Source organism: Hemiscyllium ocellatum, chromosome 39, assembly GCF_020745735.1.
Source record: "Hemiscyllium ocellatum isolate sHemOce1 chromosome 39, sHemOce1.pat.X.cur, whole genome shotgun sequence".
Taxonomy (NCBI): domain Eukaryota; kingdom Metazoa; phylum Chordata; class Chondrichthyes; order Orectolobiformes; family Hemiscylliidae; genus Hemiscyllium; species Hemiscyllium ocellatum.
This window is the reverse complement of record NC_083439.1, coordinates 15431916-15720273: the sequence shown is the minus strand read 5'-3', so window position 1 is coordinate 15720273 and position 288358 is coordinate 15431916. Positions and strand designations below refer to the sequence as shown.

Sequence of the window (288358 nt, the reverse complement as noted above, 5' to 3'; positions counted from 1 at the left end):
GAAGGGTCTATTTCTGTTCTGTACAACTCTATATCTCTACTCAGTATCTCTCATTGCATGTTGCCAAACAAACTGAATCTGGGCAATCACAAGCTTTAGTTACAAAATTCTGGATGTGTCACTTCCTATTCTCTCAATGGTGTGTTCCACCTCCAAGGATCCAGGCACATGACAAGCTCCCTCTGTCACTGCACACTCTTTAAGTTATGGGGCCTGGAATAGGAGTGAAAATTGATTCTTCGAGATTGGAAAGATTCAGAGTTTGGGATTTAACTAGGATGGCTCTCAATTTCTTTTAAATTTATTCACAGGATGTGGGTGTCGCTGGCTGGACCAGCATTTATTAGCCATCCCCTATGCCCAGAGGTCAGTTAAGAATCAATATATTGCTGTAGGTCTGGAGTCACACATAGGCCAGACAAGGTAAGGAAGGCAATTTCCTCCCCTGAAGAACATTAGTGAACCAGATGGGGTTTTCCACAATAATCGACAATGGTTTCATGGTTATCATTGGACTCTTAATTTCAGATTTTTATTAAATTCAAATTCATCACACCATCTACCATGGTAGGATTTGAACCTGAGTCCCCAAAACATTTTACCCGGGGATCTGCATTAATAGAGCAGGAAAATCGATGTTTCGGGCAAAAGCCCTGAAATGTCGATTTTCCTGCTCCTTGGGTGCTGCCTGACCTGCTGTGCTTTTCTAGCACCACTCTAATCTAGACTCTGGTTTACAGCATCTGCAGTCCTTGTTTTTACCTGTCTGGATTAACAGCCTCATGATTAGACCATCACCTCCCCATTGCTGTGGAGACTGGTTTCATATCCAGTCAAGCATGGCGGTGGGTTCTCAAAGTTTGTGGAGTAGGGCAAATCTCCTTCACAAGACAGCCTGTGGCTACATCTACAAACAAGTACAAGTTATAGAACGCCTTCAGTGCAGATACAGGCCATTCAGTCTGTACCAACCCTCCGAAGAGCATCCCACTCAGACCTAGCCTCCACTCTATTCCCAAATCACTGCATTTCCCATGACTAATCTACCTAGCCTACATATACCTGGACACTGCAGAGCAATTTAGCATGGCCAACCCACCTAACCTGGACATCTTTGGACTGTAGGAGGAAATCGGAGCACCTGACAGTAACCCATGCAGACATGAGGAGAATGTGCAAACTCCACAGAGACACTCACCCAGGCTAGAATCGAAGCTGGGTCCTTGGCATTGTGAGGCAGCAGTACTAACCACTGAGCCACCATTCCATCCTAGACAAGGATGACCTCTGGGCCTGCCTGTAGAGCTAACACTTGGCCTGTCACTGAGTGCCCACCTCTGTGCAGTCTGAGTACCACACAACCTGGAAACTAGACATCAACTGGTAAATTCCAGTCAACCTTACCAAGGCTCTGATTGAGTCTAATTAGCTGCCTGGCTCATTCGGGGTAGGTCGTTCCAGTCAGAACCTGATGCCATCACAGCACAAATTGCCAGTGTCAGAAAACTGGGATGCCAATCACAGAGAACATGATCAGACCCTAGACATCTCAGTTCCCATCTTCAGTCCTTATCAGAAGTGTGTTGATGGTTTGTGCTTGGTTCCTGGTGTGAGGCCTCAAACCCAGAGCTTTCTGACTGGCAGATAGGAGTACTGCCAACTGAATCACTGCTGACACATGGTCTCAACCTGGGCAGTAGTGGGAAACCTAATGCTAGCTTCAGCGTCAGGCTTGAAGGAAGTTGGTGGGGGGAAGTGAGGGGGACTTGAGTTCTTACACATGATTAGAGTGGTGCTGGAAAAGCACAGCAGGTCAGGCAGGAAAATTGACGTTTCGGGCAGGAACCCTTCATCAGGAATGAGGCTGGAAGCCTCGGGGGTGGAGAGGGGGTGAGGCTGGGGAGAAGGTAGTTGAGAGTGGATGGTAAAGGTGATAGATCAGAGAGGATGGTTGTGAAGGACGATTGACAGGTGGGACAGGTCATGAGGATGGTGCTGAGCTGGAAGGTTGGAAATGGCGTAAGGTGATGGGAGAGGAAATGAGGAAACTGGTGAAGTCCACATTGATGCCATAGGGTTGAAGGGTTTCAAGGTGGAAGATGAGGTGAGGGAGCAGCGGTGGAGGAGGCCCAGGACCTGCATGTCCTCGGCAGAGTGGGAGGGGGAGTTGAAATGTTTGGTCATGGGGCGGTGTGGTTGATTGGTGCGGGTGTCCTGGAGATGTTCCCTGAAGCACTCTGCAAGAAGGCATCCAGTCTCCCCAATGTAGAGGAGACTGCATCGGGAGCAACAGATACAATAAATGGCATTTGTGGATGTGCAGGTGAAACTTTGATGGATGTGGAAGGCTCCTTTGGGCCCTTGGATGGAGGTGAGGGGACAGGTGTGGGCGCAGGTTTTGCAATGCCTGCGGTGGCAAGGGAAGGTGCCAGGACGGGAGGGTGGGTTGTTAAAGGGCGTGGACCTGACCTGGTAGTCGCGGAGGGAACAGTCTTTGTAGAAAGTGGATAGGGGTGGGAAGGGAAATATATCCATGGTGATAGGGTCCGTTTGTAAGTGGCAGAAATGTTGGACCATGATGCTGTTTATGTGGAGGTTGGTGCGGTGGAAGGTGAGGACCGGGGGGAGTACTGTCCTTGTAATGGCTGGAGGGGTGGGGCTTGACGGCAGAGGTGTGGGATGTGGATAAGATGCGTTGGAGGACATCATCAATCATGTGGGAGGGGAAATTATGGTCTTTAAAGAATGAGGCCATCTGGTGTGTTCTGTGGTGGAACTGGTCCTCTTGGACCCGCATGGGCCCCAGCTATGCCTGTCACCCGCATGGGCCCCAGCTATGCCTGTCTCTTCGTAGGATATGTGGAACAGTCCATCTTCCGCAACTACACTGGCACCACCCCCCACCTTTTCCTCCGCTACATCGATGACTGTATCGGCGCTGCCTTGTGCTCCCACGAGGAGGTTGAACAGTTCATCAACTTTACTAACACCTTCCATCCTGACCTCAAATTCACCTGGACTGTCTCAGACTCCTCCCTCCCCTTCCGAGACCTTTCCATTTCTATCTCAGGCGACCGATTCAACACAGACATCTACTACAAACCGACTGACTCCCACAGCTATCTGGACTACACCTCCTCCCACCCTGCCCCCTGTAAAAACTCCATCCCATATTCCCAATTCCTTCGTCTCCGCCGCATCTGCTCCCAGGAGGACCAGTTCCAACACCGCATAGCCCAGATGGCCTCCTTCTTCAAGGACCGCAGATTCCCCCCAAACGTGATCGACGATGCCCTCCACCGCATCTCCTCCACTTCCCGCTCCTCCGCCCTTGAGCCCCGCTCCTCCAACCGCCACCAAGACAGAACCCCACTGGTTCTCACCTACCACCCCACCAACCTCCGTATACAACGTATCATCCGCCGCCATTTCCGCCACCTCCAAACGGACCCCACCACCAGGGATATATTTCCCTCCCCTCCCCATCAGCGTTCCGAAAAGACCACTCCCTTCGTGACTCCCTCGTCAGGTCCACACCCCCCACCAACCCAACCTCCACTCCCGGCACCTTCCCCTGCAACCGCAGGAAATGTAAAACTTGCGCCCACACCTCCTCCCTCACTTCTCTCCAAGGCCCCAAGGGATCCTTCCATATCCGCCACAAGTTCACCTGTACCTCCACACACATCATCTATTGCATCCGCTGCACCCGATGTGGCCTCCTCTACATTGGGGAGACAGGCCGCTTACTTGCAGAACACTTCAGAGAACACCTCAGGAACGCCCGGACCAACCAACCCAACCACCCCGTGGCTCAACACTTTAACTCTCCCTCCCACTCCACCAAGGACATGCAGGTCCTTGGACTCCTCCACCGGCAAAACATAACAACACGACGGTTGGAGGAAGAGCGCCTCATCTTCCGCCTGGGAACCCTCCAACCACAAGGGATGAACTCAGATTTCTCCAGTTTCCTCATTTCCCCTCCCCCCACCTTGTCTCAGTCGGTTCCCTCAACTCAGCACCGCCCTCCTAACCTGCAATCTTCTTCCTAACCTCTCTGCCCTCACCCCACTCCAGCCTATCACCCTCACCTTGACCCCCTTCCACCTATCACATCTCCATCGCCCGTCCCCCAAGTCCCTCCACCCTACCTTTTATCTTAGCCTGCCTGGCACCCTCTCCTCATTTCTGATGAAGGGCTTATGCCCGAAACGTCGAATTTCCTATTCCTTGGATGCTGCCTGACCTGCTGTGCTTTAACCAGCAACACATTTTCAACTGTGATCTCCAGCATCTGCAGACCTCATTTTTTACCTGGTCCTCTTGGGAGCAGGTATGGTGGAGGAGAAGGAATTGGGAATACGGGAAAACATTTTGGAGGAGGTAGGGTGGGAGGAGGTGTAATCCAGGTAGCTGTGGGAGTTGGTGGGCTTGTAAAAAATGTCGGTGTTGAGTTGGTCATTAATGGAGATGGAAGGGGAGGGAGGTGTCAGAGATGGTCCATGTGAATTTAAGGTCAGGATGGAATGTGTTAGTGAAATTGATGAACTGTTCAACCTCCTAGTGGGAGCATCAACGTAGCGGAGGAAGAGGTGGGGAGTGGTGCCAGTGTAACTATGGAAGATAGGCTGTTCTATGTAGCCGACAAAGAGATAGACATAGCTGGGGCCCATAGGTGGAGGGGTGCCCATGGCTACCCCTTTCGTCTGGAGGAAGTGGGAGGATTCAAAAGAGAAATTGTTGAGGATGCCCAGTCGATCACCTCTTTTGGAAATATTGAATGTTGAAAGACAAGACTTTGGAAGATAAAAGTAAGTGTGGAGAAATCTCTCAGTTTATTTAATAGAAGTGAAATTTTTGATTTTATGATGGTTGGCACCATGACCTTGGAACAGCATGGAAGAGCAAGTGTTTTAGTTCAACCAAAAGCTAGGAATCTGCTGTAGCTCACTAGGTGGCAGTATATTCCACCATAAGTAATACTAATGCTGCTTTCTCTCTGCAGCGAATGAGACCATTATCTGCAACATAGGTTCCAGCTGGGCAGTAGTGTGCTCCGAGGCAGGAATGTGCTAAATTTGTGACTAAATTTAAGATATCAATTTCTTGAATTTGGGATGGTCAGGAAAGAAAAAGGACTATATGAATTTGAGTTGGAACTCAACTGGAATCCCTGTCAAATTCTATTGGGGTAAGGAGACTTTTACTGATTGCATTTATTGCGGGGACTGCTCCAGACCACACAACAAATTCTACCTTCACCTCCTTACAAAGTAATTCCAGATTTTCCATCACTAAGAACTCATCTGAGGTGCATTTGTAAAGCCATTAGCAGGATCTCAGACAAAAAAGTTAATCTCAGAGAGAGATCCAATCACTTTAAAATATCAAGAAATTGCTCCCATTGGGTTCCCTGCAGAGCAGAAAGAGGCCACTCAGCCCATCAAGTCTGCACTGACTCTTAGAGAGATATCCCCCACTGACCCACATCCCTATGAGCTTGCACATCCCTAGACAATTTACCACAGCCAATCCACCTAGCCTGCAAATCTTTGGACTGTGGGCAGAAACTGAAGCACCCAGAGGAAACCCATTTAGGCACAGGGAGAATACGCAAATTCCACACAGACAGTCACCCAAGGCTGGAATCAAATTTGGGTCCCTGGTGCTGTAAGGCAGCAGTGCTAACCATTGTGCCATCATGCTGTCCATGTGCCATGTTCATATAAATGAGGGGCTATCTGAAGTAACCTCATATAAACGAATGGTCTGCCATTACCTAAATGGATGCAACCCTGGGATTTGAAATGTTCAGGTTTTGCAGCGTCACAGCTAGGGATGGACAATAAATATTCTTTATTCTTGTATGGTATGTGGGTGTCACAGACAAAGCCAGTGCTTGTTTCCCATCCCCAGTTGTCCTTGAGCTGATTGGTTCTTTGTGCCACTTCAGAGGGCAGTTAAGAATCAACCACATTGCTGTGGGGCTGGAATCAAGGTTAGAATTCCTCATTTCTTTCTCAAAAAGGATGTTAATGACCCCCAGTCGGGTTTTACAATAATGGTTACATGGTCATCATTCTAGCTTGAAATTTCACCATTTAACATAGTGAGATTCAAACCCACGTCCCTAGAATATTGGTGGCCAGGGTTCCGAAGAATAATCGGACTTGAAACATTATCTGAATCTCTCTCTAGAAATGTTGCCAGACATGCTTAGTTTGTCTGGCATGTTCTGTTTATTCCCTAGAACAATAACCTGGCTCTCTGGATAATTAGTCCAGTGGTAATACCATTAGCCCACCACATTCTGGAAATTAACAGTGTCTTCCTGAATCTGGGGAAGAGTTCAAGCAGAAGTACACCCAATCTTGTCTTGTGTTAGTCAAATAAACATTCTAATGTGTTTATTTAAATCAAAAATAACACTTTTTCTATTGCAAACCGAACATGATGCAGGAGTTTTGCTAAATAAGTAGTAAATATAAAGAAGAAAATGATGTGGCAGATATAAACATACCTGCTTTTTAAATAAAATGTTGTAGGTGCTGAAGATCTGAAATAAAAGCAAACAATATTGGAGAAACTCAGCAGGTCTTGCAGTATCTGTAGAGAACGAAATAGCATTAACTCTTTTGAGTTTTTTTGTATTCCAATGAAGAGCTATACTGGTCTTGAAATGTTAACTCTGTTAACTTTTCACTGTAGCTGCCAGATCTGCTAAGTTTCACTAAAACTTCCTGCTTGTAAACTTGTTTTATGATAGCAGTGTTGTGATACAGTGGCTCAGTGGTTAGTACCTCTGCCTCACAGTGCCAGGAACCTAGGTTTGATTCCAGCCTTGGGTGACTGTGTGGAGTTTGTACATTCTCCCTGTGTCTGTGTAGGCTTCCTCCCACACTCCAAAGATGTGCAGGTTAGTTGAATTGGCCATGCTAAATTACCCATCGTGCTGGGTGCATTAGTCGGAGGGAAATGGGTCTGGGTGGGTTACTCTTTGGAGGGTTGTTGGGCTGAAGAGCCTGTTTCCACACTGCAGGTAACCTAATCAGAGATGATTAATTTTAGTAGTTATTTCAGCTCATATAAAGGACCTATGGTTTTAGGTACATCCCAGAATGAGACCCCATGACACCTGTGACAATTTCTGCTGAGTTAGAAACTGTTCGCATGAACTGACTATGTGGCATTACATAGGTTATGTTAAAACACCTGCCACAGCTGCTTCTAACGTAGCCTGTAGGTGGTATGAAGTGTCACAGACCAGACTGGAGTTTCATTGCTAAATACTCAGAAGCTGCTGCATTGAAAACGTCTGAACGGAGCAAGATTTTATTCAGTCATACAGCATGGAAATCGATCTTTCGGTCCAACCAGTCCATGCTGGCCATAATCCCAAACCAAACTGCTCCCACCAGTTTGTGTTTGGCCCATATCCTGCCAAACATTTCTTATTCATGTATTTATCCAAACGTCTTTTAAATGTTGTCACTGTACCCGCATCCATCACTTCCTCTGGAAGTTCATTCCATACACGAGCCACTCTCTGTGTAAAAAAAAAAGGCCCTCGTGTCTTTTATAAATCTTTCACTAGTCACCTTAAAAATAGGCCCTTGGTCTTGAAATCCCCCACCTTCAGGAAAAGACACCTGCTATCCTCTTTATCTATACCCCTATTGATTTTATTAATCTCTATAAGGTCACCTCTCAATCTCCAACACTCCACTGAAAGAAGTCCCAGGCTATCCTTATAACTCATACCCTCCATTCCCAGCATCACCCTGGTCAATCTTTCCTGAACTTTTGCAGCATGGAAACTTTGTGCCTACACTGATGTCGCTTCCACATGTACGAACGGCAGATAAAATATTCTCTTCTGTATCCAGAAACATTTTGAACAGTAGCACAAACTTACTAAAAATAAGTTCTTCAATTTTCTGCACAGATGAAAATATAAACTCACACCTTTAATATCTTTTAAACTTTGTGCTATAACATCTCCTTCCAATCTTTTCCGTGAGCTAAAGTTATTTGCGTTGCTGGATAATGTTCTTTCATTCACATAATAAATCATTTCTTTATGCATGTTTCATTAGCCAGTGAATGATACAATGGGTCAGAATTTCCTGGAAGGGATAGGACATTTGATGATTTTTTTTGTCAGTTCAATTACCTTGCTGGAATGGTGAGCTGATAACAGCATGGAGAGGACAAGAGGTGCTGCTGGAACGTTGACACACAGAGGGAGGAACTGCCTTGTCAACTTAATGAGATTTGCAAAGACAGGGACAAAGAGTAATGTGCATCCTTTTCCTTCTCCAATTATCTGCCCGAAGACACATGATTGGTAATAATCTAATCATGGTAAGGCGCTGTGATTGTACCATAGGAAGGCAGGTGATTGGTGATATTCTAACCACGGTGAAGTGCTGTGATTTTACCATAGGAAGGCAGGTGATTGGTGATATTCTAACCATGGTGAAGTGCTGTGATTTTACCACAAGAAGGTAGGTGATTGGTGATATTCTAACCACGGTGAAGTGCTGTGATTGTACCACAGGAGGCAGATGATTGGTGATATTCTAACCACGGTAAGGCACCGTGATTGTACCACAGGAAGGCAGGTGATTGGTGATATTCTAACCACGGTGAAGTGCTGTGATTTTACCACAGGAAGGTAGGTGATTGGTGATATTCTAACCACGGTGAAGTGCTGTGATTGTACCACAGGAGGCAGATGATTGGTGATATTCTAACCACGGTAAGGCACCGTGATTGTACCATAGGAAGGCAGGTGATTGGTGATATTCTAACCATGGTGAAGTGCTGTGATTTTACCACAGGAAGGCAGATGATTGGTGATATTCTAACCACGGTGAAGTGCTGTGATTGTACCACAGGAGGCAGATGATTGGTGATATTCTAACCACGGTAAGGCACCGTGATTGTACCACAGGAGGCAGGTGATTGGTGATATTCTAACCACGGTGAAGTACTGTGAATGTACCATAGAAAGGCAGGTGATTGGTGATATTCTAACCACGGTAAAGTGCTGTGATTGTACCACAGGAAGGCAAGTGATTGGTGATATTCTAACCACGGTGAAGTGCTGTGATTGTACCACAGGAGGCAGGTGATTGGTGATATTCTAACCACGGTGAAGTGCTGTGATTGTACCATAGAAAGGCAGGTGATTGGTGATATTCTAACCACGGTGAAGTGCTGTGATTGTACCACAGGAGGCAGGTGATTGGTGATATTCTAACCACGGTGAAGTGCTGTGATTGTACCACAGGAAGGCAAGTGATTGGTGATATTCTAACCACGGTGAAGTGCTGTGATTGTACCACAGGAGGCAGGTGATTGGTGATATTCTAACCACGGTGAAGTGCTGTGATTGTACCACAGGAAGGCAGGTGATTGGTGATATTCTAACCACGGTGAAGTGCTGTGATTGTACCACAGGAGGCAGGTGATTGGTGATATTCTAACCACGGTGAAGTGCTGTGATTGTACCACAGGAAGGCAGGTGATTGGTGATATTCTAACCACGGTGAAGTGCTGTGATTGTACCATAGGAAGGCAGGTGATTGGTGATATTCTAATCACGGTAAGGTGCTGTGATTGTACCATAGGAAGGCAGGTGATTGGTGATATTCTAACCACAGTGAAGTGCTGTGATTGTACCACAGGAAGGCAGGTGATTGGTGATATTCTAACCACGGTGAAGTGCTGTGATTGTACCACAGGAGGCAGGTGATTGGTGATATTCTAACCACGGTGAAGTGCTGTGATTGTACCACAGGAGGCAGGTGATTGGTGATATTCTAACCACGGTAAGGTGCTGTGATTGTACCATAGGAAGGCAGGTGATTGGTGATATTCTAATCACGGTAAGGTGCTGTGATTGTACCATAGGAAGGCAGGTGATTGGTGATATTCTAATCACGGTAAGGTGCTGTGATTGTACCATAGGAAGGCAGGTGATTGGTGATATTCTAACCACGGTGAAGTGCTGTGATTGTACCACAGGAAGGCAGGTGATTGGTGATATTCTAACCACGGTGAAGTGCTGTGATTGCACCACAGGAGGCAGGTGATTGGTGATATTCTAACCACGGTGAAGTGCTGTGATTGTACCACAGGAAGGCAGGTGATTGGTGATATTCTAACCACGGTGAAGTGCTGTGATTGTACCACAGGAAGGCAGGTGATTGGTGATATTCTAACCACGGTGAAGTGCTGTGATTGTACCACAGGATGGCAGGTGATTGGTGATATTCTAACTATGGTGAAGGACTATCATTGTACTATAGGAAGGTAGAAAGCAGGCCCTGTGTTTTCCTCAGTCAGAACTGGGATTAAACGCAATGCTCTTCGTATTAGAGTAGTGCTGGAAAAGCACAGCAGGTCAGGCAGCATCCAAGAAGCAGGAGAATCAACATTTCAGGCAAAGCCATTCTCTTCTGTTTTGCCATTCGATCATGGCTGATGATTCTCAATCTCATTCTCTTGCCTTCTCCCCGTATCTTTCTTTCCCCTTACTAATCTACAACCTAACCAATACTGTCTTAAATACACTCAGAAACTTAGCCTCCACAGCCCGCAGGTCTAAAGGGTTGTCCCTTCACTCTTAGTGCTGGCCCTCGGTCGGGTCCTCATCTCTCCTCCTAGTGGAAACATCTTCTCCACATCTACCATATCCAGCCCTGCAAGTTTTAATCAGACCACCCCTTCATCCTTCTAAACTCTATAAAGTACAGACCCAGAGTCCTCAATGGACTCTCATATAACAAGCATTTCATCCTCATGATCATTCTTGTGAACCACCTCTGGACTCCATTCAAGGTCAGCACATCCTTCCTTAGATATGGGGTGCAATACTGCTTACAATATTCCAAATGCATTCTGATCAGAGCCTTATACAGCCTCAGCAGTTCATCTCTACTCTTCATTCTAACCCTCTTGAAATTAATGCTATCATTGCATTTACCTTCCTAATTGCCAACTTAGCCTAACCATTAACTTTGAGAGAATTCTGAACTAGGACTCCTCAGTGCCTTTGTGCTTCAGATCTCTAAAGCCTTCCTACGTTTAGAAAATAGTCTGTCCTTCTAATCTTCCTAAAAAAGTGTATAACCTCACATTTTCCATCTGCCACTTCTTTGTACTCCATCTGCCACTTCTTTGCCCACTCTCCTAACCTGTCAAAATCCTTCTGCAGCCTCTCCTCTTCCTCAACACTACCTATCCCTCCACCTATCTTTGTGTCATATTGTGCGAATTCCAGGAATGAGATTGCACATCTTAAAAAATTGCTCCTATTTCTATTTCCCATAAAAGTAGACTTTTATTGTATTAACAATTGTCACATTATTTAACGAGTATTCACAATCTTAATGACCAGAATTGAGCTGTCAGAGTGTATTCAATGGACAATTAATACAAAATCCAGTCAGTTCTTTAAAATCAGTGGGAAGGTTAAGGGTTGGGTGATCATAATGCAAAGCAGAAACAAAGTAATGTAAATCAACCAAAAATATCCTGGATGTTCCCAACTCTCAGCTTATCTCTCAATCCTTTGAATTTGCTGGTCGATTTGCACATGCATTGTTTTCCATGAAATTTTGGTCTATTTCCAGTCATGGCCTCCCAGAGTTAGACAGGTCAGTGGAGACAGGCTGCCTAGAGTAGGCACAGTCTGTGATCTAGGCCAGAAATAGATCATCTGGGATGAATCTGTTATTAGAGCCTGTTAAGGCTGAAGCCTTTGCCCAGTCTCTGTGCAGCTCATCCAAACTGGAAGAAGGCTATTACAAATCAGGAAACAGTTTTGTAAATGTTATAAACTGTTTAAACACTTTTAATGCTGGTGATGAATTATACATTATAAAAATAAACCACTTAAGGCAAAAGGGATAATCTCCCTTCTCTATGTGCAGCAAGTCAGCAGCAGACATGGGTTAAATGTCTCAATAGGAAATATCTAGATTAATTACTTAGTGGTTACAGTACAGATACAGGTTATTTAACCAACACTCATGTAAGCTAGCATTTAGTTTCACACTGACAATGCCTTCATCCAACATATCAATATATCCATTTATTCTGTTCTTCCTTATGTGCTTATCTATCTATTCCCTGTAATGTTCATTTCCGCTATTTCTTTTGGTACTGATCTCCACCTAGTTGCCACTCTTTGGATGAAGAGGTTTTCACTACTTTGCTGTTGGATTTATTAGAGACCTCTTAATATTTGTGGCCTTAGGTTTGGTCTTTCCAGTGAGTGGACACATCTTCTCTGTCTACCCCATCAAACCATTTAACAATCTTAATGTGAAGCCTAAAGTTTGATCTGAGTTTAACATAACTTCTACATTTATCAGTTCTGTCTCAAATTGAACTACTACATTTTAATGACCTTTGTGATCTGCATTACTACTTTTAATGCCCTGTGTATCTGTACATCTGTATCACTTTATTTCTCCATCTCATTTAACCTGTTCTTTACCAATCAGTAAATGGCTTCTTTATTTGTCCTGCAAAATTTAATACCTCACACTTATCTATATTGAAATTCATTTGTCAATGATATATATGTTTATGTTCTCCTCACATTAAACTGTATCCCCCCAATTTGTAGCCATACATTTTGAGCTTGTACTTCTGAAACCTGAGATCATATTGTTTACATGAATTGTGAAGAATTGTGGTCCCACCACCTTCTGGAGTACCAGTTCCCACTTTCGGCAAGACTAAGTAACTATCCTTTACCCCTGACTCATTTGTTTACTAATCTTTTCCTCCTCTACAATTGGATCTTTTATTGGCTAAAAATATTTTACAAAAATTAATTCTTTTCATCTTAAAAATAGATTCTCCATCGCAAGCTCAGTCCTGTAACTTGGGGTTCTACAAATCATCTTCTTTTGCATCCATGAAAAGGGAACTTATGTTTCCATCCTTCCACTCAATCATGATCTCTCCTGGTTTGGATGAGATTTTGGGGGACGAACTCTTTGGCACCTGCTCAAAGGAAATGTAGGCTTGCTTGGTCCGTAACATTTGGTCAGTTTCTGCAGGGTCGTCAATCTCATCTGCATATTGTGTTGTTGTCTTTTGTAATGCCTCACTTTCTGCCGCACTCCTGTTCTTTAATTCATTCACTTCCTTCATCTTTTTCTTCCTACATGATGTAAGGGATAAGGGAGACTAATAAATTTGATTCAAGCATAGAAAACAGGAACAAGAAAAAACCCTTCAGGCTTAATTTCTCCATTAATAACAATGCATATTTTGATAGCACATTATAAAACATTATGCCTAGTCACGTAAGGGGATAATATATCAGATGACCAAAACCAGGGTTCAGGAAGCATCTCGAAGGACAAAAGCGAGGGATAGAGAGACCTTGGGGTCTGAGTAACTAAGGCATAGGAGGTAACAATGGAGCACTTACAACAGGGGATATGCTCGAGGCCAGAGTTACAGGAGGATATCTCAGCATTGTGGGTCTGGAGGAGATTAGAGAAATTGGAGAGCCAAGCCCATGGCAGGATTTCAAAACAATGATGAGAGCTTTAAATTAAGATGTTGATCAATGTTGGAAGCCAAGGACAGCCAGGAGCCAATGGGAGGACAGGGGCGATTGGGGACTGGTGCTCACTGTGTTAATGCCCAGGCAGCAGACATATGGAATTTACAGAGGGTAGAATATGAGAGACCAGCCAGGTGAGTGTCAGAATAATTAAGTCTAGAGGTGATGAAAAAGTGAATGAGGGTTTCAGCAACAGAATAGCTGAGCTAAGACTGAAGATGGGCAATATAATGTTGATGGAAGTAGGCGGACTTGGTAATAGCACAAAGAGAAGATTGAAAGTTCATCTCAGGATTAAATGTGAAATTAAGTGTACAATAGCTTGGCTTAACCTTAGACTGACAAGGTCTTTTCCACAGGGTAGGGGAGTCCAAAACGAGAGGGCATAGGTTTAGGGTGGGAGGGGATAGATGTAAAAGCAACATAAGGAGCAAGTTTTTCACGGAGAAGATGGTACGTGTATGGAATGATCTGCCAGAAGAAGTGGTGGAGGCTGGTACAATTACAACATTTAAAAGGCAGCTGGATGGGTTTATGAATAGAAAGGGTTTAGAGGAAAATGAGCCAAATGCTGGCAAATGGGACGAGATTAATTTAAGATTTCTGGTCAGCGTGGATGAGTTGGACTTAATGGTCTATTTCCAAGTTCTACATCTCTGTGTCTCTATGACTCGATGTTGTTGGGGAGAAGGATGGAATCAGTAGCTAAGTCCAATGGGAACAGATTTAATTTCTCTCTGTACTGTCAACTTGGAATGAAACACCTCTCTACTTTCATTTCACACAATGCCCACCCCTAACATCAAACAACCGGGATACGACAAGAAAGTGTCAGAAGAATCTGGTGTTCTTTAGCCGTGACAAGAAGCGACTGAGAATACATTCAGAGAAGAGCATTCAGGATGGCAAATTGAAAAGGCATGGTTAATAGGGAGCACATCTGCATGTCATGACAAAATATCAGATCCGGAAGGTACAGGTTAAACTAGCGAAAGGAAAGCTTAGGACAAATGTCAGGGAGAACTTTTTCACACAAAAAAGTGAATGGCATTTCCACTGTTCTCCTAGAGGGGAATGAAACAAAGAATTGATCAAGGGATATATACACAATATGTTGGGAGCACTACAGTTTCTAATATTCTGACTGGGTGAACTAAGATAGCCCAAATACCCTCGTCCATCCTTCAACTGAGTCGACATCAACTTTACCAGAAAAATACTTTATTTATCTTTAATTCCTGTTAAGCTTTCGATAGTCATTGCCTGGTAGTCTTTTCCCCTTTGCAAACAATCCAATTTACAGCAACCCTTGAAACTGAGATCTTGTTCATAATTTATATTTACAATCTCTAGGCACTTTTATGAATATATTTTTAATCCTGTGCTCCTCTCATTCTGCTCGCTGGAGAATCTCTGATGTTAATTGCTGTACCATTGGCTGCTGCACTGTCATTGGGCTTCTAGAAGCCCCTCCCTCAATTCTTCCTTTTCTCTTTAATTACACTCTTTACAACTTCACTCTTTGACTCAGCTTTTGGTTATCTGCCTGGATGTCTCCTTATGTGGCTTAGTGTCATATTTGGTTTTGAAATGCTCCAGTGGAGCACTTTGGGATTTTAAATTATGTCAAAGGTGCTACTGCAGTACAGGTTTTTGCTGTTGCTGAGGACACATTGCCAATTCCTCAGTCTGCATTATTGACAACTTGTGTTTTAGAGAATGCTTTACGTGTAGAAAATATCACTCAATGCAATTCAGAATTTTATCTGTGGTCCAGTCTGTGTACATGAGAGTATTGCATAGAATCCCCTACAGTGTGTAAGTAGGCCATTCAGCCCATCAAGTCTACACGGACCCTCTGAAGAGCATCCCACTCAAACCCACCCCATCCCTGTAACCCTGCATTTCGTTATGGCTAACCCAGGTAGCTTGCGCATCCCTGGACACAACGGTGCAATTTAGCGTGACCAATTCACCTAATCTACATCTTTGGACTGTGGGAGGAAACCAGAGCACCCAAAGGGGTCCCACACAGACCCAACGAAAAGGTGCAAACTCCACACAGACAGTCGCCCAAGGATGGGATCGAACCCGAGTCCCTGGCACCGTGAGAGAGCAGTGCTAACCACTGAGCCACCATTCCACAGCATACTTTACTAATTAAAGATATATTTTATACACTGTGAACATCCAGTGAACCTGACGTCGGTGATGGGCAAGTCTTTGGAGGGAATCCTGAGAAACAGGATGCATATGTATTTGGAAAGGCAAGGACTGATTGTGAACATGGCTTTGTGCGTTGGAAATCATGTCTCACATATTTGATTTAGTTTTTTGAAGAAGTAACAAAGAAGATTGATAAGGGCAGAACAGTGGACGTGATCTATATGGAATTCAGTCAGGCATTCAACAAGATTCCCCATGGGAGACTGGTTAGCAAAGTTAGATCTCATGGAATACAGGGAGAACTAACCATTTGGATACAGAACTGGCTCAACGATAGAAGACAGAAGGTGGTGGTAGAGGGTTGTTTTTCAGACTGTGACCAGTGGAGTGCCACAAGGATCAGTGCTGGGTTCACAACTTTACATCATTTGTATAAATTATTTGGATGTAAGCATAAGAGGTATAGTTAGTAAGTTTGCAGATGACACCAAAATTGGAGGTGTAGATTGACATCGAAGAAAGTTACCTCAGATTACAACAGGATCTTGATCGGATGGGCCAATGGGCTGAGAAGTGGCAGATGGAGTTTAATTTGGATAAATGCGAGGTGCTGCATTTTGGGAAAGCAAATCTTAGCAGGACTTATACATTTCATGGTAAGGTCCTCCAGAGTGTTGCTGAACAAAGAGACCTTGGAGTGCAGGCCTTAAGTAGAATCACAGGTAGATAGGATAGTGAAGAAGGTGTTTGGTATGCTTTCCTTTATTGGTCAGAGTATTGAGTACAGCAGTTGGGAGGTCATGGTGCAGCTGTACACGACATTGGTGAGGCCACTGTCAGAATATTGCGTGCAATTCTGGTCTCCTTCCTATTGGAAAGATGTTGTGAAACTTGAAACGGTTCTGAAAGGATTTACAAGGATGTTGCCAGGGTTGGAGGATTTGAACTATAGGGAGAGGTTGAATAGGCTGGGGCTGTTTTCTCTAGAGCGTTGGAGGCTAAGGGGATGACCTTATAGAGGTTTATAAAATTATGAGGGGCATGGATAGGATAAATGGACAAAGTCTCTTCCCCCGGATGGGGGAGTCCAGAACTAGAGGGCAGAGGTTTAGAATGAGAGGGAAAAGATATAAAAGAGACCTAAGGGGCAACATTTTCACGCAGAGGGTGGTACGTGTATGGAATGAGCTGCCAGAGGAAGTGGTGGAGACTGGTACAATTGCAATATTTAAAAGGCATTTGGATGGATATATGAATAGAAAATGTTTAGAGGGATATGGGCCGGGTGCTGGCAGGTGGGACTAGATTGGGTTGGGATATCTGGTCGGCATGGAAGGGTTGGACCGAAGGGTCTGCTTCCATGCTGTACATCTCTATGACTCTATAACAATTAAACCTTTTAGCCGAACTACCCTTTTTCGCTCCCTGGCAATCCTTTTTGATATTTATCCTTTTTGTTTCAATGCACCTCTTAACCTCATTCCTCCTCCGCATCCTTGAAAGTCTATTAAAATAGTTAAAAATTAATTGAAATCCATTAAAACATGAAAGAGAAGAGAAATGATTAGTAATTTTACTGGTGAACCTGCACAATAAAAGCTGGTGACGCTGAATATGCATTTTCCATTATAAGATTATTTACATTGCACAATCTGAATGAACATGATAATTCAGTTATAAGTATTTTTAATTACAATAAACAGAAATGTTGGGAAAGTTCAACAAAACATCAACCAATACAATTGGAAGGAAACAGAAAGGTATGACTTACTTGTTTGCCCTGGAACATAAAACCAGAATAAGAAATCCCAGGAACAGCGTAATGAATGCAAGCACCAACATAGCATAGTTCCAGTTAGTGGCTGCAAGAGACAGAGGAATTTCAATTAAGATATACAAGCAAAGTGGGTTGAAATCAACACATTTTGGCTTGTGGTATCTGCAGACAAAGTAACTTTTAAGGGCTCATTCAGACATTTCTAGCTATAATTCTTCAGTGTAGCGCCTTGGCCAGAATGTCTGGAATGTGAGGTCATGGCTTCAAGAATAAGGGGTTGACCATTTTGGACTGAGATGAGGGAAAACAAAATGGGCAAAACTCAAAGGATTATGAATTCTTGGAATTCTGTATCCTGTGTTGCTTGGCACTAGGCCTTGTTGCGATTGATGGCTTCTTGGATACTTTGGCAATCAATGGATATGGGGGGTCTGTTTGGAAAATGAAGTTGAGGTTAAAGATTAGCCATGATCTCAGGTTTGAGGGGCCATTTGGTCCACTCCAGGTTCTAGTTCCTTTATTCTTATGACCACGCGGTCAAGTACTGCCAATTCTGGTCAGTAAGTAAAACTAAGAACAGTACAGCACAGAAACGGGCCCTTCAGCCCACCAAGCCTGTGCTGATTCCTTATCCTTATTTATTACCCATATGTGGTTTCTACTCCTCTTCATTTCCTGTTCATGTGTCTGTCAAGATATGTCTTAAATGTTGCTAACGTGTCTGCTTCCACCACTTCCATTGACAATGCATTCCTGGCATCCACCACTTTCTGTGTGAAAGATTTTCCCTGCACTTCTTCCCAAACATCCCCCCTCTCACCTTGAACCTGTGCCCCCTTGTAGTTCACTCTTCCACCCGGGTAAAAAGCCTCTGACTATCCACCCTATCTATGCCTCATTTAATTTTGGAGACCTCTATCAGGTTGCCCCATAGCCTCTGTCTTGCCAGTGAAACCAATCTGAGTTTATCCAACCTCTCCTCATAACTCTCCAGACAAGGCTACAACCTTCTCTGTGCCCTACCCAAAGCATCCATGTACTCTGGAAGCATGGCGACCAGAACAGCAAGCAATATTCCAAATGTAGCCTAACTAAAGTTTTTTACAGCTACAACATAACTTGGCAACTTCTATGGTCAGTGCCCTGGCCAATGAAGGCAAGCCGACTGTGTGCCTTCTTGACCACCTTATCCACCTGTTGCCACTTTTAGGGATCTGTAGACCTACATACCCAGATCCCTCTGTACGTCAATGATCCTAAGGGGTTCTGCCATTTATTATATTGTTTGCACCTGATCCATCCACAAGACACTATAGACACTTCTACTTCTTCTGAAAGCTAAGGAAATTTAGATTACTTACAGTGTGGAAACAGGCCCTTTGGCTCAACAAGTCCACACTGACCCTCTGAAGAGCAACCCACCCAGACCCATTCCCCTACATTCACCCCTTCATTTAATATGGCCAATTCACCTGACTTGCACATCTTTGGACTGTGGGAGGAAACCAGAGCACCCAGAGGAAACCCATGCAGACACGGGGAGAATGTGCAAACTCCACACAGACAGTTGCCTGAGGTGGGAATTGAACCGGGTCTCTGGCGCTGTGAAGATCATTCCTGAAGAAAGGCTAATGCCCGAAACGTCGATTCTCCTGCTCCTTGGATGCTGCCTGACCTGCTGTGCTTTTCCAGCAACACATTTTCAGCTCTGATCTCCAGCATCTGCAATCCTCACTTTCTCCTAGGGAATTTATGGATACCCTGATGTACTTATATAAGATAGGATTTGTCTGCCTAACATGCTGGATAATACTTTTCAATGTATCTTGGTACACGTGACAACAATAAATCAAAGTTCAATCAAAACAGATCTCTGAAATTTCGATTGAATCCTCTCTTCCTATTCCCTCTCCAGCAGCATATGGCTATATCACTGGATTGGATTGAGAGACAAATAGATTCAAATTTCAACATAATAAATAGCATGAGAACTTGAATTAAACTTGAAACTAAAGAGCTAAACATCAGCACATTTGATGTTGAAGCTGTCAGATTATTGTCAAACCTTAACGTTCATTAGCAGAGGGATTGAATTCAAGAGTCATGAAATGATGTTGCAGCTGTACAGGACTTTGGTTAGGCCACATTTGGAGTACTGTGTGCAGTTCTGGTTGCCTCACTTTAGGAAAGATGTGGAAGCTTTGGAGAGGGTGTAGAGAAGATTTACCAGGATGTTGCCTGGAATGGAGAATAGGTCATACGAGGATAGGTTGAGAGTTCTCGGCCTTTTCTCGTTGGAACGGCGAAGGATGAGGGGTGACTTGATAGAGGTTTATAAGATGATCAGAGGAATAGATAGAGTAGACAGTCAGAAACTTTTTCCCCGGGTACAACAGAGTGTTACAAGGGGACATAAATTTAAGGTGAAGGGTGGAAGGTATAGGGGAGATGTCAGGGGTGGGTTCTTTACCCAGAGAGTGGTGGGGGCATGGAATGCGCTGCCCGTGGGAGTGGTAGAGTCAGAATCATTGGCGACCTTTAAGCGGCAATTGGATAGGTACATGGATGGGTGCTTAATTAGATTAGATTAGATTACTTACAGTGTGGAAACAGGCCCTTCGGCCCAACAAGTCCACACCGACCCGCCGAAGCGAAACCCACCCATACCCCTACATTTACCCCTTATCTAACACTACAGGCAATTTAGCATGGCCAATTCACCTGACACGCACATCTTTGGACTGTGGGAGGAAACCAGAGCACCCGGAGGAAACCCACGCAGACACGGGGAGAACATGCAAACTCCACACAGTCAGTCGCCTGAGTCGGGAATTGAACCCAGGTCTCTGGCGCTGTGAGGCAGCAGTGCTAACCACTGTGCCACCGTGCTGCCCCTTAATCTAGGATAGATGTTCGGCACAACATCGTGGGCCGAAGGGCCTGTTCTGTGCTGTATTGTTCTATGTTCTAACTGGTTCCTCTGTGGAAGGAAACCTGCTGTCCTTACCTTCAGTGGCCAATAGGTGTCATCAGCCTGTCATGGATGTGATTTACTCTTGACAACTCTCTGAAGTGGTCTAGCAAGCTGGATTGTCACCATCTTCTCAAGATAACCTGAGATGGGCAAAAAGTAATTCCTCTGCATCTGACAACCTAATCTCCAGAATGAATATAGGAAATAAATCCTTCCTTTCTGCAACAGAGGCAATTACCTCATTCGTGCTGTTTACTTCAATGACCATCCCTAGAAATTTAGTTAAAAATCACACACACCAGGTATAAACAAACAGGTTTATTTGAAAGTACAAACTGTTGGACAATAACCTGGTGTTACATGATTTTTAACTTTGTCCACCCTATTCCAACACCGGCTCCTCCAAATCATCTCTATAAATGTCATCCTGATTAACAATTGTTTTTCCTAACTTTTACAATTATAAATTTTAACTTACACAGCCCTCATTTCTCTTGCTTTGTAGACCTGGCCCAAAAGTGAGAAGATCCTGCCCATTAAATAATATTGCATCAAATAGCTCACATTCCAGAGAACTGGCATTTGACACAAAATTGCATCTCTTTTGCTGATGCAAGCTGTGAATATACCACCAGGAGGTAACAGGCAGCTGAGACTTCTATGCAGTAAATATTCCTGCTCTAGAGGTAAAAAAATACTTTGCTGAACAGCATTGATTATCTCTGAAGGAAACCTCATTATGCTGCCTTATAGAACTGCGTAACAACTTGTGACCAGTGTCTATAACATGTTGGATTTTCAGCAGGGCATTACAAGAAAAGCTGTGATATGAACATGAAATAGAATGAAAAAGAACAGACAAGTTATCGGTTCTGACAAGAAATGGACACCTGAAAAGTTAACCCTATCTTCCTCTTGCAAATGTTGCCTTGTCTGCTGGAGCACAGTGCATTTTTATTTTAACAGTCTCCCACCCTGATGGATAGATTGACCAATGATGTGTGCACAAGATCAACCAATCACAGCCAATGGCAAGAACAAATGCTCAGTTAAGGCACAGAGCCCATTAATTACAAAACATTGTTTTTTTAAATCATTAATTGATTATTTTTTTAAAAAATGTTTCATGTGGAGATGAGTGATCCAAAGATTGGGGGAGGCGAGAATGGGACTGCTATTCCAGGAATCATTCTGCACTGCAGGGGTGATTCCTTTAAGAGCGGAAGAGAGGGGGGAGAAAGCCATGAGAAAAGGAGGGGAAAATGAGCCCCTTGTTCTAAATGTTGTCAGAGAAAGTTCACTGGATCTGTTGATGCTAATGTTAAATTAATGTCCAGGTGCCTGAGTGGAATTCTGTCTGTATCCAAACAATTCCATGTGCAGAGGCCCATTTGTATTAGACAATGATGTGGCGCAAAGCCAATCATCTCATTTTGAGCCAAGCTCAGCCGGACCATTCTCAGGGCTATTACTTATAGTGTAGCTGCAGCTCTTAATATCTTGAAAGTTTTAGAAACTGTAGATCAAATCAGGTTAATTTACTGGAAAAAGAATTACCTCCACAAACATTCCTTCTCAAGCCTTTCAAGTTGTCTTAAATAACCTGGATCAGTAAAATTCGAACAACATTAATTATACAATATTCACCAGCTCTTCAGTGCAAACTCTGTCCACACAAAGTGACATATACTAAAATGAGAAAAATGAGGTACACCACATACAATCCTCTATTGGATAAGGCTGGTGTTTCCCTGTGGTAGTTTCTTCCACTTGGGTGTCATTCTGTCTCCCATCGCTGATGACCCCATCTTCAAATTGTGCTAGTAACATTTGAGTCTTTGCTGATGTTGTCTCTGGGCTTCCTGTTCAGTGAAATTAGAAAATATTTGTTAGGGCTTTATGTTTACAAAAAGTCTAAATCCACAACGCTACCCTTTGCAAATCAATTGTAACTATGCATCAACTGTCCATTCAATGGGTAACAACTTTCACGCCTGAAACAGAAGGTTTAAGTCCTATTCCAGAAACTCCAGCATGGTCAAGACTAGATTTCTTACACTGTGGAAACAGGCCCTTCGGCCCAACAAGTCCACACCGACCTGCCACCTACCCATTCCCCTACATTTACCCCTTTACCTAACACTACGGACAATTTAGCATGGCCAATTCACCTGACCTGCATATCTTTGGACTGTGTGAGGAAACTGGAGCACCCGGAGGAAACCCACAGACAGTTTTTTTTAGATTAGATTACTTACAGTGTGGAAACAGGCCCTTCGGCCCAACAAGTCCACACCGACCTGCCGAAGCGCAACCCACCCATACCCCTACATTTACCCCTTTACCTAACACTACGGGCAATTTAGCATGGCCAATTCACCTGACCCGCACATCTTTGGACTGTGGGAGGAAACTGGAGCACCCGGAGGAAACCCACGCAGACACGGGGAGAACGTGCAAACTCCACACAGTCAGTCGCCTGAGTCGGGAATTGAACCCGGGTCTCTGGCGCTATGAGGCAGCAGTGCTAACCACTGTGCCACCATGCCGTCCACTAATGGAATGCTTTCCTTTATTATGACAGCAATTGAACCTAAAAGGACGTTATGCTTCAGTTATATAGGGCATCGGTGAAACCATATCCTGAATGCTGTGTGCAGTTTTGGTGTCCCTATTTAAGGAAGGAGATAAATGAACTGGAGGTGGTTCAGAGGAGGTTTACTAGATTGACTCTACTGGAATGAACAGGTTACCTTATAACAATAGGTTGGACTAGTTTATTGTGTTTCTGGTAGAGTTGAGAAGAGTGAGGAGTGATTTGTTTGAAGAGTATTGGTCTTGATAAGGTAGAAGTGGAGAATGTTTCCACAATCCAGAACCAGGGGACACTGTTTCAAAAGTAGAAGATTAGATTCCCTACAGTGTGAAAACAGGCCCTTCGGCCCAACCAGTCCACATCGACCCTCCGAAGTTGTCCATTTCAGACAGATGTGAGGGGAACTCTTTTTTTCTCACAGGAGATTGGGCAACTTTTGAGCAGTGGAGATAGGGTCATTAAATATTTTAGAACCAAGGCAGACAGATTCTTGTTCAGCAGGGGAATCAAATGTAATCAAGGTGGTTGAGAATGGGGGAATTTATATTGAATGACATTTATGTATGTAAACGGGAGACCAAAATACAAACCTCTGCTGTACAGGAGAAGGTGCTATTTGGTCAGATGTGCTTTCTATGGATGAAATGTTAAACTGAGGACTTAACTGCCCTTTCCAGATGAGAGGCAAAGTATTTTCTGGCCCTTTATCAAAGAGGGGCAGAGAGTTCTCCATGATATTGTGGTCCAATGCTTATACCCTACATCACTAGAAATCAGACTAACAGATAATCATTTTGTGGTTTGCGTGCTACTCGCAAGTAGACTGCTGTGTTTGTAAGATTGGATTGGAGATCTCACTTCAAAAAGCACTTCATTACCTGTAAAGCATTTTGGGAAATTCCTGAGGCTGCGACAATGACAAAAGGGGCAATGCAAATACAGCTCACTTTTTATTATAGGCTGCATTTATGAGCAACACCACCAGGAGGTTGAATGTGAATGTGAGATAGACTTCTACCAGACTGAATGTTGCAAAAAGAACCCAATCAATTCCGCTGAAATTTGTTCCAAGCAGGAAACAAACAAACAGACCACAACAATTCCTTATGTTAAATTCTAAGGCCCCAGAAAACACAGGAACTGACTGCAAAATGTTTTTCATATCTGTGCTTCTGGTGATTATTTAAATAGGTGAAAGTGAGGACTGCAGATGCTGGAGATTAGAGTCGAGAGTGTGGTGCTGGAAAAGCACAGCAGGTCAGGCGGCATCCAAGGAGCAGGAGAATCGACATTTCGGGCAAAAACCCTTCATCAGGAATGATTATTTAAGTAGTCTGATCTCTATGTACAGGTACAGTGCAATGTTGTCTGACAATTAATGAGCCCTTTATTCATTAAAATGAGAGACTCTCCCAGCAAAACAAAAATTACAGACTGATTATGAAACAAAGAACTGTGAATGCTGGAGATTGGAAAGAAATAAATAGAAATATTGCTGGAGAAACTCAACAGGCCTGGCAACACCTGTGGGGAAAGACGCAGAGTAAATGTTGAGTCCAAGTGACCATTTTTCAGAAGAGTTCTTCAGTTCTGAAGAAGGGTCACTGTGTTCAAAACATGAATTGTTATCTCTCCATAGATGCTGTCAGACTTACTGAGTTTCTCCAGCAATTTCTGTTTTTCTTTGTTACAGACTGATTATAATTGTTGCTGGTTTTCATGAACCTTATGATTAGCTTCAATGTTGTTTTAGATTGTCATCACATCATGGGTGCAACTGTGCACGTGCAGGTGGACTTTGGTGGCTATTTCTGCGTTGGAGACATACACTCTGTTTTTACAACTGTCTGGAACCCCAATGGTTCATCTGATGGTCTACCATCAGTGTGGACTCAGCAGAGCCTCAAGCCTGTGTTGAATGATATTCTTGAATGAGGCTTCCCTAGGTGACCAAATGGATAGGGAAGAAAAATGACTGGCTCAGAATTCTGACTTCACTTTCACCTTCTAGAGCAATGGTCTTTCTGCAGTTCTTTCGTTCTTGCTGGATCCTTTAGACTGTTATGATGAAAGAACTCCATGAGCATTTGATGCGCATGTGTCTTACTGCTCAAAGGGTACAGCTCCATTCAATTGCCAGCAAACATTGGGTGTGTCAGGTTATCTGTTGCTTTGATGAATTGCATTTGATCAGAGTGGCCTACTAATCAAATAGTGGTCGGTATTTTACAACTACATTTTACAATATATTTGATTTGTGAGTTCTGCCCTGTTTACTTCTCTGTTTTTCAATTACAATATTGTTACCAGCTTTACTGAAACTGTTGAATGAGAAAATGGCACAAAAGAACCTTAAATAGTAACAGATAATGAAACTGATAATGAACCTAATTGGGTTCACCTAACTGATGAGACTGTCATCAATTTCATGACTGTTAAAATAAACTGTATCATATTGAGCACCTTTAATCCCAATTGGGTTTCATTTCAAAAGACATTATAAACTATTCTTTCAAAGAACCCTGCAACCACATGGGATAAATGTAGATTTCAACAGCTTCCTCATTTCCCCTCCCCCCCACCCCCAACATTATCCCAGTCCCAAGCCTCCAACTTGGCACTGCCCTCCCCACTCGTCCATCACTCCCCCCTCTGACCTATCACCTTCTCCCTCACCTTCATCCACCTATGGCTTTCCCAGCTACCTTCCCCCCAACCTTACCCTCCTCCCAATTATCTCTCAGGCCCGAGCCACAAGCCTCATTCCTGATGAAGGACTTAGCCCGAAACATTGATTCTCCTGCTCCTCGGATGCTGCCTGACCTGCTGTGCTTTTCCAGCAATACACTCTTGACTCTGAGCTCCAACATCTGCAGTCCTCACTTTCTCCTACTCTTTCAAAGAGTTAGGACAGACATAATGGTTGGAGTGGGCTATAAGTTTCTACAATTCAATTATTTCTAGGAAGTTGATCAATCGGATGTTACACTGGTAGCATCAAAAAAATAAAAGTAATACATAACATCTGAATTTTTATGCTGTGTAGTTGAAGATCTGTTCTGTTCAGCCTTACTCTGTAAAAGCATCTGGCAAATGCCTATGTTGTTCATTGAGTTCCACTTGGAATTTTTTTTTCTTTCTTCAGAAATAGACACCACGTTTCCCTCAGCAATCAGAAACATGGACGTGGCTGTGTGGATAAGTCGATGTTTGCGGCACGTCCATGTTAAGTTGGCCACATTCTCACAAGCTACAGTCTGAACCAGGAGACTCTGGTCTGCAGAAAGACACCTTCGTGTTCCCTGATTAATAAACCGCTTTTGTTTCCATGCCCAGTCTTGGAGCTGCGAGTCCGGATTACAACTGTCCATCATTACCCGATCACTCTCCAAAGAGGCTTCCAAGCATTGATCGTCAGAACTCTTTATGATAAAACTTTCCATTCCTGTAAGGGTTTTAGCACAAGCATTAGAAAAAAATGTCATGACCTTTATGTTGTAAACTGTTTAAAAGTCTGAAAAGGGAACTGAGCATAAGTATTTTATTTAACATGACGCATTCATTTAAACAACCAATCCAGCCCATAACATTCTCAGTCCAGAATTCCATTCTTTCTTGGGACAGTACTTCAGCATTGGAGCACCATGAGATGGGGAAATATTCAGATCCCAGGAGACACAGTAGCTGTTTTCATCCCCTGGATCAACAAACTGTCATTCTGAGGTTGGGCACTACAGTATCTACAAGATGCACCATAGAAATTCACCAAACATCCTTTGACAGACAGCGCCTTCTAAACCCACTAACACTTCCATTTCAGCAGATACACGGGGACACCACCACAAACAGGTTCCCCTCCAAGCCACTCACCATCCCGACTTGGAAATATATCGCCATTCCTTCACTGTCGCAGGGACAAAATTCTTGGAATTCCCCCCCCAAAGAGTGCTGTGGGTCCACTGTCAGGGGGAAATGAGAGATGGGCAATAAGTGCTGACCAGCCAGTGAATGCCACATCCCTTTAGTAAATTCAAAAAAATTCTCCAAGTAGTCCCTTTACATTTACAAGAACATCTGAGGACACCCCCAGCAATTCATCAATCAAGGAGAAAGTGAAGACTGCAGATGCCGGAGATCAGAGTCAAAACAAGTGTGGCGCTGGAAAAGCACAACAGTTCAGGTAGCATCCAAGGAGCAGGAGAATTGACCTTTCAGGCATAAGACCTTCAGCAGGAATGGGGGGTGGGGAAGGGGGCTGAAAGATAAATAGGAGGGTGTTGTGCGGCTGAGGGAAGATAGCTGGGAAGGTGATAGGTAGATGCAGGTGGGAGGTGATGGTGATAGGTTGGGGCAGAGGATGGATCAGATAGATGGGAAGGAAGATGGACAGGTGTGACAGTTCAAGAGGGCAGTATTGAGTTGGAGAGTTGGATCTGGGATGAGATGGGGGGACGGGAGATAAAGAAACTGGTGAAATTGATATTGATGCCATGTGGTTGGAGCATTCCAAGGTGTTCTTCCTCCAGGTGTCGGGTGGCTAGGATTTGGTGGCGGAGGAGGCCCAGGACTTGTGTGTCCTTGGAGGAGCGGGAGGGGGAGTTGAAGTGGTCACCCACAGGGCGTCGGGGTTATTTGGTGCATGCATCCCAAAGATGTTCTCTGATACATTCCGCAAATTAGCATCCTGTCTCCCTAATGTAGAGGAGATCACATCAAGAGCAATGGACACAGTAGATGAGGTGTTTGGATGTGCAGGAAAATCTCTGCCAGATGTGGAAGGCTCCTTTGAGGCTTTGGATGGAGGTGAGTCCACTGGTGCCTACAGGATGTAGATGCTAGTCCCATTCTAAGACACAAGTGGACAGTTCAAAGAAAATGTCTAGCTGCAATCATTCTTTGTGATTTAATACAATTCCAAACATGCCTTTAAGAGGGATGCAAATGCTCCAGTGGTTTCAGCCACTGTACCTTGTTTGCAGTTCAAGGAGTCATTCTGAAATCTGAGAATGAAAGGGAGATGGGGATCTCCTAAAGTGCCTGCTCACCAAATTAAAGTACTAACCCTGCTTTAAGGAAGGTCTGCCCCACCATCCTTCCTACAGCAATAGTACTGCCAGAATTTCCACCATTATTGGTAACATGATGTAACAGATAAAGCCATTGGTTAATTCCAGTGATTTTGACCATTAAACTTTAGGACACAGTAGGACTGTGGTGACTATTTTACTAGGATTCTAACAACCCTAACTTTTTCAAAAGGAGTGAGTCATCACTGCAATCATTGGCTGAATGTAACAGAAATTCAGTTAATTATTGGATGTTCAGGCAATGCAAAGGACTCCTGGTGAAGCAATGACTGGGGAATCCCTAGAACTTGACAATACCTTAAAACCAGCTCCAAGCAAATCTTGAAGCATGGATTTTGTTTTATCCAATCTTCAATTTTGTGAAAACTCAATATAATAAACATTCAAAAGGTATTAATTTTAATCAAAACTCATGGTTGTTATTCAAAAAAAAGTATATTTCAAATGTTCTTGCATGAGTTTAACCTCTCCGGTCTCATGATTAGCTGTCAATAGCGATAGCTGCCACTTTAATATTTCAGCGATTTTAACCTCATGTTTTATATCCAGCTGAGTGGTTAAGTATCAGGCATCAGGTAACTATAACAGGTACCCTCCACTGCATCTCCTCCACTTCCCGCTCCTCCACCCTTGAGCCCCGCCCCTCCAATCACCACTAGGACAGAACCCCACTGGTCCTCACCTACCACCCCACCAACCTCCATATACATCGTATCAACTGTCGTCATTTCCACCACCTCCAAACGGACCCCACCACCAGAGATATATTTCCCTCCCCTCCCCTATCAGCGTTCCGAAAAGACCACTCCCTCCGTGACTCCCTCGTCAGGTCCACACCCCCCACAAACCCAACCTCCACTCCTGGCACCTTCCCCTGCAACCGCAAGAAATGCAAAACTTGCACCCACACCTCCCCCCTTACTTGCCTCCAAGGCCCCAAGGGATCCTTCCATATCCACCACAAATTCACCTGCACCTCCACACACATCATTTACTGCATCCGCTGCATCCGATGTGGCCTCCTCTATATTGGGGAGACAGGCCGCGTACTTGCGGAATGTTTCAGAGAACACCTCTGGGACACCTGGACCAATCAACTCAACCACCCCGTGGCTCAACAATTCAACTCCCCCTCCCACTCCACCAAGGACATGCAGGTCCTTGGACTCCTCCATCGCCAGACCATAACAACACAACGGCTGGAGGAAGAGCGCCTCAACTTCCGCATAGGAACCCTCCAACCACAAGGGATGAACTCAGATTTCTCCAGTTTCCTCATTTCTCCTCCCCCCACCTTGTCTCAGTCAAATCCCTCAAACTCAGCACCGCCTTCCTAACCTGCAATCTTCTTCCTGACCTCTCCGCCTCCACCCCCAGTCCGGCCTATCACCCTCACCTTGACCTCCTTCCACCTATCACAAGTCCCTCCTCCCTACCTTTTATCTTAGCCTGCTGGATACACTTTCCTCAGTCCTGAAGAAGGGCTCATGCCCAAAACGTCGACTCTCCTGCTCTTTGGATGCTGCCTGACCTGCTGCGCTTTTCCAGCAACACATTTTCAGCCCACATCAAAATCTGAGCCTATTAATGGGCACCAATCTTCTTCACGGTATTGATCTGGAATTTGCCAATCCCCATGTACTTCCTATTTTGCACACTACATGTAAACTTCTGCAAAGTCATTTGATTAAGAGACTGAGATCTGTGGGATTGCATAATCACCTTTGCTTGACACACCTTTATTTAAGTTAAACATATAGAATCAGAACATGAGCTGCTGCTTGGTAGTAAAGAACCGGAACGTAGTTGAAAAGGGAAGTGTGTTGCAAATGTTTTCCATTTGACTGCTCAGCACGTTTGGCATTTTTGCACTTGTCCTGATGAGTTCAAGACATAAAGAATGCTTCTCTCTTTTCAATGATATTCCAGAACACCAGTTATCTCTAGATGCACTGTACATTCCTTCCTTCCAACATTAATCAGTAATCTCTTCTACCTAGCTGAAAATGTAAGATAGTTTCTGAGAAAGTAACTTCTCTGTCCCAGGAGAAATACCATTTCCTTATTAGTTGCGTTGTTTTAACAGGTGAATACCAGATTTTTGAGGTTTAAATACTCATATTTTAAACTGCGCTATTCTTTCAGAGATGTTCCATTTTATTCAACCTCTACCCAGTAATGTGTAATGCATTGAATATCAAAGTTTTAATTGCCTGGGGTTGTAAAGTTTAGATTTAATGCAAATAACTTTGCACTGTGATTGGAATTAACACGATTGAGTAGACGTTAGAAATAAAAACTTCTTTAAGTCCCTAGTTTTATGAACCAATACTATTAGATTACATATTTCTCACACCACTCTCTGCTTGAATATAATTTCTGCAATGTCTTTTCATCGAAGCTTTGTTCAATTATTAATGCACAATCATTTTTGAATGAATGTGGATGTGGCACTGCTACAATCTGCTCTCATCTCTCAAAGAGTGAGACATCGCGGTCTTTAATTCCGATTACAAATTTGGTCTCTGTGAGTAGTTTTACATGAGTCAATTCAATTTAGAGGGGTAGCTAACAAAATTAAACCAGCTAATGATTTCCTCCATGAAATTTCAGAATAGCATAAATCAAGGTTCAAATGGTCATCCACCTCCATTTTGGAGTGAGTTAATGTGAGTTGTATCTCTTATCACCAGATAGGACAGTAAAATGTTTCATGGGAGAGTTTGTATTTTAGCAAATTAATCAAAAATTGTCCTCTGTGCTAAAAGAAAGCAGTGGAAAACCACGAGAGCTTTGTTTATTTGTTTCCATTAACTCCAACAGGTACTTTCACTATTCACCCTTTCTGCTGGTGACCTTGTACAGTGAAGTGCTCCAAAGCAGACACTCCATCTCCTAAAATATCTGTCCGAGAGAAAGAGCATGAAAAGCAGCATAACTTGTGGGCAATCATTGGTGCTCAGTTGAGGTATTCAAGAGGGGAGGGGATAATTTTGGTGAATAGAAACGATGTACAAGGGTATAGGGAGAAGGCAGGAGATTGGCATTAGCAACTGATGCTTGCTTGAAAAGCAGGTGAAGCCATATTGGGCCAAATGGCCTTCTTCTGTTCTGTAATACTGCTGTGATTCTGTAATCCAAACTACAGCTCCTACACATATATGTGCACACTAGAAATGTACGGTTCCACTTCCCAATAGTGATGAACATACTGGTGTTTATCACTATTGGGGACAACAACAACTTATATTGCTATAGCACTTTTACAGTAACGAAGGCATTTCGCAGATCTATTAAAAAACAAAGGATAAAACCAAATCTCATAGAAGATATTAAGTCAGATAGCCAAAAGTGTGGTCAAAGAGCTGGCCTTTAAGAAATGTCTTAAGGATGGGAAGTGAAGTAGAGTGAGATGCAAGGGAGGAAATTCCAAGATTTGGGAGCTATGTAACAGAGGACACTGCTGTCAATGATGGAGCAATTATGATTTGCAATGAACAAGAGGTGAAATGAGAGGAGTTTTGATTTCTTGGAGGATTTAGGGATTGGATAAGAATACGGGAAGGCGAGGGGAAGGTCATGAAAGAAACTGGAAATTTTAAAATCAACATATTCCTTGAATAAGTGCCAATGTAGCTCAGCGAGTTGTGGTGATAGGGAAACTGGACTTGCAGCAAGTTCAGACTTGAGCAGCCGGAGTTTCAATGACCTCCAAAGTTCACAGCAGGTAGGTCATGGGAGACCAGTCGCAATGTGTTGAAGCGATCAGGTTGAGACATGACAAAAAGTAGCAGATGAGTTGAAATATCGAGCAATCTTATTGAGGTGGAAATATTCTGTTTTAGGGGTAGCACAACATCAGGATGGATCCTCTTCTGAGGATCAAATCATATGTAGATGGACTGACCACAAAATACTGGCAAAATGCATCTGTTATCTTAGAATGTGGTTATATTATAATTCTGTTGTAACATAAAGTATCTAGCAAGAATTGGTATAAAAATGTAGCAGTTTCTTCCATGACTCAAGTCTTGATTTGACATCAGAATGTGCTGAATTGATACAGTTCAAGACTTCCCTATCACACATTCCAACTTTACACCAGCTCACACACATCTTGCTAAGACATCTCGTAACATTTGGAATGCCAGTAGGATTATTGGAGAAGTATCAAACACTAATATGATTGTCTTCAATTCCCAAATAAAGTAAAATTTGTGCTCATGTTACGTCCTATTAAAAAGTGGCCTCTGACGAATGAAGCTGTGTGTATTAGAGAGTGAGGTAGCTTTGCAGAATCACAGAAGTTTGCAAATGTGCGATGGGCCCAATCCCAGAACAGGAACTTAAGTATAACTACAGGTTGGATTTCTATGACTTTAATGGACACTGGTATTAGATATTGGATTACAAAGCTGACTTTGTTTGGACGAGCATGTTAATGATTCATCACAGTATGATGTGGTGGTTACATTTGGTTCATGTTTCACTTTGTGACAATATTAAAACAAAGTCAAATAGTTTCATTTGCAGCAAACAGGCACTGCACTCACACCTCTCTGGAATTATCACTTCCCCTCTCTACCTCACTCACTCTCTGGCAAAAGTCTCCTGCAAAAGGAGCTGAGTGATCATTGAAAAGAGAAAATTGCAAATCAATGGGGTCATTGGTGGGCTGGGTGCAGTGGATTAATTAGATAGTTTCAACACAGAAATTACTCGAGCAGAATGGGCTGAGGCACCTCCTTCTATACTGCAAGATTCTATAGAAAAATGTATTGCTCCGTCCCAGCCGCCTTCTTCCTATTATTAACTATTGCTGAAAACAGACACATTTTGTTGAAGCTTTTTGTCTTGCGCTCATCAGAACAATTTGCAAGAATACCAACATAACAGGGAATAACATTTATTTGGTAAGAGAAGAGAGTGCTGAATGGTTGGCAATTGGATTCTGATTGGTAGAGGCATCGACATGGAGAATGCAACTGTTAGGTGATGGCTGACAGTTAACTGCCAAGCTCAACAAAGTGCAGACAGAACGAACATATTCACATGTTGTGTCAGTTTCAATTTAACAAAGTAGGTGACAGCCATTATCTGGCTCGCTCCTCAGGGAAATGCCTCAATCAATCAGAGTCAAATTGGCTACTTTAAATTAAATTCAAACAAAGTTTGGCACTTGACTCCCAGTCATTATGTACCTGGTGCATTCTCAATGGCAATATCTCTACCAATCAGAGTCCACTTGACAATCAATCTATACTTTCTTCTCATGCAGTATAAAACATTGTTTCCCTTTAGTGTTATATCAAATGATCTGCTGAGTGCAAAACAAAAACCTTTCACAAAATTTGTGTCTTTTTCAGGAATACTTAAGTTCTGTACTACCAAACAACAATTTGTTTTAGTTATTGTCTCTGCAGCTCTAAGCTACATTGAGATTTAAGGTAGACAATGCAAATGCAAGTTGCTGATGAATATTTAACTCTCCGTCTCAAGTATTCAGGCAGTTATTACCTTGAAGGAGCAGGCATAGAATAAGCCAACAAAAAGAGTTTCTCTTCAGCTTGTAGATCATTTTTCAATTTATAGTGTGTGCCAAGTCCAATATATCGAGACCTATGGGAAAGAATAAAAAGTGACTGTTAATTACAGAATTGACATATATGCTGAAATCCTCCTTCCTTCAAATATTTTATTAAATCAAAGCATTGAGAAGATGATTATATACCAAAAGTGTAATCTGTTAACAAATTTATTAATCAAAGCTATGATTTATTAAATTGATAATTTTTATTGGCAGTTGGTAAATATTAACTAGATGGAGTATGGTCAATTGGAGAAACAGAAATTTGGTCATCTGTTTCACTTGATAGAGTTTGTAGATGACCACTTAATGAATACTCGGCTGAGCTCCAACACTTACTCATGGATTGGCTCAGAAGTATCAGTCTCAAAATAAAGTATTTGCTTTGATTGACTGGCAACTTTATGAAGTTTTAATAAGTTATTCTGTTTCTGATGACATTTAATGTCTGTACATTTCAGCCTCATGAACCTTGAGGTGAAGCCTTTGCAGTCTGGAGGCAAGGTTTGTTGCAGACTGGAGACTAGGTGCCAGCGTGGTCCGGGTTGGAAGACTGTTGTTCTGAACTTTTATTTCTGCAACGCTGGACATTTTATTTCTCTATTTTCTAAGATCTTGTAACTGAAGAAACTGTACCTAAGTACCTTATAGTAGAGACTTATAAAACGTTTCACTGTTATCATTTGAGTACATTTGAATAATAAAGTTAATTGAATTCAAATCAATTAATTTGTTTCGATAAGATGAAGAGGTGTGAGGTGAAGTACAGATTCTGTTATTGATACTATAATTCTTCTGTCTTTTAGGTAGACTTGCAAGAAAAGATTTTTTCAAAGCAAATCTCTGAATGGGTTTTTAAAAAGGCTATTCCAAGACATCCCATTGTCATTATGTAGCTGTTTGTTCTGTAGCACATACTGGGCAAGTGGGAGAATGCAGAAATGTCATGGAAGTGGCACGGGAATTGATGGGAGTGTGCAGCGATGTGACGGATGCAGTCTAGAGCTAGAACTCACAGCTCACGGAACTGAGATCAAGTCCCAGAGAACCAAGAAAGACTTTCTAACCAGTCTGCATCAACATTTATCTGCCTTTGTAGTTATATGAAAACAGCTTATAAAGGCAGCTTCTGAATTTAACCACAATTCCTGCTTCCCAGAGCAAAACCAGTCCATGTAGGGGGCATTTGCAGGAAGATGGGGCTGTCAAGTTGTGAAATTTTCCAAGTAAAGCTATATGTCACAATGGCATTTAGCCCTAAACATCATCAATCATTGGAATAATGTTGCGTTTTTATGCTTGTGAAATGGCAAAGTAGAAATACATGCAATTCTCAAAACATCATACCAGGCTTTCCTTTCCAAAGATCCCTTGGAATGGCCAGTAGATTTAGGCTAGTGAAGAAGGCATTTGGTATTCCTTTATTGGTCAGAGCATTGAGTATAGAGTTGGGAGGTCATGGTGTAGCTGTACAGGACATTGGTTGGGCCATTTTTGGAAAATTATGTGCAATTCTGGTCTCTCTCCTATAGGAAGGATGTTGTGAAACTTGAAAGGATTCAGAAAAGATTTACAAGGATGTTGCCAAGGTTGGAAGATTTGAGCTGTAGGGTGAGGCTGAATAGACTGGGGCTGTTTTCAATGGAGTGTCAGAGGCTGAGGGGTGACCTCATAAAGATTTATAAAATCATGAGAAGCATGAATGGGATGAATAGATAAAGTCTTTTCCCTGGGGTGGGTCCAGAACTAGAGGGCATAGGTTTAGGGTGACAGGGGAAAGGTTTAGAAGGGACCTAAAGGGGCAACCTTTTCACACAGGGGTGGTGCTTGTATGGAATGAGCTGCCAGAGGAAGTGGTGGAGGCTGGTACAGTTACAATATTTAAAACGTCTAGATGGGTATATGAATAGGAAGGGCTTAGAGGGATATGGGCCAAGTGCTGGCAAATGGGACTAGCTTAGGTTAGGATTTTTATCATCATGGACAAGTTGGACTAAAGGGTCTGTTTCCATGCTACACATGTCTGTGACTCTATGACTGTATGAATTCATTTCTGTAAAATGATACTACTTATTAATTTCCATTACAGCATTTAAACAGTGATGATTATATGCTACAGATCTAAAATACTGCATTTTACTTTCGAGATAGAAATCTACATTTATGCTGTGTCTTTGAAAAATATCCAAGGGACTTATATCATCAGGCATTTGGAAAGTTATGACAATCATACTCACTGGTCTGTTTTTTAAAAATGTGGGGAAAATATCTTCGGAAGATTGTATTTTCTGTTGATGTAAGTTAAAGTGAATTTGATTAACTCTTTGATCTACTATGATTATTTCATAAAAACATTTTTTCCTTCTGTTTATTCAGAGGAAAATATATTCAATAGCTGAGGATAAAGTTGAAAGAGATCTAATGTTTCAAGTAAACATATCATGCCCATACATTCCACCAATGGTCTTTCATGTTAGATGAAATAGGACAGATCCAATACATTTAGCCCATGCATGAGATTTACAATAAAATACTTGAACATTAAAGTGAGATATAGTATTGAACACACACTGAAGAAGTGGTTTCTGCAGTTGTATCTAATGATGACTTGGTGTGGTTTGGGGTTTCAGATGTGCTTTAGTTTTGAGTTTAGCATCTTGAGTGTTACTCTGTAGATTTCATTACAGAGACGTGGGTAGAACAGGGACAAGAATGGCTGTTGCACGTTCCAGGGTTCAAATGTTTTAGTAGGATCAGACATGGGGGTAAAAAAGGGGGAGGCGTGGCATTACTTGTCAAAGACAGTATCACAGCAGTGGAATGGACGATGGAAGAGGACTTGCCATCTGAGGTAGTTTGGGCTGAGGTTAGAAATAGGAAAGGTGAGGTCACCCTGTTAGGTGTTTTCTACAGGCCTCCTAATAGTCCTAGAGAAGTAGAGGATAATATTGCGAGGATGATTCAGGAAAAGAGTGAAGGTAGCAGGGTGGTTGTTATGGGGGACTTTAACTTCCCAGATATTGACTGGGAGAGCTATAGCTCGAGTTCATTAGATGGGTCGGTGTTTGTACAATGTGTGCAGGAGGGTTTCCTGACACAATATGTCGACAGGCCAACAAGAGGGGAGGCTATATTGGATTTGGTTCTAGGTAATGAACCAGGCCAGGTGTTAGACTTGGAGGTAGGTGAGCACTTCGGGGACAGTGACCACAACTCGGTGACTTTTACTTTAGTGATGGAGAGGGATAATCGTGCGCCGCAGGGCAAGAGCTATAGCTGGGGGCAGGGAAATTATGATGCAGTGAGGCATGACTTAGGATGTGTGGATTGGAAAAACAGGCTTCAAGAGAAGAACACTAATGAGATGTGGGGATTGTTCAAGGAGCAGCTACTGCGTGTCCTCGATAGGTATGTACCAGTCAGGCATGGTGTAAAGGGCCTTGTGAGGCAGCCGTGGTTTAGTAAGGAATTGGAGTCCCTTGTAAAAGGGAAGAAGGCGGCATATGTAAAGATGAGGTGTGAAGGTTCAGTAGGGGCGATTGAGAGTTATAAGGTAGCCAGGAAGGAGCTAAAGAGGGAGCTAAGAGAAGCGAGAAGGAGACATGAAAAGTCTTTAGCTGGTAGGATTAGGGAAAACCCAAAGGCTTTCTATAGGTATGTCAAGAATAAAAGGATGACTAGGGTAGGTATCGGTCCAGTCAAGGATAGTAGTGGGAAGTTGTGTGTGGAGGCGGAGGAGATTGGAGAGACATTAAATCAGTACTTTTCATCAGTATTCACTCAGGAACAGGACACTGTTGCTGATGTGAATATGGAATCACAAATAATTAGAATGGATGCCCTGGAAATATGCAGGGAAGAGGTTTTGGGAATATTGGAAAGGATGAATATAGATAAGTCTCCTGGGCCTGATGGCATTTACCCCAGGATCCTATGGGAAGCTAGGGAGGAGATAGCAGAGCCATTGGCCTGGATTTTTATGTCGTCATTGTCAACGGGAATAGTACCAGAGGACTGGAGGATAGCGAATGTGGTCCCATTGTTCAAGAAAGGAAGTAGGGATAGCCCTAGTAACTATAGGCCAGTGAGTCTGACTTCAGTGGTGGGCAAAGTCTTAGAGAGAATGGTAAGGGATAAGATTTATGAACATCTGGGTAGGAATAACGTGATCAGGGATAGCCAGCATGGTTTTGTGAAGGGCAGGTCGTGCCTCACAAACCTTATTGAGTTCTTTGAGAAGGTGACTAAGGAAGTGGATGAGGGTAAAGCAGTAGATGTTGTGTATATGGATTTTAGTAAGGCGTTCGATAAGGTTCCCCATGGTAGGCTAATGCTAAAACTTCGGAGGTATGGCATTGAGGATACATTAGAGGTTTGGATTAGGAATTGGCTGGCTGGAAGGAGACAGAGGGTAGTAGTTGATGGATTATGTTCATCTTGGAGCGCAGTTACTAGCGGTGTACCACAAGGATCTGTTTTGGGACCATTGCTTTTTGTTATCTTTATAAATGATCTAGAGGAAGGACTTGAAAGCTGGGTAAGCAAGTTTGCGGATGACACAAAAGTCGGTGGAGTTGTGGATAGTGAGGAAGGAAGTGGTAGGTTACAGCGGGATATAGATAAGTTGCAGAGCTGGGCGGAAATGTGGCAAATGGAATTCAATGTAGCTAAGTGCGAAGTCGTTCACTTTGGTAGGAATAACAAGATGATGGATTACTGGGCTAATGGTAGGCTACTTGGTAGTGTGGATGAGCAGAGGGATCTTGGTGTCTATGTACACAGATCTCTGAAAGTTGCCATCCAGGTAAATAGTGCTGTGAGGAAGGCATATGGTGTACTGGGCTTTATTGGCAGAGGAATTGAGTTCCGGAGTCCTGAGGTCATGTTGCAGTTGTATAAGACTCTGGTGAGGCCTCATCTGGAGTATTGTGTGCAGTTTTGGTCGCCATACTATAGGAAGGATGTGGAAGCTTTAGAACGAGTGCAGAGGAGGTTTACCAGGATGTTGCCTGGAATGGTAGGAAAATCTTATGAGAAAAGGCTGAGGCACTTGGGGCTGTTCTCATTGGAGAAGAGAAGGTTTAGGGGAGATCTGATAGAAGTGTATAAGATGATTAGGGGTTTAGATAGGGTAGATACTAAGAACCTTTTACCGCTAATGGAGTCAGGTGTTACTAGGGGACATAGCTTTAAATTAAGGGGTGGTAGGTATAGGACAGATGTTAGGGGTAGATTCTTCACACAGCGGGTTGTGAGTTCATGGAATGCCCTGCCCGTATCAGTGGTGAACTCTCCTTCTTTATGGTCATTTAAGCGGGCATTGGATAGGCATTTGGAAGTTATTGGGCTAGTATAGGTTAGGTAGGATTCGGTCGGCGCAACATCGAGGGCCGAAGGGCCTGTACTGCGCTGTATCCTTCTATGTTCTATGTTCTAAACTACTATTTCACTTATGAGTCATTGCCATTATATATTAAGTTGAAAATAAAACTCCATACAATGAGAATTTTATTGACTTGTCCCTGATCAATAGTTTTATTTCTCTTATTTAATGAAAATTTTTTTTTCCCATTAAGCTAACAGATATCATTCCCTTACTTGGTTATCCTATTGATAATTTCACTTATAGAGTCATAGAGATGTACAGCACAGAAACATCATGTTCCAGATAATTGCTATTCTGGCAAGTTAAACCAAAGATGTTTTTTTCCCCTGCGCAGTTGAGTCCAATACCAGAGGGCAAAGATTAAGGGTGAAAGGGGAAAGATTTAAAAAGGTTATAATGGGCAACTTTTTCACTCAGACTGGTGTGTGTATGGAGTGAGCTGCCAAAGGAAGTGGTGGAGGCTGGTACAATTATAACATTTAAAAGGCTTCTGGATGGATATATGAATGGGAAGGGTTTAGAGGGATCGGAGGCAAATGTTGGCAAAAGAGATTCGATTAATTTAGGATATCTGGTCGGTGTGGATTAGACGGATGAAGGGTCTGTTTCGTGCTGTCCAATTCTATGACTATAAACCTTTTGTTTGAACTGTTATTATCTGTTTCAGTGTTATTTGTACCGACTAAAGAGGATTTGATTTGATTTATTATTGTCACATGTACCTAAGTACAGAGAAAATTTTGTTTTGCGTGCAGTACAGGCAGATCATACCATACAAAGATCATGGGGTGATTGAACAGAGCAAGGAGTACAAAGTTGCGGCTCAAAGAAGGTGCACAAAAAGCAAGTTCAATATTAGATTTGAAATTGAGAGGTTGATTCAGAAGTCTAATAACAGCAGGGAAGAAGCTGATTGGTGGCTTAGGCCCAGACAATTTCCTTTGCCAAACAACAGTAAATTATTTTCTAGTATTAGTTAGCTTTGTGCATTGTTTCTCTTATCACTGCATTTTGAACTGATATTTTCTGCAGGCTCAGCACTGGAAAATGGTTGAGTAGTAACTTAAATGAATGTATACGCCCCTGCTGAAGATGCAAAGACTGAAGATTAAGCACATAAAGGGAACTCAATAGCAAGACAACAATAGTATACCTCAGGGCAATTTGATCAACATAAGATTGTAAGATTGCAAAATAATAGCTGCAATTAAAAGCAACTGTTCTCCAAAAACTGAAGAACAGTTATGAATGACATAGTTTTAATACAGCTTAAAATCAGAGGTATTGCTTTAAACTAACTGCTAAGTTTGGACTTGATCCATTATTCACAGATGTGAAATATTTGTAGTAATGGTTTGTGTTTGGGACCATAACATAGATGTCAAAATAAACAAGAAGGAACGCTAGGAGCTTGTCTTTCTTTCAAGCTAACAATTAGATGATTCTGAGGAACGCTGAATGGTTGTTTAAGAGGTCCAGCGAAGAAAGCTGTTGAATTTGTATTAATCTCTGGGATTCCCAACTGCGCAGTGTATGCATACTTGGCATCACTTCAGGCAGAAGGTTACTGAGTTCAGACTTAACTCTTTCTCAACATCTATGGCAGGTCAATAACTAAGAGATTATGACCATCAGGAAAGACTGAAGAGACTGGGGCTCCTTTCACTAGAAAAGAGGATGCTGAGAGTTAAGATTATGAAAAGTACACATACAAAAGATGCAGTGAGTTTCTGCACTGCAACTTGTAGATAGTACACAATGCAGTCACTGGATATTGTGGTGTTGGGTGGTGTGCCGCACAAATAAGCCGCTTTGTACTGGATTATGTTGAGTTTCTTGAGTGTTGTTAGAACTGTCTCAGAAAGTGTGCAGTATTTCCACTTATTTGAGAGTCCAAAACTATGGGTTATAAATAGTGTATAAGATTAACATCCAAAAACCCAATAAGGTAATCACAATAAGCAATTGTTTTACCTTCAGTGTAGTTAGGATGTAGAATTTGGAGTAGGTGAGATAAATTGCATTTGAAGAGAAGCTAGAGTATTAGATGAGAGAGACTGGTTTCGAGCCATGTGTTAAAAGGGTTAAATGAAGTAAGGTATAAGAAGGTTTATGTGGAATATGAACACCAATGTAGCCCAGTTGCGCTGAAAGGCTTGTGTCTGAGCTGTAAATTATATGAGGCTTTATAACAATCAGAATTATATTGATATAGCACATACATTCAGTTAAACATTTGTCAGTTAAAACATAGATCGCAATTGCAGGAAACTGTACAGTTTTGTGTAACTGAAAATTTTATAATTAAATATTTTACTGTTTATATATATATAGGTATTTAAACTTTCGAAGGTTAATTAGGTATTGAAATAAGTACTGATATCACAATTAATGGCAGTATTTGCAAACTATGCCTTTTATATAGATGGCTGAATTAATTAATTAGATAAGCATTTTATAATATTACTCATAAATTTTATTGCATAAACCCATGTAATAGCACTGGTTCTGAAGGACAATCTGTGCTTTGTCTTCTTTGACTTGTGCTAACCTCTGTATTACAATAAGATACTATTGTAAATCATTACTCAGCTGTTGTTTCCATAGGAATTAATCAAAGAAAATCCAGATTTTTAGATTAATGCACTAAAAGACTTAATTTAGTTAACTTTAATATAATGTGTGATTGTTATCCTTCAGCTGCAAGAGATTTACAGGGTACTGCTAAAGCTCAGAACACACCCGGTCACATTTTATCTATATTTCTTCTACACTTTAATTGAACTCAGACTCTGAAGAACAATTAGCTTCTTACACTGATCTGAGGAATGCACAAAAATTATGCTTTGTGATCTTAAAAGTAGATTACAAATAGCTGTACATCATTCGGTACACCAAAATTTGTAAGTATTCCGCACTTACAAAATACTGCATTGCTCAATCTATTACAAGCAAGATTATCTTGAAAGAAAACTGGTTGCTGTGTTGACAAATTATGTGAAAGTATTGCTGTTTCACATCAATTGAATTAAACTAGAAGTTCCTTTACCATACTCTGAAAGTCATTGATGTCAAGTGCAAACTAAATTGTTGTGTCTCTCTCCTGGCACATTGATCAAATCGTTAGCTCAATGCATTCTTTTGTTAGCACATTATCCACATTTCCCCATAATAATGTTCTCTGACATATTTTTCTAATGCTGCCAAATGCATTCCAACAGGCAGGAAGATGAATGTGTGTTAAGTTTAAGACTGACAGTGACTAATCTATCTATGACGACATAAGCAAAGTCCAAAATGTGGCCTCCAACTTCACTGTAACCTGGAGGTTAATGGCACTTACAAACATCAATTAATTCCACTGTCATCTATCCTTCAAACTCCTTCAAAGATTAGTGTTTATGTTCATATATTTACATAAATGTGATTTCCATTCTGTTGGTTGCTTCTGCTCCAACTGAATGCACATAGATGAGGACTTAACAAACACAACGTACTATAGCTGTTTTATGATACATGTAAGGAAAAATTATTGTAACGTTCAAGAAATTGCTAACACTCTGTTCCACTGGCCTGAGTATAATGGAATGGGACCAAGACCCAGAAAAACTGGGAGAGATTGCCTCTGTTATAAATTCAAGTGTTAATTAATTTACCTAACAATGAAGAAGGCGTTTGGTATGCTTGCCTTTATTGGTCAGCGTATTGAGTATAGGAGTTAGGATGTCATGTTGTAGCTGTACTGTTAAGGCCACTTTTGGAATACTGCATTCATTGCTGGTCTCCCTGCTAAAGGTAAGATGTTGTGAAATTTGAAAGGAATCAGAAAAGATTAACAAGGATGTTACCAGGGTGGGAAAGAACTATCCAATTAGCTCTAGCTCTGTGAAGGGTTCTTTAAAATACATAGCCAATTGCATTTTGAAAGGTGTTACTGCGTGAATAAAACTGTCATCTCCTCACCCCTAGACACAATTCTCAATCTAACCATGTAGCAAAGTTCCTGATCCTTGAAACCGTCTTAATCTGAACCTTTTCTAAGGTCTTGCCAATCTTCCCGCAATGTGCTCCCTGGAACTGGGCGTAATGCTCCAATTCAGGTTAGGTAAAAACAATGATTGCAGATGCTGGAAACCAGATTCTGGAGTAGACTGGTGCTGGAAAAGCACAGCAATTCAGGCAGCATCTGAGGGGCAGGAAAATCGACGTTTTGGGCAAAAGCCCTTCATCAGGAATACAGGCAGAGTGCCTGAAGGATGGAGAGATAAATGAGAGGAGGGTGGGGGTGGGGAGAAAGTAGCATAGAGTACAATAGGTGAGTGGGGGTGGAGATGAAGGTAATAGGTCAGGGAGGAGAATGAGGGAGGGTAGCAAAGAATACAATGGGTGGATGGGGGTGGGATGAAGGTGATAGATCAGAGAGGAGGGTGGAGTGGATAGGTGGAAAAGAAGATAGGCCAGTAGGACAGGTCATGGGGACAGTGCTGAGCTGGAAGTTTGGAACTAGGGTGAGGTGGGAGAAGGGTAAATGCGGAAACTGGTGAAGTCCACATTGATGCCCTGGGGTTGAAGTGTTCCGATGCGGAAGATGAGGCGTTCTTCCTCCAGGCGTTGGGTGGTGAGGGAGCGGCGGTGAAGGAGGCCCAGGATCTCCATGTCCTCGGCTGAGTGGGAGGGAGAGTTGAAATGGTGGACCATAGGGTGGTGTGGTTGATTGGTGCGGGTGTCGCAGAGATATAGTGGAGACTGCATCGGGAACAACGGATATAATAAATGATATTGGTGGATGTGCAGGTAATTCAGGCTAACCCAATGTTTCATATAGATTTCTCCTAATCTTTTGCACTCCCATGTCCTAGTTGATAAAGCCCAGGATCCCATTCACTTCCGTAACAGCTGTCTCAACCTGCCCTGTCACCTACATTTATCCATAAGCCGCCAACTTCCTCTGCTCCTACACCCTCTTCGGAACCTTTGATGTTGTATTGCCTCTCTCTCTCTGTGTGTCCTTACCGAAATCAACCACTTCACATCTTCCTGCATTTACAACAAAAGATCTCTGAGAGGTGGGACCAAACTGAGACCACTTAATGTGCACTACCGACCGCCTCCCCACCATCCCCCCACCCCCAACGCTATAAATGCTGCCCCCACCACAGTTCACGTCAGCTCTGACGAAGAGTCATCTAGACTCGAAGCGTTAGTTTGCTGTCTCTCCATAGACGCAGCCTGGCCCGTTGTGATCTCCAGCATGATTTCTGCTCATGTTCAAATTCCAGCATCTGCAGAAATTGCCTCCCGCGTCCGATAAGCCGTTCATTCCCCAGACCAGCCACACACCCACCCCCCATTCCATTTGGAAAAATTCAGCTTTCTAAATGTTCTGACCTTCTATTGAAATGTATTTCCGATGCTAAGCTACCGAGGGAGTCCCGATTCTACCAGGACACTCTCACCCGTTCCCCGCACCCCGAAAGCCCGTCAAATTTCGGATTACTTTTCCAATCATCAGTCCCAAACAGGGGAGAGGAAGTTGTCTTACCTTATCGGGCAGACACCAGGTGAACCTTCAGGCTGCGTAACCAATGCGGACTCTTCCCCCACTTTGGACAATTGTGACTAAATGCAAACCTCTTCCCCAGGCTTCAGTCTGCAACTCATTTACCAAAGGAACAGCACATGAAGGGAGAGGGAGGAGACTGAAAACCCATCAGATATCCCACAAGCGGCGGGGTCGCTGTGTTGAGAAAGCGACATGACCTTTCACCGAATTTGTTTCAACATTCACAGGATCATAAAAATGGATTTGATTATGACATGACATTCCTTTTACCCAATCGCCTACCCTCACCTCTCACAGATATCAATAACCAGCCATTCCTTGTCTCTCTCATATTTCTGTAAATAATAATCCAGAAAACTTTTTTTTTGGGTGGGGGAGGAGGGGGTAGGTTTATTTGCTGTTTGTGGGAGAGTTGAAACATCAGGCTGTGAACCTTCTCGGCTGTATGGGTCGTCTATTTATTCCCGACGGTGTCAGTGACCTTGAGCACAGAAATATGGATTTCCCGCGGTGCCCCTCTCGCTGTTCCTCAACAACCTGCAGTGTTTTAGACATTACTAGTGAGGGCCGCCTGTCAAGTGACTGAGATATGACTTCATGACACGGCTCTGCATTGAAATGAAAACTCCCAACTGGCATTTCCGCCTTTCACTGCCCTGAGGGCAAGAATTCTGACATTTCAGATGAGTGAGTGAGATAAAATTTGGGTGGAAGTCCCTCCCCAGACCAAGTTATTGTTAGGTATTACCTGGAACTCCCTTCATTACATTCCACAGAGTATTCTCTAAAGGGCTGACAGCCAGCATGAATTCAATGGGCAGAATGGACTCCTCTCCTGTTAAATGTATTTCTGGATTAGGAAGCATTTACTGAACACAACACCAGCAGCCAATTTAAGACCGCCAATCAAGTTTGTAACATGGCTGAGTTATGTTTACTCTAAGTGACAGACATTCACACACAAAGAACCATCCTCCAAATAGGAAAAGAACAGGATCAAGCTCTGTGCCTTTTTATTGACTGACTGCGGCGCTTGTAAGTCCATTACTACTTTCTCCATGGCAACAACTTGGCCAATCAGAGTTGAGTTGTCAACCAATTAAGACCCCTTTCCATTGTAGTACACAGTGCTGGGATGGGGATCTTGTGGTGCAGTGTTGGTGTCTCTATCTCTGAGCCAGGAGGCCAGGGGTCAAATCCCACCAACTCCCAGAGGTACATCATAATAGCACAGAACATGTTGATGAGGAAAATAACTAAATTGTTTAAAATTTGGTATTCTCCTGAAGAGTACAAGCTTAAGTCGCAACATGTCTCTAATTTTCAACATATATCTCTACAAACATCCTTGAGCTAATTTAACTTTTCTAAATGTGAGGTGATGCACTTTGGAAGAGGTAACAAGACAAGGGAGCACTCAATGAATGGGAGGAGACTCGGAAGCTCAGAGGAACAGAGGGGTCTTGTCCACCAATCCTTGAAAGCAAGACCAGTTAATAGGATCCATTAAGAAGGCATACAGGACACCAGCCTTTATAGATTATAAAAGCAGGGACATTATATTGGAGCACAGGTCACAGCTGGAATATTGTATGCAGTTCTAGTCACCGAACTACAGAGAGGATGTGATTGCACTGGATGGAATTCAGAGAAGATTCACCAGGATGTTGCCTGGGATGGAGTTAGGTAGCCATGAAGAGAGGCCGGATACGTTGTTTTCTTTAGAGCAGCAAAGACTATGAAGGGACCTGATTGGGATGTACAATATTATGAGGGGCATGGACAGGGTGGATAGAAAGCAGCTTATTCAGTTCCTTGTTCCCCTTAGTTGAAGTGTCAATGACGAGGAGGCATGATTTTAAGGTGAAAGGCAGAAGGCTTAGAAGGGATTTGAGAAAGTTCTTTCACCAGAGTTTGGTGGGAATCTGGAACTCTCTGCCTGGGAGGGTAGTTGAGGTGGGAAACTCATACCCTTTAAAAAGTTTTTTGATGACCTCATTAGATGTCATACATTCAAGACTATTGGAAAGTGGAACTTGTGTAGGTTGAGAGTAGTTTTAGTTGGTGCCAACTCCACAGGCTGAAGGGCCTCTTCTGTATTGTACAATTCTATGATTCTAATAAGCACTTATTCTCATAGAGTTCAAATTGCTTCATGGCCTCACTCTCTCCCTTTCTCCATAATCTGCACCAGCCCCACAGCCATCGAAGAATTCAACTTTCCTCCATTCTTGCCTTTTCTCCATTTCTGATTTCTATTGTCCCACCATTAGTTACTGAGCATGAGCTGCCTGGGTCCAGCACTCAGAAATTCCACCCTTTAAATCAGCACCTCTGTCCAGCCTCTAAGAAGATGCCTCCTAAAATCTGCCTCTTTGTCCGAGTGTTTTATCATCTGTTCCAATGTCTCCCGCTTTATCTCCATATTAATTTTTGCCTGCCTCTATTTCTCTGGGGGTTATCCACTGCATCAAAGGCAAACATATTATATATCTTTTGATTGTATTAATGCAGAAGTGTAATACTGTGGATGCTAGAAATCTGAAATAAAAACAAAAATTGTTGAAAGCACGCAGCAAGTCAGACAGCATCAGTGGAGAGAAAACGTTTCAGGAATGTGAAGGAATACTCCCCACTTCCCTGGATAAGTGCAACTGCAAAGATGCTCAAGAAGATTGACAGAAAATATCCCACTTGATGGCACCTTAATTACAACCTTCAACATTCACTCCTTCCACAACCGATGATCTGTAACAGCAATGTGTACTATCTACAAGATGCACTGCAGAAACTCACCCAGGTTACTTCGACAATATCTTCCAAACCCATGATCATTACCACCTAGAAGGACAAGAACAGCAGTTACATGGGAACACCACTGCTTGCAGGTTACCCTCTGAGCTACACAGCATCCTGCCTTGGAAATGTATGACTGTTCCTTCTCTGTCACTTGATACAATTCCCGTACAGTTACTCCCTTAAAGTACTGTGACTCTATCGACCCATCAGAGGACTGGAGAGTTTGAACAAAGTGGCTCATCCACAACAACATCTCTACTTCCTCAGGAGACTAAGGAAATTCTGCATGTCCACAAGGACTCTTACCAATTTTTACAGTTGCACTATAAAAAGCAACCTATCTGGATGCATCTGGAAGTATAGCATGGCAACTGTTTTTCCCAGGACTGCAAGAAATTACAGAGAATTGTGAACAGTGCCCAGTCCATTATGTAAACTTGCCTTCGATCCATTGACTCCATCCTATACTTTCCACTGCCTTTGGAAAGCATCCAGCACAATCAAAGACCCCTCCTATCCCAGTTATATTCGCTCTGTGACTCTGGTGCACTTTGTTGGTCATGATCTGCCAGTATGCATGCAAAACAACACTTTTCACTGCATCTCAGTACATTTGATAACAATAAATCAATCAAATCGTCTCAAGGGTAATTTAGAGATGGCCAATAAATCAAGTGTGCACTAACCAATGGTACCCCAGTTCCATTAACAGATTTAGGAAATAAAAAGCTATGGTTATTCTGAGCACTAAGCCAGGTACAAATCGCTGCAACCAACTTTGAAAAGTTAAACTATCGATCATTCTGCTAGAACGTACGCTTTGTTAATGCGAATTCACTCTAACGTAGAGTCATAGAGTTATTGAGATGTACAGTATGGAAACAGACCCTTCGGTCCAACCCGTCCATGTTGACCAGATATCCCAACCCAATCTATTCCCACCTGCCAGCGCCCGGCCCATATCCCTCCAAACCCTTCCTATTCACATACCCATCCAAATGCCTCTTAAATGTCACAATTGTACTAGCCTCCACCACTTCCTCTGGCAGTTCATTCCATATACGTACCACCCCCTGTGCGAAAATGTTGCCCCTTAGGTCTCTTTTATATCTTTTCCCTCTCACCATAAACCTATGCCCTCTATTCTGGACTCCCCCACCCCAGGGAAAACACTTTGTCAATTATCCTATTCACGCCCCTCATAATTCTGTAAACCTCTATAAGGTTACCCCTCAGTCTCCGACGCTCCAAGGAAAACAGCCCCAGCCTGTTCAGCCTCTCCCTATAGCTCAAATCCTCCAAACTTCGCAACATTCTTCTAAAGCTTTTCTGAAGCCTTTCAAGTTTCACAACATCTTTCCGATAGGAAGGAGACCAGAATTGCATGCAATATTCTGATAGTGGTCTAACCAATGTCCTGTACAGCCACAACATGACCTCCCAACTCCTGTACTCAATACTTTGGCCAATAAAGGAAAGTATACCAAACGCCTTCTTCACTATCCCATCTACCTATGACTCCACTTTCAAGGAGGTATGAACCTGCACTCCAAGGTCTCTTTGTTCAGCAAAATCTCTAGGACCTTACCATTAAGTGTATAAGTCCTCCTAAGATTTGCTTTCCCAAAATGCATTTATCTGAATTAAACTCCATCTGCCACTTCTCAGTCCATTGGCCCATCTGGTCCAAATCCTGTTGTAATCTGAGGTAACCTTCTTTGCTGTCCACTACACCTCCAATTTTGGTGTCATATGCAAACTTACTAACTATACCTCTTATGCCCACATCCAAATCATTTATATAAATGACGAAAAGTAGTGAACCCAGCATCGACCCTTTGGGGACACTTTCTAAAGCATGAACTTTTGAAATGTGTGTTAGCTGTAATGTGATGACATCACCAATACTTTAAGCAATGTTTCTAAAACACAATTTTTCAATCATGCGAGGTTGCACAAGAATACAACAATGGTGTTTTTGAAGAACTGATTATCTGTTAAGCAACAACCTTAGAAATAATCCAAGGGCAAATGGGGAACTGAACTGGGAGTAAAGAGTAATGAGTGGGCGTTGTGAGATAGCTGTCAAAGCTTTCACTTTATGCAGCACCATCCACTTTCATTCTGATGAAAGTGGCTGTAAAGCAATAACAATACCTTGTATTGAAAAACAAGAATGTCAAAGGTTCTTTTGAAAGCTCCAGTTTTGAAGGAAGAAACCCTTATATTCCCCAGCACTTCATACATCAGAAACATACATCTATTAACAAGGGAGAGCAGAGAAATATACAGCATGGACACAGACTCTTCAGTCCAACCAGTCTATGCCAATCAGATATCCGAAATTAACATAGTCCCATTAGCCAGCATTTGGCCCATATCCCTCTAAACCCCTCCGATTCATATAACCAACCAGCAGAACCAACACAAAATGTCTGCGTATTTGAATATTTGGAAAGGGGAATGGGGCAAAATTGGTTTCACTGGTTCGTGATAAATACCAAAACGCCTGATATTGCAAGGCATGGTGGGGATGACAGCAATGGAGAGAAAATTCATCTGCGCTAGCACTATGCCGATTCCCACCCCACCCCACCCCCACCAACCCCCGGTAAGCCTATCTCTCCTGGATACCATGTGAACCATCACACGACACATGGTTCCAATGAGCTAGCTGGAAGTTAAACAACCTGAGATTCTGTTTCAGACAAACACTTTCTGATTCCACTGACCCTCCCCCTCCTCCCAAAGAGCAATGATTTCGACATTGCAATGTTAAATTCAAACAGATGTAATCATATGCCTATCTGCATGCACATGTCTTCACCACACAATTCAAACATTCCCAAAATGTTTTTTATATAAAGGAGTGTTTTAAGTTCATAGTGCAGGGCTTCCCATTGTGCAGGTCACTGAAAGTTTTGAGGCAGCAATGGCCATTCTGGCACTTTCACAGCGTTATAACAGCTATACCAAAGTGAGGACTGCAAATGCTGGAGAGTCAAGAATGTGGTGCTGGAAAAGCACAGCAGGTGAGGCAGCATCCGAGGAGCAGGAAAATCGATGTGTCAGGCAATAGACCTTCATCAGGAATCAGGAATAATAGCTATACCCTGCTGTTACAGCAAACTCCCCAAACCCCACCTCCAATCACAGCTTCACCAAGGGGCTGACAATTTTCAAATTGGGTCGCAGTGGGGAAAAGTTTGGGAGGCAGTGCTGTAGCTTAGACAGACATGAAGAGCGAAAGATGTCAAGATCCAGGGGTTTTGACATTGAACTGATTGCAATGGCTTTACCATCATTGACTTGACGGAGATCTCACAAAATGAGGTGGGTTAATTATGCTGACTCTAAGACGTGACAGTTAACATAGCCAAATACAAAATTAGTCATGGTATCACATTTTTTTATGCAATCCCCTTTGATATAATTACTTTGTATAGGTGAATGTCCTCAGTGTTATGACATAAGAGTACAGTGCACCTTAATAATCCATGCATGTGATCATGGCCCCTGTTTTATAACTATAGTACAACAATGTTTGTACTGTACAATGTAATTATGCCTGTTCAAGATAACATGGGTTTGGTTCACAGGAAGGATAGGGTGTGGTGGGGTGGTGGAGGGAGGGTGCGGTGAGGTTGGACATTGCTGGGGGAAAGATTTCTTCTGTGCATTCCAATTAGCAAAGTCGCAAATGTGATTTCTAAACAGGGTTAGAATCTGCTACTCATAGGGCTACTCAATTCCCAAAAAATGAACAAAAGCTGCCCAAACAATTAACAAGGTCTGGTGGCAAATGCGACTTGGTCACTTTAGATTATTAAACTTTGATTAACTGTCTTTGATTGATATGTTAAATCACATTACAGTAAGTAAGTTCAGTAATCAGCTCTGAAAGCTTCCAGATCGGAGGTTAACCACAACTTTGTTTTTTTTTTAACCAAATGTTTTAAAAGCACTGCAATTTAGGTATTTTATCTTTAAGCAAAAAGTGCAACAAAACAGAAGGTTGCCACCTGCTATTTACCTCAGAGGGGAGTTTTGATTAACTATCACATCACATTATTTCACATAATCCTGAGTGAAGAGAGGATTCCTGTTTCACTTTATTTTATACCTGATGATATCTTCTCTGGAAAAATTACATTGACTTTTAAAATGTGTCCTGATAATTTAAAATCTAAGAAAGTATAAGAAACAATTTACTAAGGGAGGATCTCCAAAGGTTTAGTCAGCTGTGGCATTTAAGGAGGGTTTTAAAAGGAGAGAGGGAAACATACAGACAGGACTGCCAAAATGTGGAGTGTATTGGCAATTGAAGACATGGATGTCCGTGATGGAACAAATGACCAGTTTGGAGTGGGTGTAAGGGAGTTAGGGCTGGCGAATGTAACAAGGAACTGGAAAGATAGGGCCAGAAAGGCATTTAAAATGGAGCACATGAAGTTTAAAATTATTAAAGCAAGGATGACAGGAATGAGAGAGCAGGTAATGTGTGCAGCAGGATACAGGGCGCAGAAATTTAGATCAACTATAACTCCTTGTAGTGCCGTAATTAAAGAGTAATTCTCTTTAGGTGTTGCCAACAAAATATTCATTGCCAAAGTTAAGACAATGATTTAGACTGCTCTAAAATAATGGCTGTCAGTTAAGGGCCAAATCCTCTACAGAAGCATCAACAGATGGTTGAGAGTGTTTATAAGACAACATAAAAGCAAAATATTTCTTCTGATGAGTTTCAGCTCAGAGTATGCTAAATGCTGTGCATATTTTTGGCATTAATGATTAATTTAAACTGTTAATACATGCTGCCAAAATGTACTTTTAAGCAGATTCCTTGTCATTTTTTAGCCTTCTGGAGTTCCTTTCATTTATCTGAGTCATTTTTTTCATGTAACTCTGATTTCAGAACAGCGTGGCCTTGAGAAAGTTTTTATCTACTAGGATTATTTAAAGCAAAACTCCTGATGAAATCTGGTTTTATCAGTGCAGTGATAGTAACAAGGTCAGCCAGGGGGATCTCATAGAATATGAGCTTCCTGTCTGGTGGCCAGGATTAGGTGCAGCCGTAGCTGCATTAGTGGGGCAGTGCCCAGAGTGCCAACAATGACCAGATTTACACCAGCAGTTCCCCTTCATTTGTGTGAATGGCTGGGTACATGTTGACCATGCAGATCCTTTCGTGGGCTCAATGTTCTTATTCATTGTGGACACCCACTCAAAGTGACAGGATGTGCATAGAGTTCATTCGTCAACATGGGGACAGGATAGAAAACCTGTGTGCATCTTTTGCAATCCTGGAAGGGTTGGTTACAGATAACCAGGCCATCGTTTACCACCAGACAATTTGAGTACTTCCTAAAGTCAAATGATATTCAACATATAAGAACAGCTCCATACCATCTGTCATCCAATGGTCTGACAGAAAGAACAGTCCAAACTGTGAAGGCAACCATAAAGGAACAGCTTACAGCTTCACTCAATACCAAATAGTTCCGGTTTCTATTTGATTATTGAACCAGCCCTCATGCAACTACAGGGATAGCTTCAGCAGAGTTGCTAATGGGGAGAAAACTCCACATCAAGTTAAATCTGATCTCCCTGGACTTAGAGGGGAGGGTGAAACGGCATCAGGAATGCTATTTCAGATCACAGGACTCCGCTAAGCAAGCGAGACGGTTTACTTCAGGGGGCGAAGTTTGGCGTAGGAACCATGGCAATGGAACCATGGGTAACAGGCATGGTCAATGCAAGATCGGCTCCATTGACGTGTAAATTTCAGGTGGGTGCGGCAATCCTGAACGAGTGTGTGGACTATATGAAAGCTTCAAATTCGCAAACAGTGCGGGATGAAAATGCGGCCGGCTCCATGACAGTTTTTCCAACTGTTCTGGAACCCTTGGGTTCTTCCTCTCCATCAAGCGTTGAAGACACCTTGGAATCTGAGATGGACACAGCGGATGTGTCCATTGTTGCCTGAAGAGGAGAATTTATTTTTTCTGAGATGCTCCGGGTGCAAGAGGCAAGCTACTGTGCATGAAACACCACCTGTATTAAAGGCAGAGCTGGAGGAACCTGACCTGGTGCTAAAACACTGCAGGAGGAGCTATAAAAACAAAAGAACCGGCCTATGTCCTCAGACTCAGAGCAGGGGAGATGTAGGGATTGTAACGAGATCAGCTAGGTGGACCTCATAAAATATAAGTTCGCTGATTGGGGCTGTTAACCTGGTCCAATCAGGGAGCCCTGGCTGACAGATATAAACAGAAGTGTCAGACATCCTGTTCACTCTGAGAGTTGGCTCTGAGGGAGCTGGATCAGTGTCAAGGACTCTCCATGTATAAATAAAGGGTGACTTGGTGATAGGACCCCAACCTCTGTAGAGTTATTCCACTTACTTCTAGTAGAATCCCTATGTTTATACTCCATTCATTTTGCAATACACAACAACATTCCCTTTGACTTCTTAATCAAATACCATTGATTCCTCTGTAAAGAAAAAAGAGCAGGAGTGTCAGACATCCTGTTCACTCTGAGAGCTGGCTCTGAGGGAGCTGGATCAGTGTCAAGGACTCTCCATGTGTAAATAAAGGGCGGCTTGGTGACAGGATAATGGCCTCTCTAGAGTTATTTCAATCTGTTGTTAGGGAAGATTTTAAATTCTTCTGTCACACTCCAATAAGCTTCTCTTTCATTCAGTTCCACTATAGAATGGGAGACTTGTACATTCTAGGCCAGATAGCATGTAAGAATGGAAGAAATTGGCCATGCACCGAAGACGGGCAGCAAATTGGTGCAGCATTTGCACCATATGCCAGTCTAGCTCACTAAATCTTCAGAATTGTCCTGAAGACTTCAGGAATTAAACATTAATCCCTTGAGAGTTGATGAGAGCAGCCTTGGAGTAAAATCACTGGAGCATTCAAAGATGTGTGTCACTTCATTTTCTTTAAACTCTTTTCATTATAAAAGCATTATAGGTGGGGGAGAAAAGAGACTTTTAATCAGTCAGTGTGGCTGGAGATTATGTGATCCATCTAATCAGAATTGGCAACTATAGTGTGCACAGCCTTAGGCTCAAACATCCAAATTTGGCATCAGACCTGCTTGAGGGACTGGTGAACTACATGCATTAAAGAGCATCCCCTTACATCTCGACAATTGGATACTATTCAGTTCCATCAATGAGCCGTTGGACAGATAGGGCCTAGGATTGAGGAGGCAAAGTCTATGATAACCTTAACTAGGCCAGCACTGACGTGCATTGGCCAAACTACACACTGTGTATCTGATTTTATTCTGTATTGGACTATACCTTGACCAGGCTCAAATGCTTGAGACCAAGCCATCTTGGATTAAGCAATAAGTGCAACAGTGGGCTATTTAGCGTCTTGAGTCAGCTTGACCATTTAATTCAATTTTTGCTGCTCCTCCACTTTAGTGCCTGCGACTCTGCTTTGAATAAATTCAATCACCAAGCCTATACAAGTTTCTATGGAAGAGAATTTCAACGATGAGTGAGCCTTTGAGAGAAGAAAGTTTCTCATCTCCAAGACTCAGTTTTTAAACTGTCAGTAAGTCTAGACTGCCCTGTTTCTAAGCAGATAGCTTCAGAATTTTCTGGATTACAGAATGATGTTAGAATGGCTAACTACATGGTTAAGAACCATAATACACAATTGATATAACTATTTACCTGGAACATATATAAAAAGCAATGAAACATTATAAAACCGATATAAAATTGTTTTGCTTATCCGAATACTGTACCTTCCATGTTTCTGTTCCTAGTAAAATGAGGGAGTACTTGGATCGGCTCAAAGCATTTCTGAAGTATAGATTTCCTAGACTGCACTATAATACTGAGGCATATAATTTGCATTTATTTTAAACCTCTACACCAGCAACAGCAACAAAAGCAACAAATAAGGACAGACAATGAAAGAAATACTCTGCAAGTCAGACAGCCTTTGTGGGGAGAGAAACAGAATTAACCTTTCAGGTCTGTGACCCTTAATCAGAACTGGAGAAATTTAGAAATTGAGCAAGTGATGTGTCGGTGGGTTGGGGGAGACTGAACAAAAGTTAAAAAAGGAAACGTCTGTGATTAGGTAAAAAACCCATAGAAGTGTTGATGGGGAAAGGAAAGGTTGGGAAAAACAATAGATAATTGTGATCCAACAAGAGGGAAAAGATAACGTTAATAAGCAAAGAAAAGGAAATAATTTGAGTCTGTGATTACATTCTGAATCTGTTAAACTCATTGGTGTCTAATCAAAAGATAGCTAAGGACATATCACTCAGGATCAGTGAGGGAGGATTGCAGGCTATTTACATAAGAGGCAAGCTTAGAAGAAAAGATAGTGCCAGAGAAAGTAAAGGAGAAGACAGATCTAGACAGGCAATGAATTATTGGAGGAGAAAGTGAGGTCTGCAGATGCTGGAGATCAGAGCTGAAAATGTGTTGCTGGAAAAGCGCAGTGCTTTTCCAGCAATGAATGATTGGAGTTTGTGATCCTTTACACTTGTAAGAAAGGAAAACAACATGTATAAAATGGACAGGCACTCTCAGCTAATTCAGAAAATTTAGTCAGTAGTAAATACTGGCAGAGAAAGTTCTTGCAAGTAACGTGTTAAATGTTCTGTTAAAATTGATATTCCTTGACTTTATCCCAGCTGGAATTTTTATTGTGTTTCTTCAAATAGTTGGCTGATAATAAATGTGCAAGGGTATGGGGAAAGAGTAATTTCTCATAGATAATGTTGCTGATCTGAAGAATGAGGGCAGACATGATGGGCTGAATGTCTTCCTTTTGTACCTATGATTTTGTGTGAACTTCCATAGGCTGGTCATTGTGAAACAGCAACTCAGAATCCCCATTTCCATTTCTGAGCCTCTGAACATGGAGACAGCAGTTTACCATTTAACATATGATGATAACATTCAGCAGCACTATGCTTCTAAAACTACTGATATATTGATACCATACTTCGCTGTTAAAGTTATGAGAAAGAAAAATCAGAACTCTAAATGATAGCCTGATGGTTGCAATATGATGTAGCTAACAATAAACATTTAAATCACAGTTAATCAAAACACCCTTACTGCATCCATTAGGCCTTGGCTGCAGCCAAAAATTGTTGTTCAAGCTAGTGGGGCATATAAGCACACATTCATTCACTCAAAGAACATTTGGCTGTGTAGAAATATAATTTATAAAGGGCCACCAGAGCCAATAGACTCATGATGAAATATAGATTTTCTACAATTTGAGGCACAAGCTGTTGAACATATCTTTTAATGAACAATATAAGCCAAACACCCCTCCTGCCACATCAGAAATAAGAACCTAAGAAACAGGAACTGGATAAGGCCATTTTGCCCATAAGACCATGACTGATCTTCCATTAGTGACTTCCTTCACTCTCCCTATGTTCTGTAATTCATTTAGATCCAAAGTTTTCTCAACATTTGTCTTGCATACTCTAAATAAGAACATCCATGGCTCCCTGGGGAAGGGAATCCAAAGGTTCACGAATGTTTGAATTAAGAAATTTTCCTCAACTCAGTCCTAAATATCTAACCCTGTATTCAGAGCTTGCAATCTCGACTTCAAAGCCAGGAGCTATACCTTCTCAGCAAATACCCAGACAAGCCCATTAGAAGTGTGGGCTGCATATATTGAAGAGTGGGAATCTCAGTCAGTGACCAGAAGCTAAACAGAATCAGCCATACAAAAACCATGGCTACAAGAGTTGGTCATAGTCTGGGAATTTTGTGGCAAGTAAAATGCCTCCTGTCTTCCCAGTGTCTGTCCACATCTACAAATCACAAGTCAATAGTGTGATAGGAACACAGGAATACAATCATTGATTCATTGAGTCATACTATGGTTCAACCAATCCATGCTGACCATAATCCCAAACTAAACTAGTCCCACTTGCCTGTGCTTGGTCCATATCCCTCCAAGCATTTCTTATTTATGTACTAATCCAAATGTCTTTTAAATGTTGTAACTTTATCTGCATCCACCACTTCCTCTGGAAGCTCATTCCACACACGAATCACTCTGTATAAAAAAAGTTCCCCCATGTCTTCCTTTAAACTTTCTCCTCCTCACAAACTTTGTTACTTTCTTACTCTTTGTTACTTCTTCAAAAAACTCAATCAAGAGGATTGATGAGGGCAGAGTGGTAGACGTGATCTATATGGACTTCAGTAAGGCGTTCAACAAGGTTCTCCATGGGAGACTGGTTAGCAAGGTTAGGTCTCATGGAATACAGGGAGAACTAGCCATTTGGATACTGAACAGGCTTGAAGGTAGAAGGCAGAGAGTGGTGGTGGAGGGTTGTTTTCAGACTGGAGGCCTGTGACCAGTGGAGCGCCACAAGGATTGGTGCTGGGTCCACTACTTTTCATCATTTATGTAAGTGATTTGGATGTGAGCTTAATAAGTATAGTAAGTTTGCAGATGATACCAAAATTGGAGGTGTAGTGGACAATGAAGAAGGTTACCTTGGAATACAATGGGATCTTGATCAGATGAGCCAATGGGCTGAGGAGTGGCAGATGAAGTTTAATTTAGATAAATGCAAGGTGCTGCATTTTGGGAAAGCAAATCTTAGCAGGACTTACACACTTAATGGTAGGGTCCTAGAGGGTGTTGCTGAACAAAGATATCTTGAAGTGCAGGTTCATAGCTCCTTAAAAGTAGACTCACAGGTAGATAGAATAGTGAAGAAGGCGTTTGGTATGCTTTCCTTTAAGGTCAGAGTATTGGGTACAGGAGTTGGGAGGTCATGTTGCGGCTGTATAGGACATTGGCTAGGCCACTGTTGGAATATTGCGTGCAATTCTGGTCTCCTTCCTTTCGGAAAGATGTTGTGAAACTTGAAAGGGTTCAGAAAAGATTTAGAAGGATGTTGCCAGAGTTGGAGGATTTCAGCTATAGGGAGAGGTTGAATAGGCTAGGCCTGTTTTCTCTGGAATGTTGGAATTGAGGGGTGACCTTACAGTGGTTTATAAAATCATGAGGGGCATGATTGGGTAAATAGACAAGGTCTTTTCCATGGGGTGGGGGGTCCAAAAACTAGAGGGCATAGATTTAGGGTGAGAGGGGAAAGTTATAAAAGAGATCTAAGGGGCAACCTTTTCACGCAGAGGGTGGTGCATGTGTGGAATGGGCTGCCAGAGGAAGTGGTGAAAGCTAATACAGTTGCAACATTTAAAAGGCATCTGGATGGGTATACGAATAGAAAGGGTTTGGAGGGATATGGGCCAGGTGCTGGCAAGTGGGACTAGATTGGGTTGGGATATCCATTCGGCATGGATGAGTTGGAGCGAAGGGTCTGTTTCTGTGTTGTACATCTCTATGGCTCTCACCTTAAAAATATGCCCCCAGTCGTGAAATCCCTCATCCTAGGGAAAAGTCACTGGCCATTAATGATATCTATACCCCTCATGATTTTATAAACCTCTATAAGATCACCCCTCAACGTCCTACACTCCAATGAGAAAAGTTCCAGCCTATTTAGCCTCTGCTTATAACTCAACCCTCCATTCCAGACAACGTCTTGGTAAATCTTTTCTGAACCTTCTCCAGCTTAATAATATCCTTCATATAGCAATCGGCCATTCAGCCCATTCAGCTTACCCACCATTCAGTATGATCATGGCTGAACGAACATTTCAATGTCTTTTACTCACCCAATCCCCAAAGCCCTGTATGCCACTGACAATATGAAAGCTGTCAATATCTACCTTAAACGTACTCAAAGACAAAAACTTCACAGTCAGAGAATTCCAAACGCTCACTCCCCTCTAAACAAAATATTGTCCTCATCTTGAACCTAAGTAGCATCCCACTTATTTTTCAATTGTATATTTGGTTCTAGACTTCCCAACCAGGGGAAACAGCTAACTTGTAACTACCCTGTCTATCCTTTGAAGTATTTTGTAAGTTTCATTGAGATCATCTCTTATTATTTGAAATTCTTGAGAATAAAGACTCAGTTTGTCCAATTTCTCTTCATAGGATAGCCTGCCATCCTAGGAATAGGTCTGGTGAGTCTTTACTATATTCACACTCTAGCAATAATATCTTTCCTAAGATTAGATTACTTACAGTGTGGAAACAAGCCATTCGGCCCAACAAGTCCACACCAACCCTCCAAAGACCAACCCACCCAGACCCATTCCTCTACATTTACCCTTTTACCTAAACTGCATATAGTACTCCAGATATGGTCTGACCAAGCTTTTAGACAATTGAAGCAAGATGGGCTACTCTTCATTGGCCTGGATGAGTGCAGCTCAAAATAACAATCACAAAGTTTAACATTATCCCATCCACAACCTCTAACATGCTTATTTTTCAGCACAAAAGCACAGTGGCAACAGTATGTATTATCTACAAGATACACTGCAACGATTCACCAATGCTGCTCTGAAATCACCTTCTCTCCAATCTCTACTAACTAGAAGGGCGAGAGCAGCAGATGAATGGGAACACCATTGTACTGATTGGAACGAGGTCAGCCAGGTGAATGGCACAGAATATGAGCTCCCTGATTGTGGCTGTTAACCTGGTGCAATCAGGGAATTCTGGCTGACGGATAAAATCAAGTATGCCTCCCTGGCCACGTGGGTATTTTTCCTGGTGGTGGAACATTAAATAATTTACACAGCCTTTTTTTTCCTGACTCCCTGGGATTTAATGGCCAAGGAAAGGTGCATTCATAATGTGGTCAAACAAGTTGTGACAAAGCCTCCAATCCTGACAACATACAGTAATGTAAGAGTGTAAAAGATTCTTAGACAGCCACATGATGGAAAAAGTGTTTCATTTCTACCATCACTGGGGGTTGCTTATCTCAGTTGGCCGGATGGCTGGTTTGTGATGCAGAGTGATACCAAGACCATGGTTTCAATTCCTGCTCTGGCTGAGGTTACCATAAAAGACAGTCCTTCTCAATCTCTAGCCTGACCTGAGACCCTCAGGTTTAACCACCACCTGTTTCTCTCTAATGAGAGAGCAGCTCAACAGTCCAACAGGACCAGGCAGAAGTGGGTACTGCAGATGTTGAAGATTAGAGTCAAGATTAGAGCGGTGCTGGAAAAGCAGAGCAGGTCAGGCAGCATCCAAAGAGTAGGAAAAATCAACATTTTGGGCAAAAAACCTTCCCCTTCCCAATAATATGCATAGCTCCAGACTTCGAAAAGCACATAGCTGTGACCACCTTGGACTGAGTGGGATTTGTAATAATGCACAACACAACAACATTGCCACAGTGGCCTGTTGCCATAGTCATTCCATGGGAATCTACCATGTGTGTAAGTGGTGTCAATCACCATAAGGTCAACGCAGTCTGCCAGCAGTATTAACCGGAGGTGGCGCTGTGTGTGGAGGTCTGCGATTACTGCAACTGCAGGGGTTTCTGCAGCTGGAGGTTGAAAGGCCAGGAGCTGGGGGTGGCTGTCCATCCTGTCTCCATCTGATATATCATTGGCAGCGGAAGTGGGGGGATAGCGGAAGTGTATAAAGAGTCCGGAAGAGCGTGAGGGAGTCCCAGTGTGTGGGTGAGAATTGAGGGGGGAATAAATATCATTAAGAATTGCGTTTTTAACCGTGAAATAAAGCGCAGAGCTTAAATAAAATGTTATATGTGTTAGTAATTTACAAATTGAAATCAGCGTTTTCTTCAGCATTGTCTCATTGTCAGGAATCACTTGTTCAGAATTGCTCGAGATCTGGAATTTTCCAAAAATAATTTTCTTCGACAAAATCTGAACGAAATTCGATTTATTCCCATCCCGGGATTAGCTCAACCCTTTGGGAGCTTTAGTTTTTCTTTATGACCATAGAGACCTTGATTTAATTTCAATATTTTCACTTATTTTTTGCATTTTCATTTTCTTTCTCTCTCTTTTTAAGTTCCTACCAAACCCTAACTTCTTATTCTTTGCTGGATATTTTGATTTGGCTGTTTGGAAAATTTGAATTATGAAGCAGGGATGTAAGATCTTCTGTTGTCAGGTTTGTTTTACTTTCTCTGTCCTATCGGAAGTTTTCAGAAGAGATAATCAAATCGGAGCTATCTGAAATCAATTGATTATCTTTTGTTTTGGTTTTTGATTTAATTAAGCGACAGAATATACCATCTGCACTGTTTTGTTTTTGTTCAGGAAGTGACGAAGCTTGTTTTAAGCAGAGTTGTTTCTGGTTAACAGATTGCACCAGTTTATTTTGTGTATATATTTGGTTCTACACGAACTGTCAGTTTGAAAAGTGTAAAATAAAATTTTAAAAAAGCAATTTTAGAGTGACACCTGACCTGAACTAATACAGTGCTACCAAAAGCACTGTCAGTACAGTGCCAAATTTCGAATCCATTTTTTAAACAAAAATAGTCCAAAGAACTGCGGATTCAGAAAATCAGCAGTTGCTATAAAAGTCCAGCAGGTCAGGCAGCATCTGTGGAGGGAAAGCAGAGTTAACGTTTCAGGTCCAATGACTCCTCTCCAGAATGGTAAACCCTGCTTTCTCTCCATCGATGCTGCCTGACCTGCTGAGCTTTTCCAGCAATTTATGATTTTGCTCCTTTTTATTAAAACTACGTGACCTTCAGTTACGTCACTCTTCTTGATTTCCATCAATCACTCAGTGAAAATCTCTTACGATTTCAACAAGACATTAACTCCGATTAGACAATATGTGCCTGTTATATTTTCATCTATAAGCAAAACAGCTTTTGGCAGGAAATACATTTTGTGATACCATATTCTATGGGCATAGAAGGTTAGGGTGTTGATCTTCCAATACATGGTACCACGGTTGTTAAGGTAATGCTGTCCAATTGTTGCACCTTTGCTGTTTGTACTTCATTCTGTGTCCTCATCTTTTTAGAAGGGGTGGTGATGGCTGCAGCGATGGAAACTGAGCAACCTAACATTGAGGTCTTTGAGACTGCTGCTGCAAGTGCTGCTGTGGACATTGAAGACTTGGAGGAGTTTGAGCCATACTATGTGGAGAGGTACTCCTGGAGTCGCTTAAGGAAGTTAATCACTGACAGCAGGAAGCTGCATGGGCACATGATGGCAAAACCTCCTCATGATTTTTATTTTGTAAAGAAAAATGATCCTGAAGGGCCTCATTCAGATAGGGTCTATTATCTAGGTGAGCAGCCTCGGTCTCCCAACTGTCGCAGGCCTGCAGTTTCATCTGTTACAATTCACAGCTTATTCTACAGGAATGGTAGTTGCATCAGTATCATTTTGTCCATACCTGATTATGTCTGTTTTATGTCTGGATGTGTCTGCCTGCTTGTGGTTCCAGAATTACGTTTGATATGTATAACAACCTGGCTTTTGCTATAAGAACAATCAGGTCACTCTTCAGTCTTTAATTGCCGCATTGTGACTCAAAGAGTATCCCTTTAAGAAGCACATCATCCACCATCTTGCATAACTTGTCACAGTTAATTCTTGTCCCCCATTTGCATCACTAAATCTTGGACAGAAAATGTTTGTTCTTTATGAAAACACAGGCTAGTATTGTTTATCTATTTTCCTATTCATTCTGTGGTAATCAATTCTTTGTCATCCACCATCAGATTTGACCCTAGTTTATGGGTATCTGGCTATGATGTATACCACAACAAACTGTTCAGATTTTACCTGAAATGTTTTTGAATCTGATTCATGTAGGGTGTATTAGACAGTCACCAGCAATGGGGATGCTCACTCACTCCTGACTGAGATCACTATCTACTATTTGTGACAATGGCTGTTGGGGTATGAACTCAGTCTGCAGAAAAAAGCAATGTTCCATTCCTCAGAGTTTTGTGAGGTTCCAATTGTTTGGGATGGAGCAAATACATTGGCAGATGTCCTCTTTGTGCAGCAAGCTGTTATCAATGTCATATGCAAACAGGTTCCCTTCACCTAAATGTTTGGTATACACATTTGGTGATATTATAGTGCATAATCACAGGCATTGTGCATGTCATATAAGTTGTCTACACAAATACTCGATGTTAAACACCTAAACATTCATATTATATATGGACAGTACATTCACAAAAAACGTACTTACGATAAATACCGTACTCTCACAATTACATTGGGAAACACTGTACTCCATACTGTGACAATTCTGTAACCAAGCTAGCACAATACAGACTGCAGCATTCATATCTCATTACCAGCAGAGCATTGGGAGATACTGATGTTCCTTTAATTAGCTGTCAATGTATGAATAAAGTCAAGTCTAGGAACAGCCTTGAGAATTAAATCCTGTTTGTTTCACTCCTTGCTCACCTTATTTTTCTTTTCCGTCCTAACTCTCCCCTTTCCTTAAATGTTTTCTTGCATGGCTTGCTAAGACACTGTCAACCACCATGGAATTTATTTCTAGTTTGTACGTTATCAAATCTGTTGTTGTGGGGAGAAAGCTGCTTTCTCGTCTCAACCCTCCCACCACTCGAAGAAAATTAAGCCATGGTGACATGGAAATACTTCAAAGGCAATCTGTGCAGTTTTGGGAAACTAAAATGAAGTTGTAACAGAGGAAACATGCAAAAATTGGATAGAAAAGATCTTAAATGGGAAGTGTGTTGCGACTTGCCAATCTAATGTACAACAAAATTTTAAGGTTACTTATGAAAAATTAACAACTTTTAAATTGGTGGGATGGGCCATTGGGCTAAGGAGTGGAGGATAGAGTTTAATCAGATGGGCCAATGGGCTAAGGAGTAGAGGATAGATTTTAATCAGATGGGCCAATGGACTAAGGAGTGGAGGATAGAGTTTAATCTAGATGAATGTGAGGTGCTAATTTTGATAAGGTAAATCAGAACAGGACCTATACATTTAATAGAAAGGTCCTGGGGAGTGTTGCCGAACAAAGAAACCTTGGAATGCTGGTTAATAATTCCTTGAAAGTGGAGTTGTAGGTAGACAGGGTAGTGAAGAAGGCCTTTGGTTCGCTTGCCTTTATTCTAAGTACATTGAGTATAGGAGTTGGGAGATCATGTTGCAGCTGTACCAGGAGATTAGTGAGGCCAGTTTTGGAATACTGCATTCTATACTGGTCTCCCTTCTATAGGAAATATGTTGTGAAACCAGAAAGGGTTCGGAAAGTTTCATAAGGATGTTGCCAGGGTTTGAGCTACAGGGAGATGCCGAATAGGCTGGAACTATTCTGCCTGAAGCATCAGAGGCTGGTGGGTGACTTTATAGAGGTTTATAAAATCATGAGGGCCAAGGATAGAGTGAATAGTCAGGGATTTTTCCCAATGATAGGGGAGTCCAAAATGAGAGGATATAGCTTTAGGGTAAGAGGGAAAAGATGTAAAAGGGACGTGAGGGGCAACTTTTTCGTGCAGAGTGTGGTGCATAATGAAAAAGCCACACAGTTCCATCAAATTAAGGGGGGGATCTAAGTGTGGACAATAAAAGCTTCCCTTCCCAGCATTGCCCTCATCATAGCAGTGAAGCTAAAGCACAGAAAAATATAATTTGTTTGTTAACTTCTGCAGGAATTACTTAATTTGAACATTAGAATAAGGAGTGTGCAACAATATTTGTTAAATTAATGTAGGTAATGTATAATTTGTACATTGATGGCAGGTGTAGAAGATATGCAGTTATGGATTTATTAATTTATGAAGTTAGGTAGTTAGAATCATTTTGTGTAATGTATATATTTGCTGATCATATATAATCATAGAGATTTCAGCGCAGAAAGGAACAATTTGGTCTGTGGTACCTGTATTTCCACAACATCTGGTTGCAGATTGAATCTATCCATTCATTTTCCTGCTTTTTCTCAATTGTAATATGTATTTTCTTCAAGTATTATCTAATTCCTTCTTAAATCCTTGGAATTGCTCACCATTGATTGTCAGCTTTCTGAATCCATCCTGTTGCTCCAATGAATCAATTCTTTCATCATGGATATGTCTTGTTATCATTCTCGGTCAGTTTTCACTGCACATTTTCCATGACTCCGAGATATCTTTCAGATAATGTAACTGTAGTCTAACCAATATTTTGCTGTGGTTGCTAATGTATATATGTTATGCCTAAATGCTATTGTAAGGCATGTTTATTTGTTGATAGGAGGCACCTAGTTTACGTTTACTCTGTGGGATGCTATACAAAACTAGTGCCAAGTATCAAGCCAAATATTTTATTGTCCATTAAATTGATTATCTCAGAGGTCCTGTGAGGTAATGTTGCTGTGAATCAGTCCGGTGTATGTAATTGATTTAATATGTGATTTCTTTATAGCCATGTCAAATGAAAACCGGGAAAATCGATTGTTCTACTCTGAAATTCCTCGTGAGATAAATAAGGATGCTGTCCTGCTGCTGTCATGGAAACCTCTGCTAGATTATTTTCAGGTATGGGAAATAGTGCAATAATAGATGTTTTACTGATCACTAGTGTAAATGTTGAATGATCTATTTTGGTTTTGTGTCTGACCCCAGTCTGTTCCTGACTATGGAATTTATTGCCGTGAAGAAGAGCTGTTACGGGAAAGGAAGAGAATCGGAACAATTGGAATTGCATCATACGATTTCCACAAAGAAAGTGGAATGTTCCTGTTCCAGGCGAGCAACAAGATCTATTTCGCGGTGGACGGTGGTAGCTCAGGCTTCACTGTAAGTCACATTGTTTATTTCCATCCTTACAAGTTGAGTTACTTTTCTCCTCTTTCACTTCACCTTGTTAGGGCTGTTCTTTGGTTAGAATGTCATAAATCTCATTAGCAATACACCCTTTGCCTTTCTTTTCAGAGTGTGACCCCCCTGCCCCCCGATGTCCGTACATGGCATTGATGTCTGAAACGAGAAGTCGGTGTGTGGAACCTCAGAGTGGGCACAGTTTAGAGGGAACGTTGTTCATTAGGGGACCTATTCAGGGTCATTCTGCAAAGTGAGCAACAGCTGAAAGCTGGCTCGCCTTCTGATGTTACCTTCCTACAGGAAAGCATGTGACACTGAATGTCCAAAGTCGCATAGTCTGACAGTTTGAGAGTTGTCCACTGACAGTCTGTGAGTTGTCCACCAAGGGTTCATCCCTAATCACTTCCTATTTCTTGTCTACATATAGCATCCTCTGAAAAGTCAATGACACTTTCCACTTTCCACTCTCCACTCATTTTGATCACATTACCATCTCTAAATTTTCAGACTGCATGTCTGACATTCTATTCATGATTGAGCAGAAATCTTGTCTTGGGAAGACCTATTAATCTTGGGAATCTTGTCCTTGGTTCCTGGCCCAAACTTTGCTCCCTCATCACCAACTCCACTGATTACTGCCTGAGGCTGAACCATTCTGTATATGACTTCAGAGTCATATCTAATCGCAAGGTGAGCTTTCAACTCCATATTGGCTCTGTCACTGAAACCATCTACTATTCCAACACCAAATTATCCCCTTCCTGTCTGAACTTTTCTGCTATTGAAATTCTCATTGATCCCTTTGTTACCTACAGACTTGACTATTGTAATGGATTCAAGGCCTACAGCTTCCCCCTCCTCAATCCTCCTACAAATCTGAAGTCATCCAAATATCAGCTGTCCATGTCACAGCTCTCATTAATTCCCATTTGTCTATTACCCCATGTTTGCAGAACTACCCTAGTTTCCAGTTAAGCAACATCTTAATGTTAAAATTCTCATCCTTGCTTTCAAATTCCTCCATGATCTGGTACCTCCCTATCTCTGTATTCTCCTTCAGTACTACATTGCTCAAAGATATCTGTGCATCTCCACTTCCAGCCTGTTCAGCATCCCCATTTTAATTGTTAGCCCTTGGTGGGTGCGTGTTCAACTGCCTGGACTTCTAGGTTGAGGAATTGCTTGTTTAAATCTCCCTACTCTCCTATCTCACTCCTCCTTCAAATTTCTTCTTAAAACCATCCTCTTTGAAAAAGTTTTTAGTCATCTGCCCTAATGAAGTGCACTGATCTGTCTTTTTGTGTATTATTTTATCTTATAAAACTTCTGAGGAACACCTTGGGCCAGGTTATTAAGTTAAAGGTGCCGTATAGATATAGGTGGTTGTTGTCGCTGAGTAAAGTTTGTGTTAACAAAGTGAGTTGGAGGATTAGTTGAAGGCCAATAGTTAAATGGCCTTTATATTACATGTTAAAGTGATGCACGATAAAGGCAAACACACAGATTCCTTCTTATGGGGAAGATAAGAATTTAAGAAGAAGATGAAGAAGATGAGAATTTTTATTTCTCAGAGGCTGTGAAATTTTATTTTCCAGAAGATAGTGGAGGCTGGGTCATCGAATCTGTGATTGATTTTTGGTACACTAATGAGTTGAGGCTTATGAAGGGGCATTATTTATTGGCCATCTCTAATAGCTTTTGTGGAAGTTGTTGGGAGATGCCAGTTTGCAGTCCATGTGGTACAGACACACACTCTGTATTTTGTTTTTTACAACACTTTGATACAGCTGATGGGTGATGACACCATTTCAGAGAGAAAGAAGCAAAGTAATTGAAGTGCTTTGAGGATGACACAACAACATAAAGGTTTCAGTAAATGTCTTGGCTGTTTTATTTTCCAGAATGAGCCATTAAATCCTTTACCAGTGAAAACAAGCTGTTCCAACATCAGGATGGATCCCAAAATATGTCCCGCTGATCCATCTTGGATTTCATTCATCCACAGCAATGATTTGTGGATCTCTAACATTGAAACTGGGGAAGAAAGACGACTAACATTTGCACATAAAGGTACTGACAAGGCTCACAAAAATGCTATGTTTGCTCAAACCTGTATCCACGGTTTTAGGGAAGCTGTCCTAATGGCCCTCTGTACTTCAGTGAGGTATGGAATCTGTTCTGATAGCCTTACATGCAAAGGGATACAGAGGAACCTCGATTATCCGGCATTCAATTATCCAGATATCGGATTATCTGGCAAGATCACAAGATCCCGATACTCGGCTAAACTATGTTATCTGGAATTCAATTAACCAAACGAAATAAAGTCCGCACATTTCCTTTGGATAAACGAGGTTCCTCTGTATATGGAATTTAGTCAGGAAAAGAAAGATTTGCATTTTTATAGCATCTTTCACATCCTTAGGAATCTCAAATAGTTTGACAGCAAATGAAATCTGCTAATGACTGGCTTCTATCCTTAATGATAAATTGTGTGGATAATATGATATCGAGAATAATAGTAGGTAAATGTTCTGCAGTACCAAACAGGGAAAGACTTCTATGATTTTTGTCTACAATCCTGGACATGTACCAGCAATAATTACACAAATCTACAACCTCGTCCTATGAATGAGGTTTGTGAACAATTTATTTACACGAGTATTGCTGAAAATATGAAGTGCATGCTGTTTTACTGTGCCTTTTCATCTTGCACTCATCAGGACAGATGCAAGAATACCACATTTTAAAAAGAGCAGTCATTTATACTGCATGAGAAAGGGGTACTCATTCAATGTCAAGTTGGCTCTGATTTGCTGAGGCAGTAACAGGGGCCTATTTTCATCTACGCTTTTGTCTAGTTCAGAAAAGGCACAATACCTGTTCATGTTCCTTTTGCTTGCAGAGGGCAGAGTTCTGGGCATAAAAGGACTTCCATGTTTCTCCCAAGCATGTTTAAGCCCCATTGTGAATCCAACTGATAATGGTTAAGTTAGTTACTTGTGTAATTCCTAACTCATTCAGGATTGTTTTGCAAGTGATGTGCGTGTACATTCTTATCAATGGTTTTCAACTACTTTTCCTTTGGAGAATTCCCTGCGAAATATACATTTCCTAATTTGCTCAGGATAATGTCATCAAATTGAAAATAATTAATACGATCACCTTTTTATCCAGTTACTGAAATTACGTGATAATAAATAATAGAATAGCTGTGACTGACGTACTTATCTGATGACTACAGGGACGTAGAGTCATAGAGATGTACAGCATGGAAACAGACCCTTCAGTCCAACAGACCAGATATCCTAACCTAATCTAGTCCCGTTTGCCAGCACTTGGCCCAAATCCCTCTAAACCCTTCCTATTCATATACCCATCCAGATGCGTTTTAAATGTTGTAATTGTACCAGCCTCCGCCAGTTCCCCTGGCAGCTCATTCCATACACCCACTATCCTCTGCGTGAAAATGGTCCCATTTAAATCTTTCCCCTCTCACCCTAAACCTATGCCCTCGAGTTCTGGACTCTGCCACCCCATGATCAAGGAATTTTTCACATAGACAAACGTTTTGTAGCCTTTCACAAATCAAGAGTAGCAAGAGAAGAAATTTCAGATGAAGTCCAATGTCGTGACAAAGTGGGAATTGATAGTGATGGAGTTGATAGTTACACATAAGTCATGTCAGTATTAATCAGTAACACTTGACAGATAATGCAGAATAAATTGAATTGAAGGCAACACTGCCTGAAGAGAAGAAAATAAAACACATCATGGACAAGAATGAAAATGAGATGGTGCAAAGTGAATAACAGGAAAAGAAAATCCTGACAAATGTTGGATGCAGACTGCAAACTATAGTAGTTTTGCAAAGGCTATGGAGACAGAATTTGTAAGGTCAGCATTGTGTTGTGAAAACCCTAGTAGAAGTATCTACTTCTACCTGGAAATTTTGAGATATGATTTTCTTTTCCTGTTATTCACTTTGCACCATCTCATTTTCATTCTTGTCCATGATGTGTTTTATTTTCTTCTCTTCAGGCAGTGTTGCCTTCAATTCAATTTATTCTGCATTATCTGTCAAGTGTTACTGATTAATACTGACATGACTTATGTGTGACTATCAACTCCATCACTATCAATTCCCACTTTGTCACGACATTGGACTTCATCTGAAATTTCTTCTCTTGCTACTCTTGATTTGTGAAAGGCTACAAAACAGCTATAGGCAATTTCAAACCAAAATTAGGAATTGTTAACCAGGAATAAAACTTCAGTTTTTTGGATTTAACTAAACTATGTCCTAGCCCTTACAATCTGACAAAAAATGGCTATTAATAAACAAGTGCCTGTGGAAGAAAAGAACAGAATCCAATAAACCACTTGGCCCATTGTGTGTGCTGATTCTCCAAATGAGCATATCAGGATTACATTGTGGCATTTCCTTCATTTTGTTTCAGATTTCCAGTTTTTCGTTTAATTTATACATTTGGATATTTGTTTTTTTTCTGATTTTTGGCATTAAGGTTTGCCCAACTTAGAGGATGATCCCAAATCTGCAGGAATCTCCAGCTTTGTACTCCAGGAAGAGTTTGACCGGTACACAGGGTACTGGTGGTGTCCTTTGGCTGAGGACAGTAAGTATATTTGTAAAGTGAATGTATGAGATTACACTGAATTAAATGATATTAAAGTCAGTCCCTTTCCAAAATGCAGTGTGGTACCTAGCCATGCAGAAGAGAAAGGTAAAAGTAAAATACTGTAGATGCTGGAGATCTGAAATAAAAACAGAGCCTGCTGGAGAAACTCAGCACGTCTGGGCAGCATCTGTGGAGGGAGAAACATAGTTAATATTTCAAATCCAGTATGATGCTTCTTAGAACTGTCGGGTTATTCACAATCTATTGTTAGCTAATCTCCTCTGGGAAACTACAATTTAGGATCTGTGATTCTGAGCAGGGAAAGAAAGGTGTCTGTTAGTAATCCAGTTTCTTAGTTGTCCTGTAACCCCACGAACTATGTCGGGTTTATCTATGTTGTCGTACACAATCGATTAGTAGACAGGCCACTTGAACAAGGTAATAGAGGTCTGTCACCATGAATGTTGACTCGTTAAAACAATTATGTTGGTAAATACTTGGTGCAATTTAATGTGTTAGGTCCACTGTGGAGTATTCAATAATTATTACATAACTAATTACATAAAGTAATAGGAACTTACATTTATGTGATAGTAACATTTTTCAAGGCTTTTTACAAGAGCATTATCAAACGAGAAGTATTACTGATCTACATAAGATCAGTAATAAGTTAAGGGCGGCACGGTGGCACAGTGGTTAGCACTGCTGCCTCACAGCACCAGGGACCTGGGTTCAATTCCCGCCTCAGGTGACTGACTGACTGTGTGGAGTTTGCACATTCTCCCCGTGTCTGCGTGGGTTTCCTCCGGGTGCTCCGGTTTCCTCCCACAGTCCAAAGATGTGCGGGTCAGGTGAATTGGCCATGCTAAATTGCCCGTAGTGTTAGGTTAGGGGTATGGGTGGGTTGTGGGTCGGTGTGGACTTGTTGGGCCGAAGGGCCTGTTTCCACACTGTAAGTAATCTAATTTAAAAATAAGGGGATATCATCGAACATAGTCAAAAACTTGCTCAAAGAGAGGTTTAAAGAACATTTCAAGGAAGTGAGCAAAGTAAAGAGGGGAGAGATTTCGGCTGTGGGTTGGGAGGAGGTATTGTGGAGATTAGGAACTGTCAGCTGAAAGCATGACCACGAATGTTGATTTGATTAAAATTGGGGACATACAGAGAGGCTAGAATCGACGGAGTGTAAAGGTCTGAAGGTTTATAGTATTGGGGGAAGCCAAAGAGATTTGGAGGGGTAAAGATATGGAGAGATTTGAAAACAGCACATTTCTACCTTATCAACAATAAGGGATAATTTAAGTCTTGGTAGTGACTTAGCTGGAGCTTATGTAGGCAAATCTTTAGAAGTTTTCAGTTGCCTATTTTAAGATCGCCAATCTCCAGGTTTGATGACATGTCACACAGCAATGATGGTATGTTTTCCAAACAAACCATATCAATGGGCCAATGATGTTAAACTGACACTATTTAACTTCCTAGCTTCTTTGTGTAACAACATGAAGAGGTTTTAGAATTAGCCATTGATACCCAGCTGCTTGCATGACTGAGGGAAAAATTGATTGAAAATTGGATGTGTGAATATAGATACGGCATTAGTTATGCCTTTACTGGTGAGACTTAGAATGGCAGGTTTGTGTAGTTTCAAACTAAAGGCCAAAATCCAGGCTGATCTTTTTCAAATGGACTGCTCACATTTATCACTACTGGAGTTGTTGGAACTTACTAATTCATTTATGAAGTGATTACCCATGGGAAAATTATTTCAAGGATGCTCAGTGTTTTAAGTTTTTCTCCTAACACCCAACAGATAAAGAAGTATAAATTCAAACTTTATCACTTTAATGCTGATGTTGATTTTATTGAAGCTGAAATTGAAACTCTTTCCCAGCTCCAGATGGGGGAAAGATCTTCAGGATACTTTATGAAGAAAATGATGAGTCAAATGTTGAAATTATCCACGTGACTTCACCCATGCTTGAAACACGAAGGTGTGATTCATACAGGTATCCACGAACGGGTAAGCCTTCTATTTTGTTACATCGGCGTCATGTCAGTTGGGCATTTTGTGATCTCTGTGATTCCAGGATTAATATACAGAATAAGAACTGCAGTGTAGCAATTGCAATTGTCCAATTATGTTAAATAAAGTACAACAAAAATTTCTCAATTCTGGAATGGATGCATCGATTTAGGACAAGGAACCATCAAGTGACTGGGACTGGTGGCCAAAAACACTTGAGGTGACAATGAAAACCACTTGTACCAGGTTAGGAATGTACTCCCTTAGAGAAATGGCAGTGAAGAACATCTGAGGAACAGAAGGCAACTTTTAAGCAAGTCGCTGAAACATCATACAAGGAAAAGATTTTCAAAAATAGAAGAGAATCATAAACCAGTATCTGAATGTAAGTCGCACAATGGATACAGTGGTATTTGTCCTCAGGAAACAATTTTGGGCTGTACAGTTTTAGGCTCTAGTGAATTCACAATTAATTGCTGAGCAAAAAAGTTATAAAAAGATTTCCTTGCTCTAGATCTTTTGAATTATATTTCTATATTTAGATAGTAGAACATTGATTTAGATTAGGGGAAATAATTTGCAACTTGCTGAAATCCTGTCTTACATATTGTGAAATCTCCTATGCACTGTATGGTGTTCAGAATTATTAATGCTATTTTCTTCAGAACAACAACTTATATTTATATATCAGGAAAATGTCCTCGAGTATTTCACAGAAGCATAATCAATGCCAAGACAAATAAGGGATGGTGACTAAACATTTGGTCAAAGCAGTGGTTTAAGGAGAGTTCCAAGCGCTGACAAATGGGACTAGATCAGTTTAGAGTATCTCGTCAGCATGGACAAGTTGGACCGAATGGTCTGTTTCCATGCTGACCATCTATATAACTCTAAGAAAAGTAAGATGAAAACACCGTGAGTTGGAGATGAAGGGAAGCAATACTAGAGGGCAGGAAAGTTCATAAAATGCGGTGATCATTAACATGAGAAAAGGAACAGCATACTACACATACTGTTTTAGCCACTAGAGTTATCTCTGGGGTCATTCCTGCAATCTGTGGCAGGTTGAAAGTGGTATTAACTGTGGAATTCCTCAGCTATTCCTTTTGTACACAAAAATTCTCTTTGGTTTGACCACTGCTCCATTTTAAAGGATTTGTGGTGGTTTTGATGTATTTATGAAATTGTATTGTATATGCATTACTGGGAGTTTCGCATAGTGATAATATCTAATTTGCTTCACTGATCCCAGATTGGCCGCTTTGGACTCTCTAATTCAATATAAATTCATTCATACATTGACAGGATCATTCAGTACTGCTCAATATAGGAGTGGTGTATCCTTCACCAATTCCAGTATGTTTTCTTACATATAGCTTTGTTTTTAAGTTCTTATTATTCATATTACACAGAAAAATAGAGAAACGTGCTCACATATATGTTACATAGGGTCTAGTTTTAACTGTATAAAGTGGTAGTCTTGGGTGAGTTAAAATTTCACTTATGATTTAAGAAATCAGACTTACTGTGAGCCCTAGTGATTGGGAACAATAAGATCAACATCCTATATAGCTTGGAGAAATCTGTGAAACAGCCTTCCCACAGTGAAGATTGGGATCTGTAAGATTCAACAGTAAGGAACAGACCTGTGAGACCAGTCTCCCAAATGTGGGTTAATTGTTGGACTCACCTGTTGATGCGGAAGATATAATTAGAGTAGTTGACCAGATATGAATAATTCTTGCAGTGTCAGCCTTGCCAACTGATGTATATTGGTTGACACAAAGGCTATGTCTCTCCACTTGAAAGATCCAGGGCAGCAGCAGTGGGCGACAGAGCGGTTTGATTTGATACCCAGACAACAATGGGGCTTATACATCATGTCAGTTAACAAGCAATGCTGTCGCCATTTCCTAATCTCTGTATTTGAGTGTAAACTTTCAGCGTCAGGTTTAATCTGTTGAAAGTACTGTAGGCTTTGGACCTGTTTACTCTCAAAGTTTTTGTTGTTATCTTTCCTTACTTGATCAGTTGCCATGCCCATGTTATCCTTTTATGGAAGAATGAGTAGCTTAACTTTCAAACAGCTGTACAGGCACAATTCATGCTGTTTCTTGGTACTGTCCGAGGAGTTCAGTATAATGCTTTCAGGTCTGTTTTTAATCATCCCCAAACAGCCCAGCAATGATTTGTGAAATTTACCCTCTCGAGGAATGCAAATGTAACTGCACTATTTGTCCTAATCTCCTTATCAGCAGGTCCTTTGCTGCCAGCCCAGTCTATCTATAGCCTCATGTTTTTGTGCAAATTAAAGCTCCTCATGTCAGAATCCCATTCGTGAAGACACTGTAACGATAACTTGTTCCTGCTGCCAAAAACACAGCCCCCTGTATTTCTCATGGTGAGTCACTCGTGTACTGTACAGATGAAGTACATTGACATTCCATATTCACTTTGTTAAAACTTGGCAGACATGGATGTCGCCAGGTTTGGAGGATTTGAGCTATAGGAAGAGGTTGAATATGCTGGGGCTGTTTTCCCTGGAGCATCAGAGGCTGAGGGGTGACCTTATAGAGGTTTATAAAATCATGAGGGGCATGGATAGGGTAAATAGACAAGGTCTTTTCCCTGGGGTGGGGGAGTCCAGAACTAGAGGGCATAGGTTTAGGGTGAGAGGGGCAAGAGGGTGGTACATGTATGGAACGAGCTTCCAGAGGAAATGGTGGAGGCTGGTACAATGACAACATTTAAAAGGCATCTGGATGGGTACGTGAATAGGAAGCATTTGGAGGATATGGGCTGGGTGCTGGCATGTGGGACGAGATTGGATTGAGATATGTGATCGGCATAGACAAGTTGGACTGAAGGGTCTGTTTCCATGCTGTACGTCTCCCTCACTCTATGACATGTCCCACTGTGCCTCTTCACAGCAGGAATGTAGTACCCATTCCCTCTGTGCTTTAACCTAATGTACATTTCTCATAGGCAGGTCACATCATACAATCATAACCTCTGCGGATGTGGAGTCCATGACTGTTTATTGGCAATATTAATATAGTAGGAGAAAGTGAGGACTGCAGATGCTGGAGATCAGAGCTGAAAATGTGTTGCTGGAAAAGCACAGCAGGTCAGGCAGCATCCGAGGAGCAGGAGAGTCGATGTTTCGGGCATGAGCCTTAAGATATTCCTGAAGAAGGGCTCATGCCCGAAATGTCGACCCTCCTGCTCCTTGGATGCTGTCTGACCTGCTGCGCTTTTCCAGCAACACATTTTCAGCAATATTAATATAGTGTAAATATACCTCACTTTAATATAACACTTAAGCAACTGCTAATGTTGTGACTGTCAGACTTGGAGCAAGGGATATTGGTGTCAATCCAAAAATAAAAATTCACAGTTCAAATTGACTGAAGTAGACAAATTCCATTAAAGCAAATCTAATGTAATAGTAATAATTTATTTCTGTTAACCATTTTCTTTCCCTTTGGTACTGGTAAATAAGGTGAAGGTGTTGTACCTTTGAACTTTAACTGTTCTTGAATTCTGAATTGATGCAAATTGCTGACATTTCTTTTTTTTATGATATTGCAGGAACTCTAAATCCAAAAATAACTTTCAAGGTGTCCGAAGTAACAATAAATGCTAATGGAAGGGTGAGCACCTATAATAGTCACCAAATTTCAAATAAACTAAGTTACTAATGACAATAACAATAGCCATTATCTTCTCCAGATTGCGAATGTCATCGACATGGAATTGGTCCAACCATTTGAGGTTCTTTTTAATGGAACGGAGTACATTGCACGGGTTGGATGGACTCGAGAAGGAAAATAGTACGAATGTCACTAGTCCCTGGCAGGATCTGTCTGTTTTTCATCTGTCATTATAAGCACAAATGAGAAAGCAAGGAAACCTGGCTCATTAGATTTCAGATTGTACTGTCGTCAGACACTTGATGTTCAGAGATTGTAAAATGCATGTACTCAGATACCAGCAGCTATCTTTATTTATTGAATAGTCACTAACTGCAGTAGGAATGTGTCATGTTTTTAAGTATTGTTATATCCTGAGGGTATCTCTGGGACGAATATCTTAAGGCAGTAAATCTGTATCTGTACGATTTGTGCAGGTAGTCAAACCTGAGGGCTGAAAATTTCCCCTGACAATAATTTTAAGCATGTTAACTTTTACACAAGAATTAGATATGTTCTGAATAATTCGCCTGAGGTCTCTTCTACTCAGTTTAATCTTTTATTCAAGTGTACGCGACATTTATTTTTAAATTTTGACTTTCTTGTAGTGCCTGGGCCATCCTGTTGGATAGACCCCAGACCAGGCTTCAGATTGTTCTGATTCCACCTGCTTTGTTTATCCCAGTGGTGGATGATCCAGTGAAACGGCAGGAACTTGTGGAATCTGTGCCTGATAGTGTAATGCCATTGATTATCTATGAGGAAACAACAGACATTTGGATAAATGTATGTAACATTCCCTTCCTTAAATTTATAAACCAGCCGCGATTCTCATTCATGTTGTGAGTGATACATTCATTGTAACGTTAACTTTCTCACATTGTAGACAAATGGTGGCTGATCCAAAACAAGTTGATGAATGGTTCAAAATGAAACTTCCACATTCTTGCTGTGTGTCAGCTGAGTCACAAGGTCCTGGGTTCAAATCCCACCCAAGGTTCTTAGCACAAAAATTAAGGCTGACACTCCAAGGGATTTGTGCACAGATGGAGGTGCATCTTTTGAATAAGAAGTTAATGTAAGCCCTTGTCTGCCTTCTAGAAGATTCCATGACATTATCTTAAAGAGCAGGGAAGTTTCCCTGGTGTCCCTCTCAAAAAACATCACAAAAATATACATTATCTAATCATTATTGCTTCACTGTTTGTTGGAATTTGCTGAGTGGAAGTCCATTGCCTTTAATACAACAGTAACTTTTTCTTGTAGGTGCACGACATACTGCACATATTTCCTCAGGTGAAAGAGAATGAGATTCAGTTCATTTTTGCCTCTGAGTGTAAGACTGGTTTTCGACACCTTTACAAAATTACAACCATCTTGGAGGAGTGCAAGTATAAAAGGTCCTGTGGAGGCTACCCTTCTCCAGGTAACACACATAGGAAAACTTCTCTTGAAGTTGGAAAACCATGTTATTAATTTCACAAAAGATAAAGTACTGACCAGTTAAAATATTCCATTATTCAATGAATATTGTAAGTAAGAAAAACTTTATGTGTAGTATTCCTATTGTTTAGGAATCAGAATTGGAGATTTAGAAAATATATTTCAGATTCATGTGGGAACTGGTTTAATATTTGGCAGTGAAAGTAAAGGAACTATAAGAGAGAGATTTACGTTACATTTCAAATTTTAGGATTGGTCAGATTTATTTTGAATGGTCCTATATATTCCTGTATTATAGTTAACAGATGTTACCGCATCTCCCTGCCAATCATGTTCCAACCAGACAGCACCCTCTTCCCGTGTTGTATAATTTGGTGTTTCTTTTTCAAGTTTGACTTTTTGCATCCAAGTCCTCATGCGTGAAAAATGAAAAGCTTGGACTTCTTGTCTCATTTGAATAAATTTGATGCAAGATTTTCTACAATACTGTAATGATTATACTTTGTCTGTCAGCACATGGGGAGATTTGGTGGTCCTGAAGGATATTATTAAAATTCAATTCTTTCAGATTTTTTCCTTTCTTACTAATCCATGTGATATCTTCCACAGACGATTTTAAATGCCCTATTAAAGAAGAATTACCTTTGACGGGTGGAGACTGGGAAGTGCTCGGGAGACATGGCTCTACGGTACGTACGTTTTGTGCTTCAAGAATATGTTGTCAGTTTCCATGCAGTAGACATGGGATGAGCTTCCAACCTTTGCAGTTTTGAGCTTTTGTGCTCAAATTATTATTGGGTAGCAGTAGACTTTCAACTTTGCAGTGGACAGCCAGTAGAATAGGATGATCAAGCACTCAATCTCTTAACAAGAAGTTGAAACAAAAGGCTGCAAACTGATGGGGTGTTGTGTCCCAGAGTGGCTGTGAGAAAAGTCTGGGATATAGTCCCTACTTGTCTTTTTGGCTGAAGAACAGTACTCGAAGATTTGATTGAAACTCATGGGGAAATTTTTGGGGAAAGTAAACATAAAGATAAGTTTCGTTCCCAGTTGTTTACTGAATGCCGTGAGTTTATGCTGATAAAGTTTCTCGGATGTATAAAATACTCACTGACGCCAAAACAATGTTGTCCTTCATTTAGATTTCAGGCATGTTGGCAATAAAACTGGGACATTAATATCTTGGTCAAGAGATGGGGTAATCTCAGGAGTTGTGCTTTTGATTGTCAGCCAGTGAAAAATGTGTGAGTGAATGGTGGATAAGAAGGCAATCAGCCTGCTTCTTATGACCATCACAATTGAACAACTCACCAACAATTTTACTTGCAAATGAATAACAGCAAATGGGTGAGTGGAGCTGAACAGGACCATGTGTTGTAGAGTGGAGGTCTGTATGGGAATAGATGTCTAATCATTTGCTTTTGTCCACCATTTGTAATCTTAACCTTGGGTTGGTGCTGGTAACAAAAAGGCCCTGCTTTACATAGCAACTGTGCTAGTAATTGCATAACACAGTTGATGCAAACTGAATGATATTTTCTCAAATCTTGCATTTTTGACAGATATGGGTCAATGAAACTACCCACTTGGTGTATTTTCAAGGTACTAAAGACACACCTTTGGAGCACCACCTTTATGCAGTGAGCTACGAATGTCCCATGGAGATTGTACGACTGACACAGTTAGGCTACTCTCATAACTGTTTTGTTAGCCAGGTAAGGCTTCCACTCATTGCATATATCTACTTCACAAAATGAATACCATAGATCCAGCTGGAGAAAATTTATTTTCATACCCCTTCTCAGTGAGATCTTCATTTGGAAGATGTTGAATAAAGTTTGACAACATAGTGATTGTTTTAGCATGTGGAGTTTTACACATACTGATGTCAGCCTTGTTTGCTGATATGATGGGATATTATGGGGAAACAATATCAACTACTCCAGATCAATACACCTGTTTCTCACAGAATAACAGATTTGTTTCAAGGCAGAAGGAAGCCATTTGATCTGTCATATCTGTACTGGCTCTGAGAGTATTTTAATTAATGCCCAACTCATGCTAATTGGTAGTGCAAAAGAGTTACAATGTACATCTCCTGTTCACTTGTAGAACTTTGATATGTTTGTCAGCAAGTACAGCAACCAGGACCATCCACACTGTGTACGTGTCTTCCGACTGACTGGATCAGAAGAAGCCGCTCTTCACAAACAGGGAGAGTTCTGGGCCACAATGCTGGAGTCTCCAGGTATTGTCACTTCTTATTAAGTGGTCATGGAGTAATCCTCCCTTGTGCCATAGCATCCAGAAAGCTGCCTGACACAGTCATACAGCATGGAAACAGGTACAGTTCGTTCTACTATAATCTGACAGTTACGTTCCTCTGCAATCCCATGCCATAGGAAATCACACTGTAGAAAATCGCCAGAGAAAATCGCTGTATTAATTCGGTGGAAAGTACAAATATCATCCATAATTCACCAATCGCGTTATAGCCAATTTGTGTGGATGAAACGTGCGTTATAGCAGAACGACCTGTACTTTGGTCCAACCAGCCCATGCCGAACATAATCCCAAACTAAAGTACTCCCATCCACCTGCTCCTGGCCCAAATCCCTCCAAAACCTTCATTTTCATGTACTTATACTGATGTCTTTTAAATGTTGGAATTCTAAGCATATCCACCACTTCCTGAGGAAGTTCATTCCACATGCGAACCACCCTCTGTGTAAAACATTTGCCCCTCATATTTCTAAATCTCTCTCCTCTCACCTTACAAAATATGCTGTCTAGTCTTGAAATCCCCCCTCCTAGAGAAAAGACAACTACCATGAACTCCAACTATATCCCTCTTTATTTTATAAACTTCTATAAGGTCGCCTGTCAACCTCCTACGCTCCTGTGAATATCCTTCAAGGCTTTCTGAGCCATGGGATCTTACAAAAATTAATGCCTGGATACTTGCAGAGGGCAAGGAGGAGTCCTAGAGGTACATGGGATGGCAATAGATTCTGAGGTGTGCTAAAAGTCTTATCATAGACAGACATGCACTCAGGTCTCACTATTACTTGGATCCTGCTCAGCTGATAGTTCTCTGGTTATGCAAAATTTGTAATCCACCACCTGTCTATTCCATTACAAACTGATTCAAGCTTTCTTTTCCTGAAATTCTACTGGTTGTATTACAGGTTGTCCTCCAGATTACATTCCTCCAGAGATGTTCAGTTTTCACAGCAAGTCCGGGTATATATTGTATGGAATGATGTTCAAACCACATAATCTACAACCCAGAAAAAAATACCCCACCCTGCTTTACACGTATGGTGGCCCTCAGGTAGGATTATTTCCCAATTCCCCGAACACTTCACTCGGTATTTCTTTGTCTCCACTCCTTTTGTGTGTCTTGTACCATATCTACAACTTTCTCAAAGGTTGACAAAGAGATGGATTGCTGCTCTGCCTCTACTGGGGCAGATGTAATTGGTGTTAATCCCCTGTTCCCACATTCTGATGGAGTTAATGGGCTATGTTAGAATTCAAAAGCAATTTCTTCCAAATCCCTATTTGACTTATTTGTGACTACCTTATATTGAAAACCTCTAACTTTCTGACCGTGTCTGCTCTTACCAAATTTCATAATTTTACTGATTCCTGTTTCATCACGCCTCAGCCTTCTCTTTTTGAGAGGAGAGGGACCGGCCTATTTATCTTCTGGTAAAGAAAGCTAGTACTTCCTGTATGTTCTTGTAAGTCATTCTATTCACCTTCTGCATTGTCTCGAAAGCCTTCTTATAATCAAGACCGTCATAATTGGAGATGTTTGCTGATGGAGTAGGTGGTACTTGAACCTGGGACACAGGGGTAAGGACGTGACCACTACACTGTAGAGCCCATTTGGTCCAATCAAATGTCAGTACAAGTAGGATAACAAGTAGGCGGCACGGTGGCACAGTGGTTAGCACTGCTGCCTCACAGCGCCTGAGACCCGGGTTCAATTCCCGACTCAGGTGACTGACTGTGTGGAGTTTGCACGTTCTCCCCGTGTCTGCGTGGGTTTCCTCCGGGTGCTCCGGTTTCCTCCCACAGTCCAAAGATGTGCAGGTCAGGTGAATTGGCCATGCTAAATTGCCCGTAGTGTTAGGTAAGGGGTAAATGTGGGGGTATGGGTGGGTTGCGGTTCGGCGGGTCGGTGTGGACTTGTTGGGCCGAAGGGCCTGTTTCCACACTGTAAGTCTAATCTAATCTAATCTAATCTAATCTTCTCTGCTTTTCAGTTCTATCTGTTAAACTCTAGTGCTTGGTTTCTTTGGTTTTTTTGGCCTTATTAACCAACTTTACAATTTCAGTGATTTTTGCATTTCAGCCGTCAGATCTCTATGCTCCTCTACACAATTTCAGTTCTTATTTTCCAATAGTATTTTACCTCTTTAATTTTCTTACCAAAATATATTACCTCACTGTATCTGGTGGCAGGGTTTTCACTGGATCACAGCAAAGTGCCGTGACGTTTTAAATTATAATTTGGGGCAAGGAGGCAGGCCCTTTGACAATCTCCAGAACAGGGCTTGAGCTGCATGCTTTTAGGACTAATCAGATCCACGTACTAGCAGTGGAATCTGCTGAGTTGACTCTCAACCTCTGGTTCTCCAAGCTGAAATTCATTCAACAGTCTGTCAGCTTAGTGCCCCTGCCTGTGGTTTCTGGCAGAGTCAAAAGAGCTAGTCGAATCCCTGTTGAGGTAAGCGGAATAGTCCTTCTCTTGTGTGCTCCGTCTTCCTTCCTGTTTGTTCACTCTTAGATTAGACTTACAGTGTGGAAACAGGCCCTTTGGCCCAACAAGTCCACACCGACCCGCCGAACCGCAACCCACCCATACCCCTACATTTACCCCTACCTAACACTATGGGCAATTTAGCATGGCCAATTTACCTGACCCGCACATCTTTGGACTGTGGGAGGAAACCGGAGCACCCGGAGGAAACCCACGCAGACACGGGGAGAACGTGCAAACTCCACACAGTCAGTCGCCTGAGTCGGGAATTGAACCCGGGTCTCAGGCGCTGTGAGGCAGCAGTGCTAACCACTGTGCCACCGTGCCGCCCACAAATTTATTTCTTCTGATATTATAAACAATTAGTTGTGTTATTCCTTTAACTTTCTTGTGGTGTATTTTGCCACTTGCAGTCTCTTTTAATCAATCTTTTCCAGATGAATGAGAAATAATTCTTTTGAAGATTTCTAATACATGTTTCTTGGAAACCAAATGTCACTCTTTGAAGTTTTTCTGAACCTTTTCTCTTTACTGACTTGTGATTGCTCCCCCACCTCATGTATCCTCCACACCAAAACGAATGCACAGATTGGGATGCTGTATCCAGGCCTCAGTTGTAGAGTAGTTGTCTGCTGGGGCGTCAGGAGTAGCTGGAAAAGACTGTGACCTTCCCTGTGGGAAAGTGCTGATTCTTGCTCAGATTAATGATGATGTGGAGATCACCAACACATGAAATCGAAGACCAGCTGTAAAGGACAATTAATTATAACCTTTAATATGGTTTCTCTCACAGAATGGTTACACAACCGTAGGCCATTCAGCTACGGTTCTCTAAAGGGCATTCCACCGCGTGCCACTTCACTGCCATCTCCCTATAATCCTGCATGTATTCTTCCTTTTCAGATAATAATCAAATTCCCTCCTGCATGGCCTTGATTGAACATATTCTGAGGCAGATCCTTATCTCTCACAGTATGGGAAAACTTTTCCTCCTATTTCAGTTGGTTCTTATGCCATCTGCACTGTCTTCTCCATTCTTCCACCAATGAGAATAGTTTTATTCCTGTCTACACTGTCCGGACCCCATCATGGTTTTGAATATCTCTTATCAATTCTCCTCGCAGCCTTCACCAATAAAAACAGTCCCAACGTTTCCAATAAAAACAGAAAGTGCTGGCAGCATCTGGTGAGGGGAGGAAAAAAAGAACTTGAGGAACTTGAATTCCGAAGAAGAGTCACATTGGTCTTAAAACATTAACTCTGTTTCTTTCCCTGCAGATACTGCTAGACCTGTTGTATTTTTCCAACACTTTCTGTTTTTATTTCAGATCTCCAGTAGCCACAGTGCTTTGTGTTTACCCAATTCCTCCAATCTGTCTACCTAACTGCAGTTCCTCATCCCTGGTGATGATGATTTTCTGTGCCCTATCTGACGTCATAACGTTGATCCACCCTGAGTATTTACTCCACAGTGAAAGTAATTTGGACGAAAGATTGTCAAAATATGATGCAATAGACAGAAGTCTTTTTTTTTAATCACATAGGTGCAGTTAGTAAACAATCGCTTTAAGGGAGTTAAATATCTGCGTCTGAACACTCTGGCAGAGCTCGGTTATGTTGTGGTCGTCATCGATTCCAGGGGATCCTGTCACAGAGGCCTTAAATTTGAAGGTGCCTTGAAGTACAAGATGGTAGGTGAAAAGCTTTATACTTCGTGTTCCTTCCATGCAGTTCTTTTATTGTGAAACTAGAAGATAACAGCATAATATATAATTTGATAATACAGGGAAAAACCTTTGAATTGCTCTGAAATGGGTCTAGTTGTCCCTCTTTGCTAAATTGCTGATCTCAGCTACAGAACCGTGAGGAGAAGCTGAGCACCTTTCTATTTTTTTCCCTTTTTTTGTTTACATAAAGAAATACCAAAGAACTTCAAACTAAACTCCTTATTAATGCAAAGACACCAACAAAAAAATCAGTCTCCTCTTCTCTTTAAAGAGCAGAGTCCTTCACTCTTTGACGCTAATCCAGCTTCCTCATAGCCAGCTCTCTAAGTGAACAGACTGAGCACCTTTCTATACAGAGTCTCAGAATAAGGAGCAAACTACATACAACTTAGTCACTTTCACTGAGTGTCATATTCACTCTCATATGCACTTACGTCACTCACTCAGTATCTCATGCCCCTCTATCCATAGATCCAACTGCTTCTAAGATGTTATTCTCTGCAAATGCATATAGGTTTTCAGCTGAAGTAAAATGTGAGCTTCCAAGTTATCATTGGAACTCTTGTTAACCTGGAGCTTACACACTGAAATATTTTGACCAACTGTACATGGGCCTAGTATGGTTTGGTGTTGGTTTATCTTAATCATGCAATGCTATTCACAAATGCTTTTAACATTCTAATTCGTGGATTTCTTATACAGGGTCAAGTAGAAATTGAAGACCAGGTGGAAGGGCTACAGTATTTGGCTGCCAAGTATAGCTTTGTTGACATGAAACGTGTTGCAATTCATGGTTGGTCATATGGAGGTTATCTGTCGCTTATGGGTCTAGTGAGGAGACCAGAAATATTTAAGGTTTGTATGATAAACTATTCTCATTCACTTGGCTCTTTCATTAAGAAAATTAGGAAAGTGACTCCTTATGTGTTTATGATAGAGGATGGAGTATGTAAATGGATCATCTGTATTTAAATGTAATAACAAAACTTAAAATTACCATCCCTTTCTTCATTTTGTGAATTACAAATTTTCTATATCGATCTGTTCAGAAATGTTATTACACACCTCTAGAGCAGGTGGGACTTGAATCCAGGTCTCTTGACTCAGAGGTAGGACACTACCACTGTACCAGATAAGATCCACTTTCACTTCCTCTAAGCCCACTGTTGTATGATACTTCTACAGCTGGTAAATTAAAACTCATTGTTTTTGGATACCTTTTGTTTTAGTTGTTATATGGACCATTCGGAAGCAACTTTCATTATCTCCTGGTTGTTACCTTGCCGTTGATTTCTCGATATTCACAGCAGAAAAGGAAGCCTTTCAACTCATTAAGTCTGTGCCAACCATTTGCCAAACCATTCAAACTGAGGCCTACTGTCCATTCTGTCTTTGCATTGTACTAAAATGCCCTCTGTTTTAAAGATTTATCCACACTTCACTCAAAAATTATGATGATCTCATATTCAACTGCCTTCTGTGGCAAAGGTTTCCATGCTTGGACAATTCAATGGATAAAACATTTCTCTGAACCTCTTCCCTCAATCGCGTGACAAGTTAAATTTATCAACTTAACCTCCAACTGATCGTTAGGAACATTACTGTTTCCCTCTGCACTCAATCACAATCTTTCATAACATTAAAACAACTTAGTCACTTTGCAAAGGCATAATAACGAACAGGACACTGATCCAGAGGAAGAAGTAAACAAATGTTTTCTCTAAGAGGTGGATTTCAAAAAGAATGGAGATGAAGGTAGACACATATAAGAGTATCAAAGGAGCCAAGGCAGCTGAAGGCTTCATTACACTTTGAATGGAGAAAGGATTACACTAAGATTCTAAGATTTCTTTTTATCCATTCATGGGATCCCAGTAATTCCGGCTGGGCCAGCATTTATTGCCTATCTCTCGTTGCCCTTGCGCTGTCATCTTGAACCACATTGCTATCAGTAGTTTTTTAATTTCAGATTTTTTTTTATTGAATTCAAATTGCATGAAATTTGAACTTTGTCCCCCAAACATTAGCTGAGTTTCTGTATCTAAAATCTAGTAAAATTACCACTGGACCATCGCCTCTCCTAAATTTGAGGAGGTTATAGAGATGATATGTTTGAGGCCATGAAGGGATTAAATTTCAGGGCATGACTTTTAGCTTTGATGTTTTGGCATAAGTCAGCAAACACATGGGCAAGTCAGACTGTGGAATTAAATACAGGATGTAGAGTTTATGACAGGCAGAACATAAAAGTCCAACCAGGAGGTGATATAGACAGAAGGTGAAGGTTTCAGTGAATGATGGGCTACGAGAAAGACAGAGGACAATGTTATTTGGTGAAAGTGGCCAAATCTTTGTACTGGAATTGGAAGCATGACTCAAGAACAAATAGGATGTTGACATTACAAAAATAATCTGGTCTGGCCTGAGATAGGGTTGGAATCGGTAACAAGCATATGATGTTTGTGATGAGGATCAAAGATGATGCCATCAATCTTTCCAATGTTTTGCTGGAGGAAAGCTGGATATTGGATAAAACATTCTCACCCCTTTTCCTGTTGCCTGGTTCAGGCCTTTGTGGCTTTGTTGCTGAATGTGGACGCTAATGCTATAATTGGTCACCTTGTGTGCAGGTAGCCATAGCTGGAGCCCCTGTGACACTGTGGATCTTCTATGATACTGGATACACAGAACGCTATATGGGTTTCCCAGATAAAAATGAGAGTGGCTATGATATTGGATCAGCAGCAATGCAAGTTGACCGGTTTCCCCTTGAGTAAGTACCACCACATTGCTATGTCTGTTGCGGTGAACAGTTTTCACATTCCAACCCAAAGTACATTCAAAATTGGAACCATGTTCACTTTAGTTATCAAACACAAATGTTAGACAATTGAGTCTGTGCACACTTTTCATTTCAGAGCATTAAAAATCCTTTGGTAACTGTAAACTTTAAATTACAAACTTATAAATTTCATTTTATGGGAAAAGAAGTTATCTTAGATATCTAGCTTGAGTTAATTGGAGGATTTGTTTTCAATTGAGTTTAGTAACTTCAGTTAAGTAAAGCTGTGTGGCCTGGTAACTGTGAATGTCACTGGCAATGACTGCTCAGGGTGACAGACACAGAAAGCTAGTGAAAGTCCAAATTATCAACCAGAATATTTAATTCAAGCAAGATGTGTTGAACAAGATGACTAATGTGTTGTACAGTTACTGAACCAAACAACTGTGGTGAATTGCTGAGCTGAATCTGATGCATCTCTGATCTAAATTTGCCTGAAGAACGCTTCAGTTCCAATTATTTGACTTTAATGTTTTGGGTAATTAGGTTTGAAAAAAAGTACACGCAGATTAGTATTGGGGGTATTACACTCGCGCCACAAACAGGGAGAAGAACATTGCTGGCCTTTGCAATAGAAATTGTTCCATGAAAATCAATCTTGAGATCAGCAAGAACCCCAGTCAACAGTGACTTTCACAACACGACACTAAAGGTACTGCTTAAAGCAAACTGTTCCAGAAAATGAACAGTGATCATGTTTCCTTCTCTCTTTCCCACCTGTAGCCCCAATCGGTTGCTGCTCTTGCATGGGTTCCTCGATGAAAATGTTCATTTTTCTCATACTACAGTACTGCTTAGCTTCCTCGTTCGAGCAGGGAGGCCGTATGACTTGCAGGTAAAGTTACACCGCAAGTAAATAAATTGCTATGTTAAAAAGGTCTTGTGTTTTCGAAGAATGGATTGATCTAAGAGACATTTTTTTTTGCCAGATTAGTTACAATATCCTCCTTTGCTTTAAGAATCTGAGATAGGATAGAATTAGAATTAGAAGCAATCTCTTGTGATTACAGCTCGATCATTAGGATTGAGATGAAGAGAAATGTGAATTATTGGTATACTGAATCTCAGGGAGCTGTGAATGATCCATCATTGAGTTTATTTAATACTGACTCTCAGGGAACGAAGAGATACAGGGAATGGACAGGAAAGTAGTGTTAAAGCAGACGATCACCTATGATTGTATTCAATGATCGAAAAGTTTGAGGTGTCACGTTCATCTTCTGCTCCTATTATGGCCTCATCCCCATCATTTACAGACTAACAGATTCCATCGCTATAGTAAATAGATTAGTTCCAAGCTGCTTACATGGTACTGGTATTAAAAATTTACGGCATTGAGTTAAGAAACCCAATTTAGGTAAACATGGGAAAACCCAAGTGTTTAAACTGAGAAGAAATCAAGACAAACACCAATACTTAAAATGGAAGACTGTTCAATTTTAAAGAAGGATAACCTGTATACTTTTTAATTAATGTTTTGCAACTCTTTCAAGGTGTATCCCCAAGAGCGGCACAGTATTCGTGTTCCAGAGTCTGGTGAACATTATGAACTGTATCTGCTGTACTATCTTCAGGAGAACCTGGCTTCCCAGATTGCAGCAATGAAGTAAAAGATGATGTGTTACTTTTGAGACTTCCCATCTCAGCCAACAACTCAATGCAATAGGTGTCAGAAGAGAGACACTGCTCCTGTTAATAGTGATCTGCTCTCCCCCACCGTCCCATACGTCGCTACTTGTGTTTATTTTCTTTTCAAGTAATCATAACCTCTCTGATCCTTTTCATGCGGTGTCAGCTGTCACTCAATTTCAGTAAGAGCAACAATTGAACTCACCCCACCTATCCATAAGCATCCCTTCTCCATTGCTCACCACTAACACATCTATAACTTGTGGCTTGTATTTCCTCAGCACCATCCTCAGCTTCCTAATCCTTGCACAAAATTGGGTCCTGCAAGCTCCCACCCTCTCCCTCCCATAATCTCACTAATAGTGCCTGACAATCACTTTCTGCTGTTTGTACCAAGACTGTAAAATACAACCCATGATCACAGAAACTTTACTTTCCAAGGGCATGTTACGGGCATTAAGGGTGATTTCTTCTGATGAATGTGTGTATATCAGTAAATATTGAAAATGCAGCAATTTTCCTTCTATTCTGTGTTGCTTGCTCTTTGATTCACCACTAGAACTCAGCATCTTTTGAAACCTTTCCCGGTGAGTTGATCAGATTTAGTGAGACTTGCCCATTTGCTTCTGGTGGCCAGCTCTTCAGTTCTGCTTTTCATTATAACAGCATCTGCTCCCAGTGCTGCTGTTAATTTGCTTAATGACCATAAAACAGTAATTACTGTATTTGCACGGATTGTGGCGTAAATGGAAATGATTGTGAAACATTTTTGAGCACTTTATGTAACAGTAATGTTTAGATTAATGTCTTAAACAGTACCATTTTTATTACTTAAAAGAAAATCTGGTCATGAATTATTTATTCTCTTTCAGATACATGTTGAAAGGGTTTTAGCAATGCCAGATTTGTTTAGATTTTCGGATGCAGTATCCATAAAGAATTGTATGTATTCTGTGAAGTGGTAACAATGTACAGGAGCAGATATCTGGAAGGGAGGTTGCATGTTCATGAGTGGAACACGGACATGAAGCAGGTGGCAGAAGGCTTGAATTGGGCATAAACTCTGACAGAACCCTGTTGGATCCAACAGTCTGTTCCTCTGCTCTCAATACTATGTACTGCCAGTGAATTTGTGGAATTGTGGCCCAGATCTGGGATTGTTGGATATATGAATGTATGACCCAGGGTGTGACTCCCGAAGTCCCAATCTGTTGACTCCCATTGAAATTGCCCAGGAGATTTGTGATGAGCAAATCCTCTGACACTAAACCTATCCAGCTGGCTAACCAGAAAGTGGTAGAGAGTAAAATCCTAGTTTTAACACCTGGGTAACAACTCAGAGAAACCCCACCTCCTGTCATCCATCCATACATCAGAACTATCCCTCTGAGTTGATTCAATTAGCCCCAAACTCCTGATCAACCATAACTAGCCCTCACCATGTGATCATATCCTGACCAAACTCAACCAGTCCTTGCTAATCTAACTATCCCCACCACCCAACTATCCCTGACTCAACCTGACTAGTCTCCACCCATTGACCTTCTAATTTGAGTAGTCCCTGACCTGACAATGCCTGCCCTGCCCTGCCAACCCAACTCAACTATCCTCTGACTACTGTAGGTGAAAGTGAGGACTGCAGATGCTGGAGCTCAAAGTCTAGATTAGAGTGGTGCTGGAAAAGCACAGCAGTTCAGGCAGCATCCAAGGAGCAGAAAAGACAATGTTTTGGGCAAAAGCCCTTCATCAGGAATCCTGACCTGCTGTGTTTTTCCAGCACCACTCTAATCACCTACTACAGTGCCCACTGACCACCCTTACAAACCTACAGATTCACCTGCTCACTATTTGCATACGCTCATTCACTAACATATGAGAAGCTTTGGGACCTTTAAACCCTTACCGTATTACAGCAGCCAGTGGTATCAAAAAGGGCATTGATTCTGGGCTGATTCTCTGCACTGCACTCAGAATCCTGCATTGGAATTTTGGCTGGGGAAAGTTGCATCCGGGTAAGTGGGTCATTTCCTGTCTGACCAGCATTGAACCCAGCAGTTCACTGGACTAATTGGAAGTTTTGGGTTGAAGTGAGTGTAGATTTCACCCTTTCACTGAATTATTATGGGGCAATACAAATTCATGGGTACTCCTTACCTGCTCGTCTGAATGTAGCATTCTCTCACATCGACAGTCTACGCAGTGGAGTAGGAATCTGCATGTAGTGCTGCTTCGTTGACATTACTGAAGAACTCTGTGTGGGCTGTAGCGGGTAGCAGCTCATGGTACTACCGCCTCGCTGGACTCAATGCAGGCTGCGCTAGCAGCATTTTGTGTGAATAAATTTTTTTGCCATTATCTTTTTGTCTCTTTATTTTCTGTTGTGGTACTTGAATCCCTCTACCTCTTTTCGGCTGGTAACTATGTTAATGCACTGGTTTTAATAATTTTTGAGAGAGGTTCCTTCATGTCCTCCCTAAAGGGTCTTTAACTGATGAGCCTCTTAGATTTAACTGTTCTTAGATTCAGAGGTCTGGCCTCTTCGCGCATCAGTCCTCTCTCATGTAAGTTTAAATGTTTATTCCATGAATTCAATCTTTATAAGGCAGGCGAGATTGTCCGAGTCAACGTTTTTGAGCCAGTATTATAAGTTCATAGGAACATTTCAACATAATCACATTTTATGTTAAATCTGGACTTTGACCTACCAATTGTGCTGATGGTTTTGTCCAGTACAAAGATCACAGTTGTGTAAATATTGAGGATCAAATTGCAGTTGACGTTGACTGTACGTTTGTAGTAAATTAGTTTCAGAAACCAGATGCGGCCTTGTCTGGACGGCATTCTTTGGCTTAAAAATGGTTTCACATTATGTTTAAATTGGTTTTCTAAGCTATCCTCCTAAACTTTGACTAATCTGTGGGGAGAAGAGCTACCCCACAGTTCTCCCTGAACCTTTTTAAGCCAGTAAGATGGCATGATCGAATACATTGCCAATGGATAACGGTGTTGTTTTCAAGTTGGACGACAGGGAGTAACCGTGAATTTGTATTGTTGCATGATGATTCCGTATGAGAGCACAATCCTGCAGATGCATAGTTACACAGACATAACCTTGGCAGCAAACAGCTTTATGTCCACACAAATGTTCTCAGACCTTGTTTCATCTGGCTTTGTCAGCCCACCCTTCTATTCCTTTCTCTCTTGTGTGTTCATCTGCTGTCCCTTAAATGAGTCTACCTGGTCACCTCAGTTACTCGTTTTGGTGATGATTTTCACATTCTCATACTCCTATAGGAGGATAGAGGTTAATAGTGTGATTTCAGTGTAGACTGAGAAAGAATATAAACAGGATGTCAACTCACTGGAGCTCCACTTCCACGCTTAATTTTTGTGTATTACCTTCGTGTCTGTAAATAAATCACACCTGTAGAAATTGGAAGAAAAGCATGTTGAAACATAAATCAGAATTTACTGGTAGGAAGGAGAGTTTTTGCTGAAGATAGTGATAAATCCCTTTTGTAAGAAAATTCAGTGAACGGTCAGTATGTAATCATTGTACAGATTCAGTGCTATTTACATAAACATAGGTGAAGCAACCCATCAGCAGGCTGTCTGACACTGTCACCAGCAGCAATGTGCTCCCTTCGGTTTAATCAAATTCCTGCAACTCTGGTTCCTTCATAATCTTTTGGAAGTCGTCTTGGAAACAAAGATTGATATGAATGGCCTGTCTGCAACAGTAGTGGACTCACTGACATTAAGAGCTGAAAATGTGTTGCTGGAAAAGCGCAGCAGGTCAGGCAGCATCCAAGGAGCAGGAGAATCGATGTTTCAGGCATAAGCCCTTCTTCAGGATGCCCAAAACGTCGAAATTCCTGTTCCTTGGATGCTGCCTGACCTGCTGCGTTTTTCCAGCAACACATTTTCAGCTCTGATCTCCAGCATCTGCAGACCTCACTTTCTAGACTACAAAACCATTGGACAGGAATTTGTATTCTGAAGAATTACACAATCAGTACCAAATAAGTAAAAGTATGCTGTTGAATGTTTGAACAAAGTTCAATAGTCTTCAAGCATGATGGAGTCTGGGGTAGTGAGTCATTTCACCAATTTGATCACTTTCAGAAAGAGTTACTTTCTATTTTTGTGAAAACAGAAGAGATATCCTCGTTGGGGAAAGAAGTGTTTCTTCTCTCCTGTTATGAACTGACACAGTTGCAATCATAGTTCATTATTCTTGCACAGGAATCAAACAAAATTCAGGTGGGCTGACGGACAATTACATTTTTATAACAATTTAAAATAACTGCACCACAAATAAAAAAAGAATTAGTCTGAAAATTTGGTTCTGATAGATCATGCTAAGTAAATGATCATTTGTTCATTGTGTGGCTCATCAGTCAGTTGTAATATATTTAACTTTAAAGGTGTATTTGGGGAAAGTGTGGAGGGCTGTGGTGAGCAGCAGCAACTTGTGTGATGTCACATCAACGACGATTAATGGTTAAATGGTTTGTTTGTGCTTTTTATTTGAAAATTGGATGAGTTGTTCAGTAATTATGTGTATAAGTCTATACGTAAGGCTGTCTTACAAATATATTGGCAATAATGAGTGTAATAGCAACCCAGAGACACAAATCTCATCACTGTCCACTATTGATCATCAACAAATATATTGCAACTGTGACCTGCAGTAGTTATGTTTACTGGATGAAACCAGTATTCAGGCTTTATTTTATGTCTTTTAAGTGATACAATTGATATCAAATAAATACAAGAAGATGTTTTGTGGGTGATGAATATTCTTAAAAGAGGCCAGGTAAATCCTAAACACAAAACATCACATGATTCTCAGGAATTCTCAAGTTTAAAGACTAGTATAATAGTTATCTTGATCATTTTTGTTTTGGTGGAGAAATGTTCCTTTCTCTTCTGTTGTGAAATATAAAATAATAAAACTAATGAGGATGGGATCCTGTGGTGGAATATAATACAGTCTTGGAATTCCTTGTTGTAGGATGTGAGTGATATAAGGGATAACTAAAATAAAGGCAAAATAGTGTGGATGCTAGAAATCTGGAACGACCCAAAATGGGCAGTTGGGCATGATTACTTTGGAATTAACACTAGGGTGGGAATGAGGGGAATCAAAAATTGACTTGATATTTAATTCAAGCATGTGAAATAAATTCACACCTTAGTTAAGCACATCATTACTTTGATCAAGTAAAACATTTCTAAATTGACATTCAAAATGTATTAGTTATAGATTATAAAATCTTTATAAGATAATGATGAGACTCCCATGAAACCTGGATATTCTCTAGTTCGTATCAAACCTCAGCATCTGTGAAGGTGCTTCCAGATTGAGTGTGAACATTTGAAGGGTTCAACTTCAAGATTGGATATCATAACTAAAGAGTATTCTTGAGCTATCTCTCATTGTGTTCACACAGATTACAACCACCAAATTGCAACAACACCTTTCCATTCATAAGGAGCATCAATACATTTAATAGGACAAAATAACAAAATTTCAATGTTTAGGGCAGTATTTATAATGTGATGGTAATTCAGGCACTGCCACCAATTACGTCTTCATTACATTTACCATTGTTAGCAGATCAAAATGCACAAAAGCGCATCTGGCCTGAAGATAATATAAATTCTCTCTGTTCTGAGGAGAAAAATCAATGGATTTGGGAAACTATCTCCTCAAACACAACTTTGAGTCATTGTCCTTCCTTCAATTCAGAAGGGATACAAGACTCAGTATTCATAAAGTGGTGCATTAGGATATAAAGACTGAACCAAGTAAAGAACATTCAATCCACAACATCACCATCTGTTTCTTCCAAATACCATTAAATTCCTTGATAGAAAGTTTTATATAATTGATTTCTGTTCCTCAAAATCAATCAAGCAGAACTCCACAACTTTGGCATCATTCATTCCTGGTCTTACATGATGGTTCCATCACTGACCACAGCAGTATAGAAAACTTTACATGATCTTTGACTTTCTAAATCTATATTTATCCTAAAAGGACTAGTCCTAGTGCCAAAAGCCATTGCCAATCATGTTTTTTTTTAGATTAGATTACTTACAGTGTGGAAGTAATCTAACTTGTTCGGCCCAACAAGTCCACACCGACCCGCCGAAGCGCAACCCACCCATACCCCTAACCTAACACTACGGGCAATTTAGCTTGGCCAATTCACCTGACCCGCACATCTTTGGACTGTGGGAGGAAACCGGAGCACCCGGAGGAAACCCACGCAGACACGGGGAATGTGCAAACTCCACACAGTCAGTCGCCTGAGTTGGGAATTGAACCCGGGTCTCAGGCGCTGTGAGGCAGCAGTGCTAACCACTGTGCCACCGTGCCGCCCACGAACACTTTTTTGGAGTACTCACACAGTATCAATCTATTTTATATTCAGAGATTTTACGATTTAAACCCATGTCCCATTGTTCTGTGCTGTACTCAATATTTATGCTTAATGTTTCAAAGACTGGGCTTTTCTGAGCAAATGCAGAAATTACCATTGATATATCAGGAGCATTGAAGTTGAAAAATCCCATTCTCTGAAATTTTCCTTGAGCTCTAACTCCACAAAACTGCTCCTGTCACTCATTGGAGTGCATACAAAATATTAAAAATGCTAATTTTCATTCAGACTTTATTTCACTAATAATCACCTATTCCTGGACTGCTTTTAATCCGGTCACCTCATGTAGCACATAATGTTTCTGAGCATCCTCAGAATTTTGCACTTTTTCTATATTTATGACATTCTACTTCATTTAAAAACATGTTAATTTATTGAATAGATGGGGTTACAAGACCAATTCCTAAAGGATACCTCCATTACAGCTGTTGATTAAAATTCATATAATTGATAACTGCACCCTCTGTCACCTTCTTGCTAGCCAATTAATAATCCGATTTAGAAGATGATCTTGGTTCCCATGGGTTTACACTTTAACTGTTAATTTCAAATAGTAAATTGCAATTAAACAATTTAATCAGCCCACGATCAGTTGCTGAAAGCAGTTCAAAGAAAGCTCCAAAAATGATCCGATGTAGCTATAAACAACTCACCATAGAAAGTTCTCCTGCAATTTTGTATAAACAAAATGCCTTCAATGAAACTCAAATAATTTGAAAAGTGATAAACCAGTTATCCATTAAATGTTGATTCATTGCTCAATTATACTTAGCACTTTATATGATTTATTGAGACACCAGTTGTGATCAAATCCTTATTTCAGTTTACTTGTCACTTTTACAGCCATCCATTCGTACCTTTTAAGGCTATCTTTCAGTGAGGGAAAACAAATTCTATCATATTAAGCAGTAAACAGATGAAGTGTGGCAATTACAAACCTTTAAGTGTGTGTTTATCAGCTGTGGTTTAGTATTCTATCATCAAACAATATCCTTCTGGTCTAACCAGTGAATTAACCCAATGCCACCCTACGCTTCAATAACATGACAAATGAAACTTAATGCAGACAGGCTTTTAGCAGCAAATCACTTAATAAAGAAATAAATAGACAGCTACCTGAGTAGACATGCCTCAAATTATTGATGACTGTGGTGGGCACAGGGTCTCTGCACATGAGACCTGATTAACAACACTATTGCATTTAGCAAATTTAAAACTATATTTTTGCTAACTGCAAATTATCAGCTAAATTGGAAAGCTTCCATTAAAACTTGTAAATAATTGGTTATTTTTGCTCATATACCTCATTACTTAAAACCATTTAGGATCTGATGCCAATATGTAACAGTTCTTTAATGTATTCCAATGTAAAATTAATTTAAAAGTATTCAGATAATCACTAAATTTGGTTTTGTATGATCTGTCCACTCACATTTCAAGAGATTAGAAAATGTGGGGAGGTTGGGTGGCACAGAGAAACAGGTGCATTCTCCTCATTTCAAAATCAATTCCCAGGATGAGCTCTCTTCTATTAAATGGACTAAGTATACCGAGTTGAAAGCATAGTGGACAAGCACCTGCAAAAGTTTCATTGATTGGTAATAACATATCAGTTTAGCTCAGATTTTTGGAATATGCATTGTGGAAAAAGTCCAAAACCTCTTCTGATGAGGTTAGGCATTTTTTTAGGTTTGTGTTTAAATGTCTTGATGGGAATATGTAAGGTTATTTCTATTTTCCAAATGGTGCCATATCTGACTTGAAAGAAACTGAAAGCTATTGTGCTTTGTTGGCTTTTGAAATGGTTATTTTCTGTAGCACTAAATTTATTAGTCACACATACTGTAATTGTGAGTATAGCTAGAAAATGTGAAGTTTTTGGGGGTGATTAATTTCAGTAAATATCTGTAACAGGGAATAGACCTTTATATTGGCTTCTTTTTCAATAAAATGTTTCTACAAAGGAAAATATCTTCATTCATATTTTAATTTACAGCTACTAGGAGGAACAATGGAGCAGAGTAAGAATGTTACAACATACATGCAGCAAGGCAGACAGCATTAGTCTTCACCTGATAAATGACATTGATATCATCGATCAGCAACTCCAGCGAGACAGTCTAATCATTTTACCTTGACGTTCAATTACATTACAATCATCAACATCCCTCACCATCAACACTGTATGGTCACCTGTTGGTCAAAATATTAACTGGACCAACCACCTAAGTACTGTAACTACAAGAGCAGGTCAGCATCCTGTAGATGCCACACATTATAGTGCGGAAGATCTTGTGGCAGTCTTGCAACAATAGTTTCAAATACCACCTCAGATGTTGATGGCCATATCATCAAACAGGATGATTATCAATCTGTAACATCTCTCTAATATGCTTTTGACAGGCTGTAAGAGTATAAGATTGCTGATCAGTCAGAAGTATGTGATAACTGCAGCACAATGGCCAGCCAATGTTAAAAGACGTTATGTTTGGTTTCACTATGAGCAATAGTCACCATTGTGAAAGTCTACCACACTGCAGCAACCTTGTATTGGAATCTATTTACTGTATTTTCATAAATACATGTAACAATAAATTGCTAATACTATTGTACAGTTCTATTCACAACATTCAAGATAATGAAATAATCTGAGCTTGTAAGCAACAAGAGCTGAGCAACATTTAGCTTAAGTTAATAAATGACAAGTAACAGTTACACTACAAAAGATACAGGCAATAATTATCTCCAATAATAGAGAATCTGATCACTTCCCCTCAAAATTCAATGGCATAACCATCATCAAATTGCCCACCACAAATATCCTCAGATTGGGGTGGCACGGTGGCTCAGTGGTTAGCACTGCTGCCTCACAGCACCAAGGGCCCAGGTTCAATTCCTGCCTTGGGCAACTATCTGTGTGGAGTTTGCATGTTCTCCCTGTGTCTGCGTGGGTTTCCTCCCACAATCCAAAGATGTGCAGGTTAGGTGAATTATCCATGCTAAATTGCCCGCAGAGTTAGATGTAGGGAAATGGGTCTGGGTGGATTGCTCTTTGGAGGGTCGGTGTGGACTTGTTGGGTTGAAGGGGCTGTTTCCACACTGTAGGGGAATCTAATCTAAATATTGCCCAAAACATTAACTGGACCATCCATTACAAATACTATGGAAACAAGAGCAAGCCAGGACTGGAATTTTGCTGACTTTCAAAGCTTGTTCACCACCCACAACACAAGTCTGGAGTGTGATGGAATAATTGCCATTTGCCTGGATGAGTGCAGCTCCCACAACATTCAAGAAGGCTGACACCATCCAAGACAAAGCAGCCTGCTTTCTCAGGATTCCATAACTATCTTGAACATTTTCTCCTTCTGTCACCAGCACGCAGTACAGCCAAGTGTGCCATCTGCAAGATCCACAGTAACGATCCTCACTGAACTTCTAGGTTTGGGGTTCCATATCCATTAGTCCACCACCTAGAAGGAAGGGCAATTGGTGCACTGGAACTCCACTATCTCCAAAGGTCCCCTCCGACGCACACATCTTAACTTGTTGCTGTTTCTTCATTGCCACTGGACCAAACATCTAGAGCTCTGCAACCAGGTGACAGCAGCAGTTACAGAAAGCAGCACACCACCAATTTCATTCAGGAAAAGCAATAAATTCCAGCCTTGCTGGTGATGTACACATTCCATTAATGAAAAACAACTTCATATTCTTAGAGAGCTCTTTTCTGTCACAGTTGATTGTTGAAATAGAATCCTAATGGTTCTCTTAAAATTAAATTTGCTGCTTAAATAAGAGGATCACTAAAGTGTATAGATAGTTTGTATGACCAGGTCAGGTTGCTTGTAAGGAGAGAAGTGATGATTCAAACTTGTCTAGTCAATATCGTCAACTTGCTCGACATCCCATTAAGCCCGTGCCACCCCAATCTGAGGATATTGGTGGTGGGCAATTTGATGATGGTTATGCCATTGAATTTTGAGGGGAAGTGATCAGATTCTCTATTATTGGAGATAATTATTGCCTGTATCTTTTGTAGTGTAACTGTTACTTGTCATTTATTAACTTAAGCTAAATGTTGCTCAGCTCTTGTTGCTTACAAGCTCAGATTACTTCATTATCTTGAATGTTGTGAATAGAACTGTACAATAGTATTAGCAATTTATTGTTACATGTATTTATGAAAATACAGTTAATAGATTCCAATACAGTTTGACAAATAGGAATAAGACATGCTTTGCACAGGGCATAAACATCGACTGACTGATTTGCATTTTGAGCTGTAGGCTCAATAAATCTAAGCATTCACTCCTTCAAAACCATTTTCTAATTCCTATTTGTATTCTTTGCTCTGGATGAGAAAACTGACACCTTTCACCTTATTTTTTTTGAAGGACCAAGCTCATGCTATAAAAATTAAGAAGCACCCAAACTAATATTGAAGACAGTGTATATACACTGATTGTAATTTTCGCAACACAACAGCAGCCACAGGGGGGCACTACATGACTGAAAATTGTCAGAATAGGTGCCACGTTAGCTGGATAAATTGAGCCAATGAAGAAACTCCTTTCCATGTGGGTAGATTTCATTTTCCTTGTATAAATTCGTACTTAGATCCAATAATGCAAAATGAGATACAGGAAGAATGTTGATGTAATTCAAGATTTGGAGGTGCCGGTCTTGAACTGGCATGGATCCCAAATTAAAAATCACGCCAGGTTATAATCCAATAGGTTTATTTGGAATCACTAGCTTTCGAAGTGCTGCTTCTTCATCAGGTGGTTATGGAGAAGAATCATAAGACACAGACTTTATAGCACCAGGATTGCAGTGTAATATCAAACAAATTTAGCTTACATCCTTCATGTTTTAGAATGACCATGTTAGTTTCGGTTTCTTCATATGTAAATCCCAGAACTTTCTTAAAGTTACGTGCTCAAGACAGCGTTTAACATTAGGTTTCTTCTCAGCTCAAATAATGCATTGAAGGTGTGAAGTTAAACTTTGTCTGTGTCCCAATTGTCACAAAGCTGGTTCCTTTTCTCAAGGGTACTGCGTCCTTGGTTTTTTTCAGAGGGGTCGTAAACGCTCCCAGTGCCGATTAAATTGGTTTGGTACGGAGATTAAAGAGTATTGAGACGTCTTTTTGTTTATATGTAAACAGATGAGACTTCGGGCCAAGGTGGTCACGTTTTAGAAGTGACCTGTAGAATGAAAGGAGAGCGGTCAGCTCTCTGGCTGAACAATTCAGTCCAGAATTAGTTAGGAGTTCAACAGTGAGTTGTAAGGAAACAAACTCTTTTTCACCTTCTGCGCTTCTAACTTCAAACCTGTAAGCATCTGTTCCATTTTTTTTACTGTTTTTAAGGGGGTTTGCTTATTGGGATTGATGTGTATATTCGGAACAGCATAATTAATTCTGGTCTGCATAGTCTGAATTCTATAGGCGTTCTTTATTCTGTTCTTTGTGTTTCATTATGTAATTTTGTGAATACATTTTTTTATCTGTTTTAAATCTGGGTAGTCAACGTAGCTAGCTTACTTGGGTAACCTTCACTGTAGGGAAGGAGAAAGTGAGGTCTTATGATACTGGAGATCAGAGCTGAAAATGTGTTGCTGGAAAAATGCAGCAGGTCAGGCAGCATCCAAGGAACAGGAGATTCGACGTTTCAGGCATAAACCCTTCTTCGGGAATTCCTGAAGAAGGGCTTATGCTCGAAACGTCGAATCTCCTGTTCCTTGGATGCTGCCTGACCTGCTGCGCTTTTCCAGCAACACATTTTTAACCTTCGCTGTATACTAACCTAAATAAATTGCAAAGTTATGGTCTGGGTTGCGTGCTCAAGAATGTTTTGAACTGTCTGGCCTAGTCCAGAACACAATATTAGGTCAGACTGATATTATTCTAAAGTGGGAGTTACAGAATGCAAGGGACATGGCATAGTTTTTCGGCACCCGGAATTACTGGATGTGGAGTTTGCACATTCTCCCCGTGTCTGCGTGGGTTTCCTCTAGTTGCTCTGGGTTCCTCCCACAGTCTAAAGATGTGCAGGTCAGGTGAATTGGCCATGCTAAATTGCCCATAGTCTTAGGTGGATTAGTCATGGGTAAATTTAGGGGAATGGGTGAGTTGCTCTTGGGAGGGTTGGTATGGACTTGTTGGGCTGAAGGGCCTGTTTCCACACTGTAGGGAATCTAATCTATTCAAACGAAGGGTACCCTATTGGTTTCAGCTAATGTCTGTCTCCTGAGGAGGTCATTACAGTTTCTCACTGTGGCACATCGGAACTGGCAGTACAATGCTAAACTCATCGACTGCCAGTTCTGATACCACAGTGAGAACCGTAATGACCTCCTCAGGAGACAGAAACGAGCTAAAACTAATAGGGTACCCTTCACTGTCCAGTACTTCCTGGGAGCTGAAAAACAATGCCATGTTCTTCGCAGCCTGCAAAACTTTATTGATGAGGATGAGCACCTCACCAAAACCTTCCCCACGTCTCCACTTCTCGCCTTTAAACAACCGCCAAACCTAAAACAGATCATTGTTCGCAGCAAACTGCCTGGCCTTCAGGACAACACCATACAACCCTGTCATGGCAGTAGCTGCAAGACGTGTCAGAGTGTTGTCGACACAGATACCACCATTACATGTAGGAACATCATCCACCATGTAAGTGCCAGACTGGATCTATTTCCAAAGTAGGAACTTATATCATGTTAAATGGATTGACTGCCTGCAGATTGTGTGCTTTTTGAACAAAATAGAATGTATTTGCAATTACAATTCTGCAATGCAAATTCATCCCATAGATTTATATGTGTGTGTGCGTGCATGTGAGGGAGAGAGAGTGTGTGTGTGGGAGACAGTGTGAGTGTAATTGCGTGTGAGAGTGTGTATATACTTGGTAGAGTGTATGCATGAGTAACAGAATAGAAGACTGTGAGAGGGTGTGTGCATGGGTGAGAGTGTGGGGGGGGTGTATGTACGTGTCTGAGAGAGAGCGTGTGTATGAGAAAGGGTCTGCATGAGTGTCTGAGTAAGTAAGAGTGTGTGTGTATGTGTGCTTGTGTGTATGTGTAAGAGACTGAATAGTGTAGTGGGGTCACCTGTTGTGACTTTAACCCAAGGTCCCAAATGAGGCCACCCTCATGGGTACTGAACTTGGCTTTCAGCATCTATTCGGCCACTCTACATTGTTGCATATCCTGAAGTCTGCCTTGGAGAATGGTCACCCGAAGATCCGAGGCCGAACATCCCTGACTACTGAACTGTTTCCCGAGTGGGAGGGAACATCGCTGTCTGTTGATTGTTACGCGGTGTCCATTTATCCAATGTCGTAGCATCTGCTTGGTCTCGCCAATGTACCATGCCTCATGGCATCCTTACCTGCAGCGTATGAAATAGATAACGTTGGCCGAGTCATGAGTACCTACCGTGTACATGGTGGGTGGTGTCTCCACGGGAATGGTGGTATCCATGCCGACACTCTGATACTCTTGCAGTGGTTGCCATAACAGGGTTGTACAGTGTTGTACAGTGTTGTGGTCGATGTTGCTCTGAAGGCTGGGGCAGTTTGCTCTGAACAATGGTATGTTTAGAATTTGGCGATTTTTCATAATCAAAACACACTTGATCGACCAAGCCAAGCTGCAAAAGATGAGTACATAATCTGGGCTAACAATTCAATTCAGTACTGAAGGAATGCATTGTCCTCGAAGGACTGTTTTTGGAATACATTGTTCAGTCAAGGCTCCTTCTACTTGTTCAGGTGGACATAAAAAAATTCAGAGCTACATTTCAAAGAAAAGCAGGGAAATTTTTAGTTCAGGAAGCTTGCTTTGTGCAACCTGGCTTCATTTTGCCTACATTAACTAAAGTGCAAAGGTAGATAATTGTGAAGCATGTAAGGATGTCAAAATTGTATTATAAGTGCACATTTTCCTTTCTTTAAGAGGTGGAGAGGCTGACTACTCTCCATCAATTTATATTCCTCGTTCAGAAAATACACATTCTAAAATTTATCCTGAAACAAACTAACCATTTAGATTTCAAATTTATCTGTGCTAGTTTAGATAATATATAGATTTTAAAATAACAAATGAAGCACTGTTAGATGAGTAGTATTTATAAATTTCTTTACACAAACATTCTAGAAACAAGTTAGCATCAAATTAAACCTGCTTATATTTGCATCTTGTATATAGTTATGATGTTGAAGAGTAGTCTGTTCAAACAGATTGCAATTATTGGATTTGTCTAATGGGGTAATACTAGTTTGAATGCAGTATCCTGTAGATTTAAGCACATCTCTGTGACATCGTAACACATCGATTGTTATGATAAATAATGAAATTTAGCTACTGTCTATGGGTTCCTTGTGTTAGAGATATAACTTTCAGCTTAGATGGTGCACCACACTAATCTTGAATATAACAATCTGAACCTACTGCACCATTCAATAAAATTATATCTGATCATTTACCTCAACTTAATTTCCTGCTATATCCGCCTGTCACTTAATTTCCTTAATGTCCCAAAATCTGATGATCTCTGCCTTAAATATACTCATTTTTGAGCATCCTTTGAATTATATAATTCTGCAAATCAAGTGAAAGAATTTCTCAGTCCTAAGTGTTTGAAATAGGAAGTAGATCCTGTCGGATTGCCCAAGGTAATAATATCACAGCTCCCTGCTGGGACTGTCAAATCAGTAAATTTGCCTTATTATGTTGAGTGGTAACTTGCTGAAAAATGAACAGCTTCTGTGTACTGCTCTCGATTGAACAGAAAAGCTGTACAAGTGATTAAAGTATCAGAGTGTACGCTCACTACTCTCTGACACTTTAATTCATGTGTGTAGCCTTTCTGTTTGATCTGATGCTCAGAGTACAAACATCCCCAGCAATCTAAACATCAATTATTTCTTCTCTCAGTTCCAAGCTGTCTATGTCAGTGGTAGTAAATCCTGAGCAACACTGGTCAGCAGTGCAGGACACATTCCTTGCACTCATTAGTTGGTCATAAGAATAATTTGAGTTAATTGTCAAATGGCTAATTATAACGAGACCAAAAAAAACTGACAAAAAAATGACAGATGCAGGAAACTGAAACAAAAGCAGAAATTGCTGGAAAATCTTAGGAGGTCTGGCAACATCTGTGGAGAGAAATTAGAGTTAACATTTTGTGCTTGTTACCTCATTTATTGATTTACCTCATTTGACATGTAAGTCAAATTATTCTTATTCTTCTTAGCTTTACAAACTTCTATTTGTTTTCTTCACTGCCCAATTTTTTTGAAAAAGTTGTCCATTGCTCTGTGTTCCCAAAATATGACTCTGGTCATATAAGACATTTGCTGCTCTATCATAACTAATAATGGCAAAGCTGAGTCTATTTTGAACAGCATTCAGTTTGGAAAAGGAATTATCGAGGAGAAAGTGAGGACTGCAGATGCTGGAGATCAGAGCTGAAAATGTGTTGCTGAAAAAGCGCAGCAGGTCAGGCAGCATCCAAGGAACAGGAGAATCTATGTTTCAGGCATGAGCCCTTCTTCAGGAATTATCTAACCAATCATTCAATTTTTTAAAAAGTTCTTTCACAGGATGTGGTGTTATTTGCTGGGTCAGCATTTGTTCCCCCACCCCCTACTGGCCCTTGAGTTGTATATACTGCTGCAGTTGGTGTGCTGTAGATAAACCCGCAGTGCTGTAGGGAGGGAGTACCAGAATGTTCACTCAGTTGTATTGAAGGATAGTGAGAAGAGAGCTTGCAGTTGATGATGTTCCTATGCATTTGCTGCCCTTGCCCTTCCAGGTGGTAAAGGTTGCAGGCTTCAAAGGTATTTTAAGATGACTTGCTAAAGTACGTCTTGTAGATGGTACACTGTGTTAGCAGTGCAGGAAGTTAACTTTGAAGGTGTTGGATGGGATGCCAAACATGCAGCTGCTTTGGAAATTCCAAGTGTGACTTTTCCCTGGAGTTTCTTATCCTATGTGTCTGCTCATTTTTTTCACTACTGAGGAGTATTAAACAGATGGACATTTTGATTATTCCTATTTCAGTTTCATTTTGATAGTAACAAATTGCACTCATATTACATATTACACAACCCTCAGACATTCCAATGAGCTTTGCATTCAACTAAATGAGTTTGAAATGTAGTTACTGCTGTAACCTAGGAATCATGTCAGCCAATTTGCACACAGTAAATCCCCATGAACTGAAATTTGATAATGACTAGATAATCTATTTTTGTGAAGTTGATACTTGGATTAACTATTGGCCAGGACCCCAGAGATATCTCTCCTTCTCTTCAGGATAGCGCAATTGAATCTTTTACAAAAAACTCAACAATTCAATGTCTCATTTGAAAAATGGCTCCTTCAACAATGCAGCACTCAGTGCTATGCTACAGTATTGCTCCTGATTTTTGTGCTCTAGCCCTAAAAAAGGATTAGAATCTGTAACTTTGTGACAAGAGTGCTACTCATTGCAAGCCACAGCTCACACCCACATTGTGCATTTTTGTGGATTCTAAATGATCCTCAAATTAGCCAGTCAGTCTGAATGTTCAGCTGGCAACACATAATATTAGTATCCATGTGCTATTGTTTTTCACTCAACATGGCTGGAGACATTGCTTTTGGATGCTGGGCCCAATAATATTAGGTTGCTGTGATTGATGTGGCAAGATAAATAAATACAATCCGTAAACTCATGCTACAGTCTTTTCAGTTGATGGCTTGAGTGTTGTCCATTTTTAATGAAACTATATAAAAATCTGTTCCCGTAGCTCAATAAATCATTCTTTTTTATGTGAAAATGAGCACAGCACTTTTAAAGTGCACTCATCCTTGGATATAGTCCTAGTTTTAGCAATTCTATCTGTTTTTGAAATGTTTAGTAAAAGCTCATTGTGTGGTTAGTCATATTTTCCAAGGCTTCTCAACACAACAGCTTCGCTCACTGCCTTTATCTCACCTCATAAGCTTATCCTCTAGTTCTTTTGTGGTGAGATTAAATTTACTTTATAAATCATTAACCTTACTTTTAATGTTGGCACCTTTAGAAAGCAACGTGATAATGTAATTATTGTTCCTTTCCTATAGCAAGTCTACACAATTACATTTCTTTTGAGGGGTGACTCATTTCCTAAGGGTATGGGGGGGAGGATAAAACTAGTTATCACTTTTTCAATGTGCCTGTTGAAAGAGCAAAATTAATCATTTTTTACATATGGACAGTTTCATTCTATTTTAATGGCCCTAATTCTAGTTGTTTTTTTTTAAATGAAATGTCAGTGTTAATTTTTTTGTTATTAATAGTCACCTGTTCTTACAAATAATAGACTTAGAGATATAGTTTAATGGGCACTGGTTGGACTAGCATCATAGTGGCCAGCTGCAGAATGAGGCATTGACATTTGGTTTCTCTGAACAGTTTGATAAATTTTTCTACTTTTTTGAATTCTCTCACTGGTTCCTTATTGCCAAATGTGGAATCAAGATAAGAAGATGACATGTTTAAACCACAGAAGAACCATGTACCTTCAATATCAGACCTACTACTTAACCATTAATTAAAGCACATACTGTTTGCCTGAAGCCATTCCATATGGACTCCTTCCCACATAAGAGGGTACTGATTGACTCTTTGCATGGTCAATCTATGACTTGAATGGTTATTTAAAACACTTTGTCAATGTATGACAGATGTGACTACTCATTAATGTGCCATATTGTTTAGTCAATCATATGGACAGGAACTGGAAGTGAGTTGTTCTCTTTCTGTTTCTTTATAATCATGTTAATTTATCATTGAAGAGCTTGTCAGTTTTGAAGAACCTCTGGATGCCAGCTATCACATAAACTACTTTTGTTTATCTATACAAAATGGACCTGTTACAGAAGGTGGTTTTATCTGAACAGACCAAAGTTTATCTGGCACAGATCTGCCAAAAGATTTTTGAGATAAACATCACGCATCAGTTTATATCTCTTTAAAATGAAAAAAAGGCAAACCAGCAAACTGCTGTTAACTTAGATTTGCTACTGCCAAGGGAAAATTGAACATTATCAATTACTATTGCACAGATCATGCAGGGTTTCGAATGTGTGTCAAATCCTACTTGGTGCAGTGTTGACTGATCTCACCAGAGATACAGTGCTTCTGCTGCAATTTATTGATATGCTCAGGAAAGGGAAAGGCAAAACAAGCAAGATTTAAACCCTGACCAGTGGACTCAAAAAGTGTGATGGCTGGATGTTGGATATAGCTGTGAACGATCAACTGTCTAGACTCCCATACTCAGAATGGTAGCTGGACAAAGGTAATGGAGGACAAACATCTGCTTGTGACATATTGGTCCGTATGTGACAACTTCATCAAGAGAAGCTGTATATTTTACCTCTTCTTTTTATCTTTCAGTCAGAAAGCCTGTGATCAACTATAATTTAGGTAGTAATGTTGTGAGTTCAATATCTATCTCATGATCGTAAAAGATTTGGCACATTTTATACTTCAATTGCTTTGTAACCAAATATTACCCTACCAGAAAGATCATTATTTGTTTGCTTGTTTTGACTAAACTTGATCTTAGGAAAAAAATGGAAACAAAATGCCTTCATTTTATACAATGAATGCTGCCTCTTTGAGACTTAAAGCAGTACGAAAGCTATATTGTGTACTCTTTAAGCATTAATACGAGGGGCAAAAGCAAGTATATGGATTTAAATCATGGGCCAGCCATGATCTCATTGAATGGTGGAACAGGCTCGAGAGGCTAACTTCCCTTCTCCTGCTCCTATGTTCCTAATGTTCACAAATTTAATTGGTTATATAAGACATCGGTTGCCAGTCATTCTCCAACCCAAGTACTTTGACAAATGGTCATTCAAATGATTATCTCTGTGGAATTACCCCCACTGGGTTATAATTGATGTTCTCTTCAGCAGTAGATTAGAACATGTGGAATATATGTAGGTTATAAAATTGGGTATTCTGAAAACCATCACCACAATTACATGAAGAATGACAATTTGAATGTACAAAGTTGAATGGAAACAACAGTGCAAATCAGAATGGCGCCAAAGGAGAAAATGTCTGAATATTTGACTGCTTGTCAAATATTCATAACATTGAGAGCCACAGCACCTCACTCAGAAACTCACCTCCATCTTGATATCATTCCACTGAAAAACACTCATTGTTTTCTACGCTTCATCTGATTATTTTTGTTTATCCGTTTTCAACAATTGCTCTGTATTCCTGGAGGCTTAACCTGAACCATTAGAATGGATTCTTCCTAATTCCTGAATAAAGTGGGCATTGATGAGAAAGTTGGGAAAATAGTGTGAGATCAGCAGTAATGAAATTTTTGAGCTGAGGTCTGCTTCTCCAAACAAGTGTTGAACAGCAAAACAAGAATCTTGCTAGAGGCCTATTGCTTCCATTTGCATGCTATTACCTAATCTTGCCTCATTATTCTGTTGTTTCCCATTCAACTGTCATCAGATTGAAACTAGACACCGACAATTCCCAACTTGGATTTTGAAGAAATTAACTGGTGAATCCAGTTTGCCGCTTGCTCCACACGCACTCCATTTTGGACAGCAGCCACCAGCATTTGAGGGCCCACTCCATGGGCAGTGACTTTCTGAACCACCTGTCCTCAGATATTGGCATCAGCTTCACTGCACCCTCATGACACATCTCTGATCTAATTCAAGTGAACTGGCACCTTTCATTGCAATGAAGGCCAGGCCACTTTGCATGCAGGAACAGGTATCCAATCAGTCATTTGGGGCAGTCAGGGTCAGAGGCTCCATACTCCTACAGAGTGAGTGAGGGTCAGCTGTTTGAATGCAATGTAACCAGTTTGTGGAATCATGGTAAGTCAGTCAGGAAGCTGCATTGAGATCGGAGAAGGATCATGTCAATCATTAGTCAGCGCTGTTTGTCAAATTTTGTCAAGGGGTTGGGCCCACAGTTAGCTCTGGGGGTCTTCCCACTAAAGGTTAAGGAGTGAAAGTTATTAGGGGCTGCTACTGTGTGAGCGAAGCTAGGAACTCAATTGTGGGGATTGGAGGCAGCATGTTGGCTTGCAAAAGCAATAACAATTGTGAATGGGGGCAACATATAGATGGAGGGAGAGAATAGAACATGGGAGAGAAAGGGGAAATTCGGAAGGGGTGGCCCATCAACTGTCACCACCATTCTGGTTTTGATGAGGGAATGGTGCACTCCTACGTCTGCATGACAATGTGATATGCCTGGGGCTCAGGAGGGTAAAGTGTGGAGATGAGGAGTTAAATAAATGGTTAGGGTGAGAAGGTGGGGAAAATCGAAGCTGATGGGATTATGGCAGAGGCTACTAAGAAGGGAAGATCGGGGCGGGGGGGGGTGGAATCACATAGACTGAGAGGTTGATGATTGAATCATTGAGGTTCGATCATCATTTCCTTCCATTGTTATCCAATACCAAAATAAGCACGTTTCATTCTTTGAAGGATGGAGCTCCAGTTTTGTGCAATGTGACGCCCTTCAAAGGATAGTTTGATAAACAGTACATCTGAAGACATTTGTGATTACAAAATGCTGAATATGAACCTTAAGCATGGACCTACTGTGTGGAGTACAGATCCTCGACCACATCCTCTGATATCACAAATCAATCCCGTTATTGGTGTGATGCACAAGTAATGTATTGCAGTCTGAAAAGGTCAACCTCAGTTGCCAAAGTAACAGTCCTATAGGCTGCACATAGTGTAGGGGCTGCACACTTCACACCTTGGAACATAAAATATTGTGTAATGCTAAGGATAGCTACCCTGTTTGTTCTTGTAGTTATAGCTAGAATGACATTTGCTCATATTGGTGATCATTACAAAGTGAACATATATTTATAAATGTGAGAAGGTGTTTAGAACAATGTTTTGCCCGTGCCACCTGTGTTACCTCAGAAAGGTCTTTTGTTCTTTCCCTTACATTGTATCGCAGTGCAGTCCAAGGCTTTGTGAAAGGGATGGAGGAAACCTGCCAAACAGTAGTCTATGGGCCTTGAAATTTTGGTCAAGCAATCTTTGCAGGCATCTGTAAATAGAGGAACCCAACATGCTGAGTGTTTCCTGCTCAGACATTGGCTCACTGTCATTGGTTTGAACTCCTATAGTGCTGAGAACTGGCTAGAACAATGGAGTGCGGATCTGTGCATATATTCAGCAGACCTTGAGGGTGCTGGATCTGGTTCTCCAATGACAGCTACTAACCTGTCCATGGAGGTAGTCAGATGATCATATGGCATAGATAGGATAATACAAACAGGACTGGTGGAGACCCCTAACCTTTAAGTCAGTTTGCCCAGTGCCCCAACAAACATGCCTGCTTCTTTTGTGTCTCCTTGTGCTTGTAGGATGTTGCTAATTGCCTGGGGCTGAATAGATGCTTGGCCTCCCGCAGTCCTCCAAGTGCGTTTCTTCCTCGACTGTCTGTGGAAGTGTGGCAGTGATGTGCTCACTGGCCCATGTTCCTGAATCTAATCTAGCTAAAATACCAAACGAGGTGCCAAATATCTGAGTGGATGGAGGGTGTAGGAGGTGGCCTTGCTGATACATTCTCAGAGTGATCTGTGCCTTCTTTATGAGGGGTGGTTATGTTTAGTGGGACTCCCCTGTTGACTTAGGAGGCTGTGCAAATTCTACTGATGCCTGCGAGAGACTAGCGAGAAAATACATTGCAAAAAGGGGTAGAAGTTTGGGCATGTTAAGAGTACATTGACAAGGGCAGTAATGGGAGAGCTGCACAGCAGCAGGCTTTGATTTTTATTTGGAAATGTTCATACTTCTCATCAGTTAGAGCAAGGATCCTCTCCTCATGGGAAGTGAGAAGACAAATGTTAAGGAGCTGATCATCCATCTTGGTTCTTTCTTCCCTATTGTTATTAGAACTGTTTCCTCCTTGAATGAGGCAAAGAGAGGGATTGCATGAGATGAAGCATCTAGCATAAATGTCAGTGCTGCTGTAGCGGGTGGGTGATGATGCTGGAGGGGGTGGGGTGGAGTTGGTGAGGTGAACTAAGTGAGTAGAATGTGCAAAGGTCATGCAGGGTTAGTGGTCTTGTGGGTGAGCGTGAGTGAACATGGAATTGTAAGAGTGGTAGACCGTGAGCCCAGTGGGAAGTAGGTGCAGTTGCAAATTTTGAGTGAGTGTGAGGCTGCAGGGAACAGATGGTGGCAATTACCATGGATGGCACATTCTGTGTGTTCTTCCGGACAATGGAAACAGCACAGGCCTGAGTGGCAGCCTTGGACCAGTTCAGCAGGATCTGATGGCATGTTCTTCTCTGCTGGTCCTGAGGGAAGAGGGCTGCCCTCCTCTGCATCATTACATTAATCAGGACCTTCAGGTTCCTGTCAGCAAAGTGGGTTGCCAATCTGTCTTCGTCCAACATGTCTATGGTAATTCTTGAGTTTCAAGTTAGCTTCGGACTGACAGCACTCGTTAATCTAGTGATGAGCACTTCTACCTTTGGCAAGAGGTAAGATAGAATGAACAGAATGTTATAGCATGAGATGTGTAACTAATGAGGCACATTTCACAGAAATCTTGTTAGGATCATGAAGAGAAACCCTCCAGAAAATTCACTAGGATTAACACAGCCAATTTCTGGTAAAATTCAGCTCATTGTCTTTTCTTTTCCACTGTGCAATTGATTTCAGGTGACTGTAAATTAAAATTCCATTCCAAAATCTGGAGCAAATATCTAAGCTCACATTCAATTAAGGGAGTGCTATGTAGTTGGAGGTGCTGACTTTGAGGTGAGATATTATACAGTACTGAAGCCTTGTTTATCCTTTCAGGTAGACATTTAAGATCCCATATGTTAATATTTGAAGAAAAGCAGGGCAAGTCTCCCTGCCAATATTAAAACAGAGGACATTTTGGCTGCTGCATTTCCTACACACTTCAAAAAGTATTTGATTGGCTGAAAATCACTTTGGAGTGTCCTATGGTGGCACTATATAAAAGCAAATCAGACAGTCCTTCATCTCTTTAGAAGAACTGACAAATGGGATTAAATGAATGGATTTACTAAAGAGCTGGTATATCCAAGAGGTGACAAATGACCTCCTTCTCTGCATGATGTGGGAATGATATCTGATATAATTTATTTAGAACATAGAACAGTAAAGTATAGGAACAGGCCTTTCAACCCACAATGTCATGCCGAACATGATGCCAAATTAAACTAATCCTTTCTGCCTATCCCTCCATTCCTTGCATATTCATGTGCTTATCTAACAGAGGCAATGAACTTTTTTTTGCTTTTGCAAAGCTACTATCTTTATAAATTGTTAATATTTTCCCCATCCCTCTATTCCATTATTTGCAATGAACATTGATTCTAAGCATTGTCCCACAGGGACATCACAGATTATATTCAATACTAACCTCATATATGCTTCCTTGTGGATGGTGATCAAGAGTAACTTTAACAGTACATATACTGAGGATTGCACTCAGGATCTTCGAGGTCTCTACAAATACACTGAGCACTTATGTATTGGTGCTGGTGATTAATTAATGCTAGAGGCTTTGACTACTGTATGAATAAGGCCAGCATTGAATAGGGGTTCCAGGAAATAATGTTAATTCATTCATTTTGGATTGTTCTCATCACCTTAATGCAGGTATATTGCAAATAATGTGATGCAGCTGGGGAGGAGAAATGGTAAGGGGAGTGGCAGGGAGATTATGTAAGGAGTCTTTAAGTTAAATATTGTCTGTGAATTCCAATAATATGACGATAATTGTAGAGTTTAGAAATCTCCAGCAGAAGAAAGTTGACTTGTACAGGGCATTTTAGGACAAGGTACAGAGTCACATTTAATGTTTGGCTTATCAAATTAAAACAAATAATATGGGTTGGTTTTTACATTTTTCCAAATGTTATACTTCATGGTTGAACTAATGCAAATGTCACAACAAGGAGCTTCAGAGTTGACCTGCACTCATTGTTATGCCACTGCCTCTAGCACAGTTCTCTGATCATAACTGAATGAAGCTACCTTCACAAATAATAGACCAACATGAAGTAAATGCATAACAGTGTCATCTGCTGCAAGGAATAACTGTAATTGAGCCAGCACCATAGAGATGGCAGGCAGTTGATTGGGGTGGATGGACAAATTTTCAGTATAAGAATACCCTGATACTAATCTGACAATTGCGTATTTCTGCAGTTCATTCAATACAACAAACTGCCTTTTTGCCAAAAAAACTGGATGGATACTGTCACTACTGAAGTCAAGCTCATTCATATGAATAAAAGACTCATGAGCTACTTAATCATCTCCCTTCACTTTCGAAATCACTCATCAAATTAATTGGTCACACAGAACTGAAGCTAGAGTGCCATTCCAGATTTTGTATCAGCCCTTGCATGAATGCAGTTGTGAAATACACATGCACAGCGTTTTCTTTTCACACAAAGCCTCTCATCAACCTCAGATGAACTTTCTCAAATAGCATTTACAGTTGGAATTCAGAGTTAACTGCCACAGAGCTGCTCCTCTCACTGGATCCTTGCTCAGTTGCACTGTGTACAATCTGCTGCTAAAAGTCTTTAGGGCATCTCAATGGAAGAACATTTAATTTTAATATTGAAATGGCAGTTACATTTATGAAAATATGAGTTAGCATGATTTGGCATCAAATGATATGGTATCATATGATGTGTTTTGCCTACTCTTTTGAAGATGCAATGTAAATCTCACTGTAGATTGAGCCTCTTAAAGGGACAATATTAATTCTTTTTTGTCTAATATCCTTTGGATACTGTTTCACCTTTTTCCTTTTGCTTATCAGAATATGCAAGGAATCTTGATGTTGTTGCTTAAGCTAGATATTGTCTGTGAATTCTAATAATATGACTATAATTGTAGAGTTGAGAAATCTTCAGCTGAACAGAGATGGCTTAAAATTGAAGGAGACTTGTATGGGGCATTTTATTTCAAGATACAGAGTTACATATAGTGTTTGGCCAGTTAATTAAAATGAATGACATGAGTTGGTTTTTACATTTTTCCATTAGTGAAGTAATGCAAAATCACAACAAGAAGTATCAGAGCTGACCTGCACTCATTGTTATGCCACTGCCTCTGGCACAGTTCTCTGATGATAACTGAGACTAGCTACCTCCACCTCCACACACTTCAGGTCAACATGGAATATTTGCTTAACAGTGTCATCTGCAATAACTGTAATTGAGCCTGCAATGTAGTGATGGCAGTGACAATGATGGTCAAGCTCTTTGCTACTCACTTTTCTGGCTCCATCTCTGACCACACGACCAAGGGTATCATCTGCAATGTATCAAATGTTGGCATTGCCAGCACAATATTTATTTTCCCATTGAATATTCAAAGTAGCATGGCACAAATTGCTAATGTCACACTACTACTGCTTTCTCCAAAGTATAGGAGGTAACCTCCCAGACATAGAAACATTAATTACCTGCTCCTCTGCTGTCACTACCATTTCTACACTGCCATTTCAGTAAGGGTTTTCACTGAAGAATGGGGTTTGCAAAATCCCCTAAGTAATCCGGATATCGTGTCCTGGCAAACAACAGATCTTTTTTTCCTGTGTTTGGAAGACATATATAATTTTTCCATATGCCCACACCCATAACCAAAGATGATTAGCATCAATAACTACAAATATTTTTGTTAGAGCAAACTACCAAAAGCACTATTGACAAGCACAATAATTTACAAAAGCAAATAGCAAACAAGTAACACAGCAGTTTTGAACCAATTTGACAAAGGGTTAGCAAGCAAATGCAACATCAATGTGCCTCTGATTAGAGTCTTTTGTAGGTCTTTCTTACATAATGGCCACATGCCATTTCAGAGGCTTTGTCTTAGTCCGCTAGTTGCAGGCTTTGTCAGGTTAACACAGGCATTTGACATTCAGAGCCACACCTTCCCTTCAGTTATGTTATTTTTCCAAACAGCTGTCCTATTCTCCCTGCTGTTCTAATAATTTAAATAATGCAACTGCACTAGTTTACTCCTTAGCCCAGACGCTATCTCCCTATAGGCGATACAAGTAGCAATGAGAACCTGCCACAATCATGTAATAAAATTGGGCAAGAGCACAGTTAGATTACCTGGTCCAACAAAATCTAATTTGACATGATACACAATTTGAGGAAAATTCAAGCTTTTATTGATTCAATTAAAATATGAAACATAAAAGATCCATTCTTTGAATCCTTCTTTAAGCTTACAGCAAACTGCAGATTTCACTGAAGTCTAAAGTTATTCGTGGAAACAAAGTTTTTATCCTTTGGGTCTGCATGACGTTTTTAGAGAATGCAGACTATTTTGTAGATGTGTCTTGTGATTATATTCTTTTTTCTGTTGAGCAGTTCCTAGAAACTTCCTATCTTTGTGCTGAAAGAATCTCTCCATATTTACGACCTCTACTGAAGCTATGCATAGTCACTGTGATGATTAAAAACCTACAACACCATTTATAATCTGCTCCAATCTCTGTGGCAGATAAGAAATTCTTTCATCAGTGAAAGACAGAGGCTAGATCTACTGTTGCATTTTATTGAAGTAGTCAAGCCTGAACAATAGCAATACAGTTGTCAGATCACACCTTGCACTGAGTTTCTGCTGGTCTAGTTCCAGGCCCTGCAATATTTTTAGATTCTTTTGTACAAAAAAGAAAGAAAATAGTAAATTATTTGTTGTCATCTGGAAAAATGCTTTTCAGTGTTGAAAATGATAGTGATTCAAATAAATGTGTTTTTAAAGAAAGCAGCATTATACATTGAGATGAAAAATGATTTATTACATATAAACTGCAGTTATTAAAGTGTTACTGTTATCTTGAGGTATCTTGTAAACCTTTTTGCGCAAAATTAATGATGCAATTAATGATAAAATTTTTTTTTTGCAAAATCATAAATATTACTGGCACATATTCCTATCATGACTTTCCTAATGGGAGTATGTCTTTTCAATGTGGCTGTGTTTGGAAATGTTTTATAATTGGGGTGGCAGGATTTGAGAGCTCTGAATAGACAAAGTTGTGCGGGAGGGCAGCATGATTACATGTGGCATGGCTATGTTTGGAATGCATGACTAGACATATTTGGAATGCATGACTAGACATATTTGGGGTAGTTTTTAAAAACTCATTCATGCATGGTATTTACTCATTGCTGGCTAGGTCAGCATTCATTGCCCATCCATAATTGCACTTAAGAAGGTGGTAGTGAGCCGCCTCACTGCAGTCCACGTGGTGTTGGTAATGCTCACAGTATTGTTGAGGAGGGACTTTCAAGATTATGATGGAATGACAGTCAGAGAGTAGTGATACTGCTCCAAATCAGGTAGCCATATGGATTGATGGGGAATGTGCAGTGGTGGATTCCCTTGGATATTTGTTCTTTGAGTGGTAGAATTTGCAAAATTGGAAGGTGCTGTCAAAGGAAGACAGGATATAAATACATTTCGGATGGTGAAGGTGAGAATACATGAAATGAATGTGGAATGCTGATAAATGAAGAGCTGCATTTTATAAAGAATATAAAGACATATTTGGCAATGGCTCAGTGAGTAAATCATTTGGTGAACCGCATAGATCAAAAACTCCCAGAATCACAAAAATGTTATGTCACCCAGACTGAGGCCATTCAGCCCATCAGCAAAGATTTCAAGTTTGAGCTCCAGTGAATGCTAACATCACTGATTTCAGTCATGGTTGTAACGACAACAAATTCAAGATCTTAGAGAAAGTTGGATCTCATTAATATGCTTAGGATTTCTACAAATTTAAGAGCCAAGTCTAGAAGTGGGAAATGCAGAGAATTTAGGTATAATAACTATACAGCCATTCTTGTCCCTGTTCTACCCACATCTCTGTAATGGCCACAACATCGAAGTCCCAGGTACCAACCCACGCTGCAAGTTCACCTACCTTATTCCTTATACTTCTGGCATTGAAGTATACACACTTCAATCCACCTTTCTGGTTACAGGCACCCTCCTTAGAGATCGCTGCATTATTCCTAACCTCCCTACACTCAAGGTCCTGTACCCTAAAGCTACAGTCCTGGTTCCCATGCCCCCACGGAGTTAGTTTAAACCCTCCCAAAGAGCACTAGCAAACCTCCCCCCAAGGACACTGGTGCCCCTCAGGTTCAGGTGTAGCCCATCCTTTTTATAGAGGTCCCACCTTCCCCAGAAAGGACCCCAGTTGTCCAGAAACCGGAATCCCTCCCTCCTGCACCATCCCTGTAGCCACGCATTTAACTGCTCTCTCTCCCTATTCCTCGACTCTCTATCACGTGGCACGGGTAACAAACCAGAGACTACAACTCTGTTTGTTCTAACTCTGAGCTTCCAACCTAGCTCCCTGAAAGCCTGTCTGACATCCTCACCCTTCTTCCTACCTATATCGTTGGTGCCAACGTGGACCACGATCTGGGGCTGCTCCCCCTCCCCCTTAAGGACCCGGAAAACACGATCAGCGACATCACGTACCCTTGCACCTGGGAGGCAACATACCAAACGTGAGTCCCTGTCGCCCCCACAAAACCGTCTGTCTGTACCCCTCACTATTGAGTCCCCAAGAACTATTGCTCTACCTTTCTCCACCCTACCCTTCTGAGCAACGGGGCCAGGCTCCGTGCCAGAGGCCTGAACCTCGTTGCTTGCCCCTGGTAAGTCATCCCCCCCACAAGTATCCAAAACGGTATACTTGTTCTTGAGGGGAATGACCGCAGGGGGTCCCTGCACTGGCTTCCTCCTCCCACTCCCCCTCACTGTCACCCATCTATCTTGAACTTTCGGAGTAACTACTTGCCTAAAGCTCCGATCTATGACCTCCTCTATGAATCATCTATGAATGTTGCACGTTCCAGGGTTCAAATGTTTTAGTAGGATCAGACATGGGGGTAAAAAAGGGGGAGGCGTGGCATTACTTGTCAAAGACAGTATCACAGCAGTGGAATGGACGATGGAAGAGGACTTGCCATCTGAGGTAGTTTGGGCTGAGGTTAGAAATAGGAAAGGTGAGGTCACCCTGTTAGGTGTTTTCTACAGGCCTCCTAATAGTCCTAGAGAAGTAGAGGATAATATTGCGAGGATGATTCAGGAAAAGAGTGAAGGTAGCAGGGTGGTTGTTATGGGGGACTTTAACTTCCCAGATATTGACTGGGAGAGCTATAGCTCGAGTTCATTAGATGGGTCGGTGTTTGTACAATGTGTGCAGGAGGGTTTCCTGACACAATATGTCGACAGGCCAACAAGAGGGGAGGCTATATTGGATTTGGTTCTAGGTAATGAACCAGGCCAGGTGTTAGACTTGGAGGTAGGTGAGCACTTTGGGGACAGTGACCACAACTCGGTGACTTTTACTTTAGTGATGGAGAGGGATAATCGTGCGCCGCAGGGCAAGAGCTATAGCTGGGGGCAGGGAAATTATGATGCAGTGAGGCATGACTTAGGTTGTGTGGATTGGAAAAACAGGCTTCAAGAGAAGAACACTAATGAGATGTGGGGATTGTTCAAGGAGCAGCTACTGCGTGTCCTCGATAGGTATGTACCAGTCAGGCATGGTGTAAAGGGCCTTGTGAGGCAGCCGTGGTTTAGTAAGGAATTGGAGTCCCTTGTGAAAGGGAAGAAGGCGGCATATGTAAAGATGAGGCGTGAAGGTTCAGTAGGGGCGATTGAGAGTTATAAGGTAGCCAGGAAGGAGCTAAAGAGGGAGCTAAGAGAAGCGAGAAGGGGACATGAAAAGTCTTTAGCTGGTAGGATTAGGGAAAACCCAAAGGCTTTCTATAGGTATGTCAAGAATAAAAGGATGACTAGGGTAGGTATCGGTCCAGTCAAGGATAGTAGTGGGAAGTTGTGTGTGGAGGCGGAGGAGATTGGAGAGACATTAAATCAGTACTTTTCATCAGTATTCACTCAGGAACAGGACACTGTTGCTGATGTGAATATGGAATCACAAATAATTAGAATGGATGCCCTGGAAATATGCAGGGAAGAGGTTTTGGGAATATTGGAAAGGATGAATATAGATAAGTCTCCTGGGCCTGATGGCATTTACCCCAGGATCCTATGGGAAGCTAGGGAGGAGATAGCAGAGCCATTGGCCTGGATTTTTATGTCGTCATTGTCAACGGGAATAGTACCAGAGGACTGGAGGATAGCGAATGTGGTCCCATTGTTCAAGAAAGGGAGTAGGGATAGCCCTAGTAACTATAGGCCAGTGAGTCTGACTTCAGTGGTGGGCAAAGTCTTAGAGAGAATGGTAAGGGATAAGATTTATGAACATCTGGGTAGGAATAACGTGATCAGGGATAGCCAGCATGGTTTTGTGAAGGGCAGGTCGTGCCTCACAAACCTTATTGAGTTCTTTGAGAAGGTGACTAAGGAAGTGGATGAGGGTAAAGCAGTAGATGTTGTGTATATGGATTTTAGTAAGGCGTTCGATAAGGTTCCCCATGGTAGGCTAATGCTAAAACTTCGGAGGTATGGCATTGAGGATACATTAGAGGTTTGGATTAGGAATTGGCTGGCTGGAAGGAGACAGAGGGTAGTAGTTGATGGATTATGTTCATCTTGGAGCGCAGTTACTAGCGGTGTACCACAAGGATCTGTTTTGGGACCATTGCTTTTTGTTATCTTTATAAATGATCTAGAGGAAGGACTTGAAAGCTGGGTAAGCAAGTTTGCGGATGACACGAAAGTCGGTGGAGTTGTGGATAGTGAGGAAGGAAGTGGTAGGTTACAGCGGGATATAGATAAGTTGCAGAGCTGGGCGGAAATGTGGCAAATGGAATTCAATGTAGCTAAGTGCGAAGTCGTTCACTTTGGTAGGAATAACAAGATGATGGATTACTGGGCTAATGGTAGGCTACTTGGTAGTGTGGATGAGCAGAGGGATCTTGGTGTCTATGTACACAGATCTCTGAAAGTTGCCACCCAGGTAAATAGTGCTGTGAGGAAGGCATATGGTGTACTGGGCTTTATTGGCAGAGGAATTGAGTTCCGGAGTCCTGAGGTCATGTTGCAGTTGTATAAGACTCTGGTGAGGCCTCATCTGGAGTATTGTGTGCAGTTTTGGTCGCCATACTATAGGAAGGATGTGGAAGCTTTAGAACAAGTGCAGAGGAGGTTTACCAGGATGTTGCCTGGAATGGTAGGAAGATCTTATGAGGAAAGGCTGAGGCACTTGGGGCTGTTCTCATTGGAGAAGAGAAGGTTTAGGGGAGATCTGATAGAAGTGTATAAGATGATTAGGGGTTTAGATAGGGTAGATACTAAGAACCTTTTACCGCTAATGGAGTCAGGTGTTACTAGGGGACATAGCTTTAAATTAAGGGGTGGTAGGTATAGGACAGATGTTAGGGGTAGATTCTTCACACAGCGGGTTGTGAGTTCATGGAATGCCCTGCCTGTATCAGTGGTGAACTCTCCTTCTTTATGTTCATTTAAGTGGGCATTGGATAGGCATTTGGAAGTTATTGGGCTAGTATAGGTTAGGTAGGACTCGGTCGGCGCAACATCGAGGGCCGAAGGGCCTGTACTGCGCTGTATCCTTCTATGTTCTATGTTCTATAACTATACATAAAGCTGGTGAGTGTGTGGAATGGTTTGCACACTGAGGCAATGGAGACTGGTACTTCACAAGGAATGCACCAATTTTACATCTGCCACGAATGTTCAAAGATGTTCACTTGGTGACAAGGACAAATATTTTCTAAAGTGGCTGATTAGATCATTTACCAGGGGTTGGAGGCTGAATAGGCAAGGGATATTTTCCCTGGAGTGTTGGAGACTGAGAGGTGACCCTATACAAGTTTATAAAATCACGAGGGGCACAGATAGGTTGAAATAGCCACGGTCTTTTCTCCACAGTAGGGGAGTTGAAATCCAGAGCACGTAGGTTTAAAATGAGAGGGAAAAGATATAAAAGGGACCTGAGGGACAACTTTTTCATGCAGGGGGTGGTGCGTGTGCATAGAATGAACTACCAGAGGACTTGGTGGAGGCAGGTACAATTACAACATTTAAAAGGCAAATGGGTGGGTTAATGAATATGACGGGTTTAGAGGGATATGGGCCAAATGCTGGCAAATGGGACTAGATTAATTTAGGATATCTGGTTGGCATGGATGAGTTGGACTGGGGGGTCTGTTTCTGTACTGTACATCTCTATGACTGTCTGTGTGGAGTTGGCACATTCTCCCCATGTCTACGTGGGTTTCCTCCCACAGTCCAAAGATGTGCAGTTTAGGTGGATTGGCCATGTTAAATTGCCCAGAATGTCCAGGGATATGCATTTCCTTTGGGAAATACAGGGTTACAGGAATAGGGCAGGGGCATAGGTTTGGATGAGATGGTCTTTGGAGGGGCATTTTGGATTCAATGGGCCAAATGGCCAGCTTCCATCCTGTAGAGATTTTATGATCTATGATAAGTCCATTTGGTCTCATAAAGTGCAATAATGGAATTCAATGGTATTACTATCAGTTATTCCCGGACTCTCGACATCTTTGGGGTTAACATTGACGCGGAAGTGAAATAGATTAGTCATATAAGAACTTTGGCACTCACCTGCTGACTCCCAAAGCTTGTCCACCAACTTCAAGACACAAGTCTGGAATATGATGAAATACTGTCTGCTTGCCTGGATGAGTGCTTCTCCAACAGCACTCGAAAAGCAGAAGAGAAATATCTACACAATGGTTTCAAGAAAAATGAGTATCCAATAAACACTATCCACTGATTCCACAGAAACAAACCCAATCAAGCAGACACAATGCAACCAAAAACTATAGCCACATTACCTTACATCAAAGACATATCAGAAATGACTTCCAGACTACTCAGACCCCTTGGTATCATGGTAGCCCACAGACCTACCAATAAACTTAAACAGCAACTAATGAACCTAAAGGATACTACTAACAAACCTAACGCCATTTAAAAGATACCATGCAGAGCTGTAAAAAACACTACATCAGACTAACTAGCAGGAAACTTGCCACCAGGATACATGAACACCATCTGGCCATAAAAAGACATGACACACTATCACTAGTTTCTATATATACAGATAAAGAAGGACACCACTTTGACTGGGACAACACATCCTCAGACAGGCAAAACAAAGACATGCACAAGAATTCTAAGCAGAACTCCATCAATAAACACATTGATTTAGATCCTATCTACTGTCTCTTGTAAAAATGAACCAGAAATGACATCGCCCACCTTAAGAAATTAAGGGCTATAGAGAGGTGAAACATACCACTAGCTCTCAATGGAGACTCTCACTGATGACATTACCTCGTATGGTGATGAAATGTCTGAAAATAAACCTTCAAGCTTAGTGGGTTAACTTACATACTTACATTAATACTCAAAAAGCTTGACATCATCCATGACACTTGATTGGCACCACACTCACAAATATTCACCCCCTCCATGATCAATGCTCAGTAGCAACAATGTGTGTGATCTGCAAGATGCACTGTAGAAATTCACCAAAGCTCCTGAGACAGCACCTTCTAAATCCATGACCATTACCATCTAAAAGAACAAATGCAACATATAGATGGGAACACCACCACCTGCAAATTTCCTTTCAAGCCACTTTCCATCCTGACTTGGAAATATATTGAACTCCTTCAGAGTCACTGGTTCAAAATCCTGGAACTCCCACCCTAATGGCAACATCAGACTGCCTACAGCAAACAGACTGCAGCAGTTTTAGAAAGTTGCTCACTACCACCGTCTCAAGACAAACTAGAGATGAACAATAAATTCTGGCCCAGCAAGTGGTGCTCATATCCTTTAAATTAGTAAAAAAATGATTTATTTGGCTCTGTAAACAGAACATGTCGATATTCCTTTAGCAAAAGAATTTTTGTGACAAATTGCACATGAGCATTTTAAGCACAGCAATCCTCCAGTCTAGGAAAAGAGGTGAGTCCACTTTTGTTCTCCTGTTGACTTCCTGATTAGCAATACAAAATCTTTGTGACCCATCAATTTCAGCACCATCACAATAGGTGATATCCAGCTACTATGATCCAATTCATTAATGTAATTATCCATCATGAATTTAATCTCTTCCCTCACTTGAGATAATATCTCCAGATTGAATCTATAAGGATGCTGTGTTATAGGCAACACATCTCCCACGTTACTATCATTAAGACAGTTTTCCTGGCCTTTTCCCACAAATTAATTCTGTAATAAACTTCATAAGTCACTTTAGTATTTTTCTGAAGAATAAAACTCAATGCTATCCATACTCCTCCACATTATTTAATCTGATTGCGATCAGGTCATGTTCTGATTCATTCTCCAATTCTTTTAATACTTCTATTTCACTCCTTATTTCTTTCACTACCATAAGTACACTTGTCTTGAATATTACCCTTGTCATAATATCTCTAACTTGCTAACGTGACACTCATTGATTGTTCCTGCTACCTATTTACATTGTTGAGCTTTTTCTTTGATTTCATAAGATCCCACGAATCTTGCTTTTAATGGTTTGCCAGAGACAGGTAACAACTCTAACACCTTGTCTCCAGCAATAACATTTTGGATATTGCCCTTTTTGTCTGCTCTAACTTTATTTCTTGTAGAACATCCTTCAAATGCTTCTTAGCCAACTCACATGCTTCAGTTATTTCTTTTGATTTTTCTTGAATCAATTTCAAGGTCATCTGACTTCATGTTCATATTTCAGTTCAAAAGGACTGTGAATGCACTCAGAGTCGCTAATAGAAAATAGAAACAAAGGAATTCCTTTATCACAATCACATGGGAGTTCACAATAACAAGCCGTTGGCATGAGTTTCAAAGTTCAATGCCATCTTTCCAATGCATGTTGAGATTGTGGGTAATAAGCACAGATGAAAATTGTTTTATTTCCAAACTAGTCATCATTTCTTTGGATATTTGCAATGTAAGAATTGAACATAGATCAGATTGTATTTCTTTGGATAATCCATATGTTGTAAAAAAAACAAAACAAATGTTTTCACTCCTACTTATGCAGTAATTCTTCTTAAAGGCATTGCTTCAGAAAATCTTGTGGAAATATCCATAACCGTTAAGAGATATTGATTCCCATTCCTGGTTTTGGTAGGGGTCTTAAACAACCTAATAAGACCATACTCAATGGTTCAACAGCCTGTGTCGGAATTAAAGCACCAGTTTAATTAAAGGCGTGAGTTTTCCCGTTGTTTGACATAACTGTCAAGTCTGGCAAAAACTAGACCTCATCTCTATGTAACCCTGGCCAATTAGGATGTTTTAGTCTGTGTCCTTATACTAGTGACCTAGTACTGGAATTTCAGAAAATTCCATGATAATACTCAGATGGAAATACCAGCTAATAGATTTCTGCCCATTTCTCATTAGCTGGTTTTTGAGGTGGTCTCCATTTTCTCATTAACACTGTATCTTTTAAAATAACAACATTTAGCTCTTGTTTTTGGTTCAATTTCTGAATAGGCTGTTTGGTACAACTTACTTCTAAATCCAATTCTTGCGTTCCTATTAAAGAAAGTGGACTAAACATACCTGCCTCATTCTCTTTACCTTCATACTTTCTAGTTACATTATCAAAGTTTGTACCCAATAACAGAATTTCAGCATTATCTCCCTGATTCATAGACTCATTTTCTTGCAGTCTAATTTGATGGACCTGAGATCTAGTACAATATTGTCTGGAAACAATCTTGGATTTTCCTCCTGCAACACTTCAGTTTCTTTTACTTCTCATAGTTGTTCCACCATCCTTGGTGAAGCCAATATTCTTAAACCTGTGAGCTTATTTCCCAAAATAAAAATCAATTCCTGCTAGAGGAATTTTCTTTATTACTCCCACCACAACTACAAAAACTGCCAAATCACTCTTTAACTCACCTTTCAAAAATGAACTAGTTTGTAACTCCAAGTACATCTCCAATTGTATTTTCTCCTTCAATAGTCCCTCTGGAAGAAATAGAGTATCACCAGCAATTGATTCATTCCTGTGTCTCTCAATGTCTTTATTACTTTATCTTCTTGATTCAAAGAATAAGGAGACATCTTCATTTTTGACATAAATTACGTATAACTTCCAGTAAAATTCCTTGAAAATATTCAAAAAAGAATCTCCATATCTGTCCCGAGTCACCTTAGTACATTCTTAGTACATTCTAAAGAAATGTATTGTTTTTGTACCAATGCCACATTTGTAATAGCTATCTTCTTTCCTATTGGTCCCCATTGCTCTTCAGATATTCCTATTATTGCAATCAGTCTCCCATTTTACTTCCAGCAACTGGCTTTACTATGTCCAGTCCTATTACAAGAGAACAAGTTAACTTCTTTATGTCGCCTTTTTGATTACAATCTTTTTTTCTTTATTATAGACTCATAGAGATGTACAGCATGGAAACAGATGCTTCGGTCCAACCCGTCCATGCCGACCAGATATCCCAACCCAAACTAATCCCACCTGCCAGCTCCCGGCCTATATCCCTCCAAACCCTTCCTATTCATATACCCATCCAATTGCCTCTTAAATGTTGCAATTGTACCAGCCTCCACCACATCCTCTAGCAGCTCATTCCATACACGTACCACCCTCTGCATGAAAAAGTTGCCTCTTAGGTCTCTTTTATATCTTTCCCCTCTCACCCTAAACCCCTCATAATTTTGTTAACCTCTATAAGGTCACTCCTCAGCCTTCGACACTCCAAGGAAACAACCCCAGCCTGTTCAGCCTCTCTTTGTAGCTCAGATCCTCCAACCCTGACAACATCCTTGTAAATCTTTTCTGAACCCTTTCAAGTTTCACAACATCTTTCCGATAGGAAGGAGACCAGAATTGAACGCAATATTCCAACAGTGGCCTAACCAATGTTCTGTACAGCTGCAACATGATCTCCCAACTCCTGTACTCAATACTCTGACCAATAAAGGAAAGCATACTAAACGCCTTCTTCACTATCCTATCTACCTGCAACTCCACTTTCAAGGAGCTATGAACCTGCACTCCAAGGTCTCTTTGTTCAGCAACACTTGACCATTAAGTTTATAAGTCCTGCTAAGATTTGTTTTCCCAAAATGCAGCACCTCGCATTTATCTGAATTAAACTCCATCTGCCACTTCTCAGACCATTGGCCCATCTGGTCCAGATCCTTTGGCTTCCTTCTGTCTGTTCTCTAAAGCTGATACCTCTCACATATGCAGATTTTATATTTCTCCAATTTCCTTGTGGAATTCCAAAGAATCATTTCCCCACTGCCTATCTGCCAGAACTGCCACTTCTCTGATCTTTAATACTCAGCGAGCATCTCAATAAGTTTTAAAGTTTGCAGGAATGCTATTTCTGACTTCATGCATGATTGACATTTCCCTTACATTCTTAAACATTTTCTCTCGTTTGAGTGATCTAAACCACCAATCCCACAGCATTTATTTCTCCCTTGCAAATTCTACAAATGTCTGATAAGGTTTCTTTCTTGTAGTCCTATGTTTTAATTGAAAAACTTCAAACTCATAAGCATTGATTATTGCCTTGAGAGTTTTGTACTCTGCAGATTGTTCTTCTGACAAATTGGCATACACAGTCAGAGCTGTGACTATCAAAATACTCTAACTTTAAGGTTCAAGGCTCTTTTGACCACATCATCTGTGCAGCTCCTACTCAAATGAGGTGAAATATCTTTTGACTCCAGCTTTACAATTATAGTTACTAACCATAAATTTTTAGTTAAATCGAAGCCTCATTGGAATCAGAATTATCCTCTAGGCTATTACCTCCTCCCTTCTTTTTCACTCCAAGCTCTTCTTTGGACAATCATGTTGTTGAAGTTCCCTAACTCTTTCAAGTTCATTTTTAAAGAGTCCATCTCTCTCAGCTTTTTGTCTTCTTCAATTTACATTTTTCACACTTTTTTCCTTGATTCCAATTATCCTCTGTTTTTCTTTTACTTCACTTTCCATTTAAGCTCTCTTAATTCTATATCCCTTTCCACTGTCCTCTGCTTTTCCCTCTCTTGTTCGAGTATTTTCATTTCTAAGTATATCTTAGTTAATTTCAGCTGTAATATTCCAATTTCAGGTTTCCTTTCTTACAATTTTAAATATTGGATAATCACTTCAAGCATCCCATTCATATGAGATCCTGCTTTTACTTCTACCTGCAAATTATTGCAGATTCTCTCAGTTTAGCTTTAGTCAAGATTTAAAATAATCCATTGTTGCATCTTCCATTTCTAGAAAACTCTTAGCAACGTTCAAAACCATCTTCAAATACCGCCCAATAAACCGAATTGCCACTTACCCAGTATTTTGAAATGAAATTTATAGATCCCTCTTAAATGTAGTGAATTTAGATCATTATATCCCAGCTGGTTATTTCTGGGCAACTCAGATCCCAGCTGAAATTTGGCTTGATATATGAAATTTTCCTTTATTTATCAAGGCAATCTGAACTACAAGCACACAATTTAGTATTCACAATAGAACAGGCATTTATGAAGCAAAATAAATAAGATAAAAAGAAATAAACCAAGCTAGTAAACTAATTAAAACTGTTCAAAGCATACAGTAAGCAAATGCAATCTAATCTATCCCAACACCATCAAAATACAGCACTCAAATATCAGGAGGCAATTCCATTCTCTATCACACCTATAGATTTCACGGAACTATTTAATTCAATTCCCAGTCTTGAGAATATGATCGCCTCTTTTTGACTATTCACACAAGTGAGCTTAGACTTTTCTGTTTCAAATAATGTCTTCAGTGTTCCAACCAAACACTTCTGGTCTGGAATTTGTAAACTAAACTGCTTACACCAAGATGACATGCTTCTTAACTATTCTGAATTATGTCCTCTATTCATGTGGAACTTCAATTTTACATCTAACTCCAACTAGGACTTTATGTAAACAGGAAGCAAAACCTTTCCACGCTACAGGATTTGTCCCCAATCAGAAGAAAACTGATTCTTCTAAATGAAAGCAAACTAATGCACTTTAATGTTTAGTCTGTCCACTCATTAAACTACCCAATTGCAAACAAACCAGGTACACACTCTCTCATATTGGATCAAGTACACAGTTACACAGTACATTCTACCCAAATTATGATGTCCTTTCATTAGTAAATTGTGTGGAACTACAATAAAGGATTAACAATAACAAAACTATTAAATAGGTTAGATTCCAGTCCGAAACAAATGGCTCCAGACATTTTCAGGAAATCGAGAGAAGCATAAAGTGTTTTGAAAGAAAAGCACAAGTGTGTGCAAAACTAGATGGTGAACTCCTCATTAAACAGATGTCATTGCTCTGTATTCAATTTTAATTTTGTGATGACTTCATTTCAACATAGTTTAACCAAAATGTAGATTTTCTACTGATGATTAACAATGTGCAAAGTTCAATTTAATAACTTGGAAAAACAAGGCAGCAGAATTAACTTTTTAGAACTGTTTCAGGTACAGACGGATTGATTTTACATAACCTAAGGGAAAATTCACATCAAAATCCATCAGCGTTGCGGACCATTCTATTTGGTCAAGTTCCCCATGCTCTGAGGAAGGGTCATTGGACCCGAAACGTTAACTTATATTTCCCTCCCCAGATGCTGCCGGACCTGCTAAGCATTTCCAGCAATTGCTGTTTCTTTCCTCCCATGAGGCCACCTAAATCTGCTGGCAGTTTGGGTCAAGGCAAACCAGGTGGGTGAGAATTCAACTGATTTCAAAAAACCCACCCACTAAAGAGAATTAAACCGGGGTTCACAAAGACGGTAAACTCAAGCCCTAGTAAAGACTCATCGGAGACCACCAATTTAATCAAACGGAGCGGCGGGGAAGTAGGAAACCTCAAAAGGCTGCACTGCACTCCTCGGAGTACCATGTGCAATTGAAGCCGGTTGCATTGAAAGGTTTGCAATGAACAATGTGCAGAAGACTTTCCGTGGGGCTGCAAACAAAAAGATGCAATGTCCATACATTGGGGACGGATGCTGCAGGCCCGAACGAAAGCGGGAACGGGGGGGGTGGTGTCAATGCGCGCGGGGCACACAGGTGTCAAGAGACGCCCAACGGTCCGGGGCCTGCACAGCGCACGCGCCACTCTTCCTGGGTGGGGAGGGAGGGAGGGACTGCTCGTCGCGCGAGCACCAGCCAACGGTTCGCCGGTGGAGAGGGGGCGCGAGCTGCGACGGGGACGTGCGATTGGCCGCGCGCGCGCATGCACACAAGATGGCGTTGGATGATCGAGGGAGGAGGTTTCGTGTTGCCAGCGGTTTCTTTTGAAGATTGTTTCCCCCCCACACCCCACCCCACCTCGCTCTTTCAGTCCTTCACCCCCCTCCCCGTTCCTCCTCCTGGGTGATCGCAGCGTGTTTACATGGCGCTCGGACAGCTCTGTTCGCACTGCGTCCTGACTTGGATTCTAACCGTGATATTTTCGGAAGGTGAGAGAGAGAGGACCGTTGCCACCCTCCGCTTTCCCTTTCACAGATTCCCTCCCCTTCCATTCTGGACTCAGTTCGCTCCTTAAACCAAAGCGTGACGATGGTTGTTTGCGTGTTGTTGGTTCGGTGACCTTCAGTGCCTGCCTCTCCCTGCTGATGGAGGGAAGTTTGGGGAGGAGATGGGTGGGGGGCTGGGAAGGCTACATCCCTGAGGGTTACAAGCACAGCCCTGATCGGACACTTTCAGAAACAGGCTCCATGTGCTCGTGTTTGGGTTCAGGAGGGTGTCTGTGCGTGTCTTTCTACTGTTGTGCAAAACTGGTCGTTTTTAGGGTGCATTGGGTTTTAAGAAAAATGTGTGTGGGGGGCGTCATTGACGAGCTGATGTATAAGGTTTAAAAAATATCTATGAAGAGTTGGAGTTAGGTGTCTTCGTCCCAGCGATGGATGTGCGCTGAAAAATAAACGCATGTCCAAGTGCTTCAATAGAATTGAACTGAGTCTGATCTCGCGTTTCCTTTCAATAATATTGATGTAAGGAGACTGACTGATTGGGATGAGGTTTGAGAGACGTTTGCCTGGGATTGCTAAGGTTGCGGAATTAGAGTGGAAGGAAACTGTTTAGAGGCAGGCGTGAGGAAGGGAGAATATCAGAAATGCGAAGTACGCACGTTGGAAAATGATTTAGCTGGTAGGAGGATTAATGAAATTTGGAAAGGGGAGGGAAGAAGAATTAAAGTGGAAGTGGATGGGCAGAATAAAAGATGCTGGTATTGAGCATTTGTGTTTGCATTTGTCTTCCAGCAGGAATGGATTGTCTTGCCACAACTTGTCAGAAGTTGAATAATTTCCCTAACTCAGATCCATCTGATGTACAAATAGATTAGCTCTTGAATGAGTTGTGAAGAGATACATGGTAATTGGGTGATGAGGTTTGTATTCACACGTATTTTTGTTTACGAGCAGGAGGCAACTGTTAAAGGGCGGGGAGAATTTCTGTATTGAACTGCTGCATCACAATAGCAATGTTAGTAAAACAACAGACATGAACACAAACCTGATTCTAGAACCGTGGATTGGATACCACATAAAAAGAGGCCATTGAGCCTGTTGTCTGTGCTGGCAATCTGAAGGAGAAATTAGTGTCTCACACTGACCTTCTTTGTGTAGCCCTGCAAATTTTTCATGTTGAGTGGATGATCTTCCTTTTCGAAAACCTGATTCACTCTGCCACCTCCACACTTTGAGACGTTACATTCCAGATCCTAACCTCTCACTGTATCATCATTGTGTCTTTTGCCGCATACCTTATATCTATGTCCTTTGAGTCTTGACCTTTCTGACAATAGGAATAGTCTGCACTGTCTAGATCTTTTATTTGCATTCCTGTATCGAATTCCCCTTGTGTGATTTGGACATGCCGGTGTTGTTCTGGGGTGGACAAAGTTAAAAATCACAGAACACTAGGTTATATTCCAACAGGTTTATTTGGAAGCACTAGCTTTCAGAGTGCTGCTCCTTCATCAGGTGGTTATCCTTCCAGTGTGAGCAATCTTCTCTACTTTTTTTTCTGGATTGATGTACTGTATCTCTGGAATCATACTTTTGACATTTTGCACCTTTCTTAATGTCTTTACATCTGTCCCTTAAGTGTGATGCTTGGGTATGGTGCTTTATAGCAGCTGAGGTTGAACTAGTTTTTTTATGCAGGCTTAATATAATTGTCTTGCTTTTTGTGCTGTCTGCTCATGTTGATAAAAATCCAAGATGCCGTAAGTTTTATGAACTGCGCCCTTAGTATGTCCTACACCTTTCAATGATTTATACGCCTTAACCCAGGTCCCTGTACTCCTTTAGAATTCTACTGTTTGTGTTGTCTCTCTGCATTCTTTTTAACAAAATAAATCACTTTTTTGTTTTTCTGTATTAAATTTCATTGGTGACTTGTCTCCCCATGATACTAACTAGTCTGTATCTTTTTGAAGTTCTGTGCTGTCGTCTTCATGCTTCACAATGTTTCCAAATTTCATAACATTTTGTAAATTTTGAAATTGTGCCCTGTTTTGCAATGATTAGGTCACTTAATATTCATCAGGGGTTCTAAAACAATCCTGGGGGAACATCATTATAAATCTCCATCCAACCTGAAAAGCCAACTGTCCACACTTTGTTTGCTATTACTCAACCAATCTTTTTTATCCGTGTTGTTACCTCTAATTTTTGTTCTCAAATTTATTGAATGCCACTTTATCAATGCTTTTTGTTAGTTCATATCCATCACATCAAAGCATTACCCTCATCAGCCCTCTTTTATCTCATCAAAAACATCAGGCAGAGGTGTGGGGTGGATGGGGTGAAGGGGATGGGTGGGGTGGGGGGAGAAGGTAGCAAAGAGTACAATGGGTGAATGGGGGTGAGGATGGAAGTCAGAGGGGAGGATGGAGCGGATAGGTGGGAAGGGAGATTGTCAGGTAGGACAGTTCATGAGGTTGGTCTGAGCTGGAAGGTTGGAATTGGGGTAAGGTGGGGGAAGGGGAAGTGAGGAAACTTGACCAGCATCTACCCAAGTGACTACTGTTTTATCCCATTGTATTGTTCTTCGAAATGTTAGCATTGTGATTAGACTGACTGGTTCACAATTGCTAGGCTTTACACGCTTTCTTGTGCAACTGTGTAACCTTTACAATTCTGCAGCCCCCGGCGCCAGAAAGGAGTATAAGGAAGATTGCAAAATTACAGCTAGTTGTTTTGTAATTTCCACTTTGTTCAGTATCCTTGTGTACATCTCATCTGGTCTAATTCGCATTTTAAAGTACAGAACCAAGAGTGTGATGCTGGAAAAGACAGCAGGTCAGGCAGCAGCAGAGAAGCAGGAAACTTGACTTTTGGGCAAAAGCCCATCATCAGGAATGAGGCTGGGAGCCTCGAGGGTGGAGAGATAAATGGGAGAGGGAGTGGTGGGGATATAGGGAACGTAGTTGAGAGTGCAGTAGGTGGATTGAGGTGAGGGTAGAGGGGAGTGTGGAGCGGATAGGTGGGAAGGAAGATGGACAGATAGGACAGGTCATGAGGATTGAGCTGAGCCGGAAGGTTGGAACTGGGGTAAGGTGGGGAAAGGGGAAATGAGGAAACTGGTGAAATCCCCATTGATGCTATGGGGTTGGAGGCATCCGAGGCAGAAGATGAGGCTTTCTTTCTTCAGGTGTCGGGTGGTAAGGGAGTGGCGATGGAGGAGGCCCAGGACCTGCATGTCCTCGGCAGAGTGGGAGGGGGAGTTGAAGTGTTCGGCCAAGGGGCAGTGGGGTTGACCTGTGCGGGTGTCCTGGAGATGATCTCTGAAGCACTCTGAAGTAGGCGTCCTGTCTCCACAATGTAGAGGAGGCTGCATAGGGAGCAACATTTACAGCAAATGATGTGTGGAAGTGCAGGTGAAACTTTGATGGATGTGGAAGGCTCCTTTTGGGGCCTTGGATGGAGGTGAGGGCGCAGGTTTTGCAATTCTGGCATGGGATAGTGCCAGGAGGGGAGGATGGGTTGTTGGGGGTAGTTGAGGTAGTCGCGGAGGGAACGGTCTTTATGCAAAGCAGATAGGGGTAGGGAGGGCAATATATCTCTGGTAGGGTCCATTTGTAGGCTGCAGACATGGCGGAGGATGGTGCGATGTAAATGGAGGTTGGTGGGGTGGAAGATGGGGGGGGGAGGTCTATCCTTGTTGTGGATGAAGGGGTGGGATTCAAGGGCAAAGGTGTGGGACGTGGATGAGGTGCGCTAGATGGCATCCTCAACCACATGGGAGAGGAAATTGTGGTCTTTAAAGAAGGAGGCCATGTGGTATGTTCTGTGGTGGAACTGGTCCTCCTGGGAGCAGATGAGGCAGAAGAATTGGGAATAAGGGTAGCGTTATTGCAGGAGGCAGAGTGGGAGCAGGTGTAATCCAAGTAGCTGTGGGAGTCATTGGGTTTGTAGAAAATGTCAATGTTGAGTCAGTCACCGTTGATGGAGATGGAGGAATGGGAGAGAGGTGTCTGAGGTGGTTCAGGTGAACTTAAGGTCTTTGTGTGGTGAATGTGTTGGTGAAGTTGATGAACTGTTCAACCTCCTTGTGGGAGCACGAGATGGTGCTGATGCAGTCATCAGTGTAGCGGAAGAAAAGATGGGAAGTGGTGCCGGTGTGGCTGCGGAAGTTAGACTGTTCCACATATCTGGCAAAGAAACAGACATAGCTGAGGTCCATGCAGGTGCCCTTGGCTACCCCTTTCATCTGGAGGAAATGAGAGGATTTGTAGGAGAAAATGTTGATGGTGAGGACCAGTTCAGCCAAATGAATGAGAGTCACTGGAAATGTACTGGTGGGGACGTCGGGAGAGGAAGAAATTTTTTTAAAGGAACACACAGCCTATCTTAGACCTTATTGATTTTAAACCTTGCAAATGTCTGAACGACTTCCTTTCATTGACCTGGACTGCAGCATCATGTTAGACTGTTTCACACATTGGGAAGCTGGATGGAGTCAGATACCAAAGTGGGCATCAGTCTGACTTGTCTTCTAATTCAAATATGTTATATCACTTTCTTGTGTTTGAACTATTTACTGAAAGAGTAGACATTTTCCTGAACTGTTCAACAATCATATCTCTCTCTCTCCTGAACTGTCCAAGAATCCTCTCTCTCTCTCTCTCTCTCTCTCTCTTTTCTCCCCCCTCCCTTTAATAAATTGTTTAATCAAAAAGATATTTGGGGTAAAAATATCTAGGTCGCTATGTCCTCAGTCTGTTAAATGGCAGTTTTGCTGCTGCTTCCTTAGCTCTTAGGAAGGGGATCTTCTATGGGGATCCAAGAAGGGGAAATAATTATGAATTCTGAAATAGATGCACTTTCTTTTTACACCAGATCAGGTAGCTTCTAAAATATTTTGCTCTTGAAATTTGGATTACGTGGCCATTGGTCAATCAAGTCAATGCAGTTTTCTCCCTTTGTCTTTCTAGGATAAATTTCTCTTGTGGGTTGTCACATGCTCATCCCCTTGGGCTCTGCTGACTGCAGAGTGTTGGTTTGTTGCTTTAAATCTTTTCCTCTTACTGTTTAGTGATGAATATTATATTGATCTTTTTCATAGACTCTGAGAAGAGTATTGTCGGATGTACCTTTTTATTAAGTGCCAAGCATAGCCCTATAAAACTATGCTGTCCACGGCTCTGGAAAATCTGTGAAACATTTTAATATTTTCTAAACTTTCACAAAATAATGGGATGTGGTGCAATGTAAGCAGTAAAAAATGTGAAAAATTATGTTAAGATGTGTGATTATTTACACATCCAAAATCATTCTCGTTAAGAGCGGTATTTAGAGCACATATATGCATGTCTTTTTGTTTCATCATGTTTCAAAGCAAATGTCATTAATGGCATTGTGTTTGGGATGCATTACACTGAAAGGCAAGGAAGGTGTATACAAAGTCTTTTTAAGAAAACATCCTAGTTGATAATTCTCAATTTATGTTGATTACAGTTCAAGATTTCTTAACGAAAATGAAAGGCGCAGTGGTTAGTACTGCTGCCTCACAGCACCAGGGATTCTGATTTGATTCCAGTTCTTGGACATCTATTTGTGTGGAGTTTGTACATTCTCTTTGCATCTACATGGGTTTCTGCTGGGTGCTCTGATTTCCTCCCACAGTAAAAAGTGAGGTCTGCAGATGCTGGAGATCAGAGCTGAAAATGTGTTGCTGGTTAAAGCACAGCAGGTCAGGCAGCATCCAAGGAACAGGAAATTCAACGTTTCGGGCCAGATCCCTTCATCAGGAATGAGGAGAGTGTGCCAGGCAGGCTAAGATAAAAGGTAGGGAGGAGGGACTTGGGGGAGGGGCGATGGAGATGTGATAGGTGGAAGGAGGTCAGGGTGAGGGTGATAGGCCGGAGTGGGGTGGGGGCGGAGAGGTCAGGAAGAAGATTGCAGGTTAGGAGGGCGGTGCTGAGTTCGAGGGAATCGAGGGATTCCCTCGAACTCAGCACCACCTTTCTAACCTGCAATCTTCTTCCTGACCTCTCCGCCCCCACCCCACTCCGGCCTATCACCCTCACCCTGACCTCCTTCCACCTATCACATCTCCATCGCCCCTCCCCCAAGTCCCTCCTCCCTACCTTTTATCTTAGCCTGCCTGGCACACTCTCCTCATTCCTGATGAAGGGATCTGGCCCGAAACGTTGAATTTCCTGTTCCTTGGATGCTGCCTGACCTGCTGTGCTTTAACCAGCAACACATTTTCAGCTCTTTCCTCCCACAGCCCAAAAACGTTAGGTTGGCCATGTTAAATTGCCCTGTAGTATCACAGCAATGTGCGGGTTAGGTGGATTAACTATATTAATATGGTGGGGTGTGGGTCTGGTTGGGATGATCTTTGAAGGTCGGTGCTGACGCAATGGTCTGAATAGTCTCTATCTGCACTGTAAGGATTCTGTGATTCTATGAAAGTATAAACTTATGATCAACGCAATAGAGAAGAGATGGAAGAAGCAGCTCAACATCATCCAGGACAAAGCAGCCCACTTGACTGGTACCCCATCCAACCATCGACTCATCTGCTTTTCAGCTTGTTCGAGGTCCCTGTGTGGTGGTGAATTCCAGAACCAGTCATCAATGCTATGACTGCTGTGACCAACCAGATTTCCTTGCTAGTAATATCAGAATGGCTGCATAAGTGCACTGACATACGCTTCAAGGATTCATTGCATCCAAAATCTTTAGTATTCAATCTTGCCACTACTGACACACAATGACAGTATAATGTACCATCTACAAGATGCATTGTAGAAATTCGCCTTTGTAGAAGGCTGTACCTTCTAAACTTGTGACTTCTATCATTAGAAGGTCAAGGGCTGCAGGTATGTGGGAGTACCACTACTTGCAAGTTTCCCTCCAAACTACACACTATCCCAACTTGGAACTATGGTGCCATTCATTCATTGTCACTGGGTCAAAATACTCAGTCCCTCCCTGACAGCACTGTGGCTATACCTAAAGCACATGGATTGTAGTGATTCAAGCAAGCAGCTCAACACCACATTTTCAAAGGCAGGTTGGGATAGCCAATATGTGCTGGTTCAATCTTTGACACCTGCATCCTGTGAATGATTAAAAATAAAAGAAATTGATTCATATAGAAATAGACTAACTCAAACAACTTATGCTTTTTATGTTTAACAATAACATTTATTAAAACACAAAAGGAACTTGCTGATTGCAAACAGGAGGGTTATGCAAACTGCTAATCTGTGTTGACGTGTCAGTAATAAAATGATGTTGTAGGGTTGGGTGGAAGGTGTGTCATTTGAGAACCCTACTCAGATGATCAAGACAGGTCATTGACTCCACATAGACCTCTTGGTACCAGATTACATTGAAGCCTTTGTCCAAACATGAATTAAAGAGATGAATTGAAATGAGATTAAATGAAAGATGAGAGTGGCTTCTCTTCAGACAACAAAGACAGCATTTGGCTGAGTCTGGTATCCAGGAATTCTGACAAAATCTGAAGTTGAAGTGCTACCTCCAGAGACTGGAATCATATGTAGTAAAGGAAGCCAAGGGTGGATGTAGGCCAATCATCTTAGCACCAGGAATTCCTCAGGCCAGCATTTAAACCCAGTTACCTCTAGCTGCTGCAGCCAATAACCTTGTATCTACTAGTTAGTGATAATTTCTTCATTTCCAATTCCTCAGGTAATAAAGCAATCCATGCACACATCCAGCAAGACTTTTGAGTGCATTCAGGCTTGGTTTGATAAGGATAAATGTGAGGTTATCTGCTCTTGGTGCAAAAAAGGAAGGCACATTATCTGAATGACAATAGATTGGGAAAGGCGGAATTGCAGAGAGACTTGGGTGTCCTTATACATCCAATCCTGAAGTAAGGATGTAGGTGCTTTTTCGTGGTGAAAAAGGTAAATAGCCTTCACAGTGAGAGGATTCAAGTATGGGAGCAGGGACATATTATTACAATTGTACGTGGACTTGGTAAGATCATCCCTGGAGCATTGTGTGTAGTTTTGATTCCTTATTGGAAAAAGGGTGTTCTGGCCACATAGGGAGGCACAATAAAGGTTTGCCGGGTGGATGTATGAAGAGACATAGGGCTACATACACTGAAGTTTAGAAGAATGAGGGGTTGATGTCTTTTCAACTGATAAAACTTTAACAGAATGAGATAGGGTAAATGCAGGAAAGAGTCCAGAATCGTGGATCATCGTGTACAAGGCAGGCCATTTAGGACTGAGATGAGACATTTTGAATATAAACCATTACAGTGTAGTATAGGCCCTTAGGCACTCGATGTTGCACCAATCTGTGGAACCAATCTGAAGCCTATCTATCCTACAGTGTTCCATTTTCATCCATGTCTTTATCCAATGACCATTTAAGTGCCCTGAAAGTTGGTGAGTCTACTACTGTTGTAGGCAGGGCGTTCTATGCCCCTACTACTGTGAGTAAAGAAACTATCTCTGACATCTGTCTGATATCTATTACCCCTCAATTTAAAGTTATGTCTCCTCGTGTTAGCCATCACCATCTGAGGAAAAAGGCTCCCACTATCCACTTTATCTAACCCTCTGATTATCTGCTATGTCTCAACTAAATCACTTCCCAACCACTACCTCTTCTCACAAAAACAGCCTCAAGTCCTTCAGCCTTTCCTCATAAGACCTTCTCTCCATACCAGGCACCATCCTAGTAAATCGCCTCTGAACCCTTTCCAAAGCTTTCACATCCTTCCTATAATGTAGTGACCATAACTGTACACAATACTCCAAGTGTGGCCACACCAGTTTTGTACAGCTGCAACATGAGCCTGGTGAGTCTGACATGAGTCTGGGTGAACATTTCTTCACCCAGAGCCTGGTGAATCTGTGAATTCTGTGCTGCAGAATGTGGTTGAGGCCGAAACACTGAATGTTTTCAGGAAGGGTTAGATATGATTCTAAGGGCTAAAGGGATCAAAAACTAGAGGAGAAAGTGGGAAGAGAGGGGTGTTGAGTTAGATATTTACCATGATCATAAGAATTGCCTATTTCTCCTCCTGTTTTTATGCACAGGAAAGTTTTACCAAGATGTTACAAAGAATAAGAGACTTCATTTATGAGTAGTGGTTGGAGAAGTTGTGACTGTTCTCACTGGAACAGCAAAGGATGAGACGTGAGCTGATATATTCACAAGATAAATGAGCTGCTTTGGTAGTGGTTAGAGTGAGACTGAGCCTTCCAGCACATGCTTCAGCAAATGGTTTTGGGGTGATGGTGGGTTGTCAACGATTTCAGATAATTGACAAAAGATCTGATCTGGAAATTGAGTTTTGTTTCACTCACTTCTGTCAAGATCTGAAATGCTGTAAATGAAACTGATTCTGTAAGTAATTTTTAAAAGGGTTTGGATAGTTACCTGAGGACAAGGAGCTCAAAAGCGTTACAGACAGTAAGGAAGTGTTTGAAACAAAATTAGAATTGCTCTTTCAAGAAGCCAGCATAGGCTCAAAGGGCTGACTGGCTGCCTCCTCTTCTGTAGATTTATATGATTCTATCTAGGAGCAGGTATGTGCTGTTGGTTAGGAAATTGCAAATACTATTCAACTAAAGAATAAAGGGAAGGGTAAACCAAGTAACCATAGAACTTGCAGTTTAACATCAGCAGTAGGAAAGTTACTGGAATTTATCAACCTGACAGAACGACTGAGCATTTGGACATGTATTAGCTGATCAAACAGGGCCAGCATTGATTTGTAAAGAGTAGGTCATGTCTGACTAATGTAGATCATAAAATCATAGAATACATACAATGTGGAAACAGGCCATTTGGCCCTACAAATCCACACTGGACCTCTCGAGTGTAACCCACCCAGACTCATTCCCCTATTACTCTACATTTACCCCTAACTAATCCCTGAACACAATGGGCAATTTAGCATGGCCAGTTCACCTAATCTGTGCATCTTTGGACTGTGGGAGGAAACTGGTACACCAGAGGAAACTCATACAGACACAGGGAGAATGTGCAAACTCCAAACAGTTAGTCGTCTGAGGCTGGAATTGAACCCAGGTCCCAGGTGCTGTGAGATAACAGTGCTAACCACTGAGTCACCGTGGCACCCTAAATCAGTTTTTTTTTGAAGATGGCACTAACCATTGTAGATAGAAGAATGTTTTTGGATATGAATTTCTAGAAGTATTTAATAAAGTTGTATATAAGGTATTATTTTTAAAAAATGAAAACATGCAGATTGGAGATAACTTTGTGATGTGAGTTAGTAATTGGTTGGGAGGTAGAAGACACAGTAAGGATAAACCATAGTGTCTGATTTTTAAAGAATATTCTCAGTGGTATTCTTTGGAGATCTGTATGAGAGGAGTGGGGTGAGGTGCGCATGCTTAGCTTTTATCTTAATGTATCACTGACTTAGATGTAGTAGTGTATGTAAACACTTGTGAATGATACTGAGTTGGGAGGGACATATTTCTGTACATCGGAAGAAGAAATTACAAGGGAACAAATAGACTAAGTAAACCACTAAAACTGGCTGATGGAATTTGATGAGGAAACATATATAGATGTTCATTTTGGGCCTGGAAAAGAGAAATTGCAATGCTTTCTTAATGATAATAGACTAGAAACTATAGGGGAGCAAGGAGAAAACTTGTTTGTGTACCCAGAAATACTGATGGCTAGTGTGTGGGTGTTTCAAAAAAGTTGTTCAGATAGCTGAAAGGATGATGCAAAATTTTGGCATTTTGATTTTTACTGTAATGAACTAAAAGCATTATTATTGAGTCTCAACTGTAGGCATCTTCTGTTGTAAAATACAGAATATTTCCTTTTTGCTTTTAACATGATCACTAAGCCCACTCTCACTGTCTCATTTTCAGTTTTCGTTAACATAGTATTTTCATGTTTACTACTACATACCCTCTACCAGTTTGGTAACATTTAACAACAGAATTCTCTCTTGATCCCCTCCTGCCCCAAACCTTCCCTGACCGCCGTCCCAAAACCACCTGGAGCAGTAATTACTATTTGAGCTATTTTGCGTTGTTTTGGAACTTTTGGAAAAAAATCAAAATGATGACACTTTAAAATAGGAAGAAAGAGGGAGCGCAGGTACCACATGGGAGGTGAAAAAAAAAGTAGTAGTGAATCTGCACAACTGACTGACCAGGCACTAAACTTTCACAGCTGACTGCCTGTGTTGTGTAATTGCGAGCATCTCTTGGCATCTAAGTTTGTTCTAAGAAAAATAAACAGACAGTGAAATTCACAGCCAATCGTAGAGAAACCTCAGTATCGCGAGCTGATGTCGGTAAATGAATAAGAAGGGATTAAAGGGATATGGACCAAGTGCTGACGATTGGGGCTTGATTAATTTAAGATGTCTGGTTAGCATGAACAAGTTGGACTGTAGCATCTATTTCCATGCTGTGCATCTCTGTGTGTCACTCGGTTCATGTCTCTCTTATCCTCGCCCTTGTTCCCCCCCTTCCCCATCTCTCTTTCTATCTGCCTACTTTGGACACATTGAGCTGTATCCAGGGAGACTAACTTTGTCAGAGTTTCAGGGTTCAGAGTTTCTGGCAACCCTTCCCCTCTTAAGGTCTGTCTCCAATGTGAATCACATGGACCAAGTATCCAGCCATCTTTCAGACTCCAGCTTTCCCTTATCCTTTAAGATGTTCATTTACATCAAAGTTAATTGTTTACCACCAAATCATCTTAACACCTTTGGAAACTAGCATGTATAGCCATAAGATTTTGCTGTTATCGTCTCCAAATATGAACACCTTACACCTTCTTTCCAGCAACAATTCAGGCCTCTCTTTTAATCTTTATGATCTTTGTTTAATATTAAATTAAAGATCTATTTCTAAAGATAGCAATTTTATAAATCTTGCCTGCAGCAATACAGTGTATTGCTTGACTGGTACAAACTATTAAACTTTTTTCATTCTTGGATTGCAACATCTTTTTACTAGTTATTCTGAGAATGTTGTAGTGAAATGTTTTGAAATACTTTATAGTGTTAAAGGTACTATATAAATAAAAATTATTTTGATGGAGCTTCTTGTGCATATGGCGTTAGCTATTGCTCAGGTTGAGATACTCTCCCCTTTGATTAGCGGTTGTGGGTTAAAGATCATTTCAGAAATAAAGCACAAAAATCTAGGCCACTCTCAGGCACACTTCAGTGGAAGTTCACAATGGTTGATGTATTGTCTTTCATATATTGATGTTAAACAGTCGCCTGTCCTCTTTGATTGAAATAGTTCCATGTGATATTTTATGTCTAAGAACAGCAGGGACGTGCACTGAACAATACTTATCCCTTAAATGTGATGTGGAAGTGCTGTTCTTGGATTAGGGTGAACAAAGTCAGAAGTCATATGACACCAGGTTATAGTCCAACAGGTTTATTTTAAATTACAAGCTTTTGGAGGTGAAATCGTGTTTTGTAAAAGTCTTTGAATTCAGTTAGTGATTTAAAATAAAAAGTCAATTTTTGAATCCATTCAAGAATAACTTCTATACAGGGCATTTATTTAGTTCCATTTAGTAATTTCTCCCAATAAAGCATAAGTTCACATCATTGAGACAGGATGGAATTGCAGTCTAAAATGTAATGTGACCTTATCATTCTGAAATGCTCTGTTGCTATTTTGGTTAACTGCTAGTGTGCTACACTTAAGTAATTATTCTGTCTTCTGATCAGCCAGGCTTGTTGGTGTAGTTCATCAAGTTTTGTTAAGCAAATACTGTAGTGTTATTCCAAACAAAATGGATGCTGAGCTATTGTGAGAGTATGTTGGCTGAACCAAATTATATAAAACTGCATAGATTATCCTCTGATGCGTATTATGTAACTGTGATATTCAGAATATATTTACAATTTCCAAACAAAGATTACAGGTTGGTGAGAAAATCGTTAGTTCTAACGTGCACTAATTTGGCTCAAAAACAGTCATGTTCTTCAGTCAGATCGTTGCTAATTTAGGGATTTAACAAATAGTCTATGTTGATACATTTTAGCAAATTACAAAAATATTGAAGATACAGTCTATCGGATGAGGCACTGAACCAAAGTTCTGCCTTCTCAAATGAACATAGAAAATGTTTGAAGACTACAACAGGAGCAGAACAGCTCTCTCAATATGCTGCTTGTCATCAGGTAAAGCAGCATAAGGAGAAGAGAAAGAAGCCTGTGTGATGTTTTGGAAAGTCATGAGTTGTTTGGTTCATGGGCAACTGCTGATGGGCACTGTTTCATCACCAGTAATTTTGAAGAGCATAAATTTCTAAACTAGTACAGGGAAAGAGACAATTTACAGACAGAGGATGGGAGCTGCTTTGTGAATAATACCAAAGAATTTCTACTTTGCATTAATCTCATCCAGTTTTTACTAATTAGTAGAAGAATAAGGCCAAAGTAAGATAAAGTGATTAATGTTATGCTAAGTAAAATAATTTAAATGTTCAACTTGAAGTATGGTAGGACAAATCTACTGATTGGAATCCCTGTCCTGTGGGGAGTCATGGATACTTTCTCAGGACCAAGACATGTCCATGTGCAGAAAATGTCACCAGCTTTATGGGTTTGAGTTTTGGGTTTCAGAGCCAAGCAATGGGAGTTGCTGATGTACAACTATGAGTCAGAGAACTACATGGAAGTATGTTCAGAGAGGTGATGCTGCCACAAGTTGGGGTCAGGTTGGCAGATATGGAATGTATTACTGCCAGTCAATCCAAGAGAAACTGGCAGGCGTATAAGAATCTCTCCAGTGGTCTTGCTCTGCAACTGGTTTTCCATTTTCATCAGAGAGAATGATAGATTTTGAAGAAGTTTCACAAGAATCAAGTCAGTGGCTCCAGATCCCTCTGCTGGTGTTTGGAGCCTCTCTCTATTTAAATAACACTATGCCTTGTGCCTTTTGCATTTTCCTACTAAATGCATGACCGCCAACTGTGCTACGTTAAACCCCACCTGCTAGATTTTTGCCCAGTACTTGAACTACCTATATACCCTTGGACATTCCTTACATCCTCATCGCAACATACCTTCCAGTAATTTTTTTTTGTCAGGAACTTTGAATATGCTGTGCTTGGCCCCTTCCTCCAATCATGACTGTGGATTATAAACAATTGAGGTCATAAAACTGATGCTTGTGGTAGTTTCTGACCTGAAAAAGATCCATTAATCCCAGCTTTCTGCCTTGTTGAGATATTTGTAATTTTTAATTTTATCACTTTTAGGTTTGGACATTTTGAACTGAGCAGCAGCTTATTTTTCAAAAAAAAGAACAAACAAACAGGCAATTATTTGAGGCCAGGCCTGGAGATTAATTACCAATTTATTATTGTTCAAAGTACTCTATATGTGTTTCTACTCCAGAAAGATATTTGAATGTTAGTAGGTGTCAATCAGTCGAACACAATGTTTAACAAAACAGAAAAAACAAAGTTTGATCTAGTTTTAAATGGTTTTCATAGGAATGCAGGAACAGAAGTTGGTCATTCAACCCCTTGAGCCTGTTTTGTCATTCAGTGAAATCATGGCCTGACTTCATACCCCTGCCTTTGGCTCCTATCCCATAATACCTCTGCTTAACAAAAATTCCGGTTTAAATTTAACATTTGAATGAGCAACATCTGCTACTCTGTTTTGTAGAAGTGCTTCCTAACATCTCTCCTGAACAGTCTGGCCCTAATTTTTCAGAATGTGCCCCATTGTTCTAGAATTCTCAACCAATGGAAATAGTTTATCTCTATTTACCTGGTCTCTTGAAGACTTTGATCAGATCATCTTTTAACTTTCTAAAATCTGTAGTTACCTCATACCTTAATCCCTGAAGTCCAGGGATCGTTCTTGTGAATATACATCATACTCCCTCAAAAGTCAATATATTCTTCTTGAAGTGTGTTGCCCTGATCTGCTCCCAGTACTCCAAGTCGGTCTAACCGGGGTTTTGTATAACGTCTGCATCATTATACTCAAGTCCTCTAGATATAAAGATCACCATTCCATCCTTGATTATTTTCTGTCAGCCAGTCAGGCAGCATCCTACAAACAGGAGAATCGCTGTTTTGGGCATAAGACCTTCATCAGGAATGAGGCTTGTGGGCCAAGGCACTGAGAGATAAATGGGAGGGGGTGGGGCTGGAGGAGGGGGGGTAGCTGGGAATGTGATAGGTAGATGAAAGTGAGGGTGAACGTGATAGGTCACAGAGGAGGGTGGAGCAGATAGGTGGGAAGGTAGATGGACAGGTAGGACTGTTCAAGAGGGTGGTGCCACGTTGGGAGGTTGGGACTGGGATAAGGTGGGGGGAGGGAAAATGGGGAAACTGGTGAAATCCGTACTGATGCTGTGAGATTGAAGTGTCCCAAGACGGAAAATGAGGTGTTCTTCCTCCAGGTGTTGGGTGGTTAGGGTTGGCGATGGAGGAGATCCAGGATCTGCATGTCCTTGGCAAAGTGGGAGGGGGAGTTAAAGTGTTCAGCTGCAGGGCAGTGGGCCTGGTTGGTGCGGGTATCACTGAGATGTTCTCTGAAACGATTCGCAAGTTGGCGTCCTGTCTCTGCAATGTAGAGGAGACCACATTGGGTGTAATGGATGCAGCAGATGATGTGTGTGGAAGTACAGATCAATCTCTGTCTGATGTGGAAGGATCCTTTGGGGCTTTGGATGGAGGTGAGGGGGGGGAGAAGTGGGCGCAGGTATTGCACTTCCTGTGATGGCAGAGGAAGGTGCCGAGAGGGGAGGTTGGGTTAGTGGGGAGCGCGTGGACCTGACAAGGAGTCGTGAAGGGAGTGATCTCTCCGAAACATAGCCATGGGTGGGGAGGGGGATACATCACTGTTGGGTCTGTTTGTAGGTGGCAGAGGATGATGCGGTGTATCCGGAGGCTGTGGGGTGGGAGGTGAGGACTGGGAGGGGAGTTCAATCCTTGTTATGGTTGGACGGGCAGGGATTAATCCCAACCTCCCAACTCGGCAGAGCTCTCTTGAACAGTACTATCTTGTGGTTATCTTGCTTCCCACCTATCTGGTCCATCTTCTTCGACCTATCACTTTCACCTCTACCTATTGCATTCCGAACTACCTCCCCCATGCCCCTCCCCCATTTATCTCTCTCAACCCCCTTGGCCCACAAGCCTCATTCCTGATGAAGGGCTTATGCCCAGAACGTCGACTCTCCTGTTCCTCGGATGCTGCCTGATCGGCTGTGCTTTTCTGGCACCACACTTTTTAACTCTGATCTCCAACATCTGCAGTCCTCACTTTCTCCTAGTTGATTATTTTCTGCACTTGTTTGTGGCATTTTAAAGATCAATGCACCTGAATCTCCAAGTCTCTTTGAACATCCACTGTATTTGACTTCATACAATCTAGAACGTACTCTGATCCGTCCTTTTTCAGTTTGAAAATGGACAACTTCGCACTCACATTGAAATTAATCTGCCACAGTTTCATCCCTTCACTTACTCTATCAATAACTCTGTGTAATTTTAAGCTATTATCTATACTACATACAATGCTGCCTAATTTTGTATCACCAACAAATTTGAATATAACTTTCTATGCCACTATCCAAATCATTGTTAATATGAATAGTTGAGACCTTAGCACAGACCATTGTGCAACACAATTAGTCACATCCTGCCAATTTGAGTACCCACCCATTATCTCTACTTACTGTCACTTGCTACTGAACCAATTTTCCCCTCAATAATTTACCTTCAATTTTGTGGGCATCTATCTTAAGTCTTTTATGTGAGACTGTTATCATCTGGAAGACTGCATAAGCAACATCCACAGACATTCCCCTGTCCACTGCTTTAGTCATCATTTCAAAAAACAAATTTCCATGAGGTTTGTCATGCATGATCTATCTGACTTAAATCTGTGTTGGCTGTCCCTGATGAACTGAAAAATTTTGTGGTGTTCAGTTTACCCTATTCATTTTTATCAGAAGGATTGTGATTGCCAAAGCTACAGAAAGGAAATCTGATTGTCTATTATTTTTATCCTCCCATTATCAACTTTTGAAAGTTTGGAGAAGAGAATCTCCATTCTAAGTATGCATATACTTCTTGGAGTCTACTGGAAGCTGTTTGCATTCACAGGTGTCTTCAGAAACCAAGTGAAGTACAATCCTGTGTTCAGTGATGAGATGAATCGTGGAGACTGCTTAAGTAAATGGGCCAGTTAAATCCCATTTATTTTCCTTTTTGATTTATTACTTAACTGTGTCTATTTGTCTGTCTTTGTGAATGTGGGGCCTAAAATCAAAAAAAGATTGGGTTTAAATGATAAATGTTAATTAGATTACCTTGTTAACTTTGCTGAGCTAAAGCTTTTGTATTAATAATAAATTGTTAACTTTTTTTGAAACTATAAGCCTGGTGTCTTGTATTGATTATTCACAAAGTCTGATACTGATTATTCAAAAAGTCTGGTTAGGAATCATTGGGGTCAATTTTGAGTGTCTTTGAACATTTTCATTTTACTGTTGCGAATGAATGGATTGGGAGGCTGATTTGATTTGGCTGTCTGTCTTCATGTTATAAGTGCTCATAAATTCTCATATCATGCTAAAGCACTTTCCCAAATACTGTGAGCTCCTATATTGTACGATAACCTTTACGTGACATTTTACCAAACATGTTCCAAAAATCTAAATACAAGACATTTATAAACTTTTATCGTTATATCTAGAAAAGAAGTGTCAAACCCAATTTTCCTTTCTCAAAACTATGTTGACACTGTTCGGGTTAAGCTTTTCAAAATGTCTGGCTGTTTTTCCTTAATGCTTTCCAATGACAGATGTGAGGATAGCTGGTCTACAGTTTCCTACTTATGTCTGTCTCCCTTCTTGAGTAAGATGTCACATTAGTGGTTTCCAATCTGCTAGAACCTTCCTGGAATCAAGTAAGTTCTGAACTATTTCAACCAATGCCTCAACTTTCTCTGCAGCAAACTCTTTTAAACTTTTAGGCCGTCTGGTCCTGGCGGGTTTTCTGCCTTTGATCCCGTTAGTTTCTCAAATGCTTATCGCATGTGATAGAGATTGTTACAAGATCTTTCCTCCCATTAACGCCTTACTTATCTGATATCTTCAGGATGTTTATAGTGTCTTCCACTATGATATCCAAGGCAAAATATTTGTTTAATTTTATCTGTGCAACTTTCTTGTTGCCGTTATCAGTTCCCTGGTTGAATTCTCCAAGGATCTTATACTCAATTCAGCTACTTTTTTTAATGCACCCAGAGAAGTTCTGCAGTGTATTTTTATACTTCTTTCCAATTTAGATTAGATTACTTACAGTGTGGAAACAGGCCCTTCGGCCCAACAAGTTCACACCGACCCTCCAAAGAGCAACCCACCAGACCCATTCCCCTACATTTGCCCCTTCACCTAACAATACGGGCAATTTAGCATGGCCCACTGGGCGGCACAGTCGTTAGCACTGCTGCCTCACTGCGCCAGAGACCCTGGTTCAGTTCCCGCCTCAGGCAACTGTCTGTGTGGAGTTTGCACATTCTCCCTGTGTCTGTGTGGGTTTCCTCCCACAGTTCAACAATGTGCAGGTTAGGTGAATTGGCCATGCTAAATTGCCTGTAGTGTTAGGTGAAGGAGTAAATGTAGGGGAATGGATATGAGTGGGTTGCTCTTCGGAGGGTCGGTGTGGACTTGTTGGGCCGAAGGGCCTGTTTCCACACTGTAAGTAATCTAATCTTTAGTTTCATAGTCAATTTTCCCCCTCACCACTAGCTTTTTAGTAGTCAGGGACTTGTAACTAAAATTTTAAAAATCCCAATCCTTCAACCTAGCACTCATTTTAATTGTTTTGTATGCCTTAGTTTTTGATTGGATATTCTCCTTCACCCCTTTTGTTAACCAAATGCAGTTCATCCTTCTCCAGTCCTTTTATTTGACCTGAATAAACTTTTGCTGAGCATTATAAAATATCTGCCTAAATGTTTGCTGCTGTTTGCCTATTGATCTCCCCCTTAATCACCCCTGAGCTGCTTTAGAGTTCTTTCTTCGTGGCTCTACAAATACACTTCTTTAAGGTGAGAACACTGGTTTGAGATCTGAGTTGTTCTACCTCAAACTGCATTTGTGTTTCTTACCCTTTACAGGATTCTTAACCAGAGGACAATTTATTGATCTTACCTTATTGTACATTACTAGATCTAAAGTAGCATGTTTCCCCAGATAGTTTGTGCAATGTACTCTCTAAGAAACGATCTCTGATGCTCTGTATCAATCTATCTTCCGTGTTCCCATTGCCCATCTCATTTGTCCAGTCAAAAGAGATTCTATAAGTATCTTAAGCCCAAAAGAGTAACTAGGGAGAAAATAGGGCCTCTTAAAGATCTACATGGCTTTCTATGTGTGGAACCACAGGAGATGGGTGAGATACTAAATGAATATTTTGCATCAGTATTTACTGTGGAGAAGGGCACAGAATCTAGGGAACTTGGGAAATAAATAGTAATGTCTTAAAAAGACTTCATATTACAGAAGAGGATGTGCTGGAAGTCTTAAAATGCATAAAGGTAAATAAATCCCTGAGACCTATTTGAGTGTTTCCCAGACCTTTGTGGTAAGACAGGAAAGAGATTGTTGAGCCTTTTACTGAGATATTTGTCTCATTGACAACCATGGATGAGATGCCAGAAGACTGAAGGTTGGCTAAAATGGTGTCATTATTTATGAAAGGCTGTAAGGAAAAGCCAGGGAACTATAAATCGGTGAGCCTTAGGTCAGTGGTGGATGAGTTGTTGGAGGGTGTTCTGAGGAACAGGAATCAAATCATTTGGAAAGGTAAGGACTAATTAGGAATAGTAAACGTGGTTTTGTGTGTGGGAAATGATGTCTCACTATCTTGACTGAGTTTTTTTGAAAAGGTAACAAAGAAGATTGATGAAGGCAGAGTGGTAGATGTCTATTTGAACTTCAGCAAAGCGTTCAACGTGGTTCTGCATGGTAGACTGCTTAGTAAGATTAGATCACATGGGATCCAGGGGGATCTAGCCAATTGCATACAAAATTGGCTTGAAGATTGGAGATGGACGGTGGTAGTTGAGGATTGTTTTTGGACTGGAGACCTGTGACCACCAGTGTGCTATAATGATCAATGCTGCTTTTCGTCATTCATTTGGATGTGAATGTGGTTATTTAAAAAAAAACTGAAAGAACTCTGACTAATTGCCAGCATTGTCAGAAACAGAAATGGCTGAAAAATCTCAGCAGATCTGGCAGCAACTGTGGGAAGAAATAAGTTAACATTTCTGGTCCAGTGACTCCTCTTCAGAATTGGTGGTAGATAGGAAAAGTTTGGTTTTAATGTAGAAGGTGAAGGGGGAGTTAGTGAGTAAGGAGTAAACAATCGGTGGAGATAGAGCCCAAAGAGAGAGAACAACATTTGGACAGACAAAGGAGTGAATGAAGGGCTACTAATGGGGACTATTAGTGGCTAATAATAGCTAATATGTAATAACAGAGCATGTGATAACATGGTCTGGTGTGTGGGGCTTTCCTGATGAAGAGCTCATGCTTGAAACATTGACTCTCCTGCTTCTTGGATGCTGCCTGACTGGCTGTGTTTTTCCCGCACCACACCTTTTGACTGTGGGGCTTGATGTAAAGACAAGGGAGAAGATGCCTCTAGCCCTAAAATTGTTGAGTCCAGAAGTAGAAAATGAGATGCTGTTCTTCCAGCTTTTGCTGAGCTGCGCTGGAGCAGTGCAGCAAGCCTGAGAAAGATATGTTGGCCAGGGAACAAGTTGGCGTGGTGAAGTGGCAGGCAACTGGAAGCTCAGGGTCCTTTTTATGGAGAGAAAGGTGTACTGCCAAGCAGTCACTAATGTCCCCTTCATGACCCCAGTGTGGTGGAGATTACATTGTAAGCAGTGAACTCAGAAGAAAAGATTGATGTTTACCTAAAATGTTGCTTCACCTGGAAGGTGTGTTTGGGCCGTTGGATACAGAGGTAGGAGGAAGTAAAAAGGTAGTTGTTACGCCTTCTGCGTTTGCAGGGGAAGGTGCCACTCCATCTGCATTTGCAGGGGACGGTGCCGTGGGGCGTTATGGGTGTATTGGGAGTAAAGGAGGAGTGAACTAGGGTGTCCTGGAGGGAAGACTGACAAGGAGGGAAATAGGTGGTGGCATCCTACTGGCGAAAACAGCAGCTCATGATCCTCTGGATGTGGATGCTGCTGGGATTGTGGGTGAGGATGTAGGGGACCCTATTGCAGTTGTAGGAGGGAAGAGAGGGGATGAGGGCTGAAGTGCAGAAGATAGGTCGGACGTGGTTAAGGGCCCTGTCAACCATACTGCTGAGTAATCCTTGATTGAGGAAGAAGGTGGACATCTCAGAGGCCCTGTTGATGAAGTTAGCATCATCAGAACAGATGCGATGGAAATGGAGGAACTGGGCAAATCTTGACCGAAAGTAGGTGCGGATGAGTTGGACTGAAGGGTCTGTTTCTGTGCTGCATGACTCTATAACTCTATAATATGCAGATTAATGTCACCCATGATAATTATAGTGCCTTCTTGTCTGCCTCACCCACCTTTCCCTTTTTGTTTATTTTTTTCACAACGTTGAATATTGTTGAATATTGAGATCCTAGTCATGGTCACCTGGCACCAATGTCTCAATAATAGCTATCAAACATATTCATTTACTTATATTCATGTTTTCAACTTCCCTATCTTGTTACAAATGCTTTGTGCGTTAAGATGAACTGCCTTAAACTTTTGTCTTTTAACCATCCTTACTTATTCTCGTTCTAATTTCTGCTGCATTCGTCTGTACATAATCTCTGTTCATTTGCAGAGTCAAAGTCATACAGACCTTCTGAAACAGACCCATCAGTCCAACTTCCTCTGGCAGTTTATTCCATATATGCACCATTGTCTGTGTGAAAAAGGTTCCCCTTGTTTGGCTTTCAAATCTTTCCCCTCTCACCTTCAACCTATGCTTTCTAATTTGAACTCCACCCACCCTAGGGAAAACACCTTTGCTATTCACCTTTTCTGTGCTTGTCATGATTTTATAAACCTCTATAACATCACACCTGAACATCCTACACTCCTGGGAAAAAGAGTCCTAAGCTACCAAGCCGAGCGCCTTATAACTCAAACCCTTCAGTCCCGGTAACATCCCTACAAATCTTTTCTGCACCCTTTCCAATTTACTTTGTTTATTGTTCATCTTTTCAGTACTCCGCACTCTCATTTCTTTCTGATTTGTTTGAAACTTCAATTGAATTTCCCCCACCCACCCGCACTAATTAGTTAAAGCCCCTGTATGGTTCAAATGAAGCCTGTCCAGCCGAACTGCTCTCTTCCTTTAATACTGATACAAGTGTCCCATGAATGAGAACCCATTCCTCCCAATCTTTGTGCCATGCATTATTTGTCTCAGCTTATTTACCCTTTGCTAAATTGCATGTGGCTCAGGTAATATGTTCAAAAATTCTGTTATAACAATTTGCGTGTAATAAAAGGCATTTTGCATTCTAATATTTCAATTAACTTTCAGTGAATTTCAAAGGGAAAAATTAAGTTCATTGTGGAGAAATACAAGGTCGTTCATTTTGGTTGGAAGAGCATTGGGAGATAATACAAATGGATGTAACTCTTAAAGGGGTGCTAGACCCAAGGGATTTTTTTTAATATGCTTCAGTTATTTAAAGTGACAAGCATGTTGAAACTGGTTACTAAAGCATACAGTACTAAAGCTTTGTTAATAGGAGTATTGAGTACAAGAGCAGTGAGGTTATGTTGAATTTGTATAAGACACTGGTTTGTCTTCAGCTGGGCTATTGGAGTATTGGGGTACTGGGGTATCCAGTACTGGATGCCATAGATTTCGAAGGATGTTGAGGCATTGGGGAGAGAGCAGAAAAAAAATCATGAGTGGTTTCGGGGATGCGAAACTTTAGTTAAAAGTGTAGCTTTGAGATGTTGGGGCTATATTCCTCAGAAGAGAGGGCTGATAGGAGATAGTCAAAATTGAGGGGTTTGAGTAACTCTTTGCACTAGTAAAAAGATAGAGAATGAGAGGGCATAGATTTAAACTAATTGGCAAAGGATCCAAAAGCAACACAAGGAAAATCTTTAAGGTCTTAAAGTTCAATCAGTGCATTTTGAAGGTTTAGCATGCAGGGCACAATTTTTGCATGTTTCAGATCAAATTCAAACATTGCAAAGAAAGCAACTGGTGCAACCTCAATGCAAATGTCAATACATCACTGCTGGAATGTTATTCAGCATAGGTCATTCTGCTATAACGCATGTTTTGTTAACGTGAATTTGCTATCAGACTGGATGTAGGTTTGCTCGCTGAGCAAACTTTGGTTCTACTACGTGGATGACACCTTTGTCATCACTAAACGAAACAAATTACAGGAAACCTTCAAGACCATCAATAATACCCTTACTGGCATAAAATTCACAAAAGAGGAGGAATACAACAACAAACTGCCATTCCTAGATGTCACAGTAGAGCGAACAGCCAATGGGGAACTTCAAACCAGCGTTTGCACGAAAACAATGCATGCGGACCAAATATTGAACTACAGAAACAATCAACCCAACATCCACAAACAAAGCTGTATTAGAACATTATTTCAACGAGCCATCACAAACTGCAGCACAGAGGAACTACGAAGAGCAGAGAAAAATCACCTATTCAGTGTATTCAAAAAGAATGATTATCCAATGAACACAGTCTGCCAATTCCTCAGCAACAAACCCAAGCAAAGACAAAACATATCCAGAAACCCTAGCCGCTTTCCTCTACAGCAAAGACATCTCGGAAATGACTGCCAGACTACTCAGATCCCTTGGCATCATGGTAGCCCACAAACCCACCAACAGCAGCTAATGAACTTGAAAGACCCTATACAGAAAACAAGCAAAACTAATGTCATTTACAAATACTATGCAAGAACTGTAACAAACACTACATTGGACAAACAGGCAGAAAACTAGCCACCAGGATACATGAACATCAACTAGCCACAAAACGACATGACCCTCTCTCACTAGTATCCTCACATACGGATGAGGAAGGACGTCACTTTGACTGTGACAACACATCTATCTTAGAACAAGCCAAACAGAGACACGCATGAGAATTCCTAAAAGCATGGCATTCCAACAGGAACTCTATCAACAAGCACATCGAGTTAGACCCCAGCTACCACCCCCTGAGAAAGAGAAAAGAAACATGAAATGATGTTACCACAGAAAATGACATCACCGCAGGAAATGACATCACCAACCCCAGAAAAACCCAAACATATAAATAGAAAGCAGGAATTATCAGCAGTGCTTTGCCTAGAGGCCCACTGAAGATGTTACCTAGTAGGGTGACGAAACACCTGCAAATGAACCTTCCAGCTCAGTGAGCAAGATAAAAACAATGACTGCAGATGCTGGAAACCAGACTCTGGACCAGTGGTGCTGGAAGAGCACAGCAGTTCAGGCAGCATCCAAAGTGTTCGCTGCACTTTGGATGCTGCCTGAACTGCTGTGCTCTTCCAGCACCACTGGTCCAGAACTCAGTGAGCAAACCTACATCCAGAACCTCATCCTGAGCTACAAACTTCTCAAAACTCACTGCACTATAACACGATTGACAAATTGGGGACAATATTTCTAAAGTGCGAACTTCTAAAACACGTTGGCTATAAACACAATTACATTGCCAACACTTTCAGCGCTGTTTCTAAAGTGCGATTTTTCTATAATGTGGGGGTACACAACGCAACTATTGCGTTAAGAAGAACTGCCTGTATACTGATATTTAAAACAGTACATAATGTGACTAACTGGGACCTGCAGAAAATGCCTCACCAAATGGAGACAATACCATCTTTATAACTCATGAGAAATCGTCGTGTGTCCATTTGTAATGTGCATGTTTAAGGTAACTGATTTGCAACCTGCGCAAGTAAATTCCGCCAAGTTCTGGTTGCGGATTGACACTGTAGTGCTCAACAGAGGTAGTTCTATGTTGTCATCCCCAATTAAGCCTATCTACATGCTCAGGTAAATGCAAAGATCAAGTAGTCTTAATTGAACACTGCAAATGTAATAACCCTTATCATGGTGATCTCCACCACAGCTACAACAAGGAGGGGACTGATTCACCAACTGTTGGACCAATCTGATTAAGATTGCTATCCAGCCGGCTGTCCCTGCCCCACTCCTCACCCACACTCTGGAGTCCACATTTCTGTGGCAGCAACCACTTATGTATGCATATCATAGTTAGGTGTTATAGTTAGTGATGGTTGAGGCTCCAATTTCTTTTCATCACATAGTTGACCAAGAATCTCTCCTACTACTACCTGCCATTATTTTGGATGATGATGCACAATCTGTTTGACCATGTCATGAATGCAGCTTCCTTGGCCTTTAGGTCCTGGAATGGGACTTGAACCTGGAGCTTCTGGCTCAGGTGGGGCTACTACTTAACTGCATGACAAGACCACCAGTTGGGCTATGCAGACAGCAATATCAGTTTTAAAAAATATATATCTGTTGAGATGTGGTTTTAGAATTTGTTCTGGAAAGAGAATATTTGATAAAGTCAGGAACGGTATTCAGCAGGTTGACTTTAAATTGCTTTCTTTTTCATTCATAAACTTTAAAAGGGCATTTAATTTCTGCTATGAATCGATTTGCCACGATTATTGTTAAGTCCAATAAAACTGTCAGCTTTCACTAAAATTGTCAGGTTTCTGATAATCTAATCCTTGGTATTGTAATATTTTTCATGACTCTTTGAGTAGGAATGTTGCAAATTGGAAGAAAATAATCGGTCCCTTTGAATTGCCCAAGTTGAGTTTAATTAGTACTACTTCTACCCACTTAATAATTTTTTCCTGCTCACTCTAGGATGTGGGTGGCATCCTCTGAATCCATTGCCGTTACCAATTCTGTATCAGTAAATTTGAGTTTAAGCCCAGTAACAAATTTATGTGGCTCTAATATCCAGATATTTATTGGATTCTTTAATCTGCTTTGCTGTCACTTTTTCATATTTAGAATTTTTTTTACAAAAAAAATTCCCTACAGTAATCAATACTGTTCTTGTGTGGATTTATGGAGTTAACTGCTGTAGCTGATCTGTAAAAGCTTGTGAAGTAAAGCCGTTTTCTGTTACTGTATATCTTAGTGTGTGAGTAAACAAGTGTATTCTGCAAGAATTGTTCCTCAGCAACAATTTTGAGAGTTAGCTTGCTTACCTAATATCATAGAAGATCATAAAGTCAGGCTAAGAGAGAGATCAGCTTTGCACTGCATGTGAATTTTCCTCTGTGTAATTTAATAGCCGGTTTGGTGCCCATTGTTATTGAGTATGTGTTGGAGATACTGAAAGGTGATTAAGTGCCTCTGCAAAGCATGTGTACAAGATAGAATCATAGTGTCATACAACATGGCGACAGACCTTTGGTCCAACTTTGTTCCCAAACTAAACTCATCCCACCTGCCTGCAAAGATAAGTGGGACAACGGAGGACTGGGAAGCTGTGAAAGAACAGCAGAGGATTACTAAGAAGGAAATACACTGAGAAAAAATGATGTACAAGGGTAAACTGGCCAATAATATAAAGGAGGATAGTAAAAGCTTTTTTAGGTATGTGAAAGGCAAAAAAATGGTTAAGACTAAAGTTGGGCCCTTGAAGACAGAAACAGGGGAATATATTACGGGGAACAAAGAAATGGCAGAAGAATTGTATTGGTACTTCAGATCTGTGTTCACTGGGGAAGACACAAGCAATCTCCCTGAGGTAACAGTGGCTGAAGGACCTGAACTTAAGGGAATTTATATTTGCCAGGAATTGGTGTTGAAGAGACTGTTAGGTCTGAAGGTTGATAAGTCCCTGGGGGCTGATGGTCTACATCTCAGGGTACTGAATGAGGTGGCTCGAGAAATCGTGGATGCTTTGGTGATTATTTTCCAGAATTCGATAGATTCGGAATCAGTTCCTGTGGATTGGAGGGTGGCTAATGTTGTACCACTTTTTAGGAAAGGTGGGAGAGAGAAAACAGGAAATTATAGACCAGTTAGTCTGATCTCAGTGGTGGGAAAGATGCTGGAGTCTATTATAAAGGATGAAATTACGACACATCTGGATAGTAGTAACAAGATAAGTCAGAGTCAGCATGGATTTATGAAGGGAAAATCATGCTTGACTAATCTTCTGGAATTTTTTGAGGATGTAACTCTGAAGATGGACGAGGGAGATCCAGTAGATGTAGTGTACCTGGACTTTCAGAAAGCTTTTGATTAGGCCCACATAGGAGGTTAGTGAGCAAATTTAGGGCGCATGGTATTGGGGGCAAAGTACTAACTTGGATTGAAAGTTGGTTGGCTGATAGGAAACAAAGAGTAGTGATAAATGGCTCCATTTCGGAATGGCACGCAGTGACCAGTGGGGTACCGCAGGAATCAGTACTGGGATTGCAGCTTTTTACAATATATGTTAATGATATAGAAGATGGTATCAGCAATAACATTAGCAAATTTGCTGATGATACTAAGCTGGGTGGCTTAGTATGAGGATGTTAGGAGATTACAGGGTGACCTGGACAAGTTAGGTGAGTGGTCAGATGCAGTTTAATGTGGATAAATGTATGGTTATCCACTTTGGTGGCAAGAACAGGAAGGCAGATTACTACCTATATGGAACAATTTAGGTAAAGGGGCAGTATAGAGAGATCTGGGTGTTCTTGTACACCAGTCAATGAAGGTAAGCATGTTGGTACAGCAGGTAGCGAAGAAGGCTAATAGCATGCTGGCCTTCATAACAAGAGGGATTGAGTTTAGAAGCAAAGAGGTTCTTCTGCAGCTGTACTGGGCCCTGGTGAGACCACATCTGGAGTACTGTGTGCAGTTCTGGTCTCCAAATTTGAGGAAAGACATTCTGGCTATTGAGGGAGTGCAGCATACGTTCACGAGGTCAAGTCCTGGAATGGCAGGATTACCTTTCACTGAAATTCTGGAGCGACTGGACTTGTATACCCTCGAGTTTAGAAGACTGAGAGGGGATGTGATTGAGACATATAAGATTATTAAAGGATTGGACACTCTGGAGGCAGGAAACGTATTTTCGCTGATGGGTGAGTGCCGAACCAGAGGACACAGCTTAAAATTACGGGGTAGACCATTTAGGACAGAGATGAGGAGAAACTTCTTCACCCAGAGAGTGATGGGTGTGTGGAATGCTGTGCCCCAGTGGGCAGTGGAGACCCAGCCTCTGGATTCATTTAAGAAAGAGTTGGATAGAGCTCTCAAGGATTGTGGAATTAAGGTTATGGAGATAAGGCAGGAACAAGATACTGATTAAGGATGATCAGCCATGATCATATTGAATAGTGGTGCAGGCTCGAAGGGCAGAATGGCCTACTCCTGCGCCTATTATCTATTGCATTTGGCCCATATCCCAACAAACCTTTCGTATTCATGTACTTATCCAACTATATTTTAAACATTACAACTGTACCTGCATCCATCCACCACTTCCTCTGGCAATTCATTCCACACACGAACCACTCTGTGTGCTTAAAAAGAAATTGGCCCCTCATGCCCTTCTGAAATCTTTCCTCTCTCAGCTTAAAAATATGCCCCCTGGTTTTGAACTCCCCCACCTTTGGGAAAGGACTTTTGCTATTCACTGTATCTATTTCCTTCATAAATTTTAAAATCTTTAAGGTCTCCCCTCAACTTCCTATGCTCCAGTCAATATTGTCCCAGCCTATCCAGCCTACTTTTATAACTCAAACCCTCCATTCCCAGAAACATCGTGGTAAATCTTTTCTGAACCCTCTCCAGTTTAGTAACATCTCTCCTATAACAGGGTGACCAGAACTACACATAATACTCCAGAAGAGGCCTCACAATGTCCTGTACAACCTCACAAATTGTCCCAACTCCTATATTCCAAGGCCTGAGCAATGAAAGCAAGCATGCTAAATGCCTTCTTAACCACCCTGTCCTCTTATGATGCACATTTCACAGAATTATAGACCTGAATCCCAGGGTGTCTCTGTTCTACAACACTACTCAGGGCCCTACCATGAGAACAAAGAACAATAGAGCACAGGAACAGGCTCTTTGGCCCACCAAGCCTTAGCCAACATATTTTGCCCTTCCATATGAAAGCTGTCTTATGGGATCCATATCCCTCTATTCCCTTCCGGTTGGACCGAAGGGTCTTTTTCCAAGCTGTACATCTCTGTGATTCTATGTATTTGTTCAGGTGCTTCTTGAATGCAGATATTGTGTTTGCTTCCACCTCTGGCAGTACATTCCAGATGCTTACCACTCTTTGTGTGAAAAACTTGCCTTGCACATCTCTTTTAACCATCCCCTAGTAATTGACCCCTCCACCCTCTGGAAAAAACCTCATGCTTTCCACTCTATCCATGCCATTCACTGTCCTATAAACTTCTAACAGTTTGCCCCCTCAAGCTTCTGCATTCCAGTGAAACCAAACCCAGTCTATCCAATCTTTTTTCATAGCTAAAATCCCTCATACCAGGCAACATCCTGGTAAATTTTTTTTGTACCCTCTCCAAAGCACCCACATCATTTTGGTAGTGTAGTGACCAGAGCTGTACTCAATCTTCCAAGTGTGGCCTTACTAAATTTATGTAAAGTTGTTGTATAACTTGCCTATCCTTATTCTCAATCCCCTTTCCAATAAAGGCAAGCATGCCATAGGCCTTTTTTTAACGACCTTATCTACCTACGTTGCCACCTTCAGTGTTCTGTGGACCTGCACATCCATTACTTATAAAAGTTCTGCTCTTGTCTGTTTTACCAAAATGCAATACCTTGCATTTATCTAAATTAAACTCCACCTGCCAATCTTTAGCCCATTGCCTCAATTGATCTAGATCTTCTTATAATCTTAGATTCACTGTATACTATGCCACCAATTTTGGTATCATCCACAAACTTACTAACCATGCCTTTTATGTTCTCATCTAATTCATTAAATAAATATAGAAAAACAAGTATGGACCCAGTACCGATTCCTGTGGAACACTGCTGGTCACAGGCCTCCAGTCCAAAAACAACCCTACTCCACAACCCTCTGCCTTCTACTGTAAGGCACATTTATATCCAATTGACAAGTTCACCCTGCTCTAACTTTACTAATTAGTCTACCATGAGGAACCTTATCAAAGGCTTTACTAAAGTCCAAGTAAATCCTTCCTGACTCCAATTTTTAGAATGTCCCTACTCTTCAAGAGATTCATTTGATCCCAGTTGTCTATATCTAATACATGATTCTTTTTTTATTCTTGACTAGAACCTCATACCTTTATTCTTGCATTGTTCCTGAATCTTACCAGCCTTAACTTTCACTTTAACAGGAACATAATGCCTCTCAATGCTCGTTATCATACTTTTGAAATAATATTGAGAATAACCTTTTTTTGGTTGTGGGCCATGTTGATATATTTATAAGGTAGCATTGCAGTGCTGTACCCTGACCTGAGGACACTGAGAAACAGTAAGGTGATTTTCAAGTTCTGAAAGGCATAAATAGCCATTGACACCATGGAATATACAAATATCCAATGTAAACCTTCACTGGGTAAGAATGTGCACTCTTCTAGTACATTTATAATTCATTTTTCTATCGTGCCAATAGTTTCTATTGGCCCGAAACGCCAATTCTCCTGCTCCTTGTCTGACTTTCTGTGCTTTTCTAGCAACACACTCTCGGCACAGTGGTAGTGTCCCTACCCTGGACCAAGAGGCCTGGTTTCAAGTCCCACCTGCTCCAGAGGTATGTATTAACATCTCTGAATGGGTTGATTAGAAAAATAATTTAAATAAAAGTAAAGTAAGAATAACGTCCAGACATTCCTTTAAACTGCAGGTCAAATAAACATTGAAATATTTGTTACAAAGTATACTTCAAATTATTATAATGTGTAAACTTCAGTCTCATGCTATAATAACATAATTATGGAAAATCTTTTATCTGTAGGAATATATTGTAAAAGTGTACTGTATGGAATTGCACTAAAGAACATGTTTCTGTTGATTTCCAATAAAACAACAAATAGAATTTAGCATTTGTGAAGCACAGCTGTAATCAAATTCTGATTTTCTTATCATCTTTTTACTTCTTTAATCTAGACAAAGTGAGTTCTTTGGATTTGAGCTGCAGTGTTGGCCCTTTGCAAGTAATATTGCAACCTAATCAAGCCGTGGTGTTAGATTGCAACCTTCCTGCTGTAGATCAGCCTGCAAACATAACATGGAAAAAAGAGGGAATTCCTGTTGTGGATGAAGAACACCACCATGTGGTTCCCAATGGATCACTCTATATTTCATATGTACCATGGGACTCAAAGATTCAAGATGGAGACGACAGTGAAGGGAGCTATACCTGCATGTCCCAGAATTCATTTGGGGCCATAACTAGTCGGACTGCAGTGATCAAATTCTCCAGTAAGTGATTTTATGGTCTCTTGATTGGCTGTAAAGGGATGAGACATTCATTATGTTTATGAGAAATCATTTAATGGTATTTATTCAGACAGTAACCACAGGATTATATTTCTGTTTTGCTAGAGAAAATTAAGTTATATATATGAATTATATTGGAGTTGTACAGCTGCACACATTCATTGGTTTGCTCAAAAAGTTATGTCATTGCTTTGGGGATTACGATAACTGTTGGAAAATCTTGTTGCATTGAGGAAAACAGTTCTTGACAATAAGATTTTCAGGCATTTTGACTCCAGTTTTCGCATTGAACAGTTTGTGATTTTGTTATGCTTAGGTTATAAAACAATTTGTTTGTGTATGTCTTCAAATTCATTAGCAATGTGAAAACTCTCCCTTTCTTCCGGTTATGCTGTTTTAAACATTTGAAGTTATTTTGGAAATTAAAACAGGACTACTTGCATGCCGAAGAGAATAATCACAAATGATAGACAGAATTAAGTGATCCACAACCATTGGATCAAATCTAAACCATGCAGTCCTGCCACATCCTGTCAGAATGGTGGTGGACTTCAGGCAACTTGCTGCAGGAGGAGACTCCATAAATATTGCCATATTCAATGATGGATGAACATAGCACATTGGTGCAAAAAAGATTGTTGTGAATCCTTCAATCAGATGTGCAGTATGGATGATCCAGCTCGATCTCTGCCAGAGGTCTCCTGCATCATAGATGCCAGTCTTCAGCCAATTCAATTAACTCCATGTGATATTGAGAAACGGTTGAAGGCGTTGGGTATTGCAAAGGCTATGGCCCGGACAACATTCTAGCAATAGTACTGAAGATTTGTGTTCCATGACTTGCTGCAATCCTGGTCAAGCGGTACCAGTCCAGCTGCAATACTGGCATCTACTCACCAACTTAGAAAATTGCTCAGTTTTGTCCCGTATACAAGAAGCAGGACGCATTGAACCTGGCCAATTTTACTGCCTCATCAATCTACTCTCGATCATCAGTTAAATAATAGAAGGTGCAGTCAACGGCTATCAAGCAGCACCGCTCAGCAATAACATGCTCACTGACTCCCAGTTTGGATTTGCCAGGCCCATTCAGCTTCTGACCTCATTATAACTTGTTTGAAATGTGGGCATAACAGCTGAATTCCAGAGGTGAGGTATGAGTGAGTGCCTTTGACATCAAGGCCGCAGTTGACCTGGTTGTGGCATCAAAGAAGCCTAGCAAAAGTGGAGTCATGAGAATCAGTAAACTCTCCGATAGTTGGGGTCATACTTGGTACACAAGAAAATGATTACTATTGTTGGAGGTCAGTCACCAAGTTTCAGGACATTTCTGTGAGAGTTCCTCAAGGTCATGTCCTAGGTCCAACCATGGTCAGCTGCTTCATCAATGACCTTCCCTCCATCATATATTTTACTCAGTCTGTTCAGAGATGTTGCGACACGCTGCTGGATCAGGTGAGACTTGTAATGAGCTCTTACTGGCTCAGAGATAGGGACACTCCACTGCACCACTAGGGCCTTTTGCCTCCATCATAAGATTTGAAATGGGGATGTTCACCAATGATTGCAAATTTTTCAGCACCATTTGAGATTCCTGCAACCCCTGTGTAATATTCAGGCTTAAGCTGAAAGGTGACAATGACCATTCATGCCACACAAATGCCAAGTTGACTGTCTCTCTTAAGAATGTACTTAAGATATAAAAATCTAATGATTGCTCCTTGCCATTCAATGGGTTTACTACTACAAGCCACCCACTGTCAACCTCGGAGTCACCATTGACGAGAAACTGAACTGGTCCATATAAATTCTGTGGTTACAAGGGTAGGTCAGAGGCTAGGAATACCTCAGCAAGAAACTCCCCTCCTAACACTTTACTGCTGGTCTATCATCTGCAATGCACATATGTGATTGAATACTCCTCATTTGGTTGGATAACCCAATGACACTCAAAGTTTTACAACATCTAGGGCAAAACAATCCACTTGATTGGCAACACAGGCATTTACTTCTTCCACTGCAGACAGTTAGTAGCAGTGGTGTTTAACGTCTACAAGATGTATTGTAGAAATTTACCAAAAATAATTAGCACGTCCAAACAAAGATCACTGTCGGCTACAAGATCAAGCGCAACTGCAAGTTTCCCTCAAAGCCACTCTCCATCCTGACTTGTAAATTTACATTGTTGCTTCAGTGTCACTGGGACAAAATCCTAGAATTCCCTTCCTCATGGCTTTGTTGGTCAACTTACAAGAATAGACCGCCTTAATTCAAGAAGGCAGTTCACCACCATCTTCTCAAGGGTAATGTACGGCTGAGTAGGGGTGTCCAGATTGCAAGGGTGGGATGAGTTGTTTCTCATTTCTTTCTTGTTTCTTTTAGTGATCTTTACTCTGTCATGTGGAGAACGGTAGTTGATGTTTAATTCAATCGCTGATTGGTGGACATAGTTTATTTTTTATTGTATTAAACTTCCTTTCATAGCCATCGAGTTTTATCTTTTCTCTTCCAGATTATTTAGTTTCTTGTTGATGTGTGTTGAGCTGCAATTAGATGGAAAGTGGAGTTGACCCAGCAAAATTTTGCATCTGGTTTATGTGCCGCTTCTCTGCTCAACACAAAACTTGCCAGAAAATGACTGAATTGCTAGTTTGTTCAAAGTTGATCTTTCCTTTTTCTGTCACAGCACATAAAAACACAACCTGACTCTTGATGATCTGAAAAAAACAGAGGGCATTACAATAAAACAGATGGGAAAATTCTGGAAATGAATTAGTCACTAAGTGTTAATGATGAAAGACTTATTAATTTATTACATGGACTGATTCATTTATTGGTTATATACCTATATACATTTTTGAAAACTTGAATATAACATCGCCTTTTTAGGCTTGAAGTGGTTAGATGAGGAAAAGAGACAATGGATTCACAGAAGATAATGTTGTTAATGGGTAAAATACACTTCTTGCCATCAAATGGCAACTTGTCTTAAACGATAATCTGTGATAAAATGAACGGACAAAAGAATCTGTAAAAGAATAAGATAGTCAAAAGCACAAAATTTTAAATGACAACAAAGCGTGCTGTAAATACAAATTGGTTGCCCAACAGCATTTTTATTTGTTCAGGCGATGTGCGTTGACACCAAGACCAGAATTTACTGTCAGTCCTTACTTGGTGTGAGCTACTGCCCTCAAATCCCTGTTGTTTGTGATGTTAGATACAACTACAGTGCTTAGAGATAACTTCAGAATTTTGATTCAGCTATAATGAAGGACAAGTGATGTAGTCCCAAGTCAGGATGGGTGAGTTAGAGGAAAACTTCCGGATGGTTCCATTTTCCTTATATCTACTGCCCTTGTTCTTACTGATGAAAGAGATCACAAGTTTAGAGAATGCTTCCAAACCAGATATTGGCAATGTTTTGCAGGTACTTTATTTGGATTTAAACAGATTGACTGGCATCAAATTATAAAAAGTATCATCCAATTATCATAAACTGTAAAAGTGAGTGAATCTCTAATGCTTCCTTTAATATGATTTTACAGGAGTTTAGACAAATCAGGTAGTGCAGATCCAATTCACGAGAATGAATGATAGAGATTAAAAAAATCCGTTCATCTTGCAAGATCCATTTTGAATTGTGTGGACTTCTGGTTGCCTCTTCAGCTTCTAGTTCTTATGCACTGGGCCTTCCATATCATCCATTCATCATGCATCTCATGAAAAAGGAATATGTTGGTGCGTTATGTTGATTCAGAATGTTGCCAATTTGTTGTTCTGCTAATATCATATTATCACCAGAAAGAAAAAACTGACAGCATGTCGACTGAAATAGAGCAACAAAATGCTCAGCAATAAGATCATTGGAAAAAGGCCTGTCATACTGGTGATGGAGCTAGTTTGAGACTGCAGTGTAGATGGCTGAAGCTGTGACTGAGCATATGATTTGGGCTGCTGGGGATGCATGAGGACTCTAGCAGTGACTGTGAACTGCTATGCAAGTTTCTTTTCTACATGCCCCCTCCCATTTAAATTACAATGGATAGTTACATGTGAAACTGCCAAATAAATGAGTCAGATGAGCTATGTCAGTTAATATCTTCAAATTGATTTAAAAAGAAATACTGATTCCCTTGTAAATTTGCAGCACATTCTGTTTTTGTCGTGTTTCAAGCATTCAAGACGTTTCTTCCCCTGAATGAATGTCTAATGATAAATAGATTTGAAAGTAATGAGTAAGTGAATTGAATAATTAAAAATGGTTTGGACATAATTGCTTCTAAGTTTTATCACTATGATAGCACAGTATTGTGCAAAAGAAAGCTAAAAGTAGTCAGGCTTAAATGAAGTGTGCAAGTTCATAGTTATTCTCCAGTTTTATCTGCTGTCTCTTTGCAGAGACCATAAAGAATTTTCCTCAAAAAGTAAATTCTTGGTCAAATCTCAGAAATTTGCTGCACATCATTTCTCTAATTTCCCTATTGCTGTAATTTGAAGGCTCATTGCTAGGATATGAGTACTTGAACATGGATGTTTCATAACTCCTCACCAAATGACCTAGTGTAAATGAGCAAATTTAAGAGTGCAGGCTGATTATGTGACATCAGGAGCATCACAGTGAAGATGAACCTGTTCTCATCTGATATTCATACTTAAGTTGTTTCAGCAGAGGTTGTTGAATTGTGATCAAGGAATTTCTACTTTACCCTTTATTGCCAGATTTCCATTGAAAGGTTCTTGAATCTAGTATTTTCCTAGAGATTGTAGTTCACCTAGTCACTGGATACAGTCATAGTGCAGCTAGAGAATGCCTGAAGGACTAAGCAGGAAGGCTTGTTGGCTTAACTTTTTCTGTATTTTATACTTAAATATGGCACCAAATTTGTTTGACTACAATAGAAGAATTACTCTTTTTTCTCATCCCTTTTAAATAATTAGGTAGTTTTAACTTCTATCAACGAAGCTCAAATATAATGTCATATGGTATGTGCAGTTATTTGACTTGGTCCAATCATTACTACTACTCAAGTTAGAAAATTAATAATAATATACAATTAAGAACCAGAATTTAAATTCTGAAACAAATTGTGATCAAGAAATTTAGCCTACTTTGCTGATAAAACTGAATCAGTCACCATCTATGGAATGAATAGTCAAGATTACATTTCAAGTTGACTTTCCATCAGAACTGAGAGCCTATCTGGAGATGGCAAGATTTCTTGTATTGAAGTAACAACATAGCGTAGGACTTGACAAGTTATTTTCAGAGTAACTTTAGACTATTTTGCACAATTTGACTTGGGGATGCTGACTTTAAAGATTTCATATGCTTCATTTAATAGAACCAAGTATTTGTTTCCAGTGCAAAAATGGTTGCTGCGATCCACCTCTGCATGTGTGGTTACACGTCACTTTGGAGGACAGGCACTGTGATCAGTTGGAGAACTGCAACCATTATCAAAAATGCATCAGTGTAGATGGCAAGCTGTCTCCAAATGCTGAAAACAGACAACAGGATTTAAAACTATTTGGTCAGATTTGTGGAACATGTGATTTGATGTTCCTCAAGGAACAATGTTGAGAATAATGTTTATCATTATTTATTATTTAAGAAGCAGAGTGCAGTTTAGAGTTTGCAGTCTCCGATTCAGGCTAGAGTTAATACAGTGGATGAATGGAACAAAATAACTGAATAAAAATAATAATTAACACACCTCCACATTTGATATTTAAATGGAGAATTAATTTCCTTAAACCAAGTATGACGTGTTGATAAATGTTTTCAACTTCCATTTAGAAGCATGATTGAATTAAATTAATTGTCAAATAACCTTGTACTGCAAAGCTGCATTTCTGTGTATCCTTGTCTGCTGCTCCATCTAGCTGTGGCATTGCCCATAAACGCAGACTTAAATACTGCTGCACAAAATATTGTACCAAAATTACTTTATGGATGACTTCTCTGCACTGGCAAATATACAGATGAGTGCAGTTAGTCATGTGATATGAGACAGAACAGTAAACAAAAATCAGATATCTAACAAGTACCAATGGGTTATTCTGTATTTTAGGATAACATTGTAGCGTGCAGCTTCATGTTTCTTGTTGCAGTGAATTCTTGAAGGTAGTGTCTGCAACTTCGAAACAGCATGTCTATGTACTTCCCCAAATGGAACCAAAAGTAGAGGAAGAGTCATCTGGGGTTTTCTGTTATGGGGTCAGTTCAAGCATGACTTTGACATGATATTTAATCAACAGGTTATGTTGTGTTACAATGTTCTGAAGCAAATACATTTCGAGTCAAGCTCTCCCATTGCTGTAGTTGTATTGAGTCAAGTTTGTATACTGATATTAGTGTATTTTTAGCAATTGTAATTGCAGACGTTGCTTATGTAACTATCTGTTGTAGAAAAATGGCATAGAAAGATTTAAAATCCAAGATATAACTTTTAAACTTTAAAGGAGCCTACTGTTCAAGTGAAATTTCATGTTCTCTTTCTAAAGCTAGCTTAGCAGTAACCACACCATACTTGTGACTCAAATCATGTTTTTGATATTTAATGTACTACTAAACATTTGTTATGTTAACATTAATAATTGATAGAAGGTATTACTGTGTAAAAGTAACCATTGTGATCAGATAGATTTACATTCTTTCCACAGATGTTCTTGTTTTCAAGAAGTGAGTTATGTAAAGCATATTTACTTTTCTAAATCTAAAGGAAAACTGACATTTTTTCGTTTCCTCAAGGAAATCATTTTACAATGCTGACATGAACTCATGTATTTAATGGAAGCATATTATTCACTTGTGAATAATTTTTGCTGACTAGTCATAAAGTCAGTGCTAATTCTAGTAATGCCATTGGTTATAATTGGAAATGTCCAATGAAAGCCATAAACTCATAATTGTTGGACAGAAATCCATTCAGTATGCATGCAGAAAATAGATAGACCTTGATTTTTTTTCTCGCGTGTTTTGGCTATAATACAAAGAAAACACTGTCATAATAAAATAAAATTGAAATAATAAAAATAACATAGAAACATATAATTGAGCCACATATTTATGGACAGCACGGGTGGCTCAGTGGTTAGCAATGCTGCCTCCCAGTGCCAGAGACGCAGGTTCGATTCCAGCCTCGGGCAACTGGCTCTGTGGAGTTTGTGCATTCTTCCCCCATGTATGGTTTTCTCCGGATGCTCTGGTTTCCTCCCACAGTCCAAAGATGTGCAGGTCAGGTGAATTGGCCACACTAAATTACCCATAGTATTAGGTGCATTAGTAAGGGGGAAATGGGTCTGGGTGGGTTACTGTTTGAAGGGTCGGTGTGGACTTGTTGGGCCGAAGGGCCTGTTTCCACACTAGGGAATCTAATCTAACCTAATCATAGTAACTAGGATTGGGTTCAATTTCCCAATAGTGGTTGTACTGATACCTCAGTCATCAGACTCTGCATTTTATAATAATAATGGTGTTGAAAATTAGAGGCTTAATAGGAGAAACCTCAATTACCAGTACTGAATGAACAGTTAACACATTTGTATCACCTTCCCAATGTTTTAATTTATATTGTAATTTAATCAAAATAAACTATTCATTTATCTGTAAAAGTTATAAACAGGGTGGATGTCATTCAAACATGTTAAACATTAGTTAACAGTAATTTCCAGAATCTTAACATTTTTTGAAAATCTGGTCTCTATGTTTTTTTTGATAGAATATATTTCTGTTTTTTTATGCTGTTGTATTTTAGCTTATTTCCTGCACAACAGTTGAGCTTTGCTTTACATGATTGCGCTTGATGAGTAGATATTTATTGTGAATAGTTTGTTTACTATTAATTGGAATGTCATTGCCCTTTTCTGAAATGGGAGAGACTGTAAGAGCATTGTCTGTGTTTTTAGTTCTGCAATTAGCTTATCAACTTGGTAATTTTAAAATGTTTTAAAATAATCTCATCACTGCACTTTTTTCTAATATTCAAAATATGCACTTGAACTTTTTAGTTCTTTGCTGTTCATTTATCATAAATTATTATTTTTGCTGCCACTGTAAGTGGCAAACATATTACAAGCAGCACTTCAGTTTAGTGCACAGGCTTACTGAGAGAGCAACTCAGAGTGCCAGCATATGTGCCATTACAGACATGCAGAAATTCTTCTATTTTACTGAAATACTTGTGAAACAAGTTTCTCTGGAATGTACCAATGAGGCTGCAAAAGGCTCTGATCAGATTGCATTTAGAATATTGAGAGCGGTTTTGGGCTCCTATCTAAGGAAAGCAGACCCAAAGGAGGTTCACAAGAATTATCCCTGGAGTGAAGAGCTTGTTATATGAGGAGCGGTTGGGGATTCTGAGTCTGTACTCAGTGGAGTTTAGAAAGATTTTGGAGTGGGGTGGGCTTCTGATTGAAACTTGCCAAATATCAAGAGGTCTGGACAGAGTGAACCTGGAGGAAATTTTTCCAGTAGTCGCAGAGACTAGAGCCTGAGGGCACAGCCTCAGAGTGAAGGGATGACTCTTTAGAACTGACATGTGAAGGACTTTCTTCAGTTAGACAATGCTGAATGGTGGAACTCATTGCCACAGTAGGCTGTAGAGTCCAAGTCATTGAGTTTCTTTAAGACAGAGCGATAGGATCCTGATTAGTAAGGGGATCAAACGTTATGGGGAGAAGGCAGAAGTATGAGTTTGGGAAACATATCAGCCATGATCGAATAGTGGAGCAGGGTGGATGGGTTGAATAGCCTAATTCTGCTCCTATGTCTTATGGTCTTATGTTTAAATGATTAATTTTTGAATAATGGGGGCTTTAGTCTGTTCCTAAAGTGTAAAGATATTGCATGTGCGCAATATTTGACTGATTTTTTTAATCTCAAAAATATTATTATTTTTCTTGAGATATATTGCCAAAGTGATAAACTTTTATTGATGTTACACCACAATATCACTGACAAAGAGAGAATTTTAATTCCATGTCACTATTGACTGAGTTTGTAACTATATTTGCAGATTTTCTTGCTTTTGGATTTTGTGTAATGTTGAGTTTAAAAGCAAACTATTAAGATACATTTGTAATTGCAAGGAAATGATGTAATTTTGATAAGTCTTTGCATAGGTTTTACTCTTTTAATGCCGAGATGCGTATATTCAGCATGTATTTTTTGCAATCAGTTTGATTTACGTTTGATTGCATTAAAGGAAATTTCTGTTTTGACAGCTTTGTCACAATTTCATCGGCAGCCAGAATCTCAGGTGGTGGAGAAAAATGGAACTGCTCGATTTGAGTGTGGAATTCATGGACTGCCATTGCCAGTTATCACGTGGGAGAGAAACCAAGCAACTATTCCAAATCACGAAAGGTAGGTTCCCAAAATTAATACCTAATACTCACAATATAGTAGTCTTACATTTATCTCTATAAACAAAATAACCTGTAATTTATTTGGCACCATGCTGGACTATTTTCGCTGAGTGACTCTTGATTTGTAATACATTATGAATTATTATGGCCTGCCCCCTTTCCCAATCTACTTGTATTTTCCTTCCTATCTCTGGATTTGGCAATGGTGTCTACCCATCCCGAAATGTCAGCACCACAATCTTCTGACCAGAAAATGATATGCCTAAGACACTGAGAGTGCTGACAGAATAATACCATTTCTGTCTTGTTGCCCAATATGAATGTAAAATGAAGCCCCAGCACTGGTACCTGCTGCCCTTGGTGCTGATGTTTATCTGTTCTGCACATGCCACAAAATGTAGCCCTTCGACTCTATGACAGAAGTGTAATGGGGACAGACTAGGAGAGTGAGAAACATATGAGAAAGTGAAAAGAGAGTCATACAGATATAGATGTATATAATATATTTTCTGAAAAATGTTTATGCTTAATAACTACCATAAGAAATCAATTAGAATACAGGAACAAATGGGAAAGTACAAAATTACTATCACATTGTAAAATAGGAGGGACTATTTTTATATAAAAAAAACAACTGCACTAGCCTTAGTAGACTTCCAGTTAAACGTTTGCAGTTAAACTGCTTAGCCTATTTCTCTATTGGGATAGAGAATCTCTTGAGAATCTCTCAGGCTCTGTGGCTAGGTGTCAGACATTATTAAATAGTGAAGGGATCTTGTGGTGCATTGGCAGTGTCTGTCCTCTGGGCCAGAATGTCAGGGTTCAAGTCTCACCTGTCATTGAGGCAGAAGAAAATGTATCTACACATGCATGCGGGTGTTGTGCACTGTGAAAGTACTGCTTGCCTCATGTAGTAAATGTGCTGCTTGTTCTGTTTCAGTCTGAATTTAATTAGGTGACTAACTTCTTTTCCAAGTGTTAGAAATATATTAAAACTTCATTCTTTCATTTGAGTAACTGGGGATAAGAGTGGAGTGTTGAGGGGTGTTCTAGATTCCAGGCAGAATACTAAGTCAGCAAACACAGCTCTTTGGTGATTATAATTTTTTTAGTTTCTGGAAATGATTGACATCATAGCAAATTAACAGTATTTAGCTTCTCAGTTTTGACTGCTAAAAACGAATAGCCTTGATCAATATCCGTAATCAATATTTGCAAGACAAAGTCAATTACTTCAATGTATCAACCAAAATAACCATTATGAAATTAATGCTGAAGGTTTAATGTACAGGGCCTCTATAATGTGGTGAATTAACTGATGCATTTGCTGTATGTTTCAGCCTGTTCATAGTGATTGCAATCTGTTTTCCCTTGATTAAAGAAGTTGATATGACTGTGCCTCAGGATAATCAAAAATGAGTCTCCTTGGGTAACAGCGCATGTTTAAAAAAATCATTTGCATTTTATTTGTCTTTCCTATGCAATTCTCTCTGTTGTGTTCCAAATTTTCAATTCATTTATATGTTGCCTTTTTCTTGTCATGGTTCTTCTCAGCAATTTTCAACCTACAGCCTGCTTTTTAGATTGTTTAATGAATTGCTTCCATAAGTCCTGACCCAACATTACTTCTCAACCAACACAACGATGGAGTGGACTTTCTGTTCATTTGCTATTTGGTGTTTCAGAACAGTCGTCTGCTCCTTTTGCATAAATCAGTGATTGATTGATTATCAATAGGTAATCTGTCATCATAAAGTTATGTTTAAATCCTTCAGGATGTCCTGACAGCACACGGTATTGATTCCATACAAATTATTTATTTTTTCACCTGGCATTTTATGTCAGAATCACTTGAAGGAATTTGAATGTATTCTTCATCTAAGTATTTTCTACAACAGCCGTAGCTACATGCCTGTCCCTTCAATGATTCTAGAAACATAAACAGTATTTTGAACACAAAAGAGATGGAGCCCTGGAACCCTCTTTTGTTTTTCTACTGCCAGGCAAGTAGAGAGTATTCCATCACATCCCTGACTTGTGTCATGTTGATGTTAGCTTGATTTCCAGTCTCTGACATGATGACGTATTTACAGTATTTATATTGTAGACCCAGTTACATTTCTGGTTACATGGGTAACCACTTAAATGTTGATGGAGATTAGACTCAATAGTGGCAATACCTTTGCATGTCAACTAGAGATGCTTAAATTCTCTCGTTGGAAGTGGTCATTGCCAGGCACTTTTATGATGAGTATGTTACTTGCCATTTATTGGCCCAAGCCTGAATGTTTTCCAGAAGCATACACATACTGTTTCAGTATTTGAACAGGTGAGGATGGAACTGAACGTTACAATCGTCAGTGAATTTTCCTGACTTCTGAACCATTTTGTTACACTTAGATTGTCTTGTCCAGGAACTGAAGTAGTGATTATGGAAGGAGGAGGTCAAATGCTGAACTCTGTTGAACTATTTATTAGTCAGTATAAGACATATTCCAAATATGTTGTAACATGTTTTTTTTGGAGTTCAGATGCTTGAAAGTTGTTCAATTGGCAAGAGTATTGTTGCTACCTGTAAGATTCTTAATATCTGATGGAAATCTTAAATTCAGGAAATTGGCTTTAAATATTTTGTTTGCATCGAAAGGTCTTGGGGGAAAAAAAGTAGTTGGCACATGCTTGTCCCATCGTGTCATGATGTGATCTAAATGTAGTGCCCACCCTATGATCGGGGTTGGCAGGCAGGAACAATAAATGGCAGCATGGTGGCTGAGTGGTTAGTACTGTTGCCTGATAGTGCCAGGGATCTGTGTTCAATTTCACCTTCAGGGAACTGTCTGTGTACAGTTTGCACAATTTCCCCATGTCTCTGTAGGTTTTCTCCAAGGACTCCAGTTTCCTCCTACAGTCCAGAGATGTACAGGTTAGGTGGATTGGCCATTGCTAAATTGCCCATAATATCCAGGGATGTGCAGGCTGCGTGTATGAGCTAAGGGAAATGCCGGATGAAATGGTTGGGGTAGGGGGTGGGTTTGGTTGATGCTCTTTAGTGGGTCAGTGAGGACTCAATGGGCCGAGTGGTCTGGTTCCACATAGCAGGTATTCCATTATTTTATGAAATGTGAAAACCCCTTTGCCTAATTTAGAAAAAGAAATTTCTGGAAAAGTTCTCTTTGACCTCCAGAGATAATCAAACAAGTTTGAGGAGACTTCATGACTGATACTACTGCTCCAATTACCTTTTGTAACTCAAGATGTCTTCCATTTGTGGTAAATAGTTCAAATCTCTTTAGTAAATCTGCAATGATTTCACATAGTCAACATACTAGGAACCTATTCCAGAGGTCATTGACCCTGCAAATGCGGTACTTCTCGGAATGTAACTCAATTCTGTTTTTGCAACACATACAGATTATCCCCATCCCCCAGTCCTCTCCTGCCTGTCTTGCTCAAGTAACGTATCCTCAAGGACAGAATTTAATCTCTTCATTATTAATTGAAAACAATTCTCCTCCGTGCAGATGTACTCTGGTTTCTGCTATTCTTTGAGTTCATTTTGATTCTAGCTGTATTATCAAAGTTTAACAAAGTTTGTTATGTATATAATATAATGCATGGAACAACATCTCATGAATTTTCTATGTGATTTAAAGCTGCATTACTTGGGGAACGTTCCTGTGTTTTTTTGCAAAAGGATCTGTGAAATATAATCTTGCACACTTTCATGCAATATCAACTTAGTATGTCATTAGTTTTGTATTTGAGTTTGTGATTATCATGTTCTGTTAAATTGAACTTTCTTAAATGAGAATTTTTGTTAAAAAATTAAATATTTTTTGAGAAATGTTACACATTATAGAATATTTGACATCATAATAAACTGCTTTGTTGCACTTGCTTTGTTTTCCTTCCAATATTGATTTCAGCAATTCAAGCATTTTTAAAATCTCATAAGTTGGCAACCAAGTTCAAATTCCAGGCTGGGGCCCACAGAATGACCTTATATTTATCATGTTGTCAGACTGCATAAATGTGTAATGTCATACATTTTTGTGCTTTGACTTCATATTGCAACTTCTTCCATTTCCAATCAAAAACAGATAGGGTAGATGGCATGATCTATTTACACATTGCCATTAAAATAATTAATGACCCAGATCTTTAGGTTAGGATCAGAAACCCTGATCCTGACTGGACAAAAACAAAAAGTGTACCTTGGGAGGAGTTCTCAGTTTGAACCTTCAAGCCAGAAACCTTCTCCGCTGAAGCAATTCAGTGTGGTCCAGGAATCATGTGCCAGCAATGAAGTGATTGCCATTGAAACTATACTGCTTTTTCACAACATTTTCTGCCATATTCCAGGGTTCAATAGTCTTGACACTACTTAATTTATGAAAGATGGTAAGTGTGGGCATAAGGTGTCAGGTGTTGGGGGTAGTGTGCCAAATGGGTGAGGGATTGGGATGGCAGATAAATGGGGAGGGCTTGAGCCAGGTAGGATTGAGTTGAAGACTGCTGAGTGGTAAGAACATTTTAGGGAAAGGAGAGGTGTGGATTGTCAGGAAAGGTGCTTGGTTCGGGGAGTTGAGGGACATGTTGCCTATTCAGGATGGTCTCAAATCAGATTTGGGTGTTGGTGGGGTTGGTGTGTGTTCTGTTCTGAGCAGTGGGGAGGAATGTGAGAGAATCAGTGATTGGTTCATGTCAGGCAGGGATGTTCTGCACTGTAGTGGAATGATCATTGTAACACTTATACAGGAGTTAGAGCAGATTTTAATTCCTCTCTCATTTCCTGGCAAAGGAAAACATTATAGATTAAACTAAGTCAGTTGGAACCCTCACGTTTCTGACACACAACCTTTGCCTGTACTGCTGCAACAGTTATCTTTCTATTGGAAAATCTGGGTTAACCCTTTCAAATGCTGTTCTTTCTTGTGTATCAGATCTATTGTCATCGTCAGATTAACTTGTCTGCTGGTAGCAGTTTACAGTAAAACATACACAGCTTCAAACAATTATTGCTTGTATTCAATACACTAGCACACTCTACAATTTAACTGTTTTAACTGCAGATTTTTCATCTCTTTTGTGAGGCAGTTCCATGAATGTTCCAATATGTTTCCATTTGATATAATCTGTGTTTAAGTCTTAACATGCACTATTGATAGATTATTTGACAGCAAGGAGTGTCCCAATTAAGTTTTTATACAACTGTTCACACAAAAACCAGGGTTGCACTTCCAGTGGGCTTTGCTGAATGCTAATTTGAAGTGGAGGTTCTGGCTTCTATTTTTTTTTAACCCAGAAGCACCGAGACAATTGGAGCAACTGTACTGTGACCTTGTTGGAAATCAGCAAATGTAGGGAATTTAATTTAGGATATTGTTTGATTATGTGATACAGTCTTCCATGTTAAAAATATGAAGGTTATATTGCTATAGTCCTACTGGACCATAGGGCTGCTCTATGTGAGACAGAGGTGATGACTGATGGCAGTTAACCTGAGGGTCACCATGCCTCAGGCAAAAGGAGAGGTTACAAAGGAGTGTCCTTTATGATAAATTCAGTCTGCACAGGATACACTGGTGGTAAGGATATACAGTCTGAGCAATTAACGGTTATCATTGTTGATATAGTTTTAACTGGACTGAATTGACTAATGTGAATACAAAAAAATGACATGTTGCAATGTATGTACGGTGCTTTAACTGGGTGAAAAAGTTGCTATGTGAAGAAGAAGAATATAAGCACAATTACAGTACTCAATACATAAAAGAAGATTTTACAAGTTGCTCATACTTGACAGATGTATCTATCTACAGAATTGATTGTATTTGCAATCTTGCTGCAAGTTAAGAAAATTTGAGCTCCTTTGGCTGAGTGTTCCTCTTCTTCACATCATGATGTTTATGTACTTGCTATTCAATTTTGAATTTTTACAATAATGCTTGAACAGAGCTTGAAACAGCGTGATACTTCCTTTTTGGATATGATTGGAGGAGAGCTGCAGTGTTTTAAGAGGATTGTGAATCCTTTTTGATTAGCCTTTCTTGTATACAAATAATATGTACAGAAATGAGCTAGGAGTACTTGTTGCTAAAAGGTGGAGATCGATATTGCGTGGAGGTTAATTTCTTTGGCATTATACTTTACACTTGTGTGTTTTTGTGGTTGTGCATGCAAATAATAAATGACTGAGTTACTTAATTATTATTGATTGTCGTCAAACTGTTTAACCAATATAAGCTCACATTTTCAATTAGTAAACCTGGAACTTCTAACCTTCTGCAATTACTTATTTCATTGTACAGTTGTTACCTGATGCTTGCCTTTTTGAAGGCAGTTGTGAGTAACCACAGGGATTCACATTTGGATATGAATGGATATTATTCATGTCAGACATTACAAAATCTAAACATTTTGTTCTGTTCCCCTCTTTCGCAGCTCATTATGCGTTATTCTTAATTGAGTACAACACATTCATGCTTCTTGAATATCTTGCTCAAATCTTCACCTGTATGATTCATCTTTTACTAAATCAATCCTTTTTACTTCATATAAAAATACAATTTTGCTTATATATGCTTGTTCTTTGACTCCTTAAATCTCAGCTCTTTTTTTCTTCATGAAAATGCTGGTGTCCTTTTGAATCAATAGTGTCAAAAATGTCAACCAGTGCTCCAAACATACTTGTAAAAGATTCATATAGCCTTTTTTGACTAATCAGTTGCTATTATGAGAAATATTCAGATTCTCCTGGTGTATTTGTCAGATACTTTGAATTTTGAAGCTGAAGTGAATTATGAGAATCTTTGCTTTCTGACTTTTTATTAATGGATGTTGCTGGCCAAGAATGTAGCAAATTTCATTTTGACCTTGTTTATACAGTCTTTTCTGATATAACACGATAGTTCCATTGCTGTGCAATCCCACGTTATAAGAAAATCATGTAATAGCAGCACCATTTAAACCAATGGGACCAGAATCACGTTATAACCAATACAGGTAAGGAAAGTTTGCATTCTGTAAATAGTGGTCTAAATTGCTTAATAGCTGATTTGCATTGAAGAAACGCATGGTACGGCAGATCAGACTGTATCTAGATGACCCATGCATGTCCGTTTGGTGTAATGCATCCCTTCTGTGGTTGTTTGCAGTCACCAGATAGGTTTAAATTTTCTTGGCAAATCTAATGATATTGTTGCATATCTGCTGTTTCATTTGGTTTATCATCACCCAATAAAGGTATAGTATATTTGCCAATTATGTGAGCCCAGCTAAAGTGAATACTGTGTCCATATTGACCATTTAAATTGAGGGTTAATGCTTCATTGCTGAACTGATTTTTTTTTTGCCACCTCTGGCACCAAATAGCGACTGGCACCAGTAGAGAATCTTGTGGGATGTCTGTTGTAGTTTGATGAAAATAATTGTCAATTGAGCAGGGACACTTGAAACAAATAGAACTAGAGACTGTTTATAATTCATAGGTATAATTATGTTCATTGTTGGCCAGTTAGACTCTTCCCTCAAGAGATATATTAAACTAAGTGAAAATCTTATTGCATTTCAAGTACGTAGAACTGACATTTTAAGACATGCAGGAAGCCAAACTCCTTGCTCAGGCATTGGTCAGTGTTGCCAGTAGAGTTATTATTTGGATAGATGTTTTAGTCATTTAATAGCCTTAGTTTTAATGTTAATGCATACAAAAGAAAACAACTGTACAGTGTTCCAAGTTTAATCAGCACATTTTACTCATTATAATCTAAACAAGACTGAGAACGTATCCAGATTGTTATGATTTCAACTGTCCAGTAGTAACATAAGTCAGATCACAGACTTGGTGGATTATATTCTGTTATTTTTCTGGGAGGGAGTTTCCCTGGGAAGTCTCAACATTGCCTCTGGATACTGTGAACTCTCATGATATGAGGTCAGACGTGGGTAAGGAATCTTTCTGCTAATTACCACATACCATCCTTCCTCAGCTGATGAATCAATATTCCTCCATGTTGAACAACATTTGGAGGAGGCACTGAGGGTAGCAAGGACACATAACGTACTCTGGATGTAGGACTTCAACATCCACCACTGAGTGTGGTTCGGCAGCAGTATCACTGATTGAGCTGGCCTCATAAAATACATAGTTGCTCATCTGGGTTTGTGGAAGGTGGTGAGGGAATTCACATAGGAAAAGCATACTTGATTTTATCCTTACCAATCTGCTGGCTCTACATGCTCTGTCCATGATAGTATTGGTAAGAATGACCACCGGTAAGAGTCCTTGTGGAGACAAAATCCCGCCTTCACATTGAGAATACCTTCCATCATGTTGTATGGCACTGTCGCCCAGCTAAATGGGACAGACTTCGAACAGAACTAACAGATCAAGACTGGGCATCCATCCAGTGCTGTGTGTCATCAGCATCATACTCCAACACAATCTGCAACCTCGTGACCTGGCATATCCTCCCCTCTACCATAACCATCAAGCCAAGGGATTAACCCTGGTTGAATGGACAGTGCAGGAGGGCATGCCAGGAACAACACCAGGCATATCTAAAAATAGGTTGTCAACCTGGTGAAGCTACTGAACAGGACGACTTAGATATAAAACAATACAAATAGCAGTACAAGCTCTGATAGACAGAGCTAAGTGATCCCACAACCAAGGAATCGGATCTAAGTTTTGCAGCCCTGTCACGTTCAGTCATGATTGTTGGTGGACAATTAAGCAACTCACTGGAGCAGGAGACTCCACAAATATCTCCATCCTCAATGATGGAAGAGTCCAGCACCTCAGTGCGAAAAAGAGTTTGGAGCATTCACAATAATCTGAGCCAGACAGGCCCAGTGAATGATTCCTCTCAATCCCATCCACTGGCCCCAGCGTTACAGATGTAGTTTTTAGCCAGTTCAATTCACTGCACCCAATATCAAGAAAAATTTGGAGGCGTTGGATACTGCAAAAGCTGAGAGATTTGGCAACATTCTAGCATTAGTGCTGAAGACTTGTGCCCCAGAACACACCACATCAGTAGCCAAACTATTTCAATACATCTACAACATTGGCATCTACCTGACAATATGAAACATTGCCCAGAATGTACTGAACACAAAAGTCGGACAAATCTAGTTCAGCTAATTATTGCCCCATCAGCCCTTTTCTCAACTATCAATAAAGTGATAGAAGGTGTCATCAATAGTGCTACCAATCACATGCTTGGCAAAAAGCTGCTCATTCATGCCCAGTTTTTGTTCTACCTGGACCACTCACCTCCTGACCTCATTGTAGCTTTGGTTCAAGCATGAACAAAAGAGCTGAATTCTGGAGGTAAGTTGAGAGTGATAGCCCTTGATATCAAAGCCATGTTTGACTGAGTGTGACATCAAAGAGCCCTGGCAAAACTGGAATCAGCAAGAATCAGGGGGAAATATCTCTGTCGGTTGGAGTCATACCTGGCATATAGGTTGTGGTGGTTACAAGTCAGTCATCTCTGCTCCACGTCATCTCTGTACGAGTTCCTCAGTGTAATGTCCGAGGCCAAACCACCTTCAGCTGCTTTGTTAATGAGCTTCTCTCCACCATATGGTCAGAAGTAGGAATGTTTGCTGATGGTTGTACAATATTCAGCACGATTTGTGATTCCTCCGTCTTAAGCAGTCCATGTTCGAATGCAACAAGAATTGGACAACGTCCTTAGCTTGAAAAGTGTGGTGCTGGAAAAACATAGCATGTCAGGCAGCATCCGAGGAGCAGGAGAATTGACGTTTCGGGCGTAAATGTCGATTCAGTTGCTCCTCGGATGCTGCCTGACCTGATATGCATTTCCAGCGCCATATTTCTCGACTCTAATTTCCGCTATTTGAAGTCCTCACTTTTTCCAACATCCAGGCTTGGGCTGATAAGTGGCGCAACACAAATGCCAGGTAATGGCCATCTCTAGTTAGAGACAATCTGACTATTGTCACTTGACATTCAATGGCCTTATCATCACTGAATCCATTGCTATCAACATCCTGGGGATTACTATTGACCAGAAACTGAAATGGATTTACCATATAAAAACAAGTTAAAGGCTTGGAATACTGCAGTGAGTAACTCCCCATCTCACTCTCTCTCAAAGCCTCTCCACCATCACCGAGCACAAGTCAGGAGTGTTTGGAATGCTTCTCACTTGCCTGATGAGTGCAGCTCCAATAACACTCAAGAAACTTGACACTATCCAAGACAAAACTCTCCACTGAACTGGTACAATATGCACAAACATCTATTCATCCGCTACAAGTGCTTATTTGCAGCAGTGTATACTACATACCAGTTGCACTGCAGAAAGTTTACTAAGATCCTTAGACAGCACCTTCTAAACCCATGGCCACTTTCATCTAGATGGACAAGAGCAGCAGACATAAAGGAACATCACCACCTGTAAGTTCCTATTTCAAACCAATCACCATCCTGATTTGGAAATATGTTGCCATTCCTTCACTATTGCTAGTTCACAATCCTAGTATTTCCTCCGTTAGGGCATAATGGGTCTGTACAGCACATGGACTGCATTCTTACTAATGGGTTTGAACTTCGCAGTGACCTACTCTGCAGTTTGGTCTCGTGTAATTACCTGAGAGGAAAGCTAATTTTTGAAGTATATTTTTTCTGTATTGTATTTGCACTAACCACTATGTACATCAGAGATTGTTGCTTTTTTAGTTTTTTAAAAAAACTATTTTTAAATTTGAATGATTCATTATAGCCTTTGTCCACACATGGACAAAGTTGCTGAGCTCCAGAGGTGAGGTGACAGTGACTGTACCTGGCATCAGGTAGCATTTGACGCAGTATGACTTTCAACCTGTGGAAAGCTGGAGTGGGTTTCCTGGATAAAGTTCCCAATTAGTTGGAGTCATACCTTGCAGAAAGGAAGATGGCTGTGGTTGTTGAGGCTGAATTATCTGAGATACATGGTATCACTCGAGGCATTACTCAGAATGGTGTCATAGGCTCATCTGTCTTCGGCTGCTTTATCAGTTGCCTTCCCTCCATCATAGGATCAGCAATGAGAATGTTCATTGATGATTGCACAATGTATGACTCTTCTTTGTTGTCCATAAGCAGCACGAACTAAACAACATTCAAGCTTGAACTGGCAAGTTAAACCAGCACCACGCAGATGCCAGGCAATTAACATCTGAACTGAAAGAATCTACCCATGATATTGAATAGCATTATCCTCACTGAACCCCCACGAACAACATCGTGGAGATTATAATTGAGCAGAAACTGCACTGGATAAATCACACAAATACAGTGGCTATCGGAGCAGGTTGTAATGCTGCAAAGACTTACTCATCACCTGTCTTCACGAAGCCATCTATAAGGCCATAAGTATGTTGGCCTTTGTTACTCCTAATTTCACATCTTCTTGAAATAATATAAACTTGCAGTGATACATAATTTTGGTGAGACCACACCAGGAGTAGTATGTGCAATTTTGGCCTCCTACTTATGGAGGGATATACTTGCCATAGAGTAAGTGCAATACAGGTTCATGAAACTAATTCTTGGAATGATGGGTTTATTTCTGAGGAATTTATAAAAAGCCTGAGCCTTTGTTATATGTAGGTTAAAAGAATAAAAAGTAATCTCATTTTACATAAAAAGTTATTATAGGGCTATACAAGGCAGATGCCAGATGTGTTTTTCCACTTGCTTGGAATGGATGTGGGGGTTCTAGAATCAGAAGATCTCAAAATAAGGGTCACCCATTTAAGACTGAGATGAAAAGGACTTTCTTCATGCAGAGCACGATGGATATTTGGAATTCTCTCCCAGTTGGCTGTGGGGACTTTATCATTGAGTATGTTGAAAACTTGAGATTTCCAACTAGATTTCAGCCATGATCTCTCTGAATTCTGTTTAAGTCTGGAGTTTGATGGAGTACTCTGTGTTCCTTGATGAGTGTTGCTCCAACAACATGTGAAAAACTTGACACTATCCAGTGAAAAGCGGCCTGTTGATTGGCACTCCATCCACCCCATTCAGTGTTCACTCTCTTCGCCAATGATGCATCAATGTAGTTTGTACCACCTACAAGATGAACTGCAGCAATTCATGTAGAGTCCTTTGAGAGTACATTACAAACTCATACCTGTACCACCTTGAAGTACAAGAATGTGAGATCATCAACATCTACAAGTTCCCCTCCAAGCCATGCACCATCCTAACTTGGAGCTTCACTGTCATTGGGTCAAAACCTCCCTAATAGCACTGTGCTCTCCAAGGATTGCAGTAATGACTCGTTGACACCTTGTCTTGGGCAGTTTAGGAAAGGGCAATAACTGCTGGCCTAGCAAGTGATGCCCACATCCCACGAGCAAGTTGGAAAACGGTCTTGAGTGACTGAATGTGAGCAAATCTGACCACTAAGATTAGGAGGAGAGGTAGCCAGGTAGTGCAGGAATCTCCTGTGGCTATTCCCATCTAAAATGTTTTTGAATACTGAGGTTTTGGGGGGGGGGGGGGGGGCGGGGGGGAGTGCAGGCTCAGGAGAGTATAGCACTGACAGCCAGGTTTCTGGTATTGTGACTGGCTGTACTGTAATGAGGGGTATGTCAGGTCCCAAGCAGTTGATTGTAACAGGAGACTCTATAGTTTGGGGCACAGACAGATGTTTCTGTGGCCATCTAGTGAGACATCAGGATGGTGTCTTGCCTCCCTGGTGCAAGAGTCAAGAATGTCTTGGAGAGTGCAGAATATTCTGAAAGGGGAGAGTGACCAGCAAGCGGTTGTTGTGCACATTGGTACCAATGACATAGATATGGAAAGGGATGAGGTTCTGTAGACTGAATATAGGAAACTAGGTAGGAGGTTAAAAAATATGTCCTTGAGGATAGGAATATCTAGACTACTACTACTAGTGAGAGTAGAGATTGGAGGATAGAGCAGATAAATGTGTGGCTGAGGAGCTGGGGGTGGGGGAGTTGTTTAGGGACACTTGGAAGGTAGCAAAGAGTCAGAGGAGATGACCTGGGGGTTGCAGTGAGAGAGAGTGACTCACTCAGATTCTTGTAGAGAGAGGAGGAGAACTTCTTCAAGGGAGGCATCCTCGGAAGAGGATTCGCAGTAATTTACAAAAGAATGTTTCTCTCTGTCATGTATGAAACTTTCTTACTATATCAGTTTCAGCCTTTGTGTTTTCCTAGCCTGTAAGGGTACTGAAACATTTACTTTCTAGAACAGTCAAGATTAGGGAGCTGAGCTTCATAAATTCAAATCTGCTCAGTGTGGTATACATGAAAATGTATCAGGATTGTTCTATTCCATGCATATTCCACTCAGTTTATTAAATTACAAGTTATTTTTCTTTTGAGTGTGAGTTTTGTTAAGAGTCTTCAATATAAGCTAGAAATTCAGTTATCCAAAGTCCAACTGTGAAATATGCGCAGTTTCCAGCCCTTGAGGGGAGAAGGAAGTATTGCCACACATTTCACAAGTGAACAGATGTTATCACCTTATTTACACCATTCCATTAACACTAAGAAAAGATGTCCTTAATTCTTCTGAACAAATGGGCACTAAGATTAGGAGGAGAGGTAGCCAGGTAGTGCAGGAATCTCCTGTGGCTATCCCCATCTAAAATGTTTTTAAATACTGAGGTTGGGGGGGAGGAGTGCAGGCTCAGGAGAGAATAGCACTGACAGCCAAGTGCTTATCTGCATCTCCTGTAGCAGATATGTAAGGCTACATGCTTTCTCAAAGTTGAAAAGGTTAGATCACATGGGATCCAGGGAGATCTAGCCAATTAGTTACAAAATTGGCTTAAAGCTAGGAGTCAAAGGGTGGTGGTAGAGGATTGCCTTTTGGACTGGAGGCCTGTGATTAGCGGTATGCCGCAAAGATTGGTGCTGGGTCCACTGCTTTTTGTCTTTTGAATGTGAATACAGGAGGTATGGTTAATAAGTTTGCAGGTGACAACCAAAATTGGTGTAGTGGACAGTGAAGAAGATTATCTCAGAGACTAACAGGACCTTGATCGGGTGGGCCAATGAGCAGCAGGTGGGGTTTAATTTAGATAAATGTGAGGCAAAAACAGAGCAGGATTTACACAGTTAATGGTAGAGCCCTGGGGAGTGTTGTTGAACAAAGAAGTCCTAGAAGTGCAAGTGCACGGTTCTTTTAAAGTGGAGTTGCAGATGGACAGGGTGTTGAAGAAGGCATTTGGTATGCTTGCCTTCATTGGCTGAAATATTGAGTGCAGGCGTTGGGATGTCATGTTGCAGCTGCGCAGGACATTAAGGTAGGCCACTTTTAGAATACTACGTAGAGTTCTGTTTGTCCTTGAATAAGGAGATGTTGGTAAACTTGAAAGGGTGCGGAATAGATCTACAAAGATGTTGCCGGGACTAGAGGGTTATAAGGAGAGGCTGAATAGGCTGGGGCCTTTTTCATGGCACATTGGAGGCTGAGGGGTGACCTTATAGAGGTTTATAAAATTGAGAGACATGGATAGGGTGATTAACCAAGGTCGTTCTCCAAGGATGGGGGAGTCCAAAGCTAGAGAGCATGGGTTTAAGGTGAGAGGAAGAAGATTTAAAAGGACCCGAGGGGTACGTTTATCACACAGGGTGGTATATGTGTGGAACGGGCTGCCAGAGGAAATGGTAGAGGCCAGTACAATTAAAACATTTAAGAGGCATCGGGAAAGGTATATGAATAGGAAGGGTTTAGAGGGATATGGGCCAAATACTTGCAAATAGAACGAGGTCAGATTGGAATATCACGGCTTGGAGTTAGACCAAAGGGTCTGTTTCTGAGCTGTATGACGTGACTAAGTCTTGTTTGCCATAAGCATTAACAATATGGAAAAGTGAAGTCAGAGATTAGTCTCTGAAGCTTGAATATTTGAGTGCTATAAAAATGTTTGACCTTGAAACTGGTTTCCTTTTGACTTTTATAGTCTATTTGATAAAACAACTTTCACGTTATGTAATTTGATTTATTTATGTTCTTCCTGCAGTACCTTGCGTGGAAAAAATAAAATATTTATTTCAAGTATACTTTCTAAAATATCTTAACATTTGCATCTCAAAAAGTAGATCATTCGATTTTGGTCATTCTTACAGTGGACAAATTAAGATATTTTAAATTGATTTCAAATTGGTTGCATCATCACCATCAGATAAATACAGAAATACTGTGATGTATTATAAAAATAATTCCTGTTGATTACTAGTTGTAACTCATTGCAACTGTGGGTGTTTTTCAGATTTATAGTCCTCCCAAATGGAATTCTGCAAATTGTATATGTGCAAGAGGCTGATGCGGGAGAATATCGCTGTTTAGCTAAAAGTGGAATGTGGACACTCTACAGTCAGCATGCTACTCTCACTGTATTAGAAGGTAATGTGATGTAGCTAAATATAACCTTAGAAGAAAATTGATTTATCATGGAATTAACATCAAAGCTAGTAAAAGCAATAAAGAATCATAATTGAATCCTGTAAGTTAGGGTTTAACAAAAAAAATCACTTGAAATTCCATTTCAGTGTAAATTTTTTAGACTTTATATTCAGAGGAGTCTCATAGTTAACCGTAGGTTTAGGTTTCTGTCCAGTATGGATAGGTAGGAGAAAGTGAGGACTGCAGATGCTGGAGATCAGAGTCGAAGAGTGTGATGCTAGAAAAGCACAACCGGTCAGGCAGCATCTGAGGAACAGGAGAGTCAATGTTTTGGGCATAAACCCTTCATCAGGAATGAGAGCCTTCTTGAGTATATATAGGTATTCAAATGCGGGTCTATAGTTAGTGCAGAATTAAATGCATGATAGACATTCATTCTGTTCGCATGTTACAGGGAAACGAATGATTTTTAATTTCACAAAGCTTGATCCACAGAAGTTGAAATGGCATATGTACAATCAAGTGCTTCAGTTTTTTATTGTCATAACCTTATATCTTTTTGGGGTTTGATATCAGTGGTTTATCTTGTCTGACATCCTTGATGATTTTAAAAAGGCTTTAGCTGAAATCAGTGAAACCAAGGTCCTTAGTAAAGGATTGCAGTAACATGCTTGATTTTAAAAGTATTTGATTATGTAATGGTTAAATATAAGCATATCAATAGTTTAGAAACTGTAAATCCAGGGTCCTTTGGCCATGTTGTTTAAGTGCCAGTACTAGAAAGGTTTCTGAAACTGAGAAATGCTGTGTAAGTGATGGGGGTGAAGGAATTGACTTTTTTCCATACTTGTGTTACGCTACTACTTGCATAATACGTGAACCATCCATGTATTATTCAGATGTCCTGTGGAGTGTCTTAATCCCATCACTTCTTTTAAATGCTGATTTACAGTCCAAACTAAGCATCAACAAAAATAATTAGAGAAGCCCTCTTCCTTAAGCCTTATGTACAAATGTTCATTGTGGAAACAGGATCATAAAATGGAGTTTATTGGCTTCCACTAATCAAAATTGTAGCTTTATGTATATAAATTTAGTGCACATTTACTGCAATTCTATGTTTTTAGTTAGTCCCTGTATAAAATTACTCCATTTAATGTTGTTTTTCTTTAGTATCACTAATGGGGGCTGTAATCATGCTGAGTATTATGACCTTTAAACTGGTTTCTGTTTAACATTGTTTCCTATTTTGGAGTAGTCGTTCGCACAACTGATGCATTCAGACGTCCACAAGGGACATTAACGCTATTTGATTTTTATAGCTTTTGTTGAAATTTCTAATTTACAACAGTTTCATTGCAGATATACATTCACTGCACAGTAATTTTTTTTCAAGAAAGGAAATAGACATATAGGCCTTTTTCTGTGACCACCAAGAATGTCTGTTATTTTATAACATTAATACAGCACCCTGCAAGCATTGTCAATCTTTCCCTAATAATCTTGTCATTTGATTGGTGTTAATGAGTTTAGACATTTGTTCATTTCTGCTTGTGGATTTAGCACTCCCATTCCGTATTTATTTCTTAATTCATTGCTTCCGGGGTTAGGTTTGAGGCATACCTGTATCCATATAGATTAGATCTGGCTAGTGCATCTTATGTCAAGGAAGCTACTGTTGGACACTTCATTTTCTAGCTGTCTAGTGAGTTAACTGTTTCAGATTGCCTGCTTGCCATTCAAACTTGAATAAGTTTGTTTCCTCCACCTAAAAATTGGGACTGTCAAAACAATTACATTTAATCATCTTCACATTCCAAGTTTGTGTTGTTAATGTGACAGAATTTCCAAGGGATATTATACAAAAAATTCAGGTCACAAATCTTGGGCAAAGAGTTAGGCTTAAGTACTGCCTTAAAGGAGAAGAGAGGTTTAAAGAGGGAATTCGAGACTGTATCACACAAGTAGCTAAAGGTGTAACCACCAGTGGACCAAATAGCGAGAATACTAATGGCTAGATAGAGACCTCCTGAATAGTTAAGAGATGGGATGGTTGAGGTTATAGAAAGGATTAAAATTTTAACATTGAGGTGTTGCCAAACCAAGAGCCATTGTAGGCCAACAAGTACAGGAGTGATAGGTGAAAGGAACTTAGTATCATTGTTAGAATGTAGTGAATAGATGTTTGAATGAGCTCCAAGTTTACAGAGGATGTAAGGTGGAAGATTAGCCAAGAGAATAATGGAATGTTCAAGACTAAAAATAACAATAGCATCAACAAAGTTTTCAGCAACAGATGAGCTGAAGTAAGGGTAGAAATGGACAATATTACAAAGATAGGCAATTGGAGATGAAGAGAATATGGAGTTAAATAGGTTAGCAAGGTTGGAAGTGGTCTGATTCAGTGTCATACAGCGTCCAAACAGAGTGGATTGCAGACAGTGGCGAGGCAATAGAGTTTGCAATGGATCAACAACAGTGGCTTTGGTCTACTTGATTTTTGTTTTGAAAGTAGTACAATATTAAAGATACACAGCATTATTGGAGGTGCTATCCTTAGGGTTAGTTATTATGCTGAACCCCATCTACCTGTACAGATAGATGAATGACATATATTAATGCTGTTTGAAGAAAAAGTCATTAAAAATAAAGTAGATCAACTGTCCCATTGATCTCATTAGTTGTTTGCACTATCTTTCTATGAATGATTGTTTATACCTTATTTTTGAAGTAACATAGAATCAAAGAATTCCTACTCTGGAGGCATGCAAATCGGCCCATCAAATCCATACTGACCCTCTGAAGAGCATCCCCCCAGACCCAACCCCTACTCTATCCTGTAGCCTTGTATTTCCTATGGTTAATCCACCTAGACTGCACTATGGGCACTGTGGACACTATGTGCAATTTAGCATGGCCAGTCCACCTAATCTACGAATCTTTGGACTGTGGGAGGAAACCAGAGCACGTGGAAGAAACCTGCACAGACACAGGGAGAACATGCAAAGTCCACACAGACATCCAAGGGAAGAAACAAACCCGCTGCAAATGTGTTGCTGGTCAAAGCACAGCAGGCCAGGCAGCATCTCAGGAATAGAGAATTTGACGTTTCAAGCATAAGCCCTTCATCAGGAATAAGAGAGAGAGCCAAGCAGGCTAAGATAAAAGGTAGGGAGGAGGGACTAGGGGGAGGGGCGATGGAGGTGGGATAGGTGGAAGGAGGTCAAGGTGAGGGTGATAGGCCGGAGTGGGGTGGGGGCGGAGAGGTCAGGAAGAGGATTGCAGGTTAGGAGGGCGGTGCTGAGTTGAGGGAACCGACTGAGACAAGGTGGGGGGAGGGGAAATGAGGAAACTGGAGAAATCTGAGTTCATACCTTGTGGTTGGAGGGTTCCCAGGCGGAAGATGAGGCGCTCCTCCTCCAGCCGTCGTGTTGTTGTGTTCTGCCGGTGGAGGAGTCCAAGGACCTGCATGTCCTCGGTGGAGTGGGAGGGAGAGTTAAAGTGTTGAGCCACGGGGTGATTGGGTTGGTTGGTTCAGGCGGCCCGGAGGTGTTCTCTGAAGCGTTCCGCAAGTAAGCGGCCTGTCTCACCAATATAGAGGAGGCCACATCGGGTGCAGCGGATGCAATAGATGATGTGTGTGGAGGTACAGGTGAACTTGTGGCGGATATGGAAGGATCCCTTGGGGCCTTGGAGGGAAGTGAGTGTGGAGGTGTGGGCGCAAGTTTTACATTTCCTGCGGTTGCAGGGGAAGGTGCCGGGGGTGGAGGTTGGGTTGGTGGGGGGTGTGGATCTGACGAGGGAGTCACAAAGGGAGTGGTCCTTGCGGAACGCTGATAGGGGAGGGGAGGGAAATATATCCTTGGTGGTGGGGTCCGTTTGGAGGTGGCGGAAATGGCGGCGGATGATACGTTGTATGCGGAGGTTGGTGGGGTGGTAGGTGAGAACCAGTGGGGTTCTGTCTTGGTGGCGGTTGGAGGAGCGGGGCTCAAGGGCGGAGGAGCGGGAAGTGGAGGAGATGCGGTGGAGGGCATCGTCGATCACGTCTGGGGGGAATCTGCGGTCCTTGAAGAAGGAGGCCATCTGGGCTGTGCGGTGTTGGAATTGGTCCTCCATCCCCCATCACGAAGGACTCAAAGCCCTCCGCTTCTTCCTTTCCCGCCGCACCAACCAGTACCCTTCCACTGACACCCTCCTTCGACTGACTGAACTGGTCCTCACCCTGAATAACTTCTCTTTTCAATCCTCCCACTTCCTCCAAACTAAAGGAGTTGCCATGGGCACCCGCATGGGCCCCAGCTATGCCTGCCTCTTCGTAGGATATGTGGAACAGTCCATCTTCCGCAACTACACTGGCACCACCCCCCACCTTTTCCTCCGCTACATCGATGACTGTATTGGCGCTGCCTCGTGCTCCCACGAGGAGGTTAAACAGTTCATCAACTTTACTAACACCTTCCATCCCGACCTGAAATTCACCTGGACTGTCTCAGACTCCTCCCTCACCTTCCTAGACCTTTCCATTTCTATCTCGGGCGACCGCCTCAACATAGACATCTATTATAAACCGACTGACTCCCACAGCTACCTGGACTACACCCCCTCCCACCCTGCCCCCTGTAAAAACGCCATCCCATATTCCCAATTCCTTCGTCTCCGCCGCATCTGCTCCCAGGAGGACCAATTCCAACACCGCACAGCCCAGATGGCCTCCTTCTTCAAGGACCGCAGATTCCCCCCAGACGTGATCGACGATGCCCTCCACCGCATCTCCTCCACTTCCCGCTCCTCCGCCCTTGAGCCCCGCTCCTCCAACCGCCACCAAGACAGAACCCCACTGGTTCTCACCTACCACCCCACCAACCTCCGCATACAACGTATCATCCGCCGCCATTTCCGCCACCTCCAAATGGACCCCACCACCAAGGATATATTTCCCTCCCCTCCCCTATCAGCGTTCCGCAAGGACCACTCCCTCCGTGACTCCCTCGTCAGATCCACACCCCCCACCAACCCAACCTCCACCCCCGGCACCTTCCCCTGCAACCGCAGGAAATGTAAAACTTGCGCCCACACCTCCACACTCACTTCCCTCCAAGGCCCCAAGGGATCCTTCCATATCCGCCACAAGTTCACCTGTACCTCCACACACATCATCTATTGCATCCGCTGCACCCGATGTGGCCTCCTCTATATTGGTGAGACAGGCCGCTTACTTGCGGAACGCTTCAGAGAACACCTCCAGGCCGCCCGAACCAACCAACCCAATCACCCCGTGGCTCAACACTTTAACTCTCCCTCCCACTCCACCGAGGACATGCAGGTCCTTGGACTCCTCCACCGGCAGAACACAACAACACGACGGCTGGAGGAGGAGCGCCTCATCTTCTGCCTGGGAACCCTCCAACCACAAGGTATGAATTCAGATTTCTCCAGTTTCCTCATTTCCCCTCCCCCCACCTTGTCTCAGTCGGTTCCCTCAACTCAGCACCGCCCTCCTAACCTGCAATCCTCTTCCTGACCTCTCCGCCCCCACCCCACTCCGGCCTATCACCCTCACCTTGACCTCCTTCCACCTATCCCACCTCCATCGCCCCTCCCCCTAGTCCCTCCTCCCTACCTTTTATCTTAGCCTGCTTGGCTCTCTCTCTTATTCCTGATGAAGGGCTTATGCTTGAAACGTCGAATTCTCTATTCCTGAGATGCTGCCTGGCCTGCTGTGCTTTGACCAGCAACACATTTGCAGCTGTGATCTCCAGCATCTGCAGACCTCATTTTTTACTCGAAGAAACAAACCCGTCCCGTTTCCAGTGCGTGAGGCAGTAGTGCTAACCACCAAGTCACTGCGCTGCCCATTCACAGCAGTGAACATGTTCTAAAAACAAAAGATTTTTAGATCGATCTTAAATTTTTTCACATCACGCACAACTGAACAGCTTTTTTTCCCCCACCACCAGACCACCTGTGGTATCTTTAATCTATTAACGAGTACCACTTAATCAGACAATTGATTAATTTACATGCCAAGCTTGTTAAGGGGATTTTGTACATTCTTCGGTATGACTGTTTATTGAACCATTTGGGATTGTTACAAGTTCCTAGTCACATCAACCAATTGTCTTATCCCTAGTTAGTTATCAAAACAAACAGGTTAACTTTTGAAATTGAATGGCTCTCTTTTTATATGTTAGAAAATCAGAATAAATAATTGTCAATGAAGCAATAGTTTTGCCAGTAGTAAAGTATGAATACTTAGGTGTCAGTTTGTAAGATTATTAGTTATACACAAATACGTTTTGTTGATATTCTAGTCACCAATACCAGGTTAAATCTCAGATTAGTTATAAGGGGCTTGCCATTCTTCGATAATTTGTTGGGTAATTTTTCAAATCTTCAGTAGGATATGGTAACAGCAACAACAATTTGGACTTTCATAGGCTATCCCTCGATGCTTCATGGGCATAACAGTCAAAATTTGACACTGATCCATGTAAGGAGATAATTAGGTCAGATGACTGGAACTGAAAAGTTGTCGTTATGGACCTGACCTGAGTTGTTAGAAGTTGATGAGTGATATTAGAAGACCATACAACCTAAGCAAGCAATATTGATGTATGTTTTAAGGCATAACCAGACTACTTTCTTTTTCAGTCAGTACTATTTTAAATTAATCTTATAGTTCTCTGTTTTAAATGACATAAATTAAAATAATAAAGAATATTCTATTATAAAATCAAAAGATATAGGAGCAGAAATTAGGCCATTGAGCCCATCAAGTCTGCTCTGCTATTCAGTCATGGCTGATAAGTTTCTCAATCCCATTCTTCTGTCTTCGACTTGAAACCTTTGATCCCCTTAACAATAAAGAACCTATCTATCTCTAAAATGTACTCAAAGACCTGGCCTCCACAGCCTTCTATGGCAATGAATTCCACAGATTCACACTTGTCTGGCTGAAGAAGTTTTTCCTCATCTCTGTTCTTCATCTCCCTTTACTGTAAGACTCTGTCCTCAGGTCCTAGTCTCTCCTAATGGAAACATCTTCCAAATGTCCATTCTATCCAGGCCTTTCAGTGTTCTCCAAGTTTCAATTAGATCCTCCCTCATCCTAGTCTTCAAATGTTCCTCATATATTAAGTCTTTCATTCTTGGTTTCATTCTTGTGAACCTCCTCTGAACCCACTTCAGGTCCAGGTCCTTAGATATGGGGCCCAAAAATTGCTCACAATATTCTAAATATGGTCTGACCAGAGCTTTATAAATCCTCAGAAGTACATCCCTGCTTTTATATTCTAGTCCTTTTGAAATAAGTGCCAACATTCATTTGCCTTCTTAACTACCGAATCTACCTGCAAGTTAACATTAAGGGAATATTGGATTAGGACTCCCAAGTCCCTATGCACTTCAGATTTCTGATTTTTATCCCATTTAGAAAATTGTCTATGTCTCTAATCTTCATACAAAAGTGCATGACCTCAGGGTTGCTCTCGTATTCTATCTGCCACATCTTTGCCTACTCTCCTACTCTGTTTAAATCTTCCTTCAGCATCCTTGCCTCCTCACTACTAACTGTCCTGCCACCTATCTTTGTATCATGTTCAAACTTAGCCAGAATGCCCTTATCTCTTTCATCTAGATCATGAATGTATAAAGTGAAAGGTTATGGTCCCAACACTGATCCTTGCGGAACTCCACTGGTCGCTGGCTGCCATCCTGAGAAGGACCCTTTTAACCTCACTCTCGATTTCTTGCTAGACAACCAATCTTCTGTCCATGCTAGTACCTTGCCTCTCACACCATGTGTTGTTATCTTACTCTGCAGCCTCCTTTGCAGCATCTTGTTTGAGGCCTTCTGAAAGTCCAAGTAAATAGATTATCTATGCTGCTTGGTACCCCCTCAAAGTTTTGTCAGGTATGACCTCCCCTTCATGAACCCATGCTGCTTTTGCTCTATTTTACCCTGCATTTCCAAGTATTCAGAAATCTCATCCTCCAAAATGGACTCCCAAATCTTACCAACAACTGAGGTCAGGTGAATCAGCTTATAATTTTCTGTCTTCTGCCTGATTCCCTTCTTAAACAGTAGGGTTATAGTCGTGATTTTCCAGTTCTCTGGGACTCTTTCTGACTCTAGTGATTCCTGAAAGATCACCACTAACACCTCCACTATCTCTTCACTTATCTCCTTCAGAACTCTGGGGTGTAGTCCATCTGGTCCAGGTGATTTATTTAGAATATAGAACATAGAACAGTACAGCACAGAACAGGTGTTTCAGCCCACGATGTTGTGCCGACCATTGATCCTCATGTATGCACCCTCAAATTTCTGTGACCATATGCATTCCAGTAGTCTCTTAAATGTCCCCAATGACCTTGCTTCCACAACTGCTGCTGGCAATGCATTCCATGCTCTCTCAACTCTCTGTGTAAAGAACCCGCCTCTGACATCCCCTCTATACTTTCCTCCAACCAGCTTAAAACTATGACTCCTCATGTTAGTCATTTCTGCCCTGGGAAATAGTCTCTGGCTATCGACTCTATCTATGCCTCTCATTATCTTGTATGCCTCAGTTAGGTCCCCTCTCCTCCTCTTTTTCTTCAGACCTTTCAGTTTTTCTAGCACCTTCTCCTTGGTGATGGCTACCATACTCCCCTTTGACCCCCTGACTCTTGAATTTTTGGGATGCTAATCATGTCTTCTGCTGCGAGGACTGACGCAAAGTACTTGTTCAGTTCCCCTGCTATTTCTTTGTTCTCCATTACTACTTCCCGAGTATCATTTTTCAGCGGCCCAATGTCCACTTTTGCCTCTCTTTTATCCTTTATATCTCTAAAGAAACTCTTGGATTCTTTTATAATACTGGCTGGTTTACCTTCCTATTTAATCTTCCCCCTCCTTATTTCTTTTTTTTTTGTTGTCCTCTGTTGGTCTTTGTAGACTTTCCCACTACCTTCTTTTTTATTTCAAAAATATACTTTATTCATAAAATATTCATAAAATAATTTGATACACTGTACATTAGGTAATGCCATACATATGTCAACATTTCCATACACAGCTCAGAATTATCTTATTATATACAAGTCTGTGCATTTCTCACTCATATGCCCATATATTAAGCTGAGGCGTCAGCAGAGCCCAAATGACTGCATGGGCACCCTGATCTTCTTTAGGCAGGCAGATGTTAAACGGTAGTCTTTCCCCACCGTGCCTTGGCGGCAGCTGCCCCAAGCTTCAACGCGCCCCTCAACACGTAGTCCTGGACCTTGGCATGTGCCAGTCTGCAACACTCAGTCGGGGTCAACTCCTTCAGCTGGAAGATCAACAGGTTTTGGACCACCCAGAGAGCGTCCTTGACCGAGTTGATGATCCTCCAGGCACAGTTGATATTCGTCTTGGTGTGCGTCCCGGGGAACAGGCCGTAGAGCACGGAGTCCCGCGTCACGGCACTGCTCGGGACAAACCTCGACAAACACCACTGCATTCCTCTCCAGACTTCGTCTGCATAGGCACATTCCAGAAGGTGGTGTGTGACAGTCTCTTCCCCCCCTGCAGCCGCTTCGAGGGCAACATGCGGTGCGGCTGAGAGTCCGAGCGTGCATAAATGATCTCACAGGCAGAGCCCTTCTCACCACCAGCCAAGCCATGTCTTGGTACTTATTGGAAAGTTCTGGCGATTAGGCATTTTGCCAAATTGCTTTGACAGTCTGCTCAGGGAACCACTCAACAGGATCCGCCCTCTCCTTTTCCCGAAGGGTCTCAAGGATGCTACGTGCTGACCACTTCCTGATGGACTTGTGGTCAAAGGTGTTTCTCTTCAAAGATTTCTCCACGAAGGACAGGTGGTACGGAACGGTCCAACTACTCGGAGCGTTCCGCGGCAGTGAGGCCAGGCCCATCCTTCGCAACACCGGGGAAAGGTAGAACCTCAGTACGTAGTGACACTTGGTGTTTGCGTACTGGGGATCCACGCACAGCTTGATGCAGCCACACACAAAGGTGGCCATCAGGGTGAGGGTGGCATTGGGTGTATTTTTTCCCCCGTTGCCCAGATCTTTGTACAGTGAGTCCCTTCAGACCCGGTCCATCTTTGAACTCCATATAAACTGGAAGATGGCCCGGGTGACTGCAGCAGCGCAGGTTCTGGGAATAGGCCAGACCTGTGCCACATACAACAGCAATGACAGTGCCACACACCTGATGACCAGGTTTTTTTCCCATGATGGAGAGCGACCGTAACCTCCATCTGCCCAGTTTCTGCCTCACTTTACTGATACGCTCCTCCCAAGACTTGGCGCACGCCCCAGCCCCCCCGAACCAAATACCCAGCACCTTCAGGTGGTCGGTCCTGACGGTGAAGGGGATCGAGGATTGGTCGGCCCAGTTCTCGAAGAGCATGGCCTCGCTCTTGCCTCGGTTTACCTTGGCCCCCGAGGCCCGCTCGAACTGGTCACATATGCACATGAGTCTGCGCACGGACAGCGGATCCGAGCAGAAAACGGCGACGTCATCCATGTACAGGGAGGCCTTAACCTGCAGGCCCCCGCTGCCAGGAATAGTCACCCATCTCAAGCTCGCATCCTTCCTGATGGACTCGGCAAATGGCTCTATGCAGCACACAAACAAGGCAGGAGAGAGAGGGCAGCCCTGCCTGACTCCAGATCTGACTGGGAAGCTATCTGATTCCCACCCATTGATTGAGACTGCACTGACGATGTTGGTGTAGAGCAGTCTGATCCAATTGCAGATTCCCTCCCCAAAGCTCATTTTGGAGAGGGCATCTCTCATATACCTGTGTGATATCCTGTCAAAGGCTTTCTCCTGGTCCAGGCTGATCAGGCAGGCATCCAACCCTCTGTCTTGCACGCAGGCGATCGTATCCCTGAGGAGTGCGAGACTCTCAGCGATCTTCCTGCCCGGCACAGCACAGGTTTGGTCAGGGTGAATCACCGACCCCAGAGCAGACCTGACCTGGTTGGCGATTATCTTTGACAGGATTTTGTAATCCGCATTCAACAGTGTGATCGGTCTCCAATTTTTGAGTTCCTCCCTCTCCCCCTTCCGCTTGTAGATGAGGGTGATGATGCCTTTCCTCATGGATTCCCTCATGGTACCCGCCTGAAGCATACTGACATACACCTCCAGCAGGTCCTGGCCAATCAAGCCCCACAGAGCGGAATAGAGCTCGACCGGTAAGCCGTCGCTTCCGGGAGTTTTATTCTTTTCGAAGGACTCGAGGGCCTTGGTCAGCTCGTCCAGAGATAGCGGCTGGTCCAGCCTCTCGTGTGTTCTGTCTTCTGAGACCTCCGTGATAGACGACAGGAACGACTGGGAGGCTGCGCTGTCGATCGGCTTCGCGTCAAACAGACTGGCATAGAAGGATTTACTGATTCTCATGACGTCAGCCTGAGATGACGTTATCGAGCCGTCTTCTTCCTTCAGGCTGCTGAGCACAGAGCTCTCTTTGTGCACCTTCTGGAAGAAGAAACGTGAGCACGTCTCGTCCTGCTCCACTGAGCGGACCCTGGACCGGAAGATTATCTTGGAAGCCTCCGAGGAAAAGAGCGAAGCTTGCTGGCCCTTCACCTCCTTGAGGTCCTCCGTGACATCGACCCCCACTGTCTGCAGCAGGAGCAGGTTCTGCATACTTTCCTGGAGCTGGGACAGTTTTCCCCGCCTCTCTCTCGCCTCCTGAACACCTTTGAGGATGAAGAACCTTTTGATGTTCCCTTTTACTGTTTCCCACCAGTCTGCTGGAGACTCAGAGGGGCTTCACGGTTCTCCAACCTGCGTAGTCCCTCTTGAGCTCCTCAATGTTTCCCGGGGTCAACAGCTTAGTGTTCAGCTTCCACGTTCCCTTACCCGCCTGCTGCTCGTCCTGTAGGTGACAATCGGCCAGCAGGAGGCAGTGGTCAGAGAAGAACACCGGCTTGACGTCGGTGGATCTGACCGAGAGCGTTCGGGACACAAACAGGTAATCTATCCTTGAGCGGATAGACCCGTCTGCCCGTGACCATGTGTATCTACGCTGTGCTCCATCTGCAGGGGTGCTGAAGACGTTGTGCAGCTTCCTCTTCGTGTTTTTTACTGTAATCCAATCCTCTGCCTCCTTTGATCCCTCCTCTTTCATTTCCTCCATCTGCCTTGAAGGAGCTTGGATCGGCTGCTGCACCTCCCTGCTGTCTGCCGTCTGCTCCACTACCGCCTGCTCTTCCTTCTGGGTGCCTCCAGGCACCATTTCCATGCTATTTTGTGGTGCCTTGCTGGTCTTTGTCGGTCCACGGCTCGTGTTGCCACCTCCGGCCATCTGTGTGTAAGTGGCGGCTCCTCGTCTTGGGCAGGCCTTGTTCATGTGGCCCGCCTCTCCGCACAGGTTACAGTTCTTGGCCTCCTCACAATCCTTGGTCGGGTGCCTTCCTGTTTGCAGTTTCGGCATACGGTCACCTTACAGTCGGCCGCCATGTGGCCTGACCTCCCGCAGGTTCGGCACACCTTCGGCTGCCCTGTGTATGTCAGGTAGCCTCTGCTTCCTCCGATGGCGAAGCTGGAGGGTGGGTAGAGGATGTTCCCGCTGCCATCGACCCTCAGGGTTACCTTGACTTGTCTTTTGCTGGTCCAGATCCCGAAAGGATCGACCACATCGGTGCTTTCTCCTTCGACCTGGACATACCTCTTCAAGAAGGTGAGAACATCTGCCGCTGGGACAAAAGGGTTGTACATTTGGATTGTAACAATCCGACTCCTCTGCGCAGGAAGCACACACAACGGGACCACTGACAAGATGGAGAACAGAGGTTCCCCACTACCCTCTGCCACATTAAATGCTTTCTCTTTTGCTTTTATGCTGTCCCTGACTTCCGTTGTTGCCTCGTCATCCCTTTAGTATGCTTCTTTTCCCTAAGGGTGATTTTTTTGCTGTCTCCCCCAGATTACTCCCGGAAGCTCCTGTCATTGCTGTACCACTGTCTTTCCTGCTAGGTTCCCCTCTCAGTCTATCCTGGCCAGCTCTTCACTCATGCCTCTGTACAGGTTGTTCTGTTATAAAGCGCATTTCATTAACACAAATTGGCTATAACGTGATTGGTGAACTGTGGAACTGTTTGCTTAATGTGAACGGTTTTCCATAGTGTGATTTTCTATATCGTGGGGTTGCAGAGGAATGCAACTGTAGTTGTCTTTATTCGACTATGATACTGTAACATCTGATTACTGCTTCTCCATCTCAAATTGCAGAGTGAATTCTATCATATTACGGTCACTGCCTCCTAAGGGATCCTTCACATTAAGTTCCCTTATCAAGGGATGAAGACTGGGAGCCAAATATCCAAGGATACACATCCTATCGAAAAGACAGGGAGGTGGGCAGAGGGGTGCCTCATTACACATCACTAAATCCAGAATTGCCTATTCCCTACTGGGCTCGACCACAAGCCGCTCCAAAAAGCCATTGGTAGACGTTACACAAATTCCTTTTCTTGCGATCCACTATCCACAACCCGATTTTCCCAATCTGCCTGCATATTAAAATCCCCCATGATAACTGTAACCTTGCCTTTTTTACACACGTTTTCTATCTCCTTGTGTATCTTGTGCCCCATACCCTGAGTATTGTTTGGACTACTGCCTCTACGTAACTCCCACTTTTTTTTTTAATCTTTGCGGTTCCTGAACTCTGCTCACACAGATTCTACATCATCAATTTAATTCCATTTTTTATTAATAAGGCAACCCCACCCCTCTGCCCACCTGCCTGTCTTTTCAATAGGATGTGCATCCTTGGTTAGTTGGCGCTTGGTCTTGATCCCCTTGCAGTCACACCTCATTGATGCTCACCTTCTCATATCTGCCAATTTTAATCTGCGCCACAAGTTCATTTACCTTATTTTGTATACTGTGTGCATTCAAATATAATACCTTCAATCCTGTATTTACCATCCCTCAGTTAGATTCTGACCCTTTCTAGATACTCTGTTCTATTTTGTGTTCTTGAGACTTTAGTAACCTCTCCTGAGTTCTTCTTTATTTTCATACTTTTCTATGCAGTTCAATCCACCCCCACAGAGGTTAACCTGCTGCTTTGTTATACTACTTGGAGTTTTAAGGCCCTCCCCCTCCTCAGTCCTGTTGACCACCCTATTTACTCTTTTTGCTAGAACATTAGTCCCAGTTCAGCTCAGGTGGTGACAGTCCCAAAGATAGAGATTCCTCCTGTTCCAAAACTAATGCGAGTGCCCCATGAAATGGAACCCTTCTTTTCTACATGTTTACTTCCCTTATTCTCATGTCACTATGCCAGTTTGCATGTGGCTTGTGTAATAATCTGGAGATTATAACCGTTGAGGACCTGTTCTTTAATTTAGTTCCTAGTTCCTGATGTCCTCTTTCCTATGTTGACTCTTACTGGTTTTAGTCTCCATAAGGATTAGCAATAAATGATTTGCCCGCTTTGCTCAAAACACAAAATATGGCTAAAATCTTGCAAAAGGATGCTTAAGTTGTCACTTTAAATAATAAAAGTGTTTATTTGAGTGATTCAAGTAATAGAATGTGGTGCTGGCAAAGCACAGCAAGTCAGGCAGCATCTGAGGAGCAGGAGAATTGACATTTCGGGCATAAGCCCTTCATCAGAAAACTTCATTGATCCCTGATGAAGGACTTATGCCCGAAGCATCGATTCTCCTGCTCCTCGTATGCTGCCTGACCTGCTGTGCTTTTCCAACACCACATTTGACTGATCTCCAGCATCAGCAGTCCTCACTTTTTACTGATTCAAGTAATAGCATAATTTAGTTGTACACATATGAAAACGTATCATTTTGATAGCAAAGTTTCTCATGCTTGAGAAATGATGCATTCTCCCTACATTTCTCAGTAAATGGCTGCACCAGTTGGGATGTACTGCTATTAAAATGTGAAATTGGCAGCAAAAGCCAAAGAAAAACAATCCATGATGTAAAATGTGTTTTGTTTCTGTGCATTTAATTATACTATACTATCATTTTAATATTGATATGATATTTGGTGAAATATGTGTAGTTGTAGTTATAGTTATAATCAGGCTAGCAGCAGCTAGTTTTCCTTGAAATAATAGCCCCCAACTGCAGTTCCAGCCTTTCCTGAAAAATAGAAACATGTTTCTTTTTTCTCAAGTGGCTAGACTACAGACTGCTTGGGTTTGGATCCATCACATTTTGCCACATGCAAAATATAAGCAAGGAAGGAAAGAGTTTAATTTGCAAGAACTAGATTTAAGTAAGGGAAAGGTAGGAAACAATGTTGAGGTGGAGGGGACGGGGAAGCAGAAGAAAGACAAGATGAGGTTGAGGGAGCTTAGCAAGATTTTCCACCAATGATCTCAGGCTGCACAGTGGGTCAGATGAGTGTTTCACAATACAAAGAAGGATGCCTTTGTCAGTGCAGCTGTAAATATAAACCATGCGGAGCAAAATACTCTACTCAGTTGAGAAATCGCTTATTGGAAAAAAACTGTTGTTATTTGATACCTTCCATGAATAAAATAATTGGCTGTTGGTTAATAACTAAAATGAAAATTTAGCACTTGGCAGTTTGTCACAATAATAAGTTCTTACTGGATTATAATTTGTTGGCTGCCGAGTATTACCAGCATGTATAAATTTGTATTTTCACAGCCATTTGAAACTTGGAGACAGATTTTAGTAAAATAAATGAATCTTACAAATTATTTACAGATAATAAGCTCATTAACTTCTTCAGAAACCAAGGACTGAGCATATATTTGTAAATATTATGTTGCAAATGGGCTGTTGTGCTACTTTATTATTTCCCAGTTAAGGCCAAGTAATTGGAACAACCCATGAACGAATAAGAATGACAAAGTACTGATCTTTCGGTGAATTGATCTAACCTTTTCTTGGGAGCCTATTTTTAGATGTTACTTAGAGAGGTACGATTTAAAAGAAAAAACTGTTGTCTTCAGGTTTTATATAAATAACCAATTTGGCACTGCCTAGGTGGCAGTATGGGGCAAACCAAAGGTGTGATAACATGTATGAGGGTAATGAATAGCTTGTAATTTTATATTGGCAGATTTTACACTGGGTTAATATCCATAAATGCACAGGGATAAAGTCAAGGTTTCCTTGGCTAAGCAAAACATCTGCTATGGAATGATTACTTAGAGCAGAGTCTTATAAGGGTTTGAGTGATGTGGGCTGTGTTGAGGTTTGTGGTAGAATTGGCCTATTTCTACCTTTTGACATATAATGTGGTGGGTTTTTTGCTAGGCAGATGTGAGTTGCCACTTAAGGGGTTGATGCTTGTTAAGTGCCTTGTTCATACCCAAGCTCACCTCATTAATGTTCAACTTGCTATCTTAGTAAATGTGATGAACAGGCTAGACTTGAAGAAATTTTGACGTGGAAATTGCAATGAATGCCAGGTGATTTTATCTCATCATTTGCTCGGGAGGACCTCCATGTTGATTATGACTAAATAGCATCCTCTGAATCATTATAGCAACTCGCTGATACACTTGCAATCGTACAGGATGCCACCAGATCCAGGGTTACCGCAGGGGTCAGAAAAAACATCAATCCTTGTGTGACATCTATGCGGATTGGAGAAAAATGTGAAATCCCTACCTGTAGGGTGGAGACACCTCCAGACATCCACCAACCCTAATTCCCCACACAAACCCAATAACTGTTTAGTTTGTGCAGAGGGTATTGAGGGACCTTTAGGCAACCTGTCTACTGTGGGGTCCATGAGGCAGTTAAAATCTCCCCCTATAATGATGTGCCGAGACTTGAGACTTATCAGTTTAGAAAAAGCATCTGCCAAGAATTTAAGAGGATGAGCTGGGGGAAAATAAACATTTAAAATGCCATATTCTTCCCCATTTATCACTGCTTTAAGAATTACAAATCTCCTGTATGTGTCTTTAACACATTCCAAAAATTTAAATGAGAAATTTCTCCGAACCAATATATCCACTCCCCTACTTCTGGTATTAAATGGTGAAAAATAAACTCGGTCAGAGCCATTCTGCTGTGATTTCAGATGCTCCTTGTCATCCAAATGTGTCTCCTGTAACAAAGCAATATCCACCTTCTCCTTTCTAAGACTCAAGAGTACCTTCTTCCTCTTAATTGGTGAGTGACTTCTCTTGATATTCCAGATACACCATTTAATCAAATCATTAGCCATAATCTTATGCAATTACACTTAAATTCCAGAGAGGAGGAACCTGAACCACAAATTGCTGAGCCTCAGTGTCGCATGGTCTACCAAACTGAAAACTACATAAACTAAAACCACTACATTTAACAAACATACTATACAAAATTATTAAAAATAAAAAACAACAAAAACCAGACAACAAACCAACATATAAAGCGCCAAAAGCACTGAGTAGGGGAACTCACTCACTCCCTCCTGGAGGGGGCAACTACCCATCCAGAACTCCCCATAAATAGGTATCTAACCATCTCAACCACCTTCTCTTCTCCAGCTAGAGCTGCATCGCAAGCACAAGCTAAAAAGAATAAACACTCCATAGAATATCAATATGAATAAAAAAAATTCTTTTATAAAAGGGGGAATAAATACCCCACTTATTCTTTGGTATGTCCTAACTTAGAAATTTAAAATGTACATCTTAACCACCGCCAGACATAGTTTGAACCAAATTATTATCAATAGAGGTAAAAAAGGGGGAGAAACAAAGCTCCAACCGGATTTCCTCCATTTCTTTTACAGAATGATAAACGCATACCCAAGCAACGATATTTATACATACTACAATTGTTTAACTTAGGTTAGTTTGTCCACAAAGTCTCTTGCCTTCTCCGATGTGTCAATCCATCTCAGGTGATCTGAAGCACTGCCGGATATCTCAGGGAGTACTGAATTCCAAGCTCCTTCAGTCTTCTCTTGACACCATCATACGATTTTCATTTCTGGATCACCTCCGCTGAAAAGTCCTGAAAAAGCATGATCTTAGACTCCTCGTAAATTAGGGCCTTTGGATCCTTCCCCTGGAGTCTGGAAGCCTCCATGACTCTCCTTATCCCGGTAATGATGGAACCGCACCAGGAAAGGACGAGGGCGTTTACCCAGACCCGATCTCCACACTGCAACCTGGTGAGCCCTCTCTATCTACAATCCTCTCATGCCAGTCTCCAAGTCAAGGAATTTCAGAAGCCAATCTTCAACAAATTCTGCAGGCTGCTCACCTTCCTTATCCTCAGGCAGACCGATGATCTGAATGTTTTTTCTCCTGCCCTGTTTTCAAGATCACCCACTTGGTCACGCACATTACGAACCTGCGTCTTCAGGGCTTGGATCTCTTCCTTGAACGAACTGGCATCAGCTTCCACCACTGTGACCCTGTGCTCCACTTCATCCGTCCTCTTCTTCAGGTCTCCCAGCTGCTGCTTATGCTTCTGCAGCATGAGAGAGACTGGAGTCAGCTTCTCTTCAGTCTTCAATCTCCCCAACATCTCGCAAGATTTCGAGAGCTGGTTCACCAGGTCCTGGAGAGTAATCAGCGCCGAGGCTGCTGCAGGCTGAGCTGCAGACCCGGTATCAGATGCTCCTCCTCCCTTTTTAGGCATTTCTGGACAGCTGAAATTACAGGTAAGTCAATTTTTAAATGTTTCTTGGGGCTCCACAATCTTTCCAACGCCCCAAGAAATCCTGATGACCTGGGTTGGGCGGGTTAAAGGACCATCCTGCTCCTGCGATGCGAAGCTCTGCAGTGCGATCTTCTCAGATCGCTGCCTTCTTAGATTCCCCATGCTTGCTGTCTTATTGCTCACTCACTTAGTGTCTGCCTGCATAATTGTACAATGCATGCCTTGTCTTCCCATGCCAATTATTGCAGTCACAAGGCAAGCCAACTTGCCTTGCTGGCAGCAGTCCTCTGTTAAGGGGGATATGCCTTGCTGTATGGCAGTATACTATGCCTCTAGCTTTCTCGTGAGTCATCAGCTTACACAGTAAGCATTGTGGCTGGGTAGGTAGGTCATTAGGCCTAACACAGTCAGGGAGCTGTATATACACTAGGCATATTCTGGGAGCTGCTTATCTGGGACTGTGTGGTTGGGTTGTTCAAAGGGGTGAGCCATGTCTGTCCTGCAGGCCTGGCTTCACATAAAGGACAAAAGGAGATTGAAGAGGGGTGGTCAAGGGTGCTACTGCCACACCAAGGGGCCTTGGCAATAATTCTTTGAGACTAGGGATGACAAGCTGGGGCAATAGGGGTTATGACAACTGTGAAAATGGGCAAAAGTATGTGCAAGGGGAGAACACAGTAAACCATGGATGGTAAAGGAGTCTTGTGAGAGGGTTTTTCGCCATGGTCAGAAGCACCCTGGCTTCAAACAGGTTGGATAGTGTATGACCACATCTGACATGGTCACTGCATGTGCTAAGAACTAGGGTGGAAAGGTGGGCAGATACAGACTCCCGTAGATGTGCTGGCTGGGAACCTGGGAAAGTGTGAAGCCTATGTGGTTCACAGGAAGGGTGGGGATTTGGAAGTTTGGAGGTTCATTGACATGTAGAGGTGGAGGCTTGAACCTACTGGTCAAGAATTGCTCACCTTCATCATGCTGGAAATCAAAAGTAAGAAGAAAATGGCTGTGATCACCCTCTGAGTGGGTAGGAGAAGTGCCTTGATCTGTGAGTAAGGGGATAGGAAAAGCCCACTGGCATGGGGGCATTTTAAAGAAAACAAGATTACACACAGACCCATGTTCTGTACAGGACAAAGACTTTACAGGTTCCCTAATCCCTGGATGTTGTCATACATTGACTTTCTGTTTGCTGTGCACTGTCCCACGCCTTGCTGACCAACTCATTGAAACCAATAATTTTAAGTCTCCGAGGCCAGAGAAAGAATAGAGACATTGTGGTATAAGGTCCAATGGAACTAACAGGAGCAGATAGGTTGTTAATTAGTTCCTGTTAGGCTATTTACACCCTATTCCTCTTGCTTCCAGATGCTGCAACATCAAATGTAAAGTTAAAGTAGTGACATTTATACAAAAAAGCATTGTTGCCTGTGCCACCTCATAGTCTGATCAATAATTTTTCTTAGTCACCTTCCTACCACTAAGTCTTTGTGTAGTCCCTGATTCCACATCTGGTGTAGAGAGTGCCTTCTCCATAATTGAGCATATTGGTCTTGGAAGTTTGGTTGGGTGACCCCAGGCATGTTTGTGTGTGGACGAGTCAAACATGCCGAACATTGTCTTGCTAGAGGCAACTCCGTTTTCCTTTGCATGAAATTCCAAGTTTTGAAGATGGCTGGCTGTGTGGGGGTGGTGAGCCCAGCTACCTTTAACGTGGGAACGTTGGGAGTGGGACTGCTGGTAGTGGTGCTACATATGGTTCCTCCTCTGAATGGATGCCTCTGTCTATTTGTAAGGAGGGGGCACCAGGAATTCCTATAGGAGTCCTTGCCATCTGTTGTCATGCTTTCAGTTCTGAGGACCACTGGCAGGAGTGATCGCGTACAGTTGTGTGTGCGTTTTCAGCAGACTTGTGGTGTTGGACCTAGCTGTCCATGGCAGCTGGCTACCTGTCCATAGAGGCAGCCAGGGGTTTGCATGTCTGGCTGCACCGCAGCTTCTGGTAAATGAGGGCAATTGCATCTTACGTATGTTTGCTGCTCCTGTTCCTCCATGTGCATGTGAACAAAGTCCCTGATTTCTGACACTGTAGGGCCCTTTACTGCCTGGAGCTGAGCAGGTGTCTGGTCTCTGGCAGTCCTTTAGCAACCTGACCAGTTTTATCTGAGGTATCTGTAGAGCTGTCATAGTGAGATGCTCATCAGATTGTGATTCCATATTTTCTAAGGCTAGCATTCTTCTGAGACCTCAGTACTGTCATCCTTGAGGCCAAGGAATTGGCTTTGACTGGAACTGACCGTTTCACTGAGGTTGTGACAGTGATGGTGGCAGCACGTGCAAGACATGAGAGAGAGGTACCATGATTAGTGGTTAGAAATGGTGTGAATGATACTAAAAAGATTACTGTGAGAGTTGTAGTGAAATGAAATGTACTTGGTGGTACATGAATGTTTCCTGCAGGAGTGATCCTGATTGTTTTCAAGTGTGTCGGGCACCCCCCACCCCCACCCCATACCCATACAGGCACTTATTGCCTTGCTGCGGGCTATTTTCCCCTGTATTGAGAGAAAGGGAGGAATTGAATGAGGTGAAAGTAGGTGACACAGTTGTCAGAGCTGGTGCAAGTGAGCTTGGTGATAGGGAACTGTTTTGAGAACAAAGGACATGCGTGCTTAGTAGTTTGGGCAACATGTACTGCAGGTAACAGAGTATTAGAACGCGAGCCATTATTGACCTCCTTATTGCACCTCTGGTAAGCCAGACAGTGGGCACAAAACTGACTAGAGTGGCCACATCTGCTTTGGTATTTAAATATGGAAACAACTGCAAATCAGAACCACAAACAGGAATTTTTGGAAAAGCTCAGCAGGTGTGGCATCAGAGTTAATGTTTCATGGTCGGGTGACTGTTCCTCGGTTCTGAAACATTATGTCTGATTTCTCTCCACAGATGCTGCTCCTAGACCTGCTGAGCTTTTCTGACAATTCCTACTTTTGTTTCTGCTGTAGTGTGGTTGTGCTGCCTCCTCTGCTGGTCCTCTGGTAGAGGACTCCTCTTTACACTATCTTCCCAACCAAATCCTCCAGGTCTCTGTTGGAGAATCACAGTGCCATCTTTCCCTTTTCCAACATTTTCTGGAAATGCCCTTGATTAAGAGGGCACCTTCAGAAATGCCAGTGCACAGCAGCCTTTTAAAACTTCAAGGAATTTCGGTCTTTAGGTGGATATCCGGTGAGTGATTTGACTGGGAACAGCAAGTGGTAAGATGGGACTAGAATTGGATGTGAGGAGTGTCATAGGGGTGTGATGGCTAGTTAATGAGTTGCATTTGGTACAGTGTGAAGTATCACTCGACCTTACAGTGGAAATCATTTCCAAAACGCTGTGCAATTCACATTTCATTAAAACAACATAAGATTCAGCCATTAATGTTTTTTCATTCATTGGATCCCGTAGACACTGATATAAATATTCATTGTGCACACCTTGTTGAAGAGTTGATTATCAAATCTGGCTGGAACATATGAAACTCCAATGGGCCTTGCTTTCCGCTAAGAAAAGTGCACCAAGTATATCCTGGAAAGTAAAAATAACCCTGGCTTAATTTATCCACAACAAATCATCAGCTGAAACCTACTGCCCTTCTCTGAGTTCATCTTGTCCAGTGATTGTTGGTGATATATGTAAATGATATAGAAATCTGTATAAATGATATAGAAAAGATGTGTGGGGATAATATGTAAGTTTGTGGATGACATGAAGATTGGCTGGGTAGTTGACAGTGAGGAGGAAAGTATTAGGTTACAGGTGGATGCATCAGGATTGGTCAGATGAGCAGATCTGTGGAAGATGGAATTTAACTCTGATAAGTATGAAGTGATACACTTTGGAAGAAGTAACAAACCAAGTCCGTACTCAATGAATGGCGAGACACTAGGAAGCTCAGAAGAACAGAGGGACCTTGAACTGATTGTCCATGGTTCCCTGAAGTCGGCAGGTCAGGTTAATAGGGTAGTTAGGAAGTCATACGGACCATTTGCCTTTATCAGTAATGGCATAGATTATAAGAGCAGGGTGACCCTCTTGTGGGAGTGGTAATGTCCCTGTCCATGGACCGGGAGGCCTGGATTCAATTTTCAACTACTTCGGAGGTGTGTAGTAATGTCTGTGAAAAGGTTGATTCGAAAAATCGGTAAAATAAAATTTTAGACCAGGGAGATTATGTTGAAGCTGTAGAAAGCTGGCACACTGAGGATGGGGCATTTAATTCGGATAAGCTCAGGTTGTTTTCTTTGGAGCAGAGAAGACGGAGAGGAGACTTGATTGAGGTGAATAAGCTTGAGGAGAAATGAGGACTGTTGAAGTTGGAGACCAGAGTCAAGAGTGTAATGCTGGAAAAGCACAGCAAATCAGGCAGCATTCGAGGAGAATCGATGTTTCAGGCATAAGCCCTTCATTAGGAATGAGGGTGAATATGATTGAGGGGCATGGGCAGGGCGGATAAAAAGCAGCTATTCCCCTTTAGGTCAGTGACAAGGGAGCATAATTTTAAGGTGAAAGGCAGGAGGTTTAGAGGGGAGTGGAAGAAAAGGTTATACAGTCAGAAGGTGATAGAAATCTGGATTGCACAGGCTAGGAGGATAGTTGAGGCAGGTATTTGGAATAGCATTTGAAATGTCACAACATTCAAGGCAATGGGTCAAATGCTGGAAAGTGGGATCAGCATTGATCTACAAAACCAAAGGAATTGCAGATGCTATAAGTCAAAAATAAAAGTTACTGGAAAAGCTCAGCAGGTCTGGCAGCATTTATGAAGATAGATCAGAGTTTACTTTTCGGTGACCTTTCCTCAGAACAGAATAGTTTTCACCGGTGCAGGGTGAATGGCCTTTTCTATAGTGTATGATTCTATGAGCCTCGCTGCTGTTTTTGCCTTGTTTTCACTAAACTGATCATACAGCATCTATTCCTGGCTCCTGTACTAGATGAAATTGTAAACAGTGTCCTACCTAAGCATTGTTGCCTTGCTTGCAAATCTGCTAACATAATCCACTGTTCAAACAAGCTTCATGAACCCCTGTCCTTGCGCAGATTTCATGGTTGTAATGGGCAAACTGTATGGACTAGTAAACCTTTTCCTCTTTGTTATTACGTACTTATACTGAAAATTTTGTTGTGTCTGCAATGATCTTGTATAGAAAACTGCCTTTATTAGGTTGAAGTTTATTTATTTTGAAAAGTGAAATTGTCATGTTATGGTAGCTTTAAATTGAATATGTGTGTGTCAATCAGTGATGGATGGGAGGTATACAATGCTGATAGTTTATGTGTGAATATGCACTTTGAAAATTGTGGATGCTTAAAGGAACATAGTCTTTAAGGAATTGGAAAGAATAATTGTGCTGCATAGAAATAATATCTGATTGTCCCTTTGCAGAATGGAAAATATATTTCTGTTTTCTTCCCTCAAGGAGGGAGGAAGCAGTGTGTGTGCACATTGTGTTTTACTTTGCTGTAGTGTTGGGTTTTAGAGACTATCAGAAACAATCTGTAAGAGTTAATGGGTTTCTCAAAAGTTAAACTTTATTCCTCCAGAAAGTCATATTTATGCAAAGTGGTGGTACTGATCCAGTGTTTAACAGCAGAAAAATGGCAGTTTTCCAGTTTGATAGGTAATGGAAATTGCAGCTTTGGAGAAAGATTTTGTAGTTCTGGAGAAATATTTCATGCAATTGATGCTTGTAAAGATGCGGAGCATAAATTAAAAACATCATAATGCTTTAATAGCTTTTGTGGTGTTAAGAAGTTGAGGATTTTACAAGTGGAGTTTGGGAGAACCTAAGTGATAAGCGATGACACATGGGGATTTTAAAAATTAGCAAACACTGAGGCATTTGCAAGTGGTATTGGAAGCACAGAAGTGATAATTGATAACGTGGAGATTAAGAATTCTGCGAGCGCTTGTAGGAATGTTGAGCAAGTTTAAAAGCATTGATGCATGCAATGATGCACAATATAAGAACTTTTGATAAAGGTGTTGGGGGAGGAAATGTATGCACTTCTGTAAACATTTGAAAAAGGTAAGATCATTGCATCCATGTCAACTAATTAAGTTCTTAATTTGTTTTATCTAAAAGACCACTTGGAATTAATTTGTTGGTCTTTCTGTTGAGTCCAACTATCTTTTTTTTAGGAATTAAATCAGTACCGACGGATGTAGTCATCATTGCCCACCCAAAGAATGTGACTGTTATTGCTGGTCAAAGTGCCATTATGGAGTGCTTGGCATATGCTGATCCAACACCATTTGTTTCTTGGATTCGTGAGGGTGAGTTGAAATTAAAATTTAAAATAGAAATAAAGTCAATTTGTGAAGCTGTTTGAAGCCTTACTAAAAGACAACTGTGTTTAATGTTAGAGCAGTACAATTGGTTTTGACATTGAGAGGTACATACACCATTCATATCTTAACAACTCTGGTTTCTGTAGCTTATCATTTTTCCTGAAGTATCATTCCCATTCTAGTTAAGAATTTTCTTTTTCTTTATTCCTATCCCATCCAATTTCCAAGAAATTCGATAGATGTGTTGATTCATTCAGATCAGTGGACACTAATAATTACAGAGAAACTCAACAGATCTGACAGCATCTTTAGAGACCAAACAGTGACCCTTCAGAACTAATTGTTGAGCTCAAAGATTAGCAGCTGAATTTCTACAAACTTTATTTATTTTCTGAGAATACAAATAATAAACATTCTACCTTAGAAGTATACTGTAGTCTCAAGTTGGATCTTTTAGCAAACGTACCTCTGTTTAGGAGGTCATGAGTTCAAACCTCATTGTAGGTTTTTAGAATATAATCTGGGTTGACACTTCAGATACTTCGCAGAACAATTGCTGTGTTGTCCAAGGTACTGTGTCTGGATAAGACATTACATTGAAATGTTTGGCTTTTAAGGTGGATGAAGTAGAACAAGGGTATTTTCCTTTAGCCTTGATTAATATTTATCCATCATAGTAAAATCGGTTAATTTGTCCTTTATTTCACTGCAATTGTTTGACCTCTCAAAGAGAAATTCTGTTTGCCTACATAATAGTGACAGTACATGTGAAGTAATGCATTGATTGAATTACTTTGGGAAATTCTTAATATGTAAAAGGTGATTTATAAATATAAATTTGTATTTTCTTTCTTACTGTATACCCTCTGTATATCCACAAAATCATGAATTGTAAATTTGCCTGTCCGTGCCAAAAACTAACAATAAAAATCAACATCTGCAGGAAAAAATCTCTTATGCATAATTTTTAACATATTTTTAACCTACTTTAAACGAGCTCAGCACTTGTGTATCTCATCATTCATGGGTATTCTTTGGTACTGAACCTTCGCAGATGCAGGACTAATTCAGAATAGCTCTGTAAAATCTTGCGTATTGAAACTGTGAAGTGTTATGTTCAGATTGCACGTGAGGTATGATCTGGTTGTTATAGAGTGTTAATGACAAATTTCTGACAGACAGTTATTGGAGGAGATCAAAAACCAAACTTCACAGTTGTGGGAGATCAGAAGTATGATGAGTGAAGAATTCCTCACTGTACTTCTCCCACCAATGTCAATAAACATTTCTTTGTACTATTTTGAGTAAATCACCCCATCACTCTAAAAGGAGCAAACTAAACACAAATGACCAAATTAATGAATTACCAATTCTTTAAAGGGCTAGTGTCTTATTATATTCTTTAAAGCAAACAATAATCAAATTAACAAATAGACTAGTTGACTGCCTTTTAAATTGTAGTTCATTTAATTTGCTTAGACAGTCCTCCTCCATTTGTATAAATTTAATTTAAACAATTAACATTTAAGGTAAGATTTCTTAGTTGCAGTATTGGTCATTTTAAGTAAGTGATACTTATTGGGATGAAGGTTTTGTGCTGCAATGGTAGTGTCAGTACCCTAGATTCAAGTCCCACCTCCTCTAAAGGTATGTCATAACCTGTCTGAACAGGGTCTAAGTTTGCTCGCAAGCTGGAAGATGTTTTGTCACCATACGATGTAACATCATCAGTGAGCCTCCAGCGAAGCACTGGTATTATGACCTGCTTCTGCTTATGTTTAGGTTTCTGAGAGTTGGTGATGTCATTTCCTGTGGTGATGTCATTTTCCTGCTTTTTTTCCTCAGAGTGTGGTAAATGCAGTCTAAGTCAATGTGTTTGTTGATAGAGTTCCTATTGGAATGCCATACTTCTAGGAATTCTCATGCATGTCGTCTCTGTTTGGCTTGTCTTAGGATGGATATGTTGTCCCAGTCGAAGTGGTGTCCTTCCTCATCACATGTAAGGATACTGGTGATAGTGGGTCAAGTCTTTTTGTGGCTAGTTGGTGTTCATGTATCCTGGTGGCTAGTTTTCTGCCTGTTTGTCCAATGTAGTGTTTGTTACAGTTCTTGCAATGTTTTTGTAAATTACATTTGTTGTGCTTGTCTGTATAGGGTGTTTTAAATTCATTAGCTGCTGTTTTAGTGTGTTGATGGGTTTGTGGGCTACCATGATGCCCAAGAGGTCTGAGTAGTCTGGCAGTCATTTCCTGAGATGTCTTTGATGTCGGGGAGAGTGGCTCGGGTTTCTGAATGTTTTTGTCTGCTTGTTTGGGTTTCTGGCTGAGAAATCGATGGACTGTGTTCATTGGCTACCTGTTCTTTTAGAATACGCTGTATCGGTGATTTTCCTCTGCTCTTCATAGTTCCTCCATGCTGCAGTGTGTAACTTTCTCCTACATCAATAGGAAGCGGATCATAACACCCGTGCTTCACTGGAGGCTCACTGATGATGTTACCTAGTATGGTGACGAAATGTCTGAAAATGAACCTTTCAGCACCAGCGAGCAAATTTTACATCCAGAACCTCAACCTGAACTACAAATTTTCTCAAAACTCGCTATGTGGGAACAGGTCAATTAAAAAATGTAATGGAATAGAGAAAGTCAACATAAAGTTTCTGAAAAAGTTCTTTTTGTGGTGTACTGGTAATGTCCTTACCTCCTGGAATAGGAGGTTTGGGTTCAAGTCCCACCTGCCCCGGAGTTGTTAAAGATAATTTTAAAATCCCTCCAGAATACTGGGGCAGCAGACGAGAAAATAGGTAGCAGATTATGAAGCACTTTATTGGCAAAGAGCAATATGCTGGAAAAGGCACATCTGTGACTTTGTTATTGTTGAGCAAAGTTGAGATGAGTCGAGTGATTTGTTATCCGAAAACACTTTGATCTTAATTTGAATTCTCCATCACATGGATAACAGCTTCATTCAGACATTGGCATAGAATTTTCTGCCGACCTCATATCAGCATGTTCAAATGTTTTGAGAAATTGAGGTATCCATCACCTTGCTACAACGCTTTGTTTATCCTTACTAGAGCTGTAGTGTTTTTTTTAAGTGGGACATGCTAAACTCTGAGTAGAGCTATGTATTGCTCTCTCAATCCATAATGTTTGCACTCCAGGTTATTCTCTGCAGCATTGATTTTCAAGTGGGTTAGGTACTCCTTACTATTGAAATCCTGACATTCACAAAAAAATTCATGCAGTTATTAACGTGCTTATAGGGAGTCAAAAACATTTGCTTCCAATTAAACCTGGTTGGACTATAACCTGCTGTTGTGACTTTTAACTTTGTACAGCCCAGTCCAATACCAGCATCTCCAAATCAAAAACATTTGTGATTGTTTCAAGTCAAATACAGAAAAAAACGATATGGCAGCAAAACTTTTACTGTGATGAAAGTGGTATTCTGAATAATGTGCAGTAAAAACAAAATTGACAAGATAATCACTTCAGTTGCAAATATAATATGCAGAAAAGTTTTAGTGATTTACAAGAGGAGTTCTGAATTTTTGCCTGTACTGGGGGACTTACAGTTCTCATTTGAGACCTCCAGTGTCTTAAATTATGTATTGTTTAATACTGGTTACCATAACATTATAATATTACTCTGTGAACCCATCCATGGAGAAACACAGGACTTGATCAGGTGTACCCTAGCACTCTGTTAGAAGCTAGAGAGGTGATTGCTGGGCCTCTTGCTGAGATATTTATATCATCAATAGTCACAGGTGAGGTGCTGGAAGACTGGAGGTTGGCTAACATGGTGCCACTGTTTAAGAAGGGTAGTAAGGACAAGCCAGGGAATTATAGACCAGTGAGCCTGATCAGTGATCAGTGGTGGGCAAGTTGCTGGAGGGAATCCTGAGGGACAGGATATACGTGTATTTGGAAAGGCAAGGACTGATTAGGGATAGTCAACATGGCTTTGTGCGTGCGCAATCATGGCTCACAAACTTGATTGAGTTTTTTTGAGGAATTAACTAAGAGAATTGATGAGGGCAGAGCGGTAGCTGTGATCTAGATGGACTTCAGTAAGGCATTTGACAAGGTTCCCCATGGGAGACTGATTAGCATGGTTAGCTCTCGTGGAATACAGGGAGAACTAGCCATTTGGATACAGAACTTGGAAGAGGGAGTCGAAGGGTGGGTCAATAAATTTGCAGATGATACGAAGATTGGTGGAGTTGTGGATAGTGAGGAGGGCTGTTGTCAGCTGCAAAGGGACTTAGACATGAAGCAGAGCTGGGCTGAGGAGTGGCAGATGGAATTCAACCCTGTCAAGTGTGAGGTTGTCCATTTTGGAAGGACAAATAAGAATGCGGAATACAGGGTTAACGGTAGGGTTCTTAGTAAGGTGGAGGAGCAGAGGGATCTTGGGGTCTATGTTCATAGCTCTTTGAAAGTTGCCTCTCAGATGGATTGAGCTTGTAAGAAGGCCTATGGTGTATTAGTGTTCATTAACAGAGGATTGAATTCAAGAGTCGTGAGGCGATGTTGCAGCTGTACAGGACCTTGGTAAGGCCACATTTGGAGTACTGTGTGCAGTTCTGGTTGCCTTACTTTAGGAACGATGTGGAAGCTTTGGAGAGGGTGCAGAGGAGATTTATCAGGATGTTGCCTGGAATGGAGAATAGGTCGTACGAGGATAGGTAGAGAGTACTAGGCCTTTTCTCATTGGAATGGCGAAGGATGAGGGGTGACTTGATGGAGGTTTATAAGATGAGCAGGGGAATAGATAGACAGTCAGAGACTTTTTCCCCGGGTACAGCAGAGTGTTACAAGGGGACATAAATTTAAGGTGAAGGGTGGAAGGGACGTCAGGGGTAGGTTCTTTACCCAGAGAGTGGTGGGAGCATGAAATGCGCTGCCTGTGGGAGTGGTAGAGTCAGAATCATTGGTGACCTTTAAGTGGAAATTGGATAGGTACATGGATAGCTGCTTAATCTCGGATAAATGTTCGGCACAACATCGTGGGCTGAAGGGCCTGTTCTGTGCTGTATTGTTCTATGTTCTATAACTGGCTCAAAGGTAGAAGACAGCGGGTGATGGAGGGTTGTTTTTCAGACTGGAGGCCTGTGACCAGTGGAGTGCCACAAGGATTGGTGCTGGGTCCTCTACTTTTTGTCATTTACATAAATAATTTGGGTATGAGCATAAGAGGTACGGTTAGTAAGTTTGCAGATGACACCAAAATTGGAGGTGTGGTGGACAGCGAAGAAGGTTACCCCAGATTACAACAGGATCTTGACCAAATGAGCCAATGGGCTGAGAAGTGGCAGATGGAGTTTAATTCAGATAAATGCGAGGTGCTGCATTTTGGGAAAGCAAATCTTAGCAGGACTTACACACTTAATGGTAAGGTCCTAGGGAGTGTTGCTGAACAAAGAGACCTTGAAGTGTAGGTTCATAACTCCTTGAAAGTGGAGTTGCAGGTAGATAGGACAGTGAAGAAGACGTTTGGTATGCTTTCCTTTATTGGTCAGAGTATTGAGTACAGGAGTTGGGAGGTCATGTTTCGGCTGTACAGGTCATTAGTTAGACCACTGTTGGAATACTGTGTGTAATTCTGGTCTCCTTCCTGTCGGAAGGATGTTGTGAAACTTGAAAGGGTTCAGAAATGATTTACAAGGATGTTGCCAGGGTTGGAGGATTTGAGCTATAGGGAGAGGCTGAACAGGCTGGTGCTGTTTTCCCTGGAGTGTCGGAGGCTGAGAAGTGGCCTTATAGAGGTTTACAAAATTGTGAGGGACATGGATAGGGTAACTAGGCAAAGTCTCCCCCGGGGTGGGGGAGTCCAGAACTGGAGGGCATAGGTTTAGTGTGATATAAAAGAGACCTGAGGGGCAACTTTTTCACACAGAGGGTGGTGTGTGTATAGAATGAGCTGCCAGAGGAAGTGGTGGAGGCTGGTACAATTGCAACATTTAAGAGGCATTTGGATGGGTATATGAATAGGAAGGGTTTGGAGGGATATGGGCCGGGTGCTGCCAGGTGGAACTAGATTGGGTTGGGATAGCTGGTCGGCATGGACGGCTTGGACCGAAGGGTCTGTTTCTGTGCTGTACATCTCTATGACTCTGTTATTAATTTAAGTTTAGTTAGTCAAATGTCAATTAAAAACTTTTGTCCAGCCAATCAAAAGTGTAGGCATTGAAGGTTAACCCAACTGCAAAAAGCCTCATCAACTCAATTCCTGATTTGTAAAATCACGATTTATGTTGAATAGTGTTGTGGAAGAATCACTGAATGTTTTATAAAAAATTACCAGGAGATACAGGAAATCCTTTATAAAATTAAACTTTAATCTTGCAAAATAAAAGCTGGGGGAGCCAACAAAATGTCTTCCCTATCTCCCCACAAGCTCTTTGTTCTCCTCCAGTTTAGACAATTTGTTGGTCCCGTACTTATTGGATAATATTAGCATAGCCAATCATGCTGGCTTTCTTTGTCTTTCTAAACTAATCGTCATCTGTCACACTGGTTGTTTTCATCACAGCTTAACCTATCACTTTACAACACCATCATCTTCAGCATTAGCTCATCTCTCAGTGATTTAACTAACCTATCACAGTGCACTACCATTACCTGTTACTGGAGTCATGTAACATGATCCTGGGCATACATTGCAACACTAAGTTAACTACATAACTGCCAGAATAACTTACGTAATAGCTGCTGATAACTCTGTACTTCTCCCTAACAATTGTGCCCAGAAAATTAAAATGTTTATTCTTGCTGAAAGGTAATATTCTTAGAACCTGCCAGTTAAAAGTATATGTCATCCTGAGTTTTAACAAATGATGTTCAAATACAAATATATTTTGAAGATATTGCTGCTTACTCCAGTAAATGCAATAAGACAATTCTGCATTTTATTTTTATCTATTATTTAAATACACAAAGCATGGATGCAAATGCAACTTTTACGTCCAATAAATAATTGCCGCCTTACTATCGGCATGAATGAAATAGACGGATCTGGAGGAAGGTATAGGTGATCTGATTAGCAAGTTTGCAGATGAAACTAAGATTGGTGGAGTAGCAGATATTGGAGGGGACTGTCAGAGAATCAGCACAATAAAGATAGATTTGGAGAGTTGGACAGAGAAATGGTAGATGGAGTTCAATCCGGGCAAATGCGAGGTGATGCATTTTGGAAGATCCAATTCAAGAACGAACTATACAGTGAATGGAAACACTCTGGGAAAAGATAATGTATGGAGAGATCTAGGTGGTCAGGTCCATTGTATCCTGAAGGTGGCAACACAGGTCAATAGGGTGGTCAAGAAGGCATACAGCATGCCTTCCTTCATCAGGCGGGGTGTTCCGTTCAAAAGTTGGCAGGTCATTCAACAGTTGTATAGGACTTAGTTCAGCCACATTTGGAGTACTGCATAAATTACCAAAAGGGTTTGGATGCTTTGTAGAAAGTGCAGAGGAGGTTCACCAGGATGTTGCCTGGTATGGAGGGTGTTAGCTATGAAGACAGGTTGAGTAGATTAAGATTATTTTCATTTGAAAGACAGGTTGAGGAGGGACCTGATTGAGGTCTACAAAATCATGAGGGGTATAGACAGGGTAGATAGCAAGAAACTTTTTTTCCCAGAATGGGGGACTCAATTACTAGGCGTCATGAATTCAGGTGAGAGGGGAGAAGTTTGAGGGTGGTGGGTGCCTGGAAAGCATTGCCAGCGGAGATGGTAGAGGTGGCCACGATAGTGTCATTTGAGTTGTATCTGTACATGAATGAGCAGGAAGAAGAGGGATACAGAAGCTTAGAAAATTAGGCAACAGGTTTAGATAGAGGATCTGGATCAACGCAGGTTTGGAGGGCCAAGTGGCTTGCTCCTGTGCTTTAATTTTCTTTGTTCGTTTTTGTTATTTGACATAAGTAGAGGCCAATGCTACTTGGATAACATGAGACAACAGTCACGTCTGTGGAATTCTGTTTTTCCTTGTCCAGTTATCTTTTCAAATAATTCCTATATGAAGCTTGTGTCCTTAAGATAAAATAATGTGATGCTTATTTGAGAATTATTGCAATGTTGCAGTGATTTCCAGCAATATTTTTCACTGTCTGGGTAACAGTTATGCAGTTCAAAAGCAATTTTATTCAGTAGTATGTAATGTTTTGATGACATGAAGTGGTAATGTGAGTAAGATCATCATAGATCATTTTTTTCTTTTTGATGTAGGTATGCTTTCAGTTGCTACCTGGGGAGAAGGGTGTTTCTCTCTTTCATTTAATACTTTTTGTTGTGTTTTCCTGTTGAAAATATCAGAACATTAAATGAGCTAACTGATTTTAATATCGCATTTAATCTTCCATGATGTCAGATATTTGGAATTGGCAATTGATCATTGTTGTCTATTGCAGTAGCTTATTTCAACAAGTTGTGGAATAAACTGCTTTGTCAGTAACTAACCAACTACAATTTTCTTTTGTGTAGATGGTAAACCCATTGCTACAGATGTCATCGTAGTTGGAAGGGCAAACCTTATGATTGCACATGCTCAGCAATATCATTCTGGCGTATATGTCTGCCGTGCTAATAAACCCCGGACACGACAGTTTGTCACTGCTGCTGCCGAGTTACGAGTGCTGGGTTTGTTTGAGTTTGCATTTGTATGCTATTATGTAAAGCACAATTTAATTTCAGTTGTATGAAATATGTTAGCCCAGAGTCAAATGCATGGTGAGTTGATGTATATAAATATACTCATTATGTTCTAAAGAAAGCTGCTTGTGTTTGAGTTAAATTTTACAATTCATTCTAATATTTTCCCATTTTGTTAGATGCAGCCTATTTTGAAAATTGGCGTTCAAAAAATAAATTGTTGTAATGCATGTTAATGAAAAATACAATCATGTTTTTTTAACTGCTTATGTTCCCCATTTTATTCCAGAGTTCTATACATAAATGAAGATTTGACATAGTGCTGCTATTTTGACATTGGAAACTTTAGAAAGAAAGATTATTCTGTGAATCTACAATGGAATGTTAACATTTCTAACTCGTGTTTGGAAAAAGTTTATGAAATTCCATTCATGTTTTTTCAGCCCCACCAATGATTACACAATTTCCTGAGACCATCTCTCGGATTCGAGCTAGCACTGCTAGATTTGCCTGTAAATCTGAAGGTGAACCTACTCCTAGAATTCGCTGGCTGAAAAACGGAGAGGACGTTATGTCCAATGGACGTGTGAAGATCCAGAGCAGTGGCAGTTTAGTGATTAACCAAATTGGACTGGAGGATGCTGCTTACTACCAGTGTATTGCAGAGAATAGTCTTGGAATGGCATGCACTACAGCCAAACTTGCTGTGACAATTCGAGAGGGTTTGCCGAGTGCTCCCAAAAGCGTGTCTGCTGCACCTTTATCAAGTACTTCAATCTTAGTATCTTGGGAGCGTCCTGAACACAACAGTGAACAGATTATTGGATTTTCCCTTCACTATCAAAAGGCAGTAGGTAAGTGCTCAAAATTTATTTTGTGTTTGGTCTGTGCATAAAACAGTCAGGTTATAGTATTAACTTTTCTGAAACCAACAAATTAGTTCTTAGATATCTGGGGCATTTTAAAGGTTACTTCTATAAAGCCAAGGTAAATATTAAGCTTTCAAGTAGATTACCAGGCACTGGGTGCTGTTAGTTTATCCAATTAGCTGTGCTATTGAATTGCTTCAAGTGTCAGTTTGTTGTCCTCCTAATGCTAAAGGGATATTCTTGGGCACTAGAACATAGGAGAACCATGTTTGAAGAATGAAGTACTTCAATAGATGTATTGTTTGTCCAATTAAACACTACTTTGTATAATTAATTTTCATATATTCTGCAAAACCTATCTGTAAAAAGTGGAATTGAAGTGTAATTACTGCAATGGGCTATTCATGCCAAGATGCTATGTTGGATCCAGTTAACAAGAAACAATATATATCAAGTATATAGTAGAAATTGTGTTTACCTTAACTGTCATAGAAGTCAGAGCACACAGTACTATCGAAATAGTAACGCTGACAGTTTGATATTGGCTATGTTTATTCAGATCTAAAAGCCTTGATCCTGTGGTAACTTAATACAATAGAGTGATTGGTTGAACTTTTTACATGTAATTGTAAAAAGAAGTGGAAGTAAAAAGAAATAATTTTAATAAAAAGACTTTTTTGGAAAATTAAAGAATTGTTAAGTTTGCATGTAATATTAAGATGGAATCAATCATCAACCTGGTAGATATGCTAACAAAGTGTCATTTTGGTGAATGAAAATTTCTATCCAGTTCTCTTCCCATTGTTGTTCAGTGTATTTAACAATTTACTGTAAGGTTCACATATATCTCAGGTTCATGCTAAACCAAATTACAAACTGAAACTCAAGTAGTTCAAATGCAGTTCAATATTATAGTTCATTTGTGTTTATAATATTTGCTATTCCTCATTGATAAGTTCAATCCCTGGTTACATGGTATCTTTTCTGCAGGTACAAACAATGTTGAATACCAGTTTGCAGTGAATAATGACACTACAGACCTTCAAGTAAAAGACTTGCAACCAAACACTAATTATACCTTTTATGTTGTTGCTTACTCCCAACTTGGTGCCAGTCGGACCTCTCGTTCTGTGATTGTGCAAACTATGGAAGATGGTAAGGACTATGGGTAATGTATTTGCATTGTTCTTCTAAAAATGATGAACATTTATCATATCCAATGGTCTGATCCTGTCAAGGTGTTGAAAGGTGCATGCATAAAGGTTACCTTTATCAAATCGTAATGAAGCACTTTCTCGGAATATGTAAGTTTCTCTCTTCAAATAAGATTACAAAAATGCACCGATAGTTAACTAAGTACAGAATCATGCAAATAAAAGGACAAGTGCTGATGAATTGACCCATTGTATGTTTGCCTTTATATACTGATAATTCAGGACTGACCCATATTCTGAGAAGGAACCCAACCCTAATTAACAGACTATTTGAAGGAACCTGAATAAACTTAACTTATTGTAGTAAAAAGTGAGGTCTGCAGATGCTGGCGATCAGAGCTGAAAATGTGTTGCTGGTTAAAGCGCAGTAGGTCAGGCAGTATCCAAGGAACGGGGAATTCGACGTTTCGGGCATAAGCCCTTCATCAGGAATGAGGAAAGTGTGTCCAGCAGGCTAAGATAAAAGGTAGGGTGGAGGGACGATGGAGATGTGATAGGTGGAAGGAGGTCAAGGTGAAGGTGATAGGCTGGAGTGGGGTGGGGGCAGAGAGGTCAGGAAGAAGATTGCAGGTTAGGAGGGCGGTGCTGAGTTTGAGGGAATCGACTGAGACAAGCTGTGGGAAGGGGAAATGAGGAAACTGGAGAAATCTGAGTTCATCCCTTGTGGTTGGAGGGTTCCCAGGCGGAAGATGAGGCGCTCTTCCTCCAATCGTCGTGTTGTTATGTTCTGGCGATGGAGGAGTCCAAGGACCTGCATGTCCTTGGTGGAGTGGGAGGAAGAGTTAAAGTGTTGAGCCACGGGGTGGTTGGGTTGGTTGGTCCGGGCGTCCCAGAGGTGTTCCCTGAAACGTTCCGCAAGTAGGCGGCCCGTCTCCCCAATATAGAGGAGGCCACATCGGGTGCAGCGGATGCAATAGATGATGTGTGTGGAGGTGCAGGTGAATTTTTGGCGGATATGGAAAGATTCCTTGGGGCCTTGGAGAGAGGTAAGGGAGGAGGTGTGGGCACAAGTTTTGCATTTCCTGCGGTTGCAGGGGAAGGTGCCGGGAGTGGAGGTTGGGTTGGTGGGGGGTGTGTGGACCTGACGAGGGAGTCACAAAGGGAGTGGTCTTTGCGGAACGCTGATAGGGGAGGGGAGGGAAATATATCCCTGGTGGTGGGGTCCATTTGGAGGTGGCGGAAATGACGGCGGATGATATGCTGTATATGGAGGTTGGTGGGGTGGGGCTCAAGGGCGGAGGAGCGGGAAGTGGAGGAGATGCGGTGGAGGGCATCGTCCTTAGCTTATTATCTATCTGTCTAATTTTATGGAGACAGAGAGCAATTGATTATGTGAAATTAATTTAAAATGCTTTTGGAAAAATAGATATTTTATCAATAATACAAATAGACATCCATTTGAGGTTGGATGGGACCTTTAGTTTAATGTCCAATGCTAAATTTACATAAGAGCATGGCACTTGTTCAATATTGCGATTAAGTGTTAACTTAGATTCTGACCTGGATTTTGAAGTAAACACAGTCATCAGCACTCAGGTTAATGAAGAATAAAGCAAGCAATTACTTGCAGCAGATGCAAATTTACTTAAATACAGAGATTTGCCCGGGTTTCCCTTCTCTGTACAAATATCTCACTCATTCTCAGCATTGCATTAAATGGAAGGATATAAAGTAGCTGTTATATATGTGATAGTTGTGTACTAAAGTGGACAAAAAAAATTAAGGCTTCCCTATTGCAGTCTGTATAGATTTATGGCATGAAGAATCTTGATTACTTTTATGATATAGGATTTGTTTATTCAGGCTTTAAAACAAAACATAGATGCTCAACAGGTCTGAAGGATCTGCAGAGAGAGGAAATATTAATGCTTCAGGTCAGTTATCCTCCAGGTTCAGATGATCTGAAGTATTAATTTGGTCTCTCTATATGCCCTGAAAATTAATGTTTCACAGTTCATTGCAAAATCTGGGTCACCATGCTCTGGAATTGATCATTTATCACACACGCTGGTTTCCACCAATCTTCCCTTTAATCAGTACAGTAGCTGAAAAATCCTTATGTGCACTCCATTGTTCTCTGCTGTATGACATCAACACTGGTTTACATATTCTGTGCATAGTACTTGAAAGTCTGTGCTGGAATAACTAAAATTAGAGGGAACATTGATTTAACCTGTTTGGACACATTAGGACATATTTTGCAGTTGATATTTTGCTTGATACTTTAGATCAATCTGTTGAGTCACATTATGACGCATCTCTGTAGCTGGTAGGATATGACTAAGGGCCTTCAACTCAGAGGTAGGGAGACTACAACTGCACTACAGAAGCTCTTGAGAATCCAGCTATTTTTCGGATCAACCTGTCCAGATGTGTTATTACACCTCTGGAGCAAGTGAGAATCCAGCCTTTTTTTTGTTTGGAAATCCACCATCAAATTAACTAAATAAAACAACTAAGCAGTACCAATTAACAAGTACTGCCCATCAACAATAAAAGCAAGGGAGGATAGGAAGTGATGGAAAAGACTAAATTAAAATGGAGTTAGCAAGGGAAATAACGCACCAATCCATGCAGTGCACGCATTTCTCTAAATGCCTCTAGGGTATTGTGTGTTCTTTGTTCCCTCTAAAGGACATCCATGCATGAATGCAGCAGTTGAGGAGAGGCAGGCAGTCAGCAACTATGACCTGCTGCATGGTCTGCTGCCTGGACCTGTTAATGGTTATTTTAGCCTGCCCCAGGCAGAGACCCAAGTGGAAGTCATCTGTCTTGCCTGCTACCTTCTGCATTGAAGCAGAAAGATCAGAAGGTGGAGGTGAATACAACCAAAAGAACAATAATAAGTTTTTAAAAAAAAAATTAAACATGGGGTGCAATCTCCCAAAACTAACTACTCATGGTCCTCTGAATCCACAACACTATAAAATATACAGTTTGTTTGGGAGTCCAGAAACAAACTTAACCTGCAGTTGCACAGTTAGGACTCCTGTATAGAGAGTCCTCCAGTCATGATCCCTGTCACCCACTGGCCAAGCGTGCCTGAGCACTGCCAAAGGAGGAGAAATGGATGGTGTAAAGCACCAGCTCATGAGGACACCCCTCCACGCGACGTGGAAGGACAAGGAGGGCATCTCCAAAAACCAAGTCCTTTTTTTCTGTACTTAACCTGTTACATTGGAGCTGGTGGGATTTGAACGTGGGTTCGAAAGACAACGTTTTGAAGTTGTTAAATTCCCCTTCTGTCACAACCTAAGGTTTTGTTTTCATCTTCTACATCTTTAAGGTACATTTAACATATTGACTGGGCAGTTTGGAATAATTAATTATGAGTATTTTGGTCTTCTGTTAAATGATCGTTTAGGTGTTGAGGTTTTCTTTCCCTGTAGCTGGAGATGGGGTATTATTACCCTATGGATTGGCTTTGATGTATTCAAGTATATTGAAGAGAATATGGAAACTTTATGCAATAATTGACTTTGAATTGTTGTTGGAATTGATTTCTGGTTCATTGTTTACATAAATATATTCTGTGAATTGCTGCCTTAAGTCCTGATATTCTAATTGTCATTACTTTTTTGTTGAATCTGTCAACAGTCCCAAGTACTGCTCCTCAACTGTCGTTGTCAATTCCCACCTTGTCTAATATACGGGTATCATGGCTTCCTCTTTCTCCAGAGCTCAGCCATGGTAAAATAACCAAGTATCGCATTGATTACTGCACTTTAAAGGGAGGTAAGTAGTCCTTGCTTGATTGACTTGTGACAGAATTCTGACACTTTTACGGTTTGAAAATATAAAGTGTTTATTTTGATTACTCAATAATTACTATGGCCCAATTGCTAAATTCTTCCTGCATTCCGCAGACTGACAATTACTCAACTTGCAACTTGATTCTTATGATGAGCCCTCAACCCAACATAAATGCCTGTCAATTGCCAGTGTACTAAGCAAATCCTAACTTTCCTGCAAGTGGCAATTCCTAGCACACTGTCCCAGCAAGAATCCTGTGACAAAGGCTGTCACTTGGAAAATGACAATTCCTCAGTGATGCACCCCTATTTTTATACTCTTTTTGCAGGGAGCTTTGTAATACCTATTCCAGGTATATGCACCTTTGTTAGCACAACTAATTAAATATTTGCAATGCTTGGCTAATAGAAGAATGTTTGTAGCTTCCCCACAACAATCAAGCCAATCAGCCTTAGCATTGTTCTGAAGTCATATATAGGCCAGTCTGGATAAGGTGGCAGACTTCCTTGCTGAAAAAGCAATTAATGAGCGAGATAAGTTTTTAACTACAGTTCTGTGCTTTCACAGTTACAGTTATGAATATCATTTTTAAATTCCAAATTAATTGAATATAAATTCCCCAGCCGCCGTGGCAGGATTTGAATTTGTCTTCAAAATATTAATTCAGGCCTCCAGATTATAAGCTTGATTGCGTGACAACAATGCTATCCCAGAGTGATTTTTTTTTGGTTTAATTAGCTTTGCTTCTTATCTTTCAGTTCCGTGCTACTAATTATCTTGTTTTGATTGCTTTGTATTGCTAGTTTAATTCTACATTCGCTGCTAGGGATTAGAACATTACTCTCACTGACTCAGATAAAATACTGAGAATATGCTAAAAGCAATTGTGAGTATCTTTGGACTTTGAACTATGCTGCCACTGTATTGAACTGAATTGAAACTTCCTTGCAGGATCTCAGTACTAATGTTTGAATTATACTGGATGTTTTAGGTACATATTCATAACATGATTTCCCGTCACTGAGCAGGCTGGGTTATGTTTCTTCTACCCATTAAATGGACAAAAATATCCCAAATACCATCAACTTAGGTTATGCATGGATAAAGAAACCCATTAGGGATTACAGGGAAGTAATGTCCATGCCACCTAAGTGACAAACAGTGACTATTTCCAAAAAGAGAGAATCTGATGACTGGTTCTTGACAATTAGTAGCATTATCATTGTTGAGTCACCACTATTAACATCCTGGGGGTTACCATTGACCAGAAGCTGAACTAGGCTAACTGTATAAATAATGTGGCTGAGAGAACAATGAAGAGGTTAGGAATTCTGTGGTGAGTAATTCACTGCCTGGCTCCTCAAAGCCTGTGCACAGTCTAAAAGGCACAAGTCAGAAGTGTCATGGAATATTATGCACTGGCCTGATGAGTGCAGTCAACAATAGTTAAGGAACTTGACACCGTACAGGGCAATGCAGACCACTTGGTTGGATGTTCAACATTTGCTCTCTGCACCACTATATACAGTAGCTTCAGTGTACTATCTACAAGATTCTCTGCAACAACATACCAAAGCTCCCTTGATTGTACCCTCTAAATCCACGCTGTATCAACTACACTGTCAAGGGTAACAGATCACATGGGAATACCACCACCTGCTAGTTTCCCTCAAGTGACACACCATGCTGCCTTGCAACTGCAAAGCTAATGCTGAGTCAAAATGTTGGAACTTCTAACACCATTGTGGATCCACCTACACCACATGAGGTGCAGCAATTGAAGAAAGCACCTCAGCACCACCTTCTAAAAGCAACTGGGGATTTGCAATAAATGCTGATCTAGAAAAGGGCATCCATATTCTGTTAATGAATAAAAACAAGTTCAGTAGTTTAATTAACTCATAAATTTAATTTAATCATATGGATTAAAAACTGCTTTAAATTTGCTTGGCCTACATATTCTTTTACCTTGCAGAATGAGTTGGACAGTGAACATGACAACCATATTTAATTTAGCCTATAGAAGGCACAAGGTATTTAGAGTTTTCAGAATTGTAATGGTATTTTATTGATTTTTTTCAGACTGTGATCTTTGATCAAGCAAAGCATGATATTTCAGTATTAACATCACAAAGTATTTGATGTTTAATTTGGGATTACCTTGCCAAGTTGTCCCTACCTTTACAGCAAGATGTAGTTGTATACTTGGCTCCTTCTATTGTGTGAAGTTGGTTCTTATCCTCCTGCCATTGTTAGCTCAAGCAGCTGGGATGCTCGACTTCGTATTGTGTCATGGATGTACTAAATGTTGAATCCTAAGAGCAGAGCTCATATTCAGAAAAGAATCCTGTTTCTGACAGTTTAGTAGTTGAGTGATAACCACAAGGACATCTGTCTCCTTCACATTTACTGCCAGCAATTTCATTTTACCCAGTAAGTATCTTTACGTTGCAAAATCGGGAGAGAGAGAAACACCAAGAAGCTACAGGTTAGTCACTCTAACCTATCTGGTGAGGATGTTGTTACGAAGAATTTTGACGTACAGAATATATCTGTACTTGAAGAGACACTGATTAGTCAGGGAATGTTAAGGGAAGGTTTTGTTTTCATTTTATTCACTTGTGGGCTATGGGTGTCACTGGCTGATCAGCATTTCTATAGTTACCCTTGAGAAGATAGTAGTGAGATACCCTCTTGAACCGATGCAGTCCATGTGCTGGAGGATGACCCATACTCCTTTGTCTATCCAACTCTTACCTCTCTTTGGCATAATCCCCACCGATTACTTACTCCTTACCCCCTCCCCCCACCATATCTTCTGCATACAAACCAGCATTTTCCTAGCTGTCACCAGTTCTGAGGAAGGGTCACTTGACTTGAAATGTTAACTCCGATTTCTCTCCACAAATACTGCCAGACCTGCTTAGCTTTTCCAGCAGTTTATTTTTGCTTCTGATTTATGGCATCCGCAGTTCTTCTGGTTTCTACACAGTTTTTAGACACACATGTTCATGTGAGGCTGCTTGCCAAGCATCCACACTTTATTGAGACAGACAGGACTGAATTTGTCTCATAGTTGAACCAGAATACCTCATTGGAACTTCTAACACCTTGTGGATCCACATGAGGTGCAGCAATTGAAAAAAGCACCTCAGCACCATCTTCTAAAAGCAACCAGGGATCGGCAATAAATGCTGGTCTAGAAAGGGGCATCCATATCCTGTTAATGAATTAAAAACAACTTCAGTACAGTAATTAACCCATTGCTTATCAAATGAATCTTCTGTGGAGAACTTGAGATTATGCTGTGTTTTTATGGTGGTCAAAATAAACGGTACAAGGACACGCTGAAGGCTTTAGTTTTAAGGAATTGACTTTTTAAAATTATTTGTTCCGAGGATGAATGCACTGATGGTAAGGCCAAAGATGTTGCCCAGCCCTAATTGCCAGAAAGCAGTAAAGAGTCAGTCACATTGTCATGGATCTGGGTCACGTGGGCTAGACTAACTGAGAATGGCAGATTTCTAAATATCCCCTCTAAAGGACATTAATGAAACAGATGGGTTTTATGATAATCAGTAGTGATCAGGGTTACATAGTCATCATTAGGCCAGCTTTTTACTCCAGTTTCAGTTAATGAATTCAGAGTTCACTATCTGACATGGTGGGATTCATACCCATGTGCCCAGAGCATGCAGATTTACTTTAACAATAAACAGAAGTATGTTATACAAATTGATGGTATTAGACAAGAACTTTTAAAAGCTGACTGGGGGACAAATGTTCGCAGGTAAATGGACGGCTGAAAATGGGAAGCCTTCAGAAATGAGATAATGAGAATCCAGAGAAAGTATATTCCTGTTAGGGTGAAAGAAAAGGCTAGTAGGTAGAGGGAATGCTGGGTGACTAAAGAAATTGAGGGTTCGGTTAAGAAAAAGAAGGAAGCATATGTCAGGTATAGACAAGGTAGATCGAGTGAATCCTTAGAAGAGTATAAAGGAAGTAGGAGTATACTTAAGAGGGAAATCAGGAGGGCAAAACGCAGACATGAGATAGCTTTAGCAAATAGAATTAAGGAGAATCAAAAGGGTTTTTACAAATACATTAAGGACAAAAGGGTAACTAGGGAGAGAATAGGGCCCTCAATGATCAGCAAGGCGGCCTTTGTGTGGAGCCGCAGAAAATGGGGGAGATACTAAATGAGTATTTTGCATCAGTTCAGTATTTACTGTGGAAAAGGACATGGAAGACATAGAATGTAAGGAAATAAAAAGTGATATCTTGATAAATGCCCATATTACAGAGGAGGAAGCGCTGGATGTCTTGAAATGCATAAAAGTGGCTAAATGCCCAGGACCTGATCAGGTGTACCCTAGAACTCTGTGGGAAGCTAGGGAAGTGATTGCTGGGCCTCTTGCCGAGAAATTTGTATCGTCGATAGTCACAGTTGAGGTGTGCCGGAAGACTGGAGGTTGCTTAATGTGGCGTCACTGTTTAAGAAAGGTGGTAAGGACAAGCCAGGGAACTATAGACCGGTGGGCCTGACGTCAGTGGTGGGCAAGTTGTTGGAGGAATCCTGAGGGACAGGATGTACGTGTATTTGGAAAGGCAAGGACCGATTAGGGATAGTCAGCATAGCTTTGTGCATGGGAAATCATGTCTCACAAACTTGATTGAGTTGTTTGAAGAAGTAACAAAGAGGATTGATGAGGGCAGAGCAGTAGATGTGATCTATATGTACTTCAGGAAGGCGTTCGACAAGGTTCCCCATGGGAGACTGATTAGCAAGGTTAGATCTCATGGAATACAGGGAGAACTACCCATTCGGATACAGAACTGGCTCAAAGATAGAGGGGGGTGGTGAAGAGTTGTTTTTCAGACTGGAGACCTGTGACCAGTGCCACAAGGATTGGTGCTGGGTCCACTACTTTTTGTCATTTTACATAAATGATTTGGATGTGAGCATAAGAATATGGTTAGTAATTTTGCAGATGACACCAAAATTGGAGGTGTGGTGGACAGCAAAGAGGGTTACCTCAGATTACAACAGAATCTTGACCAGATGGGCCAGTGGGCTGAGAAGTGGCAGATGGAGTTTAATTCAGATAAATGCGAGGTGCTGCACTTCAGGGAAGCAAATCTTAGCAGAACTTATACACTTAATGGTAATGTCCTAGGGAGTGTTGCTGAACAAAGAGACCTTGGAGTGCAGGTTCATAACTCCTTGAAAGTGGAGTCGCAGGTAGATAGGATAGTGAAGAAGGTGTTTGGTATGCTTTCGTTTATCGGTCAGAGTATTGAGTTACAGGAGTTGGGAGGTCATGTTGCAGCTGTACAGGACGTTGGTTAGGCCACTGTTGGAATATTGCATGCAGTTCTGGTCTCCTTCCTATTGGAAAGATGTGAAACTTGAAAGGTTTCAGAAAAGATTTACAAGGATGTTGCCAAGGTTGGAGGATATGAGCTATTGGGAGAGGCTGAACAGATTGGGGCTGTTCTCCCTGGAGCCTCGGAGATTGAGGGGTGTCTTTATAGAGGTTAACAAAATTATGAGGGGCATGGATAAGATAAATAGACAAAGTCTTTTCTCTAGGATAGGGGAGTCCAGAACTAGAGGGCATAGCTTTAGGGTGAGAGGGGAAAGATATAAAAGAGACCTAAGGGGCAACCTTTTCACGCAGAGGTTGGTACGAATATGGAATGAGCTGCCAGAGGAAGTGGTGGAGGCTGGTATAATTGCAACGTTTAAAAGGCATTTGGATGGGTATATGAATAGGAAGGGTTTGGAGGGATATGGGCCAGGTGCTGGCAGGTGTGACTAGAATGGGTTGGCATATCTGGTCAGCATGGACAGTTGGACCAAAGGGTCTGTTTTCATGCTGTACATCTCTATGACTCTAAGCTATTTTAATTCTCAACACAGTTCTTGATTTTTGCTCCAGTGACATGAGCACTCCACAACCTTCAAGTCAGTATTCAAATCACTGAGGGAAACTCATCCAGGACCACTGTACCTGATGAAACCAGATTTTAAAAACTATATAAGGTGTGAGAAAGCACAAGGAGAGTAAATCCTAAGTTAACATTTGTCCAAACTCATTCATTTTCAGTATCCTGTCCTATTCATAGTGGAAACTTCTGGTACAGATTGGTCATAGAAGTCACCCACTGGGAGTCTACCGTATACATTAGTTTATGAATGTGTTTGATTTTGTCTCAAAGGATGAACAAGAGAAAGTAAATTTATATGTAATATTCAGTTTTCCATGTAACATAGAACATAGAAAAATACAGCGGAGTGCAGGCCCTTTGGCCCTCGATGTTGCGCTGACCCAAGCCCACTATCCTCCATATGCCTATCCAATGCCTGTTTAAATGCCCATAAAGAGGGAGAGTCCATCACTGCTACTGGCAGGGCATTCCATGAACTCACGACTCGCTGTGTAAAGAATCTACCCCTAACATCTGTCCTATACCTACCACTCCTTAATTTAAAGCTGTGTCCCCTAGTAACACCTGACTCCATTAGCGGTAAAAGGTTCTCAGTGTCGACCCTATCTAAACCCCTAATCATCTTATACACCTCTATCAAATCTCCCCTAAACCTTCTCTTCTCCAATGAGAACAGCCCCAAGTGCCTCAGCCTTTCCTCATAAGATTTTCCTACCATTCCAGGCAACATCCTGGTAAACCTACTCTGCACTCGTTCCAATGCCTCCACATCCTTCCTATAGTATGGCGACCAAAACTGCACACAATACTCCAGATGAGGCCGCACCAGAGTCTTATACAGTTGCAACATGACCTCAGGACTCCGGAACTCAATTCCTCTACCAATAAAGCCCAGTACACCATATGCCTTCCTCACAGCACTATTTACCTGGGTGGCAACTTTCAGAGATCTGTGTACATGGACACCAAGATCCCTCTGCTCATCCACACTACCAAGTAACCTACCATTAGCCCAGTAATCCATCCTCTTGTTACTCCTACCAAAGTGAATGACTTCACACTTAGCTACATTGAATTCCATTTGCCACCTTTCTGCCCAGCTCTGCAACTTATCTATATCCCGCTGTAACCTACCACTTCCTTCCTCACTATCCACAACTCCACCGACTTTTGTGTCATCCGCAAACTTGCTTACCCAGCTTTCAAGCCCTTCCTCTAGATCATTTATAAAGATAACAAAAAGCAATGGTCCCAAAACAGATCCTTGTGGTACACCGCTAGTAACTGCACTCCAAGATGAACATAGTCCATCAACTACTACCCTCTGTCTCCTTCCAGCCAGCCAATTCCTAATCCAAACCTCTAATGTATCCTCAATGCCATACATCCGTAGTTTTAGCATTAGCCTACCATGGGGAACCTTATCGAAAGCCTTACTAAAATCCATATACACAACATCTACTGCTTTACCCTCGTCCACTTCCTTGGTCACCTTCTCAAAGAACTCAATAAGGTTTGTGAGGCACGACCTGCCCTTCACAAAACCATGCTGGCTATCCTTGATCACGTTATTCCTATCCAGATGTTCATAAATCTTATCCCTTACCATTCTCTCTAAGACTTTGCCCACCACTGAAGTCAGACTCACTGGCCTATAGTTACTAGTACCAATCATCTTGTACACCTCTATCAAGTCACCCCTAAACCATCTTTTCTCCAATGAAAACAGCCCCAAGTGCCTCAGCCTTTCCTCATACGATCTTCCTATCATACCAGGCAACATCCTGGTAAACCTCCTTTGCACCCGTTCCTGTGCCTCCACATCCTTCCTATAGTATGGCGACCAAAACTGCGCACAATACTCCAGATGCGGCCGCACCAGAGTCTTATACAACTGCAACATGACCTCAGGATTCCGGAACTCAATTTCTCGACCAATAAAAGCCAGTACGCCATATACCTTCCTCACAGCACTATTTACCTGGGTGGCAACTTTCAGAGATCTGTGCATAAAGACACCAAGATCCCTCTGCTCATCCACACTACCAAGTATCCGACCATTAGCCCAGTACTCCATCTTCTTGTTACTCTTACCAAAGTGAATCACTTCACACTTACCTACATTGTTGCCACCTTTTTGCCCAGCTTTGCAGCTTATCGATATCCCGCTGTAATCTGCTACATTCTTCCTCACTGTCAACAACTCCACCGACTTTAGTATCATCCGCAAACTTGCTCACCCAACCTTCTAGCCCCTCCTCCAAGTCATTTATAAAAATGACAAACAGTAATGGTCCCAAAACAGATCCTTGCAGAACACCGCTAGTAACTGCACTCCAAGATTAACCTTTACCATCAACTGCTACCCTTTGTCGTCTTCCAGCCAGCCAATTCCTAATCCAAACCTCTAACGCACTCTCAGTGCCATACCTCCGTATTTTTTGCAGTAGCCTACCGTGGGGAACCTTATCAAACACCTTACTAAAATCCACATACACCACATCTACCGCTTTACCCTCGTCCACCTCCTTAGTCACCTTCTCAAAGAATTCAATAAGGTTTGTGAGGCACGACCTGCCCTTCACAAAACCATGCTGACTATCCTTGATCACATTATTCCTATCCAGATGTCCCTTACAATTCTCTCTAAGATTTTGCCCACAACAGAAGTGAGACTCACCGGCCTATAGTTACTAGGTTATCCCTACTCCCCTTCTTGAACAAGAGAACCACATTTGCTGTCCTCCAGTAATCTGACACTATTCCTGTAGATAACGAGGACATAAAAATCAAGGCCAATGGCTCTGCAATCTCCTCCCTTGCTTCCCAGAGAATCCTAGGATAAATGCCATCAGGCCCAGGGGACTTAACTATTTTCACCCTTTCCAGAATTTCCAACACTTCTTCCCTACATACCTCAAAGCCAACCATTCTAATTAATTGTGACTCAATATTCACATCGGCAACAATGTCCTGTTCCTGAGTGAATACTGATGAAAAGTATTCATTCAGTGTCTCTCCAATCTCTTCAGCCTCCACGCACAACTTCCCACTACTATCCTTGACTGGACCTATTCCTCCCTAGTCATTCTTTTATTCCTGACATACCTATGGAAAGCCTTTGGATTTTCCCTAATCCTACCAACCAAGGACTTTTCATGTCCCCTCCTTGCTGCTCTTAGCTCTCTCTTTAGATCCTTCCTGGCTACCTTATAACTCTCAATAGCCCCAATTGAACGTTCACGCCTCATCTTTACATAGGCTGCCCTCTTCCCTTTAGCAAGGGATTCCAATTCCTTATTAAACCACGGCTCCCTCACACGACCTTTTCCTCCCTGCCTGACAGGTACATACTTATCAAGGACACTCAATAGCTGCTACTTGAACAAGCTCCACATATCGATTGTGCCCTTCCCTTGAAGCCTGCTTTTCCAAGCCACGCATACTAGGCCATGCCTCACCGCATCATAATTTCCCTGCCCCCAGCTATAACTCTTGCCCTGCAGTGCACATTTATCCCTCTCCATCACTAGAGTAAAAGTCACCGAGTTGTGGTCACTGTCCCCGAAGTGCTCACCTACCTCCAATTCTAATACCTGGCCTGGTTCGTTACGCGGAACCAAATCCAGTATAGCCTCACCTCTTGTTGCCCTGTCTACATATTGTGTCAGGAAATCCTCCTGCACACATTGGACAAACACTGACCCATCTAACGTACTCGAGCTATAGCTTTCCCAGTCAATATCTGGAAAGTTAAAGTCCCCCATAACAAACACCCTATTACTTTCACTCCTCTCCTGGATCATCCTTGCAATTCTTTCTTCTACGTCTCTAGGACTATTAGGAGGCCTGTAGAAAACTCCTAACAGGGTGACTTCGCCTTTCCTATTTCTAACCTCAGCCCAAACTACCTCAGATGGTGAGTCTTCATCCATCGTCTTTTCCACCGCTGTAATACTATCCTTGACAAGCAATGCCACACCTCCCCCTCTTTTACCCCCACCTCTGACCGTACTAAAACATTTAAACCCTGGAACCTGCAACAGCCATTCCTGTCCCTGTTCTACCCATGTCTTCGTAATAGCCACAACATCGAAATCCCAGGTACCAACCCGTGCTGCAAGTTCACCTACCTTATTTCGTATACTTCTCGCATTGAAGTATACACACTTCAAGCCACCTTTCTGTTTACAGGCACCCTCCTTCGAGATTGATGCCATGTTCCTAAACTCCCTACTCTCAAGGTCCTGCACCCTAAAGCTATAGTCCAGGTTCCCATGCTCCTGCAGAGTTAGTTTAAACTCCCCCCCCCCCCCCCCCCCAAACCCCCAAAGAGCACTAGCAAACCTCCCCCAAGGATACTGGTGCCCCTCAGGTTCAGGTGTAGACCATCCTGTTTATAGAGGCCGTACTTTCCCCAGAAAGAACCCCAGTTATCCAGATACCGAAATCCCTTCCTCCTGCACCATCCCTGTAGCCATGCATTTAACTGTTCTCTCTCCCTATTCCTCGACTCTCTAACACGTGGCATGAGTAACAAACCAGAGACAACAACTCTGTTGTTCTGGCTCTGAGCTTCCAACCTAGCTCCCTGAAAACCTGCCTAACATCCTCATTCCTCTTGCTACCTATGTCGTTGGTGCCAATATGGACCACAACTTCGGGTTGCTCCCCCTCCCCCTTAAGGACCCAGAAAACACGATCAGAGACGTCACGTACCCTTGCACCTGGGAGGCAACATACCAATCGTGAGTCTCTCTCGCCCCCGCAAAACCGCCTATCTGTGCTCCGAACTATCGAGTCCCCAATAAATATTGCTCTGCACTTCTCCACCCTTCCCTTCTGAGCAACGGGGACAGGCTCCGTGCCAGAGGCCTGAACCCTATTGCTTACCCCTGGTAAATCGTCCCCCCGACAAGTATCCAACGGTATACTTGTTCTTGAGGGGAACAACCGCAGGGGTCCCTGCACTGGCTGCTTCCTCCCAGTCCCCCTCACTGTCATCCATCTGTCTGCAATCTTTGGAGTTACTACTTCCCTAAAGCTCCGATCTATGACCCCCTCTGCCTCCCGAATGATCCTAAGTTCATCTAAGTTTCCTAACACGGTCTTGGAGGAGCTGGAGATGGGTGCACTTCCTGCAAGTGTAATCAGCAGGGAAGAATATGGCATCCGTCACCTCAAACATGTTGCAAGAGGAACATTTCACTGTCTTCACTGCCATCCCTCTAAAAGTAACCTTTAAAAAAACTAAGTCAAAAACTAGGTAACATTATCAAAATTCCTGGACCTGATGTTAAACACTTCAGGAACCGAATGCTTAATCTGTGATGCAAATGAATTTATGTTCTTTGTTCAGTTTCTTAATTGTGGAAGTATATGTATGGAACATATATGTGGAAATGTGAAAACTTCTAGTTTGTAAAACTCGAGTCTGTGCTGCAAATTCAGACTTTCTATTTTTATTCATCCACAGTTAATAGGATTTACCTCTGTTTGTGTAACAGATCAGATTTATTCAATTGAAGTTGATGGAAATGAGACACAAGTCACACTTCCTATTGTACAATCAAAAAAAATCTACAAAGTTCGGATTGCAGCAAGCACCACTGTAGGATATGGTGCACCATCAGAATGGACCCAGCATCTAATCCCTGACCGAAATAAGCTAATGATGGGTAAGGATAATCTCTTTTCACATTAGACGATTGATTCAAACATGATTTTTTAAAAATTAATCTGTGTGTGTATGTGTGTATACATACACCATTATTTATCTCTCTCAGATTAATGGATTATTTATACTCCATTATTTATCTCTCTCAGCATAACTGATGTAAAGTTGTTCTTTACTACCCACCATAGAATAAGTATAGTATCCTTTATTGTTAAAGATACAATGTACATGATATGTTGTTAATTAGAAATTGGCTCATACTACCGATTGGTGATCTCATTGATCATATTGTTATGATAGCTGCTGATGTTACTATTGGACAAGTTATGAAACCTGGCTCAATAGATCTTCCTTTGTATTTTGGCATAGTGGTCATTCATCGAAACACAAGCATACAGGGTTACTGATGTTCTTTACTAATAAAACAGAAAATAAACAAATCTAGCTATTTTAGTACAGAACACAGTTTGAAAGACTTCAGCAGTTCAAGATAGCAGCTCAGCCCTACCTTCTCAAGGGCTGATAGGGATGGGCAATAATGATGCCCAAATGATGGCCAGTGATGCCCAAAACTTATGAATGAATAAAAATAATCTAAACTATTTCCCAACACAATCATTTTACAGTTTCATATCCAAAGAAAGTGGCCCACTATCTCGAATCTTCAACTCAACTGATTCTTCTCACTACTTTGCTGTCAATTGTGGTATCATCAGGCATGAATGGTCACAAAATGAAAGCTTGCACTTCCTCAGTCTTTTAATAATCTGCAAGTTTTCAATCATTCATTCCTGATCTGCAAGTTACTCAGGGTTAAATATCTAGGTTTCCTAAATCAAAAAATAATCCTTGATTATCAAAAATAATGGCATTTGATGTTTGCACTCCTGGTCACAAGCCTAACATAATACAAACCGTTCCACATTAACACTCTGGGGTTCTGTGCTCTCTGAGACACAATTAGTTAAGAGTTCCAGAAAGACTGATTGACCTAATTATTTTTAAACCTTCAACATCCCTACAACTGTAAACACGGCCGTATATAAATCAGATGCCTTTCTTCACAACTTCTCTTTAGTACTTTCAGAGTAAAGCTGTCATTTGTAATAGCAATAGCTTGCATTTATATGGCACCACGAACATAGTAAAATGCTCCAAAGCACTTGACAAGTATTGTATAACAAAATTTGGCACAAAGCAATGTTATATGAGAATTGAAAGTCAAAAATCTGGTCATGGAGGTAGGTTTTAAGTAGTATCTTACAGTAGTAATGCCTGGTAGACAGGTTTAGGGAAGGAATTACAGAGCATGAAATCATGACAGCTGAAGGCATGGTAATCAGTGGTGAAACAATTAAATTGGAGATGCTCAAGCCCAGAATTGGCGGACCACCAATATGTTAGGATTATAGGTAAGTCTGGAGGAGGTGACAGAAAGTACGGTGCGAGACCATTGATTTTAAAGTAGTCATGTTTTCAATTCAATGTATAGTTTAACCTGAACCATTGTTGGCGAGTCAGCATTGGGTGATGCGATAAAAGAACTTGAATTTGGATAATCTCACATTCAGAGAGGCTAGCGCATTATTAGATAACTGTTATAAGTTTGACATTGTTTAAGTAATCACAATAGTGACCTGTTCTCCTTTGCTGTAGTTCCTTTTGCTCCAGTAGAGATGAAAGTGAAGGCAAAAGTAGATTCTCTGTTGGTCACATGGCAGCCACCTTCTAATCAAGTCCAGATCCAGGGTTACAAGCTTTTTTACAGAAAAGCAGATACAGATGATTTGAACAGAGAATTAAATGAAACGAATAGAGATGAGCATTGGACAAAAGGACCAATACGACTTCGAAGAAAAGTGAAGCAGTATGAGATTACTGGATTAGGTAAGTCAGACAGAGTAACCCGAATTTTGATAGCACTGTCATGGAATAGAAGAACATTGATTGGCAATTGGAAATAATGCTGCTGGTTGAACCATTGGTTCTGATTCCTCAATAGTGAGGTTGATTGCATAGCTAGTGTATTCCTTGGCTTAAATGTTTCAGGCCTAAAAGCTACTTGTTCTTTCACATCAAAATATGTAATATAATATATATGGCATGTCAGTACAAAGATTGGGCTTAGCACCGATGATGTCAAGGTTGATCAATCTGCTTCACAAAGGGAAAAATATTTGTAAAATGTGTCCAACAGACAATAGATGATAAAAATTGCTCAAACCTGTTCTAAGGAAGGGTCATTTGACACGAAACACTAACTCTGACTTCTCTCCACAGGTACTACCAGACCTGCTGAGCTTTTCTAGCAATTTCTTTTATTTTGTTTCTGATTTACAGCATTGGCAGTTCTTTGTGTTTTGATATTAAATGATGGCTGGGACCAATTTTTAGTTGTTAGGTGGATGAGCTTTGAGTGATTTGAAAGCCTTCCTGTATAGATCTGTTTATTTCTTTGACCATAAGATGGAGGAGCAGAATTGGGTGGCTCGGTCCACTGAGTCTGCTCCACAATTTGATCATGGTTAATATGTTTCTCAACCACATTCTCTCGCTTTCTCCCTGTACACGTTGATTTCCTTACCAATCAAGAACCTGTCAATCTGAGTCTTAAGTACACTCTATAACTTAGCCTCCACAGCCTTCTGCAGCAATGAGTTCCACAGATTTAATAATACTTCCTTATCTCAGTTCTAAAGGGTCAGCTTCCACTCTAAGTCTGAGTCATTGGGTCCTAGTCTGTCCTATGAGTGGAAACATAGGTCTTTTTCATGACCACTTTATCCAGGCCTCTTCGTATTGTGTAAGTTTCAATCAGATCCGGAGACTTCAACTGCTGCACATATAACAAGCCATTCATGTCAAATTTGGTTTCATGTTCTTTTAGTCCCAAGTTAAATGCTCATTTCAGAGCCATTCACTTGTCAGAAATTTGTGTTTTTGCTTTATTTCTGCAAACTTCTTTAATTTAGTCCATTAGAAACTTAGTATTTTTATTACACCTTTCAGTTACATTCATTTGTTAGGGTATTTCAGACATATCATTATTGTCCACAGCATGTCTCCCATTGGTGAGTGTGAACTTTATAGTACATGATGCAACACTTAAAGGGAATAATTGTTTTTCCCCTGAGATATATAGGTTCTAATATTTAGAATGTAGTATCTTGCATATAATAGCCTTCCCTCACCAGACATAAAGCATTGTGATTAGCTAGTGACTGGTATGCATTGCAGTTGTTCACATTTTTTTAACATAAATAGGATTCCTACTTCTCACTCTTCTATTAGTGCTTCCATTTTGGAAACAAAAGCATAAAATTTAGGTGAACACATAAGTAATAGTTTTGATGTACAGTATGGGGGAGCAAGTGTGAAAACAGTCAGCACATGTAACAAGAGTTAAAGATGACTATAAATACGGCTGTTATTATTCAGAGATTTTTCATCCCAGAGTGGAAAATCATAGTAAAAATGCATCTCTTGTTAAATATTATTGAAAATATTAATATTTAAGTGTCAAAGGGGAAAAGCTCTGATCTCAACATTCCTAGTTGCTAAGCATAAAGGATTTTATCAGTTTTACCTGGAAACATGGACTATTTTGTTTCCCATTTTATTGAGTAAGTTTTTAACAACTTTTGTTTATTGCCAATAATGTTTGCATGCAGTATTCACATTTGTACCACATACACTAAATGTTTTGCATACTATTGAATAAAATATTTAGAAGTAATTAATATTTGAAGGATATAACTGGAAGTGAAGACTTTGTGCATGCCCTATACTTACAGATGTTATGCACTATCTAAGAGGCACATTGGTGAGTGTGTGATTGAATTAGTCTGAGGTCATCCATGTGATGAATATATGCTATAGTGCCACCAGGTGGTGCATCAGCATTCCCCAAAGATGTCACTCCACAGAGATAGATTATTTGATGTTCAGCAAAATAACTAAGTCCCTGTAAGCCACCTTATAACAAAGAGGGGATAGAACTGCGAGCGAAGAGCCCACCAATTCCACATGGCATTTTGTGATAAGAAGATGAAAATAATCTCAAATATACATTGTCTTCTTACAGCTATGGGTGTGCAGAGTACACATTTATTAAAAAAATTACTTCCTGCCAACTAACTTACAGTTGTGTCTGCTTTTCCCAAAACTAATTTGCATATTCTCACATTCAGACCTGTCTCAGTCGCACAAGATTCTTTGTGCGAAACAGGATTCTTTCCTCCTCGACAAACATCTCCACTAGTCTGATAGCACAGTCATTCATTGCTGTTTTACTGCTAAAAATTAAAGCTTTTGATAATTCATCCCTGGAGTTACATAAATTTTGAATTCATGCTAAATTATGGAAATTGACATAAATTAGAATTACAGTAAGTTAGTAATATTGTATAAATGGTTAATTTCTCCGAAAGGAAACAGTTGTATTTAGATTTTTGTGTTTTCATGGATGAACTAGTGATTAAATCATGTTTCTCTCCACTGTTTGAAAAGTTCCTTATGCAACTTTCTATCCAAATTCTCCTTACCATTACTCAGAAGATTGTACAAAGCAATAACAGCTATTACAGGATTTTGTATTTTAACGTATGTTCATTGTACTGGCAAAAAGCCCAATAATGTTTGCAGGTTATTTGCTTCTGCGTTCTTAATCAGCAATACTTATTTGTTTTGGATTCTAAACTGTTACACATTTGGTTTGTCTTTCATGTTGATATATTTGAGGTCTGATTTGTCGAGAAAAAGCTGTTTTGTGCAGACCCATCTGGAAAGTCTCATAATTGCAAACAATTCAACTTTTAATTAATCTCTCTCTTTGTTATAAAGAATTATTTGCAAGTTTTATTACATCTGGATAAATGCATGCCACCTTAATTTATAATTTATTCATTTTGGATTTCTCCAGAAGCAATACCCATCTTCTTAACACAGGTTCTTGATCTCTGAGTAATGACTACTCTGTTTTGTGTCTTTGGAGGGGCATATTTCTATAAATGTTTTACTTATTTGGATCTAACTGGTGCTTTATCAAATTCATCAAAATTGTTCACTGCAGGTTAGATTTCTAAGCATTCTTGGTAATAGAATAACTTAGGATAGAGCAAATTTGGTTTTTAATTTTTTTTGAATCAGTGATGTTGCTGAAACCAAACTGATTAGTGGATTTTCGTGGTGTATTCAGTGACAAAGCTTCCTTGATGTTGAAGTGTGATATGATTGGTGATACTTTGCAGATCAGAAGTTGTAAAGTCTAATGACATTTTCATACCAGGAGCACAAGAGGGAGCACAACACTTATACCTCAACATTCTGTATTAGTCCATGTCGCACTGCGTAACAACAGCAGATTTTGTTTGCTATATTTTCTATCGATATATTTCTTGACGAGGACTTGGTTCCTTCTTACAGAATTTCAAACGTGAAACTTTCATCATTTATTCGATCAAAGATATGGGAGGATGAATGAAATTATGGAACATTTTGATGTACGCACTCCAAGCTGAAATGCTTAGTTGTTTTTTCTGAATTTGAGCTTTTCCAGTTTTCAGTTGAGTTGGCTCAGTGCAATCTTTGTTGAATTTTAATTCAGCAGTCTAGAATCCTGGACTGTGATAATGTGGGAATTAAGTGTTTGATCAACACACAACTGCTACAATTACATTTCAGTTTCAAAAATCTTAATTCCAAAAAGTGCCAGACTTTGTTTTTAAAATCAACCCATAGGATTAAGTCATTTATATTTATATCATATAATTTATCTACATAAAAATAACCTTATCTATAATGAACAATTTGAAAATCAAATCTGATTTGTTTCGTATGTTATTTTACCTTGTAAGGAGAGTTTAAACCCTCTCAAATTGACCTGAGGTCTCCAGAAATTAATGGTTAATCTCCTGAATTTTGCAGTGAGCAACATGGAAGAGTAATAACTTGGGGTTTCTGAAAATTCATAAGGAATGGTGTTATGGACCAGGCCAGACACCCTCAAAACATTTCAAGAAAATAGCCTGGATCCTAACTTTGCTAGTTGTTAAGCAGATGTAAAGTGGACTTTCCAGGAGTGATGCAGTTGGTCTAACTACTTAGTTTTAAACAAAACAAAATTTATTTGCAAGATTACTGAATGAAACCCAAACAAAAAATAACAGAATATAGAATAACTTAGGAGAAAGTGAGGACTGTAGATGTTGGAGATCAGAGCTGAAAGTGTGTTGCTGGAAAAGTGCAGCTGGTCAGGCAGCATCCAAGGAGCAGGAGAATCGACATTTTGGGCATGAGCCCTTCTTCAGGAATGAAGAAGGGCTCATGCCCAAAACGTCGATTCTCCTGCTCCCTGGATGCTGCCTGACCTGCGCTTTTCCAGCAACACATTTTCAGTATAGAATAACTTAATCTATCCGAAAACCCAACAGATTATCGCACCTTAATGATGCTGTTCCAACTGCTTGCAACAATCCCCATAAACACCCTTTGGCAAAAAAAAAGTAAAATCAAACAGAAGGTCCTACAAGAGAGATGGCAGAGTGATTCAGCATGAAACACCTTCCATGTAGCTGTTTCTGTGACCAGCAGCCTCAAGCCTGACTGACTGCTTTCACTGAAAAGCCAGAAAAGCTGAGCTGGGAGAACTGACCACTCCCTTTTCATTGTGCAAGTGTATTTTGTAAACTTAAAAGCTTCTTCAACCGATCAAGCTACACATTTCAGAACCTGTATCTCATAACACACTTATGGAAAAAACCAAGGACAGCACAACCTTGTTAAAGAAGCAGCATCATCACAATGGTGAATCAGAATTATCATGATATTTATTTCTCATGGTCTTGGAAGCTCTAGTCAGCCTGGTTTTTGAAATGCAAAGACAACACGGACTTGTCCTGTTTCATTCATCACATTGGTGTGCTGGTTCTGTTTTATGACACTACAGTGAAGTTGGGCTGTAGACTCACTTTACAGTGGCAGCACAATGTGATGAAATCTTCCAAAATTTCATTGAGTTGCCAATCCTGCGTGGTTTAACACTTAGCTGTAATTATACATGTGATGCATTATTTTATATACTTTTAAACCATTGTGTATGATAAATCAAATTTAATTTCTCAACTGGTTAAAACAGTTTTGATAGTTTGCAAAATTCTTGATTACTTTTATCTGGGAAATTCTATATCATAAATAGAATTAAAAGCAATATTGAAATTTGATATTTGAGTTTATTTCATTCCAAATAAAATGTAAAATCTTAAGCATTCTGCACTTATGAAACATTGGTATCCTACTCTGGATTGATGGTGTAAACATGCTCCTAAATTTAGTTTTATTTGAAATGAATTTCTTTCCTTCATTACAGTATTACAATTGAACTCGATGCACCACTCAGTGTGATAACTATAAATTGTATCATATGTTGCTAGCTTTTTCAACAATGCATGTTCCCCCTGCTTCAGTGCACTTAAATTGATCCTTATTGGCTCAGAGAGCACAAATGAAGATTATATCAGTTGCTTTCATTAGATCACAATTTTGCACTTCTACTTCATAAAATTAGTTCAGCAATGAAATGCAAAATGCTTTTGTTTTTGTTATTACACAGCAAAAATTAGTGTAGAGGAAGTTTTCCCAGCCCACTTTTAATTTAATTTGGATCATTTGCAGTGTCACAGATGTGAGTTGTACATTGAAGTAGCTGTAAGTAAAATACAATTATTTGTGCAACATGATTGGATTAGAGATAATGGATTAAAAAACCAGTGCAAGCTGATCGTTGATTTGGCATTTTAGAGACAGCACTTCTTTCTGTCTTGCTCGCTCTCTTTCTTTCTCCCCTCTTCAACCGCCCACCCAAAGGGAAAAAACAGGGCACGCAGAGCTAGAGAGAAATTGCTCCTCAGGACTAATCTGCAACTCATTAAACTTCGTGCACAGGCAGCTTGCCCCAAGGGAGGAACATACTTTGGAACATCTACCTTGCCAGTAGTAACCTCAGTTAAGTCCTGAGAATTGTTTGTAATGGGAGAGGAAGGGTGTTGATTGTAACTCCTGTGGATTCAGCAAACAATCCTGAACTTTCTGGCTCTGTGGGAAAGTGATTTTGTGGAAGTGGGGGAGGGAATTTTTCTGGAAACATGGCATTTGTTGGTTGTCACAAAACTGATGAATGATGTTTGGCAAGATAGGCCTGATGTCTTACCTACTCCTGACATGTCTAATTTGTGAAAGGGGCGGGGGGTGTGACTTTTCTTTAATCAATAAGTTAGTAATTTACGATGTCATTGCCTGTTTTCACCTCTGTTTGAAGAATCTAAATTGGCCTGCAAGCATTTAGCAGTAAGACTAGTGCCTTCATATATCATACATGTGCACTCCCATTCCAAACTGCCCTGCTTTGCATCCCATTCTACTATGAAATGCAGTTTTCCTATCTTCTCCAGGTGCAGTTCATACCCCAGTAAATTGTTACCATAAATGTGTCATATTTTTGCACTGTGACATGATAGTGGCAGCAATTTCTAAAGATGCATTGGAGCTTCAACTTTTTGCACTGTGATAATTACACACAGTGACATTTTAGGCAGTACTTCAAGAATATTCTTAAAATGGAACTTGTTATAATTAAGCATAAATATCAAAATCTATTCCGAGTGTTAACTTTGTTGAAACAAAGCAATAGTAAGGAGAGCGCAGTGGCTGAATAAAATCTTCCATTTCCCTTCTTAACTTTCAGCTCCAGAACCTGAAATAAATATATGATCCACATACAATATATAAGGTCAAATTTCGCCATAGGCTTGTCAAACACAATTTCCTTATTAAAGGAGATAACAAGCAGAGCAGATTCAGGAGAACTAGTGAATGTAATATGTGTGGTTTTCTGAAGGCATTTGAAAACCGGGTTATTCAAAATTAGGATCCTTAACATTTCAGGTAGTATACTAGTGTTGAGTGACTAGTCAGTAGAAAACATAAGGAATAAACCGAGCATTTTCTAGATGACAACGTGTAACTAGTAGAGTATCGTGCCAAAGGACAAATTCTTGGGCCTCAGTTTTTAATGATCTACACCAATAGCAAAGATGTCAGGGCCAGATATAATCTCTGACAGTAAGAAGAGGATACAAAGAGGCTGCTAAGAAACATGACCTAATTGATGAGTGGAGCATGCTGTATAGCCCTTATGACCTCTTCATGCTCATCTGTAGTATATTTGTGGAACCCCTTATCCCTTTATCAGCCGCCACTACTGCCTTCCGCAAGTGTTTAATGGTCTTTTCATTGCTGGTGCTGTGTACATTGAGGTGGTAGAGGACATGAGAGACTTTAAAGTGGAGGAATGGAATTGGCCCAAAACAAATGAATACATTTCCCTGATTCAGACGCAAAACCATTCACTGTGTAACTAATGTTTAACTGTGAAGTTCTTACATTTGACCCTAATATTGACTCCAGTTTTCCTGTTACATTTCTGTATCTGTCTCCTATATATGTGCTAGTTTCCTTCAGTTGAAAGATAGGCGTTCCCAGTCATTTTAATGCAGCTATGTTCAGTTGTATTGATTACAGTGACGTAAATTGTGTCAGTGGCAAAATCCTCTGGTTTATTTCTTCAGAAAACTTTATTGGATTTATCTGTTTCCTCATTTAGTTTCAGACCGACTTTATGAAATTAAGTTGATTGCATTCAACAAACAAGATGATGGATATGCAGCAATATGGAAAGGAAAAACTGAAAAAGCACCGGCTGTAACCTTAGGTGAGCACCTTTATGAGAAGGTGTATGTTAACTGTTTCAAAGCAAAGGCAAAAGTGCTCTAACCATTACCCAAGAACATGTAGCTTTATCATTGTGCAAGAGCACTGTTTACTTGGAATTTTCTCATGTACAACTTTGGGGTGAGTCAATAGTATTTTCTATAGTTCTGCAATCAGTTACATTTCTAACCCTTAAACGATCTATAACTAAATACTAAATCGGAATGTGTAAAAACAATATATGTGATTACATCTCTCTTTTTCAGCACTCCCAGTAGTGCTACCACCTCCAACCCAGCTTCGTGCAGAATCCAACAGTTCTAGAGCAATTTGGTTACACTGGACCCGGCCACCGTTCACTACAGTCCAAATCGCAAATTATACTGTGCGTTGCAGTCCGTCAGGGCTCAAAAATGCTTCTCTTGTGATGTACTTCACAAGGTGAGTTCAATTAACTATTTCCTAAGTTGGTTGGAATTGATTACAAATGAATAATTAGAGTTTAGTCAACATCCTAAATAATGCCTGAAATTCCTTTCTCACTTAATTTCCAAATTTAGATAAATAGCCTTGCTAAGTTGAAATAGACTCTGGGTTATTTGAATAGTCACACTTCAAGCTTCAAAGAATACAAACTCTTATCCATTCAATTCTGTCCCACTGGCGGCATGCTTGTTACTGCTATCTTTTTGGTCACTCTCTGATTCAAATTCCTCTGGATAAAGCTTGCTGTTAGCCACTTTGACCCCATCTATTTGGACCACTTGCTTTAAACTCATTCAGCTTCTTTGTCCGGAGTGGTCAATGGCTTATGAGCAGCTGCATTTACCTGCTCTTTCAGGGCATGAGACTCTGCTACAACACTTGGTTTGCGAATCAAGGCCTAATAGCATTGAATTTGCGGTTTCAAATTTTCGATCTTATCAATCAACATTTTGACTTTGCTTTATTCGCTAGTAACTTCATTCAGGGTCTCCCCACCTTCATGGTCCCTTTTGTTTCAATGTCCAAAATTGTAAGTTCTGTTTAGTGAGTCTAAACATTTCTCTGCAAAGTTGCTTTAAGTGACGGGCTTGTGGGCATGTCTTCCTCAATCCTGAGATCCACACATGGTTTCACATTCCAGTAATTATTTCTGCCATTGAGCTTGCTGAAAACTTTTCTCCTGCTGGTGCTGGTGTGAGTGGTTCCAGTTTTAAAATGGAATGATGATCCTCCTTTCTGGTTTGAATAAACTCCATTTTCCTCAAAGGCATGTGCTTATATCCAACTACTGCCACAGTGATATGTTGATACTGGTACTGTGTTTTAATAATCACCCTCTGTATTCATATCCTTCAAAGATTGATCAGTTCAATTCCACTAGCTGCTTGCAACAGAAAAAACCTGGATTCACAACTGCAGATCAGTTCCTACTAGTTCTCTTATGCATTACATACTACTTCAGATGCAGCTGTGAAAATATTCTCTGCTGAAATACTCAACAGTGGGAGATGGTGGCATTGTAGCAATGTCACCGGACTCGTAATCCAGAGACCCAGGCTAATGCTGTAGGGACAGGAATTCAAATCCAACCACAGTAGTCAGTAGAATATGAATTTAATAAAACTAGAATTCAATGCAATTCACAGTAATGGTGACTCTGAAACTAATCAATTGTAAAAACACGTGCTTTACTATGTCCTTTAGGGTAGAAAATCTGTCATCCTTATTTGGTCTGACTTATTTTTGAATCCAGGCTGACTACTAAGTAAATGACTATTAACTGCCTACTGAATTGTTTAGGAAGAAGCTCAGTGCTAGAGCATCTGGGGTGACCAACAAATGTAGACCTTAATGATGCCCATATCCAATGAAAAAGAAACATAACTTTAGTTCCTAGTTTTAATATAGAACTTTACAAACAATATATAACAGACTTCGCGTTTCTCTCTCCTTTCAAATGTTGAATCATTAAAGGACTAGTGATATTTATATAATATAAAGCAATTCTTAACACCATCAATATAGTCTTGTTGAAGCTATTATTTGGGTTTGTGTGGTGAGAGGGATTGGAGGTGCAGCAGGAGTCCACCAATTTATACATTGGACAAGCCTGAGATGTATCCATGAAGATTTGGCTAAGGATTAAAATTCTCAGGTGTTTGTTGTAGAAGCAGCAGGCTCCTTTCAAGTAATGTCTGCTTTTAATAGAACTTAAAGAAAGTTGTGGATGAAAAAAAATCCATTCTGGTAGACATTCAGTACAATTTTGGATGGTGTGTTGTGAGTTTCCTCCTGATTCCTGCTAAGGCACAGAATCAGTAAAGGTAATTTTTGAGTGTTGAGCACTCCCACATGGCTGAAGTATGTGCCTTTGTATATGGTTGTTTGAGCATCTAGCTTGTTTCCTTCTTTATGGATTAGAGTTCCAATATTCTGGAAAAAAATAAATGATGTCAGTACTCTTCAGCTGGTGTTGATATTGAGTCATTCACACCTACATGATGGCTTACTCCCAAGCTGAGGAAAGATGAATGGCCCCAAAGGAAATACAGAAATATTCTTTGCTTGCATCAGCAGCCATTTCAGTGTTCAGAGTATGGCCAGTGACTTAGCTGGTCAGACAGAGCTTCAGGATTTGTCTATGCGTATGCTGCTGTTGTCACCACATTACATGTGCATTGATATCAAGAGATGTGCAGATGCCTTAACTTTATTCCATTGTGTTTTTGAAATTTACAAGAACTCTTGTGCTGCTAATCTACAGAGCTTCCAAGCCAGGAAATTCTGGATAGTAATCTTAAAATTGTTAGAACTAAGAAACTTAGGCCATCAAATTCATGAGTGGTTCGTGCTGTCAGACTCAGAAAGGAATTGTAAAATTATCTCTACAGTTCAAGTGAAAAAACTGAGAAAAGCCAGTTAAGCAGAAATCAAGCTGAATCTCTATATTGGATTGTTTTGGGAACAAGGTTAAACTTTGTTTTGATGGTTATGTTAAGAGCTTTCTAACTGTTCTCTATATGTAACTTTATTCATCTCTTTTGTGTGATATATCTATGTTCTGTGGTCATCACGATAACCAAATTGCAAAATGACAAAAACATATGATCTGTCAAGCCAGATTCCAACTGGGGTCTGACTTGTCCAGTATTACCATCAGCTGGGATCACAACACTGTGAAATAGGAAGTTAAATCTATGCTAATGTGTGTGATACCATTGTCTTGTGATGAGAAATGGTTAACAGTAGATATCAAACTGGATTAGGATAGTCTGATCACAATTGTCAAAGCAGAATCTCTTTTCTGATGTCTAAAGCAAGAGTGTACTTGCCAGGCTGAAATTATTTTGTGAAAGATGCACAATACATTTTTAAACAAAGAAAGTTTGTAATTCCTGTAGATATGATATAAAGCAGGCCGTATTAAAATTTTAAGGCATCTACAAAGAAAGAATACAGGCTTGGAAGTGTTAGATGTGTATTTTTTAAAATCATTTTAAATTCTTTTTTTGTTAGTATGCATCAATGGAGTATTTTCACTCCCATATAGTAAGGAAATCTTCATTTGACTTTGCCCCATTCTTTTGCTTTAATGTCAGTAATTATTGGGGCCTGAAATCTTGTTAAGTGAGTTTTGGGAAGATTTGTAGTTCAGGTTGAGACTTTGTTCGCTGATGCTGGAAAGTTCATTTTCAGATGTTTCATCACCATACTAGATAACATCATCAGTGAGCCTCCGGTGAAGCATTGGTGGTATGGCCTGCTTTTTTATTTGAGTTCAGGTTTCCTTTGGTTTGTGATGTCATTTCCTGTGGTTGTCATTTCCAGTTCTTTTTCTCAGGGGGTAGTAAATGGGATCCAAGTGTTGGTTGATAGAGTTCCAGTTGGAATGCCGTGCTTCCAGGAATTCTCATGAGTGTCTCTGTTTGGCTCGTCATAGGATGGATGTGTTGTCTCAGTCGAAGTGGTGTCCTTCCTTATCTGTATATAAAGATGCTAATAAGAGTGGGTCATGTCTTTTTGTGGCTAACCGACAGAACACCCATGGGATCTCCAATATCCGGGTTTTAGCAGAGGCAGTTGTACAGAGACTCGAACAAACAGCTCTGCCAACCATCCAACCCAAACTTTGAGTCCCCTACATGGATGACACCTTTGTCATCACTAAAAGAAACAAATTAGAGGAAACCTTCAGAACCATCAACAATACCCTTACTGGCATAAAATTCACTAAAAAGGAGGAAAACAACAACAAACCATCATTCCTAGATGTCAGAGTAGAGCGAACAGCCAATGGGGAACTTCAAACCAGCTTCTACAGGAAAACAACATATACAGACCAAATACTGAACTACAGAAGCAATCATCCCAGCATCCACAAACAAAGCTGCATAAGAACATTATTTCAACGAGCCACCACACACTGCAGCACAGAGGAACTGTGAAAAACAGAGGAAAATCACCTATACAGTGTATTCAAAAAGAATGGGTACCCATTGAACACAGTCCACTGATTTCACAGCAACAAACTCAAACAAGCAGACAAAACGCATCCAGAAACCCGAGCCATTCTCCCCTACATCGAAAACATTGCAGAAATGACTGCCAGACTACTCAGACCTCTTGGCATCATGGTAGCCCACAAACCCACCAACACACTAAAACAGTAGCTAATGAACTTAAAACACCCGATATCGACAACAAGCAAAACTAATGTAATTTACAAAATACCTTGCAAGAACTGTAACAAATACTACATTGAACAAACAGGCAGCAAACTAGCCACCACAATAAATGAACATCAACGAACCACTCTCACTAGTATCTTTACATGCAGGTGAGGAAGGACACTTCATCCATCCTAGGACAAGCCAAACCGAGACCTGCACGCGAATTCCGAGAAGCATGGCATTCCAACCGGAACTCTCTATGAACTAACACATTGACTTGGATCCCACTTACCACCCCCTGAGAAAAAGAACAGGAAATGACATCACCACCTGAAATGACATCACCAACTCAAGGAAACCTAAACACAAATAAAAAGCGGACCATACCACCAGTGCTTCACCGGAGGCTCACTGATGTTGCCTAGTATGGTGACGAAGCATCTGAAAACAAACCTTTCAGCAGAGTGAGTAAGCATATATCCAGAATCATGTTAAGTGTCATGAAATTCATTTTATTGTACCTAACTGCATTTGTCATTTTGGCACAACCTTTCCCACTCTTAACTTGAGACCTTTCTCTGTGCTGCACTGTTGCTCACTGTCTGCATCAGGGCACCTTGATCTTTCATGGCCCAGACTGACTGCCCTCAGCCACGCTGCATTCTCCCTAGTGACTTTGACACCCTGCAGAGTCCACCTGAATATGACACAGCCATCCCTCTCAGCTGACCACAGGACCCCAGCCATCCAGAATCTGTTGGCTTGCAGGCACTGATCAATACCAAGCTCAGCACCCCTGTGCTGCTGTACCAGCCACAAATTGTAATCTGAGCTTAGCCATGTCTAACACCTGCTGGTCATGAGGTGGAGGATCAAAGTGCCACAGCTAGCCAAGAGGAATAGCCCACTGAGTGATCGCCTGAGTTAATTGCAGAGGTATTGACAGCCAGAAAATGGGGGGAAGCCATGACACCTTCCCGCTCTCTCTCTTTTCCCCCCCACGCCCCCCCCAAAAAAAAATTCCACTATGCAGCAAACACAGTACAACCAGAAGTGACAGTCCTGGCAGTGATTCTGGGCCCAGTGAATAAAGAGCACTCTCCCCCAGTACAGACCCTGAGCAGCATTGACCATGGAATCACAGTTGAAGGATCCCATTCAGGAGAAACTGTAAGTAGCACTTTTGTATAAAAATGTTTTATAGTTGATGGAACTGCATTTTGAAGTGCCGAACTTGGAATGCAGATAATTCAGTGGGCAGTTTTGTACACAGCAATGTGGTGATGACTAAATAATTTGTTTTGGGAAGTTGATTAAGGGGTTAATATTGGCTAGAATATTGGGCATAACTCCCCTACTGTTCTTCAAAATATGGCCTTTTGTGTTCACCTGAAAAGTAGAAGAGGCCTGACTTCTATCTGCTTGTCTGAAAGAAAATACCTCCAATAGCATGTCACACTCTCATTATTGCAGTGGAGCTGTCAGCTCAGTTTTTTGCTCAAGTATTGGAATGGAACTTGAACTCCCAACCTTCTGACTTAATATGGGAGAGTGATACCAATTGAACTAAAGTGTAAAAGGTGTAATAATAAAAACACTTTACATTGTGTGTCTATCAATACTTGCATGTTAAAATTCCTTTCCAGCATTCAATCTTTTTGGCTATTTCTAGCTCTGAAGAAGAGATTTTTATCACTAGCCTGAAGCCATTTACCAGATACGAATTTGCAGTCCAGTCCAATGGAATTGGTGTTGATGGACCTTTCAGTGGCATTATAGAGGGGCTGACCTTGTCTGACAGTGAGTACAATGATTTTACATTATTAATGATATGTTTTATAATTACAAATAATGCTCCTGAGTTTATATTGGTAATTCCTAAGACAGGCTTCAATCTTGGGTTAATTAGGCAATGGCCCACAGTTTGAGAAGTGTTTAAGGATTTAAAGCTTCCCTGCAGCTGTTCACTGTCGGCTGGTAGCAACCCCCAGTTTGAGAAGCCCTCGTGTAAGATAAGTTGCACACTCACTGATTCCAATCTGTGGAGAGTTTGAGGCCAGTTTTCATCTTTGGGTTTAGTTCAGACCTAAAATGTTAAGAGCTGGTGCAAATCCCATCCAATAGCATTCAGTTTTCTGATATATACTGATTTGCAGAACAAATTAGTTTAAAGGCATAGGGGCAATTCAGGTAGGTTCTCAGATGGGATGATTCACAAAACTTTTCAGAAAAAGCTTTAAACGGCATCTCAACCCATTAATCTTGCCCAAGATTGAAAGGATGTATTTTTTAAAAATACAAGAAAAAGTAAAGAGAAAGGAAACCTTAGACATAAGTGATTTGGAGATGCCGGTGTAGGACTGGGCTGTACAAAGTTAAAAATACGCAACACCAGGTTATAGTCCAACAGATTTAATTGGAAGCACTAGCTTTCGGAGCACTGCTCCTTCATCAGGTGGTTGTCCACTGTTGGACTATAACCTGGTATTGTGTGTTTTTAACTTTAGACATAAGTGACAGTGTATGGAAAAGTCATGGAGCAGCTAGAACTCAAACTTCTCTTTTCTCTTTGAAGTTGAATTGGTTATGTGAAGTACTAGAAAGAATGGTTGCCCTCAGAAATTCTGCCATATCATTATCAGCATTATAGCATGCCTGCAAGTGAATACAGCTAATTTTCAGACAACTGCTGAAGACTGTTTCTGAGCTAGGCTATGATAAAGAAGGTCATGACAATCATTTTGCTGTGTCCCTGCTGGGCTTTTTTGTCTAGAGAACTGTATCAGAGTTTCAAAAATGCTGTCATGTTGAAGAATGTAGCCAATCAGGCAATATTGATTTGTGGTCATTTTGCCAATTTATTTTTGTGTAGTGCCATGTAGGATGTGACCTGCTGTGATTGGAATGCTTCTGAAAAATCTTTCAGCATATGTTAGCTAGACAGTCACATCTCACAATGATATCACTGAATGTTGTCTGATTGACTGCCTTGAAGAGAAGGCTCCACCAGCATGGTCTCTGCCAAAGTGAGATAATGACACCTGCATCTGAGTGCTGCAGGAAGATATGTCATTGACTCTTGCTCAACATCCCTCTATAGGTTGGCATTCTCCTAAAAGTCAGCTCAGAAGCGATCCACTGTGAATCTGATTGATCAGTAAATATTGTACACAAGTCTGAAAGAGAAAGCTGAAAATATGATCATAACCATAAGGTGTAGGAGCAGAATTAGACAGTTCATCCAGAGACTGCTGTGCCATTCAGTGAGATCATAGCTGATCTGATAGTTGCTGAAAATGTGTTGCTGGAAAAGCGCAGCAGCTGAAAATGTGTTGCTGGAAAAGCACAGCAAGTCAGGCAGCATCCAAAGAGCAGGAGAATCGACGTTTTGGGCATGAGCCCTTCTTCCCAATTCCTGTACTCAATACTCTGACCAATAAAGGAAAGCATACCAAATGCCTCCTTCACTGTCCTATCTACCTGCGACTCTATTTTCAAGAAGGTATGAATCTACACTCCAAGGTCTCTTTGTTCAGCAACATTCCTTCGGACTTTACCATTAGTGTTTAAGTCCTGCTAAGATTTGCTTCCTCAAAATGCAGTACTTTCCAATTATCGGAATTAAACGCCAACTGCCACTCCTCAGCCCATTGGCCCATCTAATCAAGATCCCATTGTACTCTGAGTTAACCTTCGCTGTCCACTACATTTCCAATTTTGGTGTCATCTGCAAACTTACTAACTATACCTCCTATGTTCATATCCAAATCATTTTTATAAATGACCAAAAGCAGTGGGCCCAGCACCAATCCCCCTCCTATCTTGCCTCCCTTTCTGTCCTTCCTATAGCATTTGTATCTGGAACATTAAGCTGCTAGTCCTGTCTATCCATGAGCCATGTTTCTGTAATTGCTAAGATCTCCCAGTCCCATGTTCCTAACCATGTCCTGAGTATATCTGCCTTCCCTGTTAGGCCTCTTGCATTGAAATAAGTGCAGTTTAATTAACTTTATCAGTCCTGCCTTGTTCTCTGCTTTGTCCCTGCCTGCCTTGACTATTTGACTTGCATTATTCTCAACTGTACCAGTCTCAGATTGATCTCTCTCTTCAGTATCATCCTGAGTCCCAACACCCTCCCTCCCTCCTCTTCCCCCCCCCCGCCCCGCCACTTACTATTTTAAATCCTCCTGAACATCTGTAGGAAATCTCCCTGCTAGTCTCTTAGTCCCCTTGCAATTCAGGTGCAATCCATCCTTCTTGTACATGTCACATCTACTCCAGAAGAGATTCCAATGATTCAAAAATCTGTTTCTTACTCCCATACACCAACTCTTCAACCACACATTCATCTGCTCTATTCTCCTATTCCTACCCTCACTAGCTCATAGCACCAGAAACAATCCAGATATTACTATCCTCAAGGACTCTTTAAAATTTCTGCCTAACTTTCTATATTCTCCCTTTAGAATCTCATCCTTTTCCCTTCCTATGTCGTTGATACCAATGTGTACAATGACCACCTGCTGACCCCTCTCCCCCTTGAGAACATTCTGCACCCTCGCTGAGACATCCTTGATCCTGGCATCGGGGGGGGCAACACACCATTTTGATTTTTCATGCTGGCAGCAGAAATGTCTGTTTGTACCCCTGACTGGAGAGTCTCATAACACAGTTGGTCTTTTGGAACCTGATGTACCCCTCATTACGTTAGAGCCAGCCTTGAGACCAGGAACTTGGTTGTTCATGCTACATTCCCCTGAAAGTCCATCACCTCCCCCTACATTTTCCAAAACAGCATACTTGTTTGAAATGGGGATAGCCACAGAATGCTCCTGTACTATCCATCTATCAATCCTACCTTCCTTGAAGTTAACCCATCTACCTGACTGTATCTGCGGCTTTTGTCCCTTTTAACGGCCATCCATTACGTCGCCTACCTCTTGTAAATTCCTCATTGCCTCTAATTGTTGCTCCAATTGATCCATTCACTCTGTCAGGATTCACAACCATCAACATTTATTGCAGGTATAATCCTCGCTAACTCTTAACTCTCCTGAAACTCCCACATCTGACAAGAAGAGCATATCACTCCACTTAAAGCAATTTTGTTCCTTCCAATCTACAGATAGCGGGTCCAAAACTGTTCAGTTTTCCAGCTGTGGTGTGATTAATGCCATGCGTAGATTTAGCAATATTTCACTACTCTTGTACTATACTCCATTCCCTTTGAAGTAAAGGCCAGCACCTCATTTGCTTTCCCTATTACCTGCTGAACTTGATGCTAGTTTTTTTTGTGTGATTCATAAATAAGGACTCCCAAGTCCCTCTGTTCCATAGCCTTCTGTGAACTTTCTAAATTAAAATAATATTCAGTTCCTGTATTCTACCTGCAAAAGTGCATAACTACACATTCCCCCACATCATGTTGCATCTGCCAAGTTTTTGCCCATTAGCTTTTATACCCTTCTGGAACCTCTTTGTTTCATCTTCATGATTTGCCCTCCTGCCTATTGTCGTGTTATCTGCAAATTTGATGGTAGTATATAGACTTTCCTCATCCAAGTCATTAGTATATGTTATTTATCATTGTGGACCTGTGTCACACTGCTAGTTTCACATTATTATCCTGAAAATGCACCTCCCCCCGCCCCACCCAATTCCAACTCTGCCTTAATTAGCCTCTAATCATGCTATCATGTTGCCATCAAAACTCTGGCCTCTTATCTTAGTGAGTAGCCTAATGTACGGTATATCTGTCAATAAATTGGCCAGAAAACCTTTGTAATATGTGCCTTTTAAATCCTTTAGAAGTGTACCGCAGAAACCCTGACATCAGGTATTTATATGGATATTTATTGAACTTGGCATTTGGCATGAGGACTGGCCAGTGAATGGAAGAGAAGCTCCACATCTTTTTTAATGTTGAATTTAAACTCTGGACAGCTTTGCTGAAAACTTACAACATCATTCTAAATCCATAAATAAATTTGATTGGGGCTGAAATCAAGTAGGACTTATTTTCCATTTCAAGTCACAGTTTATAATATATCATAATTGCCTGTATTCTGGTCCACACTGGTTTAAATTAGTTGCATGCATTTCACTTTTTTGCACATGACTTTGCAGTTTTTACTGCTGGTTATTGAGTGGCTGGGATTCTAAATGGCATTTTAGATGGTCAGAACATTATGTTTCCAAGTTTACATGAGCATATCTCTAATAACCTAAAGGTAAACATGCAGGTTGAGTCCGTGATTAAGAAAACGAATGCAATGTTGTCACTTAACTCAAGAGAGTTGGAATATAAAAACACCGTTGTGCTACTGAGACTTTATAAAGCTCTGGTTAGGCCCCATTTGGAGAACTGTGTCCAGTTTTGGTCCCCACACCTCAGGAAGGACATACTGGCACTGGAACATGTCCAGCGGAGATTCTCACGGATGATCCCTGGAATGGTTGGTCTAACATACGAGGAGTGGCTGAGGATCCTGGGATTGTATTCATTGGAGTTTAGAAGTTTAAGGGGAGACTTAATAGAAACTTACAAGATAATGCATGGCTTGGAAAGGGTGGACGCTAGGAAATTTTTTCCGTTAGGCGAGGAGACTAGGACCCGTGGACACAGCCTTAAAATTAGAGGGGGTCAATTCAGAACTGAAATGCGGAGACATTTCTTCAGCCAGAGAGTGGTGGGCCTGTGGAATTCATTGCCGCAGAGTGCAGTGGAGGCCGGGACGCTAAATGTCTTCAAGGCAGAGATTGATACATTCTTGATGTCTCGAGGAATTAAGGGCTACGGGAAGAATGATGGTAAGTGGAGTTGAAATGCCCATCAGCCATGATTGAATGGTGGAGTGGACTCGATGGGCTGAATGGCCTTACTTCCACTCCTCTGTCTTATGGTCTTATATTTGTGCTAAATCCAGACTCTGTATTTCTATTTATTCATGGGATATGAGCATCATTGAGTGTGCCCGCATTTATTGCTCATTCCTAATTGTTGTGAAGAAAATGAGATGCAGTAGTGTTTGGGAAGTAGGAATACCCATAGTGCTATTAGGAAGGGAATGCCCAGGACTTTGACCAACAACAGTGAAGGAATGGCAATATAGTCGAGGTCAGGATGTTTCGCAGCTTGAGGGGGATATCTTGTATCTGCTGGTATTAGTGTTAAGCTTAGGATATCTGCTGCCACTGTCCTTCTAATTGATAGAAGTCGTGGGTTTGGAAAGTGATGCTGGAGAAGCACCTTCAAAGCTCCCATAAAATCTTAGATGCAGATAATGAAGGAGAAAAGCATTGAATAGTGTTTCAATAAAATCTTGCATTTTTTTTCTCAGTAAAAGTATTGTGTGGATTTCTGCTAATTTTTTAGGAGAAATACGCTTGTGCCTTGCATTTTTCAATGATATTGTGCATGCAATATATTTGCAACTAAACAAGATATATCTTCCAGTTGAGTGAATCCCAAGGAAAGTTTTAAATCAGAGTAACTCAATTGAAGGTTTATTTTTAATAATACGTTTATTGAATCTAAGGAAAGTTTTCTATAATAAGTAATCACAAATCTTGTGTCATCTAAAGGGTGTTTGGACCAGAAAACAACTTGACACCCGTTTGAAGTCAGAAACATTGAATCTACCTGTACATATTTATGTCCTAATGGTAAATTTCACATGAGGTCTCTAGCAGGCTCGTTTTTGACTTGAAGATAAGAAATTTAAAATTTCAAAGCACGTTCTTTTCAAAAAGGATTTTTGTTTTACACTCCATGTCATCACTTCAGGCCCATCACAATCTCTGTTCTGATAGTTATTATTCTGGTAAAGTATCCTACCTCTAAACTGTGTGCTTTTTCACAGCTGGAAATAACAAGGTAGATCAGGGTAACTTAGTGGTATCAAGTCAACTGGCTCAGCTCAAATGAAAATACTTATTCTGTTTCTCTAACTTCTGGAAGCATGTGTGACACTATCTTTTAATATTAAAATGGATGTATTACCAAGCTGCTTTTCATTCACTTTGTCTTGACTAATATCGGATAATGAGCAGAGTCAAGACAATTAATGTGAATTCTTAAACTTTTCTTTCAGTAACATATCTAAGTGCGTATTAGTTTCTTAACAGTTCTTCTTATTTTCAGAACCTTCAACTCCTCCATCAGACATGAAGTTGAATCCACTTAATGCCTATTCAGTCAGAGTTCGATGGCTGCCTCCAACTGAACCAAATGGCATTATAGTTGAATACGTTATTTTGTATAATGCAAACTACACACAACCTGATGACTTGTGGAATTCACTCACCAAGGAAGGTGATTATTGGGAAAGGTTGTCAAAAATGATTTTAAATTGAAAAAAAAACTTTTTTTATCTCCAATAAATGCTGATGTTCTATTATCTGAATGTGCCATAGCGTTGAGATCTAGGAGTGGTTATAAAATTTGATCTAGTTATTCTAATGCAATTGCAAGGTGAAGAACCCGTAAAAATATTGAGATCGTAGTTGATTAAACATACCTAGCTCATTCGATACCAATTACAATTCGATCAATTTTGTGTTTAAAGTTAACTAATTTACATACACATTTCTCTATGTTGGACTATGTCTCAAATTATTCAAATCTGATCAAGTCAAAACTAATTGAAATTAATTTAAATATTTACCTTTAAATATATACATATTGAATATGTCACTGTAGACATACCAGATCAAAGGATTGCACTTTCATTAGACAGAGACAACTGGCTTAACCTGAAGGTCATCCTGCCTCAGGCTAGGGGAGAGGTTACCTTGTATCTTTGTGGTTGCAGGTAGAATATGTTGTGTTAACTGATGACCAAATCATTCCTGATATCAAGGCTAAACTATTTGAGAGCTTCTTTTCTTTAGAGAAGGATATGCAATGATGTAATATCATTTATCTCTTCAAGACATCCTAAAAAAAATGACAGCTAGTGAATTAGTTTGGAATGTAGCCAAATGTGACTGTCAAATTAGAGATAGCAAACCAGGTAAGAAAAAAATACAAATAATCTGCATTCCTCGTGTTAGCTGAGGGATGAATGTAAATCAGGACAGTGATAAAACTCTTTAACTCTGCTTCGAATGATGTAGGAGTGATATTGCCATAGTCCCAGAGGACCATTGAACTGCTCTCTCATTAGAGAAAGAGGATGACCAGTGGTCACTTTAGCCTAAAGGTCACCATGCTTCAGGTGAGGGGCAAAACTGAGAAGGTGGATCTTCATGGTGATCTCTACCAATGTGAAAATTGAACCCATGTCATTCTGTATCGCAAACCAGCTGATAGTCAACTTAACCCTGGGTGCCTAGGAATGAGGTTGAAGAGTAACTTTCAGTAACATAGTGATAAATCTCTTTACAAAGCTATGGGTAAAGGGGAGAAAGTGAGGACTGCAGATGCTGGAGGTCAGAGTCAAGAAGTGTGCTACTGTAAAAGCACAGCAGGTCAGGCAGTATCTGAGGAGCAGTGAAATCAATGTTTTGGGCATAAGCCCTTCATCTGAAACGTTGATTCTCTTGCTGCTCGGATGCTGCCTGACCTGCTATGCTTTTCCAGCACCACACTTTTTGACTGTGGGTAAATTGTAGTCCACTCTTAATCAATGTAAAATTGTGGTCATTGTCTGTTATTTCTTGTTTCTGTAGTAACTCAAAAATTAGATTAAATCTTGGAATCTCAAGTTAACTTTTATTAATTTGAGTCTCCTGTCAATAAATTTGGGACATGGCCATTTGGCTGTCCAGCTTACAATACCTTCCTTCATAAGATTAGCTAAAATACTCTGAACTGCAGCAAGATGCACATTTTCAAAGTCCAATCTGCATTATCCTGTTATCAGGTTTGACTCTGCTTTTCACCAAAACTGAGTGAATGCAGTCTTACATGGTGTAATCGTAGTTCAAGACTTTGCAACACAGAAGCTAATTGGTCTTTTTGGGGAAAAAACAGCTTACGTCAATGGAAGGGATTATGAACTTTCAAGTTCAAAGTAAGACCATGTGATGAAGAACGATCAACTTTATAGATCTCTATCAATAACAAGTGTTGGCTCAGTACCATGGTTGAAGTAATACCATGTCTTAGAAATGTCTCAAGGTAACATTTAGGTTAGGTTGATGATAACTATTATGTTGTACATGTCTTCATTAGTCATTTTGTTATGTTTAGGACACATATTCAGTACTGATGTGCAAGGACTAGAGAGCGACACTCGCTACTTCTTCAAGATGGGTGCAAAGACAATTGTCGGAACAGGACCATACTCTACAGCAAAAGATGTGCAAACTCTATCCAAAGGAATATTAGGTACGTTTTGATAGTACATTAGTTTTGGATAATTTGGATATCGGAACACACAAGTAGGTTTCTCAGCGCCTTGAACCTGCTCCAGCATTTTAGATCATGGCTAAATCATCTACGTCAATACCATTTTCCCTTGTTATTCTCATATTCTTTAATGTCATTAGTATTTAGAAATCTATCAATCTTTGTCTTGAGCATTCACAATGATAAGATATGTGTTGCAAAACACAAGTAGAGTAGTGAATAGTAGTAATAAGCCAAAGAAAATTCAAATTAGATAAATTCCAATCGTAAGTGTAGTGTATTAAAACACTGCCAAGCCACAACTGCCTGCGATATCAAGTATTGTCTGCTTTTAAGTCCAGGAAAAAGTCTGTCATGTTGGCTGTTTAAGGTGCTGTGCAGCTTCTGTGTCAGGATCATAGTGTGCAATAAAGTTCAATTCCCAAGCACAGTTCATAAATTACTTTTTTGTAATGCATCAACCAGATTTCTGTTATTGACATGATCAAACCCGATGTTTTGTGGAGGCACGCTTCAATGCTTTAGTTTTTCTTACCAAAATTCTCTGCCTTGTTCTCCCACAAAATATGACTCCTTGCTGGGGCACAATATGTAGACATCTATCACATCTCAGTTTGGTGAGCAAGTATTCAATCTGATTCACCCCTCTTATCATCATTCTTCTTTTGGGATAGTGATAATGAGGTCCATAAACTCATTTTATCCTGTTCTCTTGGCTGTGGATGGCTTGGGTCTTTGCTTAGGCCTTAAACTGCTACCTCTTTAAGTGTCTTCTTGCCTCACTTAGTGCTGCACACCAAAATTCTACACCGTTGCAGTGGTAGACCCACATAGACATCATCAACAGTTGTCCCACACACACAATGACCTCTTAACCAAGAAGTTATCGTGTTAAGATGGGGTCAGGACATTGGGTGTAAATCAGCCCATCTCTCAGCTATCAGGAATAGGAAATCCCAAACATAACCTTTCGGCAAATGTTACAAATAATTTACCTTTATCAGAGATGTTGGTATGTATTGTAGTGGAATGCAAGCTATACTGATCAACATTATTAATGCTAATGCTATCCTTTGACTGCTGAAACATCGCAATGTGATTGCTCAGGGCTTATTTTGCTACTTGTGTTAAATTGCTGCCCAATGATACAGAACGAATGATGTAATATTCAACAAATTGAAACTGGAGGCCATTAATCTGTTATCTAAAGTGGTGAAGTGTTTATATTTGTACAAAATATGAAACTGTTGAGAAGCGTTTAAGAATATTCAACCTAACAAGACTCCTTTCATGGTGTTAAATAAATATATGTGCTTTGAAACTGTGGTGAGTACTTGAATTAAGTTAATGATTGTTATATCACTGAGGTGATGGTGTACACCTTGAATTTTATAATCACTGAAATACTTAACAGAATTTTCTGACTGGTCTTTTGATATCAGGGCTGCATGACCTTCTTGATGTACATTCAGTGACAGGCATCATTGTGGGTGTTTGTCTCGGACTCCTTTGCATTCTCTTCTGCATCTGTGCCAGTTTCTGCAACAGCAAGCGGAGGTAAAGAGCCAAATGTAGCATAATGTATTTGTGTTATTACTCATTCTGAATTAATTAATCTGCAATAGGATGTTCAGGTGTTGTTCGTGTGTATTAGTTAACAATTTCACTGATGGATTAGCACTGTGCTAATGTGCATTAAGTAATTTGGGATATTACCTCAAGTTTAATTTAACAACAGAACATCTGTGCACTGACAGCTTCCACAATTATGATACCATAGATCAATATTTAGTATTGGAAAACATTAACAACATTTTTGCACTGAAATATGTGAAATAATTTTTTCCATTTTTATTTGAAGTCGTTGTACGTGCTTGTCAAGACATATGATACCAGTGAATGTTAAAGAATGGAATGTAAAAGAACAGTTCATGGGTATTTTGCTTGCAAATCAGTATCAAGCACACAGATCAAGTATAAATGCATCTATTAACTGCCCTATTGGAAAAGGCTTCCTTTATTTTGCCTCTCTAGTACAGTATGAACACAAATACAATATGAAGAACACATTTATGATTTTTCTGCAAGTAGTAGATAAACGATATACCTCTACTTCCTTCCTTTCTGATTTAGCTTGTGCCCAATCACAGAACAGCAAGTCTATTGCATATCTCATTCTTGTGGAATCTGAATGGAAGCACCAATTTAATTGTGAATAGCTGTGAAGCAGCATTCACTTGGCACTGAGTTAAGACAATTGAGACAAATTTCACTGGATTTATGAGATGCCAGAGAATTTTAATCCATTACTCTGATTCAAGTTCCAGAGATGAAAACCGTTGTTATAACACACTGCACAACTGAACCAGTGAGCAAAATTTTTAAAAATTCTTGGAATTTAATTTCCTTTCCTCTGAAGTGCATTCCTAAAAGTTATTCTGAATGAAGTTTTCTTTCTTCCCATCATCTGCCTTCTGGTTTTGTCAGCTTGTATATTATTGTTGTTAGAGAAGTGCATGTTCTTAGATCTCTTCCTATGCTAGTTCAAGAGCAAACATGAGAAACTTAGAAGAGTTACCTACTAAGTGGATTTCCCCCACTCCCATTTTTAAAATAAATTTCCCACCTGATCTGCATGCAGTAACCATTTAATATGGCTATTAATTTTATTTAGTTACAGCCAAAGTCACATCAGGGAAGAAAAGGCAGTTCTGTGTGAAAAGATTATAAGTAATCTTCCAGCAGTTATTTGGTTAATGCTGAAGTAAATGAGTATAAATAGCTTTATATATATTTTTTCGTTAACAGAGAAGGTTCCTCAGGCCCAGATATCCACCTGACTGCTGAATGTGCTCACTATCGCAGGGCAAGGAAAACTTCTTCAACTCACAGTATTTCCCATCCCCACGCACATGAGCTGGAAACACTAATATCTACTCCAGCTGAAGATCTGTCCCTGCCTGTCAAGATAACTGAACTCACTGAGGTTCAAGTACTTATGGATACACATTTTCCAGATGATGATATTCAGATACATTTAAAGGTATGCTTTGTTATCTTGTGAAAATAGCAGGATATGGGAATAGAGATTAAGAATTAGCTGAAATATTGATAGTCAAAAACATTGCATTGTCTGTTTCCTACAGAAGGAAAAATGTTGAAAGATCTTTTATTTCTTCTATAGTGTTTCATCTGTCTCATCGAACGTGAAGAATTAGGAAAAGTAACAAGGAGAATCAATTGAGTACATTCAATAGTCATAGTTTTGACACCATAATGTTTAACTTGATGGCTTTATCCTTTCTTATATGGCTTTATATGGCCACACTTCAAATACTGTGTTTTTCTGTGACTGATTCTTTGGTAAACTGGTGATAAAATTTTCCTCTGTTTCTCTCCAAACATGTTATTTTTTGTTCTATCAAAAGTTGTTTTATGCAGGCACAAATGCTGTCTTTAAGTTTTAAGGGAGTCATAATGAAAATATCATGTTTACTTTTCTTCTTGCATCTCAAAATGTGTGAAGTTGTTGCATGAACTACTGCCCTATGCACTTTGAATACTGTTATTTGTTCATGCGCTGTATATTCTGGCCTGTCTTTAAACACTTGGCTAACTTGCTAAGAAATTCTCTTTATCTAGTAAGAACCATGTCAGTGAGCAGTGCATGTTGTCACATACTGTATGAAACACAAGCAAGAGCTCTAAAGAATCCTGGAGATGTGATAAGTCACATTTTACTTGAATTAGGAGATTCACTTTACACCCTGTGTCAATTAACTCAGGAACCATTCCTTATTTTATAATTAGCCTATTCCCACTAAAGAATAACTGAAATAAGACTTTCAAATGTCTTTTTTTATTGCAAGTTTTGAAGAACCACTTTTTTAAAGGTTTGGAATGGGAAGGGCCATCTTGCTAAACTCTGAGCCAGTGAAACTATCTGTTTATTTGATCTTTCCAAATTCCTAAACCCAGGAAGGTTTTTTTGTGAATAATTCTTTCAGAAGAAATAGCTCCATCACAGAACTAGAATACAGTTAGCTTATTTACATAATTGTACACCATATGGCCAGTTGAGCTGCCAGCCGTCTAAGAATTGAAGACACTTTGTTTTTTGGGTCCTCTGGTACACTCTGTAGCAATTGTAAGAAGGTCAGCCAGATGGAAATCATAGAATATGGATTCCTTGATTGGGGCTGTTAATCTGGTAGAATCAGGGAGCCCTGGCTGATAGATAAAAAGGTGAGTGTCAGACATTCTGACACGCTGAGAGCTGTCTCTGAGGAAACTGGACCAGTGTCAAGGACTTGCCACATGTAAATAAAGGGTGACTGGGTGCCAGGATACTGACCTCTGTGGAGTTATTCATTGGTGACGAGAGTAAAGCACATTCTTCAAGAAACTCATTTGCAACAGTCATCTTTGAGTTGGGGTAAACATTTCTGGCATAATGCCATTATTTGGCTTGACTTGTTTGATCCTTTTGTCAAAGACTGGACCCAGTATGTGGAAGGAATGTTGTTTTTCTGGGCAAATGACATTGGGACAGATAAAAGCAATAAATAATTCTCTTGACAGCATGTGAATCCACAGCTTTGTCAGTTACAGTCGATTCTGATATAAAGCGATAGTTCTGTTCTCATGTGGTCTCATGTTATAAGAAAATTGTGCAATAGCCGTGCCATTTAAACTAATAGGGCCGGAATCTCTGTATAGCCAACACAGGTAAGGAAAGTTTGCATTCTACAAATTACGGTCTAAACTATTCAGTCACGTTAAAGCAAATTCGCATTGAAGAAAAATGTGTTCTAGCAGAACTGATCCTATTAGGAACCTAACTTTCCTTGAGGCACCAGATGCTCAAACCTTTCAAGAATTTACAGCTTTAGTTAAGGAATATTACAATCCCAAGCCACATGTATTTCTGGGATGCTATCGCTTTTAATTGGCAATTTGAGAACTAGGAGCATCTGTTTTGGGATTTTTGACTAGGTTAAGATGACTGGCAGAGGTTTGTTTAACCCTTGATGAGATTGGTCTGTGGGATTAATGATGTAACCATGCAAATGTGCCTACGTGCTGAAGCTCAGCTGGACTTCAAACAGCCACTACAACTGGCTTTATCATTGGAGCATGCAGAAAATGGAGCATATGAATTGCAAGGTATTCAGATGGAAGTGGATGCCCTCACCAGTCCGATTGAGCTTAGAGAACACCGTTTGCATGGCCACACTCTGGACATATTCTGAGCAGAGGGACTCTGGGTCAGCCCACAACAAAACTCCAAAACAAAGTTAAGCCTTAACCAAATAGTTAAAACTTTCTTCAGGATCCAAGCTGGCAAGCCATTGTAGTTGCTGTTGGTATGTGGACTCAAGATGGCATAGAAGTCCCACTGAACCTAAATTGAGTAAGACAACTGAAAGGCCAGTGTCCAAGAGAGTGCACATTCTGAAAAGTCCACCTACGTTTTGTTTGAAACAGTTAAATTGCTTAACAACATCCAAATCAGAGCCATTTAAGGTAAGTGTCTGGGTAAATGGTAATCAGTTTCTAATAGAGGTTAATACTGGTGCAGCCGTTTCAGTGATTGCAGAACAGAGTTAACAAAATTCATGCTGGATTGCAGCCCTTAAATTTGTGCAACACCTCAGCTAGACTAAGAACCTATACCACAGAAGTTTGCAGGTTAAGGTATGACTTCAGTTTTGGTCTCTTATGAGAAACAGCTGGTTCAGGTCAAAGGCTTGGGCTAAAGTTTAAAGAGGCAAAGTTAATTGAGAGAGATTCACCAAGATTGACTCAACAGTTTTTGATTAGAAAATGGCTGTCTAAGTGAAGTCCTAACTATAAATACCTCGATGTCTTTCAAGAAGGTTTAGGGACTATGAAGGGAACCGTGGCTACCTTGTATGTTAATGAGCGAATTCCATGATTCTGCAAGGCCCACTCAGTGCCATTTGCTGTCAGGGTAAAAGTAGAGGCAGAAATCAAAAGCTGGAAAACTAAGGAATCATCAAACCAGTTCAGCTTGCGGGATGGGCAAATCAGTCATACCGATTATGAGGCGTGAGTCGGTTGACCTTTGTAGAGATTTTTAACAAACAGTAAGCTGCTTTTTGCAGGTAGATATGTACCCATCCCTTGGGTAGAGGATTTCTATGCAAAGTTGGCAGGGGGGCTGTCCTTCACAAAGGTGTACTTGCATTTGCGGTTAGATAAGGATTCCCGGAAGTTTGATACCATAATGACTTGTTCCAATATGCAAGACTGTCATTTGGGATGTCTGTGCAGTTTCTTAGTAGACAATGGAAGACATTTTACAAAGTCTATGCCAGGTTGCCATTTATCTAGATAACATGCTAATAATAGGTCAGACCAATAAGGACCACTTAGCTTGTGCATATTTGGACACATGGCTAAGAAGGGAAAAACATGTGTTTCAGGCACCCTAAATGACTTGCTTCAGCTACAGAATCAACAAGACCGGTTACATCAGTTGGAAAATAAAGTGAGGACGATCTGAAGTTGCCTGGCTCCCACAGCTATGCCGGAGCTTAGGTCTTTTCTTTGGCTGGTGAATTATTATGAAAGGTTCACACAACCTGACCACACACTTGCAAACAGTGTAGGAGCAAAATGTACCCTGCTCCTCACAACAGTCGGTAAAGCTCCATCAAGCTTTGATGAGACATACGGATCTTAGGTGTGGCAGATCTCACCACATCAACACTTATGCCACCAGAAGAAGAGTGAATTTTCCCTAAGATGTTTCAGGCGCAAGAGGCGAGCTCCTGCATATTGCAAGCTGCCCGTATCCAATGCAGAGTCATAGGAGCCTGACCCAGTGTTAAAATGCCCAGGAGAGGCTACAAGAACTCCTCTGACTCAGGGAGGGGTCGATGTAGCAATCGTAATGACGTCAGCCAGGTGGATCTTATCAACTGTGAGTTTCCTGATTGGGACTGTTAATCTGGTCCAATCAGGGAGCATTGGCTGGCAGAATGAAAGAGAAATGTCAGGGTGTTTTCCTATCTTCCTGGTGGTGGAAATTGACTAAAGATTCATGCACCTTGTGTCCCTCACTGTGTATCACACCTGCACACACACAACATGGGTGCTGGGGAAAAAAATCAGTACTACCGCAGGAAAAAAAGAAGTAAAAAAGAAAAATGTCAGAGATTCTGACATTCTGAGGGAGTTGGACCTGTGTGAAGGACTTCCCATGGGTAAATAAAGAATGACTTGGTGATAGGATACTGGCTTCTGTGGAGTTATTTCACTTCCCCGTGTTCTTTTGAAGTGGAATAGGTTATAAAAAACACTACAAATGATGAATGATGTCATGCATTGAGAGGACTGGTGTATGCTCAAGGTACCTGAGTGTTTGTTTGCTTGTGTCCAACTATGCATAAGGTTTCTCAGTCCTATCCTGAACAAAATATTCACCAGGGTACTTGCTTTCAAGCTTGGATAAATACCCAGGCTATTCTAAACAGCTTACATTTAAGTAATGTTTCGAAATGGAAAAATATTTCATTAAAGCCACAAATGGAAACCGTTGCTGAGGAGAACAAGGCAATGTTCTTTCCCTGTCATATGCTTTCCTGTGGTGGACAAAGTTAAAAATCACACAACACCAGTTTATAGTCCAACAGGTTTATTCAGAAGCACTAGTTTTTGGAGCGCTGCTCCTTTGTCAGGTAGCTAGCTACTGACGAAAGACAACGCTCCGAAGCCTTGTACTTGCAAATGAACCTGTTGAACTATAACCTGGTATTATGTGATTTTTATCTTTGTCCACCCCAGTCCAACACTAGCACCTCCACATCATGGCTTTCCTGTGGTGGCAGACCTTTGAAACTTAAACAGTTATATATCACTCCTGTTCGGCTTGCCAAACCCTTCTAATGAACAGGCTGAATGATAAACCTTTAGTAGTCCTCTCAGCTCTTTGGAGAACTGATTTTGTTTTGTAAACCATCTAAGGGAAATTTCAACTGATAAACTAGTTTCTAAATGCTGAGCTTCAGGACAGGATGGACAATAGACATTGGCCTAGCCATCAACACCTACTGTGAATGGAGGAAAAAGCCATGAGGTATAATGCCTGCTATTGAGCCGTGAAGTTGAGAGACAAATTTCTTGTCATGGCAATTTTGTGTTCATTTTTAAACTTAAATTTAAAATGAGGGTGCAATTTTTCATGGGTACTTCTTTATTTAGATTAGATTACTTACAGTGTGGAAACAGGCCCTTCGGCCAACAAGTCCACACCGACCTGCCGAAGCGCAACCCACCCAGACCCATTCCCCTACATTTACCCTTCATCTAACACTACGGGCAATTTAGCATGGCCAGTTCACCTAACCTCGAGTAAAAAGTGAGGTCTGCAGATGCTGGAGATCAGAGCTGAAAATGTGTTGCTGGTTAAAGCACAGCAGGTTAGGCAGCATCCAAGGAACAGGAAATTCGACGTTTCGGGCCAGAGCCCTTCATCAGGAATGAGGAGAGTGTGCCAGGCAGGCTAAGATAAAAGGTAGGGAGGAGGGACTTGGTGGAGGGACGATGGAGATGTGATAGGTAGAAGGAGGTCAAGGTGAGGGTGATAGGCCGGAGTGGGGTGGGGGCGGAGAGGTCAGGAAGAAAATTGCAGGTTAGGAGGGCGGTGCTGAGTTCGAGGGAATCGACTGAGACAAGGTGGGGGGAGGGGAAATGAGGAAACTGGAGAAAGGGATGAACTCCGATTTCTCCAGTTTCCTCATTTCCCCTCCCCCACCTTGTCTCAGTCGATTCCCTCGAACTCAGCACCGCCCTCCTAACCTGCAATTTTCTTCCTGACCTCTCCGCCCCCACCCCACTCTGGCCTATCACCCTCACCTTGACCTCCTTCCACCTATCACATCTCCATCGCCCCTCCCCCAAGTCCCTCCTCCCTACCTTTTATGTTAGCCTGCCTGGCGCACACTCCTCATTTCTGATGAAGGGCTCTGGCCCGAAACGTCGAATTTCCTGTTCCTTGGATGCTGCCTAACCTGCTGTGCTTTAACCAGCAACACGTTTTCAGCAGTTCACCTAACTTGCACATTTTTGGACTGTGGGAGGAAACCAGAGCACCCGGAGGAAACCCACGCAGACACTGGGAGAATGTGCAAACTCCACGCAGTCAGTCGCCTGAGGCGGGAATTGAACCTGCTGTGAGGCAGCAGTGCTGACCACCGTGCCGCCCACTTTTATTTGTTTAATTTTTGTTGAGTAATGGATTTCCTTTTCTCTTTGTTTCTACTCTACCCTCAAAAAAGTGTGCTTGGAAAAGCTGTATTCATCACAAATGGACAAATGATGCAATTTGCTATCACAGTGCAATTCTGCCAGATTCATTCAGCCTGCTAAATGAATGAAGTACTAAGGCTTGATCCTGAACTCAAGTCAAGATGGAAACATTGTTTTTCACACTGTATCAGTATGTCATTGGTTGTCTCTGTTGTTTCTTATAGTATCCTTCAGAGAAGTTAGGTTCAATTTGAAATTAAGAGGTTGTCAAAGCAAAAATATATAAACTATTTCAGAGGGGAAAATAGAGTAGGCTTGCATTTGTGGAGTTGTCTATATACCTCATTTGGCTGAATGTTAACAGGTACATGGAGTCAAGTATTCTAAGTGAATTTCCACAGGTATTCTTCAGTTCATCCAATGCAATTTTGATGTAAAATTGCTACATGATTAGGAGAATGGTGTCATGTCTAGGTTATCTTTTTTGGATTACCCATGGTATTGACATTGGTAATCATAGATTGGAAAACCTGCAAAAACTACCACATCAGTTGTCATTTGAGGCAAGGAAACAAAGGCATGAAAAGCGATGTTGTTTCACTTGAATAGTACCACAAATACTCAGTAATATGCCTTCTAGATATGAAGTTAGCAAATACAGAGTAAATGAAGCATAACCAATTGTATTTATGTAGTACCTTTACTCTAATAAATCACCTTGGATTGCTTCTTATGTTATAAAACAAGATTTTCCACCAGTACAGAAAGTAATATTCAGGTGGATGATCAAATGTTTGGTCAAAGAGGTAAGCTTAAGGACTGTCTTGAAGGAAAATGACAGATTTAGAAGTTTATGGGGGGGGAATTCCAGAATTTAAGGTCTTCATAACTGAAGAGAAATTAAAATCATAGATGCTCAAGATGCGAGAATTATAAACATGCAGATATTTTGGATGTGTATGGAGCTAAAGGCGATTACAGACACAGGTAGTAGTAAGGCTACAGAAGGATTTGAAAACAAGGATTAGATATTAAAAATTGGGATGTTGCATTAGTGGGAACCATATGGGCGAGCAAAGGATGATGAGTGATTGATTGTTGTTTGGTGCAAGTTAAGACACAGCCACCAGAGAGTTGGATGAAATAAAGTATATGGAGGACAAAATGCACTGGGTTGTCTAGAATTGCTAAGTCTAGAGGTAACACACATATGATGAAGGTTTCAGCAACAGAAAAAATAGGTGGGCAATGTAACAATGCTGGATTTAGTAGACTTAGTCATAGTGTAAATATGTGATCAGAAACTCAACTTGGAGTTATAAATGACAGTAGGTTTGTGAATTATGATTGAACCTCAAACAGTTGCTTTGGAGAGGTATGGAATCAGTTGCTAGGGAACCTGAGTTTGTGCTGGGAAGTAAAGTCTGTGTATTCAACCTTCGGTTTTAATTGGTAGAAGATCCCTACTGCATGTCTGACAACTAGTCTGATAATTTACAGACAGTAGAGGAGCTGAGAGGTGATGTTGAAATAGAGTTGGATATCATCAGTGTACATGGCTGCTTCATAATCTTTAAAAAGCATTGAATCTGTGCAAAATGCAGTAGTTCATTCAATTTGATAGTATCTGAATGGATCTCTTCTGTTGTAGTTTAGGCTTGGATTTAATGTACTTGCTTTAATCCAGGCATACTTGATTTAAATTCCCAGCTTAGTGAGAACATCACGTGGGCAAGAAATCACCGGAATAAAAAGTGAATGGAACTTGCTGCAAGTAATTACACAGTTATCAAAGATTAGGTGATGTGTAAACTCTTGCTTTGGATATTTAGGTTTTTCTTTTTGGAATGAACCAATAACTTTAAATTTTTGGTTCCCAAAGCTTTCGGGTACTGATGTTTGCTTCACCTCATGTTTGGTTGTGAACTAACTGAATCAAGACTGATTGTGTAGTGATTTGTTAGCAATTGCAAGTACCAGGCTAGTAAAAGGTGAACCAAATGGACTTGGGTCTTTTTTAATCTAACAATTACTATGTTAGTATTCAGCCACTTTCAATTTGGTGTATTAACGATATTACTGGAGAAAGTGACATATTGTCATTCAGTATTGATATTTTCATTGTTTGTGGAACTGCTGTATGTATAGATATTTATTGAAGTTTGTGAATTTGGTGTCGGCTGTTATGTTCAGTCATATCATGTGTCAGGTAAGTTATCCAATTACAGAGCATGACGTTGCTTAAATAAGAATTTGAACCTTTCAGATAGGGATTGAAGAAATGCACACAGTAAATTAATTTATTTTCTAAAATTTTCAAACAGGGTGCAGAAAGGAACAAACGCCAGCTTTCAGATGTGAATCGTATTGAAGCTGAAGTCATCGTTCATTCTGAATTATCAGCATCAGAAAGAAACTCCACTTGTGAGGACCGAGATTGGCAGAGTAAGGAAGATTTACAACTTAAGTCCATCTCAGTTTCATCTACAGAAAATCTTTACAGTGAGAATATTCCTATGTTATCTACTGAAAACTGGAAGAAAAAGGAAAACATTGAGAGTGAGTGCACTGCTGTTATACCAGCTGAAGATTGGAATGAGGATCTTCAAAACCAATGTACTCTTGTTTTGCCAGAGAACGATAGTCACTCTCGTGAGATTTGCAAGGATTCTTTGTCTCCTGTTGCAAATGAAAGGATGAATTGCAGTGATGCAGAAGAACACAGGGATATCACCGATATTCAGGGCAACTTATCATTGCATTCTAAAACTAAAAGTAGCATGATGAAGACTGTTGAATCGCATGGGCTCACTAATAGTTTTGAGACCATTAAGGATTGGAAAAGTTCAATTAATGGTTTTACTTTAAAAAACAGAAACTCAGAATCCTCATGTCTGAAAAATGCAGAAACTCAACCTTCTAGATGCCAGACTATGCTCACAGACGGGGATGATGTTGCTCATCACTTTATTGCCTCCACTATCTCTACTACCTCAGTCTCTGAGAAAGACTTGTGTCCATAATCATTAACACAATACTAACTTTCACAAATATTGGGGTGTATCCTACAACTGCACACTCTGCGAGTGCCTATTATCACATCTAGTAAGGATTCTTGCACATTACTGAGTCAATGAAGAGCCTGACATCAGTTACTAGGTTTCTGTATCTAATATTTTAAGTACATGCTCCTCAGTGATGGAATAGCCTTTTTTTTTAATTTTTTGACAGGAATTTCCCTTATTTAATGTTACAAAGTGGAGCTGTGTTTTCGAGTAGCATTTATAGTACTCTCACTTTTCTTCAATACAACAGAACTACCTCATATCTGTTAAAATATTGAGTAGTATTGTGCTGCATTAGTTCTGTAGTTTGTTGTTACAGCCATTTTATTTTTATTAACTTTGCACAGGTTTCAAAATGGCATCTTCCTGTTTCTAACTGGAATGATTTAAAACAACCAGTGCTTGATGAAATACTAAAACAAAACTAAATGTAAGGAACAGATGCACGTGCACCTTTTCATTCAGGGCTCCACTATATCTGTCAAATCTAAAAATAAAATCAGATGTCTAGATATTGAGTAATTATTAGAAAGACTTCAGATATAAATATGTTGAATGTTACCTTTTTCCAAGAAAGGGATGCCAAATTGTAGCTATTGCTTGTATTTCATCTTCTAACTGGTGAATTTGGCTTGAAGATGTGTTTGTATCTTGTTGGAGCTGCATTATAGCTGGCAAATCTGTGACACACGTATTAGGAATATTCTTCTGTATTTCTGCCAATCAGATGTCATTGCTTGAACAGAAACTCCAGGAAAAGAGAAGCAATTAGTGTTTTCACTGAATCTATGCCAGGAGAGCTCCAAAACAGCCAGAAATTAATATTTTGATAATTTATCAAGAATTTTTAAAAATCTGCAAGAAGTCTCATGAGGGAGAATATTTAAATCTGAAGTTTAGGCCTCAATTTGAACCCGTCACCATTTCTTAACTGGGATAAAGTGAGGACTGCAGATGCTGGAGGTCAGAGTCGAAAAGTGCAGCAAGAATGGCTTATGCCTGAAACATTGACTTTCTTCCTAGGCTGCTTCCTGACCTGCTGGCTCTTTCAGCACCATACTTTTAGACTCCCACTCCCATCTCTTAACTGCAAAATGAAGATTATGCCTGATCAGGGTATAACGACACATCCTTATGTGCAATTTAATAGCTTTTGATTCCGGATGCAATGAATTAATTGGACCACCTCGTTTGGCAGTTGTAATAGTTCAATTAAAATTAAAGAAACCAATGAATTCATTTTTAATTTTGAATGAGTGGAAAAATCTACATTTTGTAAGATTCTTTTTGCCGATCTTTGGAGACCCAATATAGTACACATTTCTTTGACAATAAGGAAACATTTGTTACGCTTTTGCCTAATGCTATGGAATGGTTGCTGTTATAGGAATAGGACTAGCTCAATCTACTTGTTGAGCCTACTCTGCTGTTCCCTTAGATCATGGCTGATCAATTACCTTTATGCCACTTTGCTACACTATCTTCATTTTTCTTGGTGTCATTAATATCCAGAAATGTATCAATTTCTCTCTGGAGCTTGCTCAATGACTGAGCTTTCACCATCTTCTGGAGTAATGACATCCAAAGATTCACCAACCTCAATGAAGAAATTCCTCCTTGTCTCAATCTTATAACAAGGAGTAGGCCATTTAACACTATGCTCCTTGGCTCTAGGTTCACCAGGAAGAGTAGACATCCTATGTACATCTCGTCAGAAGAATTCAGTACATTTCGTTGCAATCATCTTATTCTTTGAAACTGTAGAAAACGCAGGCCCAGTTTCCTCAATCTCTCCTCATAAGACAATACCTTATCTAATGAACCTAGCCAAAAATGCCCAATGTATTTCTACAATTCTGCCTTCATTGACTTGTTTTTGCCTCATGATGCCATAACTGTGATTGGTTCTCTATATGTACGCGTAAATGCAAAAAACTGCATTGTGCAATTTTCCAGCAATATATTGTTTTGTTGTACCAGTCTTTTAGTGGAAATGTATCGTTGGTATAATTATTCAAATGCTATGGAATGAATTGCATTTACCAGGATTTTTGTATGCCAAACAGTTTCAGTTCTGTTTTGGTCATAGCTCCTAATACTTTTAATTGTTTTTAAGATTACTAATCATTGTGTTAGTATCAAGCCAGTAGAATTGTTCATTAATCATTTTAGATAATGTGCAAAATCAGTGAAAACAAATAAACTGTATAACTAGTACTGTGCTTTAAAGAACGCACATTGGAAATGTTCAAAGTCTGCAGTCATTGTCTAGTAGTTTCATGTGCAACAATTGCAACTTTAAGCTTGTCCTTGAAACCATTTTGATTTGCATTTAGATTGAGTAACCTCGATCAGATACAAATTTCACTTATGCATTTTCCTTGTCACACCTTTAACTTTTCTTTTAATATGATTTTTTTTCCGGCTTGGAAGAGACCAGTTCACCTTGTTATAGGAGCTCATGGGTACAGATTCTGCTTTCCTGTTAATTGAGAATACTTATAGAGAAATTCTTTTTTGTGTCCATTGTAAAATGCTTTTGGGTTAAGGGAGCGTGATGGATTTTAACAATTCCGTCAACAAGCTAGCTGGTTTGTTAGCTTGTACTAGTCCTGAGAATCATTAGGTACAGGACAAACATAACTATCTGAGGATTGCAGCATTATTGTCACGATTAGTTGTGAAGAAAAATTGGACACTGGGGGTTCAAATTGGTCTATATCCATTCTCTTTCAGGTAGGTAGAAATTAGTGAATTGTTGGCACTGGATGCAAGTCCATTGTTACATGGAAATCAGTTTGGACCAATTCCTTGACACTGTTGATATTCTTGTAAACTGATTTGAAGCAAGGAATGTGAGATTTCTGGTTGTGACTCCTGTGGATATGGTGGAGCACAGGTCTGAAGAGAGAAAAACATTGAGGAACTCATTTGATTAGTGGTGACAGAGGCCACTAAAAAGAAATTAAATCAGCAAGGTCTGTCAGGCTCTTGAAGTGACTAGTTTGCGTCCTTTAGAAGGTTTTTTTTAATAATTTACTTATTCAAGGGGTCTGGTGTCTGTTTTGATGTCTGTGTAGGATATTTGAAGTCATTCACAGGGATAGGAGGGATGCTGGCTAGTCAGCATTTATTGCTGATCTCAAATTGCCTTTGAAAAGGTGAACCAGTTCCAACAATACTTTTTTAAAAAACTCAGCACCATCCAGATCAAAGCAAACCATTTCATTGGTACTGCAGTCTTTCTGGATTAGGTACACCCACATTGCTGTTGGGCAAGGGGTTCCAAGATTTTGGCCCAGTGACTCTGAGGAACAGTAGTATGGTGCACGAATCAGAAGGCAGTTTGTACATGGTGTCATTTTCATGCATCTGCTGCCCTTGTTATTCTAGATAGAGGTCTCTGGACTAGAACATTGTCACAGGACTCATGATGAACTTCTGCAGTCATCTTGTAGATAGTGGTACAGTATGTACTGCATCCATAGTGCGTTGGTGATGGCAAGAGTCCATGTGAGAGTGTGCCAATAACATGGTTTGCTTTGTCTAGGATGGTGCTGAGTGTAAGTCTTGTATGAGCTGTATTCATCCAGGCAAGTGGAGACTGTTCTTGCACTTATGCCTTGTCGATGATGGCTTTGAGACGTCAGGAGGCTAGTTACTCGCTGAATTCCCAGCCTCTAACTATTCTTGTGGCCACCTTATTTATATTGCTGGTCCAGTTGAAGACAGTTGTAAGCCCCCAGGATATTAGTCGTGGGGTATTTAGCAAAGGTAAGGCCTTTTGATTTCATGGAGTGCTCAGAAATAGTCCCATTGATTTGGCATCAGGACTAATGCTTGCACAGATGGGCACAGGTTACCGCACAAAATTATGTTTTGCACCTGTTTTATTCTGAAAAATACACACCAAATTCTAATCATTAATTTTTATTTGGAACTCTACGGTATCCTAAAACACTGGTGACCAGGATCCCCCTTTAACAAGGCTGTTCCTGTCAGAAATTGATGAAAATTCTCATTCTTTTATAATCCAGTCCACCTAGTTACTTGTTTTAAATCTCACATTCAAGGATCCAGGTCCTAGACCTAGATAAAATATCCCAAATTGGATTCAACCACATGGAGCAGCATTCCCAGAATCTTCCTTTAAAAGGCTCTAATGTATATCCTATGGTTATGGAGTGTTTGCTTGATATCAAAGTTTAACTTGCAACAACTCGAATGTCCTATAGTCTCTTAAGTGCTGGCAAAGCATTCTTTCACATGAATGTTTTCTTTTAATTCATATTGAGAGTACAAACTCATTCCAAAGTTATAGCAAAACAGTTTTAGTATTGTTTACACATGTAAATGGCACATTGTAAAGGAACATTCTGGCTGGTTGGCTGAGTTTAATCAGTAGATTGGAACTCTGATCACATGAGTAAATAGAAGCTGTTTCTTGCATTTTATTTCAGATTTAAAGTATTGAGCATAATTGTTAGGTAACTTATCCAGAAACGTCGTACTACAAAGAATTTATTTGAGTTATCAAGAACATTTTTGCGCAACACTTATATGCATTTAAACTGCCCTTCAGCTAATTTGATGTGAAATGAATCTATCATTTCCTCATTTCGTGGAAAACAATTTCTTAGAATAACAATAAAAATTCGCCAAGTAGGAAATAACATGAATATTGTTTCAAATAAGACTTTTCCAAGTCTTCTGTGTTACAGATTCGTAGAGTCATACAGCATGGAAACAGACCCTTTGGTTCACCTTGTCCATGCTGACCACATATCCCAATCTGACCTAATCCCATTTGCCAACATTTGGCCCATATCCATGGAATGTAAACCCTTCCTATTAATTTACCCATCCAGATGCCTCTTAAATATTGTACTTGTACCTGCCTTCTCCACTACCTATGGCAGCTCATTCCATACACGCACCTCCTTCTGTGTGAAAAAGTTACCCCTCAGGTCCCTTTTTAAATCCTTCCCCTATCACTTTAAACCTATGCCCTCTAGTTTTGGGCTCCGCCTACCCTAGGAAAAGATCTTGGCTATTCACCCTATCTATGTCATGATTTTGCAAACTTCTGTAAAATCACCCTTCAGCCTGCAACTTCAAGGGAAAAAAGCCTATTCAGCCTCTCCCTATAACTGAACTCTCCAGTCCCAGTAATATCCTTGTAAATCTTTCCTGCACCCTCAAGTTTAAAAATTCTGTATAAGGACAACCAGAATTGTACAGAGTATTCTAAAAGTCTTGTACTGAAGTCTGTCATTATCGCAGTTGATGTTGTTACTGGGCAAATCCAATCTCAGGCTGAAACCTGGCTTGATAGATCATGTTTTGTTTTTGTTTTTAGCAAGATGGTCTTTCACTGAAACACAAGCAGACAAAATATTGTATATTTTGGTTTAACAATAAAACAAGATATTTATTATGCAAACCAAATAAACAAAAACAAAGAGCATTGACTAGTACAGCACAGTATAGGCCCTTCGGCGTTCTGTTATTCTGGCCTTCTATCTACTCTGAGATCAGAATAACTTGCACATCCTTCATTGTACTAACTTCCATGTGCCTATCCAAGAGTCGCTTAAATGTCCCTAATGTATCTAACTGTACTACCACTGCTGGCAGTACATTCCATACACCCAGCACTCTGAGTAAAGAACCTAGCTCTGATACCTCCTCTAAACCTTCCTCCAATTACTTTGAAATTATGCGATCATGAATTCATGATAGACATTACCACTATGGGAAAAAAGTCTCTGGCTGTCCACTCTGTGTTTCTCAACATCTTGTACACCTCTATCAAGTCACCTTTCATCCTTCTTTGCTCCAATGAGAAAAGCCCTAGCTCCCTCAACCTTTCTTCATAAGACATGCCCTCTAGTCCAGGCAGCATTCTGATAAATCTCCTCTGCACCCTCTCTCAAATTTCCACACCTTTCATATAATGAGGCGACCAGAACTGAATTCAGTATTCCAAGAGTGGTCTAACCAGGGCTCTATAGAGCTGCAGCATAACCTCACGGCTCTTAAACTAAATCCCCCTGCTCGTGAAAGCCGACACACTATATATGCATTCTTAACAACCCTATCAAGCTGGATGGCAACTTTGAGGGATTTATGGACGTGGACCTCAAAATCCCTTTGTTCCTCCACATTGCCAAGAATCCTGCCTTTAACTCTGTATTCTGCATTCAAATTCGACCTTCTAAAGGGACTGATTTCACACTTTTCCAGTTTGAAGTCCATTGTCACTTATCAGCCCAGTTCTGCATCCTGTCATTGTCTCATTGCAACCTACAACAGCCCTCCACACTATTCACAACTCCTCTGACCTTCATGTCATCAGCAAGCTTACTAACCCACCCTTCCACTTCCTCATCCAAGTCATTTATAAAAATTACAAAGAGCAGAGATCCCAGAACTGATCCCTGCGGAATACCACTGATCACTGAGCACCAGACTGAATACTTTCTATCGGCTAGCCAATTCTGTATCCAGACAGACAGATTTGCCTGTATCCCATGCTTCCTTACTTTCTGAATGAGCCTACCATAGGGAACCTTCTCAGATGTCTGCTAAACTCCATGTACACTACATCCATTGTTCTACCTTCATCAATGTGTTTTGTCATATCCTCAAAGAATTCAGTAATGTTTGTGAGGTATGACTTGTGAGGGGAAAGTCACAGTGGCCATTTTTCTGACAAGTGAAAAGTGAGGTCTGCAGATGCTGGAGATCAGAGCTGAAAACGTCATTCCTGATGAAGGGCTCCGGCCCGAAACGTCGAATTTCCTGTTCCTTGGATGCTGCCTGACCTGTGCTTTAACCAGCAACACATTTTCAGCATTTTTCTGACACTCCGCCTGGCTCTGTGGGTCAGAAGGGAAGGGGGGAGAATTGGAGAGCAATACTGATAGGAGATTCAATTGTGAGAGAGACAGACAGGAGAATCCGTGGTCACGAAAGAAACACTATTTGAATATATCATAAAGATATCAAAACATGTGCTAAAATACAACCCCACTAATCCCTTAATCACTCCTTCATGGTACTTTCAATTTCCTTCAACTTTACATCTATTAGTCATAATTGAACTGTGACTTCAATGCCCTGTTTGAGAACCTAATAGCCTCCTTCTAGAGTCTACATGCAACTGAGCTTAGACTTTCTCACCTTTAACCCCTTAGAAATTTTAACCAAATCCTTTTTGTCTGGAACGTTTAAACTTCTTACACTGAGATTTCTTAATCATGCTCAACTACCTCCATTTCTCGAGCAACTGTTTTATGCATCCAATTTCAGCTAAGACTTCTGCAAATTGGCCCAAAGTGAGATAAAAACCATACAAAATCAACACTATGGATGCTTATCCTAAGTCTCCCAAAACTTATAAAATCTTCTATGTAAAGACCTATTGTAACTATACTGTTCAATTTATTCACTCGTAAACTCTCCCAATGTAAGTAGATTCCTATTAATTTCCATGAACTATCTCTCTGGATGCCTCTTTAAAAATTACACTGCTAAGTAATACTTACAAATTAATCATTGAATCTCTTCAGATGCATAGAAAGCTTTTATGTTGCAGGTTCAAAATTAAAATAATCCAACATAAATTATTCAAATATATGTAAAGACACATCCTAATCATGCCTACCCTCAACGAAGAATGGGAATGTATGTTTAGGATGCACTTTCAGTACTCATTCTTTAACACTAACAATAGTACCATATTGAGATTAAACATAGTGAGTTAAACAGCAACTTTGCATTAGTTCTTTGGGACCACATCCCTCAGTGTCTTTCTCGTGCTCTCGACAAAGCATCTTTTTCAGGCACATGAATGATTTTCAAATTTATGTCATAAAGCTTTACTAAGAAAATTAAAGGATTTTGATTTGTATAATTTAATAGTTTCTTCCATATTGTTGATGTGTGAATCTCAAAATGATGTACAACGAGCACAAACCTCAATATTGGCTTCTCCACGGCACAATATTTTTGCACGCAGGTGGTTAGTTTCTTTGTAAAATTACTGACAGATTGATCTTGTCATCTTGCAATAAAACTGCACCTACCAGCAGTGCTGTTGACATCAACAGGTGGGTTGAATCGCCTCGCAAAATGAGAAGCAGCATCTTTGTTATGTGAGTACAAGTTTCAATGGTCAAAGGCATTGTGATACTCTTGCATCCATTCTAATTTTTAATCTTTTTTTAATAAGTCTGTTAAATGTGCAATGACAGTGAAGTTCGGAGCAAACTTATGATAGAAGATAACGCAAAATTTTGTGTGCTGTCCTAGGCATGAAGAAGTCCAAAATAGCCAGTACTTTTACTTGGTGCTACTTGGCCATATCCCATAGTGCAGCCCAAATAAGTCACCTTTGCCTCGGCAAATTCACCTTTTGCCAGATTGATAACCAAATTGGCTTCTCGTAGCCTATAAATAGCTCCGTCAAATAGTCAAAATGTTCAGCCATAATCAAACAAAGTATTAATCTAAACAACATAGTAAAATAGTCCTTCAATAACGCTATTGGTTAGCTGTTCAAATGTTGCTAGAATAATTTTCATTCCAAACAACATGACTTTGCATTGATAAAGTCGATATTACTTAGACTCCAGCAGTCAATGGGACTTGCTAAATTGCACGGGCCAATGTGTTCAATGCAGTCCTCCAGTTTCTGAATAGGATACATTATCAGGTTGACTTTGTAATAATCAATATAGAAACTTTGTGATCTATCTGGTTTTGACACCATGATGGGTGAGTTCCCACTATGATGACTTTGTTCAATAATGGAATTGTCCATCATGAGTCTAATCACTTCCTTCACTTGAGCTAATCTCTTGTTTGAGTCTGTAAAATTGATGTGTTGAAGGAAAAAGATCTTCATGTAAACATCATGAGTAGCCAAAACAGTTTTTCCTGGTCAATTCTGAAAAATTAATTCATAATTCTTTAATAGCATTCATAAGTCACTTCAATAATTTTCTGGAAGATAACATATGCTGGATAATCTTTTAAACACCTCCCTGTTTTCCAAACTGGTGGAGGGTCAATTTTTGGATTTTCAATTTCTCATTCATTCTCTAATTGTACTGATATTTCTATTTCATTCCTTCTTTCATTGCCATAAATACACATTTTTTCCTGAATATCATCCCTGTTGTAATATATTTTCAACATGCTGACATGACACACCTGCTAATTCTTTCATCTATCAGACTGCTCACATAATTCACATAATAGAGTTGCTTTTTGTCTTGGTAATGTTCTGTAAATCTTTCTTTTAGACGTTCCTTAGTCATAAGTAATTACAATATCTCCTCGTCTCCAGCAGCAGAATTTCAAACTTTGGCCACTGCTGTTTAACTTTTCAAATACTTCTAAGCTAATCACATGTTTTGGTCAGTTTTCCTCTGAAGTCCGAAACATGGATTGAAAGCACAGTCACACAGTTTGGTATTACAGTTTTTATTTAATCAATTTATGTGGTCCTTTCACATCATGTCCAAGACTGACCAAAACATGCAATTGGCTAAGAAGTATTTGAAAAGTTAAACAGCAGTTAAAGTTTCATTAGAGTTCTCCATTTCACTTATTAGTATTTCTTGTTTTTTCAAATAAGAACCCTCTGGTATTGTTGTTGATTCAATTTCTCTGTAGGTTTTTTTGGGAAAACTCTTAATTCCAAATTAGTTTGTTGCAATTCCTATTAAAGAAGATACATTAAATATATCAACCCCATTCTTTTCACCTTCATTTTTAGTTAAATTTTCAAAACCCGAGTCTAATATCTGAATTTCTGAATCATCTCTCTAATTCATAGACTCCTTTTCTTCCTGTCTAATTCAATAGGCATGAGATCTAGTAACAACACTTGTCAGGAAATAATCCGAGATGTTCCTCTTATAATCTTTAAATTTCTTCTACCGCCTGGGGTTGTTCCATTACCCTTAGAGAACCCAGTATCATGATTGACCTGCTCTCCTATCTCAACGTCTTGGCTAGTTTACCTCCTTAATTTGAAGTAAAGGAAAGATCTCCTTTTTGGGATAACGTACTCAGAACCTGTATCCTATATAAGTATATCTTTCTTCAGAAAAGAGGACCAAAACTTTTCACAGTACTCCAGTTATAGTCTGCAATAGTTTCAGCAGGATTTCCCTACATTTATACTCCATTTATTATGAAATAAAGAAATATTCATCTGCTTTCTCACTGAATTACCTGCAGAGCTTGGATGCTAGCTTTTTGTGATTTATACACAAGAACACCCAAATCCTTCTGTTAGGCTGTTCAGTCTCTCTCCATTTAAATAATACTTAGTGGCTGTATTTTTCTTGCCAAAGTGCATAACCTCTTATTTTTGAACATTATATTCCATCTGCTAAGTTTTTCCCTGTTTGCTCAACAGCACCTTTTTTTAAACTCAATTTATGGTCTGTTTTGAACAATCTGGGATATCTATACCTTGACAGCTTTTTCAGTTGTTTCTGAAAAAGGAAACACTAAGCTGGTCATTCTGCCTGTTACATTCAAGATTATATCCTCAAGCAAGGGAAGGCAGTTAATTGTTTTCATGCCAAGATTGATAAATCTAGATTTCACTGTCAGTTGTAAGCTCAGTACGTAATGAGAATATTCCATCTGCTGTACATGTTGTGTGCTGAGTCAATAGGAAATTCTACAATTGTAAAGACAGGCAATTGCTAAATATCTTGAGATTTTACCCATTGAGGAGTGAGAAATGTTGTCATTGCAAATTTTCAAGTGGAGCAATTTAAAAGACGAGTGAGATTTTCAAAGTTGGCAAAGACACACAATTCTGCTGAAAACATTTCTGGAACAAGCAGAAATTATGAGTGGTTTGTTTCTCCAGTTAGAAGATTGAAATGAAACTCTTAAGGATATAAAACAAAAGGTGTGGCTAACCTTTTGCAGCGTAACCCCCACCCCCTCCCAAAAAAAGGATCATGCTGGGAGAATGAACGAAGGCTACCAACATGAATGCCTTGTCCACTGTACACAGCTGGAATACTGTAAGATAATTTCACAGACCTTTCTGCGTTCTGTGCTAGCTGAGATTGGAAAATTCACCATCTAACCTTTTAATGCTGTATAAACTTGTAAGGCACTTCGAATGGTCTCATCCTCACAATGTCCTAACAGTTTTCCCAACCATGTTATGAATATTTATGAGGCTAAGGGCTGCTTTTTGCATTCTAATCCTTCACTCATGTCCTTAAAAGTGCTCAGCTCAAGAACTACCTCTAATCTCGTGTTTGACTTATTACATGCGGGTGTAACTACATGAATGTATCTTAATTAATCTCAACAACTATAACTTCAGACCTTTTTCGTTATAGTGCTCCTTCATATCCATTATTATTTACTTTTTCTTTCCCCCTCCAAAGCCCTAGGAGGGATGCATCCGTGCTGGAAATAATGAATTTGGGGAGAATGCACTGGGTGAATCATGACACCATGACATGCAAATAGTGCCTTGTATGTGGAATATATATGTTGTTCAGCTGGGCATCTCATGCTGCATCTCAGGTAATAACCAAAGGTCAGGTTGGTATTGGATCTGTCCTTAAATGAAGGATGTTTTTGTAGTATTAAGGATATGTTGTGGGAATTGGGTGCTTTGCCAAATGTGTTACAGACGGCAGCTTGCTTGGAAGAGTTAATGTATACAACATTATTGAAAAATTTGTACAGGCCATCACCAATTGTGTCCATCCGTGTCCAGAAACTTGCGGGTAATAGGACGCTGAAACTGTTACTTAAAATGGTTGAGGCAGACGTTTAGAATTGGCCTATTGCTTCTGACCTCAACAAAATGATTTTTAATTTCTGGGTAAAAGTGGACTTAGCATATCATGGACTGTTGAATCTGCGTTTACACTGATTAGTGGCTACGAAACAGTTGTAATGACATGGCTGGAGTGGACCTCTGTATTGTCTCTAAGTACCTTAGCACATCAGAGTTCTCCCAAGTCTCTTCAAGGTATGCATAGTTGACAAGAAATTGTCTGCAAATCAGACTGTTTCAGCAGTGGCTTACTGTCACTAATTCAAAAACAGTGACTGTTAAAGGCTTCAATTTATCAAGGAGATTGGGATAGACATCTGATGCTAAAGAAGGCAAGGACCATTGAATAGCCAACAGCTACTATTAACATATTAACCAATCAATGTGCCACCAGTCTGTTTGATAGTCACTCTATTGTTGAATATACCTCTTATATTTGTATTCAGGAGATATCAGAGGATTGTTGATTACCACAGGCCACTTAGTCTAGCTTTAAAGTGTTAATTTTGGTAATGTAAATTACCTTGACATGTATAATAGAGTTCAGGATTACAAGCACCATTTCCTTCAGTTGTGTGGTTGTGTGCACAGCATTGACTTCCAGTTCCAAAGACCTCTGCTGCACACACATCTCTGAGGTCTAGCAGAAGAACATAGCAGAAATGCTGATTACGAGTAATATGTACATTCAGTGGTGTTCCTTGCATATTCTGCCCTACTTTAAAGTATCTTGGAAAGTTAGTGAAAACTAATTTTCAAGGCACCAGTGACTCTAAAATTGGCTCCCAACCCTGATCCTGAAATCTCTTGCCTTGGGAAAGGTTATTAACTGTGTATTTCAAATCATGCATGTATGTTTTGCTTTCCATTTGTGCATATTGCTAGTGGCAGCTTGAGACAGTCCTACTGAACATAATTTAGTGTAGTTGTGATTTTTACAACACAATACAAGAGATATTGCCACACCTATTGTAGAATTTGGTTACAGATCTCTGGCCCAGTCACTCTGGTAAATTAAAGCCTTTAACAGTCACTGCTTTTTGAATAAGTGTGGACATGGATGCCACTGTTAATTAGGTTTTGGTTTGGGATAATAGCTGATGTAGTCAGACATACTTGACGTCCTCCTCGCCTAACAGTGTTGCTTCTGAACTATTAGCTTCTGCTGAACTTGTAATTCTGAATACCGAGATTATAATGGCAGCTAAATGAAATGACACTAAATGGATACAAATTACAGAAGATTATGTGAATGGTGTTATTTTGTTATTTATTTACATTCATCTATCCCCAAGTGGTTTCCTGCTCCATTGAGCCATTAATAACTCCAGTCACAATGTATGGGGCATAGATTTATGGAAATCAAGACATTGATCATCTAATTTCACATTCGATCATGGTTGGTGCATTGCATTATAACATCTATCTTGACTCTGTGCTTCAACATGGCACTTTAGGCAGGACCCAATGTCTTACAGAGAATGCAGAAAAGATTTATTAGAATGCTACCAGGGATGAGGGACTTCAGTTAAGTGCAGTATCAGTTCCTGCAGCATATAACCAGACTAACATTCACAGCAGTCTGAAGTTACCAGTTTCAAATATCAAATTGGTTCTTGCAGTTGCCAATGAGCAAGGCTCACTTGATCAAAAACATTCTACTTTAATGTCATAAATTTAGGGCATTCCTACAGAGGACGGTACTGCAGAGGGAATAACAGAACTGTAATTTGGTAGTGAAAATTCTCAAAAACAGACACAGTAATGCTTTTCTCCCACAAAGGTAGGTTGCAAGGCTTTGACTTGCAATATCATTATCTATGTAACATCAACACACACTACCTCAAATGAGAACAGTTTCTCTTCTCCTATCGTACAAAAATTATTTACTGAATTGCAACTGGCTTCTTATGAAATGGCAAATCCCAAGAGGAAAATGGGAAACTAATCTTATGACTTTGGAACTTGAAGAGCAACCCTTCACCATGTCAAATCTGA

General features: G+C 40.8%; 3 protein-coding genes across 5 annotated transcripts; 2 read left to right on the top strand and 1 right to left on the bottom strand.

Annotated features, from left to right (window-relative positions):
* Positions 1-11398: 11398 nt before the first annotated feature.
* On the bottom strand, positions 11399-45119 carry si:cabz01068815.1 (solute carrier family 51 subunit beta). The gene is made up of 6 exons (XM_060852963.1): positions 44716-45119; positions 33718-33819; positions 26187-26558; positions 22239-22379; positions 17538-17628; positions 11399-13189 (listed from the first exon to the last, which is right to left on the bottom strand). The coding sequence occupies exons 2-6, from the start codon at positions 33776-33778 to the stop codon at positions 12916-12918; spliced, it is 939 nt and encodes a 312-aa protein (XP_060708946.1). The 5' UTR covers positions 33779-33819; positions 44716-45119; the 3' UTR covers positions 11399-12915.
* Positions 45120-61083: 15964 nt separating this feature from the next.
* On the top strand, positions 61084-91353 carry LOC132834151 (dipeptidyl peptidase 8-like). Of its 3 annotated transcripts, none has more exons than XM_060852803.1 (20): positions 61084-61120; positions 62448-62717; positions 65834-65946; positions 66034-66207; positions 68133-68301; positions 70758-70868; positions 72763-72891; positions 76486-76547; positions 76627-76727; positions 77195-77372; positions 77853-78012; positions 78639-78718; positions 79592-79744; positions 80142-80277; positions 81218-81363; positions 84345-84491; positions 85230-85382; positions 87158-87300; positions 88093-88204; positions 88863-91353. In XM_060852803.1, exons 2-20 carry the CDS (start codon positions 62459-62461, stop codon positions 88977-88979), a joined length of 2643 nt encoding a protein of 880 aa, XP_060708786.1. In that variant the 5' UTR covers positions 61084-61120; positions 62448-62458; the 3' UTR covers positions 88980-91353. The 3 variants fall into 3 exon arrangements, with proteins under 3 accessions (XP_060708786.1, XP_060708787.1, XP_060708784.1); XM_060852804.1 differs by having other exon boundaries at positions 61099-61116; XM_060852801.1 differs by lacking the exon at positions 61084-61120 and adding an exon at positions 61558-61577.
* A 38558-nt stretch (positions 91354-129911) lies between these two features.
* igdcc4 (immunoglobulin superfamily, DCC subclass, member 4) lies at positions 129912-274678 on the top strand. Its single transcript, XM_060852974.1, has 19 exons — positions 129912-129993; positions 161214-161528; positions 170775-170916; positions 186188-186321; positions 211133-211267; positions 219777-219932; positions 220388-220798; positions 221804-221968; positions 225625-225762; positions 237240-237410; positions 239066-239296; positions 247068-247175; positions 247441-247615; positions 253502-253629; positions 259973-260143; positions 262025-262162; positions 263626-263740; positions 264992-265226; positions 273784-274678. The coding sequence occupies exons 1-19, from the start codon at positions 129927-129929 to the stop codon at positions 274480-274482; spliced, it is 3834 nt and encodes a 1277-aa protein (XP_060708957.1). The 5' UTR covers positions 129912-129926; the 3' UTR covers positions 274483-274678.
* Positions 274679-288358: the final 13680 nt, after the last annotated feature.

Excerpts from the sequence above, each read along its gene's own strand:
- si:cabz01068815.1 (XM_060852963.1), bottom strand. The coding sequence starts at position 33,778 with ATGATCTACAAGCTGAAGAGAAACTCTTTTTGTTGGCTTATTCTATGC. Across the intron at positions 22,380-26,186 it reads TTGCCAGATGCTTTTACAGA|GAAGCCCAGAGACAACATCA; the intron begins GTAAGGCTGAAC and ends TTCACTGAACAG. Across the intron at positions 13,190-17,537 it reads TTATGTTCCAGGGCAAACAA|GAAGAAAAAGATGAAGGAAG; the intron begins GTAAGTCATACC and ends TACATCATGTAG.
- LOC132834151 (XM_060852803.1), top strand. The coding sequence starts at position 62,459 with ATGGCTGCAGCGATGGAAACTGAGCAACCTAACATTGAGGTCTTTGAG. Across the intron at positions 66,208-68,132 it reads GTGGTAGCTCAGGCTTCACT|AATGAGCCATTAAATCCTTT; the intron begins GTAAGTCACATT and ends TTTATTTTCCAG. Across the intron at positions 81,364-84,344 it reads ACACGTATGGTGGCCCTCAG|GTGCAGTTAGTAAACAATCG; the intron begins GTAGGATTATTT and ends TTAATCACATAG.
- igdcc4 (XM_060852974.1), top strand. The coding sequence starts at position 129,927 with ATGGCGCTCGGACAGCTCTGTTCGCACTGCGTCCTGACTTGGATTCTA. Across the intron at positions 219,933-220,387 it reads TGCCGAGTTACGAGTGCTGG|CCCCACCAATGATTACACAA; the intron begins GTTTGTTTGAGT and ends ATGTTTTTTCAG. Across the intron at positions 265,227-273,783 it reads ATATTCAGATACATTTAAAG|GGTGCAGAAAGGAACAAACG; the intron begins GTATGCTTTGTT and ends ATTTTCAAACAG.